The sequence below is a fragment of the Pithys albifrons genome, chromosome 9, assembly GCF_047495875.1.
Source record: "Pithys albifrons albifrons isolate INPA30051 chromosome 9, PitAlb_v1, whole genome shotgun sequence".
NCBI lineage: Eukaryota > Metazoa > Chordata > Aves > Passeriformes > Thamnophilidae > Pithys > Pithys albifrons.
The window spans coordinates 3,974,992-4,262,447 of NC_092466.1; the positions used below are offsets into that span (position 1 = coordinate 3,974,992).

At 46.2% G+C, this 287,456-nt stretch overlaps 6 protein-coding genes and 1 pseudogene across 10 annotated transcripts; 4 read left to right on the forward strand and 3 right to left on the reverse strand.

Moving 5' to 3' along the window:
* Positions 1–9,766: 9,766 nt before the first annotated feature.
* ABRAXAS2 (abraxas 2, BRISC complex subunit) lies at positions 9,767–28,563 on the reverse strand. Its single transcript, XM_071563381.1, has 9 exons — positions 28,470–28,563; positions 26,650–26,740; positions 23,811–23,847; positions 21,326–21,392; positions 19,795–19,985; positions 19,106–19,225; positions 18,356–18,440; positions 15,625–15,739; positions 9,767–11,974 (listed from the first exon to the last, which is right to left on the reverse strand). The coding sequence occupies exons 1-9, from the start codon at positions 28,539–28,541 to the stop codon at positions 11,508–11,510; spliced, it is 1,245 nt and encodes a 414-aa protein (XP_071419482.1). The 5' UTR covers positions 28,542–28,563; the 3' UTR covers positions 9,767–11,507.
* A 1,535-nt stretch (positions 28,564–30,098) lies between these two features.
* Positions 30,099–38,755, forward strand: EEF1AKMT2 (EEF1A lysine methyltransferase 2). The gene is given in 7 exon segments (XM_071563123.1): positions 30,099–30,182; positions 30,950–31,015; positions 31,523–31,637; positions 34,770–34,877; positions 35,732–35,948; positions 36,853–36,941; positions 36,944–38,755. Coding segments are annotated over 7 exon segments (690 nt in total). The 5' UTR covers positions 30,099–30,126; the 3' UTR covers positions 36,983–38,755.
* Positions 38,756–40,547: 1,792 nt separating this feature from the next.
* On the forward strand, positions 40,548–101,774 carry FAM53B (family with sequence similarity 53 member B). Of its 5 annotated transcripts, none has more exons than XM_071563120.1 (6): positions 40,548–43,054; positions 57,983–58,093; positions 70,483–70,706; positions 73,543–73,594; positions 81,167–81,891; positions 97,964–101,774. In XM_071563120.1, exons 3-6 carry the CDS (start codon positions 70,638–70,640, stop codon positions 98,276–98,278), a joined length of 1,161 nt encoding a protein of 386 aa, XP_071419221.1. In that variant the 5' UTR covers positions 40,548–43,054; positions 57,983–58,093; positions 70,483–70,637; the 3' UTR covers positions 98,279–101,774. The 5 variants fall into 5 exon arrangements, with proteins under 5 accessions (XP_071419221.1, XP_071419220.1, XP_071419219.1 ...); XM_071563119.1 differs by lacking the exon at positions 40,548–43,054 and adding an exon at positions 46,178–46,280; XM_071563118.1 differs by lacking the exons at positions 40,548–43,054; positions 57,983–58,093 and adding an exon at positions 46,178–46,280.
* Positions 101,775–104,109: 2,335 nt separating this feature from the next.
* LHPP (phospholysine phosphohistidine inorganic pyrophosphate phosphatase) lies at positions 104,110–187,744 on the reverse strand. Its single transcript, XM_071563557.1, has 7 exons — positions 187,607–187,744; positions 174,624–174,811; positions 174,052–174,205; positions 171,559–171,622; positions 170,344–170,436; positions 161,511–161,602; positions 104,110–104,827 (listed from the first exon to the last, which is right to left on the reverse strand). Exons 1-7 carry the CDS (start codon positions 187,720–187,722, stop codon positions 104,737–104,739), a joined length of 798 nt encoding a protein of 265 aa, XP_071419658.1. The 5' UTR covers positions 187,723–187,744; the 3' UTR covers positions 104,110–104,736.
* A 2,284-nt stretch (positions 187,745–190,028) lies between these two features.
* NKX1-2 (NK1 homeobox 2) lies at positions 190,029–192,009 on the forward strand. Its single transcript, XM_071563998.1, has 3 exons — positions 190,029–190,203; positions 190,304–190,465; positions 191,441–192,009. The coding sequence occupies exons 1-3, from the start codon at positions 190,029–190,031 to the stop codon at positions 192,007–192,009; spliced, it is 906 nt and encodes a 301-aa protein (XP_071420099.1).
* A 13,377-nt stretch (positions 192,010–205,386) lies between these two features.
* On the forward strand, positions 205,387–219,416 carry OAT (ornithine aminotransferase). The gene is made up of 10 exons (XM_071563242.1): positions 205,387–205,496; positions 209,066–209,290; positions 210,140–210,364; positions 210,492–210,587; positions 212,591–212,718; positions 214,498–214,620; positions 215,202–215,330; positions 216,201–216,314; positions 217,089–217,233; positions 218,519–219,416. The coding sequence occupies exons 2-10, from the start codon at positions 209,092–209,094 to the stop codon at positions 218,677–218,679; spliced, it is 1,320 nt and encodes a 439-aa protein (XP_071419343.1). The 5' UTR covers positions 205,387–205,496; positions 209,066–209,091; the 3' UTR covers positions 218,680–219,416.
* Positions 219,417–229,980: 10,564 nt separating this feature from the next.
* On the reverse strand, positions 229,981–232,790 carry LOC139675877 (PHD finger protein 7-like; annotated as a pseudogene).
* Positions 232,791–287,456: the final 54,666 nt, after the last annotated feature.

Genomic DNA, 287,456 nt, shown 5'->3' on the forward strand with positions numbered 1-287,456 from the left:
TCTCTCTCCAGCTCTTATGGAGCCCCTTTAGGGGCTCTCAGGTCTCCCTGGAATTTCTCTTCTCCAGGATGAACAACCCCAGTGTGCTCAGCCTGTCTTAGTAGAAGTTGTACTGTATTTATTTGGCATCCCAGTAAAGCCAACCCCCTGATGTCAGGATACAATGATCATGTTGTCCAACTCCAACGGGATGGTTTGGGTCAGTCTACTAAAAATAAAGAGCCTTAAGAAGAAACCAAATGAAGCTGCCCAAGGACTCAGTAGCTCACCCATCCTTTTAGTTATGAAATCAGAGACTGCCAGGTCACATTCTGAAAGCAAATATGCACATAGCTTTGATCAGACACAAGCCAAGTGAAGCAGGGACCTTACCTTGTCCCGGCACCTGACCTTCAGTCTTCATGTCTTCAAATACATCCCATTCCCTGGGGTTCAAAATACTTCACAGCCACTTTCGCTGAGTGTTTTCTGAAGCTTTTGATAAAATGCAGAAAATAAAATTAAAGCTGCAGCTTGGATTTTTAGGGAATGAATGATGTTAATAGTTCTAAATATATTTTAAAAACCCCTCACCCGTTTTCACCAGTGGATCTTCTTCGGGGATATGCCTTGCCCTGCTCCAGCCTCCCCTGGAGGGCAGCCAGCCAAAGCCCTGCTGCAGACAGCAGTTGTCAAGCCAGCCTCTGATTTAAGAGGGGGTAGGTCACTTAATGCTGTGCAGATGGCAAGCAGCACATTACATTTCAGCGGGAGATGAGCTGGCAGAGGCTGTGACGGGCTGGCAGCGGCGGGCAGGGAGCCACGGCACGTCCTGCCACGGCCACGCGCGGCTCCGAACACCCCCGAGCCGGCACCGGGCATGGACCCGCTGCTTTGGGCCCTCTCCTGCACATCCCAGCCCTCTGCCATTCCAGTCCTGATGGGTCCATCCTGAACTGCAGCTCTGGCCAGAGTGCAGCACACGCTGTCGACACCAGCTCTTCCCAGACACTGCTGGTGTCTTATCCTCGCATAAAACACCCTGAAATATGGACTCCAAAGGGATGATAAACATGCTGGTCTGCTCTTTGAACACCTGCTAAGAAGTTGGACTTAACTTTATTCTATTTAGTACTTTTTGTGTTCTCTTGCATTCTTCCCCCCTCAAAAAAAAAAAACACCACTTTTTTTTTGTTGTTATTCTGAATCCATTTTTGAAATGACAACTGTGAAAGACTTGAGTCAGTGCCTTTTGTAACTGTAAACCAAAAAAGAAGAGTAGATGAAATATCAGCAGAGAAGTTTGATGAGGCAAAAGGAGCATCAGCACAATAGCAGGTGTCAGTCTGAGCGAGTATTTCTGGAAAAGGGAAAAGCACAGGGTGTTCGAATCAGAGACGTTCTGATTATCATTCCCCCCCACAATGACTGTGCAGTTACAGCTGAGAATTATTCAAAGGTGTTAAAAATGTTCATTGCCAAAAAAGGCAGAAATAAAGAAAATGAGAGGCAGCTCAGTGCCTTCTGTCAGCTCAGGTGCTGAGCCACCAGTCCCCCACCCCTGTCAGATGATTGTGTTGTATTAATCAAACAGAGTATCTAAAGAATTCACCAATGGACTTTAAAGACTGTTTAGTTCCAATTCCCCTGCAATCTTCACGTAGTCCAGGTTGCTTCAAGCCCCATCCAACCTGGCTTTGAATGTTCCCAGAGATGGGGCAGCCACAGCTTCTCTGGGCAATCTGTGCCAAAGTTTTACCAACCTCATTGTAAAAAATTTCTTCCTTATGTCTAAGATAAATCGACTCTCAACTGTCACCTCTTGTCTATCAAAACAGGCCCTGCTATGAAGTCTGTCCGTGTGCCCCTCTGGGCATCTCCCTGGCACCTCCCAGGGTTAGGAAACAATGAGCTGAATTAAAATTGGAAACACACTGCATGGAACAAGGGAAAACCCTCTGGCTTTTCAGCTCCCACACACCTGGTGGATGTTGGCACCACGAGGGTCATGGCCAACTGTGCTGAGAGCAGGAGAACATCTGTGTGTCCACCCTGGTGTGGGCAGCTGGATGGTTCACCCCTGAGGAGCAGCAGGGCTGAGAAGTGAAGTTGCTCCAGGGAGATCTGAGGGATTTTGTCACTCCCATTCCCAGGGCAGCATCTGCCTCCTGCAAAAATAACAATCACTCTCCTGTTCTCTGCAAGTGGGACACAAAAAGGTAAAAAGTATAAAAGAATTAATCAAGTTTTGGAGCAGATACAAGTCAGACTATGTGAGGATGGAAAATATTGCATGAGTGACAGTTTTCAGAGGAAAACTAGAAGGAAATCCCTTCTTGCTGCCACTAAAAGCTCAGGCTGTTGCCATCAGGTGTCTGACAGTTCAAATCATGAGCAAAGTGCTTCAGCACCTGCTGAGCTCCTGCTTGATCCACCTCAGTGGAAAACCATCACTTTGCAAGCATAATTTCCCCTCTGAGTTACAAATAACGTATTTCTTTACAACTGGAAATGATACTGGGTTTGTTACCCAATACTTCAAATTAAACTGTGGAAATATTTTAAATTAAAAGGAGTGAGAACTCAGAGGTTTGAAAAAAAATAGGTTGGAAAATGCTAAGATTTGCTCCTTTCTAGAAGGGAACCAAGGTATCATGAGGCCTAAAAGACTCACTTGCTCTCTCTAAATTAGAAATAAAGCCTAAGAAGAAATAAAAATGAATTTAATTTGGTGTGAATAAAGGTTTGGGTTAAGCTTGAAAAACACATTTAGTTTGATTCAGCAGCTTGGGTTTTTTTTTTCCTTCAAACTACAGAGAGCTGGTGACAGATCCCTGTGCAGTGTCCACAGGCTGGACCAGCAGCCACAGGCAGGGCAGGAGCAAAGGGAAGCAGCAGAAAGAGGCACCAGAGGGCTGGGGTGGGCTGGGCATGGCATGTGTGGGGTGGGGGGAGCTCTGCTCCCACCTGCACTGGGGTGTGGCAGTAACTGTGAGGAACAAACACTAACATGAAAACAAAAGTAATTCCGTGTCCAGTTCTGGGCCCACAGCAGCAGTTTGTGGAACTGCTGGAGAGAGTCCAGAGGAGGCCACAGAGATGCTCCAAGGGCTGGAGCTCCTCTGCTCTGGAGCCAGGCTGGGAGAGCTGGGGGCGTTCACCTGGAGGAGAGAAGCTCCAGGGGCACCTGAGAGCCCCTTCCGGAGCCTAAAGGGGCTCCAGGGGAGCTGGAGAGGGACCTGGGACAAGGCATTTAAGGACAGGACACAGGGAATGGCTTCCCAATGCCAGAGGGCAGGGATAGATGGGATATTGGGAAGGAATTCCTGGCTGTGAGGATGGGCAGGCCCTGGCACAGGTTGGGCAGAGAAGCTGTGGCTGCCTCATCCCTGGGAGTGTCCAAGGCCAGGTTGGACAGGGCTTGGAGCAGCCTGGGCTGGTGGGAGGTGTCCCTGCCCATGGCAAATGGAGGTTGGAACAAGATGGTCTTGAAGGTCCCTTCCATTCAAACCACTGTGATCCCAAACCACCCTGTGATCCTGAAGAAAGTTTTGGTCAGTGGTTGCTCAAGGACAATCATTCTGTCTTCATTTGCATTCACTTTGTTAGAACAGCCCCAGAGAGCTGCTGATCTGATTCTCCACAGCCACTGTACTCTGCTGGGAATAAAACCTTCCCCATTTCCAGGGCCTCACGTTCCAACCAGGAGAAACCCTCATTCCTGCTGCTGCAATCCCATTACAGCTGCATTAACACCGAAATTGGAAGCCTGACATTTTCTATATGCATTACAACAGAGGGACTCCTCAATTCAAGGACTCCTAAAGACAGATTTTAGCTCTTCAAAGCACTGGCCAGTCACACAAAACAGGGGTGAAAGGACAGTAGTGTGTGTCATATACAGAGCAGGGCAGGTGTGGAGGGGGCAGGAAGAGCTCCTGTCCTGCATTCAGCATCCCACCCCTCCAATTTTGTTTGTAGTACCCACAAATCAAACTCAACCACGAAATGGAAAACTAAAATTAAAACAGTTGCACTTAATGACAAATACATGAACAATGAAACAGGGAAAATAATATTTGAGCCAAGTAGAAAAGCCACGTGGTTACAAGAGACCATTCCTGGCCCATTTCCCTTGCTGAGGAGGGACTTCTCACTTCTGAATCCCAAAGGGTGAAATAACCTGTGGTGGAGTTTCTGGGACAACCAGATCAAGGGAATCACTTGCCTTTCCATGCGGTGCTGGGTATTACAAAGGTGGATTTCTGCTGACACAGACTTGAGACCTGTATCAGAAGATCAAAGCAGTCCTAAGGCTCTGCCTCGTCCACTGTGGTCACTCCACTTACAGAGGGACTTAGATTGGATCGAGCTGGAGAGATCCAGACGTCTGGAACTCACTGTCTGAAGTGGGCAAGTCCGTGGAAAGCCTGGGGGTTGATTCCACACCACCAACACCTTTTGTTTCTGAAATGCCCCTTCCCACAGCACCGAGAGCCAAGGCTGTGTGTCAACCCTGGCAAAATCAATCACCTTCCCTGGAATGTCAGCACAGGAGCGATGCCCAGGGTCAGTCCCATCATCCCGTGTCCCCATGGATCACACACAAAGCACAGGGAGGTTTTAGTGGATGGGCTCAACAGGTAGAGCTTGATCTTGGGAATAAAAGCTTGATGTAAGAATTTTAGCCCAAAATCATCAGCTCAGCAAGCAAATATTCCCTGCTAGCAACCTCTGGGAGAGCAGCTAGAAGGGGAATAGCATCGCTGGGCTTCATGCATCCATCGTAACATGTCCACTTTTATTCCTAGGGAAAGGCACTCTGGTTGGTCTCGCTGGGTTAGGATCCCTTAATGTGCCAAAGCCAACAGCTCTTCTGGATTTGGACTATTCACAACCACCCATAAAGTAAGAGCAAGAGCCAACTCCCACCCCACTGACTACATCGAGCCAAGGGACTGACCAGGAGGAGGAGTCAGTGAGAAACCTGCTGCTAAAGTAACAGCCTTCAATCCACTGAGGTGCCTGGATTAGGCATTTGTACGGATAACCAGCACATCCCTCACCCCCCTTTACCAGCATTTCTGGAGTGTGAGGCTGTGGAGGTGCAGGAGGTGGGCACCCCATGGGAGCTCAGTCCCTTGGTCCCTCTGCTCAGAGTATTTCTTCATTTCCTGTTCAGGGATTTATTATATGGCCCTTCAAAGTTCAAGGCAGGATCTAGGACTAAAAGAGCCAGAGGTCTTCCTTGCTGAAGTGAGTAGGAGTGTTCTCCATCCCCTCTCTAAATTCTGATAATCCTGCTGGCAGGAGGAGGCGGGTCCCATCCTGCAGCTGTGAGGCTGTATTGGTGCAGCTGTGAGGCTGTATTGGTGCAGCTGTGAGGCTGTATTGGTGCAGCTGTCTCCCATTCCATGCTGTGCTCCTTGTTAAAACAACTCCCCACGGTTTCCCTGGGTTCTTTGCATTACCCCACCACCCTCAGGATCAGGGATTTTGCATTCCTGGTGCTTGCTGAGAGTGCCTAAGATCCATCACGTATTCAATGTGCAACTGAGCATTTCTGATATCAGAGGAAAAGGAGGGACCTGCACAACAGCCCTTAATGAAACAAAGGTTTCATCTCAGTGGCAATCAAGACTCCCCCTTCACTGCATGGCTGGTGCACACTCCTGGAAAGCTCAGCTTTCTTTTCAGGCTGCATTAAATTTAACATCACTATGTTAAGAGTTATCATTTAACATCACTTTACTCAGAGTTATTATTAGCAGGTGACAGCTCTTTTCATATACCCAAAGTCAGCAAAGCATTAATCTCCCTGCACACTGAAGCCTTGGATTATTGCACTGACAATGATCTTTAAGGTCCCCCCCAACCCAAATCCTTCTATGATTCAAACCTCTCTATAGGCTTAAGATAAAAACGTGTGGAATAGCAAAGTGCCTTCCATGGTGCCCTTCAGTGGGAACTCCAGTTGCTCAGACTGGGAAGTTCCAGCCACAGCATCTCAGTGCTGTCATTCTGTTCCATGAACTTTTTCCATAAGCCCCGAATATGAAGGGAAGTTCTGGCCAGGTGGGGGTTGGTCTCTTCTCCCAGGCACTCAGCAATAGGACAAGGGAGCACGATGGGCTCAAGCTCTGCCAGGGGAAATTGAAGTTGGAAATCAGGAAAAAATTATTTCCAGAGAGAGTGCTCAGGCATTGGAATGGGCTGTCCAGAGAGGAGGTGGATTCCCCATCCCTGGAGGTTTTTCAGCTGAGCTTGGCCGTGGCACTGAGTGCCATGATCTGGTAAAGGGACTGGAGTTGGACCAAGGGTTGGACTTGATCTCGGAGGTCTTTTCCAACCCAATCCATTCTATGATTCTATTAACATGTTATTTAAGATGACTGCAGACTGCATTTATGGCTAAAATTAGCTATTCCTTAAAAGTACTCCAGACCAGCAGCCCCTTGCTCTTGAAAATGTGTTAGAAATCACAAACTGGCACAAATAAAATTTGTTGGACCAACCCTCATGGTGAAAATGGGCCTTGTGAAGGGAAAACTCTCAGCAGTACTGGTTTTCCTCCTTTAGAAAAAAACCCCACATTAGCCCAGAGCAAAATGTTGAGCAGGAAAAAAACTTCAGTAATAAAGTTTCTTTAAAACAATCACATGGCTTATTATAGAAAAATTTCGAAACACCTGCATGTTTATTCTATTACTGCCTTGTCTCTTGTGGGCTCTCAGGCTTTCCCTTCCTGACACTTTCTCCAATAAAACCAAAGGAAATAAATACATAGTGCACAAATCCACACAAGGGAAACAAGCAACTCTTCTCTTTGGCACCAGGTGAGTCCCCAGATCCCAGTGCTGGCAGAGCCCCTGGCATGGCTTGGCACCACAGGATCCCAGGAGAGCTGGAAATAATTAATGCACAACCCTGCAGCGACCTGGAGTGCTGCAAAGCAGCAGCTTTCCCAGCCTTGAGCTCCTTCTGCACAGCTCAGCAGGCACCTTTCCCTAATAAGCCTGGAAAAGGCAATAACGTTTTGCTTTCCCTGGAGGATGCCTAGGGAAAAGACAAGGAGCTGCAAGTTAGTGTCTTGTTTAAAGGTCAGACAGAGGAAAAAGCTCCTTTCCTAGATGGAAAAACCTCCTAGATTTCCACTGGCACACAGCCCACTGCTGGATTTAATTCGGACCCACCCACGCCGAGAGCTGATGGGATTGTGGTGATCCCTTCTTTCCTTAAGCCAACTCTTACTGCATCCAGCTGACCTGCTTTGACATCCCTCTGCACTTGCAGGAACTCCTGGGAAGCTGCACCTGAAATTCCCTCAAAATAAAGAGAACAGTCTCCCAGTGCTCACCTCACTGAGCATGGAGCTTGTGTAAAGTGAGCTCTCCTGACCCTCTGCTCTCCCTGCCGTACAAACCCATGGAATGCAGGATTTGCTCCCTTTGGAGGAGGGTTTCCCACTAACACCGTCATTTTTCACCTGTTCCAGCCCTTCTGATCCTCACAACAATGATCATCCCCCCTCGACTTTGATGGAGCTGGTAAGTACCAGAGATGGCCCTCCCTGTTTCCACCAGTGGGAATAACACTGCCCATTCCCAGAGGGAAATCCACAGGTATTTTTGTTCACAGCAAGGGAATCTCCTTTTTTCTCCTCTTAGGAACTTCGGTGGAGAGGCTGCAATGCAATGAAAGACTTTATATTCAAGAGAGAAGAGAAAGAAAACACAATTAGAAGAAACATCCTTAGATTTGGTTACAGGAGGTGTGAAACTTGGAGCAGGTGAGAGCTCTGCAGGATTCTGTGTGAAATGCAAATCTGAGCCTTGTGATGGTCCTGTCATTGTTCTGACCACAGGCTGGGACAGGTCACAGAGCCATGGAGTGGTTTGGGGTGGAAGGGACCTGAAAGACCATCCAGTGCCACCTCTGCCATGGGCAGGGCCACCTCTCACCAGCCCAGGGTGCTTCAAGTCCTGTCCAACCTGGCCTGGGACACTCCCAGGGATGGGGCAGCCACAGCTGCTCTGGGCACCTGTGCCAGGGCCTGCCCACCCTCCCAGCCAGGAATTCCTTCCCAATATCCCATCTATCCCTCCCCTCTGGCAGTGGGAAGACATTCCCTGTGCCCTGTCCCTCCACACCCTTATCCAAAGCCCCTCTCCAGCTCTCTGGGAGCCCCTTTAGGTACTGGAAGGTGTCCAAGTACCTGTCAATTTACTAATGAAACTCCAGTTAAACTTTGGTTTTCTTAAAAATCTGTAAGCTACAGAAGTGAGCAGCATAAAGGTGCACACAGATGCAAACACCCCCACACAAGTCCAGTATCACAGAGAAATGTGTGTGCAACCACTGTAATTTTACACACCAAGAGAAAACCAGGGCAAGATTCTCCTCAAAGCCAACACCTTTCAAGCTGATCCACGGACTGTGCAGAGGCAGAACCATGGAAGAAATAAACAAATCAAGTCTGTTATCAAAAAGCTTAAATTAAACCTTGCAGCAACAAAAAATGGCAAGTTTCAGTCTGATTGTAGTTTAGTCTGAAGCATCTTCCCACTTAACAGGAAATCTTACCAGTTTGTTGATTTTATTTTGCTGCTACATGAAACAGTGACAGCTTCCCTTTAAATTTTAACTCAGGACATGTCAGAGGCACTGAGATGTCCCCAAGCAGTCAGGAGATGTGAGACACGAACTCCAAAGCTGCAGAGTCATGAATATGCCAAAATTAACGATGCTCACGTGTCTTTCTGCCAACACACACCAACCATAAGCAGAGAGGACTTGGAGACTCCTGTGGTGTCAATCCGAGCTAATTTCAGAAATATTTGGTGATGCTTCCTTTTGTAAGCATATGTGAGAGCTCTAACTCACTGAGCCTCTCCATATGGTACAGTCCCATTCTTCTACTATAAACCATCAGAGTAAAGTTGGAAACAAACAGCAACTCCAGGTTTCTCACAGCACTAAACCAGAAAACATTTCACTGCACCAGAAAAACTCCAGGATTTGGAATTGGAAGGCACCACTGCCAGTTTCCAGTAGCATTTCCACAATGCTGCCTCTCTGTTGGTGAGAGATGAGCTCAGTTGGTTAAAACTTGGCTGTAATAATGCCAAGGCCATGGGTTCAACCCCCTGTGTGGGCCATTGACTTGAGAGTTGGACTCGATGACCCTTGTGGGTCCCTTCCAACAAAGAATAGTCTGGGATTGTGTGAGACAACACACCCCCAGGCCCTGCTCCTGGGCTCTGTGCTCCTGGGAATGACCAGGAGACACTATCCATGAGTCAGGCATGCAAAACTGGGGGTCCACTGGTGTGAAGCTCCAGTTTTATGACTAAAGCTGCTCCCTTCAGGCAGATCACAGCCCAACATGGTTGCATTTAGCAGGACTGCAATGAAAACTGCAAAATCCAGTCATGTGTGTTTTTCCCAGGATATGACCCGAATTTTAAAAATATATATAAATAACCCCACACCCTTTGTTCTTATGAGTCAGCACAACGTTCTTATGAGTCAGCACAAGGACACACCTGTGCCACCTTCAATCACCTACTTTTTGTATGTAAAACCAAGGCAAGTTTTGGTATAAAACCTCAGAATTCCAGGATTTTGTACCACCACAAACATGGAATACACATGGCACAGAGCTGCCTTCTCCCCCTCAGGCCCCCAAACTGAGCAGATCTGACAAACCACCATTTCTGAGCTGCATTTCTGTACCACAGGGAGTTCTTTCACTAAGGAGGAACCTGACAAGTATTAAAATCTATGCTACAGGATTAAATAAGATTTTATTGTCACATTTAACTGCTTTGTCAGAGATGTACATTTTGCAGGTTTCTGTGCAGAATAAAAATAAAAGACTGTGGTTGCCAACCTGTCAACTCTGATTCCAACACTGACATGTTTGTACCTGAACCACAGGTATAAACTCCAGAGCAAGTCTCTGTTCCAAAGGATTGCAACACTCCAAGACAAAATCCATCAGTTAAGGCTAACGAGAATAATGTAAAATAGTTAAAATCAGAGCACTGGATGTTTAAAGGTGGAAACACTCGGTAGAAGTGTGGCAATTTTAACATCTTGTTTTTCCCAAAGTTATTTTGCTTAATTTAGTACAGGTAAGGAGAGGGTAAGGAACAGACTTTTGCCTACAGATATGATCCAAAAGACTAAAATTTCAGTGTGTAAATCTGATATAATTGAAATATTTAAGTGACTGCTTCGCTGTTCTGGGTGTAAAACCAAAGAAGTGGTTACTGACACCTCAAGTGATAAATGCTGCAGAACCTCATCTTAAAATGTGTATTTTCTCATTTACACATCAGGGATAAATCCAATAATACAAACTTCTTAGTGGCACAATTTCACATATTTTGGGCAACGTTAGCATACAAGCAGTATTTAAATAAAAGTAAGTGCATCCAAACATGAAATTCTCTAAATATACCACACTTCATTTACCCCAACCGGCAGTTTTTGACAAGAGCTGTAATTTCAAATTAAAATAATCATTTACACGTTTCACCCAGAGGAAAAGAGGTAATAAACCCAGGGGACTCTCCAAACAATCTTCTCCTACCCTATCCCCTATTTAACACATAAAAAACTCATCTAGAAGCGTAAATCCAGTACTCAGATGCAAATGAAATGCAAGAAGCAGTCTCTGATGTTTGCAATTTGCAGACTCCAAAGTCCAATCAGGATGGAATTTACTACTTCTGTCGGTCATTACTCCTGGATGTGCACTTTGTATTTATGCTAAAATAACCAATGAGACAACAAATGAGGCCAGTGTGGCGTAAAGTCATTGTAAACCCAGTGGAACCAGAATAATTATATTTATGACATTCATTTGGATGATTTACCAGCCATCCCACCCCCCCCACCCTTTACAGAAAAAAAGGCAACCATCACTTGAAGTGAGACACATTCTGCTTGTAAGAAATGTCCAACCACAGCCCCCCTCTGATAAGAGTATACCCACAGAAGAAGTTTGACCACATCTTTTCCAATCAGGCTTCTCAGAATTATCAATATTTCCTTGCTTGCAAAGGCCAATTTGGCTTACCATACAAAGCTATTTTGAAGGCGGCTGACACATTTATTCCCTTTCAAAAATTAAAATTCAAGGCATGATAGTGCAAGAGGTAAGTTTTGATTTGAGAACATTATCTGTAGACTAACTGTGCTTAGTTACTACATCCCAATTTATTGTCTTAAAGAAAATATGGCAACAAAAGCTACAAGATCTCTATAAATTTCATTTTGCCTAAATTTACCGGTACATCCATGAACCTCATCAGTATTAGTACAACTTGATTATCCTAATGATTCCATTATAAAACTTGCAAAATGTATCACAAGGTGAATAAACCATCTAGTGCAAGTCTTCTACATGTTGTGTGCACAGTAATCCTGTGTAGTTCATTTCCTCCAGGTTAAATCCCCAAAATCTCTCGGCAACAATTATGAAAAAACAGTGTCGTGGATGTTGTTTTTTTCCCCCCCTATCAAATCTGAGAAGTTTGAGTGTTCCTGGAATCACCACCGGGATGTGCTGAAGGCCGTGAATCCCTTGTCTGTGAGTATTCACTGTCAGAGGACTCTGTGGGTTCAAGCAAATTCTCATAATCACTGTCTTCTGACTCGTCAACATTGTCACCGACCGCTCTTTGGGAAGATGGCAGGGATGCTCCGTTACCGGAGTATTTCAATCCTGCATTTGAGGACACATAACTGGAAGAACCTACAGCCTGGGGCCGAGGCATGAAGACACTGCTGTCCAGGAGCCCAGCACCAGCAGCACTGTCCTGGCTGGGCGCGTGGAAGTCGGAGTATGGAGGGGGAGGATCAGACACATCCGAGTCTTCCAGCGTGCAGCCTTCCACAGCAAAGCCAGTGTAGGACATTCGGGAAACAAACATGGGCTCCAAGTTATCTGTTGGCATCTGCCTGCTTAGAATTGCTTGCTGCATTCCTACAAAACAAAGAACATGGGGGTACTTAATGCTTGCTTGGCACTGTGCTTCACATATCCGGCCTGAGACCACCACACGGCGCTGTCCTCTCTCCTTTCTTTCTGGTTGCTGTCAAATCACAGAATCACAGAATGGATTGGGTTGGAAAAGACCTCCCAGATGATCAAGTCCAACCCTTGGGCCAACTCCAGTCCCTTTACCAGATCATGGCACTCAGTGCCATGGCCAAGCTCAGGTTAAAATCCTCCAGGGATGGAGAATCCACCCCCTCTCTGGGCAGCCCATTCCAATGCCTGAGCACTCTCTCAGCAAAGAATTTTTTTCTGATCTCCAACTTCAATTTCCCCTGGCAGAGCTTGAGCCCATCGTGGCCCCTTGTCCTATTGCTGAGTGTCTGGGAGAAGAGACCAACCCCCACCTGGCCAGAACTTCCCTTCAGGGAGTTCTAGACAGTGATGAGGTCACCTCTAATGTTCATCCCTGGCACGGCTTTCCAACTCCAGCTCTGGATCTTGTTCTCTCAGTCTCCACTACTTGTCTTTTACCATTCTGATTTTTGCTTTGTATAGTCACCAATATGTTATCCCTGCCCATCACATCAAATCCTGCTTATTGCTACATCCTACTCTTGGAGCGTGACAAACTGCCCTAAATTCAGCAGTGCAGCCATGGAACTCATCAGTATCAGCACAGCTCAATTATCCCAGTGATCCCATTTCAAAACTAGAATGTGTCAGAAAGCAAATGAACTATGCAAGTGCAGGTGTGCTACGTTTCCATGTGCACAGTCATCCTGTGCAGTTCATCTCTTCCAGTTTAAGCTCCCAAAAAACACAGATACAGGATGTTTCCACAGCCTCTGGCTGTTTCCATCTCTTCTTTCCTCTGTATTTTTCTGTTTTTCCTCATATCCAAAACCACCTCTGGTAGGGCTCATTGTGGCTGCTCCTCTCCATCTATGTCTTATTAAGTCCTGAAAGCTCAATTCACTTTTCATCTGTGATAGCTGATTTTTGACATTACATCTTAAAAATATCATTTTGTACTTTCTCTTCCAATGCCCCTTGTGCCTGGGGACAATCTCATGAGTACCTGAAAAGAAGTTACCTTGTTTTCTTCCCTCAAATTACTACTTTAAAAATTATACTCTCAATAAAACCTAAATGATGGAATTACAGCTGCAGGTGTAACAGGGTTATCAGAACAGGAGGGTGAAAGTCATCTTAAATGAGATGACATGGAAAATATTTTAAGGAAGATGTGCACAGGAATAAAGACCTGCAAAATGAGGAACAGTTGCATCCCTCTGCAGAAAAGAAACACTTGATCTGTGCAAACTATAAATACCAACATGCATGAAGTGTGTTCAGCTGGTGAGAAACAGGTATGTATCATTGCACTGCAATGGTTAAGAACTGGAACACATCTAATTTTGAACACCACAGTTTAAAAAATAGGGAAAAACTGGAGAAACTCCAAGATAAGGACTCATTAAATATCTAAAACTCATGGCCTAAGAGGAAAGGCTGCAATAACAGGGATCAGAAGGGAAGACTGGGGAAACAGTTTCACTCTTCAAATGTGCCCAAGAGGCTGCTGTGGAAAGGAAAGTCAGTGCACATAAGGCACGAGGAAAAACTTCCTGGCAGGAAGTGTTGTTAAGCACTGGGAGACTGAAGTTTTTGCCTGGTTTCTAAGTGGTTATTAACCTCCAAACACCTGTCAGAGTTGACACTGGGACATGTAAGGTCACAGCCAAAGTAGGATCAGCTCTTACTGTAACAACACATTTCTGGAAAAACACAAATGAAGGGTGAAGAGTTCCTTTCATCAAGTCAACGAGATGTTCCTTAGGAATAAAAGGTGTATATTCCCTCAAGTGTCTGTGCAAGAGCACTCCATGTTTGGTCCTCAACACAAGGACTGCAGTGGGAGATTTCCTGGCACCTGGGAAGTGCACAGCTCTCACCATCCCCTGGAACGTGCTCTTACATGTACAAAATCCTTCAGGATAACTAAAGTCTGACTTTCATACTGGAGTGTAAAATCACAGCCTGTTAACCAAAAGTTTTTAAGAATAACAAGCTTTCATACAACACTACTGCAGGAACTGGAATCAAGTGCTCCCTCTTCCTCCAGCCCTGAGAATGATTAAGTGGAATATTTAACTCACTAAACCCAAGGAAATTCTCTCCCAATATTGAGCAAGTGAGAGAACACAAGACCAGACTCAGCATTTAAATACTCACATCTAAAAATACTGCAGAGTTACAAGCTGAATGTTTTCTTGTTTCAGCCCTACCACATGATTATCTGCTCTGGGTGAGTTTTCAGTCCAGCATTTGCATCTCACTGGTAGTACACAGGGGCGAGCACAGACTGCTCTTCTTCCTCCTACCCCAACTTTCCCATATAACTGGAGCAGCTCCAGTCACACCAAATACCCACCTCTACTTCTCCATAGTAGCAGTTCCCTGCCTGCTTCATCTACAGCCAAGCAGGAAACAGCAGTGACTCATGCACTTCCATCTTTTAAATGGTCTGGAGCTAATCCTGGTTCTCTCACCTTATCTCTGGGGTTCAGGGAAGGAGAACCTGGGCTGACAGATCAAACTGTGCTCTGAAATGCTCATGTGGTAACAGTACCTTGCAGCTTGGAGGAAATAAAATACCCACTCACAGCAGCTGTGGGGCCACTGCAGAGTTCAGGGTGTTCACCCACCAAAACCATCTTTTAGTGTCAGACACAGCTTTAGATAACAGGCCACACAAGTAACAGAAGCCAAAATGACAAAATTGGGTTATTTGCTTATCACTTCAAAACACTGAAAAAAAGAGGCAGTGTTTGTTGAAAAGTGTAATTTGCTTACTTGTGTTTTAATCTTACTTCCCATTTGTGTATTCCCTCTGCTCCTACTCCCTACCTTCAGTCTTCCCTTGCACTCACAAATTAAATTGGACCAGCAGCATCTCCTTGGAAAGGTCCAAGCTCTTCACAAAACTTACCTACTCCTAAGCAAAAGTCTCCTGAGGCCACACTCAGTTTTGAGGCCAGAGGGACAGTGTAGCAACCAAGCAGATCCGCTCACACAAGTTTCACTGATTCAGGAAATTATGGAGCAGCAAAAAGAGATGATCACCTAAAAAGATTGAGTTCTATGTTGAAAGGTGGTATTTCAGTGCTAAACTTGCTCCCCACTAAGCCAGCAAGTGAGAGTGGGAATGGAGAGTGGGAATGGGAATAAAGGTTTCATAAAACCATGGATAGCTCCTGTTCTGTAAACACAGTAGCCTGTTTCTTTCCCTCAAAAGGAATCTCTTATATTTGTTTTTGGCACTTTTCCTTTCCTACAAGTGACCTTTGCCTGTGTTATTCCAGAACTGACTTTCTCATTCTTTCTCTACAGTGTTGTCTCTCTCCTGTGTTTTCAGCTTTGCTAACTCTGGATGACTCCACAGAAATACCTGCAGTACCCACACGGGCACAGTTCAGGTGTTATCCAACAAAAGTTCATCATACACCCTTCCCAATGGGACTTTTTTCTCACGAGTTATCAGGAATAAAACGATTATTTTAATTCCACAAAACCTTTTGTCCTTACAGCACCTGCTTCTGAAAAAAAGAAAACGTAATTAACAGGCAACTTACTTATTTCTTGTTCTTTTTCATTCTTCTTCTGTGCGATTTGCCTTTTTAAGTTGTTTACATCAGCTTGAAAAGATTCAACAACACGTTCACTTTTTTCTACATCTATACACACTGCCTGGGAGAAAAACATAAGATATGCTAAGACTGTGCAAAAATACATTAAATACTTCCATGACAGCATTAATAAAGCTACTACCAGACAGGAAGCCATTAAAAGCACGAGTTCACTGTATGATGCTCAACCTCAAGATCATTTTCTTTACTGGGTGTTGCCAATGCCCAACTGCTGCATTACAGGAAAAGCATTTCCAAATAATTCATCATTCCAGAAGATTTGTAGTAAGATCCAAAGTTAGTTAATGCTCCATCCCTGTAAGTGTCCAAGGCCAGGCTGGATGGGGCTTGGAGCAACCTGGCAGAGTGAAAGGTGTCCCTGCCCTTGGCAGGGGGTGGAATCAGATGGTCATTAAGGTCCCTTCCAACCCAACCCATCCTGTGATTCATGTATTGGTCATTATCATTAACCATGATCTGTTTTGAACTGTACACAACCCTACAAGCTGTTTCTTCTCCCAAAGGTGACTATGAGGGGCCTTATCTACAGAACTGAAAAACATGAACTATGTTTTTGATTATCTAATTTTCACAAGTTTAATTGGGTAAAAATGCAAATACATGTCTAAGCTGCTTAACCAAAAAACTGGTTTTCAGTCTTGTAACATTCTCTGGGAGACAGTCACTTTAAAGGTAAAAGTTCAGCCAACACCTAAATTAGTTTTAAGCTCTATAAACCTTGTACATGATTTACACAGTGACATACAACACAGTTACAGTTCTGTCAGGTAGGAAGACAACTCCCTGATGAGGTTGGAATTGTTGAGGTTGGAGAAGACCTTTAAGATCGAGTTCAACTTCCAGCCCAGCACCAGCACCAGCACCATGTTCACCACTAAACCAGGTGCTGCATCCACATGTTTTTTGAACACTCCCAGGCATGGTGACTCCACTGCTTCCCTGGGTATCCCGTTGCAATGCCTGATAACCCCTTCAGTGAAAACACTTTTCCTAATAGCCAATCTAAACCTGCAGTGGTGCAACTTGAGGCTGTTTCCTCTGGTCCTGTCCCTTGTACCCTGGGAGCACAGCCCAAACCCCACCTGGCCACACCCTCCTGTCAGGTGGTTGTAGAGCAATGAAGTCCCCCCCAACCCTCCTTTTCTCCAGCTAAACAACCCCATTTCCATTTTCCAGATACAGTTATTCATAAAATGATAGAATGGATTGGGTTGGAAGAGACCTCCTAGATCATCAAGTCCAACCCTTGGGCCAACTCCAGTCCCTTTACCAGATCATGGCACTCAGTGCCACGGCCAAGCTCAGTTGAAAAACCTCCTGCCCCTCTCTGGGCAGCCCATTCCAATCCCTGAGCACTCTCTCTGCAAAGAATTTTTTCTTGATCTCCCACTTCAATTTTCCCTGGCAGAGCTTGAGCCCATTGTGCCCCCTTGTCCTATTGCTGAGTGCTTGGGAGAAGAGACCAACCCCCACCTGGCCACAACTTCCCTTCAGGTAGTTCCAGACAGTGCTGAGGTCACCTCTGAGTCTCCTCTTCTTCAGGCTAAACACCCCCAGCTCCCTCAGCCTCTCCCCACAGCACTTGTGCTCCAGTCCCTTCTCCAGCCTCGTTGCTCTCCTCTGGCCCCGCTCCAGCCCCTCAGTCTCTTTCCTGAACAAACACCAGCAGGAGCACAAAGGATACACGTGCTCTGGGCACAACCAGCACTACAAACAATGCCAGTACCTACAGGGATAGAGCTCTGAAGGTAAGTTTTCCTGACCCCTGAAGCTGCCCTGTTTGTGCCTTACCCACCCTACCAGGCAGGTTGGGAAGCAGCAACTTCCCACTGGGGAAGAGCAGGGTGAGGGGATGAGTGAGGGATTGCTGCCTGTTCCCTGCTCCAGGAGCTGAGCCAAAACAGTAACACAAATCCCCCCAGGGCAGATGCAGAGGGCAAGCCTGGGAACAAGCTGTGGCTGCAGCACAATTAGCAGCTGTGTGAGCTCCTGGGGCAGCACAGCCACGCTGCTCTTCACACAGGACAAGCTGGGAGCTGACAGCTCACACTGAGCAGATCTAACACTCCAGGCACTTTCAGATGCTTTGGCACATTTAAAGCAGGATTCACTCATGCTCCACACAAGTGTTAACTAACAGATGGAGCTCTGCTGATGCTCCATACCCAGAGCTAGGAGTCATTTTTAAACCTCTGCAAATCTCTTGCTTCAGCAAGGCTCCACTTCAATGCATACTCTTAAAAATAACTAACATCTCCCAAAACCCACTAAGTATTGAATCATTTACTTGCAAAAGAGAAAGAACTGATGACACTCAGCTGGTTAAAACTTGGCTGTAATAATGCCAAGGTCATGGGTCCAATCCCCTATCTAGGCCATTGACTTAAGAGTTGGACTCGATGATCATTGTGGGTCCCTCCCAACTCAGAATAGTCTGGGATTCTGTGAAACTGTGATTCATACCAACCACTTTTACAGACTGGAAATGCACACATTAAATAGAAACTGGCCCATTTCATTACCAAAATCAGACTGCTATTCCTACAGTTCATGATAACTGCTTATGAGCTCTAAAAATCTCTATCTCCTGGTTTAACCAAAGGATGAATAAAAGATGCCAGCTACATCCTGACCAGTGTGAAGTAAAGGAGGTTACCTGTACTTTTTCCTGAAGTGCATTATAAACCTGATATATAGCCCTGATGTCCTTCATGACTCCATCTTTGTCAAAAAAATCAGTACTAAAAAAGGAAGCAAAGGAGAAACCATTAGTTAGAAAAGACAACACAGGTTTCTAGCTCATGTTCTCTTTGAATTGGTGTTAATCAGTCAATCACTGTGTTTCTAAAATGTATTTTATTGCTGAATATGGTATTTTAGCAATAGTATATTGCTAAAAATGTACCATACTGTCAAGAACCAAAATTTGGACAGCAGCATATTCAATACCAAAGCTCCTCCTGGAGCAATAAAGTCTCATTTGAATGAGATTAAACTTATGCAGAAATCTTCAAGCTTGTATAATTTCAGTGTTAACAGCCAGAACACGTACTTGGCATTTACAGCATGTAATTAAAAATACTCAAGAAAAACAACAAGACTTCAACACTTCCTAGGCAGAGTTCAAGTTTTAAATCAAGCCTGCACACAGAATTCCTTGGGGAGGTGGATGGTGGGTGGAAATCAAACCAGAAGGCCCAGAGTATGGACTGGCCACACCAACTCTGCTTTCCTGAGCAGTGCACTGAGTTCTCTTTGTTCTTCTGAAGGAGTCAATTCCAAGTAGGAAAAGAGCAGAGTAGGAACTGATCATTCTCCTCCAGAACAACTTTTTCCTGCTGAAATGCCCATTTGTAGCATTCTTTGGAAGACACAGAACACAGAGCTGGAAGACAAAAATCCTTACCCGTGTTCCTTAATAACTTTGGCATAATTCTGAGAAGTATTTGGCACTGAAGAAACTTTGTATTCCTGTTGACTAGTGTTGCCTAGATTAGGAATAGTAAGTGACACCCTTTGATTATACCTGTAGAGAAAGTTCAGAGAGACTTCTTAGTTCATTTTGCAAAAGATTCTTCACAATAGCCTTGATATTATCCCAGCTCTCTGACAATCACAACTCATCTGATTTTACAGCTTCTGCATCAGGTTTGTTATAAAAACTGCTAAATATTACAAGTTGTCTTCAAAATAAATGCAGGATCAAAAACTCCCTTGAGATGGACCTACCTCCATAGCTCTTAGAACCTTTGAAATGTGCACTCAAACTACCACAGATACATTCAGGTCTGTAAGAAACATAGTGCTGATATCTGATGTCTCCTACAATATACTTTTTGTTTGTTTGATGATTTAAAGACTGAAAATAATTTTTGCTCATCCCCAACTTTATTTTATAAAGTATTTGCACAGGAAAAAAACTATAATCACTAACAAGTGGTGAGTTGTTACACTAACAAGTGTATCCCAAGATATCATTAGATAAGCATAAAACCTTCTTTACATATAATTGTACAAACTGCTAAATAGTGTGAAGAATAACAGTAAGAAGCAGAACCAAAAACGAGGTTTGGTTCACACACAGCAATTGCTTACCTTCGGTTTGGTCTAAAAAGTACATATTCTAAAGCATGTGTTGAGTTATTTGCAGTGGAAATGAAGCTGAAGAGAAGGAAGACAAGATCAGGCACTCCAAGGATGTGTGTCAGCTGCTTGTGGATGATGTGCTCTCTGTAGGACATTTGCTGCTGAGTGTTCCTCCTAAATCTGTACCACCCAATAACGTTCTGTAACCAAAGCACAGCAGGAAAGTGAGAGAGATACAGACTCACCTTCTGAGCATAAAGTGGCTAAAATTGTGGTGTCACAAATTGTGGTGTCACAAATTGTGGTGTCACAATTAGCCAAAAGCTTTATCACAGCAAAACAAACTGAATTCCCAGAGATTTGCACCTATGAAATAACCCCCCAAAAAGTGACAACCTGTTACAACATGACTATCAACTATACAACAATATAACTCCCATGTTAAATAACAAATAGGAAGCTTTGGTTTTAACTTGTTTTATTAAATATGAAATTATTTAGTCTGAATGTAATTGTCTTGGTTTCATCCTGGTTACACTATTACAGTAATAAGGCCTGCTTAGTTTGCAAATAAAAGACAATACAAGACTGTCTTTGTTCCCAGACAGCACTTCTTTCTTTTTCTGACATTATGACAATTTGTGTCATTGAATCTGTGGTGCTTTAGTCACAAGACACTTGTAAGTTTTATTTTCTCTGGTTTTCCCAGCTTTCCCCCCACAGACAATGCACCTGGTCTGCCTGCAAAGCAGATCCTTAACAAATTACATGGAACTGAAAATTAGTGGGACACGAACATTTTTTAATTATGTTTTTTGCCTCATCTCCTGAGAGGGAACTTAACATCCTCTGTCATGTTCTAGAGTAGAGTTACAGGGTCACAGAGTTCAGGATTCAGGACTGGAATCTCAGTCCATCACTTCACTATATAAGGAAACCACACCTGATGTGTCAGTTCTTAAGAGCCTCTGGAACAATTCTTAGAAAATTAGGAAAGGTTTGACTCTTCTCCAATTAACTAATAAAATTTAATCTTAATACTGGCTGTGCTACTAACAACACAGGCATGATGTAAAGCTGTGACAAAATTTTTAAACATCTTAAAGCTGTGACATAGAAAAGTTATTCCAGTTTAAAACTGACAGTGCAAAAATTGCAATCACAAGGCTGTATCATTACAATTCTTTTAAATGAACTGTTTAGAACAGATTTTCAGATCAACTACATTTCTGTTGGGCTCAGCAACAAAGTACACAATCATTCTGCCACATTTTTAGCTCAGAAATTTGAGTGGGTTAATGCAGTCCTTCACTCTTGGACACCTACACTTAAATCCTTTGCAATTCTGTAGGAAAATTAGACCCCGATTTAACCAAAAAACCCACAAACTTCTACACAGGGTAAGCCCAGGATCAAAACAAAACATCAGATTTGTGAACAAGAAAATATTTCTTCTAGTTAACTAGCTTTTTCTGTTCATTTGTTTTCCAAAGCCACTCTTCCTAATGACCAGAAAAGGAGGAAAAGAGAGAAAACTTACTTTTCTTCGGTCTTTAAGAATCCTGTCCAAACTCTCCTCATTAACCTTGCCCGCATAGTCATAAAAGCTTGAACCAAAAAAGGAAGAGAGAAATGCAGACACACAGTTTACACACACGTGTTAAAGTAAATAATTTACACTTTAAATATTCTTCAAATAGATGGTATTCTATACAGTACAAAGCAACTGCCAGAGTTTCACCTTTATCAACATAAATAACTCCCAGGCACTCAGCAATAGGACAAGGGGGCACGATGGGCGCAAGCTCTGCCAGGGGAAATTTAAGCTGGAGATCAGGAAAAAATTCTTTGCAGAGAGAGTGCTCAGGCATTGGAATGGGCTGCCCAGGGAGGGGGTGGATTCCCCATCCCTGGAGGTTTTTCAACTGAGCTTGGCCATGGCACTGAGTGCCATGATCTGGTAAAGGGACTGGAGTTGGCCCAAGGGTTGGACTTGATGATCTCGGAGGTCTTTTCCAACCCAATCCATTCTGTGATTCTAATGCACTGTTTATTTTTATTTTGATCAGCATTCTGTAAACCCCTGCTCTGATCATGAGGCCCACCTGCACAGAAGAAAGGGAAGCAGGGCCATTTTCCATGCAGCTACTTGAGCTCCAGTCCTACAACCTAAACTCACGTGGTTGGACCCTTGAAGCCAAAAGGGGCAGCAATAACCCAAAGTATCATGGTCTGTCCATCTGGCTCTGTCTCCAGAACTGAGGCACAAACCCTGGCATGTTGCTATTTTGAGGATACAACAGATTTAAGCATTTATACACCTACCTACACACACAGGTTTATAAATTCAAGTAGATCACACTGCATGATAAAAGTAAAATCATCTGAAAATAGGATCCTCCCTGACTTACCTGCCAAGTTCTTACTCTCTTTTAAGAGTTGGTATCACTAACACCTCCAGCAGTGTAGGGAAACACTCTGGTTTATGATCTCAGCTCTTGTGGGTGGGGGTAAAAAAGCACAACAGAAAATCCTGAGCTTGGTACTTGGCTGGTAAATAAGGGTGGAAATACCATTTGCTTCGACATGCAAGTTGTGGTGAAAATTTGGACTACAACTGGTTACTAATTTGAGATATATAATATTTGCATAATCTTTTCACTTCAGGTTCACAATATTTATTTATACATTCTGGTAAGCAGCAGATATCCAACTTCTTCTCTTTCTGTGCTTTATAAGGATAATTATCTTACTGGATGAGCAACTAGTACCTAATGAAAGACATCCATGTGAAAACTGCAGAGAGACATCAATCTTTTAAAAATCCTTTTTCAGTAACAGCATTGGAACCAAGCCTGTTATACTCAACACCAGCAGTGCCAGCTCACAAGAACAGACTGGGTGAGAAACAGGCCTCACATTGGCTATGCTGAAGTCAAAAGGGTAAGGAAGAAAACCCCCAAATCAGCATCTGCTACAATCACTGGAGCAGAACAACCAACAGCACACTCTGGTAGGGATAAAAAGTGACTGAGCTGTGAGAGCTTCCCTGGTGCAGCACAGGGAGCCAGTTCTCCCCTCCCTGCAGCAGCTCAGGCTCCAACAACCCATTTCTTGACTGGGGGAAGCAGTGAACGTGACCCGTTTGGATTTGTGCTGCACAAAGCATCCCTGGGATCCAGGAGGAGCCTCCCAGACACTGGGATATTATCTCCATGTGTGGAGTCTGCAGCATTTCAATCACTGCGTTCAGAGGAGCCTCTCTGTAATTATCACACAGCAAGTGACTGGCTGCAGCTTTTGTCTCAATGCAACCACTGTCACTCATAATATCTAAGCTACTGTGTCTTCTTAATTGGCTGGAAATCTCTAAATAAAGACAAGAGGAGATTAATTAGGAATTCCTTCTAAAAAGGAATTCTAGACAGTGCTGTGGAAGCCATTGAAAACTACAGAGAAAATCCACATGTAAATAGATGGAAGCTGTTAAATAGAATACATCAGCCCCATATTTAATTTAAATTCTGGAGTTCAGGAGATCAGAAAGCAAAAACAACTAGAAAGCTGAAAGATTCAGAATAATTAGTTGGTGCAGGTCGGTACAACCAACTACAGACCAACTTGTTAACCCAGCAAGGCACAGGGTTAGGGCACACAGGGTGTGCTGGGACCCACCAGGCCAGGGCAGAGACAACCTAAGACTACAATAATATAAATTGATTTTGACATTCATCCTCATTATCAGAGTGGTATGATTTGAACTGACTGCTGTCCTACCTCCACCAGCCACACAAGATGGAAACTCAAAGAGACAGAGAAAGAAGTCCCTGCTGATCCAAGGTAAGTGCTACTAAAACTGTAATCTCATATTTTCATTGTCATGGTCGGTGCCATTTCCATGGATTTCTGTAATACCATCAGGTGAGCAAACACTGGCAGGGACATTGGAAATGCTAATACATTGCAGGGAGCTCCACAGTTTTATATTCTGCAGCCAACACAGGAAGACAAGAAAAAAAGCTTACCTAAAGAGTTTTGAACAAGGCTCATGGTTATGGATTTCTGCAACAACAAACAAAAAAAAAAGAGACTTATGTCCAACTGCTCAAGGCAAAGAGGAATTACAGTGGCATATCCTGCATGAACTTTCCACATTACAGCTACTGAGCAAATAAACATTTGTGTCAGACCACACAATGCCCTTAATGTCTCAACAACACTTGATGACACAGCACCATCCCCAGAAAACTGGATTCTCTTTATAATCTGACATTCCATGGAGGAAAATATTTTAATAAGACATATACTTGCTCTGATACACAGAGATATATCTGAGCCTTAAATACACATAATAATGTTTAATACTGTAGTTGTAACATCCTCACAAAAGCATTTATGATTTATTTTTTCTCTTTGATACCTCTTTCCACAAGTTTACTTGCATTCATAGACACTGTTTCTTAGAGCAGCAAAGAATAAAAAAAGGGATGGGGAAGGGAATCACTGAAGGGTTATACACTGGAGTGTTTCAAGAGGCAAGGCAAACAGTCTGTAATGAGAAAAGGGGTTCAAAGCCATTTCAAAACATTTAGCTGCAATTTATAATTCTGTTCCATGAAATATTAAAAAGTCAGAGTGGTGTTTTTTCAGTGAAAAGGTTGCAATAAATGCTAATGTGCTTATTTAAGGAGCAAAGGTTGTAACACTTCAGTAATCTCAGGGAAGAGCAAGAATAGAATAAAAATCCAAACCCCATTATCTCTCCAACACCAAGCATGACTCGTTTTTTCAGGGGCTTGGAGCAGCCTGGGCTGGTGGGAGGTGTCCCTGCCCATGGCAGGGGGTGGGTTGAGATGGGCTTTAAGGTCCCTTCCAACCCAAACCATTCCATAACTCTGCGATTCTGTAGCACTGATATTTCCAGCTCCCACACCAGAACCCTGAGGGAGTGTTTGGCAACAACTCTGTCCAGACTCTTCCTTCCTGGTGGTGGTGACTCACCACCTGCTGCTCTGACAGTCACGGGCTGCTCAGGGTCACACCTCAGCAGGGTCACACTGGGATCACAATTCCCAGCAACAGCAAACTGCACACAGCAACATCTCAGCACACCCAGTGTCTATCCAAACAAGGCCCAGAGCATCCATTCCAGGCCCACTGCCCAAGAAACTGCACATCCTCACTGGCAAAAACTCCTCAGGGCGCTGCTGTGAGAGCTGCTTTATTAGGAGTTCCATAAAACTGTATCAGCTCTAATATTTTCACATCATCATGCAGGAAACAAAGCCAGTAAGTGCAACTATTCCAGTTTAGAGTAGTTCTTTCCAGGAAATACACTGACTGCAACAACACACTGGATTCTGGGGTTATGATGCTGCCACACAGACCTCATGCTTTGAAGAAGAGGCCTCCTGATCAGGCCACATCAAGCAGCCAGATTTCTAAATTTAAGGTATTCTATACAATATAGAATTGGCTTATTTTTATATATATTTGTACTACATATACTATATATACACACATAAATATACACAAACATCACCACTGAGACAGAAGATACACAAGAGGGTTAAAACTCATCTGTGACAACAGTGCCACAAAACTGTCTATCCCCTGAGCTGAACTTCAAGAGCTGAGTTCAAGAGTTAATGCTGATGAATAAATATTGAAGTAAAAATCTGGTAAACAAAAAAAATACCCAGAAGGTCTCCAGGGGTGGGTAATTTCCATTTTCATGAAGTAATTGTAACTAATAATGTGAGAAAGGAGTGATCTGCAGAGGGAGTGACTTTTAACACCACAAGCACTTGGTTTAGGACATCGTGCCAAGGCTGCAGCTGGTGACATCACTGCCAACAATAACCAGGATCAGTGACCACTGAAGAGCAGTGTCTGCTTTAAAAACTTCAGAAAGTGACTGGCTCTGTCAGTTTTCCCTTAGGAAACCCAACATTCTGGATTCCTGTGCACACAACCATCACCACTGTAGGGTGGGGAAGCCTCCTGAGATGTGACATGTAACAGTCCACACATTCACAATCAGTTCTGTGTCAGAATAACACCTGAGAGTCACCCCAAGGATGTTTGTGTATGACCTGAGCTTTATGCAGACCCTGCTTTGTTATCTGGGTCAGATTCACCAAGCCAGGTATGGATACATTTGAGTTTTTAAGAAAGTTTAGATATATTTTAATATCTGGTTATAAACACAAAAATGAAAAAACATTTTCTTTCAGGGCTTTTCTCCTTTCTACAAAAAACATACAACAGCCTCTCATTCATGTATAAACAATCTACTTCAACCAACACTTTACAGCAAGATCTTCAATCTTCTTTCACTTTTCACACAGATCAGCTGCAGAGTCCTTGTGCTTGCCAACAAACTCTCTGACAAATATTCCTTGTCCAGTCTTGCTGTGACAGTTTATGATGCCACCAACTCCCAGCTGTCCATCCCAACTCTCCCCTGAGAATCTGCCCCTTTCCAGTGTTAGCAAACCAAGCAATGAATTAATTTCATTTTGAGCACATGCTGCAGTCAGGCAAGTGAGCCAAGCAGGGAACTCCCTGAAGGACCAACAGCCAATAAGTAATTTCTCCATCACGAAATGCAGATAAATGTCTTCAATAAACAATCTTTTCTTCACAAAAGGAGATGCATAAAAACCTTGTAACTTGCAAACGTTGTTTCTGTCCCCACATCTCAACTACAAACACACAGACACTGTGGCAAAGGTGATGCTGAAAGACTGACAAATCCATTGATGGTCCCACAAATGAAGTGATTCCCAAGGAAATTTTGTCCTGACAATTTAAGATCTGAGCAGTGCCCATCTCAGAATGTCTCAAAGTTCCATCACTTACCAATCACTTGTAGAAATTCAGTGTTGCTGATCTGTGAATCACTAATGCTAAAGGTCTCTTCTTGTCTCACCTCTCCCAGCAGAAATCCTTCCTACAATTTAAAAGGAAAATAAAAGGACTAAAATTAGAAGGAAACCCACTGTATACAGTCATTCACTGTAACTTTCTTAGCCTTAAGTTGAAGCAAAGGTGTAGTTTGAAACACACATCTGATCTGCAGTTGGTCTAACCTGCCCTGAGGTTGACCAAGGCTTGTTTTTAGCTTTGCCAACAACCTTCCCCAATATTACAGGGATGGGTTGTCCACAAATAACATTCTCCACACAACTTGCACAAGGCAAACATGTTACAGATGGGAGGGCTCTGCCCCAGCCCAGCCACACAGGGATGAGGAGGAGGCTGCTCTGCTCCTGCAAGTCCAGGGGAAGTGCAATTTACACCTGCAGAGCCCTGCCCAAATTTCCTCGTGGAGACTGGGATGGACCCTGAACAACCACAGCGATTATAAAACCCAGATGTTGATTTAAAGGTAAATTGAAGCAGTTTACTCTCCATCCCTACCCAAAATGAGGAAGGAGACTGAGCTGGATTTGGGTGTTTTTGGCACAAGCACTGAGACGGTGGTGCAGAGCTAAAGAGCAAGCTCAGGCTAAATTCGTGCCAGCTAAACCGAGCGATTCGGGAACAGCCCGGCCAGTCGCGGCTGCTGCAAACCCGCTCTCGGAGCTTCTACACACGCGTTCCCTGCCCGCAACCCTGTCCTGGGGAGCCCCGCCCCGCCGCGGGCAGCCCGGGCACCCCCACACCCCGCACGGGCACCCCGCATGGGCACCCCACATCCCGGAGAACAGTCCGGGTACCCCAAACCCCGCACGGACACTCCACACCCCGCACGGGGACCCCCACGCCCCGCAAGGGCATCTCGCATGGGCACCCCACATCCCGGGGAACAGTCCGGGTACCCCAAACCCCGCACGGACACTCTACACCCCGCACGGGCACCCCACATGGGCACCCCACATCCCGGAGAACAGTCCGGGTACCCCAAACCCCGCACGGACACTCTACACCCCGCCGCGGGCAGCCCGGGCACCCCCGCACCCCGCACGGGCATCCCGCACCCCGCACGGACACCCCACATCCTGCACAGGCATCTCGCATCCCGCACGGGCATCCCGTGGGGAAGCCGGGGGGAAGCCATCAGGCTTCCCGCACCCCTCGGGGAGCAGCCCCGACACCCCACATCCCGCAGAAAGCATCCCAAACACCCCACATACCCCTCCCAGGCACTCCTAACCCGGCACCCACATCCTGCCTGGATACCTCACATGTCAGGGAACAGCCCTGGCATCCCACATCCCGGGGGAAGAATACTGGACACCCCATATTCAGGAGGAAGCAGCTGGAACACCCCATATCCCTCCCGAACATCCCACATCCCGCCAGGACATCCCACATCCAGCCAGGTCACCCCACATTCCTCACGGAGATCCCACATCCCGCTGGGACACCCCACATCCCTCCCGGACATCCCACATCCCGCCTGGACACCCCACATCCCTCCTGGACACTCCACATCTCTTCCGGACACCCCACATCTCTCCCGCACACCTCACATCCCGTCGGGACACCCCACATCCCTCCTGAATACCCCACATCCCGCCCCGCTGTGCCCGTGCGGGGCCGCCCCCGCCCGCTATGACCCGCGGCCGGGCCCCACCGGCGGCGGCGCGGCCCGGCAGCCCCGCAGCGCGGGTGCCGCCCGGCGTGCTGTGCCAGGGTGCCCCCGAGGCCCCGGGGCGGCGACAGGCGGCACGTACGTGGTCGGCGCTGCTGTTGGCGCTGCAGTAGCACACGGAGCTGAAGGTGTAGCCGGAGATGGACGCCGCCATGACGGACACACCGCCGCCGCCGCCACAGCGGCGCATGCGCACCGCTACGCACGGCCGCTTCCGGCGGCGTCGCGGGGCATCATGGGGAGTGTAGTCCAGGGAGGAGTGGGGAAGAGGTGGAACTGCGGGAGCGAGTCAGGGAATAACAATTGGATTTGGAACAACCGTCGAGGGCACCGAGCCCAGCCCTGACCCGCCACCGCCCTGTCAACTAGACCACTTCTCCTCTGTGAGGGTGGGCAGGCCCTGGCACAGGTGCCCAGAGAAGCTGTGGCTGCCCCATCCCTGGGAGTGTCCCAGGCCAGGCTGGACAGGGCTTGGAGCACCCTGGGCTGGTGGGAGGTGTCCCTGCCCATGGCAGGGGTGGCACTGGGGGGGCTTTGAGGTCTCTCCAGCCCAAACCATTCCCACGACACACGGAGCTGTGGCAGAAGGCACTGCCAAGGCCATGGAGTTTGTGAGGAGCCACCTGTGGATAGGGAGGAGACAAAGCACAAGGAGAAGGCCTGGAGGTCCTGGGATATCTCCAGGGGGCAGTTCTGAAGATCCCCCATGGGTGGGGCACAGAGGGGAATGAAGGCCACGGTTGTTTATCGATATCTCATATGTAAATTACTAGAGAAGTTATAACATTGTAACATTGCTGGCCACGGGGGTGCAGACCTTCTGGTGTGCACCTTACAAGCTTAATACAGATAACTTTTATCTCTGTCTCCATTAAAACTGTTTTCGAGTGTCTATTTACACAGGACTTGGCAACAGACCTGCCCAACAGGGCTGGGATTTCGGGATGGCTGAGCCCCACAGGACCTGGATTTGGGAATGGCTCAGCTCCACAGGACCGGGATTTGGGGGATGCCTCAGCCCCACAGGGCCTGGATTTGGGAATAGCTGAGCTCCACAGGACCGGGATTTCGGGATGGCTCAGCCCCACAGGGCCGGGATTTGGGAATGGCTCAGACCCATGGACACGGCGACCCGGAATCTGGGAATGGCTCAGCCCTACATGGCCGGGATTTGGGGATGGCTCAGCCCCACAGGGTCGGGATTTGGGGATGGCTCAGCCCCACAGGACCCTACAGGACACGGTGGGGCCGGGCTGTGCCGTTCCCATCCCTGCCGGATCCCGGTCCCTCCCCGGGCTGTGCCGTTCCCATCCCTGCCGGATCCCGGTCCCTCCCCGGGCTGTGCCGTTCCCATCCCTGCCGGATCCCGGTCCCTCCCCGGGCTGTGCCGTTCCCATCCCTGCCGGATCCCGGTCCCTCCCCGGGCTGTGCCGTTCCCATCCCTGCCGGATCCCGGTCCCTCCCCGGGCTGTGCCGTTCCCATCCCTGCCGGATCCCGGTCCCTCCCCGGGCTGTGCCGTTCCCATCCCTGCCGGATCCCGGTCCCTCCCCGGGCTGTGCCGTTCCCATCCCTGCCGGATCCCGGTCCCTCCCCGGGCTGTGCCGTCCCTCCCTCCCGGATCCCAGTCCCTCCCTGGGCTGTGCCGTTCCCATCCCATCCCTCCCGGTCCCTCCGTGGTCCGTGCCGTCCCTCCCTCCCGGATCCCGCCCCGCCCCGGAGCTCCGCCCGCCGCCCGGGCATGGCCGCGCCCGCAGAGCGGCCCTTCGAGCCGTCGGCGCTGGGCACCAGGCAGCAGTGAGTGCCGGGCCGGGCATGGGCAGCGGGGCCGAGCCCGGGGACAGCGCTGGGTGTGCTGCCCGTGCTGGGCGGGGATGGGATGGGATGGATGAGCTTTAGGGGCCTTCCCAGCGCGAGCCGGCCGGGGATTTGTGTGTTGTGTTACTTTTGGGTTGGAGGGAGCTGAAGGAGCATCCAGTGCCACCCCCTGCCGTGGGCAGGGACACCTCCCTCCAGCCCAGGGTGCTCCAAGCCCTGTCCAACCTGGCCTTGGACACTCCCAGGGATGGAGCAGCCACAGCTTCTCTGGGCACCTGTGCCAGGGCCTGCCCACCCTCCCAGCCAGGAATTCCTTCCCAACATCCCATCTAACCCTGCCTTCTGGCACTGAGAAGCCATTCCCTGTGTCCTGTCCCTCCATGCCTTGTCCCAAGTACCTCTCCAGCTCTCCTGGAGCCCCTTCAGGCCTTGGCAGGGTCTCTCAGGTCTCCCTGGAGCCTTCTCTTCTCCAGGTGACCCCTCCAGCTCTCCCAGCCTGGCTCCAGAGCAGAGAGGCTCTTGAGTTTTCCCCAGAGCATCTTCATGGTCTCCTCTGGACTTGCTCCCAAAATTCAATGTTCTTCCTGTGCAGGGGACCAGCATCTCACACCCTCACAGTAAAGAATTTCTTCCTAATATCTAGCCTATATTTCTCCTCTTTCACCTTTTCTTCCCCTCACTCTTTAATTTAAATATTTCCCATAACTAATTGCAATGTCCTCTCCTTTCTTCCCTCCCTACTCCAGCTGGGATGCTGCGTATGAAAGAGAACTGCAAACTTTTCAAGACATTGGAGATGCTGGAGAAATCTGGTAAATAAAATAACTCCTGCAGGGTGTTTCTGTTGTTTCTTGATCAAAACACACATTGCAAAAATGCAGCCAGTAATTCAGCAGGTTGCTGACAAAAGTGTGAGGAGTTTTAACATTGAAGCCACCAGTTCTTCTCTTGCCCAGTTTTGCAAAGCAGTGGCACTTGGGCAACTGTCATTACACAGAAATTGTGCTGGTAGTTGAGGTGTATGTTACTAAAATATGTGCTTTTTATCCCTGAGCTCAGGTTTAACTACTCAAGCTGCCCTTGCTGCTCCCTTTTTGAGTATGTGGATGGTATCACCTCCCAAAGTTGGGGTTGCAGTGAATTCTAAATTAACTTTAATTTGAACAGAGCAAACATGGGCTATGAGCTATGGCAGTTGTTACTTCAATAACAGTAAGAGGGGCTTTGCAAAAGCTGGAGAGAGCAAGGGATGAAATAAATTTGCTGTATCTTACGTAGATTTTTGCTGTTTTAATTACCTGAGCCCTTGTTTCTCACAGGTTTGGAGAGGAAAGCATGGTGCGCATCATCAGGTGGCTGGAAAGACACGAGGTCCCCCTGGACAGCTCTGTGCTTGACATTGGAACTGGGAATGGGGTTTTACTGGTTGAATTGGTTGGTATATTGCAAGGTTTGGGTATTTTTTATACACAGCCAGAGCTCCAAGCAGAGCAGTTCAGTTGCAGTTCTTGCGAGTGACTGGGATATCCTGGTGAGATGTAACCCTGTGAGAGATACAGAGTCAATACTTCACATTTCAAAGGTTACAGTGCCTTTAAATCAGCCTGAGCAGCTCTTATTTTAACTTTACCTTTCTGTTTCCCTGCATTTAAAACTGCATTTCTTGCTGTTGTTGTGAAAACACCTCCAGATAAGGGAGTTGACTGGTGCACAAAGTACCCTCTTGTGCAAAAGCAGACCCTTCCTATGCACTCATTTCTGATAATAACACTCATTACTGATGTGAAAAAGTAGGTAAACCCAAGGGTTTCCTGGTGAATGACTTAAAAAGTTATTAACAATTTCAAGAAGTGCCCATTATTTCTGTCAGGATGGAAGCTCTGATCAGGTTGGTTCTGAGGTTGTTATAGAGTGGTAAGAGATGTTTAGGATTTAATTGATTTTTGTGTGTGTGTGTGTAATAGTGCAGGGGAGAAGTTAAAGAAAGGGGCTTTCATAGTGTCACTTCTGCATTCTCCATTGGCTCCATGAGTTACTGTAAAAACTGAAAGGGCTGGAAGTCAAAGTCAGGTTGGTAATGGAAATTTTTTTAACATGGACTTTATTTTAGAAGACTTTAAAACCTTGGTGGGGACTTGCTGCTACACCACAGCACAGGGGAAGTTATGGCATCAAAAGCAGAAATTGCTCCTCTCATTAAGGGAAATTAGCCTATTAATGATAATTGTTAAGTGCAGTGCTAGCCAGCTCTATCATCATTGAAATATCCAACAGAAAAATCTCATTTGTAAGACTTCAGTTTTATACTGACCCCACTTGCAAATGGGAAACTGATTTTCATACTGTAATGGGATAATGACAGCCTGACAGCTTCTGAAAACTATTAAACTGCAGTAAAAGCACCCTCTTCCCTTACATGAAACATCTCAGAGTACTGTGGTTGCTTTTGTGGGAAGTTTTCAGTCCAGTTCTCATTTGAAAGTGACTTCAAAAATTATACTGTTTGTTTTTGCTAAATAATTCAGCATCTCACTTGCTTAGTTATGTGAAAGAAAATTTTTTTGTGTGTTTTCTGCCAGGCTTTCAAAATCAGGTTGGGATTCTTTTGGCAAGAACAGCAGATACCATAAGACTGTTCTGCCCCTGGAGTTGGACTCCATAATGGGATAGAAATGGCAATCCTGGAAAAGACTCAGTCATAGAGGATATTAGTAGCACCTCTCTAAAAGGGATCTACTTTAGAGGACCCAAGTACCACATAAATGGGACTCTGTTTTATATGGCAAGTAGACCATAGTCCTACCCCTCTTAACTTGAAGGATGTCAGAGGCTGGATTTATGAAGTATTTCTTTTGCCTTCCAAAAATTCCAGCTCTTCTAAGGAAAGGTCTCTGCCACATAAAGCTGTGACCTTCTCTTATTTTTATGAGTATTGTGGCAGCCAACAATATTGAAAAGCTTTCCTGGAGTGAAGGACATTCACCCCTGTTGGGGTGTCTGCCTGGCAGCAGCAGCAGAGGCCCAAGCACAGGGCAGAGCTGGTACCAGTGCAAACTGCCTTCTGCTCTTTAATCTGCTTCTCCAAGAAGCTTCAGAAGAGGGCTATAAATACCACCTTCAGGGCAGGAGTCCAGCTGCAGGATGGCACCTGAGGGAAGGATCCCTTCCTGTCTCAGTCAGGCACTACAGGTTTAGCAGCATTTAATGTTGTTTATCTCTAAACTTTCCTTCTCTGCCCCGGAGACTATAGGAGTGAATGGGAACTCCCTGAAGTGACTCAAGCCCTTCCTTTCCAAACAGAGGAGCTGTTGTGGGAACTACTCTTCCACCCCCAAGCCTTCAGCCCAGGCATCTGAGGAAGCCTGTCTTGCTCCAGGGAGGAACGTGGGCAGCAGCCTGAGCAATAAGCTGTTCTCCATCCCATGCAAACAACACTGTCTTTGTGTTGAGCTGCAATTAGCCCTCAGTTCAGAACAGCTGGTTAGCACTGAGCTCACAGGCCTGAGGGGCTGCTGGAAGGAAGGAGGACTGTTGTGAAAACTCCTCATGGCTTTCCTTGCTGGTGAGGTGTCAGTCTTTGGAAAAAGTAGACACGCAGCTTGTTACTTAATGCCAGTTCAAGTCCGTGTGTTTTTCCAAATTAAAACAAAGCCAGGCCTCCTCCCTGTCTCTGCTGTGACAGCCTGCAGCTGGCCATAGGATCAAGGCTCTTCCTGTTAGGTTTGGGTTTAGCCAGGCCAACTGACACACGTGATATCCTGAGCTGGTCCCTTCAGCTCCTACCTCGGAGTGCAGACATGTGTCCCTGCTCCCCTCCCACATTCCCAGCTCCAGCCTAGGCAAGGTGCCCACCTGCTTTGCCAAAGGGTTGCTTGGATCTCACTGCCTGAGTTCCCTGAGCTGGGTTATCCTTATCTCCTCCAAACTTAGATTAACAAAGTCTCTGTATGCTCTTTTATGTGATGCATAACCTGCCTGAAAATTGCTGATACAGAGACCTTTCAGCATGCAAATAATTGGATTCAAATAGGCATTAGCATGAATAATTAGAAAAATGTATGATTTTTGCAGTGGATTTCTGTACTAGTATAATGTATTATGTATTTTGGCACTTACAATTTGGGTTATAAACCAAATAATTGCTCAATCTCAAATGTTATGTGTCAGAGAGTAATTTTTTCCTTGTTTTGAAGCATCTGGCATTGTCACATGTTCTCATCACTGAAAATTCCTGGTTTCTAGCTTACTTTTGGTGTAGATAAGAGAGCCTGTTCCCTTCCAGGGTGTTACTTTTCACAGTTCTGCTCAGTTTTCCACTTGACATAAACCAGCTTTCACTCAGCAGTACTTTGGATGAGGTATTTAGGCAGAATGGAATTATTTCAACTCATTCCTTGAGCTATTTAGCTCTTGTAGTAGTAACAGGTATAAAAATGAGTAAAAGGTGGATTGGTTTTTTTCCCTGTCATTAAGAGGAGGAGAGATAAATGGATTATAGATAGGGAATAAACTGGTTGGGTAAAAAAATTACTAGTGCACTGATTAAGATTCTCTGCTTCTGTCTAGGCAAAGTCTGGCTACGTGAATCTCACAGGGATTGATTACTCCCCTTCTGCAATACAGCTTTCAGAAAAAGTAAGAGAGAAAGAAGGGATGTCTAACATTAAACTAAAGGTAAGTTTTGAGAAAAGTTTGTTGAGGAAATACAGAGCAATTGAACCCAAGATTAAATAACCTAATTGATACTCAAATGTACTCAGGGTACTAAACAAATTATGCCTTTTGACATTCATTTGTGAGAGAAATCTAATCAAATAAATCTCTGTTTACTAGAAGGGTTTTGTTCTTGATTTTTGTTTTCTGTTTGTAGCAGCAATTGGAGTTAAAAAGATTTCCTTGCTTGAAGCAGGGAGCAGGATAGTGGTTCACCCTTTGGTGAGTCCTGTATTTTGGCTGCTACATTCTGAATTTCAGATTTGAGATAGAGGAAGAAAATCCTTAAGTGATAGATCCTTACCAGTAGCTGTGCAACAGGAAGTTGGAGAGGCCTTGCTGGAGCAGGGGTAGGACCAGGTGACCTCCAAAGGTCCTTTCCAGGCTCAGCCATCCTGTGATTCCATGACTGCCTGTCACTCTGAGCTTTCTGCTCTGCTGTTCTGTCCTCCAGCTCAGTACCTGTGAGATGTCTCTGTTCTTGTATGTGAGTTGTAAAATCTCTCTGGCAGGCACTGTGTTCTTCTGCAGTTGTGCAGTGCCTGACTCACAGCAGGGAGCAAAGTACAAGTAATGATTTAAAGAATGAACTTCAGGTGTGTTAGTTTGAGCTTTAGATTAAAGCAAATAGATCATCACAGAATACACAGGGAAGAAAGAAGCTGCCATGGCACTGAAAAGCCTCTGGGTTACCCATTCCCAGACACACCTTTTGTCAGGTTTGAAGCATTGTATTTTAAAGTCTTGCTTCCCATTAAAGGTTCAGGAGCTCCCAAGTAGAAGATTGTTTTCACAGTTGAAGACTTCTGGTTTAGGTAGAAGACTTCCTGTCTCCATCAGCTGAGCTGTCAGGCTTTGACATTTGCATTGACAAGGGCACTTTTGATGCCGTGAGCCTCAACCCTGACAACGCGGCGGGGAAAAGGCAGCAGTACGTGAGCTCCCTGCGCAGGGTGCTGAAACCAGGGGGCTTCTTCCTCATCACATCTTGCAACTGGACCAAGGAGGAGCTGCTGAACGAGTTCAGAGAAGGTAAGCTGCTCAACAGAACCCTCTGCCAGCTCGGGGTTGCTGTAGGATGGGATGGGTGAATTTTAATGTCTGTGTTAGCATATTGGTTTTCCCAGATCGGGATTAGAGAAGGCAAAGAGGATAGTCAATCATAGAATCACAGAATCATAGAATGGATTGGGTTGGAAAAGACCTCCAAGATCATCAAGTCCAATCCTTGGTCCAACTCCAGTCCATTTACCAGATCATGGCACTCAGCGCCACGTCCAATCTGCGTTTAAAAATCTCAGCTTGTCTTCCCTCTGTTTTCCCCTGGAATTTCATCTCCTGTGTTTGCCAGTGCTCAGGTGCCAGGGGAGGACAGGTTTTGTTACACTTGGGAGGCTGGGGCTGTCCATCTAATTGCACTGGGAAAGTGTATACCCAGGTGATACTTTTTCTCTTTGGGGCCTTTATTACCAGTCCAGGTCACCCTTCTGATTGCTTTGAAACTGGGGTAATGTTGTTACTCATGTTTAGAAGAACTGGCAAGTCTGTGACCTGTTGTGTCACTTCCTCGGCTGCCTTTCTGATCCATCCTGGATTTTTTTTACATGCCACTCAGCTCCTGAATCTCATGCCTGAGGCTTGAAACTCAGTGTGGATCCGAAACAACTGTCCCTTCTGGGAAACTGAAATTACTGGCAAGTTCTCATCTTTTCTGCCATTAATTTATGTGAGTCAGCCAGCTGAGATTTTTATTACCCATGGAAGAGGCTCAGCTGTATAAAGCAGTGGTGCAGTGCAACAATACAATCCTATAAACTCATAGATTAACTGACTTGCAGGTTTTCCAGATGAATAAAGAATGGTTTGCAAAGGGTTATCCAAGAGGCGAATAAAACGACTTCCTTCTAATAAAAGCATTTTAATTTCTGTCTGGCAGGATTTGAAATTCTGGAGGAGCTGCCAACACCCAAGTTTTGCTTTGGAGGAAGAATTGGAAACAGTGTAACAGCATTGGTTTTCCAAAGGAAAAAAAAATGAGGCCATCCATCTTGGACAAATTAGATTAGATGAGAAAAGTCTGAACTTTAAACCTGACAGAAAACCTCAGACACGTGTGTAAATAAATGCTTTTTGAGTGCACAGTAAAATACCCTGTATGGAACTCTAAGGGGCTATAAAACATTGCCCTAGAAACATTTCAGCTTTGCATAACTTACCCATAAATTTTGTCCTTGCTACAACCTCACTTGTTCTAGGGAAGCTGCATGTTTGTAAGTGAGAGGGAAATAAGACATTCTACCTACAGATACAAATATAACTGAATGGTATTTGTGTTTGGAACAAAAAGGTTACCTGGTGTTTAATTTCTGTGTTGGTAATCAGTGACCAATGCAGGTAAAGGTATTCTACAAAGCAAAAATCTTATTTCTCTGTTGTGCACTGGAATAGGGAACAGGCTTTTGATATGTAAGTGCTTAATCTTTAATTTTTTTCTTTGGTGAACATGAATGTAGCTGTTAAGGAGGGAAATGAATATAAAAAATAGAGCACTTGCAAAAAAAAAGACCAGTTAGTGCTTTAAATTGAGATTTTCAGAGGTTCTCAGGCAGCATAGTTCTGCCTCCCCTGAAATACCTCAGCTCTCTTCCCACAGAGGGAGTGTCTTCTAAAGTCTCCCTTACCTGAGTGTATTCATGCCTGGTCAGTTATTTTCCCTGATCTCACAAATACATAAAGGTGGGATGTCTCACAGTCTCACTGGTGAGTGACATGTGCCTCCTTCATTGTTAATTTTCTCTATAGTAATGTCTTAAGAGCCACAATGACCATCAGTTTTCCAGTGAATTTCTCAGGATGGATTTTAGCTGAATAATCCAAAAGAATTCAAAGCACAACTATCCATTCCTTGTTCCTTTTTTAAATATACTTTTTAAAAACTTCCATGTGTGATCCTTCTGCTTAATTTCCTTACCTTTATTTCTTCTGTTGCTTTGTATCCTCTGAGTACTGTTACTTGAAAGTCAGATTTCTTCATTCCTTGACAAACCCATTTGCAGGTGACAGATTTCTTCAGATTTCTCCATTCCTTGACAAAGCCATTTGCAGGTGACAATAAACTTGTTCTTTCAAACATCAAGGAGGCCCTATTGGGCAATCAGGTTTTGTTCCACAGGCAAGGTCATGTTTGCTTATCAGGGAATTGCTTCTCCCAGTTTCCACAGTTCTAGTTCCCAGGGTTCAGGAGATCTTTAAGGGACAATAAACTCTTGTAGTCCTTCCCCAGGACAGGAATTAAGACGTTATTTGCACAGTGGTGAGTCCTCCCTCTGTGATCCTTTTGTCCATGTCCTCAAGGTAGGAATCCTAATTCTATATCTTTTTGCAAAATGGGATATATTCCATTGGAAGAATGGTTTTTATCAACAGTAGTGAACAAATTTAGTCCCTGTGAATAAGTCTTTGCATATTTGGCCAGGCCTGGGTTCCTAAACTGAGTGCCAAAACCAAGGGCTGGTTACTTTTGGGTAGCTGTTGTAGTCCTGTGTTCTGCCTCTGCCCAGCAGCCACCTGGAATGATGGGAAATTAACTGGGAATCCAGGCAGGGGATTTTTTTGGTGGAGTGGTACAAAGGATTCAAAGCACAGTCCTGATAACAGCCTCAATAAAAAGCCTGTGACATTTTGTAGCTGATTTGGCATCAGGTAGAGCCAACACGAGGAAATTTTCATTGTCCAGGACTCTGTCAGGATGTGTTTAGGGCATCTGTTTTAATTTTTGCTAATGAAGGCATGATGTGTGTTTAATTATGGAATGAAAATAAAATCATGGTTGTCATGGATTTTGTTTTAATCAATTCATTGGAATTTAACCATTGGTTCACACTCCATGATACCTATAAAGTTAAGGACAAGTATTGTTTTCTCCTCTTCCTGGGGTTGATTATTATTACTTTTTGTTCTCCAGGTGGTATTTTTATATAGTTTGTAAAACAAAAAGCTTCCCAAAGTTGCCTGAAACTAAGGATTTCTGCATCTGATGTGTAGTTTGCATATTCCTGCTCAGGCCCAAACACCCTCAGGTCTCACTGGAGAGTAGAAAAATGCTTGTAAATCATGTTTTAGGAGCTTTATTTTAAGGCAACAATAACCAAAGGCTTACTATTTAAAATCTGCTCTGTTGGAAACCTGGTATTTTATGGGTAATGCAGTCTGGATTGTAGCTCCAATAGTGACTTAAGCAATGAGGGTTTTTTGGCTGCTTAGGATTTGGAAACGACACGTCAAAGACTGTCCTTGATTTGGGGCAGTTTGTCTTGCCAGGGGGCTCTTGATGGAGGTATCATCTCTAAATGTTGATGCATTTCAGCTAAAAGAGAGGCAGAGGAGTAAGCAGTGAGTTAGGAGGGGTGAGGGTTTGCTGGAAGTTTGGGGAGTGCATCATGATAGTTCCTGAAGGCTGGAATCTTCATGAGTACAGTGCTGTGTGACTCTTGTTTCAGCTGCAACACCAGATTACAGGAGAATAAATGCAGGATTTGAAACACGTTTTCCTGCTATTGTTTTGCTATCTGGAAACCCTGTATGTGATTTCACTGTCAAATATGAGGTTTGTGGGTAGTAAAACCAACATCTGCCATGGATCTCGGAGGTGGCTGAGCCCACAGGCTTTTCCTGCAGGACCGAGTTTAGGCTGGATGATGATGCAGAGCTGGCAAACCTTTCTGTGGAGTTTTGCATAAAACATGGGCAGAACAGAAAAGGTTTGTGTTCCCTTGTTCATAGACAGCGTTCTGAAGGAGGGAATGCTCTCAGGACTGACCTTTTATTCCAGGAAGATGACTTTTAGTGCCTAAGCCCAAACAAGCAGCACCTCCACCAACATCTGTGCTTGGGGCAGCTCAGACATCTGATACCCAACTCCTGATCCCTCCTATTGCCAAGCAAATTTTGTTTAAGGATCCTCTTTTGAGGCATTTACAGGGAGAGGCCATTGTATTTGTAGTGGTGCTTGTACTGCTGAAAGAGCTTGGAGTGTTTTACCCTGGAATTTTATGGTGTGTATCATAGAAGTGAACTGTCAGCATGAAATATCTGGGAGAGCTGACCAAGTGAGATTAATGAAATAATTCTTGATCTGAGGTGTCTGATCTAGGAGAGTTTCTACATATGGGACTCTGCTAGAGTGTGAACTAACTGGATTCTCAAGACAAAAAGCCTTTGCCCTTTCAGCATCACATGAAGTAAATACTCCTCTAATCATGTTTATATAAATTAAAGAGTGAGAAATGCCAGACATGAAAATCATGACACACCTGAATGAACAGAGAACATTCAGAGGGAAGGTTAATGTTCCCTTACTGCTTGGCTTCCCTCTTGATGACCTCCTTCTTATGAGAGAGGATATTCTTGTAACAGTCCTTAAGGAGCAGGAACAGTCATAGAATGCCAGAATGGTTTAGGTTGGAAGGGACCTTCAAGACCATCTCATTCCAACCCCCCTGCCATTCCACCCACCTTCCACTCGACCAAGTTGCTCCAAGCCCCATCCAGCCTGGCCTCCAGTCCTGTTCATAGTCTGGTTTTTAAATGATTGGGTTATGGTTGGGTTTTTCTTTTTTTTTAAGGCTTAGAAGATATGGAATTAATATTCTGTTCTTTAAACTCAGTATAATTCTGTGATGTAACATGAAGAATTACTGGGAGTTACATTCTTTTTAAGAGCTGTTGGGTTGGTTACATCACAAACACCAACAGAATTATGGCAGCTGCTTTTGCAGACAGGGCCAGCAATGATGAAGCAGGCTCTCTGTCCTACCAGAATATTTCTTCAAATCATTATTGAGAGCATCAGGTTGAAATAACTGTTTGCATTATGGGCTCACCTTCTCAAATTCAAATCTGGTGTTGCAACACCATTCTGAAATCTGGGAATGGCCAGCTGCCTTGAGTGTGTTGTAGGATTGGGGTGTTTAACATCTGTGGCAAAAGGAGACTCAGCCTTTTTTTAAACTTTGTATTTTCCAAAAAGGAGCTTTCAGATATTTGTGTTTTTAAACCTTCTGTTGCTGTTCACAGGAGAGCTTGTTATACCTGAGTGAAGAAGTGCATGTCCCACCACACAGGTCTCAGGTGTGAGTCTGCAGAGCAAACACTGTTCTCTCACATCGTTTGTATTGATATTATTTCAGTTCTGCACATGTTTCTGGTGCAGACTGTGAAATCTGTGAAGGCCTGAATGGACAAACAAGGGGATGAACAAATCCCTCCCTTAGAACTGCTGGGTTTGTATCCAGGTGTGCAAGGCAGAGCAAACAGACACTTGTGAAGCTCCAAAGCTGAGCTGACACAGCTCCTTTGGAGTTATTTTTGTGTTAGGATGAGTTCTTGAATAGCTTTTCTGGTGCATTAGGCACAGCATGCTTTTCTCCATGGCTGACACTGGCTTCCATGTCTTTCCACATTCCAGGAATGCACTGGCAGCTCTGTAGCCATTGTAAGGGAAATCTGCATGTATATATACTCTGCTATGTCTGTTCTGCTCTGTTCCAGGGTGCCTGGTATAAGACTGCCAAATTTTATGTTATTTCATACCAGACAAAATCTTTAAGTCTGGTATTTAGCAACATACAGCAAAATTTTCAGTGTTTTGGCACTGGGATTGCTTTCCTGCTCTTGGCATGCCAAAGGTAAAGAACACAGCTTGCTGCAACAATAACTGCTCCATTTTATAGGCCCTCTAAGCATTTGAACGTATCGAATCGTCTCCTGCAGGAGAGCACTTAGAAAATAATTGGGCCAGGGCTCTGCATTGCCACCAGGAGATTTGCCTTTGCATTTCCATTGCTCCCTGCCTTTTCTGGGATAAGAGGATGGGGTAGACTGCCCTTCACAGTGTTACCTGCTCCAGGGATGAATGGGTGGCATGGAAGGGACAATTCTGTCCTGAGCCTTGTCTGGAAGAACGCTGAGTGTGATCTAACCCTTGTGGGTATCTCCTTGAGGAGCAATTAATGGCTACGAAGGGCTTTCAGTGAAAGGGGATGAGGTGTTATAGCCTCAGGACAAAGGAGGGAAAGGAACGCTGGCGTGTTTTGTTTAACACTAATAAGGGAAAAGCCAACCTGCGGCTTAATTTCCATTTGTTAGGGAACAGTACAGCTTGAAACGAGCCCGTTTTTATGTTACTGGAAATGAAACTGAGTGCTGTCAGGCAAACCAATTGCTGCCAGGTAGCATATAAATCCGGATAATCACAAGTGCATAAGCTCATGCTGGAGAGTCAGAGCTAATAAACACCAGTGAGGGAGCAGAAACTCAGCACAGTCACTGCAGCAGCCAGGTATTCATGGACATCATTACGTTTGGAGCAGAGGTGGGAAGAGTGTGCATGTAGTGAGAAATCTGGACTGTTAATGGGGTTGAGAACTGACATTCAAGCAGAAGGATCTCAGCTCTTTCACCCCAATTTGTGGTGTTAATTAGCCCTGCTGGCTCCTCCCAAACTCCATGGGTGCTGCACTCCTGCTTATCCATCATAGGGTACTGCCTTGGGGCATGTCTGCAGCTGCCTTGAGCTTTGGGAATTATGGGCAAATAACTCCTGGCTTATCTTAAGCCAATGCAGACACGAACATGGCTGACAAAGTGAAAAGCACATTCAGGCAAGAGTGAGATTCACATACTTATTTCATGGTCTGCTTACTTTATCCATCAGCTGTTTCCATTGCACCTTGTGTGGGGCAGCCCCGAGCTCAGCAGTCATTCCCTCTGCCAAGGTGGGAAGGGAGGCAGCAAACACAAAGCTGTCGCATGTGTGCAGCAAATAACCTGTGAATAAAAGAAGGATTTTTAGGTTTGGTGTCATATGCCAATTGTAGTCAGAACTCCATCCCTCATTACAAACTCTGCACAGCAATGGTTCAGTTGTTCAGGTGTCACGTGTCCATGATTTGGGTACTTTCTGACCCAGAGCACACTGATCATCTTACAGACATGTGCTTGTTCCCTGGGTATGAAACACTTGTTAAAAATACTTCTGCTTGTGAATTTCAGGAGTTCCCCTGAAACTGGAGTGTGCCTTGTGGAGCTGGTTTCCATTTTGTGCTCTTGGAGGCCTTTGGTGGAGCCAAGATGCCCCTGTGAGTATGTGGTACCCGGCACAGCTGGATAGCTGGACATCCTGTGACTGGGATGCTCTGACTCTCTGGCTTTGGGCAAGTCCCTTGCCTGTGTTCCTCGTCTGGCAGGAGAGTTAGAAGAATAAACCCATAAATAACTGGGATTGCTCCAGTGCTTAGGACAGCGCAGTTGTAGGTCATTGTGAAAGGGACAATTCTGAAATTATTAGTTAACCTTGGTGAATATGACTTGAATAACAACAAACTGGAGCAGACAGTGAAGCACTGGGAAGGCTGCATGGAAAGCAGGCTGCAGCTGCAGCCAAAGCCTGTGCACTGCAAGTGAAGGAAATGGTGTCTCTCCACAGGGCTTTGCACAGCTACATTGACCTGTCTCAATGACTTGGACCCCAGAGTCATTTCAGAAGGACTGTGGGAGTCATTAGATTTTTCCCTATCCACAGTTTCCATCTCCCATCAGGAAAGCTCCTAGTCAGTGGGTAGCAAAAGAGCTGACATCTGAGACGAAAACATAAATTAAATTCAGCTCAGAGTTGAACTGACTGAATTTTCTGTCCACAACAGCTAAATTCTCATGGCCAGTTCTTTAAAGCTTGAATATTATTTCTGTCACTTCCCATTTTGACAAAGGTGTTCTTCACTGCCCAGATCAGGGATCTATGGCCAGCCTTTACATTTAAACAATGTTACTGGAAATACTATCTGTGGAAAGCAGGTTTGTGCTTCAGCAATAGGCTTTCATGTGGGCTGGGAATGCTCCACAGCCAGCTCATCTGCTGGGAAGCAGAGAGGAGAGGCAGAAAACGCTGGGTTTGCAGTGAGCTGCAGAAACAGACAGAAAGCAACTTTCTGCTTGAGCCTTGGAGCCCAAGGCTGCCACGGGAATGGATTCAATTATGCTCCGAGCTTTATTGCCGAAATATTCCACTGGGAAGCCATAAAAGAACATTTTCAAACTTGATTCCCTAAGTTCTGGAAAAGGAGTTAGCAAGTGTTTTATTGCTACCAGTCTCAACACGTGATAAGAAAAGCAAATACTGAGTGGGATGGAGGAGCTTGATGCCAAAGCCCCTTCACATCATCAAACCCTTCTCCCTGTTCATCACCCACTCAAACCAGCCACTCCTGCCTAATTTTATGTGTACTGAGTACAGAACCACTTTTGCTGAGATCAGTCCTTGCTGTGTTGGTGGGAGCTGCTCCCTTGTTAAATTTCCACCCGCTACTTCTGCTTACTTACCTCTTTCTTCTTAATTATATTAAATACTGATAGTCTTCCTCGACAGTTATTTGGTGTCCTTGGCTGTGCAGGAGTGGGACAGGACACCCAGACCACTGTGCAGTTGCACAGCCAGAGCCTCCCTTGCTGTTCATGCCCTTACATGTCCCTACATGCCAACCCCAGCAGTGTGCCCGGCCATCCAGCCGGGTGGATGAAATTCAGCCGCAGATTCATTCCTGATGACATCTGTGTTGTCTGCTCGCATATGTTTAAGATTAATGTTTAGGCTCTGTTTTGTAATGAGTCCTAAATCTTCCTTTGAGCTGTCATGTAGTTTCCTTGTTCACTAATTACGCCGGCTCTCGGGAGGAGCCCACGTGCTGCGCGTGGAGCAGCCTGGGTGGATGGAAAATGTTGCTGTCAGAGCACATCGCTCCTAAAGGCCATCTCCCATGTGAAGCCAAGCAGATGTGCCTCTGGATACTGTGGAGGACCCACGGCCACCTTCACTCCTGCAGTGTTTTGCTCAGCTTGTGTTCTGCCAAATCAGAGACTCTTCCCAAAACACATGCTGGAAAAAAGTCCTGCCTAGAAGACTTGGGGTTACAGGTGGATGACAGGCTGGACATGACCTGGCAACCTGCAGCCCAGAAAGCCACCTACGACCTGGGCTACATGAAAAGCAGCATGGGCAGCAGGTCAAGGGAGGTGATCTTTCCCTCTACTCTGCTCGGGTAGAGTCTTCACTCTGGAGTGCTGCCTCCAGCAGCACGGGAAGGACAAAGACCTGTAGGAGCAAGTCCAGAGGAGGCCACAGAGATGCTCTGAGTGCTGGAGCCCTTCTGCTGAGGAGAGTCTGAGAGAGCTGGGGTTGTTCAGGCTGGAGAAGAAAAGGCTTCAGGGATACAAGACAACCCCTTCCAGTGCCTAAAGGGGCTTCAAGAGAGATGGAGATGGAGTTGGGACAAGGATCTGGAGTGACAGGACAAGGGAGAATGGCTTCAAACTGACAGAGATCAGGGTTAGATGGGATAGTGGGAAGAGATTCTTGTCTGGGAGGGTGGGCAGGCCCTGGCACAGGTGCCCAGAGAAGCTGTGGCTGCCCCATCCCTGGAAGTGTCCAAGGCCAGGTTGGACAGGGCTTGGAGCACCCTGGGCTTGAGGGAGGTGTCACTGCCCATGGCAGAGGAGTTTGAACTAATTGGTTTTTAAAGGTCCCTTCAGACCCAAACCAAACGAACAATGGAGAAAAAGTAAAAGTAAGAGTCGGTTTTGTTTGGTTTTTTTTTACCAAATCCCACCTGTGGATGCAGCGGTGGATGATGTGTGTCTGTAATATACCAAAACTTCAGCGCTACTTCCCACTGCGGCGACCCTTTATTGTGCGGCTGATGGAGCCCCGCTGTCCCTCTTCCTCCTCCTCCCCGGGCCGGCCGTGCCACCAGGAGTCACTCTTGGCCTCCGAACGAGCCGCGGAGCCCCACGCGAGCCGCACCCGCAGCATCCCGGGCTGCGGGGCCGTGGTGGGCAGTGATGCCGCGGGAGCGCTGCCAGTGCCCAGCCCGGGACTCCCTGTCGGGCAGAGCCCCACGGCCGCCCGGGATCCCCCTTTTTTATTATTTTTAGACCTTTTTTCCCCTCCCTCCCTCCCACGCTCTTTCTGGCCATGCTTAACCCCTGGGATGCGCGTTCGGGGCGGCTGTCGGGGGGTGTTCCTCGCCTTCCCTCGCACCGAGCGCTCCGGTGTGCGCGTTCCTGGGGCGGGCGCTCCGCAGGTGCGGGCCGGGCTCTGCCCGCGCTGGCTCCGCTCAGGAAGTGACAAGCCCATTTCCTCCTCTTCCTCCTCCTCCTTCTTCTCCTCCTCCTCCTCCTCCTCCTCCTCGCTCCCTCCCTCCGCCCGCCCCGCCCGCAGCACGGCGGCGGCGGCGGCAGCGGAGCGCGGTCGGAGCGGCGCTCACAGCCGGCCCGGCCGGGCCGCGCCGCCGCCACCACGGGAAGCGCCCGGTAAGCGATGCCCGGAGCGCAGAGAGGTCGTGCCGTCCCGGGGGCTATTGGGGAGGGGGCGGACAAAGAGCGACGGTGCGCCTTGCCCGGCCCGGGGCGGCACGAAGGGGATGGGGGAGGATGGTGGTACCCCCCGCGCCGCAGCATCCCCGCGGAGCGGGCTGGGGAATGTCCGCCTTTGTGCCGTCCGGTCTCGTCTCTGCCGGGGCGAGCAGGGGGCACGCGGAGAAATCGCCTGGGCGTCCGAAGGGAGCGGGGGCAGTGGGGTGTCTGCCCGGAGCGGCGGGGGGGTGCGGGATGCTGAGCCCCGGCCGACCGCCCGACGTGCGGGAAAGGGCGGCTCTCCGAAGTTTGGCGTGCGGGGAGCGAGCGGTCCTCGCCCCGTCGGATTCCTCTGCCTTTGCCACTGGAATTTCTTCCTGCAAGCGGATCAACACGTGCTTTCCTTTCTCCGGGCCGAGAGCGATGTTTAAGGGGGTTGAGACTCGGATGCCGAGTCTCGGGTTCTCACGGTGGGGCTGCAGCCCAGGGGGAGTCGTGGTTGAGCATCTCTGCAGGGATGCTCGCCAGCCCTCCCAGGGACATCACACACGCTTCCCACCGTGCCATGCTTCGGATTTCACTCCGGCACGTGCGAGGTGGTTCCCGGCAGCAAGAGAGGGGGGCAGGCCCGTGTCCCGGGGGATCTCCAGCACCCAACGCCGCTGCGGTGTGACTCAGGCAGCTCCTTGCAGTGCTAAGTGCCCTGGCAGTGGAGTTGTCCTAGAAAGTCCCTAAGTCTTGTTTCTGCATTCAGTGACATCAGGTTGTTGGGGTTCTACAGTACGTGAAGGTTTCATGTGCAGCTGTATGCAACGATTTCACGAATAAAAGGGTTTTTCCTCAGTATTTTTAGTTTATTTGACCCAGAGTGAGTTTGCACCGGCGCCGTGCCTGTCACTGGGCAGTGCCGCTGCCTCTCGGTGCCGTGCGGTCTCCACAGACGCTGGTGTACCTTGGCAGCTCATCCCCTCCTTAGGAAATCCTCTGGAGTAAAAAGTAAGCGTAATTTGTTATGAAATAGGCTGATAGACGAAACTTCAGTTGGCGATTGAAACCAGATGTGCATATTTTCCTTTTGAATCCTCAAGCAATAACGAAAGTCTATTTTGACAGATTAAAAACTACTTGCAAATTGCAGAGGTAGCAGTGCCTTGCCATCATCCAGTAAAAACACGGAGTGCTGCGAGCATCCCTGCCCAGGGTCGGGTATCTCTGAGCACAGGAGATGCTGCTGCAATCACAAAGCCCAGATTTCCTTGGCCTGCCTCTGATGTGGGCAGAAATGTTTACCAGGGCTTGGCTGAGGGCTGGAAAAAGAAATAAAGAAACCCCAAAACAATGTAGATAATGTTTCTAGAGAAAATATTTGGGGTGGGTCATGAAACAGATTAATTAGTGTGATAGTAAAAAAACCTGAATTTCAGAGAGATTTGCTCTGTCCTTACCTGTCGTGGCTCAGTGCGGGTTTGAAGAGAGTTTCTGATTTATTTCTTTTTTTCTAAGAGTCCTCTGGAGCCTGAGAATGCTGCTGGTGGGTGTGTTACACCCAGCTCTGGCATGGCCGGGCTCAGGGGTGCAGGGTTAGGGCTGCTCACCCCATGCTGGAGGCACTTTCCTGGGAGAAGGACTCAGCCTCCTCACTTACACAGGTTGGGGAAAAACCCAGCCCAAACAACCTGCAGTGGAATTGCTTCCTTCTCTCCCCTTCCAAGGAGAGCAGGATGCCCTGCCGAGCACGGCCACGTGGAGCATGGCCACGCGTGCTGGCAGTTTGCAGCTGAGCTCCTGGTGCCAGACTTTCTCACTTCCAGCTTAAACCCAGGGCAGGGAGGGAAACTTTGGAGACTTCCAGCTCTCTGCAGCACCAAGGTGTCCAGGAACCACACTGGTTATAGAAAGCAGATGACTTTTTGCTGTAAATACAAAATTTTGCATAGAAGATCTGGGCAAATCAGTTCAGTAGATAATTGATTTTTTTGTGAATAAGAGCCAGATTTTTGTATATGGACATCAAGCAGACTGTGGGACAGACTCAGCTCCAATGTAGACTAATTTTCAGGTATGGATACCTGTATAAATATATATATGCATAAATATGCAAATAGACAAACATATAAATCCCCAAATCTGCTTTGGCTAATTATATGCACTTAATATTTTTTTAGTATCAAAGATTTGCTTTACTTTCAGCAGAAGTATAGGTAAAACAAGACATGCAACTTTTTGCCAGAACACCTGTATTCCTGTGCAGAACAGGCACATGGGCTGTGTCCTGGTGGGATAGGGACGAGCTTTATCCAATTTGTCAATTTTATTATTGCTGGTTGACTTCTGATTTCTCAAATGGCATCTGTGTGGTTTTTGACTGTTCTTACTTCTTTCTTTCTTTCTTATACTGTTGCACAGAGTTTTTTCTGATCTTTGTCCGGGTGGAGGTGGTTTGTACTTGCCTTGTAAAATCTCAGATGGAAAGAGGGACACCCTCAAGTTGAAAGGGTGGTTTTGGTTTTGTTCCCTTCCCCCTCCCATATCACATGGTTTGTCAAATGATGTTGCTGGGAAATGGTCCTAATGAACATTAATCTGTGGCAGAGCAGACTTTGGACCAACAGGCTGGGACAGGGCAAGGTGCCAGAGATGCTCTTTGGGGAGCTCAGCCTGGAGGGGCTGAGTCTCATTCCCAAATCCCATGGGAGGGTGAGGGCAAGCAGGGCTTTCTGCATGTGCCAAAACTCTTTCCTAGAGTGAGAATACCTTCAGAAAGACAAGCTTTATTCCCTTGGCTGTGTGGGACCAGCCCAGCAGAGGAGATGGGAGGTTGCTCCTCTGGAGCTCCTCAAGCAAGTTCTCTTCTTGGCTGACTTTTTCTGCTCCTTTCTCTCCAAAACGGGGAGGAGGAGGAAGAGGAAGCAAGCCTGCTGACTTGGGGAAACAACTGAAAAAAGGTCTGATGAGTGGCAGAGGGCTGTGCCTGTCGCTGGTCTCACGTGCCCCATCCGGAGTGGGCGGTGAGAGCCGTGTCCGGTGGCCACGTTTCACCTTGCAGGGGTCCCCGTGGGACTGTGCAAAACCACCACCAAAACAACAGCTCCTCCAGCACATCTGCTCCCCAGAGAGCTAAATATAAACTAATCAGGCAGAGAGGAGGGAATTTTCCACAGTGCTACTCATCTGTGCCTGCCGGGTTATGGAGCCTGAGGGGCTGCTCCAACCTGGGGAGCCCCTCTCGCTGGGTCTGTCCCTGCCACCACTCTTCGTAGGGATGAGACCTTCCATAAATTCCTTGAAAGCAGTGAGGGCTCTGGCAGACCTGAGCCCTGGAGCTCTGGTTCTGCACACAAGTCTCCCTGCGAGAAGTGTCCGTGTTGTAATTGTGAAAAAGGACTTTTCCAAGGTCACACTCCGTGCCCGCAGTTGCAGCCTGGCTGCCCACAGCCCAGCTGTTTCTGCAGAGCAGCAATGCAGAACGTGGCTCTGCTACAGTGAACCAGAGAGCAGATCCGTGGGCTGGTTTGTTTTCCCAAACTTTTCTGAGTTGGCTGCCTGTAAGGGACAAAAATTCCCAAGCAAGAACCTGTTTCGGAAAACTGGGCTGGTGTGTCCCTGCAAGTACAGGCTGTGGATGTGTCTTTAGTCACCCACAGGTGAAGTGGGGATTGAAAATGAAAAAGTGTCATCGTGCAGATAATTTACAACTAGAATTTTTCCTGGCATCAGATCCTTGATCCATGAGTTTTGAGGCCTATGATGTTTGGATATGTAAGATACCCCATCTTATGGATCTGACATATGCTATGTAAGAGAAATAAGCTTTGATATGTTAGAAATTTATTTGAAATGCATGGAGGAATAAACTTCACTAACTGACCTGGAGGAGCAAACTGCACTTTCTGACCTGGAGGAGCACCAAGCCCTGTATGAATTGTGGCTGCTCCCAGCACTGCAGGCTGTGGGTCCCTGTATGGATGGGTGGGAGGTACCAGGTGAATCTGGCTCTGTAATCACTTCATTTGGGTAATATATTAAGAACTAGTCAAGTGAGTGCAAAAAATCTCTTCTGGTGCATTGAGTTTCTATAACTCCCCCCTAAAAATGTACCCAAGGGAGACCTGGTCATGGTTTTGCTTTTAGAGGATTAAATATAGCAGCATCATTGGTGTCACTCCTCTGAAGTCCATTTGAAGCATCCCTTGGGCTACATCATTCCCTGTATTTGTGGCTCCTGGCCACAGCTCTTGCTTTCAGCAGCCAGAGCTCAGGGCTTGTGCTGTGCGGTAGGTATGGGACCAGAGTGAAAGAAGAGTTCTACTTTGTGGCTGTTTTCAGCTTATATATTGTTACCTCTCCCAGGGTTTGTAAAAAATGGGATCTGGCAAGCTTTGCCCCAGCAGCTGGAAATCCTGCTCTCCCTCTCTGTCTGCTCAAAACCAGCCCTTGAAGGGAAGGGCCAGAAATCCTCTGGATGGCAGAGGAGAAGCGGGGCTTGGGGAGGTGGTGGTGCAGGAGGATGGGGCTGTCAAGGTGCATCAGCAGCTTCTTTTGGTCTTAACGACTGGTCTGGACTGAGGGAATTGAAAGACGCTCCTTATCCTGCTCCTAAATCCTTGGGATGAGTTAAAGTCTGTTATGCACTTACTTGCACTTCAGATTTTTCTTTTCTTGTGCTTTTCCCCATGATGACTCTTGCAGTGACCCCAGACAAGCCTTCCTGCTCCTCTAACACAAGAGTTACACAAGCCCCACCATCCCTATTCTGCAGCACTGGGAAATGTTAGGGAAGGACAATGGCATTAATGCAGGTCTTGCCTGGGTAGGACAGCCTGGCAGCACAGCTGGGCCAGGTGGTAGTGGCCATTTCTCACTTTAAGTAATGTGGGAACATCACAATAACTGAGTTTTATGTTTCTGTGCTTGCCTGAACCTTACTGAGAACCTTCAGCCTTCTGGTGTGCTGGGAAACATGTCAATGTTATAAAATTACTTCATGTATAAATATTATTAACCCTGTTATTGTGGCCTTTTTTTTTTGTTCCAGCTGTTACAAATGAATATTGTATAATATTTTTAAAAGGACAAGTTTTAATACTGTGAACTAGATGCCAAAAGCTACAATTGTGTGCCAAAGCTGAGGAGCTATTATAATTACAAAGATACAGAAAGTAAAAAATCCACATTTGTCTCTCTGTTAATTCAGAAAAACAGGTTAATTCAGTCACAGCTGTGGCTGCCCCATCCCTGGAAGTGTCCAAGACCAGGCTTGATGGGGCTCTGAGCAACCTGGGACAGTGGAAGGTGTCTCTGCCCTAGGCAGGGGAGTTGGAACGAGATGATCTTTGGGGTCCCTTTGCACCCAGGCCGTTCTATGATTTTATTTTTATTGGAATATCAGTTGTGCTGCAAATGAAATGCAGTGCAATGGGATGGTACTGCTTGGAGTGAAGGCATCGTGGTTAATGAAGATTTACAGTTACCAAAAGCTTCATTTAGAAACTCTCACTCACATTTTCATTTGCACATGATTGATGTTGTTGGTAGAAATTATTTTTCCCATGGAGGTTTCAGATATAAGTATTTTAAACTCAATTTAAGATAAAAAGTCCCATCTGTCCAGTGGGATGGATTGTGCTGTCAGTGCCCTCCCTGTGACTGTCTCTTGTGTACCCCACGATACACCATAAAGGTGACAGGTTGAAAAGGAGCCGTGTTAGAGCTGGGACAAGAGCCAGGCCAGCCTGTGGAGGGGCTGCTCTGTCAGTCCTGCCTCTTGTTCCCTGCACATCCCACCCTGGTGAATGTGCTGGGACGTGGGACTGCAGGGAACAGGGTGGAGCAGCTCACGCGGGGTGTAGAGCAGGGAGCCAGGAGAGCCCTGCTCCTGGGGACTGCTCTGTGTATCACCACTTTTAGTAATTTTCCAAGTTAATTCTTGCTGGAGCATGGGCTTGATGATCTTAAAGTCTTTTGCAACCTCAACAATTCTATGATTCAGTGTCTTTTAGAAAGTCCACCCAGTGCAGAGATGAAACTGGGAGCCCCCTGCAGTCATTTGCTGTGCTTGTAGTTTATGATGATGATTATTGTCTGTGCTGTTTAGGAAAAAATTGCACTTTGCCCTTGCTCTGACTGCACAGTCCCAGCTTCCCGCCGTGCTGGGAGGTGTCCCAGTGCCACTCTGCTCCCTCCCAGGGACCTGCCCAGCCTCTCCTGCCCTCGTCCTCAGCAGTTACCACTCCACATTACCCCAGTCTTGTGCCGTACCTGTGTCTTCAGGTCCCTCAGTTGCTTTTGGGGTCTCCTCCAGACCTTGGCCAGAGGTGGGAGGAGGCTCCAGGTCCCGTAGTGGTTGTGGAGAGCAGAGCACAGAGACAATACTGTCTCTTACTTTACTGGAGAACCCCAATTTGTCCAGCCTGTGGCCACATCCCTGCATACCTTGTTAATCTTCCTGCACCGTGCAGGAACCTGGGGACATGCCCCTGCCTTTGAGGTGAGTGGCTTTTAGGCAATTTAGTTTTCTCAGGTATGTTGTAACATCTCTGTTACAAACTGTGCTGGTTGCTTCTCTCTGTTCTCTATTACCAAGTTGGTCTCTGTATTTAGTGTTTTGCTGGTCTTGAGCCACTGACACAGTGCTGATTTTCCTGTTTCCTTCACAGTTACTGCCAGAAATATTGCATGGCATAAGGTGACAGTCTAGTTTCTCTTGCAGCCAGAGTTGCCAGTTATTTGCAAGTCTGAGATCTGCCAGGTAAAGTTGTCAATAGCTGTCATGCACTCCTGTGTGCTTTAATGAGGTCTGTTAGACCAGTGCTGCCTTTCACCTGCACAAAGAGATCAGCTGAGGTGAGAGCTCTTTTGCTGGTGCTGCAATTGTGATTCCTGACTCCCCGACCTCGCACTGAAACTGGAGCCTTGCTGGGCTCGAGGTCTCGGGGGCCATCACATTTATCACCCCGGCTCATGACCATCCTTGGGAGGCATCAGTGGGGATGGCTCAGAAGACTTTTTGGCACAATCTTACAACAGTTGAAGGTGTAAATTATTTGGAGCTGTTGTTTAAAAGAGATCTATATTTAGGGCTTGCTGTTTAATATCATCCCAGGTTACTCCTGACAAACATGACCATGTGGTTTTCCTTTTTCCTTAGGACAGTGTTAACATTTATATTGACCATTTCTCACTTTTCTACATTGTGACTAATATTTCCACAGTTCTTTCTGTTGTTGTCAGTGGCACGTCTTGTTGTCCTTATTATCTATAAAAACCCCTGTATGTTGTTTTCTAACACAACCTGATGTTTAGCTAAAGGTGGTGTCATTATTTTAGGGACTTCATAATGATTTACAAATTCAAGGATTCATTAATTCCTTCACTCATGAGGGTTGCAGGCTGATACATATTTTTTCCATGTGATGAAGATGGATGTTTTTGCTGCCCTATTTGTCCTGGGCAATCATTCATGTTTGTGCACTGACAAAATACCTGGCACAGTTCCCTTCCTGGTATCCTGCTGGCAGCTTTGGAGCCGGGATGGGATGCAGCATTTAGGTCAGTTCTCCTCAGGGTGCCATTTCAGGAGTGGGCTTTGTGGTTCACACCACGCTGGTGCTGGGGCCAACCCCTCTGTCCTTTGGGCTTCCCCTTTCCATGGCTGTTTCTCCTCCTGATTTTTACCTGTGGAGTGAGAGAAAGAGGGATCTATGGAGACTATCCAGAGATGGAGACACTTGCGGTGGAAAATGCAGATTTCAAATTTTTTTTCCCTTTACTACTGCATGTTCACACTGTCATAAATGATCTCGAGGAAGGCTGGGCAGGATGAAGTTCGTGCCTGCCCAAATAAAACCAGGGCTGTTTGCATTTCCACTTACTTCTTTTTTTTTTTCTTAAATTTTCCTCTGTGACAGGCTTCTGTGACAGGCTGCAAAATCTGGACTTTTATGGCTGCCAAGCTACAGTGGAGCTCATCCTGCTCTGCTCCATGAGACTTAGGCTTCTCCAGGGGATGAAGCATCCCAATCCTGGGAAAATTGTCCTCTGTGTGTATTATTCCTCTGACTGTACAATCACCTGGTGGGGTACCTGGCTTTGAGGCAGTGGTACCTGGGGCTCACTGAGCTATACTGAGCTTGCAGCATCACAGGGGGAAGCATCTCACTGCCTGGCCCTTAGGGAGCCCCTGATGGAGCCAAACCTGCAGAAGGTTTGGGCTCTACGTGCTGCTGACACCTCGCAGGAGCTGAGAGTGTGTTACAGCAACACATCCCATATTATTCCAGCCTCGCAAGCGTCTCCCTGTGATATTAAAAACACCAGCTAAAAGCCAAGTCCAAGCTCTCAATGAATGACTCCGTGGAAATGCTGTCGGGCACGTTTCAGTGCTGCTTTGGCTTTGATTTAAATGGGTAAACACGGTGAGTGGGTGTTTGCTTTGACTTCTTCCTCATAGCAAAAGACTTCCTTTGAGGGAAGGCAAAGCCTCTGGTGCTGTTCCCCATCACAGCGTTGGACCATTCTGCCTGCCTGAGCCCTGTGCTGCCCAGCAGCAGTGGGAACCCCCCAGTTCCCCCAGGATCAGGGATGCCTCGTGCCCAGGGCTCTGCTGGTGAGTATGAATAACCCTGGCAGAGCCTGGTTCCTCCATCTGGTTGTGGCACAGTCACGCCAGCTGGGATGATGCTGAAGGTCATCCTTGGCATTTTTAGGCATCCTCCCCTGCTTGTCCTGCACTCTGCTCTGTTCCCCTTGAAGCTTCCCAAAATCACCTCCAGCTTTGGCTGCACTGGGATTACGTGCCAGAGACAGCCTTTGCCACGTGGTGGGTGGTCACTGGAGGAGGAAGGGTGGGTGCAGCCCATCCTCTCCCTGTCCTACTGCTTGAGGAAGAGCCCCCCCTCTGCTCCTCACACATTCCCCCATCTCCACCAGAGCCATCAAAACAGGCTCCTTGGCAGCCTGTGCACGTAGGAACCATCTTCTGGTAACAGATTGTTGTGTATTTAATGAACCCGAGGAAAACAAGAAATGTGAAGGCTGCGGGGCGATCCGAGTTTGCTGTTCAGTCTGCCAAATTCACACTAATTCAGACAACTCACAGATGTTTGGCTCCCTGTTCGTTAAAGAGATTCATGGAAGATGCAGCGCTTGGAAATTCACGTAGAGATGGAGGTGGCAGCGTGGGCAAAGGGTGCCTGACCCCAGAGGGCTCCTTCCCTCCCTTCACTGTGCCTTCCCCTTGCCAGTGTTGATGGCAATGAATGGACAAACAGCAGCAAAAAGTGCCTTTTGGTCGCTAAGAGGATTAATAAAGGCTCTGGGTTCGTCTTTCAGGAGCCGAGGAGCTCTTTGAAAGCTGTTTCTCACTGAGGAATGAACCCCCAGAGACTGCCCAAAAGCCAAAGTTCTCTGGTCTAATCCAAACAGTGTAGGGTGTGCAGGTGGCAGTGGGCATGTGTGTTACCCTGTGTGGGCACAGAGACTGTCTGCTGAAAGCATCTGAAATTCTTCAAGTATTTCTTGCCTAGTTCAGGGAGATAATTTCAATTTTTGGAAGGTTCTAAGTGGTCATGTTTCTGTACCTCACATGAGGGTTCTGCAGTCTTAGAGTGTTTATGCATAAAGAGGAACTGGTGGAAGATGATGAGGATTGGCAATTGATCCATACATCCAGTATTTCCCTGCTTTAAATCCAGATATGTCTGTGGGGGCTGTCACTCTCTACCTGTTCTCCAGCTCAGCCTGGGAGAAAGGAGAAATCTGACTTGCAAGCAGCATCCAGAGATGTTCTAAAGCAATGAGAGTGTTGTGGTGCTTGGCAAGTATTCCCCAATTACACTGTGAGATGTCCCAGATCTGGCTTGTGCTTGACCTGGATGGGTTTTTGGTGGCCACTGAGGAGTAGCAGTGTAAGAGTTCAGTGCTGAGCTCTCCTTGCAGCTCCAGGATGTTCTTCTCACAGGGACCCTGAGAGCTCTGGAGACAGCCAGAAAGTCCAGACTGGCTGAGAACCCTCGCCTAACTGAGGGTGGTGATGCCCTGGCACAGGTTGTCCAGAGAACCTGTGGATGCCCCATCCCTGGAAAGGGCTTGGAGCAACCTGGACACCTGGCAGGAGCCCCTGCCCATGGCACAGGCTTGGAATGAGATGATCTTTAAGGTCCTTTCCAACCCAAACCATCCTGTGATTCTAACCCTTGGAGCATCATTATCTGGCTGTGAGTAGATGGACATTGTTTCATAAGGTAGATGTTCAGATGGGTTTAAGTGCTGTTTGAAATTGTATGATTGAGAAGTGAGTCAGTAAAAGTGGTGTGATGGGACTGTTTACCCTCTCTGGCTCGGACATCTCAGGCTGTCTATGGGAAAAGAAAATGAGGAAGAAGCAAGAATTATTTTTTTGTGTCTGTTTACTAGGGCAGTGTGCTCTGAGTGGTAATTAAAAGTAAACCTGGCCCCTACTGGCTTGTTCAGCACCCCTAGTTGTTGAGATTAAGCAGCCAAAGCAATTCTCAATTCAGCAATTCCTCAGCTTTTGGGAGCATGGCCAACACTCACAGTGTCTCACAGACCACTGCAAATTCTTGTAATAAATCTCACAATTGAGGTGGGGGGAGGAATCCACAGAAAGGTGAGATGGTTGTTGGACCAGCAGGCTGGACTGTGCTGCTGCTGCTGCTTCAGTTGCTCTTCAGAGACAGCCCTTGGTCCAATATTTCCACTATTCCTTGAAATACTGCTCAAAGTTAGAAGCAGTTCTCTAATGAGCACATTAGGCAATGATTACAGATTTACTCAAAGAGAATGCATCACTCCTGAGTTTGTTGGGACTAAGAGCATCCTGTGGGATGTGTCTCTGTGGCCCACATGGTGCCATGCAGGGATATTGGTGGTGTGTGTGCCCAGGGCAGTGTGGCTGCAGAGGGCTGTGTTCCTGCAGAGCTCCCTGGGGCCAGTCCTGCTGGGTGAGAATGATGCTGGGCTCCTGGGGCTGAGCTCTGCTGCGTGGTGTGAGCAGCTCTGGGGCACTGCTCCACGGCAGAGTGATGAGCTGGGGATACACCCTCAAGCTGGAGCAGCTCTCCAGCCTACACCTGTTGCCAGCTAAGAAATGATCCCTTTGGAGGTTGTGATGCTGGTCCTCAACAAACCCATGTGCAGGCTGGATGTGCAGCCAAGGGATACTGCAGACCTCACATTAGTGCCCCCAACGTGTCTGGTCTTCTCTTTAACCACCACATGCGAGTTTTTGTGCAGTGAGCTGGGTCATGTGTAGTCACGTCATGGAATCATCATAGAATCAAAGAATGGATGGGTTGGAAGGGACCTCAAAGCTCATCTTGTTCCAAGCCTCCTGCCATGGGCAGGGACACCTTCCACCAGGCCTGTCCAACCTGGCCTTGGACACTTCCAGGGATGGGGCAGTCACAGCTTCTCTGGGCACCCTGTGGCAGTGCCTCACTATCCTCAGAAGGAATAAATTTGCCTAATACCCCATCTAAACCCACTCTCTGTCAGTTTGAAGCTCTCCCCCCTTGTCCTGTCTCTTCCCACATCTCACTGGTTCCTCTCCTCTGGAGACCGGCCGTCTCCTCGCTCGCACCTCTCCCTTGCTGGTTGCTGTTTTGCAATGACTAATTTTGCTTTCTTCTTCTCCTTTTCAGTTGCCAGGGAGGAAAAGGCAAAGTCACTGCCAGCACCATTTCCTTCGAGCTAAAGATGTTGAGACAAAGCACCTCTGCCCCTACGCTGTTCTTTCAGTCCTGCTGCTGCTGGTGTGTGTGGGAGTCATTCCCCTCCACTCCTCTTCCTTGAGGGCACGGGGGCAATAAACCTGCTGTGTTTTACTCAGCTAGACAGAGTGTAACTTTCCTTAATTGCTCTTATTTCTTTTCGGTGAGGGTTTGCCTCCAGTTCAGGTCCAACCCAAACACGTAGATCTGGGTGTGAGCTTGGACTTGAGGCTCTCCAAGAGACTGAGGTTGTTTGGATGTGTGGTTTGGGACTCAGGGTGCCAGGGACCCTCTGGTTTGTGTGACTGGCATCAGGCTGAGGTGTTACACAGGTGCTTGAAGCAAGAGGTTGGATTGAAATAATAGGTTTTTATTTGCACAGTAATTAATTTATGGCTGTGGGCAGGACTTCAAAATGTCCATTGATGCTGGTAGTGAGGATTAATCTCAGACCTCCATAAACCAGGTTGCACAAGGCCATCCTTGGTGGCTGCACATGATATTTTTGCTTCCTAATGTGGCCCCTCGAGATGGGTGCTGTCATGACAGGCCTCAAACTCCTTCTGGCTGTGTGTTTTTGTCCTAGTTCAGCAGGAGGGACCAGCTAACCCTGTGTGGGGGTGATCAAAGCTGTGTATTCTACCCCCTCTATTCATTCCCCAAGGACAATGGGCCATTAGCAGCAGCTGCCCAGGGAGCCATTATCACCTTCACACCCAGCCTGAGGGGGGCGGAGCTGCTAATGGGCCATCAACAGCTCAACACCCCCTGGCTCCCAGAGTCAATCACCCATTGTGTGAGTCCCCGCCCAGGGGGAGGGATTGAGTGCTCCCTGAGGGTACATAAGTGGTGGGTAAGAAGACCTCGGGTACTTCTCGTCGGATCCAGAGCAGCAGCAGGACCTTGACAGCAGGAGATCCCCGCTCTCGCCCAGACCACAGCCCTCGCCTGCACCAACAGGTTTTTCTTTTCCTTTTGCTCTGGACTTGGGGGAGCCACAGGGGTCTCAGCACAAGGGCAAACAAACCCCCTTGGGTTTGTGCCCCAGGACACTGGGTTATACTGCTGGGGTATTGTGAGTTGAAAGCAATTTCCCTTGTGTGTCAGTGTTGTTATAATAATACTATTATTAAATTTTAGCTCTGACTTATAATCTCTCTCGTGGTGAGTTCATTTTCCCTTGCTGGTTCACCTTCAAACCAGCACATCTTTTGGCGCCCAACGTGGGGCACGAGAGAGAAGTCAGAACTACAATTTCATTTTGTGTATTTGGGTACAGAAACTCCCTGACTACCATGTTGCTTGATGTATTCATGTGGATGGTGTATCTGGGCCTGTTCATATTTCGACACATGGGGAACCATGTGCCTGTTTTGATGCTCTCTTTAATACCAGGGAGAAGGATCAAAATTGCTTTATTAATATACTATGTTTATGTTGTCATAACATCAGAAGCAATGAATTTCATTGTGAATGTATATTCAGTCTGGTCTGCCTGTCCTGGTTTGGGTTGTTACCTCTGGGGTCTCATTAAAAATAGCACCCAGACTGTGGGGAAAACAGGCGGAGATGGTTACTTCCACCTTTTCACCTCTGCTACAACAATCATTGAAAATATTGAGCTTCCTTTTGATGTTAGGGACAGCATAATCTTGCTGTTAGTGTTGCTTTGTCTCCTCTGTACTGTATACACCATGTTTAGGGTCAGAACTGGGCTCTCTAAGGAGACTTGCTGGAGGCCTGCCCTGGGAGCGGATGATGTTGAGTGGCACGGGAAGTGGGAAGATATGGGCCAGTATTTGGAGACCTTCTCTCCTCAAATGATCTGGAAATTCACCCCGGAACAACTGCAGGACCCTGCCAAAATGCTAAGCTATGTGAAAGGAAGATGCTCTGGTAGTCCCAGAGATGTGCAGCTCACAGCAACCTGCTGGGCCCTGGCCACTGCCTACCGCACACTGCTTGGTGTGGTACAGCATCATCAGGAGGAGGAGAAAAGGAGCAAATCCACAGGCGCCATGTCCACCCAGACCATGACTGAGCCAGAGAGGAAGAGAGATACATCAACTAGCGCCATGTCCACCCAGACCATGACTGAGCCAGAGAGGAAGAGAGATACATCAACTAGCGCCATGTCCACCCAGACCATGACTGAGCCAGAGAGGAAGAGAGATACATCAACTAGCGCCATGTCCACCCAGACCATGACTGAGCCAGAGAGGAAGAGAGATACATCAACTAGCGCCATGTCCACCCAGACCATGACTGAGCCAGAGAGGAAGAGAGATACATCAACTAGCGCCATGTCCACCCAGACCATGACTGAGCCAGAAGGACAACAGAAACCGATAGCAGTTGCCCCTGTCCAGAAAAGAAAATCAAAGACCAAATCAGTTCGTATAGTGCATGACGAGGAAGAGTCAGGACCTTCATCTCAAGCAGAAGAAATGGAGCCAGAAATAATCACCCGGTCCCTATCCCTGGGAGAGCTGCGTGAGCTCCGGAGAGAGTTCACACGACAGGCAAATGAGTCCATCTTGACCTGGCTACTTCGAATCTGGGATGCTGCAGCCAATGATACCATTCTAGATGGGAGTGAGGCAAGGCAGCTGGGATCCCTGTCTCGAGATGTTGTCATTGATCAGGGCATTGGAAAGAGACAGGAAACTCTCAGCCTCTGGCGGCGACTGTTGTCAAGCGTGAGGGAGAGATATCTTTGTAAGGAGGACCTCCACGTACAGCAAGGACAGTGGAACACGATGGAACAAGGTATCCGGTGCTTAAGGGAATTAGCCGTACTGGAGATAATCTTTTCAGAGGATGAGAGATTCCCTAAAAGTCCAGATGGTGTCCAGTGCACATCTCAGATGTGGTTAAAATTTGCACGACTTGGGCCAGAAATGTATTCTCGCTACCTTGCAACATTGCAGTGGAGAGAGGGAGAAGACAAGGTGGGTGCACTGGTCAGCAAACTCAGGATTTATGAAGACACTGTCACTGCTCCATTACGAGCCCATGTCTCAGCTGTGGAAACAAAACTGGCTGAACTGGAAGAGAAGATTAAGGAAGGACTCTTCCATATCTCTCCAGAACAAACAAGAGTCTCCGCCATCAGAAGCAGGCGTCTTCCAGCTAAGGAGAAAGGGTACACTCCACGCGGCAATCTGTGGTTTTACCTCCATGAGCATGGAGAAGATATGAGAAAGTGGGATGGGAAACCCACCTCTTCCTTAGCAGCTCGGGTACGTGAATTGCAAAGAGGCACAACTAACACAGGGAATTCTTCAAGGTTGAAGGCTGCTCCGGTCTCTCGTGGGCAAGGCTCCAGACAGTATAGGAATGATGATGTTATGCCCGATCCTCTTGAAGGAACCTCCCGGTCATATTCACAGGGAGAGCGCAGTGAATACCATGACCAGAACTAGGGGGGCCCTGCCTCTAGCCAGGTAGAGGAGAGGGACAATCGGGTTTATTGGACTGTGTGGATTCGGTGGCCTGGCTCATCAGACCCACAGAAATACAAAGCTTTAGTGGACACTGGTGCACAATGCACGTTGATGCCATCAGGATACGTTGGGGCAGAACCCATCTCTATTTCTGGGGTAACAGGGGGATCCCAACAGCTGACTGTACTGGAAGCTGAAGTCAGCTTGACTGGCAAGGAATGGCATAGACACCCCATTGTGACTGGTCCAGAAGCCCCGTGTATCCTTGGCATAGACTACCTGAGGAATGGATATTTCAAAGACCCAAAGGGACTGCGTTGGGCCTTTGGCATAGCTGCTGTGGAGACAGAGGAAATCAGACAGCTGAGCACCTTGCCTGGCCTCTCAGAGGACCCTTCTGCTGTAGGACTGCTGAAAGTTGAAGAACAATTGGTACCGCTGGCCACAGCCACAGTGCACCGTCGGCAATACCGCACTGACCGAGACTCTGTGACCCCCATACACAAGATGATTCGTGAGCTGGAGAGCCAAGGGGTGGTCAGCAAGACTCACTCACCCTTTAATAGCCCCATATGGCCAGTACGAAAGTCCAGTGGAGAGTGGAGGCTGACGGTGGATTACCGTGGTCTCAATGAGGTCACACCCCCCCTGAGTGCCGCTGTGCCGGACATGCTGGAGCTTCAGTATGAGCTGGAGTCCAAGGCAGCCAAGTGGTATGCCACCATCGACATTGCCAATGCCTTTTTCTCCATTCCGTTGGCAGCAGAGTGCAGGCCGCAGTTCGCTTTCACCTGGAAGGGGGTGCAGTACACCTGGAATCGACTGCCCCAGGGGTGGAAACACAGTCCCACCATTTGCCATGGACTGATCCAGACTGCATTGGAAAAGGGTGAGGCTCCAGAACATCTACAGTACATCGATGACATCATTGTATGGGGGAACACAGCAGGGGAGGTTTTTGAGAAAGGAAAGAAGATAATCCAGATTCTCCTAAGAGCTGGTTTTGCCATTAAACGAAGTAAGGTCAAGGGACCTGCTCAGGAAATTCAGTTCCTAGGAGTGAAGTGGCAAGATGGGCGTCGTCAGATTCCAACAGAGGTGATCAACAAAATAGCAGCTATGTCCCCACCGACCAGCAAGAAGGAAACTCAGGCTTTCCTAGGTGCCGTGGGCTTTTGGAGGATGCATATCCCTGAGTACAGTCAGATTGTAAGCCCTCTCTACCTTGTGACACGGAAGAAAAATGATTTCCAGTGGGGCCCTGAACAACAACAAGCCTTTGAGCAGATTAAACAGGAGATTACCCATGCAGTAGCCCTTGGGCCAGTCAGGACAGGACAGGATGTGAAGAATGTGCTCTACACTGCAGCCGGGGAGAATGGCCCATCCTGGAGCCTCTGGCAGAAAGTACCTGGGGAGACTCGAGGACGACCGCTGGGATTCTGGAGTCGGGGATACAAAGGATCTGAGGCCAGCTACACCCCAACTGAGAAAGAGATCCTGGCAGCTTATGAAGGAGTTCGAGCTGCCTCAGAAGTGATTGGCACTGAGGCACAGCTCATCCTGGCACCCCGACTACCAGTGTTGGGCTGGATGTTCAAAGGAAAAGCTCCTTCTACCCATCACGCCACTGATGCCACATGGAGTAAGTGGATCGCTCTGATCACGCAGCGAACCCGGATAGGGAATCCTAATCGCCCTGGGATTTTGGAAATCATCACCAACTGGCCGGAAGGTGAGAGTTTCGGATTGTCCTCTGAAGAAGAAGAGGAGCAGGTGACACGAGCTGAGGAGGCCCCACCATATAACCAGCTACCAGAAGAGGAGAAGCGATATGCTCTCTTCACAGATGGCTCTTGCCGCATTGTAGGGACAAGCCGGAAATGGAAAGCAGCTGTATGGAGTCCTACACGTCGAGTTGCAGAAGCGACTGAAGGACAAGGTGGATCAAGTCAGGTTGCAGAGCTGAAAGCTGTTCAGCTGGCTTTGGATATCGCTGAACGAGAGAAGTGGCCAAGACTCTACCTTTACACTGACTCGTGGATGGTGGCCAATGCTCTGTGGGGATGGCTGGAGCGCTGGAGAAAGGCCGGCTGGCAGCGCAAAGGGAAACCCATCTGGGCGGCTGAGATGTGGCAGGACATCGCTGCCCGGGTAGAGAAGCTGAGTGTGAAGGTCCGTCACGTAGATGCTCATGTACCCAAGAGCCGGGCTAATGAGGAGCATCGTAACAACGAGCAGGTGGATCGAGCTGCCAAGATTGAAGTCTCTCAGGTAGATCTGGATTGGCAGCATAAAGGTGAATTGTTTCTAGCCCGATGGGCCCATGATGCTTCTGGTCATCAAGGCAGAGATGCGACATACAGATGGGCTCGTGACCGAGGGGTGGATCTAACCATGGACAGTGTCTCACAGGTTATCCACGACTGTGACACATGTGCTGCCATCAAGCAGGCCAAGCGGGTGAAGCCTCTATGGTATGGTGGACGGTGGTCGAAATACAGGTATGGGGAAGCCTGGCAAGTTGATTACATCACACTTCCCCAAACACGCCAAGGCAAGCGCTATGTGCTGACCATGGTAGAGGCAACCACTGGATGGCTGGAAACATACCCCGTATCTCATGCCACTGCCCGGAATACCATCCTGGGCCTTGAGAAACAAGTCCTGTGGAGACACGGCACCCCAGAGAGAATAGAGTCTGACAACGGCACCCACTTCAAGAACAGCCTCATAGACACCTGGGCCAGAGAGCACGGCATTGAGTGGGTGTATCATATCCCCTACCATGCTCCAGCTGCCGGGAAAGTTGAGCGATGTAATGGACTGCTGAAAACAACCTTGAAGGCGTTGGGTGGGGGAACTTTCAAACACTGGGAGCTGCATTTGGCAAAGGCCACCTGGTTGGTCAACACTCGGGGCTCCATCAATCGAGCTGGCCCTGCCCAATCAGAACTCTTGAATACTGTAGATGGAGATAAAGTCCCTGTGGTCCATATGAGAGGTATGTTAGGAAAGACTGTTTGGGTTAGTCCCACCTCAAACAAAGGCAAACCCATCCGAGGGATTGTCTTTGCTCAAGGACCTGGTTGCACTTGGTGGGTAATGCAAAAAGATGGAGAAACACGTTGTGTACCACAAGGGGACCTAATTTTGAGCGAGAAGAGTTTGTAATGTTTCATTGCATACATGTGTATATATATGTATAGGTAAAAAGGGGGTTAATTTGGGAATGACTAGATGGAGTAGAATAAGGGGTGGATAATGTCCTAGTTCAGCAGGAGGGACCAGCTAACCCTGTGTGGGGGTGATCAAAGCTGTGTATTCTACCCCCTCTATTCATTCCCCAAGGACAATGGGCCATTAGCAGCAGCTGCCCAGGGAGCCATTATCACCTTCACACCCAGCCTGAGGGGGGCGGAGCTGCTAATGGGCCATCAACAGCTCAACACCCCCCGGCTCCCAGAGTCAATCACCCATTGTGTGAGTCCCCGCCCAGGGGGAGGGATTGAGTGCTCCCTGAGGGTACATAAGTGGTGGGTAAGAAGACCTCGGGTACTTCTCGTCGGATCCAGAGCAGCAGCAGGACCTTGACAGCAGGAGATCCCCGCTCTCGCCCAGACCACAGCCCTCGCCTGCACCAACAGGTTTTTCTTTTCCTTTTGCTCTGGACTTGGGGGAGCCACAGGGGTCTCAGCACAAGGGCAAACAAACCCCCTTGGGTTTGTGCCCCAGGACACTGGGTTATACTGCTGGGGTATTGTGAGTTGAAAGCAATTTCCCTTGTGTGTCAGTGTTGTTATAATAATACTATTATTAAATTTTAGCTCTGACTTATAATCTCTCTCGTGGTGAGTTCATTTTCCCTTGCTGGTTCACCTTCAAACCAGCACAGTTTTATTAGTGTGGCTCTAGATGTCAGCTCTGTCCAGGCTGCCCTGCACTGGCAGGATATGTGAGTTCTGGGCTGTGCTGGTGAGAACCTGCATTTCTGCACAGAGTTATTGCAAAGAGATGATGTGGTTCTTGAAGCCACACAGACCTCTGGAGAGATGCTCACCTCCCGACACTGCTTCTCCTTTGCTATGCCAGATGTTAAAAATATTACATGTAGGCAAGTCTTTTCCTTATTAATTAGTGCTGAAAGTGTGTCTTTATCTTGTTAGCCCTGGAAATTTCTAGCCTAGATGCAAGCAGGAGGCAGAGGAAGACATTCCCTTATTCCTTTAATTTGTCTGGTAGTCTCTGAGTACTTGGAGCATGTGGCAGCACAAGTCTTTGCCAGGCAGGAATCGGGAGGAAGGGAGTGCCATGCAGGAGCCCTTCTGCCCATTGGAAGGATGGTGCTTGCCCTTCCAGCAGCTGGGGAAAGCCCTGTGGAGCAGGAGGAGCTGCCTGCAGGCTCAGGGCAAGATGGGGCAGGGCTGCAGCCTTTCTGCTGCAAAAGCTGGGCAGCCTGGGGCAGCTTTTTCCTCTTGATGGAATCCCAGGGGGTGATCCTGATGTGGGGCATCCGTGGAGATTTTGTCCCTTGAAAGTCACGTGCTCTGACTCATGATTCTGTTTACCCAGGACTATTCCACGGGGCATTTTCAGAGTGTGCAGGCGTCTTCTTGGGGCCTGAATGGCATCTTTCACATTTATTGGAGGATTTTAGCCCATAAATAAACTCATTATTCACTAATGACGTGGGAGAGTGCTCAGACAAGGGGAACAAACTGCCCAGAGCTGAGCTGAGCTCCCTCAGTCCTGCTGCAGAAGGCAAATGAGTGAGGAAGTGAGCTCAAACTTAGCTAGATACAAATGATAGGCTTTGAGGATTTTTCCAAATTTGTAAAGCCATAAATCAACAGGTTGAAGATGTACTTCTTGGCATGGTCTAAAAACATGATGGTAATACATCAGTGTAAGACATAAGTGTAGCCCCACATGCCTTCTAAGAAGTGGAAGGATGAGGGAGAAACATGTTTTGTAGTTTAGGTAAATATTGCCATGTGATGCTTTGCAGGAATCCTTAAACCCCAAAATTTTCAATTGTAGTCACCAGTTTTGGCTATTTCCCTGAATTTTTTGTGTCCCCTTGTAAGGTTTGGAAGGGAATGGTCAGCTGTGGTGTGTCCCATCCCCACAGCATTCTGTCTGCATGGAGAAATCAAGATGTGCATGTTGGGGGGGAATTTCACTTCCATTGGTGAGAGTGGGAGTGTGGTTAAGCCTTAGAGTTGTGCTCAGAGTTTGGCCCAGAGGGATTAGGTTTGATTCTTCAGACATGTGGGTCTAAACTGCATTAAATAAATCATTGTGGCTCCTTGTCAGCCCATGGTTTTCTTCAGGCACAGCACAGGGGAATGGTGCTGGAGCAGTGGGTAGGAAGCAGCATCCTGTGTGGGTTGTGCCTTCCCTAATGTAGACTTGGAGCAGCATTAAAAATCCAGCAGGGGCAGGTGATTTACATTCTGAGAGTGATTGCACTGTTCTGCTTGCAAGGTGTATCAGTATGAAAAATAGGGCTCCAGCTCCTCCTTCCTGAGTGCCCTTTCCACTGGAAATATGTTTATGTGTGCCTGGAGATGGATTATTGAGCTGGATGGGCACTGAGTGTTTTCTGTGTGCAGGATGGTGGTCCCACAATGAGTGGAAATCTGTGTGACGCTGCTCCTCAGTCATCTTCCTGAGGAGTTCTGCTGGGGGTCAGATCCTGGAATCGAGGAATTGTTAAGCTTGGAAAAGACCTCTAAGATCATGGAGTCCAACCATTCCCCAGCACTACCAAGCTCACCACTAACCATGTTCCCAAGTGCCACATCTAGATGGCTTTTAGATCCCTCCAGGGATGGTGACTCCCACCACTGCCCTGGGCAGCTGTGCCACGGCTGGACAACCATCTCTGTGAGGAAATTTTTCCTAAAATGTATGGGGGTGCATTATTGGTTGCTGTTCAGGCTCCTTCCAGTCATAGCAGAGCACCCAGCAGGCAGTTTGCTAAATCCTGAGGTCTTTTCCATACAGCTCAGTGTAGCAGGTGAACAGGGCATGGCTGTGACTGGTGCTTGGAGTCCGCTGTGGTACCACCAGTTGTGAGGTGGGCAGTGAGACCTCCCTGCAGGGAAGGGCTGTTTGTCCCCCAGGAGCAGTTCCAGAGCTGTGCTCCTTCCTTGTGCCTTGTAAGGAGCACGTTTGTTCTGCAGTCTTACCTTTCAAGCCCATGGATGAAAGTTGGATCATATGAATTACTCTTCTTGCAATGGAATTTTTTCCAAGCCCAACACTCTGTGACTGTCCAGAAAACAGCTCTGGGAGAAACTTCCTCCCACCTCTGCAACTGCAAAGACCACACAGGCTTCTGTTTGGTCTGTATTTTGAATGAAAACCCATGGAAAATGCAGGGCTTGCTAAAATTTGGGGGCTTCCATGTGCTGGTGCTTCTCATGGGCATGTGATACAGCTCAGGAGATCACGTTAATTCCAGTGGCCATGGCTTGAGTCTACACTTAACCTTGACTTCAGGATGCAGATAGCTCCTTTATCTGATTGCAAATGAGGAAATACATTTCTTAAAGTAATTAATGGTCCCTAAAGAGCATCTTTTTATTAGCCTGTGTGTGTGTGAAAGCGTCCAGTCTATAAATACACAATAGTTTCCTCCTCAGCATCAGCAGGACCTGTCCCAGCGCTGCAGTTTCTGTCCCATGGCCCCGTTTTTGCCTCGGGAGGACGTGACAGGGCAGGACCACACTGGGTCACACCACAAGGCAGGGTGGGGAGCCCAAGATCACATTTCACTGGAAAGTTTTCCTTTTTATTGCAGTTTCTCCTTGGAGGTGATTTCAAAAGCCAACCAAGCAGTAGTTAAATTGCTCCTACCTGCAAGAACACCTCAGACCCGGTGCTGGGTGGTGTTGGTGTGTTGGCTGCCAGCTCGCAGGCAGTTTGCTGCATTATCTCTCATTAGGGTTGTGTTAATTGCAGGAGTTGCAGTGGAGCAGGGAGAGGGGAGGTGTGAGGTGGTGCTTGGGCAGGAGGCTCTGCCTGTACTTGCCGCTGCTCCTGCCTGCGCGTGTGGCGGAGCTGCTGCAGCAGCATTAACCATTACCTTAGGGAAAGGGAATTATTCCTGGAGGACTCATACCTGGTGAGTGAGGAACTGTGCTCAGCTACTTTCACTCTGCTCTGAATGCTTGTTTGGTCTTCACTCCCTTTGTTGGCCTCGGTGTCCTCCCAAACACGGAGTCTGGCACTGGAGTCAGCCATCCTAAATCTGTGTTGGGATCAGGGACAGCCAAGATTGGGACAGATAGAAATCACAGAAGGGTCCAGGTTGGAAGGGACCTTAAAGACTGCAGAGACACCTTCCACTATCCCAGGTTGCTCCAGCCCCATCCAACCTGGTGTTGAACACTTCCATGGATGGGACAGACACAGCTTTTCTGTGCCACCCTCATAGCCAAGAATTTCTTCCCAGTATTCCAGATAACCCTGCCCTCTATCAGTTTGAAGCTGTTCCCTGTTGTCCGGTCCCTCCATGCCTTGTCCCAAGTCCCTCTCCAGATCTCTTGGAGCCCCTTTGGGCACTGAAAGGAGCCATTTCTTCTCCAGGCTGGACAACCCCAAGACTTGTACTCTCTTCACATGAACTCAGGCTACCCACAGTATAAATATAAGATGTGGGCTCACAAATTATCTGTCATTTTGACAGTCTGAAATATTTTACTTTTCCATTTGATGGTTTCCCTTTGGTCAGAGGTTTATGATGAAGGTACCAGTAAATTGTATGTTATTAGCCCACTGATGTCCATAAAAAGCTGGAGACTGCACAACATGCCCTTGGGAGCAGTAAATCTTTGGAAAATGTATTGATTCCCAATCTTGGCTTTGCACTCTGAATGAACTTTGTCCTTACAAAATAATAGAAGGTGATTTTTCTTTAGCAGCCAGCTGGCCTTTAAATGAGCTACTCTTAACACTACCACAAGCTCTAATCCAAGTAAACACAGACAGGATGATTTAGGAGCTGGGAAGAGCAGCCATATCAGTTCAGAATGAGGGTTAATACTTATCACCATATTCTCAACTGTTGTCCTTAAATATCACAATTGGCTTTGAGTGGATGGTACAAGATCAGTGTTTTATGCCCTTTGAATCAGTGATGGGTTTGGTTGTTTGCATTAACAGCAGAGCAATGAAATAGAGAAGCGGGATTAGAGGAGTGATTTGGGGAAAATGCTGATTCTGATAATCAGATTTGAATTGCAATCTGTCTGCTTTTACACGGGAATCAGTCTGTGGAGAGGATGCCAGGAGGTGAGGCAGGGCTCGTGGGCAGGGCTGGGTGGTGCCATGTGAGCTTGGCTTGCAGTTTGTGCTTTGTAAGTGCTCCCTGTTGTGCACTCTTTGGCTTTTCCTTCCTAAAACCAGCTAAGAAATAGGTAAGGATCAAGAGGCACGGTGTGGCTCTTGCTCTCCCCTTCCTTGTTTTTTCCTTAAAAGGCTCTTCATATGTTGGCAGCTGGGGAGGAACTGGGGTGGGACAGGGGCATCCAGGCGATTTAACAGCCTTAATGATGCTGGAGAGGCTTTTTCTGCTGGATGTCTGCTCCCAGCTGTGTGAGAGCAAGGGCTGCTGTGAGATCAGCACCAGGGCTCTAATGAGCCCTTCTTTCAAAGTCTTGGTATCTTCAGTATAGGGGGTGTGAGTTCCCCTTCCAAATGGAGAATTCAGAGGAAACTTTATCTGTTTGACTGGAACACGTGTCCCTTTGGATCGCCCTGTGTGCTTCCAACAGCTCCTGTGAGTGTCCATCCCGTTAGACACCTCTGTGCTGATGGGGTGCAGAGGGACACCAACAATGTTTAAGAGCCTAAAATAAACACTCCCTGGGAGTATCTGCTGTCAGGGTGGTTTTCAGGCAGTACTTGCTCCTTCCCCAGTGTGTCCACCCTCCAGGCAAGTCCCCTAACGCTGTTCCTCTCCCTCTCTGTGTGCAGGGAGTTCTCCACGCTCCGAGGCTGTTCCTGTGTGTCCCCCGAGGGACCCAACCTTTCCTGGGGGAACATGGACTGAGAGAGGAGCTCTGGCAGACCCCAGCTGCCAGCACCCTTCCCCTGGACCCTGATGGACTCTGAGGCAGGACTGCACTACCATGGTGATGATCTTAACCAAAACTCGGGAAAACAAAGGTGCTGACTCCGTAACATGCAGGACTGAGCTGGTAAGATTTGTGAATTCTGTGTTCAAAACTGTTTTATTGCCGAGAGCTTTGCTGAAGCTTTATAATAAGGGTTTTTTGTGCTGCAGGGCTGGATCTTCAGGTGGTTCATAGCATTGATTTCTACTGAGCTGCATTAATATCCAAGGAGCAGGTGATTAGTTAATGATTGGAGTTCTGTGGCTTTTGCATATGTGGATTTCAGTGAGCATACAGTGGGATAAATAGTAGGAAAAAAACAAATGAATGCTGTGAATAATACAGGTGAGAAGTTGCTTCCCCAACAGTGAACAGATACTCATCATTAGAAGGATGAGCAAGTGGGGAGTAGGATTAAGTGGGAGATGGTGGAGGGCAGTGCTGTGGTATTTAATTTTGCTAGGAGCCTGGAGAGATGCAAATCCAACCACGCTGAATGAGCAGGCAACAACAAAAAGCAAATGAGGGGCAACAAAGAGACTAAAGGATGCTGTGAGGGGTGAGCAAGGCTGTGGGGCTGAACATACCTGTGGTAGGGGCAAATGGGGGGCAACACGTCTGGAGGCAGGGTCAGAGCAAATGAGAGTGGAGAGTGAGGCAGGAGGAAGAGGTGCAGGGTGATGGGGAGCCATCTGAGAAAGCCCAGAGCAAGGCTGGTTGTGGACATTTGTCCCTCTGTCCTCCTGGAGAGGACAGAGATCTAAGAAGAAATTAGACTGAAGGGCAGGGTGCCCTGAGAGCCTCAGATAAGGGTGTGCAGGAACACAGCAGGAAACATCTGGCAGGATTACCCATAATTGGGCATTTTGAACCTAAAAGAAATATAAATGCCTGAGTTTGTTGAGGATGACAAACTGCCCAGCTGGGCTTCTCAGGCAGACAGCGCAGTGTGCCAGGGCAAGGCAGGCTGCCCTGGCAGTGAGCAGCTCAGGAGAAGGTGAGCAAGACAGAGGCAGTGTTAAATCCTGCCTTAAAAGGGTGAAATTTTGTAAGGATTTTGATATATTAAAAGAATATCCTAGCTGTAGTGTTAGCTCCTGCTGGGAAGGCAGCATCTCCTGTGGCTGTTTATGGGGTGGCAGGGTGGGAGCAGGAGCATCCAATGCTGGCTGTATCCTGGGAGGTGTGTGGGGCAGGGGAAGGGGAACTGGCTGCAGAGAGGCAGATGACAGTAGTTCCTTCTGGTCCTGGGAGAAGAGGTGGGTTCTCTGGCTGATTTCATACGGCAAAGATGCAGAGCTGTGACATGAAACTTTGCCCTCACGTGTTTGCTGAGCGCTTCCCACAGCTCCAGGACAGAGTTAATAGTGTAGGGGTAGTTCTGGGTACACAGCTGGAATTACTGGGTTGCCCAGCTGTTAAATTGGGGCAGACAATCACAAGAAGGCTGATCCATCAAAGAAAGGAAGAGTTTTTCTGCTGACTTCATGGGGAAGGCCAAAAAGCAACACTGAAAGGAAATAAATGTCTCAGCAATGGGGTGGTATCACCTGCCAGCAGCCAATGGCCTCATTTGGCTCAGTTCCCAATTTGGGATGAAGACAAAATTCTTACAAAATGGTGATTATACTGAATATGGGACATATGTCATGCTCCTCTCCCTCCTGCTTTTGCAGACAGTGGCTGGTCTGTGGGGATGGCACACAAATGGAGACTGACCCTTACTTACCTTCGCCACATCCACACCCCATAGTTGCTTTCTGCCTCCACATCCCTTAATAGTCAATAATTACAGCATTCTGTATATCAAGTGGGATCCTTCATTGGGTTGCTCTATACAGGCAGGTGCCATCATTTGGTACAGTATTATTATTGTGACCTTCATTAGGCACTGGAGACACTGGCACAGGGTGCCCAGAAAAGCTGTGGCTGCCCCATCCCTGGAAGTGTCCAAGGCCAGGCTGGATGGGGCGTGGAGCAACCTGGGATAGAGGAAGATGTCCCTGCCCATTGCAGAGGAGTAGAACTAAATGGTCTTAATGCAGTGACCCAATGCCAGATAAAACACAGTTATGGCAGCACAGATGAACGTGGAGGCCGTGCTGGTGCTTCCCTCAGATGATGTAAAGCCTTGGTCAGATGGGCTGGTGTTGCCAGGATAGACACTTCAGAAGCCAGAACACAGATATTTTTAGGGATAATAAAAGAACAATTAGTGTGAAAGTGTGTTTTTGCAGGCATAGCTGAAATGGCATGCAGCTGCAGATGACATATTGATTTATTATATGTAAAACCATCCATGCTCATTTTTAGAAGTCTGATGGTGTCTCTTATGCTGTCAAGAGGAAAATTCTTGGGGAAAAAAGAGTGTAAAAAGCAACTGGGATTATTTTGTAGCCATATAGTGGCACTTTTCCCTATTTTTAGTGCAAATCAGCACAATCCAAGTGCAGACTCCCCAGAAGTGCTGAGGTGAGAGTGCCTTGCCTTAGAAACACATTATATGTTTAAGCAACCTAAATAGCTGCTTTGTATCTAGATGGGGGAGGATTTACTGGGCTTGGATGTGGTTCACATACCACTGCTGCTGCCTTCTTGCCCAATCCACAATTCCTGCTGAATCGCAGCTCCCGTTTCCCGCTGCTTTGGGTCCCAGGAATGGGGACCTCGCTGTAGCTGTTCCCATGGGTAAGGACTAGCTGCAGGACCCATGATCTGCAAGCTCAGGCCTGGTCAAAGACTTTGCACAGAGTTTAGTCAAAGCTGATTTCGTTGAGGGAAGGTGATGGGGTCTGTCCCCAGGTCCTTGGCAAAGCGGGACCGTTGCAGGCGCCCAAGGCTCTCCCTCCCCACAGGCAGGGAGGTTTCTGGTGCCAGGTCGAGTCTGCGAGAAGTGAATAGTTTTTCTGGTTGTTTGCAGCAAACTCCAAAGATGAGTCAAGGACCTACCCTCTTCTCTTGTGGCGTGATGGGTAAGTAACAGAAACTTCTGTCTGCATTTACTCCACCTCCGCTCCTGCTTCCTCATAGCGATGGGCGGGAGGATGTCCTGACTAGCTGGATGTCTCCAAAAACACTCTCCTGCCAGACTCTGGGGTGGGCATCCTGTCCCACACAGCAGGGATGGAGGGGCACCCACCCCTCCACCCGCTAGTGGTGGCCATCACGCCCGTGCCACTCTCCTTGCCAAAGGTGGTTGTCATGACCTGTTGCCATTGCTGAGGGAATTGCTTATCTCCTTTCCCCTCCCCTTTGGTGTATCTGCTTATTTTTAGAGTAATTCATACAGTGAGATTATAAACATTTGGAGTCTGAGGTTGTGTTTGTGTATCCAGCCCATGACAGTGGCTCTTGAATGTTTGCATGATGCAAGTAATAAATAACATTATTGTCACCAAAATGTTCTACCACTTAACACAAAGTGTTTGGACAGACCTCAAGCAGTAAGGAAAATGTCTTACTTTTGCCATTGACAGTAACCCTGGTACAGGATGTTTGATGCCTTTTGTCTTGAGCTTACTATCAATTTTTATGCTGAACAGCCACCAAAATTGATGGAGGATTTGTGCTTTGGTTGATGATCCTGAAAAACCAATAGTTCCAGAGGATGTGCTGTTATGCTGTGCTCTTTGGCATTTGTAGTGGGGAGCCAGACACTGGGCAAAGGCTCAAAACCCAATTAAAATTGTAGGTCAAGTCTGAGCCAAGCTCCTTGCTGTGAAAGCCAATACTTCACAAAGAGGCTGCCCCTTCTCTTCATGGACACAACTCTCATTAGTGTTAATGAGAGCCGGGCACAGCCATTGATGGGAGATGTCTCCCAAGCTCTCTGATAACTCCAGTCATTGTGGGTGCAGGGGAGATGGAGAGCATTTGGGGCTTTTTTTCAGATGAAAATCACAGGCTTCAAAGTCAAGAAGGGGTAGAGACAGCCTGTTCCCTTTCTCCTGCCTGTCAAACATGAGTGAGGAACAAAGAACCCAAATCAGATGGTTTTGTCTTGCACTGTGGCAGTCTCTTCAGTAGATATGTGGAGTCTCTGCCTAATTGAAAAACAGTTTGTCTTTAAGAGCTTTTACAAAACCTTCTGCATCTTCCTAGTGCTGTGCTGGTTCATTTGTGTCTGCCAAATCACCCCCTCTGAGGGAACTGAATGTCACCTCCTTGACCTCAGCTCGCCCTGTAATGGTCTTTGTCATGCCCAGTCATTTCTCCAACATGCAAGGGCATTGATTGGCTTGGGTTTCATTTTAGGTATCTTTCCTGAGTGTTCTTGATGTCTCCAAACATGGGCCATGATCACAGACTAATCCAGTATCAAAACTTGCTTGACTTTTTAAATAAGTCCCCTGGCAGCTCATGTCTGGTCCTTGTGACCATGGGGCAGCAGGACAGGGGGAAGCCCAGGTCTTGCCAGGGAGAGCATCATCCAAACCCTGGGGTTTCCTTGTAAGGTACTGAACACCACAAGCATTTGAAAGTGGATTATAGGTTGTAATAGAACTCATTGTATTGAGTAAACATTATTAAAGACTGATGGATGATGCAATGTTTGATCCACTTCTCAAGGTGACCTAAATAGTCTTTTGATTTTTAAGATTTATAAGAAATAAAAAAGGATGTGATGATGATATTACTGAACAGATTGGGTTGTCTTTATGTAGTCCTTTGCCTGGAGGAAGATTAAAGTGAAATGTCTAGAACTATAAATTCAATAATTTCTTTTCTCCCCTTCTCCTTGATGGGTTCTTGAAACACCTGGGAGTGTCCGGCTGTCCTGTTGTTGGATAGGGTTTTTTTTATCTTTTGCCCCTTTCCTTCTCCAACAGTCTCCATCACATACCCCAGTGAAAATATCAATGACTGTACCAGAGAAAGGAGATGGTGCTGAATTATTAGAAAGTTGGGGCATTAGTGTTGTGAGGCCCTGGCACAGGTGCCCAGAGAAGCTGTGGCTGTCTCATCCCTGGAAGTGTCCAAGGCCAGGTTGGTTGGGGCTTGGAGCAAACTGGGCTGGTGGGAGGTGTCCCTGCCCATGGCAGGGGAGTTTGAACTAGATGGTCTGGAAGGTCCCTCCCAACCCAAACCATTCTTTGATTCTATTATTTTTGACTTCCTATAGTGCAATTTTTCTGTCTTTGGGTGAATGACAGAGGAAAATTTAAAATACCTTAACAAGGCAGCATTGCCTGACTTTTCCCTGGTAGATATGTAAGAAGTGCTCAGCCCCCAAGTCGGTAGCAGCAGAAGTTGCACTAGTCCAGTCATGTATCACAGAATCACTGGCTGGTTTCAGCAGGAAGGGACATTAAGCCCATCCAGTGCCACCCTCTGCCATAGGCAGGGACACCTTCCACCAGACCAGGTGGCTCCAAGCCCTGTCCAACCTGGCCTTGTAGGGGAACCTCAGTGGGTGTGTGCTGACAGCTGTGGCCTCCTGTTTTCTGTGTAAGCAAGAAATTATCTCCAAGGTGAGGTGCGGGCAGGGCTTTATTGAGGCTGTGACAAGGTGCTTGCACAGGCAGTCGCTCTGGCTGCAGGATCAGAGTCCTGGCATGGCACTGCATGCACAGGTCTCATTGTAAAAGTGGGGAGGAGGATGGGTTTGAACCCACGGGGCAGGTCCTGCATCAGGCACACATCCTCTGAAGTGCTCTTCAAAGTAACATCATTTCCTTTTTCACTGGGAAAGCACTCTCACAGTTTGTCCTTGTAGGGCACTGTGGCAGAGCAGGGTGGGGGACAAAGCACAGAGGTCAACTTGTCTGCCCCTTGGGACTCTCCTCCACCAGCACCCGTTGGCAACACCTTCATTCCGAGTGTGCTCTGGGGTTTGCAGCCCTGGGCTCACTGTTGCACACCTCTTACCTGGGAGTGGCTTTTCACCCTAACACAGGTGGCAGAAGAAAGCCAAGAAACCAGAATAAAAGCAAACTCATAGAGCCATTAAGGTTGGAAAAGGCCCCAAGATCAAACCCTTCAGGGGGATGATGCCCCTTGGTTGCATCCTGAAAGCACTCCCTGGGCTTGCATGCCTCCTATTATTGAACCAGGATTTCCTGGTATTTTGGGTTGTTTTTCTTTAGAAAGGCCATAAGTGCAGGGCAGCATCTTGGTGCACATTGAAACACAGTCAGCCTGCAAAGAGAATAAGCCACACAGGGAATTCTGGTGAGGTGTAGCTGGAGTGGGGAGACCTCACCAGATCACATTGACGAACAGGGCACGTTTTGCTGCCAAGGTGGGGAATTTCCCTCTTCTGTGCAGGCTGTTGGCACGAGCAGCCTGCAGCCCACAGGTGTGTTTATTCTCCAGAGTAGATTTTGGGGCCGTTGTTTTAATTTCCTGTTGAAGCACAGCTCTGTGCATCATATTTTCATCTTATATCTGCACTGGGAATGTTCTATGGCACTGCCATCAGCTAATTACCACCATTAAACGTATTCCACATTTAGAAATTATCTCTTGAACATAAACAAGGGGCAGTGGAAAATGCAGGCTGCCTTTCCCTGTGTGCACAGGGACTGTGAGGCCAAAATACAACCTGAACAACATGTGAAAAAAGGGAATTGGTGGCACACCTGTGTGGAGAGAAATGTTTGGGTTGGGATCCAAACGGAATTTATCTGCCAAAAAGGATAAGGAAAATTGATTGAAACCCCTAATTGCTTTACAAGTTGTTGTAATAAATTATGTATTAATGTAAATTATTTCATGGAAAAAGAACGTAGAGGAGACTAGAGCAGAAGGATCATGCATTATGTATAAAAAGGAACTGTAAAAATATTATAGCAGCACATTTGTGTCGCTGTAGTTAAAGTTGTGTCAGCGTTTTGGTTTTACACTCTTCTCTGTGGTTATGAGAGTGGTCATTAAAATTTACTCTCTGTCACCAGAGGAGCACAGGAGTCATTTAAAAAGCCTGGGGCCATCCTGGAACTGCAGAGTGCCTGATGTGTCCGTGCACTGCTCCGGAAAAAACAGGAGCTCAGCATTTGGAAACCTGGCTGTGGTACCCTGAAGATGGACCCTGCTCTCTGTGGGGCTGTGCAAGGCTCCTGGGGCTGTGTGGAGGACAACACCTTGATTTTGGGATGTGACTGGAGCCCATGAGTGCCTTGTGCCCTGGACCACTGGGGCCATTTGATACAGCAAAGGTTGCACGAGGGAACAGATGGATGTTGTTAAGGAGTTAGTGTGTACTTTTGCAGTTTTTAGTCAAAATCCAGAAGTAAGATGCTGTTTCATCCAGGGACACAAAGAGCCAAGAAGGACCTGTTTAATCAGGGGAAGAGCCCCTTGTGCCCCACTTGCACCAAGATCTGCTTGCCCCATTATTTTCCAATAGGCAAAGGAGTTTTCCAGCGAAGCAGCTCACTTGCAAATCAAGGGATGCTCATGGTGGGTTTTATCCTAGAACAAATTACTGCCTCAGGGTAAACTAGGCTGAGGTTTGTAATTTAAGAAAATTAATACATGTTTAACTGCAGCAGAATTAACAGCTCCAGTGCAATTATTGTTATCAGCGTGCGCAGGATGGGAATCTTAGTCTTACAAAATTGAGCAGAAAACCAGCCACTTTTCCACAATAAGGCTTTCCAGAGTTCTTTAGTTACGCCCTCAGCCTTCAGACTATCTCATTTTCAATGTGATTCAGGGCTGGCATATCTGGGATATCTGCTGCTTTGGGACTGGTCAGTGATGCTGGAAGGTTTTTGGGGGCCAGGCTGTGCCAGCTCTCATGGTGCAAGGGGAAAAGCAAACAGCCCCAGGCTGGGGCTGGGGGTAGTTGTGCTATTACAATTTTCTTTGCAAGGTTTGGAAGATTTATAGCTGTTTGTGCTAAAGCAGGGGTGAAAGAGGAAGGTATCCTGTATCCTCCTCACCAAGGCCTTTTGTACAGTCTCCGGCCTGAGGATCGTGGCAGCTTGCCATGAAAAATCGGTTTCTATTTCTGTTTCTTTTGTCTGCTGACCTGACCTAAGAAACCTCTCTGCTGGCAGCATAATACAGAGGAAAAATAATAAAGATCTAAACATAGATGAAGTTGTTTAGCACAGATTTCTCACTTTTCATTGTGTTTATTAAAATGAGGAGAGCAACAGTTGAAATGCCATGCGGTTATTGCGGGCAGGGCCAGGCTGTTTGTGGCTGGAGCTGTTATGGCAGCAGCTGAAGGCAGGGAGAAATGGGAAAGTTGGCCAAGAGTGGTGTAAGGGGCCCCAAATCTGCCCTCCTGACTTGAAACCTTGGTTGAAAGCATTCTATGCCACTGCATCTTCCCTATCGGGCTGGTACCCACAGCTGTGGGCTGGGTATGGCTTTGAATTCACCCTTCGGTTGCCTGAGTGGAAATACCCAAAAACCCCCCAAAAGCATCGCATGGTTTAGATATGATCATGTGAAACTTGGCAGCGGCGGTTGGCTGGCACAGTTGGCCTCTGTTTGCAGCAGCCGGCGACAAAAACAGGCACCAGTGAAAGTCTGTTGGGTGATGACTTTTTTCCATTGCAGCAGCTGACAGGGTTGTCCTGCCATGGTTTTCCTGTTGAGCATCAGGGGTGTATCTGCAGAGAGCCCCGTCCGCCTGCGCAACCCAACCTTCATGATCCTGTGCTTTCTTCTTTTATTGTCAGCGGGATGTGGGAATGTCAGTGGGAATGAGATCATCATCCTTGATCCTCTCTTGGGACATGGTCAGTTGGTGGGAAGCTGGGGAAGGGTCTGGAGCATCAGGAGTGGCTGAGTGAGCTGAGGGAGCTCAACCTGGAGAAAACAAGGCCCAGGAGGGACCTTCTTGCTCTCTACAACTCCCTGACAGGAAGGTGGAGTGAGGTGGGAGTAGGTCTCTTCTCCCAGGTAGCAAGCAACAGAACAAGAGGAAACACCCTCAAGTTGAACCAAGGGAGGTATAGATTGGATATTAGGGAATACTTTTTCATGGAAAGAGTTGTCCAGCCCTGGAACAGGCTGTCCAGGGCAATGGTGGAGTCACCATCGCTGGAAAGATTTAAAAGCCCCATAAAAGTGGCACTCGGGGACATGGGTTAGTGGGTGCCTTGGCAGTGATGAGGAAGTGGGTGGACTTGATGTCTTTGGAGAGCTTTTAATGATACTGTGTTTCTATGATTCTGTTCTATGATTCTGTGGTTTCTGAATGCAGCAGTAACCAGGTTTGCAGTCTTCCTACATGGAGCTGCCTGCAGCCATACCCATCTCAGCCTCCGGACTTTGGAGGTCTGGGTTTCTGGGAGCTTTACCCAGGCACTGCAAAACCCATCTCATAAAAGGAATATCTTTAGGCTGACCCTGTAGCCATGCAACAGGTCACCCCATCTTTTGCTGTGCTGCATTGAAAGACTTTAATAAAGCTGAATTTGCAGGGGAAACAAATTCACCTGTAAATAAGATGAATGAAATAGAATAAATAAATAAATAAATAAATAAGTGATATAAGAGGGGAATAAAGTAAGTGTATTCTTTTTAAAAAAGTGAGCCTATCAAACAATTTGTTTCTTTAAATAAATGCTTGGCCTTATGTTTCTTAGAGAAATGCAAACAATTGGCTCTGCTAGGAACACCTGGGATCTTTAAGGCAACCCCAGAGGGATGCTAAACCCAGGGTGCAGCAGAAGAGTAGGAGAGTGGGGTAGCTGGTGTCCATTTCACCTTCCTGTTCCATGGGGTAACTGGGCAGGGGGGCACCTGACCCAGAGCACCCAGGTGAGCAGAGATTTGGGGGATGGAGGGGAGATGCATGATAAGCCTCACAGCTGGGCCCTAAGAACAGCGTCTTGCATGGCTTCTGTTAGACACAGTATCTTGGGCTCGGCTAGGGAGAGATGCTCAGAGCCTTAGTGGGGATAAGTTGGTTTCACTGGAGCAGTGCTGTTTTAGCAGTGGATGAGAGCAGGACAGCAGGACAGCTCTCAGCCTCAACAGAGTGTTGGGGTGGCTTTTGGCTACCATAGGCTCTGATACCTGGTTGGGGTTTCTGTGCTGTGCCAGGCAGATCGGTGCCTAGTGAGACACCCTCCTTTCTGTTAGGACCATCCTAATGCCTATCTCATCTCCTTTCTAGTGTTTTGTCCCCAGGGTCCATCTTGCCCCAAATTTGTACTCTTCACTTCCAGTTTTTGTGAGACTCTCAGGCAGTTACTGGTTGTGTAGCCCAGGACAAACTGCCCACATCTGAGACACAATTTAGCACCAAGATAACCAGTGGCCATATCATTTTTGTACTGCTGAATTCCCCTTAGCTAGTGTGATCTGGAATATCCAAAGCAATGCTTTTATCTTCCTCTGGCAGTTTTGCTCCTGCTGGGATTGTCACTTGTCTCTCTCTCCATCTACTCCGCACAACCCGCTCTGCTGGCAGTTCAGGAAACCATATTCCAAGAGTTAATTAATTTGTACTGGAAAACGTCCCATATGCTACTCTTTTGTTTATGGACGTAGAAAGCGAAACGCAGAATTAATTAACGCTAATGCCTGTGCGTGTGTGTTGTTTTGTTTTTTTCTTTTTTTCCTCTTTTGCGAACCAGAAAATGACAGATGGAGAGATCTCAGCAGGAAGTGTCCACTCCAGCTCGAGCAGCCGGGCGCCAGCATCTGGGACTGCTTGTCGGACAAGGGCGAGGAGTGCCCGCGCTGGCCGAGAGAGGGGACCAGCACCTGCTCTGTCACCAACCTCATCAAGGACCTGAGTCTCAGCGACCCCCACGGCAACCCCTCGGCCCCCCCAAGCAAGCGCCAGTGCCGCTCGCTCTCCTTTTCCGACGAGATGTCCGGCTGCGGGACCTCGTGGAGACCGCTGGGCTCCAAGGTGTGGACGCCGGTGGAGAAGCGCCGGTGCTACAGCGGGGGCAGCGTGCAGCGCTACTCCAATGGCTTTGCCACCATGCAGAGGAGCTCCAGCTTCAGCCTGCCCTCGCGCTCCAACGCGCTCTGCGGTGAGCATCCCTCCCTGGGCGGCCGCGTGGGGTGCCAGCCAAGGAAAGCGGCCGCTGGTGGGCACGGGGGAGAGCGGGTGGACATCCAGAGGTCTCTGTCCTGCTCGCACGACCGCTTCTCCTGCTCGGAGTATGGTGTACCCTCGGCCAGCAGCACGCCTGCCTCCACGCCGGAGCTGGGCCGCCGTGCCGCGGGACTCTCCCGCAGCCGCTCCCAGCCCTGCGTCCTCAACGACAAGAAGGTGGGAGTCAAGCGGCGGAGACCGGAGGAGGTTCAGGAGCAGCGGCCATCGCTGGACCTCGCCAAGATGACCCAGGTAAGAGGTGGTGGGGCTGTCCCTGCGAGGGGGCTCAGCAGAGGGGGGATATTAAGGAGCTGTTCTCTACTTGGCTAAAGAGCTTTCAGCATCCTCCAAGATGCAGGTAATACAGAGTAATGCAGGTGTTACAGGGAAACACATCCTTCTGTCCCAGCAGATACCCATTGCCTTCCAAATGGATTTCTTCCCTGCCTATCTGTTCTATACTGATTTTTGCACAGCGAGTCCACCATGTCACCATTTCCTCCTGGCACGGGTTTCAAGCAGGAATATGTTGAACCCCACAATTTTGAGCTCAGGTGAGAGGAGCCCTGTGTCTGCCATGCCGAGATGGAGGCAGTACCTTGAGGCACCCAGCCCTGGCTCCATCAGGAGCTGAGTTCTTACTGCTACAGGCTTTACTTGCTCTTAGCCTCTGTAATTTTCCACTCTGGAGATGTTATCACGTTTCATTTTCAGATGCAAACACAGAGCACAACCTCCCTCTTCAATCTGCTGTGCAGAGCCAGATAACAGTTCTGAAGCACGAATCAGGGAGGAGTTTGCTCCTGAGCCCTCTCCCTGCAGGACTAAGTGACTGGACTCTGGTGAGACACAGAGTGAGGGGCTGCATCGAAGGACAGCACGAGCAACGTTTCCATTTCACACTCATTTCTTTTCCTGCCGTTTCATGACTTGACATTTCCCACATCAATAATTCATAGTTGTGAAGTCAGTGGCACCACAAGATCTGTGTGGGATGGAGATAACAGGGTGTGAAAACCCCAGGGCCTGTGGGAGTGGGGGCACCTTGACCATCTCCCGGGCTGAGCTGTCACCTTCTGCAGGCCAGAAAAGTTCCCTCATGGTTTCAGTTCGATGTGGTTGCCTGCTCTGCTTTATCTCAGAGCAAACTGGGTCTGCATCTGCCCTGGTGCTTTCTCGTAGGGCCTGTCTGGTGCAAGGCATCCGCTTGTTGTTGGCAGGAAAACTGGTGGGAGCAATTCAATAGGTGGGATGGGGAAACAGCTGGGAAACACCCAGTGGATGACATCCAGTGCTGTGTGTGCATTTTCTCCTTACAAGAACATGATATTTTATGGTGTTTCGTGCTTGGCAGCACAGAGGGTGTTTGAAGGAGTGCAGTGGTGTGTTGGAGGAAGAGATTGGCTTTTCCTACTCCAGGGGAGCTTAGAGGATAAAAAGGGTGAGGGAGTCCCATATCTGGGTGATAGCAGGGGAATAGCACGAGGATTGCTCTTGTCTTTTGATAAATCACGGCAACAACATTTAATATTCTAGCTTGTTTTATTAGATAACAAGCTGAATAGGCAGTAAAAACCACTTACATGTGTTACTGTATTTTACTAGGCACAGTGTGGAACAGCACAACTGTCTCCTTCTAATTCTCTCTGTACAAGCAGGCACATGTTGTTTCATCTCCCTGCAAGTGTCCAAGGCCAGGTTGGATGGGGCTTGGACCAACCTGGTCCCTGGAGGGTGTCCCTGCCCACGGCAGGGGGTGGAAGGAGATGATCTTTAAGGTCTCTTCCAACCCAAACCTTCTATGATGCTATGTGTGGATGTCTTGGATGCCTGTGCTGGAGTTTTGCAGCAAACCAAAACCTGAAAAAGATGCAAATTGCTCCCAAACCTTTGAAAGCCTCTTCTTGTCGCTGTTCTTCCAGCCTTGAGAGCCCATGGATGCTCCTTCCTGGCTCCCTTTGTGCCCATCAGTGGTTTAGCACCAGCTGTAGCTCATCTGGAGCCCTTCCAGGTCCCTGCCAAGAACTGCTTGACCTTCCTAACCATTTGCAAGCTATTCTTAAATCCTGCTCTCCAGGTTGATTTTCTGCTGTCATTGGAAGCATGGAAGAGAAGCAGGAAACAGAAACAGGAGTGGGGATGGCACAAACAAATGCTTACAGTTCTGAACCAGCCAGGATGCTGGAAGCAGCAGCGTGTCACTGGAGCAGGGGTGTTTGGTAATGGAATTTCAGGAGAAGGGCTCTGGCCTGTGTAGCAGGGACTGTTCGGCAGGAGAGAGGTGCAGACACTCCTCTCTTCAAGCTGACAGAGGGCAGGGTTAAATTAGATATTGGGAGGAAATCTTCATGGAGAGGATGGTGAGGCCCTGGAATAGGTTGCCCAGAGAAGCTGTGGCTGCCCCATTGCTGGAAGTGTCCAAGGTCAGGTTGGATGAGGCTTGGAGCAACCTGGGATAGTGGAAGGTGTCCCTGCCCATGGCAGGGGTTGGAATGAAATGATCTTTAATGTCCCTTCCAGCCCAAATCATTCTGTGATTCTCTGGTGTGATGGACAGGGAAGGAGGAGCGTGTCCAGACTCTGCCTGGGCACTGACCTTGCCTGCCCTCTGAGGATGTTTTGGGGCAAAGCCAACTTCTCCATCACATCAATCCAAGGGGGAAAGTTTGTTGGCTAGGAAACAAAGGGCTTGGCCAGGGAGATCCTGGGGATGAGCAGGAGCTTCCCTTTCCCTCCATTGAATTCTGAGCCTAGGCACACATTTATAGTTTGGACAGCCATGGCTTTGATATGGGCAGGTGATCCAAGGATGACAAAAATCTAATCACTTGTACGTCCAAAAGCAGCTTAGTCCATGTTCCTGGAAAATCTTCAGCTTGAGGAATAGCTGTGTTTTCTCTGGCTACTGTCCTCCACATAAAAAAAACTCTTCCAAAGCAAGAAAGCAATGCCTGAGCACTCAGAGTTGCTCAGAGTTTGGGGGATTCATCCTCTGCAAGAAACAATACCACAAGAAAAGTGTGTAGAAGCTCCACACTGCAAGGGTTGAGTGCTGTAGAAACAAGGAAGGAATTTCCTGGGGCAGCATCTCCCCCAGTGTCAGTGGGACTCCCTCTCCCAATCTCTCCTCTCCTGCTCGTCCAGGCTGGGTGGCCGGTGCCAAATGCCCAGCAGTTGCTACAACCAACAACCAACAACAGCGTCACTAAGGAACTCCACCACTGGGATCCAGTCCAAGCAGGTTCCACGGAGTGTTCTCAGTTTCTAGAGAGGAAACCCAGCTGGACTCGGGTGCCCATGGCAGTGGGTGAGTCCCAAGGGCAGGGATGTGCTGCTGGGTTTGGGGCAGCAGGGAGGGAAGAAGAGAGGAGTCTGGAGCAGAGAGGGAAGAAAGCAAGGCTGGGAGCTGTGCATGGGTCAGGGTTTTCAGAGCTGCTATGTTGTGGAAAGCAGTGCTGGCAGGCTGCTCCCTGTGTGGGAGGACTGGCACAGAGGGACAAGCAGGATGAGGCAAGTCATGGTGAGCATTCTTGCCTTTGGTGGGGCACGGTCAGAGTCCTCCCCAGCACGGGAATGCCGGGAAAACCAACTAATTCCTTGTGGGTTGCAGGAGATGGGGGATAAGTGTGCTCGAGAAAACCCTACAGGTCTGAGGTTCCCCCCTAGGCTGCTTTTAATGTTTCCACTCCAGGAGACTGGAAGGCTGGGTGATTTCAGAGCAAGAGCTGAAATCATGGCAAGGTGTCTGTGTCCCTGAGTCTGGCTTTATACAGTGTAGAAATAGCTTGAGTGCAATTGTCTTCATGATCCAAAGCAAAGGACAGCCAAAATGTCCAGATCATTCTCTTTGCAGGTGGGGAAACTGAGGCACGAGGCATGCCATGAGTCCCTGGGTGCTAAAGGCAGAGCTGGGCACTGAGCCTCAGGGTGCTGAGTGCTGGATCAGCATCTGGCTCTGGCAGTGGATTGGTTAAGTTTCTGCTTGTGCTGGTAACCACATGTGTTTATAGGCCTGAAACCCCGCACCATAATCAAAATTAAAATAATTTGACCTGAAAGAAATGTTTTCTTCATACCAGGAAGGGTATTTAGGCCAGGCAGGAGGGGAGGGAGCCGCTCCTGGAAGCAATTACATGGCCACATAACTGGGCTAATTAAGAAAGAGACCTAAATGTTAAAGTTAAGCTGGGAGGAAAATAGTTGGGAAAACATTGCCTTTAATTCCTCAAAATCCTGGTTGTGTCTCTTCTGTCTGCAGTTCTCATGGCTGAGAGAGGGGAGGTGAGCCCATATCCCTCTCTTGTTATTTACTCATGTGGCACCAACTTCAGGCTTCAACTTCAGGCAGAAACCAAACCATGAACATGGTTGTTGTTGAAGTAGCAACAACTTTTAAAAGCCACAGCACCTCAACAATCCTTCTGCTCTTTTTATATGCATGCCAACTCTCTGCTTTGGGCCTCTTCACCTTCCAACTGGGTATGAACCTGGCGGGACACACTCAGGTGAGTGGGTGATGGTGATGTGTCATTTAATGATCCCGTGTCTGGAGGCAGGTGAGGTGTGAAGAAGGTGGTTTCTGTTCTTCACCCCAATCAAGAAGAGTTTGGGTACCTGGCCTGGCATCTCTGACCTCCTTAACATAAGAACATCAACCATCCACTCTTTTCAGTGCAGAACTTGGGCTTGCTTTTCAGCTTCAGCTTTTATTTCCTTTTTCCGCGTAAAGCACAAGCCCAAAGAGGACAACATCCCACCCCTGAGATCCTGGCAGTTGTTCTGACAGTGTGTTAATTAATCTCCTCACAGTGTGCTCTCCTTCCCAGGCACAGTGCTCTCCATCTTGCAGCTCCAGGGACTGTGTCTGTAGTGGCAGGTTGTGATCAGAAATGGTTGGGACCAGGTTTTTTGTGACCTGTGAGGTTTCTCAAAGAGCTGGTTTTCTTTTTCTGTTGTGGGTACACCTAAAATATACAAGAGATGAGAAATGTGGCTTGGACCCCAGGCACCCTTCTAGCTGAGCTGATTTTGGCAGGAGTGGGTGGTTTCACCCTTTCCAAGGCACAGGAAGAAGTGGCTGGGTGTATTAGGTGAGGAAAATGAATTTTCTATAATAAAGGCAAACTCTGCTGGGGTTGCTGTGTGGTGGAGAGACACCCCCGTGCTTTTCCTCTCCAAGGGTCTGGTGCAATTCTTCTCCAGAGGCACTTGACATCTCCTACCTCCACATCCGCTGCTTTCTGACATCTCCATGCCAACATTTCCTGGGATCTGGGGTGTTGCGTGCCAAAACACCTCGTGGCAGTGCAAACACTGCGTTTGGTGGCTTGTCTGAGTCATCTCCGGGAAGCCGAGCCATGGCCAGCCCTGATGTTGGCGTGTGCTGGCTGAGCAGATTGTGTTCCTTCACACAGGCTCCGGGGAGCTGCACGGGAGACACAACACGTCTGTCACACCGGAATGGGAATACGGAATCGTCCCCGGCTGCGGCAACGAGAGCTCGTGCTATCTCTTCCCCATTCTGTTTCCTGCCTTCTATAGTTCTGATCTGGGTGTCACTGAGAGATTTGAATTTGCCTTGACACAGTTCTAAACACAGCTATCCTTTATGCAGATGAGGTTTTCAAATGGATCATTTATATTTTTATTTATATATAAATGTATATATATAGGAGTCAAGGCAAGGCTGGACGGGGCTTGAAGCAACCTGGTCTGGTGGTGGAAAGTGTCCCTGCCCACTGCAGTGAGTTGGAACCTGGCAGTTTTAAGGTCCTTTCCAAATAAACCATTCTATTTTATTATGATATCTATAGATATGAATATACATATAGATATTTGTTCAACCCCATGTTCCTTCCAGCACCAACCCCAAACAGGTGTAGCTCTGGCTGGAAATGGTGGAGATCTTGTAGCGTTTTGAAATACAACTTTCCACAAAAAGAAAGGCACAAACATCTTTGTGGAATGTAAAGCATAACACTGCTGGCAGTAATTGCCAGATGTGAGGAGAGATATTGGTTCCTCACAGTACTAAGTGCCCTTGGGATCTGTGCACTGGCAGTAAATGAAGATTTGGGATGGCACTTGTGCCCCATTTCTGATGGCACTACAAGGTTTTGGCTTCTCTGTGAGCCTTTAAAGCAGTTGCAATTTGAAGAGCTACATTGCTCATAATAAATACTGTACTACTGGTATTTTCCCCTGGAGTTTTCTCTATGTCCATTTAATTTTCTGTACCCATGAACACTGAGGACTCCCAGGCAGCTGGCAAAGTACTTCTTCTCCATGAAGCTCCATGTTATTTAATGTCTTACAGTATATGGGACAGAGAGTAGTTGCTATAGAAAAAATAAGACAATTAAAATAAAATATTCCCTTGCATCTCCATGGGTTATGGAGAGCATCCCATGGTTAAGAGTTCACCATGGTTAAGAGTTCACCTGTGGTGGGCTGTGGGGGATGGATGGATGGATGGATGGATGGATGGATGGATGGATGGATGGATGGATGGATGGATGAGAGGGTGCTGGCAGCAGTGGACACCAGCTGAGGACGTGGTGAGGATGAAGCACTGGGTGTGCCTGATAAGGATGAGTTATAGAGAAGACTTTGTGCCTGAAAGATGCCTGTTGTGGGAAGGGTGCTGGGTACAACAGCACTATTCACGTTGCTCGCTGGCTGCCGTGGACAGACAGTGCCATCCACGGGGTGACCTCACTGTCCTCCAGGGAGCACGTGCCTTCACAGGATGGGGTCATCTGCATCAGGAATCACAGGAGCATCCCCCTCAAATGAGGATGTGTCATTCATGTGGATTTCAGAATTAAAATCAGCTCCAGTCTGGGCTGGAGATCCAGTGGATCTCCACACACAGTGGAGTGCGTAGTGCCCACAATGTTTGGGAGCCTGTCTGGCCCTCATCTGTTCTCCCCTCCAAACTAATGGATAGTGGCAGTTTCCATGAGCATCCTTGCACAAGGGAGCTTGTACACTGCCAAAGCTGAGGTCTTGACACTGAGTGGGAAGAAGTTCCAAACTGCAGGATGGAAGAAGGGACCTCTCCCCTCTGAGCATCTGGCACTTTCCTTGAGGGGTGAAATTCTCTATGTTTTCACGTAAGAAGATTTTCTGTTTGAATTTTGGCACCTTTTAGACTTGCTGGTGGGGCAGGAGGGGTGGCAGTGACCTTGGTCGGCGTCAGCACCCTCTCGAGCTGGTGACAAATATTGCCAAATGTAGTGATAGGCGAAAAACTGGAGGTTTGAAATTCCAGACGTATCCCAGGAAATAGTTTGCTATTGATGTAACTTCTGAGACAGATTCCAGCTTCCAAGCCCCAGTGTTTTTTAAATAAACAGGAATGAGAGTCTGCAAAGGTCAGTTTGTGGCTTGGTGGGAAAAAGCCTTCGGTTCAGGATCAAAAGGAACTGATTTGGTTCAGAGGGCATGGAGGACCTTGGAGGCTGGCTGGTTTTAACTCTGGCCAGACTGTTGCATATGATGCCATCTTTTCATTGCCCTGGTATTTTGCTACTTACATACACAAGTAGTTGAAAAAATTTCAAGTTGGTATTGGAAGTTCATAATGATGTTTGCTCCTGGCATAAACTGTTAATGGGTTTTTTTCCCTCCCTATTCCCTTGACAAACAGTTCTCGGTAGTTACTGAAGTACAGCAAACCGTGTCTTGGCTGGTGTCCATGGAGGGAATGGAGACCAGGCTGTGCTTCTGAGGTTGCTGCTGGTGTAAGCCCATGTTGCTGACACAGAGCCATAGAACCACAGAATGGTTTGGGTGGGAACTGACCTTAATGACCATTTACCTTCTACTAGACCAGGTTGCTCCAAGCCTTATCCAGCATTGCTTTGAACACTTCCAGAAATGGGGCATCCACAGTCTCCCTGGACAACCTGTGCCAGTGTTTCACTACCCTCATAATTTCCTCCTGATATCCCATCTAACCCTGCTCTCTGTCAGTGTGAAACCATTCTCCCTTGTCCTGTCACTCCATGCCCTTGTCTCCCTTCCCTGCTCTCTTGTAGCCCCTTCAGGTACTGGAAGGTGCTGTAAGGTCTCTTCAAGTTCCATCCCATCCCATCCCATCCCATCCCATCCCATCCCATCCCATCCCATCCCATCCCATCCCATCCTACCCCCTGTGCCTGGCTCTATCCCCTGCTTCTCTCTCCAACCCCTGCTCCCAGCCCCACTCCCTGCTCCCAGCTCCATCCCCTGCTCCCAGTCTATCCCACCATGAGGTCCAGGGATATGGGGTTTGGTATCGCACCGTTGTTCACACTCACATGGGAGGACAGGGCTGGGAACACAAACAAAGCTTGGCAGTGTCTGTCCCAAACATGGACAAAATCCAATTGTATCCCGAGGACGCACATCTGATTCACCACATGCTGTTTAACCCTCCAGTCCCTGGGCTTGTGCACTATGTGACCCCAAAGAGCAGCTTTCAGGAAGCACAGAGACTCATCCTTGAAGGAATCAACAAGTTCAAAAGTGGCACTTTGGCTCTAAAAAGCCAAAAGTGATTTTTCATGCTGGTTTTAAATAAACCCCCCAAACTCCAGCATTCAGGAGATTTCCAGGCTTGCTGCTCTCCCCCACAGTTCAGGTGGATGCAGCAACAGCAGCATTTGCAGGTGTTGGTTGGGTTTTTCTCCCCTCAGAGATGCTCATTAATCACATCTTCTGCCAGAAGATTTTGGAGGCATTCAGCAACTGGAGCAGGGTGAAGATTTTAGATCCATGGCTAAGCCCAGTGCAGTGGTGGGAATGGCTCCTTTGGGCACAGGGAAATGTGGCTGTGGCATCCTGAGCAGCCGGTGGGTTTGTAGAAAATATATTTTCTATGCAGAATTCTAGTAGTGATGATCAGAACAGTTATTTTGGAACCTCTTGCCTTTCAAAGATCTACCACAGCATCTCAGGAACGCAAAGCATTTCAGGTGCTAAATAGATAATAAATAAATAAGGGCACTTCATTTTTTCCTTTCAAGAGAAAGGTGCTCAGAGTCAGCCCAAAGTGGAGGCTGTGTCAGAAAAGTGAGGTGTATTTTGGGTCTGCATTTGATTTGCAGGATTCCTCGGTCCTGGATGTGACGGTGGGTGCAGGTGCCCTCAGAGCAGGGACAGGCACATGACTCCAGATTCCTCTTCCCCTCACATTTTGATTCCAACCTGACATTAATTTAATGCCTGGGAAAAAGCAGGCTGCTGTTATCATCTGAAATCAGTCCCTGCTCTGGGTGTGTTGTGGGAGGTGATGTTGGCACAGGAGCTATTTGGGATTAGGGGCACCCTTGTACCTCCTGCCTCGTGTTTGACATCCCAGGTTTACACACCACAGGACCTCTTTTCCATAAACTCTGGATTTGTGGTCATCCACACTATGATTTCATCCCTTTTCTTGCTGATAGTCCCTCTTTGGTGCTGCTGCAACAGTGACATTAAGTTTGGTTATGATTTTTATAAGATCCTGCCTTATAACTTAGGGCTTAAATTGAGATTGCAATGGCATAATAGAAATACTGCTTTTATACTGAAAATTATGCAAATAGTACAAAATTGGAATAGGGCTGAAGTTCTTAAAAAATATGGCTAAAAAAATTAAGAAATTCCTATTAGTGATGCTTCATCCAAACTTGGGATGAGTCGAACAACCAGCATCTCTGAATTTCCCCAAAGAGGAACCATTCCAAATCCTGAAGTTTTGCCAGCTCTGGGGATGAGCCAAGTTCAGGCTTACCTTTGCTCATACCAGAACCACTCCACTTAAATGCATGGCATTGCAACAGCAGCATCAGGAGAGCCCAGCCCTGATGCCACCATCCCCACTGGGCTCTTGGCAGCATGTGTTGGCACAAGGGCCCTGCAGTGCTCAGGGGTGCCCTGCCACAGCCTCTTGGGATGCAGAGGGCAAGGCAGGGAGGCTGTGAAAGGCTGGGAAGGCAACCTGGAAATAAATAAATACACAGTGATCGCTAATGACTTGTCTGAGCAAATGGATTTCTCCAGCTCCTAGCAAAGAGTTTGGTGTCTGTTAGGGAAAATATTTGTTGTTGGCAGGAAATTAGGATTTCCTGCAATTATGTTATGAATAGGAATGGGCTGGGAGGCTGTGCTGGGACCAAGTGCCCATGAGTGGGATGCTGAGGGATGGGACAGTTGGGTCCTGCAGTGTTCACTGTTCTCTGATTCCATGCATTGCTGTGCCTGCTGTATTTCTCCTGGTTTCTGGGATTCATCTCTCCAGCATCTCCCTGAGGCTCTGTAGCACCAGAGGGATTCCTGTTGGTGGATCATGTAGCAGCTTTTTCTTTTGCACATGTGGAATCTCCCTGAATGTCCTCACTGTCACTGGGGCAGCTACAGATCTGCAAAAGACAAGAGCAGATCTGTGAGTAAAACCAAATTACCTCCATAGGCTCCAAAGGCAGTGTCAATACTAATGACTTAAAATCTCCTTTTTACTCTTGTTCTTGACTTGTTTAATACAGAGGTGTGATATGACTTGGTAAGATAATAGATACTTCCAAGTCTGCTTGTGAAAACTGTTTTTCACACCAAACAGAATAAAACCAAAATTATCCATTAAAGCTGTAGACCTTCAATAGACCAAGTAAGCACTTGTGCCTGTTATGGCAGAATGAGGACTGGAGCTGAGTAAATATTGTTCTTTAGTGCATGAAAAGGGAAAAGCTGGGAAGGCAGATATGGAAAACCAGGGCAGGGTTGTGGTACCCACCAGCAGCAGGGCAAGGAAACACCCCCTCTGTACTGGGGATGCTGCTGCAGGCAAGCTCTGCAGCACCTCAGCCTGATGAGGGGAGTGCCTTCGAGTTGCTCAATGCCTCTATAGATAAAATTTTTAAAAATATTTAAAATAGCAGATGAGTTTGAGCTCCCTGCAATGGCAACACCACATATAACACAGCTCTGCTCTGCTCCAGGCACAGGGGCTCCGTTTGCTTTTCACACACCCCATCACTGCCTCCTGTGTTTTCCTTCCTCAGGTATTTCAGTCATTTCTTTCCCAACACTTCATCGCTCAGAGGCTCCTTCTGTGGGAAGACAGGGAATGTGTGAGACCCCCAAACCTCCTCCTCATGGCAATGTTGATCTTGGGAGCTGCATGTGGCAGCTCCTGGGAGGAAGATGGTTCTGTCTTCCTCTTTTTGGGGAGCCCAACCTACAGCAAGTGAGGTGCTGGTGAGACCTATTTGGGGCATCACTGAGCTGGTAACGTGCTTGGTCAGAGCACGGCCCCAGTGCCTGTGCAGCAGCCTGGACCTGTTGGCAAAACTGCTGAGGTGCTCCTTGGTTCTAGAGACAGGTGGTTATTGGAGTCCCAAGGCTGAGCCATGCCTGCTACTGCTCCTTCCCCATGTCCTTTCCTCCCCTTCCCACTCACTGGGAAACCAGCCTGGGGATGAAGTTGGGGAAGATTGTGGGTGTCTTCAGAGCAATGGAGAGCTTTGAACCCGAGTGATGTGTGTGTGTGTGTGTGTGTGTGCATGGCCTGAATCACACCAGCTGCTATAATGAAGCTCTACAGAGTTTCAAAACCAAAGCAAACCCATTTTCCAGCCTCATTTTCCAGTCTCCAGCACCTGGCCCTCCTCCTCAGCAGCACGGATGAGTGCTTTTCCTGGCACAAATGCCAGGTAGGATTTACTGTGATGCAAACGACCAAAGCATTTATTTATAATGATACAAAGATAACTATGAAGGCTGAAGGTGTATTACAAGGAGAAGTTTGCCTTGGAGAGTTATTCCAGCTTGAGCCAGGCAGAGAATCCCCCAGTGGAGGTGACTTTGTTGGCTCAGGAGGGCTGGCAGAGACGCATCATTCCCGCATGGAGCAGCCCCGCTCGCCGCTTGCTTCCCCCCTTCCCTTCTGGCACCGGGTTATTTTCAGCTCTCTGAAGCAACTGTAGCCCAGTGTGCTAACAGGAGGTGATGACAGCTTGGGAGGTAGGGCCGGTGGTGCTGACAGCTTGGAGCGTTACACCTTTCCCGGGAAAATTGTGGCAATCACCTGGCAGGGTGGAAGAGAAAGGTGTTCGAGCACAAACCGTGATCCCCGCAGGGATTTGCTCTGATAGATCCATACTGTGTTTGCAGGGATGTGTTTCAGGGAAAAGCTCACAGCTGGGGGTTTGACCAAGGGAAAAGTTATATGAAGGAATTTTGTTAGGGATTTCTGCAGCTTGCTCCCTGTAGGGCTGGATGCCGCAGTCCCTGATGGGGCCACATGCTCAAAGGTAGGGAAACCCGAGGAAAAGGAGGGATATGAGGAGTGAGTTGGATCCTGCAGACTTCCCAGATTGTATCCTGCATGGTATGGAGCATCACAAGACCCTATGGGAAGGAGACATAGCCTGAGCTTGGTCACCAGTGTGCAAGAAGGGCATGTTCTGGAGCAACCCTGCAGCTCATTCCAGAGGCCAAGTATTTGTTGTTTGTATTTTTAGATGATTTTTCAGGTCCTTGCGTTAGCAAGATCTCATTTTCTTCCTCTCCCTGAGGGATTGCCCACATGCTTGATTGTGGCAGCTTCAGGGAGAGCTGGGGGAAGAAAAGCCAGCACTTCAAATGGTCAGAAATGGGTCATTGTGGTTGGTAAAGGTGGTTTGGGTGTCAGGTCTGTCACAGATACCCACTGGGTGAAGTCAGGATGGCCAGAAATCTCCCAAAAGTCAGATTCAGGAGGGTGTCTGGATTCCCATGATTTTCCTGACCAACAGCATTTGAGGTGCCTGTTGCCCCTTTTTGTCTGGCACTGGAGGCCAAGGTTGTGGAGAGGCTTGGAGGGGACCCAGAGCTGCCTGGCCATGGGGAACAAGTGCCACTTTGTGCCACCAAACCTGCTCTTTGGCCGAAGTCAATAGAGGTTTTGACTGCCCAGTTTTGCCAGCTCAGCACTTCAGCACATGCTAAATGCACCCAATAAATAAAAAATGAGTAAAGAACTGATGGGTTGAGAACAGACACTGCATTGACGGCGGTGGCTGAACCACAGCCAGCTCATGGAATGCTGGCTTGGTGATCCCCATCCATCCTGGGGGACTCTCCTGACCCAGCCCCTGGGAAGGCAGGGTGTGGGATGTTCTGGCAGGCAGAAAACTCGCTTTCCAAGCTGTCAGACCTGTGTCAGAAGGACCTGCAGGTGGCCTTGCTCTGCCAGCAGCCACCGCAGTGCTGGGAACACCAGGACTGTTGGAAGGGGTTTTCCATCCTCTTGCAGGGAAGGCAGGAATATTACCTGGGATAACTCAAGGCTTGGGTTGCAGCATGTGTGGTTTTGAGCAGGGAACATGAGGCTGTTGGTTCGATTGTCTTAGCAAAGTCCCATAAAATGCAAAATTTCCCTGAAAGTCAAGTAGCTTCATGGCTGTTATCTGAGACATGTCCAAGCTTGGAAACATTTTTCCTGTGGATGGGAAGAATGTGCTGTGGAGCTGTTTAGTTGCTCTCCAGGCTGCATCCTCCTTCATTTATCAGTACATGCATCAGTCATCTCCCTCTCTGAAGCACTTCAGAGCATCTCCCACCCTCTCAGGATGTTCTATCCCACCTGGAGCACCCTGGCATGTCCACACCTGAGTACCAAGCCCTGGAAAGCAACAGGACCAGGAGATGAACTCAATCAAGAAGGAGAAAAATTAACATTCCCTAAAGTGCCAGAGTTTTGTTTGTAGAAGGGATTTGCACTTCTGAGAGGGCTGTTGACTTTCAGGAGACTTAGGGTTTTCAAGTGCCTGAATCACTGTTGGAAATATGCTTGCAAATTTTTCTAAGTACTAAGAAAATATTCCTCCTATGTCCTCAGGCCTCCTCCTGTGGTAATTGTGAGTTGCCCATTAACCACAACATGCAGATCTCTGCTTGAAGCTGTTGCACATTCTTCAGCACCCAGAAAACAGACCTTGTGGAGAGGCACAGCTGAGGATGATATGGGGACTGGGTGCTGTTGCATATTTAAAGGACAAATGCCTGTATTTTCACACAGGCTTAGGGATTTGGGGTTTTTGAAGGTTTCACAGGCTGAAGGCATGTGAAATGTGGCTTCTTCCAGCTTGGGCAGTGGCCAGCTCCTCCTGGAACAGCAGGAACTTCTCTGTTTAGATACAGCAGCTTCTGTGTTGTCTCCTGCAGTGACTTCTTTTACTATGTGTGTCATGCAGTGCAGCACCCAAAGCCTCTCAGCAATGTGTGGTTCATGGGTAGCAACTCAGCACAGGGACCTCTGATTTATTAAGAACTGAATGGAGAGTGACATAGAACCCCTCCATCCCCTTTAGGGGCTGCCTAAATGGGTGATCTTTCTTCATTTACAGCCTGGGGTAAGTTATTTAGGGCAAGTTGCTCCCAGCTTACCTGGATTTGAAAGAAAAGCCTCAAGCAAATGAGCCTCAATTCCCTGGGAATGTCAGTGGGGATGTTTTGAAGCAAGGCTGTGTCTCAGGCTGTGTGTTTAGTCCTCAGTTGTGCCAGAGCAGACACAGGTAGCAGCTCTGACACTCTGGGCCACCAACGCTCTGTTGGGTACTGATACTCTTCTGGTCCAACCATCCCCCCAGCACTGCCAAGCCCACCACTTAAACTGTGTCCCCAAGTGCCACATCTACACAGTTTTTAGTTCCTCCAGGAATGGGGGCTCCACCCCTGCCCTGGGCAGCCTGTTCTAGTACATGACAACCCTTTTGGTGAGGAATTTTTTGCTAATATCCAATCTAAACCTCCCCAGCACAACTTGAGGCTGTTTGCTCTTGTCATAGAACCACAGAGTCGCAGAATGGCTTTGGTTGGAAAAGATCTTCAAGACCATCTAGTTCCAACAGCAGGATTCTGTAAGCAGGGACACCTTCCACTAGACCATGTTGCTCCAAGCCCCATCCAACCTGGCCTTGAACACTTGAACCTGTGCCAATACCTCACCACCCTCACAATAAAGGCTTGACAACTCTTGTTGAGGAGATTATTCCCAATATCCAATCTAAACCTCCCCTGGCCCAGCCTGAGGCCATTCCCGCTCCTCCTGTCCCTGTTCCCTGGAGCAGAGCCTGACACACACCCCCACACACACCCCCCCCCCGGCTCCCCCTTCCTGTCAGGAATTGCAGAGAGCCAGAAGGTCCCTCCTGAGCCTCCTTTTCTCCAGGCTGAGCCCTCCCAGCTCCCTCAGCTGCTCCTGCTGCTCCAGCCCCTTCCCCAGCTTCATTCCCTTCTCTGGACACACTCCAGTCCCCTCAATGACCTTCTTGCCATGAGGGGCCCAAAACTGAGTGGTTTCAGGTTAATATCTCCAGCTAGTGAGGGACTGACTGCCCCCAGCTACTTATGGGATTCCCATTCAGGCCTATCCAGTGGGATGTGTCCAGGCCAGGTGTCTGTGAAATGTGTGCACTGTCACACACGCTCATGTACTGGCTCTTGTGAGAGGCTCACACAAGCTGCTGAGATCCTCCACGATTTCCTCCTGCTCAGACCACACACAGCCAGGGGGGTGGTCACATTACATCCATTGGCATTCACTAGTGAGGGTTTAGTTTACTCTTCTAAAAATCACCCTGGGCAAAAGGCATGCCCTGGCAGGTGAGCACACCTGTGGTCAGATGGCATCCCCTGAGAGGTGTGTGCTCTTCTGTGAAGGGTTTGGAATGCCTGCAATCTCCTTGTCATTGTCAGAATTTCAAACTGTTTTGAAGACATGACAGTGCATAAAACTCAGTAAGTTTTTGGTAAAGGTAACCAGCCATGGAGCTTCTTCGTTAAAGAGATGAGGGACAGAGAACTGCAGTCCTGTGGACTTTAGTGAGGGAGGACAGCCATGAGCCATCACAGCAGAGGGTTTAGCAGGATACAAGCTCCAGCTACTTAAAGGAAGGGGTTCACTTTCCTCTTGGCTAATAAATAGAGTTGCTGAAAATGTTAATTTATTTTTTGTGAGCTCTGTACTGCCTTACATGTGCAAACAGGAGATGTGTGGGGTGGAGATGGTGATGGAACGGATCCAGAGCAATCTGAGGGTGGTTTTGATGCTGTCGCCCATTGCAGGGGCAGGAGAGATGCAGGACCTGCCATGGATGGGGAGGTGGGGGGGGGGGGTTCAGTGTCTGCCCCCCTCCTGGGGACCAGCTGGCTGCGAGTGTTCCTTCTGCTCTGCTTGCTTTCTGTTGGGATGGAAGGGCTCAGGTTTGGGGTTGGGAGACCTCTCACCCCACCTGGTGTCCCTTCTATCCCACCCCAGACTCAGGATCTCACCCCCACACCTGTCTCAGCTGCCTCTCTCCCCTTGCCTTTGCAGAACCGCCAGACTTTCAACAGCCTCACCTGCCTTAGCGCCACGTCCGAGGACGGCTCCCCGCGGCCCCCCGGCCCCCCGGGCTGGACAGCCCCCCACTCCCCGGGGGTGATGCCGGGCAGGACCCCCGCCTGCACCCCGGTGCCAGAACCACCGCACTCACGCCCCGACGACCACCGGGCCAGCAGGGATGACCTGTCCTGCGAGGAGGAGGAGGAGGGTGGCACGAAGGAGGAGGACAGGGCGGCCTGGACGGGCGCTGAGAACCTCTTCCAGCTGGATGGCGAGATAGACATCGAGCAGATCGAGAACAACTGAGGAGGGAGCAGGTCCTCTCGCTCTGGGCACTGCAGCAGAGCCTTGCGGGCTCCTCGCTGTGGTTTGTGGGGTCCTGTCACTGCTCCCCTCCTGCCAACTGGAGGGGACAAAGCAGCTTTGCCAAAATTTCATCAGGTATTTAGAGCAATTTGTGTGCATGCGTGTGTAACTCTTGAAATCCTTTGTAACTACTGTAGCCAGAGATCAGCCAGTCAGAGGGAAGTGCCTGTCCAATGGGAAAACCAGGCACAGGGATCGCCAAAATCTCGCCCTGAGCGAGTGAATGGCTTTGGCCAGGATAGGGTTGGAGCTGATGGAGCTGGCCATGCTCCCCTGAGTCCCACATGTGCTAGTTCAGAAAGGGATGCACAAGGAGAAACCACCACCCCTGGGGCTGGGAAAAGTGGAGAAAAACCAGAATATTGAGATTTGCAAAGCGAGCACTGGCTGGTGGCTGCCGGGGCGATGGCGGCTCCTTTTCCCCATCAGGTCCTGTGCAGCCCCAGCACCGCCCTCACTCCCCATGTCCCTGGCAGTGCCGTGAGAAGGAAGTCACAAGTGAAGTGTTTTGCTTAAATTTAGCAACGGCAAGAGCTGGATTTTTAATTCTTAATTTTTTTTCTAGTTTTCCTGATGAGGAATTAAAGGGACCCCTGGCCCATGTGGGGCAGCACCTGCAGCAGCACTTGCTGGGTGGTGCCCGGGGATGCTCAAATGCCTTTCTTCCCTAATCGTTTAATTCCCAGCCTCCTGTCTCAGTCCTGTTGGGAAAAAGCCCCACTCAGGCTCGGTGCCACCCTTGCTTGGGTTCCCAACACCCTGTTTTGAGCAGGGCTGGGCTGTTTACCCATTTACCAGCAGCTGGGCCCTCTCTGCTACCCAGGGCACGGCTGCCACCCTCTTTTCTTTTGGCTTTACTGTGAAGGGCTGTGTGCCCGAGGCACATCACAGCAGGGTTACTTGACAAAGTCAGCTGGCAAAAGGCTGAAAATCCAGGTAGCAGCACTGAAAGCTTTTCCTCTTCCTGTGCCTTTTTTAAGCACAGATAAAATGGTGACCATTCTGTTTGTACGATATGAATTCTCTCTGCTAAAAATAAGCTGTCCACTTGCTAACAGGTTTAGGAGGACACATATTTTTTTCTCCCTTTGTTTTTTTTTTATTTGTTTGTTTATTTAAAGCTCTAGGGAGGCTGTATGAGTGGCTTCCAGCATCTTCTGCAGGTTCCTTCAAGCTCAGGGTTCACTTCCTGAGCTTTGCAAAAGTGAGAAAGGAAAAAGAAATCATTGATACCAACAGCAATTGAAGACATGACATTTTTAATGGGGTTCAACATCCCCACTGGCAATGCCTTGAGGGTCCATAACTCAGAAAGGCTGAGAGCTGCTGGTACAGGTTTCATTCACCATTTCTGGTTATGTTAGTGCACTTTTTTCTGCAGTGGTTTGGGATATGTGTGGCATCTCCCGCCACAGTGGAACCCATCGGCTGTTGTCCCTGTCCTGACCCCCCAGAGGTTTTGCTGCCTCCAGGCAAGCAGGATCAGCCCCAGATATTTAGGGGAGGGGATGACAGGGATGTCTTTTCATTTGGGCAACCCTCCAGCTCTTTTAAAGTGTTGCTTGATGCATCACTTAGAAGGAAATACATCCTGGGTTAATTTTGAGCCCTCCTGTTGTGGAAGGCGCTGCTGGTCTCAGATGTTTTGAGAGGGTCCAGCTATGCCAGCATTTTCCCAGGTTGCTGCCCCTCTGTCTGTGCCCCACAGTGGCATCCCCCACAGCACAGCTCTTGACTTTGAGTCTTCCTGATGCTCCATCCATCCCTCCCACCCCTGACACGTCCCAGTCTCGGGGCACACAGCTCCTGCTGGCCACAGGCACCTCCTCAGCTGACCGAAAAAGGGCAAAGTCACCCCAAATCCGGGTCTGTCTGCCACCCAGAGCTCTGGGTGGGCTCTTGCATGTGCATCACTGGGGCTGGAATTCCTAAGGGCTTCTGTTTTCTTTCCAAGGGCTGCTCCTGGTGCCATGCTAACCCTCCAGTGTGGGAAGGTGGCCAATGGACCATAGCCCAGCTGTACTGGACGTGGTGGCCAATGGCCCACGACCCAGCTGTACTGGACGTGGTGGCCAATGGCCCACGACCCAGCTGTACTGGACGTGGTGGCCAATGGCCCACGACCCAGCTGTACTGGACGTAGTCGTAGCATTTGGTTTACATACAGCACAACCTGTTTGCCTTACTAAAAATGCTTCTCCAATGAGTCATGGCCTTATACTGGGCACGTTGGCGTAGGCACAGACTACAGTTAGCGACGGTTTTGAGGCCACGGTGGTGTTCTGTTGGGTATTTCTTGTTGGGTTTGTATGATTTCATGTACTTATTCTCAGTTTAAGAAAGCCTTACTTTTTAAATTCTTTTCTCTCTCTCCGTAGAGGTAAAATGTTTGTGGATTTATATATATATAAATATATATATAAATAAAGTAATTAACAAAATATTAAATATAATATAGTATGTGCCTCAGATTCAGGGGACATCCTGTTGATTGTAAAGGCAGAAGTGGCGTTGCTCTCTGGCGTCAGGAGATCTGTCCCCTACGCCTGCAGTGGGAGAGCAGGGCATCCCCCTGGGGGTCCTGCTCTTGGTTTGTAAAGGACTTCACCCATTACACAGATGCTTTGGTAACCCCTCAACTCCCCCCTGGCAAATCCCTGCCAGCTGCCAGAATGTGATATTAAAGTAATATGCAGACAAGGGATGTTCTTCCTTGCTAGGTAGCTAAAACAGGCTCACTGTTATGAAGAGACTCCGTGGCTTGCCCAAGGTGTGACCCAGTCCGGGCAGCCACTGTTTTAGGATGACAGCAAAGCTGTGCCAGCAGCAATAAGGGTTCATCATCCTGGAAAAATAGGATTTGAATACAAAAAGTCTTAGCAGGCACACGGGAGTTTGATGTGTGTTTGCAGATGTAGCTCTTTGAGCTGGTTCTATGTAAGAGTACATTAAAAAAATCAACGGAAAGAAGTGTTTGTAAAATAGATTGTAATTTTTCCACGTTCTAGCATAGCCTGTTTGGCCAATAAAGTTGTGTTTCAAGTGCATTGTTTAAAGCTCCTGGCTGCCCAGGTGAACAGACTGACGTAGGATGTTCTAGGATTGTAGCAGTGCTTTACGGCGTGTATGAGTTCGGTGTTTTCAAGAAAGTGAAAGAAGAGGATGGCCAAATAAAAAAATTAAAAAAAAGAGAAGAAGAATACAAACAAAGCCTTCTGAAGCTATGACCTGTAGTAGTCAAGTCTCGCTGGCAATTGCACAAGCGCCGCGGGACGTGCGTGTCCTGGGGAGGGGCTGCCCGAGGTGCCCCCTCCGCGGGCCGGCGAGGAGGCTGCACCTTCCTACCCCCTCCATGACTTGATTGCACTAGAGCAGCTCAATCTCAGGAAATTGCTTGTTACTTTTACTGTGTAAATAAAGCTTCCTGGTTCAATAACCCCCGGCTGGTGTCTCGTCTCTCTGTGTTGTCCCCATGGTGGTGGAGGGGGTTGGGGACATAGAGGCCTCTCGGGAGTGTGACAGCCGGGTTGTGGCACTGGTTGGAGTTTGATGGGGCAGGAGTCTCCTCCTCTCCTCTCCCAGAGGGGCTCTGGCTGCACCTCCTTGGCATCTTCATGGGTGTGGGAGGCCGTGTCCCAAAAATGGATGTGGGTTGGGAAAGCCCCAAGCTGGGACCCTCCATGGAGGTGTCAGAAATAGGAAGGGTGTCCCAGCCATGGGTTGCACTGGAAAATGGGCATTCTGTGCTATTCACATGCAGAAAGACACAATCCATCCCACCGTGGTGGGGGGATGCCCCCCACTGCCCCCCTAGCCTGACTCTGGCTGTCATTTAATTGGTACACAGCCAAAAATAAACCAACAAAATGCAAATTTAAGTGCCAAGCAGCACCTTATTCTTCATTTTTAAGGACAGAGATAATGTCCCATCCCTAAACTCAATGTGCCATCCCTAAAGTCAAGCAAGGCCAGAGCCCAGCTCAGGGCAAGAGCACGTGGTGGTGTTAAATAAATACTTGGGGAAATGGGGTGATATCTCCCCTTTGCAACCCAAAAAGGAAAACAGCTGCGCTTCCTCCAGCAAGCAAACAGTATAAAAAGTTCTGTGACAGATGGCAGGATGTTTATCTGCCTAAACTTAATCAGATTGAAGTGATAGGCTTAGTATAATAGAACAAAAAAGGAAGAATTAGGGGATAAAAAAGAAATTCTCAGTGATCCATCACAGCCTGAATGTTCGACCAGCTTTATGACATCCTTCTGTGTGCATGGAGGCTGATAGTACCATATCCTCTGGCTGAACCACTACCCAGAGGATAAAAGATACAAAAACAGACCAAAGAATTGCACTAAGGTCATATTCCCAGATGTAGTTTGTTTTATTAGAATTTAATTCCCAGCCCGCTTTCCCCTTCTGTCCCCAAGGGGTGCCCTGCAGCTCAGCAGCCAGCTGGTAGCTCTGAAAAACAAGTGTTTCAACACTCACAGGCTGCTCCAGAAGCAGGGAGTATCACTTTGGTGCCCTTCAGAAATGGGGTCTTCTTCAGCTGTTGGGACTGCTGGAGCTGGAATTATCATTTACCTCCTGCTTGCAGGTGCAGGAAGCAGTGCCTGAGCATATGAATATACTAATACATGTAACAAAACCAGAATTACATATCTGACTGTGGTCCCATGAGAGGTCTGAAGCAGGTTAAAGCCCAAGAAGTCTTGCCCAAAGCCCAAGAGGGTGCAGAGCTGCAGACATGTTGATTAGAAGGGAACTTTTGCCGCTAAAAGGTGACCCTTGCCAATGCTGCCAAGTGTTGGTGAGGATGGGCAGAGGATGTCATGGAGCAATCCCTTCTATCTTTAGTTCTTCAAACCTTTTTGAGCCCCTGTCCCTGCCATGTGCTTGCCACGTGCAGAATGGCCAGGAGTTACCACACAGGCTGCAACACCTGTACTGCAAACCCCATGGGGGAGAGAAGCTGAAAATCCTGGGGATGTGCTGGAGAGCTGCAGTGCCCAGAGGCAGGAAGCAGCTCCCTTTAGAAATCCTTATTGGGGTTAGAAAAAAAGGCAAATCTCATGCCTGGCCCAGCTTGATGGAGCATCACTTGGCAGCCCTGCATGTGCTGAGTGCTCCTGGCAGCAGGATGGGGCTGAGCTGCAGCTAAACTGATGTGGCACATTCCTGGCAGGCACATGGTGCTGGTGCAGGATCAGTCCCAGGGGATGTTCAGTGACCAGAGAGAATCCACAGAATGTTTGGGCTGGAAGGGACGTTAAAGTCCATCTCATCCCACCCCATGCCGTGGGCAGGGACCTTCCACTGGCCCAGGCTGATCCAAGCCCTGTCCAACCTGGCCTTGGACACTCCCAGGGATGGGCCAGCCACAGCTTCTCTGGGCATCCTGTGCCAGGGCCTGCCCACCTTCACAGGGAAGGATTTCTTCCCAATATCCAATGTAAACCTACCCTCTTTAAAACCCTTCCCCCTTGTCCTGTCATTCCATGCCCTTGTGAAAAGTCCTTCTCGAGTTGAAGCTGTGTGGGACTCAACACCAACAACTCCCTGGCTGCACATCCAGGATTTTATTGAGAAGAAATGGGAAACCCACATCCCTTCCATCACAGCCATGTCTGCTTGCAAGATCCCCCCACAGAGGGAAGGGAAAGCCCATCAGTCCTATGGCCCCTGACAGCTTATTCCAGGTAGGGAAAAGCCTTTCAGATCCTGTAAACATCCCTGCCAGTGCTGATCCAAGTGAACACAACCACAGACAGGACAGATCCAAAGGATGAGGTTTAATCCCGACAGGACAGCACAGTTATTCCTTAATGTGTCACAGCATTACCACATTCCTGTGCCCTAACCCAGGGCTGTGCCAGACAGGCTCATCCTGGCAGAACCATGATTACTGCCTCAGATCCAGAGGTGTCCTCCCTCCCCACGGTTTTTGTGCCATCCAAGGCACACACAGGACCCTGAAGACCCTCCACCAGGGCTTGGTGGCCTCCATCACCCCTCAAGGACATCCCCATCCCATCTCAGACACCCCAAAAGGCACAGGGTTAAAAAGTAAGTCTGTTGATGAGGGAGTGCTGGGTTCTCTTTTCCCACCTGGACATCTCCAGTTCCCCTCAGAATCACCCAGGGGAGGCAGAGGCCCCTCACAGGCACCAAGGGGAGGCCAGTCAAGAATTTCCAGAGGACAGCAGGTTTGGTGTTCCCTTGGATGAGGTCAGTAGATCATTTTAGTACCGTTACATGGAATACTTAGGGAGTCAGATGCCCACCAGCCTGGGCAAGGCTGGGCCTGGGTTTGTTAAGATGAGATGGAGGTGGGAGAGGATGAAGCAGATCCATGGAGGGACTGCACATGAGGACTCATCGCTGTTGCTGCTGGTTGGTTTTACAGCTGCTGGAGGATGATGTCCACAGCTTCAGCCAGGTTGTTCACGTAGGCATCAGGCTTCACGTCAGGGTGGTTTTCATCAGAAGGTCTGCAAAGGGCACAGAAGGGCACAGCTCAGCAAGGGCAGGCTCCCCAACAGGTCCCATGTCCCTGGCTCTCATGCTGCTCATAGAGCCCAGGGCACCACCCACATGGCCACTGAATGGAGCACCCTCAGGTGAACCTGAAGTTCACATTCCTCTCTCCACGTTTTTTATCCCTTTTCCTCTTCTCTCCCCCACACCCAGGTCTTTCCCACATGCCCAGGTAGATCCTATCTCCTTGTGCAACTGAGCTGGACAAAACTTTGCAAAGCTTCAACTAGAAGAGAATCTCCAATGAGTTAATGAACTAATCTCAATCAATGCACTGCATTTTACATGGCACTCCATCACTCAGGCAATAGCAGCAGCAGACAGGGATTGGTGTAAGGACACTCCACTGCAAGCCTGGACCCTACAAAGATTGCAAATCATTATTCTCTCGTGTTTTTTCTCTAGAAAGAGGGAAAGAAAAAAAGAACTCTCTTCCAACCTAGAGACATGAAAGGTGAGCAGGAAGGTTCTGTCAGGGTTTCTTTTTGCAGGACCACCATTTTCTCCCAAACCCAACAGTGGTATTTTGAAACACCACCAGGAGAAGGCTCCGACTCACCCTCCACTGTGAGCCACCACCCCAAAGCAGAGAGGCTTGAAGCCATTTTTGCCTATGACTTAATTAGCAGTACTGGCCTAACGAGGCCCAGATGCACAGTCCCATTTTGCTGATTCAGCAGCACTGCTGGTGGGGAGTGGGGCAGATGTGGGAGGCAGATATTTTCCAAACCTCATGGTCCTCTTATGGCTCTTGGGCTGAGAAACCCAACAGCTGCTGAAGAGAAAACATGTGTATTTTGTACACTTAATGACTTTCCTTTGGGAAAGAGATGAGAGCCTGAATATCCACCTCCCACCTCTCCTGCTCCCTGGGAAAGGCAAACCTTTATTTAGCACAGTGTCTCACTGGGGAAGATGCATTTCCCATCAGATGCATGGGAGACAGAGACATGATTATTTATGATGTGCAGAGTTTGGTGAGCATTTGTCTGTTCAAGTATCAAACCATTCCTTCAGTCCCAGCACTGAAGCTCCCCAGGGCTATTTCCTTTCTGCTCCTTTTTCAGCCACACTTCCCATGTCCAAGCACATGAGCTCCTCACAAAGGCACGGCCTCTTTGGGCAGCCCACGCTGCTTGAGGGTTTCCTTGCTGCAAAGTTACAGCATGCAACTAGGAAAAATCAAATAATTTGGTATTTTCACCTGATATTCAGCTTTCCTTGTGTCACCTGCAAAGCCATGTCTGGCATGGGATGGTATCTCCATAAAACAGACTCTGCATTGGTGCTGGCTGTCAAAAAAGCATCTTATTTAAAAGGTGGACGAATCTTACTTTAAATACCCAAATTCTATCTTGTTACAGGGCTAGGGTGCAATTAGAATATGAATGATGATATTTTTTAGGTTTAGAAAAAGAGTTTAGATTGCTGAAGGTAAAGCAAGTTATACATTGGAGAAAAACCTTCTAACATAAAGCAAGTAAAAATCCACTGGGTATCGATCCCTTTGATGGTGATTACTGCTCACCTCTGATTTAGCCAAGTGGCTTTTATAAATACAGAAATAACTTCGGGTGTATAGCAAAATATCAATTTCTTGTCTCTTAATTTGATTGGAGACCTGAATAAAGTAATGAGCCAAGCTTCCTTCCATTTTACCCTCAGTAAATGTTTCTCTCCTAGCTTAAACATTAGGAGAAAATTTTAAGAACTGCTTGAATTGGATGCTTCTACAAGAAATTTTCAATTCCACAGCACTCTTTGATCTATTAAAAGGATTTTTGTGATTAATATCTGTGCTGACCACACAGAAATCCATCTGTAACTCAGCTGCTAAGTGCCAGTCATCAAGGAAAGGCCCTCTGTACACTTGATGTGTCCTGTGAAAGGGGTGTGTGTGGGGTGTGTGCACGTATGTGTGTGTGTATATACAGAAAAATATATAAGAAATCATGTATTTTACCCATTTACCCAAACACCATGGGATCACAACACACAGACTGGCCAGCAACCAACTCCTGGTTGTGCTGAGGTTAATATTAAAACTGCCTCTTCACTCAGGGAAGCTCCAAGTTCATGCTGGTGCCTTGTTCAACCACCTCTGGGACCTTGGGGGTGGACCAGGCTTTATTTCTACCTGCTGCAACCCTGTTCTTGATCTGAGCCTCATTATTGCCCTTCTCATTTGCAGTCCAATACCCTCCAGGCTTACAAGTGGGCACCCTACACTCCTCTTCTGCTACCCATGCTGCAGACAGATGGGCTCACTCACAACACAAGGGTTTCAGTCATTTTACTACACACTTTATTGGTGTTATCCAGAAGAAAACGAGAGGAATATGCAGCCCTTATGAAGTAGATTTCCCCCTAAAGCAGAGAGTGCAAAGCAGAGCCCAGAAGTGCCACAGGTGTTCCAGTCAGGATCTGCTTCCCTCCTGTGCTGAGGACCAGCCCTGTGACACTCCAGTGTCCCCTCACCAGCCTTCCCTATCCCTGGGCTGGGGAGTGAGCTTCATTTCAGCCCACAGCCCATTTTGGAACTCTACTTTTGAGCCACATCATATGTCTCAGATTACCTACGTGCTCATCACTGCTACATGGGGGAAACACAATAAATAAAATTGTCTGAACTACCTAGGAAAGCAGAGCTGGGATAAACACACTTCCCTGCTCTCTTGCCTTTTCCTGGGGCTGTGAGTGGAGCTTTCCTCCCTGTCAGTGCCACCCCAAGCACTGTTTCATGTGGTCCTTTCCTTTGTCTTGCAGATGCTTTGTAGCTCACACAAACAGCCCAGCAATGGGTTTGTTCCCCCCCTCTCACTCAGTGCTGCACTTCTAAGCATCTGTGTAAAGGAAACTGCAAGCAACAATCCCCAAACACTAATGCCAAGAGGCAAAGCTCCAAATGTAGCAAACAATTCAGGAGGCCAAGTCTGGGTGCCAGAAGCCAGGCAGAAGAGAGAGCTGTGCCATGAAACCTCTGGGCAAACACAAGATGCTGGAGGATGAGCCCTTCTGCTGTCTGGAGGGAGCAGAGACTGTGGCTCTACACCAGCCCCTTCCTTGGGGAATTTGGGCTTTTTTCCAGGAGAAACCCCCAGCTACTGAGACTTTTAAGATCCCCTGAAATGGAGCTCTTCTCTGAAGCCTAGTCCTGATGTCCTGGGCATTGCTTTGGTGCATCAGAGCCTTCCTGGACTGGGCCATCAAGTGCAGGTGGAAACTTTAGCCAAGAGCAGGTCTTGGTCTCACAGTTCCAGCTTTTCTACTCTCTCAGTGACAACGACCCTTTGCATCGCATGGCAGACATCACAGCTGCAGGTCACACAACTGACAGCCAAGGTTACTTTCTGATACTTTTCTCTTTCTTATTCCACAAATAAATAAAAAAAACTTCCATCTATAAATATCTTTAATTTGCCAGGTCAGTTGAAGAAGTTAGAATGGAGCTAACTTTAGGATAGACTCCTTCCGATTTTTTTCTCATGTGGGACTCTGGTTTCAGGGAAGAACATAAATCAAAATGACAGAAAATTACATACTGCAGCTGAACATTCAGCTGTCAGCAGTCTTGGCCAGGGCACAAACTCACTTGTGAAAAATCAACTACAACCTTGGGAAACACTGTCTCCAGTAAAGCAGGACTCCTTGGAGTGGCTGAGGACCACAGCCCAGGTGAGCATCCAAGGAACATTTTCCAGCCCAAGTTGGCCATGGCACTGTGAAATGTGGCACTTCACTGCTGCATTGCCCTTTGGTGACCACCCTGCTGGTATATGAAGGTGTCAGGGAAAGAAGTGGCTTAGCACAGGATCCCTCCAAAATCCAGGGTGATCCTTCTCGGCCCCTACAGGGACACGTGATCTGTGCACAGGGTGATGTTAAGAGAGGATGTTCTTCAAAAGAAAAGCCATCCAAAACAACCAGTGCATCACCACACATTAATGCTATGAAGGATCTTTAACATGATGCAACTCAGACAGGGGTCTTGAGGCTTGGTAGTTACTCGCATCCACCAAATCAGGAGATGACTAAACACCCTCCTGTCCCAGGGACCATTTATCACTGTCAGGGCTGCAGCAGCTGAGCAGCTCTGAGCCAGACCCTCCACCCATACTAAACTGGTTAGTTCAGATCAATGCTTTGCTCTGAGACATCAAGGAAGCAGCAGGGGCATGCAGGAAACTGGCTCTGCCATTTTAACTCTTCATGTGGTAAGAGAAGCTCCAGATACCAGGGAAAGTCCAATGTCAGAACTACTGACTGGCAGAAAGCAATGGATTAGTCCTGGTGAAGCATAAAACCAAACCCTGCATTGTAACATGCAAAAATCTGCTTCTGCAAGAATAAGAAGCTTCACTTACTGTCTGGGTCAGATTTCCACTTGGATAAGCCTGTTCTGACAAGGTGAGCTCCCCACTTAGACTCAGCTGTTAGGGATAGTCTTAGATTGCCCCAACTTCTATGTAATTTTCTGTGATGGTTCACCCAGATGAGGCTAAATATCTGTGAGGGATGAAGGGACCTAAGCTGGCCCTCCTGGTCCTTTGCAGGAACTACTAGGGGTCTTTGAAGTGAGTGCAGGAAACACAGGGAGAAGAGGCAGCATAAAAAGATGACTCAAAAAACACAGACTTTGAGTTAATTCTTTTGTTTCCCACACCAGATGGGATTCCAGTTTTAGACTGTGGATCAAGGCGAGGCTTGGATGGTGCTGTCAGCAAGTTCTAATGGCAGTCTCCTGGGGAATCATGGCTGCAAAGGGAACTGGACCTGCAGAACGTGTCCTGTGAGCTGAGAGCCACCCATCCCACCAGGAGCAAGGTCTGAGCTCCAAACCTTCATGTCATGGTGTCCTAGGAAACTTCACACACCGATTGGAATGACTTCCTCAGCGCCTCACCCCTGCTCATTTCCAACAAAACATATGGAGAACAAAAAGGAAACAGTTGCATTACTGCATGGACAAAATATTTAGCAGATAAAAGTCTAAGTGGAGGTAGCTGACATGGCTAGTCATGGCCACAGGGATGGAAACAGCCCCAGAATCCAGGTCAACCCGAGACCTGCTGAAACTTGACTTCAAAGAACAAGAGCAGATGGGGATTGATCGACACATGATCAGTGTCACAGGTTAAAATTAGCTTTTACATCATCCTTTAAAAATTGGGGTGGGTAGGAAAAACACCATGCAGGGCCAAAGGAAGGCACTAAAGTTAATTATAAAAAGACAAATGATCTCACATTCCAGTGCACAGAGCTGCAGTCACTGGGCTGATGCAGAACTCCGTGTCCCACAATCACTGACCTTCCCAGCAGCTCCACTTTCTTGTCAGACAGCAAACTCCATCCCACAAACCCACCCTCTGTTTGTACAAGGCACCTCTGTGCCACCATTCTGACTTCCCACTCGCCCCCCAATTAACCAGCACACACTCCCGCTCCATAAAATGAGATAAAAAATGCCTAAAACCATTTCTCCTCACAGCATATTCTTCAGGGGCTCTTACCATGGCTGTAAAATATGCAAGACAGAGTTTAATGACGTTTTCTTTATGAGGAATGCAAACAGACACTGTAACCTTTGCTAGTTGCTTTGGACAGATGCAATAATTAGATTCGGTGCCATGAGTGAAACGTTCTTTTTTTTGTGGAACATGCAATTTAATCAGTTTGGCACTGAAAGCCCAGATAAATCACAGTGACTGACAGCTCACTGATGGGCAGCTGAGGGATGCTGTGGAGCACGTTTCCTGATGGGACAATGGGAGACAAACCTGCACCAAAGGCACCAACAATAGCTGGGGCAGGTCCCAGAAACTCCAGGGAAATCCATACCTGAATCCCTCCCATGTCATGGACAAACCTTCCTGGGATAAGAAGGGAGGCTTTTGTGGTTAGAAGTCTAGATTTTTTGAAGCTGCTGTGACTCAGAGCAGAAAGTTTGTCCTCACAAAGCAACCAGCAACTTCCTTTGCTTTGCTGCTGTCTTTTGGGAAGATTTTTTTGCTTGGAAAGGTGAGGACCATCCACAGAAGCTTCCAAACACAAACCATGCAGACAAGGATGCCTCCTCTGTGGCTGCAGGAGTCAGTAGCCTCTAGAGATGACCTTGCCATGCTGTCTCCTCCTGGTCAATATGTCTCCAAGCAAAGCACACCCATGTCAAAGCAAACCCATGTCAGAGCAAACCAGCATCCTCCACTGCTCCTCTCTTTCCTCCCAGACCTGCACATACAGCTAATTGTGCTTAATTGGGACTCATTTAAATTGAAGCATCCAAAACCAGGTAGAAATTAACAGTCAAACTGTTTGATAACACCTGAAGGAAGTCTGTGGGCTGTGACTTAATCATTCCCATTTATGTTAAACTGCTGCAGTTTCAGCTGAGCAAAATAAAGCAGCTTAATCACAACACTTCTCCAGGTGTCTCAACATACTGGAAAATACTAAGATTGAGGGGATACCTGTCTGCATAGATTACCTAAAACCAAAATAAAATAATATTGCTAAATGCTAGAAATCCGGGTTTGGGCTGGAAAGGACCTTAAAGCTCATCCCATTCCAATCCTCTGCCATGGGCAGGGACACCTCCCACCAGCCCAGGGTGCTCCAAGCCCTGTCCAACCTGGACACTCCCAGGGATGGGGCAGCCACAGCTTCTCTGGGCACCTGTGCCAGGGCCTGCCCACCCTCACAGGGAAGAATTTCTAATATCCCATCTAACCCTGCCCTCTGACTGTTTAAAGCCATTCCCTCTTGTCCTGTCCCTTTTAAAAAGTCCCTCACTTGGAGCCCCTTTAGGCACTGGAAGGTTGCCATTTCCCATATCCTTGTTTTTCTGAATTTCAAGGCATTTCCTGGGATGAACACTTGCACTTTACAAACATACATGGGCTGAAAATGTAATTTAAAGTATTGTGGCAATTTGTTTGTTTCTAATCAGTTGGCTGGATGATGATGCTCTAACCAATGAACTCAGATACACAAATCCTGACAAATCTGCTTACAAAAGGTTGCTGAGAGCACTGAAACAGATGCATGAGGAGTTCTTGGTGTCTCTGCTGCATTTTGCTCCACCAGGTTTCCCACCAGGTCTTTTTAAACTGGCCCTTGCCAAGACCTGGTGCAGCCCATCACACTGGGGAGCAAGGAGGAGGTTGGAAATGGGGTTTGTAACCACAGATACGAGGTGGTTGAGGGAGAACAAGTGGAACTTTGTCCAAATAAAGAAGCAAAAGGAGCAGAGTTGATCAGAACAGAACACAAGCTGGAGGCTGGCACTAGCAAACTTCCATGGATATTACCCATGGGAGAGGGTCAGCACAAGGATTTTCCATACTGCTCTTCACAGGAATGACATTTAGTCATGGTGATTGTAAATGAACCCTCCAATAATGCCATTAACCCTTGATAATCCCAATTCCTGCCATTTCTGCAGGGTGCAGGGCACCAACCAGTCACTGAACACACAATGCTGAGGAAGTGGATGACGGCAGCTGTTTTCCTCCACCCATTCCTATTTATTTTCTCTCTCAGGAAACACAGCACATGTGAACATGGCAGATTAAGAGCTTTGCACATTAGAAGTCGTGAAAGTCTGTGGATAGGACATGTACAGATCCATCCACAGACTTGCTGAAGTAAGAAACAGGCATGAAGGAAGGCAGGAGAGCGAAGGGGAGACGTGATGCTGTCGGGACAGAGGGTACTGCTGGCTAAATTCTCTCCTGTGAGTACACCAGAGCATGAGATTTTATTAGTACTGACTTCTTTCCCTACCTCCAAAATCCCTCATGGAAAAATGTATTGGAAAGTCAAGCTGGTTTGAACAAATATTTAAACAAGCAGAGCAGTGGCGTTCCAGCATCTGAGCAGCAATTTTCCTGTCAGAACTGCAGGGCTCTCTCATCTTGGAAAGCAAGAGCAGTTCAGCAGGAGCCAGGCATTAAAAGTGAGCACAGCAGTGTTATGGTGCAGGACAGGAGCAGCACACGTGCCTGCTTAGCTTTGGACTGTTTCCCAGCCTGCTTGTCCCAAAACAGCTGCACATGTGTCCTGGGGACAGCTGGTGTGGCAGGGAGAGCTGGCACCTGGTGGCCATCAGGATGGTGGGATGCTCAACCAGCCCTTTCTGCTACATGAGGTTTGGTCCCTTCTTCTCTGCCTGTAATCAAGGGCCTCTGAGCTGCAACCTGCTGTGGCCCCATCCAACCCTGAATCCAAAGGTTAAGCCACCACGGCTCCAAAGTCTGGCTCCATGCTTGGCGTGATGGATGCTGGATTGGACTCCTGAGGAGACTCAGGTGGAAGGGAGTTACTGACATCCTCAGCCTTGTGGAAACCATCTCCATTTACCTTATGCAGCGAGGGTGTATATTGGTGATATGTATGCAATTAGGCCAACACAAACAGCCAGAGGAACAGATTTGAGAGCACAAAAGGCTTCTGCAGAGGGGCACATTCACCCCTCAGCCACCCAAGGTTTCCCCATTATGCCAGCCCAGACCCATTTCACCCAGTGTTGCCTGTCCAAAAGCAAAATGCCTTGCCCAGGCTGGTGACCTGAACCTCTTCAGGAGTCTCCTCCTCAAGACAGACAAATTCCTTCAAGTGGAAAGGGAAGAGGACACAAAGAATTTCAGAATAATTTAGGTATAAAAGGCCTCTAAGATCATCAAGTCCAACTGTTAACCCAGCAATGCCAAGGCCCTCACTAAACCATGTCCCCAAGTGCCACATGTGCACAACTTGTCAATCCCTCCAGGGACGATGATTCCAGCACTTCCCTGGGCAGCCTGTGCCAGGGCTTGGCAACCCTTTCAGTGAAGAAGTTTTTCATGATATCTAATCTATACCTCCTCTGGCACAGCTTGAAGCCATTTCCCCTTGTGCTGTCCCTTGTTCCCTGGAGCAGAGCCTGACCCCCCCCGGCTCCCCTCTCCTGTCAGGGAGTTGCAGAGAGAGAGAAGGTGCTCCCTGAGCCTCCTTTTCTTCAGGCTGAGCCCCCCCAGCTCCCTCAGCTCATGCTCCAGACCCCTCACCAGCTTTGCTCCCCTTACACATCCCATGTTCATCTCATCTTCTTAGATAACAAGTCTGGATAGGAAATAGCCTCTGGAAGAGATGATTTTTTTCTCCCCAACTGATTCTATTTAAACCAGATGACAAGCTCATACCCCAGAGACAACTCTTGGATGGCCAGAGTTAGGTGTAAAGAATCTAACTTTTAATAAAGTTTAGATAAACTTAAGAGTGAGATAAATCCAACCCCTTGTGTTACTGCAGTCTGCAAACACATGGAAATGAGCCATGAATGCCAGGTCTTGGTGCAAGGGCAACGACTCCCAGGCTGGACTGGGGGACCAGAAGCTCTGAGTGTACATATGGATGCACCAAGTGCTGCAGTGCAAGCACAGCACAGCTGTTTCCAATAAAATCAAGCCTCCCTCTCCCCCTCAAAAGTTAAACCGCTGCATTTGCTTGTTTGCTGAGAAAATCTGAGAAGTGCCCCTGCTCTGCCAAACCATCCAGTCTAACAGGGTGTTTGCAGGCACCGTGAGACTCAGCTCTGCCTGCCTGGATTAATTATTGATGACCTGCTCAGCTGTGCCAGATGACCTTAGTCAATTCAGTAGAAAATAATTTTAAATGCCCCTGAGAAAGAACTGGGACATAAATATTTTCTTTGTGCATACACACACACAAGCAGATGTGCATCTTCAATGCAACTGATGCATTAGCTGTTAATCGGACTTCATATTACACGGGGGTGGGAAAGATTAATTTTAAGGGCTGAATGTGAAGCTCAGCGGTGCTCAGGCATCTTACTCTGTTAGATACATTGAAAGACCTTAACCTAAAAGATTAGTTCATTGCTTTCCTTTAATACATTGCTTACAAAATCCCTATGAAATGTGTAAAATGAATGCTGGCTCCCGTGTTTGCAAAGCACCGCATGGAGATTTAAGTTACAAAACCCTGGAAGATGCAGATTCTAGCAAGAAAAGAGCTTTGCAGATTATATATATATATATATATATATATATATATATATATATATAAAAAAAGAAGCCTTCATTTAAGGTTTCAAGTACTGTTTGGAAAATTTTGATTTAAAAAGTATTAGGCCAGATTGGCACTGATAATGCAACCCTCGAGACAAGACACACAAAGTTACAGCATTAGAAGACTGTTTCTCACCAAAGAAGAATCTGAGCTACCCCAAGGAGAATAATATTTGTCTCCAGATGCTGCTCTCTAAATCAGCTTCAATTTTACATGAGAATGAAACTATGACCTATCTGTGCCACTCCCAGGAAACCCAAGCAGACAGACACACATGCAGCCAGTTCTCCTTCCAAAGGGCAGGAACAGCCAATTCATGCACGTGTTGGGAACCAGCACCTCCCTGCTCCAAAACCTTTCTCATGTGAGAAGCCAAGAAAGCACCTACACTGGAAAATGAAGGCCTGAGTCATATTTTTGTCTGCATAGTTGCTCAGCCTGGACAAGGCAACAGTGTGGGGTTTGTCTGACTGCTCCCAGATCAGAGAGAAGTATTATATCCAACCTCACTATGCTCAAGGATGTCAGGAACCCACCCATGTCTAACGTGCTCATGTTATAACTGATAAAATGAAAGAGAATACATATTTGGGCTAGCCCCCAAGAGTCAGCCTAAACTTTGAATCAGGGCATTATTTATGCCCTCTGAAAGGGCTCAGAGACACTTGAGCACACAGAGCCCATCCAAATAACTTGTGCCTGTTTCTCAGAAACTTTTGCCCCTTTTAAAGCAGAAGCTTTGCTACAGTTATTCCAAATTATGACTTATTTGCTTAAGCCACTCTGTAAATCAGATCTTCATAATCTTCTCTGTGTTTGCATGCTGTGAATGTCTGCCTTCCTTTGTTTCCATGACCACAGTACAAGGAGATGAAACTTTATTTGCCTAGGAATTATGTTTACCAATATCTGGAATTGTCCAAGGCCCAGTTGGACGGGGCTTGGAGCAACCTGGGACAGTGGAAAGTGTCCCAGCCCATGGCAGGGGGTTGGAATTAGATGGTCTTTAAGGTTCATTTCAACACAAACCATTCTGGGATTCTATGAAGTGATGGAGGTGATCAGCTTTGCTTTCTGCTTTGTTTCAGAGATGAAAAAAACAGATCTGCAGAGCAGGTAATGAAGGAAGCCTTGTGCTGTGTGCCTGCAGTCTCTGGGATACTCTATGGGGCAGCTGGGGAGTGAGATCCTAAATCCAACAGAAAACAACACAATCCCATATGGACCAACAACAGGCAGTCCACATTCAATCCCTTTTATTTTCTAACTGGTCACGGAGGCCTTAGGTCTGGGCTACCTCCCTCCAGAGGAATGCAGGATGTCCCCTGGTGATTACATTCACAAAGATGGGAAGCTGTTCAAAGAATGATGACATGCTGCATTTATGGGCCGTGCTTCATCCAAGGATCTCAAGCTCTTTGGAAGTGTATCAGGAAATGTGCCCTGGAAACATGAGTACTGCAGGAGGCAGCAGGGATGGTCGTGGCGTCTTCCTCCTGCTCCTCCTGGCTCTCTTCCACCTGGTCCTCACATCAGGCAGGATGCAGGAGGGAGTGCCAGGATGAGGAAAGCCAGCAAGCACATTTTTCAAGGTGTCAAACCACATCTACGCTCGTGCTTAAGAATGGATTATGGAAAGTATGCTAAACTAAGGTTGTTAGTCTAAGGATTAAAACCCCAGCATTCCTGGAGCTCAGCCCTCTGCTGGGACTTGCACAGCAGGCCTAGGTTTGTACCTGCTTCCTTCCAGCTTTGAGCTCCAGCTCCTCAGACAAAGCTGCTGGTATGTCCAATGTGCTCCGTGCTCTGAGCAGACTCAGCTCCAAACCCCAGCCCCGTTGAAGCCTCCCAAGAGTTTTGCCAAATACCTAGTCCCAGTCAGGCCAACAGGGATTTTGCTCTACACTGTTAATTAAATAATTCCAAATGTGAAACAACTGACTGATGGGCAGTAAAGCACTGGGGATGTTTGGTTTCAGTCCAGGGTGTTGCACAGGTCTGTGTTCTGTGCTGAACTGGCACATCCTCCAGCATTGCTTCCTGTGTTGGTCCCCAGCTGCCACTTTCATAAATACAATGGTTAATAAATACTTTGGCCACCTCCAAATGGCTTTTTAAAATTAGGTTGTGTGGGACTGACTAGATATTTCCCATGGCAGTTCATTGCTGGCTGTTATCACACATGCAAACCACAGCCTGGAACCACAAAATCATCAGGACACCAACATGACAAGTTTGTACCATGCCTGGCACACTGAGAACAGCCCCAGCCACCACTGCTGCCAGCTCTTTGCTTTCACACCCTGCCACGTTCATCCTCGTGGGGCTAAGTTGGTTTCTGAGGCAGTTCTTCATGGGTTCCAAGGATGAGTCTGTGCAGTGTGCCCAGGGGAGATGGGAATGACAGGGGGCCCAGGGGCACTGACACCTCCATCTCCAGCACAAAGCACAGGGAAAGATTTGTCCATTGTGGGTATTTGGGCTCTCCCAAGGGAAAACTGAAAGAGTCTGCAAGCCATGGGAGAGCACACAACTGTATTTCTCTACTGGATGGCCCATACCTGGAAGAGTCCAAGGCCAGGTTGGACAGGGCTTGGAGCAGCCTGGGATAATGGCAGGTGTCCCTGCCCATGGCAGGGGGTGGCACTCGATGGGTTTTAAAGTCCCTTCCAACCTAAGCCATTCAGCAATTCTGTAGTTTCTAATGATGCACCTGCAAGGCTATTTGAGCAGCTCAGCTCCCACTGCTGTACCACCTGCTTAGTATTTCTTAGGACCTGACCAAACCTGGAATGTTTCTTAACTATTAAATCAATGTGAAAGACTCACAGTTTTAAAACAGAGGAGGAAAAAACCCAAATAAACAGGACCAGTGGCATGGTAACTGCTTTACCTTCTTGGTATCTGCAGTATTTGCTTTAATCTGAGCATTGTGGTTGAGACCAGTTTCCTCCCTTTGCATCAGCTTCAAGTGAAGGCTGATCCTTTGTAGAATGAACAGTCCAAATACTGGTTTCAGCTGTGGACCAGCTGCTTCTGTAACCCAACCTGGCTTGAAATTAAGTTTATTTACATACCATGCTCGATACCTTTGAGAAAATACACTACTTAAAATACTTCAAAGGCTCACTTTGTACTGGAGGTGGGACAGCCAACACTGTAGTCTCTGCACATGTTGCTAAACTCTTGTAAGGTATTTCAGGGTGGAGATACTTGTCTATGAAGTTCAAAACAACCCAACAATAACCCAGTCCACTTCAAATTGCATTCAAGGCAGCACAGAGCGATCTGTGAAGAGCTAATCAATGCTCTCTGCTGTTTTTTCTCAGTCTACAATGAGAAGCAGTAGCCTGGAATGTAGGTTTGGGGTGTGTGTGCTATGTAAGGATAATATATATAAACATAATAAAGTTTTGAAACAAACCGCCCAAGCCCTTGTGTGGAAAGGACTTTACTAGATCATAAAGAGAGAGACTTCATCTTCATTAAGTAAAACATTAAAGGAAACGTTCTGACTTACAGGACTTACATTAATGCTCAGCAATGTAAGGAGTTTAATTGCCTCTTGCTTTCCCACCATAAATTACTACCTGCAGCTAATGAAAACCCTTCCTCCAGACCTGTTTATGCACCTCACTCCCCTTGCATACACTCACATGGATGGAAACAGCAAGGCAGCCTGGAGCTGTCTGAAGTCCATACAAATGGGCATGTCTTGAGAAAGCAATGAACACTGAAGAATGCCACATGTGTTTGGCATAAGCTGTTTGAGCAGCTCATCACATATGCAATGCTCAGCAGGTTTTATGATTGCAAATATCTGAATTTAATAATCAGCCAGGACATGTTAAAGATGTCCTATAGTGACCTAATACAACACTGAGACAGGACATTTAACTGAGATTTTAAATGGACAGGGGGCAATTTAGATTAGATATTAGGGGGAAATTCTTCTCTGTGAGGGTGGGCAGGCCCTGGCACAGGGTGCCCAGAGCAGCTGTGGCTGCCCCATCCCTGGAAGTGTCCAAGGCCAGGTTGGACAGGGCTTGGAGCAACCCGGGCTGGTGGGAGGTGTCCCTGCCCAGGGGAGGGGTTGGAATGAGATGGTCTTTAAGGTCTCTTCCAACCCAAACCATTCAAAGATTCTATGACATACCCATTAACCTTCCTGGTTTGCAGCAGAACAAGATCCACATCCAAACACATGCTCAAAAATTTTCAAGGTGTTTCCTCCATCCTTCAAACCCCATTTGTGACTCCCTTCTACAGACTCTTGTTTTTTATAAAAATACTTAAAAAAATACCTGAGAAGAAGTTTGTGTGCCCCTAGAACAGCTACCACCTGGTGCCTTCAGGGAGGTACAGGTGGCACCGTGCTCTCATTCACAGGAATCTGAAGGAAAAAGCAGGCATGTGGCTTGGGAGAGCAACAGGCTCTGTAGTGCCCCTGGTTTTAACTCCAGTTATAAACAACCTGGAATATTCTGCAAAATAAGAATGACAAAACACACTATGGATAATTGCTAGAGGCAATCCACAAACTCTGACTTTGAATGGCATCTGCCACAGTCCTGGTTCCAGGGACTTCAGTGTGTTTCCTGCTCCTGGAAGTCACTTGTCCAGCCTCTGTAAGTAAAGTGTAAGTGTTAGTGATGCTCCAGCCTGGTCTGCTGGAAGACTTTACCTTCTTCCTAGGACTAAGCACTTTGGGAAAGCTTTCCATGCAGCCTGTGAGCACTTCCAGTTTCTGAAGCTATCTCTGCCTACATCACTGTAATCTGATTTTACCTCATTAGCCTCTGTGGCTACTGGTGGCTTGTATACCATGACAGTCTTTGACAACATGTGAGCACAGGGATGTCAGACAAAGCCTTTTTTTTGCAACTAACTCAGCAAACACTGCTCAGGGAATACTGAAGCTCTGAAGTTTGAAGAAATCAGATAAGAAAAAGCGACTGGAAAATATTTAATTAACATTTATTCAGAGTAACCTGGGGTTCTTAGGTGATTATCAGCACATCACAGTAAATCCTATGGTGATAGGATGCTCTATTGAAAATTACTTGCTGATGAAGACAAGCTTTAAGTCAATGTTAAACCATGTTGCCATTCACATATATGATGGAAGGGCACTTCCTCCTCTGAGGGTGGAAAAAAAATCAGAGAACCATAGAATGGGTTGTCTTGAAAGGGACCTTAAAGATCACATAATTCCATCCCAGGAAAAGGGGCAGGTTGTTTGAAGGAGGAAGAAAAATTACCCATCAGAGATATGCAGAAATGCAAGATGACATTTGGACCTAAGTTTAGCTATTCTGCATCTGGGAGATGCTACTTAGATACAAACCCAAAACAACAAGCCAGAATCCCAACCACTTTCCCAAAGGATTAATTAAGGAATCCTCCTCCCAGCCCCCATTCAGAAAATCTGGCTGGAAACTAAGTAACAGCAACTGTTTACGCCATTAAAGTTATGCAGTAAGAAAGGACAGCCTCCTACAGCTTCCCACAAATTCGGGCAAGATAAACATCTTTGTTATAAAGCAAGAGCCTCTCCAGTTTTATTGAAGGAGGCAGAAAGTGCCAGACAATACAATGGAAGCTGCTGAATCCAGGCTCTGATTAGCAATTAAGCACTTGGAGAGGGGCAAGGCTCTGAGCAGCAATGCCCTCCCCATTGATTCATAGAAAACCTTCTCACATAAATTAGCCATCCTGTGATTTTAGAGCCTGTGACAAAGGAGCCCTTGCAGGGCTCTGTGCAGCCAGCAGATCCAGCTCTCCTGCCTGGAATTATGTGGGGGAATGTCTAGAGGGATGTAGATAGACCTGTGCCCCCATGGGGACAAGTCCCTGGGGTCACCCACACAGCCCCACAGCGCAGGAAGCCTCCTGAATGCGCCACTGCCTTGGGTTGAACTCCCACAAATACCAAACACATCCTCCTTCTGAAAGGATGGGAGACAGGTAGGGTTTGTGGAGCTCCCCAGCTTCCTGATCCAGGCCCTGAGCAATGTGGTCCAGTGGAAGGTGTCCATCAATGGTAAGGTGGTTGGAACTGGATGGTCTTTAAGGTCCCTTCCAACCCAAACCATCCTGTGATTCCTTGTGCACCATGGGCTGGGCTCCAGCCTCACACGCCCGCGGGGAGAGGCGCCCGCTGTGATTGATGCTGGCAGATGGAGGCGAGATGGGATCAGGTATTTTCTCAGTGAAAGGTATTACATAAAACCCAAAGCCATTCACGTCAGAGACCCATCTCCCTAATGAAGGGCTGTGAGCTCCGCGCTCGGGCCGGGCGTGCGATCAATGACCCAACACAATGTGCCCGCACAGAGCTTTGCAGAACACGTCTGACACTGCCAGGGGCTTTGTTCCCCACACACCTCCTTCCCCCAGCACGAAAAGCTGCCACTGAAAAGTGCTGGTCCTCGTAGGGAGTGCTGGTTTTTATCAGATGGTAACGATGAGTACATCGTGAAATCATTTAATAGTTCTCATTAAATGCCTTGCTGGAGAGCAGCCCTGATTTATGAACGCTGTGCTGTGGGTATAAATAAGCTGCACTTTGCTTGTAACACAGCTGGTCAAGAAAATTAATGTTTTGTTTTCCATAACCTTTATACTCCCCCTTCCTCTGCTACTATGGCAAAGCTCAAGGCGTGTAACTGGATCACTCTTTGGGAAGAGGAGACGCACCCGAAGGGCTGGCAGGGGCTCAGTCAGGCGGTGCAGAGGCAGAGGCAGCACCCCGAGGTCAGCCCTGCCCTCCAGCTCTTCTGGAACTATCACCCTTACACGTGGATGTACCTCCCCATTTCAAATCAAACCCCCAAGTGCTTACAAGCAGACCTGCCTCTCCTGCACTCATGCTGGAAGTGTTGCTGGAACAGCATATCCTGGGGAGTTCAGGTCCAAGAAACACTGATATATTTAGCACTGCTGAGTAACTTTCCATACTTAAAAGCTCAGTATTCCTTTTTCTTTCGAGCCCAGGGAATAGGACAAAAGCCACTCCAACCAGATGTACATCCGTCTCCAGAGCAGAGGAAATATGAGGCTGTTGTGACACAGGACAGTGGCCAGAGACATTTTTTAATGCTTGTATTAACCACAGCACCTAATCCTAAGCAAACACTTCATCAGTTGCATAGTGGTTTTTTTCCAAAGACCTTTTAGTCCCAGCACAAGGTGTACACTGAGCATGTGACTGAGCACAGGGAAAACTGCACTTCCAGCACAGACAGATGTTGAGGAGGCAATTTAAACAAGGACAGAGAGAAGGGCTTTGCAATCATATGATTTGCATCTGGAATTTACAGGCATGATAATTTTATAACCCTCTCCTTACGGTTTTGAAGCAATGCAACATTCTTTGCTGCTGCAGGAAAACATCCTTGTGTGTCTGACAACTTGATGCAACCCTGAGACTGCTCACCACGTTGTTAAAAAGGTAGTGGGGAGCTGGCAGAGCCAGTGAGGTGCATGTGGGCACTTGTATTTCATGGGCATTAAAAAAATGAAGGCTTAAAATCAAAGAGTTTACTTCTGCTCACAGCCTGTCTCGTTATATCTCATTCAGAGACACTTCTGGTTGCTTTTATGGTATATATGAGCTTTTCTTCACAGAAGTGACTTTCTAGTGACTTTATGTATTTCTCTTCTGGTTGAAACCAAGAAACCTCTTAGTCAACCAACCATTTTTCAAGTGTGCATAATGCATGAGGCTGTAGAATCACTGCAAGAAGAGATTCTTAGGCAGGAGAACTCAAAGCACGGAAACAGCTGAGAACAAAACTATACGAAAATCACTTCTAATCATAGCAGGAAATGTGGGAAAGATTAATCTCTTTTAAGAGTAGTATTTTTATATTTCCACAGACATAGCCTCAGCACAGTCACAGCTGTGTGCATATTCCAGCCACTAACTGTGCATGGACTCACAATCTGCCCCAAACCAAACCTTAGCTATCATCCAGCTTAGTTTAGCCACATATTTGGCATCTAAACACCAAGAAATTAAGAGTTTTTTCCTTGGGAGGCAACACAGATTTTGGCAACTGCGATTGAGTTTTAAAACATTTGAAAGTAATTGCTAATGCACAAAGAAGCTGGAATTGAGGAGAATTTTCCCCAGGTTGGAAATCAGTGCTGGTTTCCACTCCAACAGCTCTTGAAGTCAGTCAGGCTCAGTCCAACATGCCCTACCCAGATGTCAACACCATCCCAAAACACGGATACACACAGACATGTCTGCATGTCTGTTTCTCTGTAGATGAAGGAAATTTATATTCAATTACCTTCCTTTAAAATGATACATAAAGCAGGAAGACAACTTGTTTCACCAGGAAAAATGTATTGGACTGATTTCTAGGGTATATTTATTCATAAGACAAATTTTTGCTAGGTGATGGATTCAAATGAATCTGACCTAGAGACTCTGGTTCTTCTCTCCTATTAGTTTCTGTCTTTATAATTAATAGGGATTTAATTATTTCTTGGAATATATTTATGCAAAAATATATCAGTTTTGCAGAGGTCTTTAACTCCAGGGTTTCTCCTGAGCCACAGTGACTTCATGATTGATCTTGTGTTGCTGCAGGTCCCAATCCAATTTTTTCTGGTATGAACCTTTGTTTCATTTTATTGCTATTTGGGTTTACAAGAGAGGCTGGGAAGGAACATGGAGAACCCTCTTTTGCCTCTGCCACTGGCCTGGTGTGTGACCTCAGGTCATCACTTGGCCTTTCTGTGAATTGATTTCCCCAACTGAAAAACGAGAATAGCAACACTTTTCTCCTTTGTGTGAGCACCTTGAAACCTCATTAGGGAAAAAATAGACACAGGAGAATGAGGTGTTCCCAGTCCCTTCAGGATTTGGTGGGGAAAAGACTTGGAGTGATGGAAGAATCTGCGGCCAAGCCCTGAAGAGGATGGATCAGTCACAAACTGCTTGGGATGATGCCCTGGCCAGCTGGGACCCATAAATGGGTTTTGGCATTGACTCCAAGAACACCAGAGTTTGACCTACATTGCACGGCTTCATCTGTACACCAGAAAGAGCTGGATTTCTGTCTTCCCATTCCCTCTCTCCAATTCAGATGTTGTGTTCTTCAAGGACAGACTGTCTTACCTAAACTGTTAAGCTCAGTTTTGGTAGGAACCTGGAGGATTATAGAAAGGCAATGAAATAACCCTGCAAGCAACATGACTGGCAGTAAGAGGAAGAAGAGTGAGAGAGCAGAGGGAGAAGTTGTTTATGAATCAGCACTGAGCTCTTTTGGCTGGAGCAGCCACCTGCGGGCACGTGGTGTGGGCACGTGGTGTGGGCACAGCAATTTCAGAGATAAATTTGTCTACGAAGTATGGGATAAATCCTGGCCTTTACCACCTGAGAGCAGCTTCCTTGGACTTGAGTGGGAACTGGTTCCTCACAGCTGAGAGAAGGATTTGTCTCTGTGTAATGTCTTGCTTGTTTAAAAAAGAGGGAGGAAGAGCCCTCTTAGATAATCATTACAGAAAGGATCTTGGCTTTTCTAGTACCCATACCAAGAATACAACTGATAAAGCCTCCTAGAGCTGGTCTCTGCCTCGTGATTGCCTTCCTGCTAGTACAAATTTGGAAATGGGTTGGTTGCTTGTGTGCAAGGATGTTCCCTGCACAAAGTTTCTACTAAACATATACAAGAAATCCATGGCCCTGCTTTCCCTTCCAGTGCTCCAAGTCTTGGGCCTGCAAAGCCATACCCATGGAATCATGGAATCATAGAATGGATTGGGTTGGAAAAGACCTCCGAGATCATCAAGTCCAACCCTTGGTCCAACTCCAGTCCCTTTACCAGATCATGGCACTCAGTGCCACGGCCAAGCTCAGTTTAAAAACTTCCAGGGATGGTGAATTGTTAAGGCTGGACAAGACCTCTAAGATCTGCCTCTCAACTAACTGGTTGGACAGGTAATGCATCCTCCATTCATTAACTCCACAGTTCTCTGTAGCAGTCATGGAAACCCCCTGACAGATATTGGAATCAGAACTCCCAGATTTATGTTTGACCCCCAGGTTTAATGATTTCCTTGTGATCTTGCACAAATCAATTAGTCTGTGTTGTAATTTAAAAATGCATAAACCGGAGCAAAAATACCACCAGAGAGCTGGGCATGAAAAGCAGAGCACTGACAAAAGCACCCCCTGAGCATCACCTACAGATGCTCCAGGTCCCCTTCTCCCACCTAGACTTTATTTGTGTGTACTCTCAAGACTCCAACAGGCTTTAGAGACATGTGAAGCATTAGGACTATGATCACACAAACTGCTCTCCTTCCCTCTGGTTCACCCACTCTGTCCAAACCCCTGGACCAGCAACATACACTGGTTCCTTCCTCCTGGACAGGGGGGTGGGAGCAGCTACTTCTCAGAGCAAGAACTTACAGCCACTGCCCCCAAGGAAGGGAGCTGCTGCCAGAAACTGAAGGTAACCAGCCATTCCTTGCTTACTGTAAATATTTTGTAGCCAGTAATTACAGCCTGTTTCAATCCTCCACCCTGGAAAAAGCTCCCTGTTCCCAAGGCAGGGGCAATCCAACTGTTAGTGATTGCTTTTTCCAACACCTCCAGCTTCCCTCTGGAGTTTTTCTGGAGTTCTCCAGCCTTCAAGGGACCACAACCTGAGGAAGATGGTGGCTTTGGCTGATAGAGATGTCCAACCCATGCTTGAACAGACCGAGCCACTCCTTGCCCAGACAACTGAATCACAACAAGCAGCTGCCTCAGGAACAGTTAAAATAAAGAGTCCTGTTACAATTTAAGTGTTACAAATCTTTTCAGTTAAAATAAATTATTCAGGAGATGTCAGCCTCCCATCAGCACCATCTGAGCTACATTTTTAATAGTTCTGTGCACTGAACACGTTCTGTCATGATATCAATGGTACTGAGCTGCGAGACGATGAAGGGGGAAATGCAAACACGCTGTGAACATGCAAGACTGAGCCGCTTTCTCTTAATGGCCATGAAACACGTGTCACTCAAGGCAGAGGAGGGATCAGTGGTGTTGGTTACACTGCAGAGGAGTAAAACAAACAGAAATAACGCACAGACTTCAGGAATTCTCACAGGAGCCTCTTGGTTTTCCTTCCAAAGCACTATCCAATGGATAACTCACCCACCACCTTCCACTGTCTTGTCTCATTTGTTGTGAATGAATCCACATTGAGTTCATCAGATTTTTCCAAATATAAACTGGAATAAGGATCTACCCTTCAAGGCTGGATGGATATATAACTCAACAACAAAGAGCCTTCTGCTCCATGTCTCTAGGAACAAGATTGGAAGAAGGGAGCATTTCTCTCTGCCCCAGGTGTTAAAATAATCGCCTCACTGACCCATGTGTTCATCCATTTGTCCAAATCACAACCCACCTGGCTAAACCCTTCTATTTCCCATCCTTGTTTCTGTTCCAGAAGATGGAAGAGAGGAGAAGAACCAGATTTCCCATAGGGAAGCTATTTGGGGTAAATAACCCCAAGAGAAGAGCCTCTTGTCCTAATTATGGGAAACTGGCTGCGGAGGAGTGACCTTAAATTTCCACGCTTACTTCTGAGTAGGAAAACAACTTTGCCCCAAGTGTTTTCTGCCTGCAGCTTCACCTGCTTCAGCTTTTTCCTGAGAGAGAAGGAGACAATGAGTAACTGCAAGGCTGTTACAAATCAAAGCATAGAGAAAGGATAGGGATATGGGAGTTCCTCATCCTTCTCCAAAGGATAGAAATGGGATGGTGATAGAAAGGAGGGATAGAAAGAGGATGTGGGAGTCCAGCAGCATTGTGGGACACATCAAATCCCAGCTTCTGAGGAGTAAACACCACCTGTGTTTACTCTCTTCTTACAAGCAGGAACAGCTCTGGACACAAGGGCAGCAGCAGCTTGGTAGGTCTGGTTTGCTCTTAGGCATAACTCAGTAAGGTTAGCTAAGGAAGTTGTACTGACTGGTGGTTCTCCTGAGACAGACTAAGACCTCAGAGATGACTGTTCAGGCCAATGAGGCAGCATATGGAGGATGGAAGAAAGGACCAAGGTTTGGCAGGGGTTATGGAAAAAATGCAGAATGTTGGTTATTGCTCAGAGGGAACAATAAGCACGAGGCATGAAAGCCTCTGGATGCCCACACACACTCCCTCTGCTCAGCCAGCACCTCCTCAGGACCTGAAGGAATTTTACCAAGCACAAAAATGCTGCGGTCAGTTCTGAGTGGGCTCAGTGACTGAACAGCCAGCAAAGAGGCCGTTCGTGCCCAGTCTGGAATGAAGAAAATCCAAATGCAAATATGCTGAAGGATCTCTTGCAGAAAAGTCCCCTGGGGAGTGGCAGAAGGGACCTTTGCCAACAGGGTGGTTTCTGGGAGTTACGCATGTGCCCGAAGGAGAACTGAGCGATGCCATCGACCCCAGGGGGTGCAGGAAGGGCACTGATGCCTGAAAGTACAACTGAATACAACAACGCTCTCATCCACGTGAAATAGAAAATAACACCCCCCTGCAATAAAGCCAGAGCTCCATTAATTTTCCCATTTTGATTTTTACACCTGCTCCCTCAGCTGTAAAACAGCTTAACCCTACTGGGTTTCATCTGCCACAGCTTGTACCTCATAAACTTGGACACAAGGAGGATGAGTGGCCCTGTGGTCAGCAACAGTGTGCTTGGTAAAGGCTGATCAGCATCCTGGAGAGATGCTGTCCAACAGCAATCCATCATCCAGGCCAGAGCACGGAGGATACAAGTGTGAGCTTAAAATCAGCTATTGTGTGGATGCACCTACCGAGATACATTTGGTGGAATAAGGTTTGCAAGGAAAACAGGAAGCCTGAGCCTGTTTGCTCAAGGACAGTGATTATAATAGTGCCTATCTTTGCAGCATACAATGGATGTTCCTGCCAAGTGAGGAGGAACATCTGGAGAAATATCTTTCTTTAGATACCTGGGAGGGTGAGGAACCCTCATCCCATGAAGTGAGAGGTGAGCGGAGCAGCAGGATAGAGAAGCAGAGCAAGGATGAGGATGGAGGGTGTGGGGACAGCCAGCTCCTATTTTTGGGAGTGAAGCTGCCTGAGGTAGCAGGGAGGTCAATTCCCTTCTGAGTCTCCCACTCATACCATGGCAAAATAGTTTACCTGACAGTCCCAAAATAAACACTGATCTCTTCCAGAAGTACTGAGTGGCGGATCAGTACCAAGATCTACCCCAAAGAATTAATTCTGGGCTGGGCCTGCTACTGATACCTCCAACAACAGGAGTTGTGCTCTTTTAAATGGAATTTTTACTGAGCCCGTGCAGTAGTGATCTCCTTGGGAAAGCATTCTTCTGGGTGCCCTCTGGAATGCTGTTCTTTGCCTTGTCATCTTACTGTTCATCCACTCCAGCAGTCCCACTCACTCCCTGGGAGGCTGAAGACAGTTCTGGGTATTTCCAGACCTGATCTGTGCTAACACAGGCAGTGGAGAAAACAAGAAACTCACCCAGAGTGCAGCAGCCAGAGGTGCAAAAATGCAGTGACCTTGTGAATAGTGAAGGCAGGCCCAGCCCAAAGCAATCTGTTGTTTGGAGCCAGCCTGGTAGTGGCTGCATTAAGAATGCACAGACTTGAATGTAGAACATGTATTTTGTGAGAGTAATGAAGCACCTCAGTATTGAAGCTGGGGCTGCAGAGTCTCCTTCCCTCTCTTGGCAGCCCCAAAATTGCTTCTGGTTTATGACTTTGGGGGTGAGAGCAAGATCAAACAGGTGGGCTGAGAAGTCCAAGGGTTTTACCCTGCCATCTGTCCCCAGAAAGCACGTGCCAGAAATAAAAAGGATGACTGGGAAAATGACCAACAGCAATGGAAGTGGCAGGATTGGGAAACATCAGCAAAGCTGGCACCAGGTCCAAGCTGGTGCCCCCTCTGGCAGAGTCCTGTTTTTGATTTAAACCCCTAAAATCAGTTTCTGCAAACCTCAGGGTCCTTTCTCTGAGCGGGTTTTTTTGATTCTACAAAACACTGATGCATTTCAAACATCCCATGTGATAGCTGTGCCTGGGACTGGGGGCCCCCAAGGGTGCCCAGCAGAGATGGCTCCCCAGGGACACCCAGACCTGGGTGACTCCTCTGCAATCCCAGGAGTTTTGGGGGTAAAGCCAGCCTGGCTATGCCCCAGGGACCTAATGCCATGCAAAGCCCGCTGGGGAGCAGGAGGATGCCCCAGTTCAGGAGCCTGCCCAGTGTGTGAGGCTGCCGATGTGGGAAGGGTTAAGGTATCCACAGCACCAGGCTTGTTTACCCTGAGCATTAGAGAGGGACAGTTTGCTGTGAACACACTGATCAATATCTCCCAGCTGCCAGTTTAATCAGGATTAAGTGAGCAGCTATTAATTTTGCTCTTTTCCAACATTCAGCCGCCGTGTGAAAACGCTTCTTCTATCACAAACAAATTAACCTTGATACCATCCATCCAGACATTTTAAAGGGACTTAAGAAAAGAAAACCCCTAATCAAAACACTAACAAGAAGGGCCAAGACCAATAATCTGGCTTTAATTAGAAGTTTTCCAGTGAGTGGCTCGCAGCAGGAGGATGAAGCTGCGGCAGCGGTGCTTGAACAGAGCCAAGGTGTGCTTGGCTGGCAGCTGGGTGTTCAGACAAAGCTGGGTGGACACCTGCAAAGCCACCTTTGAAGCCTTTACAGCCATAAAAGCCAGTGTGAGAGCAGAGACACCCCCGTGGTGTGCAGACACAGGTGAGGAGAGGTTTGCCTCCTCAATCCTGCTGTTTTCCCACCGACGAGGCAAACCCATCAGCCCCAGGGCATCCACCCCTCCAAGCAGATTCCAGGAAATACTTTAACACACCAGCGGGCGGGCGCAGTTTGCGGCTCAGCCGCGGGCGCTGAGTATTTTTATCCGTGCAGAACTGCTTCTCCTCGGAGCCACACGCACCTTGGGCGAGGGTGGCACGATGCCACCCGGCACCGCGTGTGGCTGCACATACAAACGCGCTCCAGCAATTCAGCGCTGCAGCTCTTTGGGATTGAACTCCCCAGGCTACAGATGTCAGATGCTTCCAGGGCCATGAACAAACGGTCACAGCACACCCGTTCTGAAGAGCCAGCTTCTGCTGTTTTGTCTCCTTTGCCCGAAAATGTCTCTTACTCTCATCCATGGGGTGACTCATGGAGGAAGAGGATGCGTCCTACGAAAAAGGGAAGCAGCACGCAAAGAAACTCAGCTTTGAGCTCTGTAAAAGCCCTTTCTCTCAGCTATTCTGTACGTTGCAAAGGCACCAGAAGTTCTCTGAAAGAAGGATGACAGACGTGGCTGGACTTTCTTTCCAAGCTTCCTCTGAAATCACACTTGGCTCAGCAGCCCCGGCCTGTTGAAAGAACATGGGAACGTGCGTGGCAAGAGCTGCTCTCAGGTTGGAGCTCTCTGGGCTTTTCTAAGCCATCTGGGGGCTGATTTAGCTTGCAAGTCCGTAAGTCCCAAATGAAAACCCAGCTCCCAACCCAAGGGTTCAGCTCAGGGTCGATGGCAGAGGATTGGCCAAAGAACTCACTCTTAATTCCTCCTGGTTAACAGCAGTGGGGAAAGATCTTTGCCACAGCAAAGGAAAACTCACCTGATCCTTTCCCATTTCCCAACTCCACTGCCTCATCCAGCTGGAAAAATTCTGCTACAATTTCCCATCTGCTGGAAAAGGAATGAGATCCAGTGCAGGCAGAGCTCAGGCAGCTGATGAGTTTCTCAGCACCAGGTTATACAACCCTCCTTCCAGCCAGCAGAGCAAGGAACTGCTTGAAATGCTGGTGCTCTCCATCTCACCCTGAAGTCCCACCGGGATTAAGTTTCCCACTATCATGCCCAGGTGAAAAGCAGTGTGCCCACCACCACCCAAGTGGCAGTGGTGAGCAGCCTCAGATCAAACAACCCTGGTGCAAACACCATCTGCTGTAAATCCTCACCCTTTCATGTAGCTCCAAAGCTTTGTGAGATGCAGGGACATCTGTCTCTCTTTTTCCTTGTGGACCCAGAGAGGTCCTTGAATTCTGCCCTCTTGTCTACACTACATAAGGCACCCAGACCAGGCCATGGGGTGGGGAAGCACATCTTGATCGGTGACAAGTCTTTTCAGAGCAAACCTCAAAAGTCTTTCACTGCTTCCTTCCGCTCTGGTCTGCACAAACCATTTCTGAACTGCAGAGTGACACCCAGCCCTGATTAATAGATGTGTGGCACTGGGCCTCCACCCTCCCCACTTGTGTCAGGAACTATGCAGATATGAATTAAACTGAAGGGCCATTGTTCACATCAGGCCACGTTAAGCCATATTTCATCCAGAAGAGCAGAGATTGGAGGGAGGCTGGCACATGGCAGAGCAGGTTCAGATAGCTCTGAAGGTCAACCCAACTCCACTGTGGAGGGCTAAAAGCTTTCTGTGCCAGGTGGGACCGTGGATAAAATCATGCTCTCCAAGGAGTGGATATAATCTGGGTGACAGCCGTTACCCAGCGCTGCCTCTGGGAATGTTAAAATAAGACTTTGCACTGTTTCTTTAAAATCTTAGAGAGTTTTACAAACATTAGGGATCTAAATCTCTCCGTGCTCCCAGGGTGCAATATAAACCAGCTGGGATAACCACTGAAGCAGGTTTGGAAGTGCCAACAACTCTTTCATTTGTTTTACTGAAAGGGAAACTGAGGCCTCAGGGGAGTCGAGCCAACATTTCCTAATTTGAATGCCTGATGTTGTAGGCAACTCATCTGCATGAAGAAATCATTTACAATTTTTACCTTTTTTTTTCCTTTTTTTAATCAGATTAAAGTATTACAAGGTTGATCCCCTTCCAGACAGCTTGGTTGGCTGCATTATGTTTCAACACTTGGATTTTTCCCACAAAAAACACCACCTCTATATTGCAGAAATTTGACCACATGCCTGTGTGTACTTACACAGGGAGCCTTGAAAATGGCAACACCAAAGAAGTATTTCCCACAAAACCAAAAATTCCCTTTGAATATTACAGCTGTTAGATAAAATACATACTTACTACTGCATAATTAAAAAAGCTTCTGCAACTTTAATGCATATTGCCCTTGATCATGTGGAAGTAAGGAAGAACAAAATCATTAGAAGCTAAATTATTCTAGTAGCCTATTATCATGGTGTAATCTTATTAAAGAAAATTCATGCTGGTGTAGCCTCTTACCTTCACCACTTACAGAAGAGCCATGTGGTGCAGCTTTGAGTGCACAGAGATAATGAAATTACAGTGAATTATGCAGCCCATCTATGGAAAAAAGAACATAATTCCATCCCTTCTAGGAGAGATGCCGATTTTTCTCAGGGAGGCGACACCAGTACTACTCAGTTACGAGGCATAAAGGGACTATTCATTATTATCTGCAGACAAGCAATTTTGGAGAAGATCTAGGGGGCTGCCAGTGCAAAAAAAGGCACAGCTTGCTGCCACAGCTTGGCCAACAGCCAGTGCCAATCTCTGGCTCCAACAGCTTCCATCACTCCTCACACTGTGGGTGCCTATCCCTGCCCACCCAACAACCTGGGCACTGCCAGAGCATCCCCTGACACAGCCAGCCCAGGCTAGTGGAAGGTGTCCCTGTCCATGGCGGGGGGTTGGAATTAGATGATCTTTCAGGTCCCTTCCAACCCAAACCACTCTGTGATTCCAGCTGGCAGGGAGCACAGAGTCCCCCACCAGCCATGGCTGTCCCTGGCAGCTTTGCTGTGCCAAGCCAGGATTCTGCACCAAAGTGGGGCATGGCAATACCACCTGGATAAGGGGAATGATGAGGGCAAGGGATGCCACAAGAGCATCCAGGCACAACAGAAGGCCAAAAGACACTGTCAGCAGATGGGGAGGAGCAGAGCTGGCCCTACAGCTCCACCTGCCACCAAAACACTTCTGTGTATACCTGGTCAGACCTGACCATGCCATCATGGTCTGGACCAGCCCACCACGATGCCTGTACAGCCCAATCCAGCTGAACCAGCTGTTTGGGGAGAAGATGGGTGGCACCACGGGTTTTGGGCCAGCTGCTGCCTTTCCTAACCAACCTCTACAAACAAAGAGTTTAGCTGGTCATGAGTTGGGGACACACAATACAGAGCTTGTACTGATTTCAACATTATAAGGGAGAAAGGCCCCACTCCCCTCATCACCTGCTGTGAAGGACAGGCACACAACTACAAGTTTTCTGCAGATGTTAATTACTGTGGACTCAGCTAATGACCAGTTGGTCTTTTGATTGTATTAAGTTTCTAAGTGTAATGAATTTAACTGAAGTATGGATTACAATCTTGCTCTAATTAAAACAAAAACATGTAACACATATTTAGCTATCAGAGTTTTAATGGCTGTTTGGGGTCAAACTGCTGAAAAATATTAATGTGTTGTCTAAAGCCTGCAGGACTTAATTAGATTCTTCATCCAAGTGGAATTCATGTTACTTCAAGGGATGCATCCAGATAAGATTTTCCTGTGCAGATAGAAATAGATGGAATATAGATCTGGGCTGGAACTTCCATGCTACCTCTCCTTTGCTCTCCAGTTCTGAATCCCGACTTCCTCAGCCCCCTCCAGCCCTGTGGCTCGGGGAAGAGATGGAAACAGCTTGTATTTCTGAACCTTTTGCATACCTAATTCCTGAGTATTCTGCCTATGACTGCAGTAAGAGCTTTACCATTTTCTGGCTTGCTTTGGGCACAAAGGGCAGAGCAGGGAGGTCACTGTTACCCCGCAATACATGGACAGAGATTAAACAACACATCTTGCTACCAGCAGCCACAGGGAAAAGGTGTTCAGTGTTGGTACATCAGTAGTGGCCAAGCAAAGCTGTGATCAGAAAAGTAAAGCAGAGCTCAAGAAACCACAGAGTTGAAATGCCAGGAATCCAGGAGGTCAGGATTAAGCAGGGAAGAGCTCACAGCTCTTGTCTGTGCTGTGCTGCAGCTTTGCCTCTTGGCTTTGCAGCCCTGGGAGGAACTGACATACTTTAATCCAACTTTTTAATGCCAAATGAAGAATGCATTGGAAAAAGGACATTCTCCCTGGAAAGCACTGGACTTAATTTTTTCCACTCCTTTGGCAGCACCTGTTTCTGCACTTCTTTAAGACAAAACACAGAGCCCTTTCTTTTTCTCTGGATGCTGCCTGAGGCAGGACAAAGCTGTTTGCTGTAGGTGATGTCTCCACCCAGCTCCTACTAGAAGTGACACGTTTGCAAAGTCAAAAAGTCACCCCTCCTGAGGCCTACCCAGCCACCAAAAAAAGGTATTTTCAAGCATCTGTGATCTCTTTTCTCCCATCCCTGACCTTCAACTGCCTTCAGTAACCCTTCCTGTTTCTAAACCACCTGGAGATGCTTGGAAGGGCACAAGGGAAATGCAAACTTACCTCTGAAGTGGAACAGGGTCCCAAAACCACCAGGAGACTTAAGCAATTAAGGCACTGACAAGCTGGTACCATCATTTTATTAAATTTGGTATCAGGGATTGAGTTTTGAGGCAGAGCCCAGCAGGTGTCAATGTTCCAGGTGCCCCCTACATGGTCAGGCCAGACATGCTGCTGGACATACAGCTGTTCGCTCCAGATGAATTTGGTGGAAGGGAACCCTCCCTACCCTGGCTTCCCCCAGACAGACAGAAGGACCTGTGGGGAGAACTGGACATGTGCAGCCCCCTTCTGGTCTTCTGACCATAGGAGTGGGGTAGAGGCTCTCTAAGAGCAGCAGTTGCTCAAGAGCAGGGCTGGGGAGGAAGATGTGTGAGCTCAGGAAGAGCTTGTGGTTATGAGTCAGGGTGTCACCACGCAGCATGTGAAGTGACACTTAGACCAGCCTGAAGTAAAGGCTTCCTGTATCAAAATACCTCATTTGGGTCACACTTGAAGCAAACCAAGCTCAGCATAGCCACATGATAACACCTCACTCCAACTCATGACAGAGGTGTGTGACTTCTTGCAACAGGTCTGACAGTGCAAACCCTTCTGGTTTTGTTGTCCCAGCAGTTTCAATAACACATCCATAACTATGGCCATGCAGCTTCCCCAGACTGTGATACAGCAGCTTATCAGCATCTTTATGACAACTTTGGTCACCTCTCTCAACACGAACAACAGCCTGGGATCAGCAGAGCCCTTCCCAACCTTCATGTGCCACCACTCCACCACTGCTGAACCCTGCCATGGCAGCACCACATCTGTGAAGCTTTCAGTTCCAGGATAACCTCATTTTAGACAGCCTTACCTGGCCATGTTAACCCAGTCAGTAACTGGTGTTTACTCAGGATATCAAGTCCTCGACTGTGCACACCTGGGTGTGCCCTGTACTGGTAGGGGGAGGAGACTTTACACTAGAATTTGGAAGTTGATTTAAAAATCCTGTTTGCCTGATGTAGGAATCCGTGGTAGGAGTTTACAAGCAAGGCAGAGAGGGGTTGGGTCCAGTGAAGGCTGCATTGCAACCACCATCTCTGAAAAGAGAGATACCCAACTGACCAAGCAGGGAGTGAGAGCACCAAGGGAACAGACCTAATTGTATGCCTATCACGTTGCCAGGAGCTGGAGGGACACAAGATGCTCTAAGGTGAACTCATTAGCATAAGATAACATCACTCATGCACAGCCCAGAAAAGAGAGAAGTAGCCAGAACAGCCATGTCCAAACAACTAACACCCTGCAAATTCATTGTGAAATAAAGACAAGGTTAAGGAGCAGAATGGGACAGGCTCCCCAGGGAGGTGTTGGAGTCCCCATCCCTGAAGGGGTTTAAAAGACACGCAGGTGTGGCACTTGGGGATATGGATGAGCAGTGGAGTTGTCAGTGCTGAAGGAACAGCTGGACTCTCTGAGGTCTTTTCCAACCTGAATGATTCTATGATGATTCAATCTAATTCAAGGATAAAGAAAGGACTTCAGGACACCAAACCCAGTGAGGCAGCCCCAAAGCCAGAGGCTGTATTGTGTGTGCACCCATCCAAGGCAACCTGAGCTCACCAGAGCACCTGCAAACAACCACAGAGTGGTAACAAGAAGCCTCACAACAGAGCTGCCCTCACACCTCCCTTTGCTGGGCTTATTTGCTTCTGGGATGTAAAAGGAGAAGCCTCAAATGCACGTGACTCTAAATGTGCACACACAAATGTGGCCAAACACCTCTGGTGAGGACCAGGAAAGTCAGCAGGCACCTGAGAGCAGGAGCACACTGCAGCTAAGCAACCTGAACAGAAGAGACAGGATTTACTGAGGAAACTCAGCTATATGTTCCTCCAAAAGCCACAGATTTTGCTCCCGAGGTTTCTGTGCCATTAATCCCATTAGTGCCAGGATTTACATGTCGAGATGAGGGGAGGTAAAGCAGGAGTAAAACAGAGATAACACAGATGCTACTTCACCAGCCCCAGCTAATTTTCATGCAATCCTGGTTTCAGATAAAGAGTCTTCCCTGGGTTTTTGTATGAGAACAGCCATGCAGGCTATTCAAAGGGTGATAATACATCTCTCTTGTAGCTAAAGCCTCCTGCTTTCTGTGCATCCTCAGGGAGCACAGCAGGGATGTGCCTTCAACAACTCTGGTGCCAGACTCAATCTCTTCTCCTTGCTCAGCTCCAGCTTTGGGGCAGACAATGGGATAAAATTATTTCAAGTGAAGCCTTACTTGCTAATTGCATTTTGTGCCCCCACTGGATTATGCTGAGAACCAAGCAGGAGCAGGCAAATTTATTTGGTATTATGGTTATTCCAGGGAGTTATGGAGAAAACTGAGCCCTGCACAGATTCAGAAAGGGCAAGATTAAGGCTTTGTTAAAGCTGAGTAAATGCATAAGAGCTTTGCTGAAAACAGATGAGCTGAGTAATATCTTCAAGAACTGTAGCAACCATGACTGGCTGTTTTCAGAGATCCATAAACTGGATATTGAAAAACAAAACAAAGGAAATCCACTTTAGCTGAGATGAACTGAACCTGGACACATGCACAGACCTCAAAAAGCCCAACAAGAGGCATCTCACAGGCTAAAATAAACTCCTCTTTCCCAAGAGTGTCAAGTGTGATCCTCTGTGAAACAGGAATGTGAGCTGATGTTCTTTTACTAAAACAGTGAAATTAAATGCTATTTTTGAAAAGTTTATATGCAGTTAGGAGAGCAGGGTAATCCCAGCCCCTTTGAGCAAACCTCTGACACTCGTTAATGCACACAAGAAGGGAGGTGTAACTTCTCTGGGCAGAGCTCTGTCCTCACATGTCCTGTGCTCTTGACACCCCATCATGAACCATCTGGCTCTGAATCATCACCTGCCCCTCACTGCACTCCCTGGCACAACTACAGAGGAAACCTTTGTGTAAATCTCTGAAGAACCTGAAATGTAAAGGAGATTGCTCAAAGTAGGCTGTAAAGCATCATCCTCTCGATGCCCAGCGTTCCAGCCAGGTAATGTGCTGCCTCCACTAGCACAAGGGATGAATTTTCCAGACTTCCCCAAAACCAATGGCCAAACCTACAAAGCACATGAAGAAGTGAGTCCTTGTCTGCCATAGGACAGCAGCCACACCTTTTTGTGAGCCCAATAACAGACTCCTTTGCTGCCTTTGCATGGCTTCAGCACAAAGCCAAGCCCTTCTGGCCTTGCTATTCATAAACATGTATATGAACAATGTGGGACTAGACAAGGATAACTTAAAATGAAGCTGCTGTTGGATGGTTTCCCCTTGGTTTTTGCAGAGCACAGGCACAGCTTTTCCCATCAGACACACTGTGCCCCCAACAAGGCCTCCCCCAACAGGGATGGACAGGATTTCCCTCTCCCCACTCCTATGAGCCCCCAGCTCTCTGAAAACCAGAATGCAGGACTTTATTGCATGACTATAAATGGTGAATAGCTTAGACCAGGAAGGATTATTTATTTATTCCTTCATTACTCAGGGCATGCAAGACTAAACTCTGTCTCCTGGGACTGCATATGAGAGCTAAGGGCTGTGGGCTGCTCACTGGGGTGAAGTTCCCCAGGTATTTTTGAGTGGGGTGTTTAATTGTGTGAACCTTTCTGAAGCTACAAATGTTTGGGACAGAGGGTTTGCCACTGCACTGCAGTGTTCTGAGAGGGTGTCCACCTGTCCCTTCTCAGCAAAATTCCTAACAGTGCGTTTTTTGTAGACTTCAGGTGCCTGACAAATCTTTATGTTATAAAGTGTCACCTGGAGAGGTCCCTCCTACCCCCATTTCAAGCACTGCTCAGCTTTCCAGCTCTTATAAGCAGGAGAACACCTGAATGGCCCCAGGCACTCTGATCCCTTCTTGCAAAGCACCAGGTTGGTTTTCTTTCATCTTCACTTCTCTATTCCCCCTTCTTCCCATAACTCCTGCTCCTCAAGCTCTGCCCACCTCATTCCCAGGGGACAGAGTAACCAGTAACACAGTGACTGGCACCTTTCATCATATTTCCCTGGGAAGGAAGGTTTTCCTTGGCACTGCAGCACTGTGTGACACTGGGCAGCACAGTGTTACCATCCCACCAGGAGTACACAGTCCAGCTTCACCCCTCTGAGAGGGGTTTATTGCTGGTGTTGGTAGATTTTCCAACACCCTGGGCTAAGTTTGTGCCTTGGAATCATAGAATCATAGAACGGATTGGGTTGGAAAAGACCTCCGAGATCATCAAGTCCAACCCTTGGTCCAACTCCAGTCCCTTTACCAGATCATGGCTCTCAGTGCCACGGCCAAGCTCAGCTGAAAAACCTCCAGGGATGGGGAATCCACCCCCTCTCTGGGCAGCCCATTCCAATGCCTGAGCACTCTCTCTGTAAAGAATTTTTTTCTGATCTCCAACTTCAATTTCCCCTGGCAGAGCTTGAGCCCATCATGCCCCCTTGTCCTATTGCTGAGTGCCTGTGAGAAGAGACCAACCCCCACCTGGCCAGAACTTCCCTTCAGGGAGTTCTAGACAGTGCTGAGGTCACTGCTGAGCCTCCTCTTCTCCAGGCTAAACAACCCACGTGCTAAATTTGTAATGATTCCCTCCCAACCCCCTCTGCAGCAGGGATGTCTTAAGAGGAGCTGCACTGCTCATCCTGGAGGATGCTGCTTGTTTCCACTTGAGACAGGGGCCAGGGGCACATCTGGAGGCTCCCAGCTGGTTAGACCCTGGAGAGCATCAGCTTGACAGCTCCTTGCAGCCCAAAAGGTCCCCCAAGGCACCAGCACCCACTGAAAGGTGCCACCAGTGCCAACACCATTTTTAGCAGTGCAATGTGGCCATTTCACAGGAGCATCCACTGGCCTGGCTGAGCTTTCTGTTTGCCATCTTAAAGCCCTCATGAGGGCTTAATCCTGTTTTCAGATCTAATCCATTAAACAAATGTATTATCCCTATGCAGATTTACTTTTCTCCTGGAGTTACACCAAAGCTGTGTCATGTCTCTGTCACACAAGATTTCTGCAGTTGCCTTGCAAACTAAGGAGACATCCCAGTCCCTTCTCCAGCTCAGGTACAGCCCTGACTACAAATGCCCAGTTAGGTCAGAGACAGGCAAGAGTTTGCCAAGAAGCACCAACATCCTTCACTTAACACCCAGTAATGCTGGAGCAGGTCAGGTTGTGTTGTGGGTGTGATGCCAGTTCCACTGGGCTGGGTGGTTCGGCCCCACTCAGGGTGCAGGGGCTGTGCCTGGGGCATGGGAGGTGCAGGCAGAGGAAGCAAACCCCTTGTCCACCTCCTTTTCTGGGTGCTGATCCTCCACTTGCTTCTTTCTTGGGACAGTCCACCAGACCTCTGCACCTTCCCCTGCCTTCAGCCAAACCACTATTCTCACCCAGTAACCCAGTCAGTATTTCTTTGCCTTCACTTGGTTCAGATTCAAATCTGTTGTCAAAATACTGAAGATCCAGTTTCAGGGATATTGAAAAGCCCTGGCATTGCTTTCCAGAGATCTTTAGACCATTCTGCTGTTGGTCCAAGACACAGAGCTGTGTGCTCTCCCCCTGCCAGCACTCCTGCTCTCCAGGGCTTCTAATAACCTCAGAAAACTGAAATAACACAGACATAGAGTGATTCTGCACTCAGCAGGATCTTCTGAAATAAGAAGTCCTTAAGGTAGAAAAGCATCCTGCAGACTTTTCCAGCAAGACCTCCAGCCATGGAGCACCACAATGCATTGCAGGGGCTGTGTGCTCCTGCAGCCAGCACTGCTGCCTCCTTAAACCTCTCCCAACAGCCCAAATCCTGCCTATCTCGGGTTTAAACCAAGGTCACCATGAGCAGGTGAGGACTGAAGAGTACAGCCCCAGGTTTATGTGGTACCTATGGCCTAGTAAAGAAAGGAAGGCAATTCTTTTTTCTTTGAACTTACAAATAGAGCAGAAGACAAACCCAGCAGGAAGAAATTCCAGTCCTTTCCTTTTAATTGAAAATAGATCCATAAAATCCTGCTAAGTCTACTGGCTAATGCAAGCGCTGGGAGGCAGCAGAAATACACTTCCCAAGGGCAGGGTATGTTACAATCATTACATTTAAAAGTCACAGGAGTCTAAGTTTAAAAGTAAAAACTACACTTATGTTTCCTCCTCCTGTACTCACCCTCTGCTCCTGACCTCCTTCTGCTAATATAGGGAACCTGATTTTGGGACAGTCCCAAAGAGATCAGAAATAATGGTGAGTCAGTGATCAAATTTTAAAAATGTGATGTGTCAGTGACTGGATTTTTCAAACATGATGTGCCAACTGCAGTCTCTTGGTGAGCTAAACCTGCTGATCATGGGAAATCCTACAGGCTGGAATCAAGAAGAGGGATTTCTTCATGTCTAGTAGACCTCCAACAACTATTAGGTCTATTCACATTTTATAAATAAAGAAAAATATGAAATGCCTTTAAAATTCCTGCTACACAGGGCACTGCATGTGCAAAAATCACATATATGTATATAAAGTAAGCTAAATTCAGACATCAAAACCTGCACCTGAAGGTCTATAATGATTTTTTCAATGCATTTTTAAGGTGAGATTGTGGCTGAATGGTCGAAGGAAAGCAAAAGGCAGGAACAGAAGGCACCCAGTCCCCACTGCCAGCTAGAAAACCAGGGACCACACATGGGACCTGTTACTTGATGCTGAAGCAAAAGAAATGTGTAGCTCAGAGTTTTCTTTAAGGTTCAGCTGCTTTAAGGAGCTTGTCTTTTTTTTAAAGGAATGTCTGCTCCAGAGTGGTTGGGAAAATGGGACTGTGGAGAATGGGACTGTGGGAAAACAGCCCTCGGAGCCGGGTCCGGCAGAGGAACGTGCTGTCTTTGATGCCATCTACTGGAACGGTGGCTCCAGGACCTGGGACCTGCTGCTGCTCTGCTGGAGACCACAGAATTCCAGCTTGTTCCCACTGGGAGATGGATGGTACAAGCATGATGCAGGCTTGGAAAGGCCTGGAGACCACAGAATTCCAGCTTGTTCCCACTGGGAGATGGATGGTACAAGCATGAAGCAGGCTTGGAAAGGCTGCCCAATCAATGTGATGCTCTGCAGGACCCATGGATGCAGTGGGACTTTTCCAACAGCACATCTGAGGGTTTCAGAGGGTTTCACACAGGCTGTGCTGCTCCTGGAAGCCCAGAGATGTCCAATAAAAACAGGCAAGGAGGCAGAGCCCAAGGAATGGACACTGCCACAGGAAAGGAGGGCAAGGAAAAGGGAGTTCCTGGCTGCAAGATTCAATCTACAGGAGATTATGGCATCCTGGCAGGGGAGAAGAGGGACACAGCAGTCCTGTGTGAAGGGAGGAAGGGCTTCCTTCACTTCCAGCTCCAACCCAGTGGGAGTTCCAGACTCTGACATCAGACAAAGCTGGGCTGTTGCCCATAAATGACAGGAGAAGCCAGATTTGGATGGTATGTCTGAAATCCCTGGGCTTTTCCCATGAGGATGGACCAATCTTCATCAAGTCACTCCACAGTGTCAGCTAAGTTCTCCTCCTCACCCAAGTGCCTTTCAGAGCAGCAGACCAGCTCAGGATAGGAAAAGCAAGGCTCAGTTATCTGCTTATTTCACATGTTTTGGTGCTGACTGTTCTCCCTCTAACACTCTGCAACATCCTGGCACTGCAAGACAGAGACAACACTTGGGGGTTTGAGTCCTAGCTATTTTAAGATGTTAAATACCACATTTCATCTCCTGGGGAGATTATTCAGAGGAGGTTATGCCTTTTCTTTAAGAATCCAAGCAGACAAGACCAAGACTGGCACAGGGTTGTTTGTTTTCTCTCCCAGTATTTATGATTTGCAGATAGGGAATCGCTGCCAAGTGTCCCAACTACATGGCATGTGCTGGATGTGGAGCCAGCACGGACTTGGATGGCAGGCCCAGCAATCTCAGTGTAAGGGACACTTCTCCCACACTACCTCCTCAAACAAGCCTGACAACATAGTGACAAACCATGTGGCCTGATTGCTCCAAGTGTGGCCACTCCAGGGAGTATCCACCTGTGCCGAGCTCTCCTGTGGTTTTACAAGAGTGCTGTGTCTTTGGAAAGGCCCTTGTTCATCTTTTTGTACTAAAGATCCAGAAAATAAGGGAGGAAAAAATTACTTAATGGGGAAAGAGTAACAGTGATGGCAAACAACATGAGGTTGGTGAGCAAACTGCAAACTTGGAGCAGATAAATCAAGAGAATAAACTTTTCTCCAGCCTCCTGTAACTACATGAAACTTCCCAGTTATTTGTAAGGACAGCCAGCTGAACCAGACAGAGGAGAAGCCTAAACCAACAGCAGATCTTTATATTTCCATGTTGCCTGTTCTCCAGGCCAATAAATACACAGTCCAACCAGCTGGCCCTTGCATTCCCATGCCAATAGGTTGTTCTTTCTCACTATTTGTTCCTTGTGCACAGCTTGGACATGCAGCAGAACCAGGAGTTTTCAAAAGGAATAACAAACATGCTTGAGAAAGTCACTTATTGGGAAATAAAACCCCCTTAAAAACAACACAGATGATTAGGAACCCATTTGGGATTTGTGTGACTGGTGTAACTCCAAGATCAGGACCCACCTCCACAGCCCATTGCTGGTGAGGGGCTCGTTCTGCAGCCCTGCCACGTACTCCTGAAGGGACATCACAGGGAACAGCATCCCTGGGAAGCCAGCAGGACCCCCAGCACGTTCATCCTGTGCCCAGTCCAAGGGACTCACAGGGAGCAGGGCTGCAGACCAGCCCCATCACATGGAACTGCCCGTTCCTGCCTCCCAGCACAGCATGAAGCACAAGAAGGAATCAAGGAACACACATAAATAAAGAAACAAAGAAATAAACCCAGGAATCCGGGGCAAAGATGTAGAGAAGGAAAAAAGTGAGGAAAATGACAGGATGAGTGAAGACTTCATGCACCTGAGATGTAATAAGGGGAGGGGTTGGCTGAGAGAAAAAAAAAGGGAAATTCAGTATATTCTGTTCATGGGGCCACACGTAGCTTTGTTTAACAGGTTTTGCTGCCTCCAGCATTTCCTGGGCATCTGCCACAGAGATCTGGGCTGGCTCTCCATCCAAACAAATGGGATTGATTAAATTCTATCACACTTTCAAGGATTTCCATAGGCAGGCGTCCTATACATTTGCAACGCAGCGATCTGACCAAATTCCCCACAGAGCAATTGCTACAGAAAACTGTTGTTTTACTGCCTTGTCAATCCTCTAGGAGTTTGCTATAAAGACAGCAGCTCCTGGATTTACTTGGCAATCAGCCTGTTTCCACATGATGGCCACCTGGGAGCAGTGAGTTTGCTACCCAGGCAGTGCTGGTGCAGATGCTGTTGGCAGTGCCCTTGCAGGGGGCTACGAGAGGGGGTTTCTCTCCAGCCACTCTCACAGGACTTTTCTGTTCAGAAAACACCAGTGCACATGAGCTGGAACAAGCAGTGCAGTTTTCCTGCCTGTTTTTCCTTGAGCACTGCTCTGTTGGATAAAACCCACCTGGCTGTGTGTGGGGTTGGCTGGGAGTGCAGCAGGGCCCTGGAGCACAGGCTGTGCTGGTCCAGCACAGCTTCCCGCCCCAGATTCCTCTCCACCTACAGAGCCCAGGAATGGCTTGGTTTGCTTTTCCCCTAGACCTCTTCCTCCACCTTTCAACACAGCCTCATCCCTCTGATGAAGTCAGGAGGGTGAACACAGCCTGTCCCTGAGGCATCAGGGGTTACAGCATCCTGCTGAGAGGAGTCTGGCTTTTCCTGGGAAGGGAAGCCTCTGAGATGTCCCCACACCATCTGAAGGGGAGTGAGCAGGAACAGCTCAGCCATCAGCAAGGAGGTCCCTACCCAGCAACAACAACCTGTGCAGTGGGGGATCTAGGAAGGAGGGCAGAAGGGCACACACGGGAACAATGCCAGGATCAGAGAGGGCACTGAGGGAAGGTTTTGATTGCTCTGGTTTGCCCAGAGCCAGCCAGAGATGATTTCTGCTCCCAGGACCAGGCAAGTATGTTGGGCACTGTCCAAGAGCAGGCAGCCAGCAGCACACTGGTGTCAGAGGGCAGCTGGAGCTGCTGGCACTGGTGATGTGCCCGTGTACATCCTTCCTGAACCTGGCAGGAGCAGACCATGCCAGGGCTGAGACAGAGGATACCATTTAGACCCCACAACAACCAGGATTTGGGCTGCTCACTATTCCCTCTCCTTGATTCTCCTGAGCGACCTGCAGCCAGGCAGGCACTGGGACAACACCTGGGATCTGAGCTGCAGGAACTGGGAGCTGCAAAGCTGTTTATCCATTCCCATCAGTTCCAGGCGCTCCTTTGGATCCAGGAAGCATCTGTCTGGATGAAACGATGCTCTGCATTATTATTCAGCCTGGGTAAGTTTTAAACGTTTATATGGCAAACTCCACCACTTCCTCTTAATTGTCTTTGCCTTTTGGTAACAGGCTGTGCTTTGGCAGGGACAAAACCCCTGAGACTGGCCACACAGGGGTGTGGGAGAGGGGGCCAGAAGCAGCAGTTGAGAGCTCAGTAGTGTTCACTGCAGCTGGAACAGAGGGTTGAAGGCACTGATGGAAGGTAACAAGGTTACTCCATCCCCCCTCTCTGCAACCATCCTATTCAATATGTCTTATAACGTGCTTCCCAAAACTTTCCAAGAGCAACTTCTAAGACAGGCTGTGTATACATGGCATGAAAACACTCTCCCAAGACACAGCACAAGGATTGCCACAGCATTTTGTAGCTGAAAGAGATCCCAGGTCAGGATTTCAAGAACATCTCTGCCTCTTGTGACTGTGCTGTGTGATGTTTCAAAAGTAATAATAAAGAAAACAAACAGGAAGAAAGCAATACATGTGGGGGGTGCAAGACCTTTTCCAGCTCTTCAGGAGTGGTGGGAAAGGCTCCCACTGGCTTCAGCCAGAGGGACCAGACCTGCACATTGCTCTGCAGCCACGTACAGATGGCAACACTCCCCCATCCACAGCTGCTGCACAGCTGGCAGCACGAGCCAGAGCCACTCCTAAACCTGCCTCCCACTGCCAGATACCTCACTGGGATGAGTTTTGCCAAGGCTGCAGCAGGAAAACAACAAGATACAAAGACCTCAGAAACCCCTTTGATTTCCTAACACCTGGAGCAGCTGTCAGCTCCCAGGTGCAACAACCTGCCCACAGAAGGGTTAAATGTGGAGCAGAGCTGGCACTGAGGGTCTAAACTCTGTTCTGGATGAAGAGGGGGAACATTTTTTGTTGCTGTCCCACCATTTTCCCAAGTACAGGCAAAGATTCCTTCCTTTGTTTTGCAGGCTACAAAGCACTGATGTTCTCTAATTAACCACCACTTCCACACCATCCAACACCTTAACCAAACTCTTCAGGCCTTGGATGTTTGCAGGAATGTGAGTCAGACTCCAAGGTGAGGAGCAGGCAGGGATGGCAGCACAGGAGCATGGGACTGTAAAGATACTGCTTTGGCAACCAGGGCAGTGAGGCTTCTGGATACACCCTCAAACACAGATCCAAACCCCTCTTCCCCTCCTGCCTCCCTGACCCATCTGAGCTGGTGGCCTTCCTGGTGACACCACAGCAGTCCTGGTCACAAGACACCCCTCTGTGTTCCTGTGGGAAGGTTAGCAGACCAGAGCCATCACACTGGTTCAGACAGGCAGCCTGAGTTAATTGTCTATTCCACTTTCAACAGTGGCCAGTTTCTGACAGTGGTTTAGGAAAATGTAGGAGATTTTATATTAAAATTTGTGCCCTGAAGGAAAAATGCCTTTTGAATTTTATTAGGGAGAATTTGGCTTGTGTCTTGAAGCATGAAGGCTTAGAGTGCTACCAAACCCTTTGGACAAAACCCTGACTCAGAAGGAGGCAAAGGAAATTTTCCTTCTGTGTTTGTTGGACCACGATTTTCATCTTTCAGGGTTTGCTGTTTAGGGTTTTGTGTGTGCTTGTAAAAACTCTAAAACTCCACAGTGCTTTAAGAGTTGAACAGGAAATCCAGGCTGTGCATTTCAGCTCCTGCAGCACTGGAAAAGACACTGACTTTTGTGGTAAGAAAAGAGTAAATATTCAGCCAAAAGGCAGCACAGCCCATAAAGCCACAAATGCAGACAGGTCTAGAAGTTATGAACTTATATGAAGAAGACTGGCAAAATTATTAAATTCAGCCCAGGCATTTTCCTCTAATATTAAATTAAATATAAAAGGTCTTCCAGGCTCTGCTTCTTCACCTGCCTTTTCACAGATTTTGGATAACCTCTGTTCTTTAACAAAGCCTGTACTGTCCCAAAGAGATTTTCCTTCTTGTGCTGCTATTCCTGCTTCTAGCAGAGGTTTTGATAGGGCTCTAAGATGGACAGGTGATATCCATGGCTTGGCATAGAGAAGCTGCAGTCAACTGTCCAAATATGCACTTGCCACTGTGACCTTCCCTGCATGGGGAATTTCTGAACACATATTGCCTTTCCTTACACAGAATCATGGAATGGTTTGAGCTGGAAGGGATTTTAAAGATCATCTCATTCCAACGCCTGCTATGGGCAGGGGCACCTTCCACTAGACAAGGTTGCTCAGAGCCCTGTCCAAACTGGCCTTGGACACTTCAACTGATGGGGAAATGCAGGAAAAAAACTCCACAGGAATACTGCAAAGAGAAAAAATAGGCAGCACCTGAAGAGAGGATAGAAGGATCTTTGTTCCCTTCCCACCGAGAGCTGGAGCTGGCTACAAAGACCAGGCACTTCTCACCTGCAAAGCAAGTGGAAGGAGAGTGTTCCAACTGACTCCTCCTGATTTTTGGCCTGTGTCTGCCTTGCTCCCATCTGCAGTCCCAGTTCCCACGGCCTCCGAGCGGTGACAGTGAAGATAACCAGAGCAGCCCACAGATGAACTCCCAAGTATTTAGATTACTAAACTGCACCTCCATAAATCCATCCTATCCCATGCCGTAGGAAAGGGCTCGGGGCGTTAAATAAACAGACAATAAATCTCAGAGGATTTGGTAAAATTAGGATTGTCGTTACTTTTCCATCCCAAGAAGACTAATCTTGGTTATAATTATCCAAGCTACATCCAGGCTTTTCAATAGCTCTCACACTGATAAATGAAGCATTCACACTCACAAATGCCTCTCCTTCCCCTGATGGATGCAATGTGTTCCATATGGATGGAGAAACCTTTTCTTTTTTTTTTTTCCCTTTTACACTTGCTAAGCTATTTCCAGGCACCCAGAGCACCAGCAGGTGTAAATCAGCAGAGCTCTGCCCATTTACTCCACTGCTTAGAGCAGATGAGAATTCAGTCCCTTTATTTCTAACCTTACAATCACAGATTGCACATAGGTGATGGTCCCATAAATGAGTGAGGCAAGAAAAAACCCCACCAGCCAAACACAAAAGATGGTAATTGCACAAATCACTTTGGGCAGGCAATGCAGTGCCTGCCAGCCCCTGGAAAAAGCCAGTTTAATTAGGCTGATTTAAATGCAGACAGGTTTTTTTTTAATTCCTTTTCCTTTCAACTGTGGTCTTTGTACCCACTTTGTACGAACAGGAGCTGCCCTCCATGTCCTCAGCCAAAGTATGTCCTTCCACCTCATGACCAGGACAAAGGGAAGAGCCACCTCAGCAGAGCTTCTGTGAGCCCCCCAAAGGAGACCAGCACCTCTGAGACCTGGTGGAGGGAGACAGAGATGCTTTTGAGATGAGAAAGGTCAGTGCTGCCCCACAGAGGAGCAGATTCTCCCTCTGCCCTGCCATGCCGTTCCTCTGTGATGCCCAGGCTTTCCTGAGGGCACTGGGATTTTCCAGTGCCTGGCCAGGGCCAGCTGGGAGCCCATCTGCAGCAGGGCTGAGCCCACACAGTGCCCCCCGTGGCGGTCACAAGTGGCATTCCCAACATATGTTTACTCGAGTCCTTTCAAACTGAGCATGTGAGCACCCAGCCCTGTGGCCACTGTCAGCCTTAACCTCCTGCCCCTGTGTGCACAGGGAAGGCAGAGCTCTGCTCCAGAAATAAACGCATGAATGTTTGTATTTAGCTACCACAAAGAGATGGTAGAAAAATCCACGTGGAAACCGGTGAGTTCCCCCACATACAAGACCGTGTTGTCTGCTTGGTGTGATGGGGAGACAAGGACTCGGTGGGAAGGTGATGTGGGTGTGTCATTAAGCCCTGCTGCTCAGAGTGAATGCAAATACGGCTCAATTCACGCTCCGACTGTCCTTTAATATGTAGTATTTTTATCTAAATGGTATTTGACAGCTTGTGCTACGTGCAGCAGTGCTGGCCAGCACCGTGTGTCTGCCAGCGCCTCTGGCCACCATCTCACAGCCCCTGAGCCCACTCCCTCCTCCCAAGTAAGCCCCATCTCCAAATCTGTTTTAACAAACCCCAGGACAGATATCTAGGGACGTGTTTTCAAAGAAACCCAGCTCCAAAAGCTTTCTGTGCATAAAAACACAGCTTTGTACAAAACTACTGTATCATGAAGCTCAGGGGCTGTTGAGAACAGAGTGATCAGTCATGCCAAAAACTGCAGGAAGGGACTTTTCAAAGCAAAAGTCCATTTGCTTTGGTAAAAGGCAACTCCCCACCTCTCTACATAGTTTAAAGATGACAAGGAAGTCGAGTGTTTGCTAGAACATCTCAACCAGCAAGGAAAAATAAAGTGCTCTGTCTGCAAGAATAAGAGCTGGCTCCTCTGGTGTGTGCTCACTCTCATGTCTGTCAGCTCCACTAATTCTCCGTGGAATGATGGGGCTGTGCTGGAGCAGCTGGCCAACAGCAGGACTGGCATTCACCACTGCAGTACACCAGATTTATTCCAGCTGCTCAGGTTCAGGTCCCTGCTGTTCACACCGTTAGTTCTCTTAGGCTGTACCTAATAAAAACTATCAGGGATCAAAAGGTAAGAAGATTCACAGTTTAGTTGCAAATAGAAATTTGTCTCTCAGTCAGAGAGGCTTCAAGCTTTCACATAAAAAATAGGCAAACTATGGAAAAACTGTTCAAGCTCCTTTCTGGGGCATATATTTAACCCTGACATGGGAAGTAAATTCCTGACCCTGCCTGGGCCATCATCTGCCTTCCATGGGCTCAGCCAATGCCAATGAAACATCTTTGCAACCGCAGCCATGTCATTTCCAAGCAGACAACTAGAAATATCCTCGTGCTTAGTCAGACAAATCCTACCCAAAGGCTGATGAAGTGAGAGGCAGCTCGCCTGTGCCTGCTGCTGTGGTAACTGCCTATAAACCAGCCTGTCTGTAGGAAAAGTTTCACTATTGTGATGATCTAAGGGCATTAAAACCCCAAGAGGGAACGGCTGGCATGCCTGAACCCTGTTCTCAGTCTCTAACCAAATAAATGGGTCTCCTATCAGACGTCTACATTGATATGGTAAAACTCCTTCCCTCTTTTCATTATCAGAGTTCGTTAAAAATGCCCAGCATTATGCATGAAATCAGCTCTTGACACAGTGTTTACACAGCAGCAGCAGATTTTTCAGCTTCACTGGGGATTCAGAGACCAAACAGTGCCCACAGTTGTGCTTCGGGCATCTTTGCTATAACAGCATTATAAATACGTAATGAGAATTTAAAAGGCAGAAGGAAAACAGATAATGGAGACATCCCATATCACACCAAGCTTTGATCCTCTGAAAAGAGCTACAAATTTCAGCATGCACTCATCCACAGCAAGGGAAAGGGGCCCTCGTTAGAGGATGAGCACAGGACTCTCCTGGCAGCATCCAAAGGGGAAAGGCACCAAATTTCAGAGGAAAACCACTACCACATTTCATACACAGTACCACTTTTAAAGAAGACAAAGCAGTTTAGCACAGACATATGAGGAACTGTGTTCAAGCAGTTTGGAAGTAGAACAATAGCAAGGTCATCCATGCCACAAGAGCACAGATTTGGAGCAAATCCCTGAAAGTTAGCCTGGGAAAAGCTGCTTTCAAATCAGAGAGTTGAAATCAAGGGAGGTCATTTAGCACCTGGCCATCTCAGATGCTTCCACAGCCACCTTGAGCAGTGTCCACACACCTGGAAGTCTAAATCAAGCAGATTCAAAGCACAGCTGTGACTAATAACCCCAGATAGCACTGGGTGGGCTCATGGTCAAAACTTTGCAGCTCAATAACTTTAGACACACTTAAAAGGAAAGAAAAGTGTCATCTTTATGGGACAGACTCTGCCTGAACAGGACCTTTTTTCCATTTATCATTTCCCCTCCAGTTATACACAAACAACACTCCAAAACTCTTTTCCAACATGCAGCTCCAATCTTTTTCCTCCCTCTTTAGGTCCTTCCTTCCCCATTCCCTCTTTCCCCACATTCATGGCCACAGCAAATGTGCCACTTGATTATCTGCTGACACATGCATTTAGCACTTCTCCACGCAAAGCAACGAATTTGGAAGCTTTTCCAACTTCCCCTCTGGATGATGTCACCCTGGGCAGGCGCCAAGATGGGTTACAAGTGAAAATCCTTCACTTCAGGGTCAGACATCCTCCTATTTTTAGGCTTGGTTTCAGTGTCGTGCAGCCAACAGCCGAGCTGAGCAGTTCACTTTATTCCACAGCAAATGCCTGCCAGGCTTTGGTCCAGGCTGGGCTTTGGGGCTGGTGAAGGGGCTCTACAGCACAGGAGCCCCTTCTATAAAGGCAGCTGCTTTGCTCCCCATGGTGCTCCAGCAGCTCACAGTGAGATGAAAACCACTTCAAGCTCTCACCCTTCAAAAGCTGCAATTGTAAACCCAAACCCAAAGGGTGTTGTGCAGCCCACAGCCTGTGAGCTCTCACCCAGCTCTGACAGCTTCATCATCCAGCCATGCCTCCCCAAATTCTCCTTTGTGGTAAAATCATAGAGTCATAAAATTGTTTGCATCAGAAAAAGCCTGTAAGACAAACATGTCCAACCATTAACTCAGCACTGCCAAGCCCACCATTAAACCCTGTCCCCCAAGTGCCACATCGATGTATCTTCTAAATCCCTCCAGGGATGGTGACAACCCTTTCAGTGAAGAATTTTCCCCCAATACCCAATTTAAACCTACTCTGGACATAACTTGAGGACATCTCCTCTTGTCTTATTGCTTGTTACATGAGAGAAGAGGCTGATCCCTACCTTGCCACAATCTTCTGGCAGAGAGGGAGAAGGTCCCCCCTGAGCCTCCTTTTCTCCAGGCTGAGCCCCTCCAACTCCCTCAGCTGCTCCTCATCAGACTCATCACATTAATTTCCCTAATTGCAACACCCTGATCAGCCAATGCCTGTGTTGTGCTTTGGCCATTGAAGGCAGTGATGTGTTGCTGTGGGTAGAGATGGTTCACACCAATCCCAGCCTGGGCAGCTTCTCCAGGGCACATGGAGATCCATCTGGTTCTCTTTAGGGATGAGATGACTTACACCTGCAAGTGCAGAGGTAACCTGGGAACATTCCAACCTCAGCTGCTGTTGGAAACAGGACAGCCCTTGTCTCTGCAGGAACACAGCCACTGTCTGCAGCACCAGAGCCTCCTGCATGCCATGGCCAGGTTTCCACCCAGGGACAGGTTCTGGAATTCTGCTTATAAGCAGACTGACAGTGGTTACAGTGGATTGGGAGTGAGGGGAAGCTGGAAGGACAAATCTGACACCCTCTCCTCCCCTTACAACTCAGGGGACACTCAGGGAACAATGGGGATTGGAAAAGTAGTGGGAGCTGCAACATCAAAGCACACACTGGCATAAGTAACATGCAAGCAACACTACCAAGATCACCTTCCAAAATGATGGAGTGAGTCCCTTAAGGCATCACAAAGATTATATCCAATGGGAATGAGCCTATGGATCAGGAGCACCAGACCCAGGTGATCATGTGGGGCCATTTTAGACTCAGAGCACAGTTCAGTAGGACACTGCTTTTGAGATGAGATGCAGACCCATATGAGGTGCAGCAGCAGTGGCCCTCTGGGGCTTCCCATGGCTCTGAGACTCAACCCTGCTTTTAGGGAGGCTGATGGCTCCAGTTTAAAGACTTGACAGGATGCAGACCCCATGCAGCAGCCCCAGCCCCTCGTGCTGAATGAGCTCATGTCCCTGCAGCCCGTGAGCACACAGGGAGAGGTGTCACCATACACGCTGCTGACAGTGACTGAAAACCACAGACAAGTGAGAATCGTAATCACTGGGGGCAAAGTGTGAACATGAGTCACATCCCACGCCAGCTGTGGGCTGTCTGCACCCAGCCAAGAGCATGGGCAGTGCTGGCACTGGCAGGGGAGCCCTTTCCCAAACCCCTTCTCTCACATTACACTTGTACTCCTGCACTCACGTACGGACACATCAGAGTTTTGCAGTGTTTGCAGAAGACCTAAAGCTGGCACTGCTGGCTGCTTTATTTTTAACTCTGGGCAAGACACATCATGCGTCCCAAAAGGGATGAAAACCAGCCAGCAGCCCCAGCCCAGCAGAAGCAGAACCAGCCAGCAGCCCCAGCAGGCTGGCAGCCCCACTCCCGTATCCCAACAAACACCTCTGTCCATCACCTCTCCCATACATCCCAACAGACACCTGTGTCCATCATCTCTCCCATACATCCCAAGACACCTGTGTCCATCACCTCTCCAATACATCCCAACAGACACCTGTGTCCATCACCTCTCCCATACATCCCAAGACACCTGTGGCCATCACCTCTCCCACACATCCCAACAGACACCTGTGGCCATCACCTCTCCCACACATCCCAACAGACACCTGTGGCTATCACCTCTCCCATACATCCCAAAACACCTGTGGCCATCACCTCTGTGGCTGCTGGAATCAGAGAGTCATACAACGGTGTGGGTTGGAAGGGACCTTAAATATCATCAAGTTCCTGATCCCTGCCATGGGCTGGGATACCTTCCACTAGGACCAGTCCAAACTGACTGTGAACATTTCCAGGGATGGAGGGGAGCCACTCTGGGTTTGTCGGTTACACCCACTTGTATAGAAAAAATAAATGTCATCAGCTGAGCCTGCGGGAACCCTCCAGCATCTGTGTGCCACACGGCATGGATGAATGATGAATATCCCGCTGGTTTGTGCTTGTGTGCCAGCACAAGGTGCTGCTTCAGCATCGTGGCTCCTGAGCATGTTTAGAGTGCAAGAAAGAGCCCAAGTCAGAAGATTAAATTTCAGATACCGAACCATTTGCTTCAAGGGAGTTACATCAGCAGCTGACTCGGCCTCTCATTTGCTTCCCTCTCCCTTTGAAAACAATGCTCTGCCTTGGTTTTATCAATCAGAACAGTCTCCCCTCCTGCCACACTCCCTGAGATGCTGAGAGGACTCCATGCACCAAGTGAGCCTGGAGGATACTCAGCTACAAGAAAAAGATATGCAGAGAAGAGGAACCTGCTCTTTAAAAAAAAAAGGAAATCTCTAGTGAAACCACAATTGTGCAGCTGTCCCAGCTGTGCCCTTTCTGCAGCACATTTCAACACACTCATTTGCATTTTTACGGAAATAAAGTGGCTTGCTATTGGTATGGTGTTCTTCAATGCTGTCAGATCTTGGACAAGCTGATACAGCTCAGCATTCTGCATGGGACAAGTGCTGAAAATGCTGCTTCACTGTGGAATTTTCCCCCCCAGACTTAGGCAGGCATAGAGGAAAGGCCTCTAAGGATAAAAATAAGCAATAAAAATAAGATGGCTCCCCATGCCATCTCCTAGACTGTGCCGCTCAGGTCACGGATGTCTGTGGGAACAGCGGGTGCTCTGCAGATGAACACATGCTGTGGAAATGCTGGAAAGCCCCTGAGATGCCTCCTTTCAGGCACTCCTGCCACCACCATCTCAGCTCAGGAATTCTGTATCTGCAGGGAGGAGGGAAATGCACTTTGGACAAGCAGCTGCCAAGGGCTCTGCTGTTCCTCAGGCCGATGCAGGAGCACACGTGGCCATGGCGGGTGGGGGATGGCTGCCAGCCCAGGCTGAAAGAGCACGTACTACCAAGACACTGAGGCACCAGAGCAAAAGGGAATGAAAGCAAAATGGCCATCAGATTTGGATGCTGCCAGAAAGGGTCTGGAAAGGATTCAATCCCATACATCAAGACCAGCTGAGCCACGTGCCCTCTCAGGTCCCACTGCCTCTGGCTTCAGGTAGCAGGTGCCACCTCCTCCTCTCCTCCTCTTTCAGCTCCATATCAGCTTCAGAAGAGGAGAAATGGAAACCTGAGCTGTTTCTGCTGCTGCATGAGCTGGGTGGATGTGAAGCAAGAGGGGAAGCAAAACTGCAGCCCAGGCTGACGTGATCACTACCATCTTGATTTGCAGAATGCACACTGCTCCCCTTCCTACGTGCTGGAGATGAGACAGCTGATTAGAGTAGGATGGCTATGGAAAAGTCAGTCATTAGACAGGCAGAGAGCAGAATTGCCAACCCTGCTGAGTGATGCTGCTTTTCCTCACTGACCTGATCCATTCCTCCCCTATTTATCCTACTCTTATTGCAGACTGATCTCTTTTCTGATATCCAGACTGTTTTTATTCAGAACAGCACATGAGCACACACACAGAACCCAGCATGGCTACAGCCTGAGCACACTCTGCTTCCTCGAGGTTTATTATGGTACCAACAAATAAATTTATCTGCTAAGAAAGAAACCCCCAAACTCACATTTCTCTTTTAGACAGAAGATCATTAATTTTATGCATGAGCTATAAGGTAGCAGAAATCCCTATTCCCCTTTGCTCCTTTTGGGTGTATTTTAGCTCAGGTATAACTTGAATTTAGACTAGACTGGATAAAACAAACTAGTTGAAAAGGGTCTACAATGATCATCCAGTCCAACTGGTATTTCTAATATCAAACAGTGACTTTACTGTAAGGTAAACACTTGGCTATGTTCAATTAAGGAAACAGAAATACTCAAGACACATAAAAAATGATTCTTTTAGAGTCAGAGGGTAAAATTTTCTGTTTCCTGAGTTCAACACTTAGAGTTCAAGAATAAGTGCAGTAAGTATTCCCAATGCAATGTGTTGTGTTGAGCCCTGCACTGAATAGTGAATGGTTGGATTACCAAAGAATCCTTGAATGGTTTGGGTTGAAAGGGATCTTAAAGACCATCCAGTTCCAACACTCCTCCCCTGGGCAGGGACACCTCCCACCAGCCCAGGTTGCTCCAAGCCCTGTCCAGCCTGGCCTTGGACACTCCAGGGATGGGGCAGCCACAGCTTCTCTGGGCAACCATGCTACAACAGCAAGAATTTAAACCTTCTCATGGGCCACTCATTCCTAAAGCACCAGATACTAAAACTATTTTCTGTGGCTGGAGACTGGAACGTAGTGGGAAAATGTAAGGCTGTGGTCAGAGGAGCACGTGTTTGCTAAGGCACTGCAGTGTTTACTCTGAACTTCCCCTACAAAGCTGATGCAAAGATTATGGTAACCAAATTGATAAACAAGTGTGAAGATCCACACATGGAGAAAGCAAACCATGATTTGAATATGCAATAAATGCTGATGAGGCCGTGCCCTGGGACTGCCTGCCATCAGCTACCCTGCTCAAATGAACACCGACTTGCTGACACTGGGTTTTAATAAGCATTGCTTAAGACATTAACCAACACGAATTAGAACATAACTTTTCACAGTGTAAATATGGCCTGCAAGTCTTTCCATTTAATACTTGAAACAGGCTTAATTAGCAGGCTATGAGGCCATAAGAATGCCTCTGGTTGTGTCTCAGCACAAAGGGAGTGTCTCTGGCTGCTCGTTCTCATTACACACTGCTGGTGTGATCCATGGAGACCCAGGAGATGGGAAAGAACTAATAAAATTGTTCATCTTGGTGTGGTTAGTAATGCAGGGAGCAAGAAAAGGAGGGTGGAGGGATGCTGCTTCTCTTCAGAGCAGTAAGAGGTGACTTTCTCTTTGCAAAAGTTGTCACAAGTTTCATTTACTTACACAGTGACAGCAGTGAATTTACCTATGGGTGGAAATCTGGGGGTTTTAAGAATACTTTTATAACCTCATTTAAGAGGTTTTGATAACAACCCAACCTGTTTTTCTCAATCCTTTATCAGTTGATGATGGCAGCCTAAAAGACTTTTCCTCTGTCCCAGCTTTTGCCATGATCACATCTGAGCTTCTCTACGGGTAAAACAATTTCCTATAAACTTATACAAATTCTGAATGTTTTCTTCAATCAGACAAGAAGAACAGATCACAAGCCACCTCATTAAGGAAGCTGGGATAATCATTCTCAGAGGACAATTAAAAAGCAGGGATACATGAAGAAACATGACCCAGTTCTCCTAGAGAACAGTGGCAGAGCTGGAGGGAGGTGACAACTCTCACAGGTCTTGATCATTTATTTCATCCTTCATCCCTGGGGTATCCTTCATGTCTGTCACAAGGCAGCTCAGGGATGTTGATACTGATGTCACTATCAGCCATGGCCATGAGATAAATCTCTAATCAAAGGAAGACAACTCCCAGTGGGAAATCAGAGGGGCTGAACCCACAGTGCCAGATTCTGAATGACTTCAGAGCTCACAGGTGAGCAGGGGCAGTGGGCACCACTGCCATGAATATTCCTCGTTACCACTGCAAGTTCTTTACCTACAAATCAAGACCTGTAAACAACAAGGAGAAGGGGGTAAGTCATTCTTCCCCCCTGCCAAGAACCACGGGCAATATGACACCCTGACACACCTGAAAGGTGTACCTGGTGTTACAGGGAGACAGTTGGAAAAGCCTCAAAGTCATTTTTCTCTGCTCGAACTTGCAGGCTGCAAAGAGGATATTACACAGCATTGCAGAATCAATAGCTATTGTGGGAATCATTGGTTTGATGTCAAGGCCAATTAGCTGCAAGTGGAATTAGCACATACCCTGTGCGGGAAGACAAGAACATGTTCTTCCCTAGATGGGAAAGATGTTGGCTATGAAGGGCCTCCATGCAGGTGTGCACAGAACCTTGGAAATAAGCATCACATTTCCCAATGCTGACAAACCTCACAACAGCTTCTTCCCTGAGCACACAGAAGCCTGCAGCAATGGCCTGGTCTGTCCTGCACATGGGACAAACTGAGAGAGGACAAACCTGCAGACCAGGCCAACCCTCTGCATTTGGATTTTACACCTAAGAAAGGCTACACTTGCCCAACCCAACCACTCACCCCACGTCAGAGAACTGTGATGGCTGAGGTCACCTCAACACACCCTTTTATCCCTACAGCTTCCCACTACTGCCCTGACTTGTGCCAACAGAAGTTTTATTCCATGGTGCAGCTGGGATTCATGGCATTTCTTGGACTAAAATCTCTGTGCTATGTCTGCTTCTGCTACTGAGAAAGGGTTCAACGCTTCAGACCAAGTCATGCTGGAGGATTAAGAGCTTCAGAGGAGAAAAGTATAGGTGCATGAATGAGAAACAGGCAAAGTTTGTCACCTAAAAGGAAATCAGATGCCCAAATCTTATTAAACTTTAAAGATGAAAAGAAGCAAGAGAAAGGAGCCAACTTTCAGGACCTCCATGCAAGGTGGTATAAAACTGAATGGTTTTGCAGCAGCTTAACCAACATTTTGAATCTCACCCTCGGAGCAGCCAACAGTGAGGAAGACTTTGCAGAGGTGAGGAGAATGAGAGCCCAGGGAGGAGGCAGCCCTGGGGCTACAGCAGCTCTCTGTGCACATCCCTTCGGGTTCCCCTCTGGACTGTGACTCGCCTGCAGAACCAACCACCCCACCCTGCACTCACAAAACCAGTTCCTCAGTTCAGCAGGGAGCTGGCACCCAGTGCCAGTCACAGAGCAGCAGGGCACAAACACACTATGGAGGAAGGCTCCAGCCACTGCAGGCTGCAGTCAGCTTCCCATTCCTGGCTGGAAGCTGCTCACCCTGCAGCAGACCCAGCCACCCCATCTACTGCCACAATCTCTGCAGCAGCAGCTCAACCCATTTTTTCCATAAAATGATTTTGTGGCCTATTAAAGCAGGCAAGATTCTCCAGATTGCTCTGCAGCCTCGGGTTGAATGTGGTCGTTGAAGCCCCTTTGAAATACTATAGTACCTTAAACAACACATGTCCCCTTTTGTGCTGTGGTGCATAACCTGGGTTGGCACTGGGGAGGCAGCAGACCTCAAAAATCATGGAACTATAGAATCACAGAGTATCCTGAGTTGGAAGGGACCCACAAGGATCATTGGGTCCAACCCCTGGCCCTGCACAGACACCCCAACAATCCCGCCCTGTCCACGAGAGTGTTGTCCAAACACTCCTGGAGCTCTGGCAGCCTTGGGGCCATGTCCACTGCCCTGGGGAGCCTGGTCAGTGCCCACCACCCTCTGGGGGAAGAACCTTTATCTAAACTGTTCATATAATCTACACTGACCACTGAATTAAGGAGAGATGCCCCAAAGAACACTTGTGCATGGGAGGTGATGGTGTCTGCCAGCCAGGGACAGCATTGGGGTGAGGGTGGAGTGGGACAACAGGATCCCTTGGACCTACAGGGCAACACGCAAAATGCCTTCACTGGGATAACTTGAGCAAATAATGCAATTTCCACATATCCAGCAGTATGCTGTGAAACGAGCCTGCAACATTTCCTGAGGTAACTCCTTTGTTATTTGTTTGTTATTTTTTATTTTATTCTCAAATCAGCTCTGCACTCATTTTGCTGAAGTGAGGCACCATTGTTGGTGTGAAAATGGAAAAAAGTGCTCAAGGTTGTAGAAACAGAGACAACCCAGCTGGGGTGATCACCTGTGTCCTGAGCTGTGAGATTCTCATGGCAGGGGTTGGAACCAGATGATCTTTAAGGTCCCTTCCAACCCAAACCATCCTGTGGTTCCATGATTCTGTGACTGAAACCTGTGGCAACCCCACTGCACCTCTGCAGCTCCAGTAAAACCCTGTCACCACTGAGCTTGACAGCTTTGGAAAAGCAGCCCCAGGCTGTGGCTGACAGTGAAGTGCATGAACCAAGGATGCCATCCAGAGGTGCTCGGGTGCAGCACACAGCTCTGTGTCAGCAAGGACTAAAGGCAGACACAGGGCCCATGCAAAATCTTAGATACCAGACCTTAAACTAAACCCACCATCAAATAATTACATTTTCTGCTATTTTTAATTTATCTTCCCCATCGCTTGTTTTTTTCTGTCTCTCTCACTATTCACTGTGTGTTTGGATTTTCTAAGATGCTAAGTAAGTCATTCTTAAATGACTTAAATAGATACACCTCTGACCTCTCCTGGCAGAGAAGAGTTACTTCATTTTCCTCACAATTACAGCAGGCCTGGCACCAAATGGGAAATGGAGACACTCATCTGTATTTCACTGCTGTGCAATAGTACACGAGTCCAGATAACACCAAGAGCACACTGAAACAGGAAACAAACCAGTGGAAAACAATCTACAAGAGCTGGTGACTCCCTTACAGCTGTGAAATCATGACTCAAACTTGATGCAAGAAAATGTTTTTCCAGTATATGATTATATATATTTATGTTTGTGTACACACAGTTTATGGCAGCTGCCTGAACAGTTTGGATGCAGCATCATCTGTGGCACATTTTAGGATGGGCAAATATGGCCCAGGAGAGATTTGGTCAGGACCAAAGGTGTAATTTACCTCCTTCACTGGCACGTGTATCTATGTGACATTGTGATGTGAATTCACAAAGTGAATTATTATCAGAATAAAATCAACCACTGAATCCTTATTTTCTCCTTTAGGAAATTAATGAGATTAGAATCAGAGAATCATGGAATGTCCTGGGTTGGAAGGGACCTACATGGATCATTGAGTCCAACTCCTGGGAATACACAGATTACAGACAGATAATGCCAACAGCACAAACTACACACCTCTTTAACCTTAGAGATTTTTCAAGCTTTATTGAGATAAGTAACTGATTTTGAGATGTACTGTCTTAAAATTAGAGAAAATATGATACACCGTATCTGTTTTTTTTTCCTCAGAAAAAAAAGGCCATCACTTACTGGTCCATTAGAATCAAGGTATTGGGTATTATTTTATCACCTTACAGAAACTAAATAGGAAAATTGAGAAACATTCTCCTGAAAACTAAGCAAATAACTTTTCAGGATAGCTTATGGCAAGCACAACTTCCATGTGCTGTATCCCTCCCCAAAGGAGCATCCTTCTTTTACAGTCTCAGCATTTGAAAAGGAAGGAAAACTGTAAAAATATAAATGACATCAGAAGACAGATGGTGTGGCTGAACCCCAGTACAAGGAGGCATGATCATGGTTAAGAGGAGACGGTTAAGAGGAGATTTTGAGTGTTGTGGGAACCAAATGTGAAATGTAGAGACTGATCTGCACCACATTTGGAGTCACCTTGAGCAGATCTCAACCCAAACCCAACCTGAGCACCTGATGATGCCTTCACTTCCCCCCAGTCAGCCCTGGGCCATGGCCTGTTTATAGGGGCAGTCCAGTTCCCCACCAGCAGCTGTAGGAGGTAAGTCTTGTGAAAGCACAGAATCAGAGACATCTGCACAGAGAAGGGTTTGAAGAGCCATTTGGAAGAGATGAGGATCCTGCTCTCTGGTAAGGCAAGAGGTGGAGAAGCAGCTCTTGTGTTTCAGACACCTCAGAGCTGAATATAGAAGGGCAGACATATGGAGTCCTTCATAAAGCTGTGAGAGATGACCCACAGAGATTGCTGAGTTGACAGTCTAATTTTATAATCCTAACCCTGCTACCGAGTTTCAGACACACCTTATCTCAAGTGCACAACACTATCATGCAGCAGGCAGGAAGAAAATAAACTAAACCCAGGAAACACAGAGGTTCTATGCACTGTGATGAAAAAAATCCAGCAGTAATTTAGCAGAAAACATTTCTCTGAAAGATCAAAGACATCATGCCTTCTCCTTCCTGCCACTTCCACACACACCGTGTTTTCCCAAGTGAAAATGTCACCATCCACCCAATGCTGCACAAGGAGGTGCTTGTGCAGACAACAAATACAAGTCCACATTGACACCAAAGGGAAAAGAGGTGGAAAAGGCATGGAAAAAATCTGCTCTTGTGCATGTGCAGGGTGTGCACTGACCTGTACTTCCCTGTCCTCACTTGCAGCGCTCTCATCCCGCACTGCTGGGCTCCCCCAACATCATTCACGATGTCATCGCCGATCATGATGGCCTGTCAGAGCAAGGAAATACAGGAAAACTGCTGTGAATTCCATTTCTGCCACACATCACACTCCCCTGACATAACAAACAGCCTGGCTTGATGTTTAATACCACCATCAGACAAATTAAACAAGATAATATTGTCATCGGATTGATTAAAAGTCATCCTGCCTTGGACATATTTCATGCTGTAGCTCCTCCAGCAATGTACTAGTGCAGCACAGCTTGTAATCAATCACAAAAATCAAAGGGATTTGGCACACAGTTCACAGAAAACAGTGAATTTTCTGAAGTTAGGCCTCTTCTGTTCCTAACAATTCATTTCTGTTATAGAATCATAGAATCAATTGGGTTGGAAAAGACCTCCAAGATCATCGAATCCAACCCTTGGTCCAACTCCAGTCCATTTATCAGATCATGGCACTCAGCACCACATCCAATCTGCGTTTAAAAATCTCTAGGGATGGGGAATCCACCCCCTCTCTGGGCAGCCCATTCCAATGCCTGATTACTCTCTCTGTAAAGAATTTTTTTCTGATCTCCAACTTCAGTTTCCCCTGGCAGAGCTTGAGCCCATCGTGCCCCCTTGTCCTATTGCTGAGTGCCTGGGAGAAGAGACCAATCCCCACCTGGCCAGAACTTCCCTTCAGGTAGTTCTAGACAGTGCTGAGGTCACCTCTGAGCCTCCTCTTCTCCAGGCTAAACACCCCCAGCTCCCTCAGCCTCTCCCCACAGCACTTGTGCTCCAGTCCCTTCTCCAGCCTCGTTGCTCTTCTCTGGCCCCGCTCCAGCCCCTCAATCTCTTTCCTCAACTGAGGGGCCCAGAACTGAACACAACACTCAAGGTGTGGCCTCCCCAACGCAGAGTCCAGGGGAAGGGTCACTGCCCTGGGCCTGCTGGCCACGCTATTTTTGATACAGGACAGGATCCCATTGGCCTTCTTGGCCACCTGGGCACACTGTTGGCTCATGTTGAGCTTCCTGTCAATTAGTACTCCAAGGTCCCTTTCTGCCTGGCTGCTCTCCAGCCACTCTGTGCCCAGCCTGGAGCGCTGCAGGGGGTTGTTGTGATCGAAGTGCAGGACCCGGCACTTGGCCTTATTGAACTTCATCCCATGCAAGCAGTTTAAATTGAGCTTAACTTCTTAAAACTGGTATTCTACAGGCTAGTCAAAAGCTTAAGCTTGGGATCACTGAGAGCTGGACCCCAACCCATTCTTGAATTGACATAGAAATGTGTGAAATCCTTGTAAAATGGAATTTATTCATTTTTGCACATTATGACATGATATGTACAGGCCTGGCATGGTTTGTGTTACCATCAGCTTAAGTCTGTGCAAATACTAATTAACTTCATTGAGTAAATTACCAAAAAATGGTAACTGGTTGTGCTAAGACTTGTCTGTCTGATGAAAACACACAACATGCACAGAGCACCTTCCTGCCTCTGTTAAAGATATTTATTAAATCAAAGTGTATCAACCAAGGATTCTTTTTCATTGACAACCCTGTCTACAAAATTTCAAGTGCTTATTATCATCTTGCATTAAAAATTACTACATTGTTTTTATTCTTCAGATTTAAAGTGGTTGGGGGGTGTCATTTCATAGTTTAAACAAAAACCAGTATATACATAAAAGAGTAACCTTCCATTAATAGATAAAAAAATCAGCTTTACTCCTTCCAAAGGTGTTCTGGATTACTCTGAAGAGAACAGAGGCATCACCTAAAACTGGGGAAACACAGCAGCCTTAGAATTATGTCACCTGGTTTATCAACCTGATTTTACAGTGTGATTTTGCACCTTTTGTATCAGTTGAATTTTCTCTAAAATACATTAATTAGTTGCACCTTTAACCATTTGACTTCCATCTTGTTAAATCACCCTCCTGCTTCATAAATGCAACTTCTCACCTTTCACAACCTCGGCACCTTCTCAATCCAGACATTCCTGCCTGAATTTCCATCCCTTTCATGTACTTTGGATTATTTTCATACCTGCACATCAGATACACAGAGTCACTTTGCAAAGTGTTTCTTGTTTTACCAAAGAAATTGCTCGGGGTGGTTGGAGCTTTCCCTGCCCCTGGTGTGGGTTTAGGGAGTTAACGGGATGCTGGAAGGGACTGGCATTGCCTGGAGCAGCACCAGGGCACTCTGCTGGGCACACACAGAGCCAGCCCAGCCTTTTTCCATCTGTGGAGAGCTGAGAAACAGCCCCTTGTCAGAAAGGTCATGGGAATGTGGTGCACATGGCAGAACCAGGGATCTGTGGGAATGCTGAGCTCTTTCATACAGTTGGCTGCAGCTTTATGGTCAGAAACACAGAAGTCTGTGCTGCAGGTGCCATTCCAGTCACCAGTTCTGCTTAATACAAAATCCTCCTCCTCCTTTGCCTTCACATGAAAGCACCTCTTTTTTCACAGAGCATACAAGAGCCAGTTCATGTGTCACCCACTCCATGAGCTGTCTGCTGGGCAGGACTAAACCACAAATATTGAGGAAGGCTAAAAATCCTAAAGCTTCAGATATATTTTTATTAATTATCTAATTGCAACAGGATCTTCTCCCACTTACTGCACAGCATGTAAAGGAAATCTCAGGGCATACACAAATTTTCTGGGAGCATTTAGAAACCAAACCGATCTATGAACAGGTGGATCTGTGACAGCTTCATGATAAAAACTAAATCCTCCCTTGAGGAACACATCAGCTGTGGTGTGCAAGATGATAAATAGTAGTTACCAGCCCAGTCTATCTTCCATGTTGTTCTTGAACAGTGTTCACATGAGAGATGGTGACCACCCCTCAGGGGATGGGATGGAATAGGAGGAGCTCTCAAGTCAAGGCTCACATGTCTGGTACCACTGAAGTGGTTTATTTTGGAAGAGTTTATATATGCCCACCCTTACCTCCTTCTGCCTGAAAGAGTCACCACTGTGGAGGTGCTTTGAGAAGTCCTTTAAGGAACAGAGAGACATGAGGACTTGTGACAAAGGGATTGGAGCTGGGGAAAATGCAGGGAAGGAGCAGCAGCAGGCCTTGGGACAGGCAGCTCTGCCTTTCCAGCTCTCTGCTCACAAACCCCCTCAAAGGCAAACAATGCAGGGCTCAACCTTGTCCATCCTTTTGTTCTTGGACCATTTTCCTTATCTGCTCTGCTTATGGAAACGTGTGCTCCTAAAAATGTGCCTTCTCCTTTAGACAGTTCACCTTTCCTTATCACTCCCCAAAAAAAGCAATCCAGCATGAAATGTGGAGAAAATGATGGGTTAAATTTAAGTAATTAGTAAATAAATCATGTATGCATGGATAAGGAAAAGACAATAATCCCACTCATAGAGAGCTGCACAGGACAGGGCAGCAATGCTCCAACCAACCACCATTACCAGCTTCTCCCAAGCTGCTCCAAGATATGTAATCACTGCCTTTAACAGTCTATAATCCTCTCTTCTTACAAAATTCCTTCCAACACCTCCTTGAGGGGGAAAGGAAACAGATCTGCCCTCCACCCACTGCATGCCCTTGCTCAGACCAAACCTTGACGTTCAGGATGAGATTTCTGAACTAAAGACAATTTCAGTCCTGTGTTCTCATAACACTAAAAACAATTTTCCTCTTGCAAGGCAAAAGGGCAGAGCAGGGCAGCCCACTGAGCACTCTCTGACTTGCCAGGGCTGTATTTTACCCCACCCAAAGAAGTTTCCCTGCAAGACTGTGGCAGCTCTGTGAGTGCAGCTGCAGCTGAGCAGCGATGCCTGTCCAGGCCAGCTTGTGGCACACGCATACAAAAATGTACTCCAGCCCCCTGGGATTCCACAGATTTACTATCGGTGAAGGGCAATAATCACTAAAGGAGGAGCAATTATTCCCAAATCATTTAGGATTTAAAAAATCATTGGCAAGAAGATAGAGGTCAAAAGGTGTGCTGTCAAGGGAAATAAAAAAACTCTACCTGTCAAACCTGGGTTTAACTTCCTCTCTCACTGCAATATGGTAAGAAGAGAGAGAAAGATATAAAACTGAAAGGTCACATACCTACTGAAAGCAGGAATTAAAAGATCCGTGTTTTTACACAGGGATCACACCATTAATTTGTTCAATCATTCTGCAGGACTTACTTTTTTGAGATGGCTTACAAATTTACTAAAAAGAAGGTTAAAAATACAGTGAGTCTCTCTGGTTTCAAGACAAATCATCAAAGAATCAGGATGATGTCATTTACATTTCCCTAAACCGTCCAGCTGGTGAGAGATGGTGTGTGTGGTTTACACAGCAAATAAAGCACATGAGGGAAGCCACTGCTCTTGAAGGGTCCCCATCACACTCAACCCCCATGGGCAGTGATGACAGAGGACATGAACTTGACTTCCAAGGATTTGGGGGTGGGAAGGCACAATATAATCCCCACAGGTGAGCAATCTTACTGCTGCTATCTGTGCCACAGAGCTGAATGGAGGTGGGGGACAACCTTTTTTACCCACAAAAGCAGCCAAACTAGTAAATCTTCAGTGATGTTGTTGAGGTCGTGAACGGGAACCTCAGGTAATTTTTGTCTGCAAACAGAGTTGCAGCACTCACTGAAATTACAGAGAAATGTCTGATCAGAAAAGGAATCACGGAGGAAGGAAATGAATGAGGCAGAAAGATAAGACAGCCTGATTTACCCAGCCATGCTCATATTGCAGAGTAGTATTTACTAGGAGGAGTTCAGAGGTGGTATTTGGGAGGCTGAAGTCTCATGGAGGGTGCAAACAGAGAGATGTACAGAAGGCAGTGTGTTAACTTCACCAGAGTCTTTAACACAAACATATTTATGCCTAAACAGACTTTTGCTATAGGCTTAATAACCTTAATCAAACTAAAAGTGCCAGGGCCATAAGGAAATAAAGCTTATACACCAAATCTTGATTAATGTATTAAACCCCTTTACAGAACAAATACAACACATTTACTTGTCTCCCTGTTCTCCTTGGTCCCAGTGCTAATCTCCCAGGCTTCAGGGTCCCACATTCCTGTGAATTATGTCTCTGTCTTACATTTCCAAAGGCCTCAGGGCCGGCCAGGTTCCAATAAGCTTTCAGCAGGATTGAAGCTTGAAACTGCACTCAGTCACTTCACTTTTCTTTTGGAGATGGGAAATCTTCCCCTGCTGTGGCCACTGAGCAAGAAGGGGACATTGGCATGGCAGCAGGTCCCCTGCGCCACTCTTGGGTGACCTCCCTCTGCTCTCATGCACCACTAACTCCCATCTGAGACTTGCAGGTGGCAGACATGGGAATTGGTTAACTACCAGTAGTTTATGGACTCCAGTATGACCTGCCATAACTCCCATTAAACCAGGACAATTTGCTACAGAGAGAACTTTTTATGATTATATTAAACTACCAGAACCTTAACATTATTCAGGTTTTACTGTAAAGCTGTAAAAATCATCCACTGTTACAGCTGCCTTAAAACATACGAATTAGGCATTTCAGTAACCTTTAAGATGTGTTATTCTTTGTCATATTACTGAATTGTAAGATAGGTCTGGTTACCTCTGAAAGGTTTAAACTTCCAATCTATTAAAGTAATACCAGCAATCTGTTATTTCTAGGCCATTGAGGAAAGGTTAAAATGAAAATTAGACTTTGGGGAGTATCTCCTGTTCTAAGAGCAGGCTGAAAACATCTCAGCAGCAGAAGGCAGAGTCAGGGTCTCAGTAAGAAGCAGTTATCAAGGGAAACGACTGGTGATAACTTTATTGATTAAAGCAGCTTGAGGAATTTCAGAATTGCCACTGTCTCGAGTTACTGTGGTGAGACAGCTTTATTAAAAAGGTATTTTTCATTAAAAGTCAGGTGAAGGAAAATTGTAATATGTTTTCAAAAGCACAGCTCATCTAAAATGGTTTAATGATGGTATGGATTAAATGCATTCCACAGGTGGAATGAATTACTGGCAAACATTCTGTAGAAGTAAAGGCAAGTAAAACCAGCCCTTGTCATGTCACCACAAATGCAGACAAGTATAGTTCATTCAGGACACAGATTAAAATGTAATACAGTGTATTACAGGGACTTAGTGCAGGGAATATACTGAGGTTTGAAACTGAATACACTGAGGTTTTATTATTATCTACCATCAACTAAACCAACCTGCAAATCCTTCTCCAAAGAACATTAAAGTTGCAAGAAGTGCAACTCAGAAGTGAGGAAAATAAATTAGAATTATCGTGATTTACTTGGCTGTAATTTGCTCTTCCAACACATGTGCATCCTGATCCAGGTTTTAACTCCAGCACTGTGTCTTGCTTTTTCCTTAATGGAAAGCATGGAGTGACTGGTGCCATTATGGAGTGGTGTCTCCTTTTTTAGGCACATATTCCATCTCAAATCTCTCTGGAAACAGAGGATTATACCTACAGACTAGACATATTACAACAACAGACTGATGGCATCTAATATGGAAAACTCCCAAAACTCTGTCAAAACAAAGTTCCTCACTAGTAGCACTGTGGCACTAACAGTTGAGAATGAATAAATAATCTCTGCAGGGGACTATTCCTGCTTTTCTGTACCCAAACCAAACCCTCCTAAGGCCAATGGGGAGCACTCACTGAGGCTCACCCTGTTGGGACCATTTTTGCCAGCTTGGTGAAGCATTAGATGAGGTTCATTTCCCAGGATACAGTTTTTAAGACAAGAGTTCTGCTGTTGCATCCCTGTAATTACACCTTCCCTCAGTGCCATGGGCTGGCCTGGTCCTGGCATTCCATGAGCTGGGAAAAACGGTGCCCAAGGACAACTGCACCACTCTGCCTATGGAAGAGGGCAAATGATGCCTCCATGCAGGGTAACCAGGATAGAAAACTGGGAAATTAGGCTTTCCCTCCTACTCCTGCACATCAGTGATTTCTGATATGAGCAGAAAGGAAACACAAACATTTACACATGGGATATACACAAACAGTATCCAAGGGTTGAGTTCTGTGGGTGGGGTTTTTTGTTGTGTTTTTTTCTAACGACTTTTTCTTCAAATGCCACTCTGGGGGTGAAAAGGATTTTGGGGTTTGTTGGATTAACAGACTGAATCACTGCCATGGCTGTAACTGGTGTATTATGTTCAGACTGAGTTATTTTGTTACTGGGAAGATGTGGACAAACTGAAGGGAGCACAGAAATGAGCAGAGGGGCAGAACTGAGAGAAGCTGCTGAGAGCTCAGTTTTAGTTAAAGACAGGTACTGTCATGATAACAAGCCTAGAGATAACTGGAGGGAGAAAATATCCAGGACAGAAAATATTTTGGTTAACTAGAGGAAAACTAGAAATAATGAGATGCACTTTAAAAGGGAAGTATCCCAATGAATCTCAAGAAAAGCTGCCTGCACACAAAACCTGACCACTGCCCCCAGGGTACTCCCAGCAAACTGGTTGTTTGGCTTACTGCAAACTACTCTGAACCAAACATTAATAACTGGGGAGCAGGAAACATTCCTGCACTGGGAAGGAGATGGATTAGATGGCCTACTAGGTCTTTTCCAATTCCCCACTCTATAATAAAGTGAAACCCAAGCACATACTGAATTACAGGGCCATAATTTCATCTCCAGGCTCTGGAGACCTACAAGCCAACCAAACTTTGCTCCTGCTGTTTATAATGTCACCCAATCCCCCCTGATGGAATTATTATGTTGTAATTCACTGCTGTTTGTGAGCCATCTCATACTCATCCTTATGTCCTGTGTGACATAACAACAAATCAATAAAGAGGAGCTGGGAACAACTACAGAGAGGGGGGGAAAAGGGCTCTGTAAGGAAGCACCACACATTCAGCATGTTTCTGGAAAACCACTATTACAGGAGGTGGTTTTGGGTCAGTCAGTGCTTCCCTTTCACCAAAATTATACAATATTTTACTTCTGCCTTTCCCTTTTACGAAAAAAAGGTAATCAGGGTGACATCAAAGAAAAAAAATAACATTTTGGCTTCAGTTCCACTGTCCTGCAGCCTCCAGTCTCCAAGCAGACTGCCAGGCACTGGGCACCTCTCATGAGGCAAAACATCTTCCATAATTCCTTGAGAAACCAAACTTTTCCTCTTCTGTATTCTTTTTTTTTAGCCTCCAAATAAAGGAATTTCACAACAGAAGTGCATATTCTTTTGAATCACGTGGTTTGGGAGGGAGGTGAACATGAAAGCACAACTTGAGAGTGTTGTGGGAGGAGAAATCACAGTAGAGAATGGAGTGATGGAAGGCTCTAACCTGGACAGAGGTATAGAGGGCACAAACCAGAGCAAAGAGAGACTGATCCAGGGAATAGCATGTGAAACAGCAGGAAGTCAAAAAGAATCTCAAAGAGGCAGAGAAAATGATGACATACCTTTCAAGTATGGAAAGGAGAGAAGAAATTCAACAGGCCCCAGCCTGCTGGCATTTACCCTCTTGGTTGTCAGTTCTCTTTTGTCTACTTGATATTATTTGATAGAATAAGCAGACATGATTTTATTCTCATCTGAAGTATTTTTTCAACAATCTTTTTCTTTTTTTTGTAATTCATAGGAAGATCCTGAACATATATATGTATTTCTCTCCATCACATGACATGCTGCATTTGGAAAAAAAATATTTGCAAAGCCACCCAAAGTTTACCCTGTCCTCCCTTCAGCATCTTCTGTAACTTTCCAAAGTTATAGCAAAACAGCAAAAATGCATCAGTGGGCATAAATATATGGCAGAGCCCATGGTCAGGGCACCTGAAACCTTACCTGCTCTGCTGGGACTCCCATTTCTGCCAGGGCTGACTCAAAAAACCTTTTGGATGGCTTTCCCACTACCTCAGCTTGAACATCACAAGCATACTGGGGAAAAAAGGAGAGAGAGACATGAAAAATGCTGCTGGGAAAAAGGATTTGTTCAACTCTATAACTCCACTTATAAAAACTATGTGATTACTGAGATTTGCCCTTAAATAACACAATGGATTCTTGGGCGAAGGTGAATATCAGGGAATTGGGATAATAGAGGTGTTTAAAGTTCTGTGGCAGGAAAGAAATTCCTCTTGAAACATCTCAAGTTACAAATCCTTTATATTCTCCATCATAGAACAGTCTTCAAACTCATTTCCAGTAATGCACATTTTTTAGAGCATCACTCTTAGAAATATTACAAATATTGCTTATATGAAATTATCAAAAGTATTGGAGGGCCTGAAAAGGTTCTTCAATGACCTGGCATAATTTTAATGGTTCAAGTAACCAGCCAGATTTGAAAAGTTACATTTTCCTGCAACTAAATATCAGTGCTATGCTGAAACAGTTGTTTCTAGCTTGTTCCTAGACAAGTGGAAGCCTGAACTTACCTGGGAGGCAAAAACTCTTCCCAAACCTCACATAGATACAAATGACTGTGCTACAAGTACACCCCATAGGCACTGTGTTCTGTGCTTACCCTGTTTTGCCCTATTTTCTGCATTCACTGTGTATATTTTTCATCTCTCTTCAAGCCTGTAAAAGGGAAAATAATGATTCTCTCCTTCTCTCCTCCTTAGGTTGGCTTATCTATTGGGTTCCAGTTCTGCACAGGCTTAAAAGCAGGATTGTACTTGAATTTTTACTGCAAATTGTCAAAAACAACACCACACCAAACATCAAATGGATCTTCAGGTTCTCTTGGATATCTTGCAGACAACATTCCATGTTTTCCTTTACTGACTCCTCCTTTCAAGGGCCTCACTTCCAATAAAAGTGCCTCAATGGTAAAAGTTCACATTTTAAGTTTAAAAAAAAAAAAGAAATTAATAACAAGAACAAAGGCAGAAAACAAATGAATCCACCCATCTTTAGAATGCAGCAAATGAGTTCCAATCTGTGGAAACTCCCTCCACCAAGGTGAGTAATTACAGAGGATGACCCATATTTATACCAGTTGCTCTTTTAACAAGGTGCACAGAGCGAGGAAACATAATTCAAGCTATAAAATACCTCTAATGCCTTCATATATGCTCCAACATCAAGTTTCAGACCATCAGTTTCTTTATAGTAGCGTCTGGAAATGAAAGTGATAAAGTTCCCATGAAATGAAAACGCTGGCAGTTAAATACAAAGAAACCACATTTTATTATTTCTGGGCCTTTATAGGTGTCCATATGGCTGCAACAAAAAGTCAAGTAACCAGAAAAGGCAGAGGCTTAATTTAACACCAGGAATTAAGGAAAGGACAGGCTCAGCACTGTGCAGTGCCCGGGGAAAAGATCCCAGACCAGAAGCCCATCTGGGACACAACTCCACTGGTTCAAAGGGATTTCAACGAGTTTATATGAAGGATGAACTTGGCCTGTGTTTTATTGCACAGGGACAGGGACCCCCTGGCAGATAAAAGGTGAGGGCTGGCACCAAACAGCAGCTGTGACCCCTTCAGTGTATCTGGAAGGAGACCCCAAACAGTTGAGCATCATGACCTCTCACATGAGGACAGCCAGGCCACTGTTTCTTGTGCCTAAGAGAGCCCTCTAAGCTGTATTTTATTCCTTCTAAAAATGTCCCTATTGCCATGAAGCTCATGAAATTAGGTATTATCTTTCCAGTGCTTTTCTGGAATAGCAATTCACATTAATATAGGTCTTCCTGATCAGAGCAAAGACAGGTTTCTCTGCGATAGGAAAAAAGGTAGGATGAGCAGTCAGTTAAGATTTTATGCCTTATCCTTCTGCCATTTTCGATTATTCAGCATAGCCTTCCTTTAAAATGACCACTTGACCTTTGCTAGAACAGCCATTAACCTTCTATAGTCTACCGTAAACAGCTTAATTTTCTGACAGTGGCATGACAGAAGAAATTACAAAGCCAATTCCCACTCTCAGCCCAAAACAGATGCTAAATGTAAATCACTCCATTTTCAGGAGGAGGGCATTCTGCTTCAGTGACTCTGACACTTTGGTTTTCTGTGGAATGAACTAAAACTTCGACCAAAACCAACCTGCTTGCCCAAGGCAGGCACCTTGCAAAGGTCCACCCAGTTGTGCTGGTTCTGCACGTTAAAAACAAAGCTAATTGGTGATTGGGTTTTGTACAAGGCCCTTTGCATCAACAAGGCTTCTCTAGTCAGATAAACAATTCTTCCAATTTATAATCACCCTTCCCTGACTCTGAGACTGCACCAGAGAACTCACATTCACATTACTTAAGTGATCAGTCGTTAAAAAAATCATGCTCATGGTGCAAACTGAGCTCTGAATATCTAAATATCAATATTTTATCAAGAAAAATCATATTTTAAAAGTAGCAGCACATCTGTTTTTTTATTCACTCGCATCAATGAATGACCAGATAAAAACTTCTACATGCACAGGGTACAAAGGCATTTTTGCATTGAACACACTACAATTCCTAAAGAAAGGCTGATCCCACATTTCTTTTGGAAAGATGACATTACATAACACAAACCTTGGTTATTTTATGTTCATCAGCCATTCTGCTGTTGGCTCAACATCTCCTCCTTATCCTTGTGAGAAGCAGCAGAGGATTTTCCACCCGTATTGCAGGATTAGAGCGTGAGTGTCAGGTAAGGCAACACAATAAATTTAACTGCTCCTTCCCACTGATAAGTTCCAGCCAGCTGGATCAATAACCCACAAACTAAGGAGGGTTTTCATGCCCATTACAGTCTATTGAACCACTGAGCAAAGTTGTCACTCTGGTTTCCCCAAGCTAAACATGCCCAGTCTTTTTTAAGCCCATACATCACACACCAGATAAGAATAACTCCTCCAAGGCTGTTGGGATTTGGCATTATTCAGCACTGGCATTAATAACCTCCTGTTTAAAACCTCAGAATACATATAAATTATCTGGTTTTAGGAAAACATTCAGATTCCCTGACTGGATTTTTCCTGTATGTGAAAGCAGGAGGTCAAAATTACCTGTAATGGGTGGGCAATAATTAAAAATGTTGCTTGATATTCAAACGATCAAAAATATGGATCTGTCTCTTCAAAAACACGAAAAGCATCAAATTGCATCTCAAATCTACACCAACAGCCCTCTATCCAAGCATAGCCTGTTGGATTTGGGGGTTTCTTTCAGAATTAAGAATCATTTATATTCAGTTCAGGCTACAGGCAGCTGTCAAACCAACAGTTCTCACCTCTGAGATCTTGCAGGAGCAAAGACAAAAGTACAAGCAGTCCCTAAAATCCTACTGGCCTCTTGCAATACTCAGTTACTTGGGGGTTGCCCACATCAAAATCCAAACTCTCCATGATTTTTTATGGGTTTTTAAGAAGCTCTTAAGACAACAGAAGTCCTCTTCATAGACAGGTGACAGGTACCTGAGCAGATCAGACTCTCAGCCCAACACACGGATTAACTGCTTAAAAGTTGGTACTATGAATGCCCACACCAATTTCTGGCCTCCATTAGAGACACTGGGGGAAATTAAAAAATGCAAGGACTTGAGGAAAAAACAGCTTAACTCACCCTCTTCCAAGGGAGATCAGAACAGGCTTCTCCATCCCAATCAGAACTCGGAAAGCTTCATTAAGGTTTGCATAGGTGAAGTTTTCTGCTGCATCTCCAAGAACCACACAGTTTGGGTCTGTCTTATCAATCTCAGCAAATTCAGGAACAAGATCTACAGAAGGGGGACAAAAAGAAATTCCCACTTCCCTTACCATTCATATCCCACGGAACTGATGGTGTTTCCCCAGATTTGCATTTCTGAATTACTCAAAGGGGCAAATCACAGACTATTTTGAGTTGGAAGGGACCCACAAGGATCATCAAGTCCAACTCTTAAGTCAATGGCCCACATAGGGGACTGAACTCATGACCTTGGCATTATTACAACCAAGTTTTAACCAACTGAGCTAATCTCAGCATCCCTTCACTCATGACACAATATATTGGAAAAACTCCTCAAATCCAAGTCTGAATCAAGTGCTCCTCAGAACTCTCTGCTCCTGCTTTCCACCTGCCCTACAACAAAGAGCACAATCAACCCTTTCCCATCCCTCCAGGTGTTCCCAGAACGTGCTGCAGTGCTGTCCCACCATCATGCACAAGCAGGTATGGCCTCAGGCCACGCTCCTTCAGGATGTGGCAGGCAGCTGGTGCTGGGGCAGTGACCTCTGCCACGGAGACATCAAAGCCCAGCCCCCGGAGCTTCTTCACGAAGTTCTCCCGCGTTGCCTGTGTTTCGTTGGTGCAGAGCCGCAGCTTCAGGCCAGACGCTTTGATCCTGCGGAGGGAGAGCAGGGCAGGGGTGAGCTGGACACAGAAAATGAGCTCAGGGCATCAGCTTTGCCAAAAATGGGAGGATACCTTGAGTATTGTGTTCAGTTCTGGGCCCCTCAGTTCAGGAAAGATATTGAGGGGCTGGAGCGGGACCAGGGAAGAGCAACGAGGCTGGAGAAGGGACTGGAGCACAAGTGCTGTGGGGAGAGGCTGAGGGAGCTGGGGGTGTTCAGCCTGGAGAAGAGGAGGCTCAGAGGTGACCTCAGCACTGTCTGGAACTGCCTGAAGGGAAGTTCTGGCCAGCTGGGGGTTGGTCTCTTCTCCCAGGCACTCAGCAATAGGACAAGGGGGCACGATGGGCTCAAGCTCTGCCAGGGGAGGTTTAGGTTGGATATCAGGAAGAACTTCTTTCCAGAGAGAGTGCTCAGGCATTGGAATGGCCTGCCCAGAGAGGGGGTGGATTCTCCAACCCTGGAGGTTTTTAAGGTGAGACTGGATGTGGCACTGAGTGCCATAATCTGGTAATCACAGTGGGGTTGGGTTAAGGGTCGGACTTGATGATCTCGGAGGTCTCTACCAACCCAACAGAATCTATGATTCTATGGTATTCCAGAACAGGAGCAGGATCCTTTGCTGGGACCAGACACACGTAAAATACGGACTCTGGGTGCTGCAGCTGCAGGTTCCACATGCAGAGCCCCTGCCAGAGAATGAACTGCACTTCTGGAGCACAGAGCTGAGCTGAACAGCAGCACAGGTGATGCCCACCACCCCCAAAATACCACAGTGCATCAAGCACACACTGCACACACAGAAAAACCCCTTAATCCAGTTCCTTTTCTTTAAACTGGTCCATGGATGCCAACACATCTGAACTGAAGGCACTGCACAGCAGCAGTTGGTGTTATACCACTGGCTACTGGCATCTTAATATGGATTTTCTCCTTTCCACTCACTGATCACCCACTGCAGTGTTTGGCCAGTGGCAACAGCAAGGCTTGGCTCTTCTGCAGACTCCAGGTGAGCGGCCACTTACTTGCAGTGATGCTTGTAGCAACACTGGGGTGGATTCAGGTACATTTATCATCTAATTTCTCATAAAACACCTGTGCTGTTACTTGGTGGGTAATCCTGAAAAATATGGTAGTTCAACTGATTAATTAATGAATGTTTACAGGTAAATGGCTTCTCAAGGGAAGAGAAAAAGGCCACAAGTGACCATAGCCAAGGATTGGCATTCGACAAAAGTTGTGTTGATGCCCCATCCCTGGAAGTGTCCAAGGCTGGGCTGGATGGGGCTTGGAGCAACCTGGGACAGTGGAAGGTGTCCCTGCCCATGGCAGGGGGTGGAATGAGATGATCTTGAAGGTCCTTCCAACCCCAACCATTTCAGGATTCTATGAATCTTCTGCAAGTCCTCTGCCTCTGAGTGGCTTTTTTCTGACCCAAGTTGTGGTTACCTACTGGGAATGCCACCAAAAGGCTGTTTCTGCAAGGATGAGTTTTCAGTTCTTTGGAGAACCAACGTATTTCAAAAGGGCCACAGAAAACCAGCATGGAAAATGTATCACAATTTTTAAAAAAAAAATTTCTAAGGGACTCATTTGGCTCCTCAAATATATGAAAATGCCTAATGTTTGTCAGTTTTTATGTGGATTTGTGTGTGCCAGTTTTTATGTGGATTTATGTATAATTATCTTTGAGGACTGAGCTCATTCAGGTTCAGATATTTAGGTAAGTCTGGCACTATGCTTATAAATTCTTACTAAAACACTATTACTTTTCTTTGTATTAGGATGAAAAAGAACTTTCCTATTAAGAAAGTCCCTGCACTGATTCTCAAGACAATAAAAGATGCTGGGTTCATTTTCTAGGGAAAATGACCTCAACTGGGTGATGCAACACCAAAACCATCTCGAGGTAACGCATCTGATGACGAACTTTCCATCAAAGGATTCTTGGAAATCTGGTCCTGACCCAGAGAGTCCCTTCCTCTCATTAAAACTGCACACCCGTGTCTTCTTTAATAACGCTGGTGATTCATTTCTTTCTTATTATTTGTCTTTCCTAATCATAGATATGCGAATTATCAATTACACTTAGTGGTTAATTGCCCTTCATAAAGATAGCTTTTCTATTTTAAATTAGGCAGTTAATATATTGTAACTAATAGCATCCACTTGTACATTATAAATATATCTTCATTGATTGGAGCATTGAATGTGAGATTCACTCCCAAGTTAATGAAGCAATTGAGTGAAGAAGTGCAGGGTGTACCCAGGGAATAATTATTGTTAATGAATTATGATGTGACCTTCTCAGAACAATGAACAATTGGTGTGACAGTGGGATGACAGTATTCCACATCTGTTATTCGAGACACGGTTTCAGCTGGAGTTTAAAAGCAAAGCAGTTTAATTTGGATACAAACCAAACTTCAATAGAGTGGGCCATGGTTAAAAATATATTCTAAATGCAAAACCTATCTGCACTCTTAGAGGACAAAAAAAAAAAAATCTCATGATTCACAAGTACCTGGAAGCAGACATTTGTTGAATAAGAGTCTATTCTTTATCTTCCTAAAGGTCAACCAGATGATTCCAGGAACAACACTAACCACTGACTTGCACAGGCAAACAAGCACCATGATGGATCAGCTCAGTGAAAGCAAAGACTCAGTATTCCTGTACTACAAACTTACCTTCTTTCTCAGCATTTTAGAGGAAAAACAGTCATATTTCTGAAAGGCTTGACCAAAGCAGAAGCAGTCTGGACACATCCTGGACTGCTTCATGCCTTCCTGGCCACCAGCAATTACCACCCCAACAAACTCAGTAAATGCTTAGGATCAGGTGAGGTCTACAAATAATTAGGCCAACCTGGACAGAAAATGGGAGTCCACATGAAAAGGACTTGCAAAAATATCCAGGAACACTAAACAAAAGAAAATCTACAAGAATTCCAGAGAATACTTATTTCTACAAAAATACCTTTCCAATGAAGACCCACCTTTTCCTTCCCAACAAGCACCTCTAAAAAGACCCCGTGCCACTCTCTGCCAAATCCTTGTACAGAACTGTCACACTTACTGGTATGTGCATTATCACACACACACACACATTGGGATGAATCCATCCCTGGATGCTCAGCATCAGCAAACACACATCAGCAAACAGCTATTAACTCAGAGCTTAAATGATAAGGGAGAGCTTTTACCATCATGGGGGAAATCCTGGCTCCAATCACGTTTACAGCAAAACTCTCCTTCAGTTTTCCTGGTCAGGCAGGTTTTGCACTAGGAGGAATTAAAGGAGGTGGCTTGAAGGTCTCTTGTCTGACAGGTGAGATGCTTTGCTCAGTGAGTCTATGCTGAGCTGGCCAGTTCATTGGGAAACCTCCATTCTCTGAACTGACCCACTGCTCATACCTCCAGAATCATGTGCAGAGCAAGTTACTACAATTTCTAGTGCTGGCAAGCGTGGGGATGTCAGGAGAATAAAGAACAGGATTAGTATTGTGATGTCTTACAAGATAAAGAGGAAGGGATTAGACAAGTGCAAGTACAGAAGAATGAGGCACCAGCAGATGAAATACACAACACGCGTTTTATCAAGATCTCCAGCGTATTACAGATTTATCAGCAGTTTTATTACAGAAGTGCAGGCACACCCAGGAAACCCAGTCAATCAGGGCTTCAGCTGCCTTCCATGCATCATGGCCAAGATAAAGATCCCACTCAAATTCCACAAGCACCAGGAATCGATCCTGACTAGAGCACAATCCAAGCACATGGACAGGCAGCATTGTGCTTATGCTGCAGGGACTCAGCATGGTCCAGGTAGCTGTGACATCCCAAGGCTGCCTCTCAAACCTTATTTGGGGTCATCAGCAGGCTCAGAATGGATCAAACCCACTCCACTTCCAACATGACTGCTCAGATACCCATCAGCAAGAACTGGGGAACTCAAACTTCAGCTGCACGAAGGGAGAGCAGCTTCTGACCTTTAGGGTGTCACAAACAGCAAACTCAGCTGAAAGCATCTCTGTGGCAAAAGAAACTGGTTGGATCCCCTCTCAGAGGGCACAGCAGAGTGGGCAGGGCACCAGAGAGTAGATGGAAAACCCAGTTTTCCTCCTCCAGCTTTGTGCCAGCACTAGCTCTCCACTGGCTGCCAGGGAGCTGCCCCACCACACAGGCACCGAAAGAGAAGGAAAAAGTCACCAAAAGCTTCCAAGCCCAAAATTATAGGCAGAGAGATGAACACCAAACTAACACACCAACAGGTGGGTATGGAGTCTTTTTCTAAGCCTTACCAGAGGAGGCATTTGAGCCCCCTCCAGAATAAAACAATCCCTTGGTCACACAAATGATCCCTAAATGTAGACCTGGGGCATCCCCCAGCTCCAGGCATGCCATGAGCATATGCAGAGGGGAGAGAGGGCTGTGAGGGGTTTAATTTCAGCCCCGAGCTCCCCCTCAGGCTACGGCAGCTCTTTGAACTGACCTTTACCTCGCTGTGCCGGAGCAGGACACGACGCTGAGTGACAATGTCCCACAATGCAATTACCATGCGTCAGATGAGCCGGTCCCTTACAAATCACCTCGAACTTTACACATCTGCTGGCTGTCAGCATCTGCCAGGCTCACTCACCCGAAAATAATGAAAAAAACTCTCATTATTGTTCCATAACAGGTAAAGTGTTAGGACAATTATTAGACATCCTGACTGACCTTGTGCAGACTCAGCCAATTGCCCTTGCCAACCTTTATGGGCAGCCTTTGGGCACATAAAACAAAAAAAAAAAAAACCTGTTCTTTCACGTGATGTAAAGATTGTGACACCAGTAGGTCCTGGAATCTAGACTGGAAGCCATCACTCCTTAAATTCACATTGTCCTGCACATGGCTGAAGCAGCTCAAGGATGTGGTAAAAGGCCAAACTTCAGATTTCCCATCCTTGGATAGGCTCTTTTGTGAAAAATATTTTTCCTAACACAGGAGAAGGAGGAGAGTCCTGCCCACAGCCAGCAGGTCCTGAGGAGATGGGCAGGGGCACAGAAAGCAAAACTCTGGAAGAGGCAACAAGCCTGAGCTTGGCAACTGTCCAACAACAACTTCAAAGGGGTTTGGAAGAGCAGAATTTATGAGATTTCCAGAATTTGCCTTTTATCCTGCTTTTGGTTTTTCACAGTGTTTTAGGTTTTCTTGATTTAAAAGAAAGCAAGTTAAGCACTTCTGCCATTTGACTCTTCTGCATCAGTGGACAAACACCAGTGTGCTTCAGTGTAAACCTGTCAGCACTCTAATACTTTGTGTGAAACACAGGGAATCAGCAGTACCAGGGAGTTATCTACCTGCAACCAAACAATAAAGGTAAAGCAGGATTTCTTCCCATCTGGGCAGGGCTAATGTTCTTACCCTCTACAAGGGCCAAGGTGCTGGTGCTCCAGGTAAAACACCTCCTGTCAGGAGGGCATGAAACTGCATCATGACAAAACTCAGCATAATGGTCAAAAGTGGAAATTACTTATCTGGTTACAAGATCAATACAGAAGAGCAGAAATTTACAATTCTTTAGCCTCTCTGGGTGACAGAAAACCACAACACATGATGTGGCTTTAGCCAGCACCTAAAAAAACCTTCAAAATGATGAATTAAAACAGGTTTTGCAACAAAAGAATGAACTAGTCCTCAACAGTCTGTGTAACAGTGGATAAAATCTCGTCCAGACCACAGAATGGTGAGTGATCAGGGCAAAATCTGCTGTGCCTCCTGACACAGCTGTCTAGCAGCCAATGGGATGTTTTTCCACTGCCATGGAAGCCTCCCTGGCTGGTCCTGTCATTTCTGGGGAGTCATTCACCTAAAAAGTCACCACTACACTTCACACAGAAGGCAAACCCCCTCTTCCAGCCCCTGCAATGCACAGGTTACAGCCAAGTGTCACATTATGTAACATTTACAAATTAGTGCAAATCCTGGGCCTGATCTTGTAGGGTTTTTTTCCCAGGAGAACCTCCTTGGGAGCATCACACACACCTGAGGATGCAAAAGGGTTTTGGCTGAAGGCAATAATCCCTTCTGTGGTCCAGCTGTGGAAATGCTTGTGGGGGGAGTACATTAAAAAGTGTATTTATGGCAACAATGTATTATATTTTCTCTGTGAACTTGCATTCCTGCCATTCCAGTGGCAGTTTCAGCAGCAGCAATTTTGCACCTGCAATTTCAGCTTCTGAAGTAACACCAAGCAAAGTAATTGTTTCAGAAGACTGAAGGAGGCCCTAAGTGCCTTCACCCACCCTTCCATGGCACGAGCCCCTCCTAATTCCACAGAAACACTGAACTTCCTTGTGTTTTTTCACTTGGTGGGTGCAATGGGATCAGAGGACTGTGGATAAAATTCCAGGTTGTTCCTTCTCTATCCCAGTGCCTTCCATTTCCTCTGATTTCTGCCATCACAGCACGTCCAAACTGCTTCAATCTTGCTGTCACATCTCCATTGCTACTTTTGTGCCCTGATCTCCTGGTGTTTCCATTCACTGGTGTCCTGTCACTGGTCCAATGTACAGCTGAGCTCATTAAAATTCCCATTCTCTGGTGATCCAGCTTTCTGCTCCATATAGCAAGGCTGGCCTGACAAATCCTTACACACAGCACTTTTTGGTCCCACTCCCTCTTGCATTCTTGTGTCTGAAACTCATCTCTACATCTGCCATCCCTGAGCACAATTTCCTCTCCAGACCCACATGGCTCACCTCGCTCTATATATAGAAGTGGATAATTTGGAAGCAATCCAAAGGAGGGATTGCAAAAGGGATTTAAAAAATAGGAGGGCATTACCTTTGAACACAAATAAAAGCAGATTAATAGACACATATGAAGGAGTCACAAGAAGAGGCCAATGTTACTTAAGGGTGGGCAAGGATGACATAAGGAAGGGTCCAGTTACAAAACTATACACTCTGGAAACACCACTTTTGAGATGCTGTTTGAACAGCAAAAACTGAAAAAAAAATCCATAAATTCTAGTGACAACAAACTTCAAAAACCCACCAATGCCTTTATTTAGGTATTTTGATCATTTGGAATTTTTCAGAGGTGAAAAGAATCACTGGAAGTTGCACATCAAAACAAATACAAAGTCCATCCAGTCCTGAAATCCTACAAAGGCCACCAAATACAGCTGGATAGCAGAATTACTGCACAAATTATCTGACACCATAAATCACAGCCCTTCTCCCTGAACAGAAGGGTAGACAATAATATGGCACAACAATGTAAATTAGAATTAAGTCTTTAATAAAAATAGCACATACTTTTGAAGAGAATCTGCCAAAAGGAAGCACAAAGAATATAAGAAAGATCTCTCTGGTCCATTACATTCAATAACAACATGTATTTAACTGCTGCAGATTAGCAAATCAGCTTAATGTATTACACCTGAAACACTTTAACCACACTGCAAGGGGGTAAACAAGTAAACTCTGGTAGACCTTAAATAGTTGGTAAATCTGCACTTTGGAGCTGTCAGGGGAAAAAATCAAATCCTTGAGGATTCAGTTACCATGAATAGGTCGGGAATATATTTGCATTAAGCAAAATACTTTTATGGACAATATAGTTAATGATACTCTGATAGCTTTCATTCTGTGCTAAAATGGGTGTCCCATGGCAGGGGGTTGAAACTACATGATCTTTAAAGCTGATTCCAACCCAAACCATTCTGTGATTCTACAAAAAGCAGAGATTTTTTGCCGCCGAAGCTCCAAATTACCCTATTAAAAATTCAGTCAAAACCAAGCCATCTTTGTCAGGGTTGAATTCTTTATATACAAACAGCACCTGTTTGTAAAGAATGAATTCTATTTCTCAGACCCTAAGGCTTAATGATGTTTGAATTCCAAAACTGGAAGCACTTATGCATTTGTGTAGACAGCAGGTCAGCACTCACAACTTCAGGGACACAGATATTTAAAAAAAAAAAAGAATACTGCTGATTAGAAAAGCAAATATAGGGTAGCAACATCCACTGCTCTCAAGAACGGAGGCCACAGTTGATGTTACAGACTAGAGTGGAGCTGTGACAACTCTGCATCCACTGGATCAACTCCTGGATCCCTTTCTGGCTCTGCCAGGGAACAGCAATAGGACAATACAGAAGTGCTGCATCTGGCTGTGTTTCTGTTGTTTCAGAAAGGGCAGTGACACCCACCCTTCTTCGGGATCCACAGACAGAAAGTGCAAAGAGAGTCAAGTAGAAAGACAAACAAAAAGATGTTTACACAAGAGTTTGCGTAGTTTATTTGAAAGTCTCTTTCTAGGAGGAACAACTCCTTTGTTCTCGCGTGTCCCGAAGGCACAACAAGCCTTGAAACTGCGCAGCCTGTGCTAAGCCAAGCCTCGGTTATCTCCTGTGACAACAAAGATTTCCTGCTCCTTGTGGCACACACACTTGACAACAAAGGTTTCCTATTCCTTGTGGCACACACACTTCCAAAAGGCTCTTTGTGACCTCCCAACTGTGCCACCCGAACCCCCACACTCTGAATTGCTTTACAGTTCCAGTTCCGCTTGTTGTCCTGGCAATCTTCGCCTTGTTCCACTCTCCAGGTATTCCACTTTAACACGACTGTCCAGCTGCTCCGCAGCCTCCCAGCTCCCCAGATTTCCGCTGCTCTTCTAAAGGACCCCGTGCAAAGTCGTGCTGACAGATGCGCTATCCCGGCCCAACAACAGGATGTTGTAAATGTCCAACTACTGTGTGCTTTTCATATGGATATGCTAATGGACACACTATCAGCACACAGCTGTAAATGCAAATGCCACAGCACAGCCTGAGCATCTTTTATGGATGTTTAACCACCTTCTGTCTTGTAAGAGACCAGCTCCCTGCTATTTGTGAGATAAAAAGCGACTAGCTCACCTCGTGTCAATGCTGTGTAAATCGATTAAGACAATAAGAGCACAAACACAGAGGCACTGTTAGGGCTGGCTCCAGGACAAGCCTTTAAGTCACCGATGGGCTTTCTGATCTTGTCCACGGGCTTTCTGATCTGCCCCACAGCATCTGTCAGTTAACCCCACACACTGAGACGAGATGTGTTTGATTTAACTGTTACAAGGATTTTTAAAAACAACAACAAACATATCCCACAGCAAAATAAACAATCAAGAAGTGTTATGGGTTAAAAGTTTTAAAGGGACAAATTATCTCCTGGAGCTGCTTTTGGATTTCTTAGTTATCCACTGCTCTAATATTCCCATCTAAAGTTAACAGCAGGAGCCCCTGAAGAATTTAAAGTCATTCCTGGCAACCTGGCTCCTGAGTTAAACCAGGGTGCCAAAGCCCTTTGGCACATGGGTAAGGTCTGGCTGCCATAGTATGGCTGGGCAACAAGAAGGACCCACATCTACCTTATCACCTGAGTGCAGGAGAAGGTCTGTCCTGTACCACAAATACTTCTGTGGTTCATGCTTTCAGCCTCCGATTCACCAATTCCCTCCCAGTGCATTCTGAATCCCAGGATACTTCACAGAGGAGAATTATCAGAGATGGAGGTACATTAGCAATAAATAAAGCATTCCCAGTTGTTACACTTGGTGTTTCACCACAGGTTATACTGACTTGCATAGTGACTACTGATGTTTTCCTCAGGGGTTCTCTACAGCACTGGCAAGTTTGTTACTGAATGTCACCTTGCTCAGGATGTTTCAGTCTCCATCCATTTCTCTGGTCAATTCTCTGCTCCATCTGACTGTACTGTCAGCTAAACACAAACAAACAAGACAGAAGCACCCCCCTGCAGTCATCATAAATATAAACCAGGCCAAATTCTGCTGGCAGAAATTCCATTGCTATGCTCTCAAGTCCTAACTCAAATAACTGCATAGCAGAATTTGGCTGTAAACAAAAGAAATAATGCAGCCAATGGAGTTTTAAGAGGTCAAAATGGCTTCAGTCATATGAAACCAATGACAAATTAATATGTTTGCTTATCATTTTTATTGGAGTGTACTATATGTTGTTACACTAAGTTAATTGCTGTAATGGTGTGGGAGATGATGTAGCAAGACAGGCTGAAGAGAGCAGGTCAGCTGTCACATTGTAAGAGTATCTGTGCTATGAGTTATCAAAATGGTATTTAAGGCTCCTGTTGGACATATATATGCACTAAAAGATTTCAGACAGCTCTTGTAGCAAAAGACCACATCAGTTTGAATTAGTTACCAAGTTCCTAACTATCTGCAATTATGACTTGTTAATTGATACAGAAAAAAGGAATTAATTAAAACAGAGATCCTTTTAGCTTTAATCCATCTGTTTGAAACCACTGAGCTGTACTGTGACGCAGACACAAATATTAATGACCAACTGGCAATAGGATAATGAGTCAATAAAGATTTTAAATGGTATGAGCTAGAACAATTACCAACCTAATAGGCAGATAAATAAGGCTACTTGACTTTACCCAAGGAAAATGATTATTCTTAACCACTTACACTGAATGACCTGAACAAAGTGGTTTGGGGTTGGTTTTTTCCCCCCTTCCTGGCACTTTTCCATTCTGCTGTCCCCAGTTCCCACAGGTGTGACTGCTGCTCCTCCAGTGCTCACCAAATCCTGCCCAAAGGAGATCAGCTTTCCCAGTGCAGCACTCCAGAGCCTGTTGCTGGATTGCAACTGCAAACCCTCCTCAAAGATCCCCACAGCTCCTTCCAGACAGGCAGACAGGTCGGATTAGCTGCTGAAATCTTTCTGTCATTAACAAAAAAAAAGGGCTTAGACATTTCCAGTATTTCCAGAGAAATCCCATAATTTCTTACATGTAGCCCAAGGCCAGAGTTTTACTGTTGTTTCATCAGCATATTTCTGATATTGCTGTAAGTTAACCTGCAGTTTATGTTGCCTCCATGCAGGAGGATTCAGCAAAGGCAGTGACCAAAGTTATTAAATAACAGCCTACAACTTGACAGAAAATTATGCTTAAAAACCATGGAGGAAGAAACAGTATGTCAAAAGTATCCAGCGACCCACAACACAGGTATTAATGCATATGTCCTGGATTTTAAAGGAATGACCTGATCTCTGGCAGTAATTATGCAGTTGTTGCTATTTATGCTTGGTTTGGCCATGCCTGGAGGCCTTGGCTGTCCCGTGCTAAACACTGCACATACCCAACTCCTTGGGAGACCCATGGGCCAACAGCAGTTCAATACAATGTCTTTATAGAAGCAACACTTCCCTCTGCCTAATTTCACTCAATTCCCTTGGAGTGCTGCTCTCCCATGGGCTGTTCTGGCACCTGCAGCTTCCCCCAGCCGGCTGAGCATCACAGACAGGTCAAGAGCCTCAGTAAGCCTTAAACTTGCTTCAAACACTGCTCTCTGACAGCAGTGGTAGCTCTGATCCTGTGAATGAAAACAAAAGCTTCATCTGTGCCTGCTACATGTGTTTCAAGAAATGTGAACACAGACATAACTATTTTAAAAAGCAGACAAGACTTCTGTGATTACTACCACATTGGGATCTTCTCCAGTTCTGCCTTTCCATGGTGGTTCCACCAGCATTTAAGCACATATTCAACTAACCTCATATGACTAATTTTACTGATTTCAGTATTTCTTCCTACTCAGAAATGTACTCACCACAACTGTGTCCATGCTGAGTGGCCCCAGAGGACAGAAACCACAGAGGTGCTCACCAAGCTGTCAACCTTTCAGGGTTCAGAATTCAGACATTTAAATTTCAACTGGGGTACATACAGCACCATAGAATCACAGAATGGTTTGGGTTGGAATGGACCTTAAAGACCATCTTGTTCCATCCCCTGTCATGGGGAGGGACCCCTTCTACTGGCCCAGGTTGCTCCAAGCCCTTTCCAGCACTTGCCATACAAACAGGTCTGTATTTTCTGCAGTGGGTTAGTGAAACATCATGAAGAGCCAACAGGCTCTTCTATAAACCCATAAGCTCCTACAGCAGGGCAGACACATGATTAATACCCATCTCTAAATAAACTTTCAGCCACTGCTCTCCCCTGGCCACATCCTGCTCCTCTGGTCACACAGGGCCAACATAAGCACACTTGCCAAATCAACCTAATTGATTCAAGTTAGTTAAATTAAATTACTTAGCTTGTGTGCCATGGATTGCATCACTCAACTGAAAGTGAAGGAGTCCCCTACTTGTGGGCACTGGCATTAACTCATCCCAGCCACACTTTGCTTTGAGTCACTTCCAAGCTGGGCAATCATTAACCCCAGCGCAGAATTTCCCCATATCTGCTGGGCTGCATGTTCTCTGCAGGAAGTCTCAGCTAATTTGACAGCAAAGTTAATCAATTTGCAGAAGCACCATGCCAGTGCGGGTAACATTTTAAGAGCGATTACCGGGGGATCGTGTCATATCTCTCACATATCCCCCGTGTGCAGTGAGGGCAGTAAACACAAACCCGAGCAGGATGTGCCCTGCCGCACTGCCCCGCGCTCCTTTCCCCACCAGCCCATGGTCTTTGGGCTCCCTGACCTTAAATAATCCTAAAAACCACCAAGGTGACCCCAAAAGTTCCCGTTTGCTGCCTAATCCGGGACTTGACACAGCGCGGGCCGGTGGAGTTAAACCCCCTTTAGGAGGTGACCGAGCTTTGGGTGCAGCCCCAACCCCGCACTGCGCGTTCTGCGGAGCCAAAACCACGTGCGGGGGTGCCCGCGCCCCACTGTGGGATGTCCCCACCGCACCGCGGGGATGTTCCCACGCCCCGGCCCCGGCCCGAGGGGGGTCCCGGGCCACGCACCCACCTGCGCACGGCCTCGACCGAGCCGGCGATGGGGACCCCGCCGTCGGCGCCGCTGTCGTACAGGACCCCGCTGACATCCAGCAGCAGCCCCCGCACGGCCCGAGCCCAGCCCGCCATCACCGCCCGCACGGCTCCGCGCCGGGCGCTGCCGGGAAATGCAGTCCCGCGCTCCGCTCCGCCCCGTGCCAGCTCCATCGCGGCTTCAACCACAGGAGCTGCGGTTGCTTCATCCCTGGAAGCGCTCAAGGCCAGGCTGGATGCGGCTTGGAGCAACCTGGGGTAGTGGGACTTTGCTCGTGGGACTGCGTAGCCTCCAGTGCGGTGGAATGAGGTGATTTTTTAGGTCCCTTCTAACCCGAAACATTCTATGATTCGTATGACAAACAAGAAAAATACTGACTCATCATCTAAAGAATTTTACAATCACAGATAAGATTTTATCAACTTTACAGATAGCACTGTATTCTCCCAAATATCTTCTCATGGCTAATACCATCAATAGCATGCCAAGACTCCCAGAATATATAAGGAGCTGTGGTGGAATTATAGTCCATTTTGTTCTAAGGAAAGCAAAGGAGCCTTGGCAGCATTGATTTGCATCACCGCTTCTGGAATAGCCTCTGGCTTCTCCTTAAAGATTATATCTAAACTGTGAAATTCATTAAATAGACCCAGAAATGGATCAGGTTATTTAAAACAACATTAGTAATGGCACAATATCTCAGCTGTCTGCACTGATAGTGAACATTGTCTTGGATAGTGTTATCAGTCCAGGACACCCGCTATGAATATTGATCCACAGCTTGTTACAGCCATCACTTGCCGTCAGGACAGGTCAGGGTTGAAACCCACCTAGCATCAAAGCAATTTGAAGACAGCACTCGGGCTGAATTTTAATGCTTAAGCTGGGAAACAGATCAACTTCAGAGTGTTAAAACTAATCTATGAGTGTGTGCTTTTTCATGTGTACCTCTCCATATGTATGTTTGCAGGTTGCTGTGCATGCATGTGTTAAACAGATGATATTTGAAGATGTCTGCTAGGCCACAAATTAATCTCAATGCTACAATTTACCTCCTCAGCTCCTGCAGACCCAACAACTGAAACAGAAGTATTTGTGGTCTCACATATATCAGATTAACTTTTTTTCCAGCTCACCACCAGCTGCATCCCCCAAACCAAGTTTTACCCACCTGTAGCTTCTGAGAGTGAACTCCTCAGGCCAGAGCTCCTTTCTCTTTTACACTCCTGTGGTATCAGAGGCCAGGGCCAAATAGGCTGTTGGATGCTGCCACTACATAATTAACAATGACAGTTACTTGCAATCACATCACCCTGCACATCATCATCTCATCTTCTTGCTCTCCCCTTATTTTAAGGCCTATGCCTTTGCAATAGCACTGAGAGTAATTTCTAAACCCAGTTCTGCTGAGGCTGAGACACCTGTTAGAGGGGGAAGGCTGTGCTCTGCATCTTCACCTAGGAATAAAAGCAGGTGGAGTAGCAGGTTCCTACTGAGGGTTGCCTTCCCTGGCTGAAGGGTGCCTTTTCCTTCATCTATCTGGAGATCTGTGGTACCATCAAATGCTGAAATGCTACGGAGAGGGAAAAGTATCCTCCTGAACAGACAGAGGTGTACAGAAATACACCACTAACATGTTTTTAATAAGCAGGGCTGGCTAGAAGTGACCATGCAGCTGGTGTAAGCTGGTGCAGAGAGGCTGGGCCTGCTGTCACCTACCCTGCCCCAATTACAAGCTAAAACGGACAACAAAGTGTTCCCCCCACACCAAGGAGGGTTAGTCAGTGTGTTGCTCAGTGGGGCAGGAACTCCTCCAGCATAGGCATGCCTCAGTTTCCCTGCCTACTAACTGAGCACAGTGTGAACACCACAGGTGGATTGCAGGAATTTGGCCCAAAGTCTGAACCAGACTGATACTAAGCTGCCCTGAAATGAAAAGCTGCTCATTTCTCCCTCTGGGCTACTCAGTAATTTCACATCTCAGAGCAGCCGCTGGCAGAGGCTGTGCTGGGAGCCCAGAGCTTGCCCCCTGCAGCCGAGGGATGCAGGAGCCGTCCCTCCTCTCTGGGTCTTGCTGAACACGAGGCTCACCCCGCTGGCCGGCAGTGACCGGGGAGCTGCAGGTGGGGTCAGCGGAGGGTGGAAAGGCAGGAGCAGCCAGGGGCTCCCCAGACCGTCGGCAGCTGCCGGCGGGCTGCTGTGGGCAGCCACATCCCTGCGCTGGTGGAGGACCCCGAGGGGTTCCTGGTCGCCCCTGGCCCACCTCGCTGCTCATTCCCCCTCCCAGCTCGGGGAAGGTGATGGGAAAGACCCATCGACGGGAGGCTGGGTTGGAGGGAGGCGCCCGCTGCGCCCCCGCGGATGCAGCGCGGCGGGGAGGGGGCGCGGGGGCGGCGTGCCAATGGCTGCGCTGCCCCCTCCTCTGCCCCCACCCCGCCGCCGGCCCCTCCGCCTCCCCGTCCGACCCTCCTCCCGCTGCTCACTCCGCGCTGCCAGCGCCGAGGCTGCGGCTCCGGGAGCGGCCCCGCTCCGCGCCCGGCGCTGCGCTCCGCCGGCTCCGCGCTGGGAGCCAGCAGGTCTCCGGGAAGCGCGGAGGGTGGGGTGGGATGCCGGAATGCCCGGACCGCGGGGCCAAGGCGGCCCCCATCCATCATAAAATCTCCTTCTCCATCTTAGACATCCTGGATCCCCAGAAATTCAGCAGGAGACGCGAACCGGCCGCGGGGAGCTGGGGCAGCACCCCCCGCTTGGGCGAGCGGGAAAAAAGTTTGGGAAGAGTTGAAGTAGGAAAGGACGCTGCTGCTCCCGGCAGCGGGAGGAATAAACTAGAGGCACATGGTAGGAACGCGCTCGAGTTTCTCTGGCCGGCGCTGGCGGGGTGTGCAGGTGGAGGCTCCGGCACACGGGGACCTCCGGCCCCCGCACCCGGCGGGACGCGCTCCCCGCGCGGGGCTCCCGCAGGAGCGAGGGAGGGGAGGGCTGGAGCTGGATTTTAAGTCTCGATAATGTAAAAGGAAAAGCTCTCGGTATTCGCGTGTCCTCCATGGCTCCCGGCGTGCGGGGCATGCTCTGTCGCCCGACAAGGATGGCGCATCCCAGGGCGCGCCACTGCCCCATCCAGGCCCCGGACGGACCGCGGCTCTTACCGAGGCACCGAACATTTTTGTTTTTGTTCTTGTTGTTTTTTTTTTAATTGTCCCCGAGCAAGGGCGGCCCCCGGGCGCTCCTTTCCCCGGGGTGGGAGCGATGGGCAGCCCCCGGCCCGTGGGACGGCCGGCTAGGTAATTGCTCAGCCCGTCCCCACCGGAGGATGCCTTAGCTCCCGGTGATCGATATCCTATTACCGACTCCCGCCTATCTCCTGCCCGCAGCTTGCAGGTGCCCACTTCAAACCTCCTTCCCCCGGCCTGATCCTAATATTGTTCGATTAAAACTTACCTTTAATAGATGACATCTATCGATCTGGCCCTCGCAAATCTGAAACTCCATTAGCGCGGGGATGGGGAAGGGGGAGGGGATTTATTTCGCTTCAGAAGGGGACTTTAATAACTTCTTTTTAATTGGTAAGAAATCCATATTGACGCCTCCCCCCTCCCCGTCGCGGATGCGGTGGCACAGCAAGGGGGGTACGGGGCCGTGGGTGGCTCTCGCACGGCGGGCGGGGGTTTTCTCCCTTTTATTTTATTTTTAATGATTGCCCTTATGTTACCACGCTTGGCGCGGGGAGGATGTCGGAGAAGAAGCGCGGGGGTGCGGGAGGAGGATGCGGGAGGAGGGTGCGCTCCATCTGACCAGCTCTGCCATCTCACCTAGATCAGCACGGCCCGGCGGAGAGCGGCGCCGAGGACGCGGGGCAGGACCGCGACGAGGAGGACCTGAGTGGGGACAGGACCGGGACAGGCACCTCGCCCGGGCCGGAGGAGCCGGGGTCTCCGCGAGGTACCCGACGGCGGCGGGCCGAGCCGGGGTGTGGAAAGCCGCGACGGGCGCGGACCGCCTTCACCTACGAGCAGCTGGTGGCCCTGGAGAACAAGTTCAGAGCCACGCGGTACCTGTCGGTCTGCGAGCGCCTCAGCCTGGCGTTGTCCCTCAGCCTCACCGAGACGCAGGTGAAGATCTGGTTCCAGAACCGCCGCACCAAGTGGAAGAAGCAGCACCCGGGCGCCGACGGCGCGACCCCCGCAGCATCCCCCGCGACGGCGGCGGGCGGCGGCAGCCCCAGCCCGCCGGGTCCCGCCACTCTGCCCTTCCAGACTTTCCCTTCCTACACCGCCGCCAACGTCCTGGTGCCGCCGGCCGCCCCCTTCCCGCTGGGCGCCGGCCCCTTCGCACCCTTCCTCGGCCCCGCGTACCTCGGGCCCTTCTACGCCCCGCACCTCTGAGCTGGGCAGCGCGGGGGGCGGCGGGCCGCTCCCGAGCCCAGCCCATCCCCTGGGAGCCAGGAGCGCACCGCGCAGCCCTGCTGACCTAGCGGGCCGCACCGGCATCACTTCTGGTGGTTGCAGGCGATTGGAAGTGTAAGAAGGTTGGGGTTTTTTCCTAGGCGTCACAACAGCATGCTTAACTTTGACACAGAAAAAACCTGCCACTGTAACCACTGGATTTTATTAGCACGTTTGAGATGTAATTATAGGTGTTGGAGATGGGAAAAATAACCCTCTTTACACATGCCTGACACTAATTCCCTCCAGATTCTTCTCTAAGTTCATTGTTAAAACCCTTCTCATTGCTGTTTGGCTTGCCAGCACATGTCTCAAACCTCGAGGGGGCGGGAGCTGTGGCACTTGTTACCACTGCTGTGATCCTGATACTGATGATGGTGCACGTGGCTGTTTCAAATCCCAGGGATGCTCGTCTGTGAAGATGTTCCCAGGCTCTGACTTTGCTCATGGGACTTGTTTGCACCCTGTTTGACCCACGTTTTGTTACTGTTTCTGAAAACTGCAAGCCACGTTCTTGGCACCCTACCTGGAGGAGAGCTTTTGTCTGAGAAGGCGTAGGAAACTGCAGCTCTGTGTCATCAGGCAACAAGAAGAAAATCTGCCTGGTCAGTGGGAAAGTGTCCAACTGCTGCTCGTGTCCACAGCCTCTCTGCCTTTCTTTGCAGAGAAGTGACTTCAAAGGTCTTGGATGAGAAGTGTAAAGATCATTCTTTTTGCAGTGAACAGTTGTTCTTGTAATAACGCTGTATTAGTGCCAAATGAGGCAGCAAAGAAAACATAAATCTGAGAAAATGATTACATTATTCATTTCTTTAAAAATGGGGCATTTGTGGTAGAAAGTAAGATGCAGAATTTCCAGCATGCTGAGGCCTATTTTCCATAACAGAGAAACAAATGCTTTTTCTGGTTTTGCTTTTTGGAGCATTTGTTAGAAGGAAAATCACATTTCATCTTCATCGTTACAAGCACCGGAATGAAAAGGAATTTTAGCTGGGGGCTTATCTCTCTCTGAATGGACAGGAAGTAATTGGTTTAAAAAAAATCTGTCTCATGCAGTTTTATAACTTACTACAACACGGTGTTCAAGACGATATCCTCTTGGTCTCTGATGATGCTTTAAAGTACACATTGGCTCTCCAGCCAAAACACTTTGCTCATAAATCCTATCTAGTTCTTCTTGTGTTGGTCTAAATAAAAAGGTTTTTTTAAAAATTTTTCCTTGTTGAATTGTTTTTAACTGTACTTGGATGAAGCAGTGGCTGCTTTGTGGACTGCTTGCCCAACTGGATGTTGACAGTGCCCTGTGTTGCATGTCAGTGACTGCAGGTGGTATCTCATCTCCTCTGGGCTGGCTGTAAGGAGGGATACCCCCTGTCTTGCAAAAACCACCTTCCCAGATCCCAGCTTTGCAGGGAATGGAGGTGTGAGATCCATGAGACCAGGCTTGGGCCAGCTGAAATGGCCTGAGTTGTCTTTCCACACCAAAGAGGAGGGACTCAGTACCTTCTCAATGATTTGATCTATTAACAGAACTCAAGGTTCTCCTCAGGTCATGGGGTTGGCAGTCATAGGTGCTGCATGGATGTATTTACCTGCAGGTTAATTAAAGTAACTTTTTATCTCTAATTTGAGTTAGAGTTCCAAAACACAGGATCATTTTAGCCTCTCAGCACACATCCAGAGCTGCCTTCCTTTCTGGCCAGTGAATCAGCAGTCCCAGGTGTCCAAGCCACCAGGACCCACCATCTGTCCATTCTGGCTGCCTGTGGGCAATCCCTGCAGGAAGGGGAAGGTGTTCCAGCAAGCTTGTCTAGTCCATTTTTTCTGCCTCAAGTTAGGACTAACCAGACCTAAATCCTCTTGCCCTATTCGTGACCTCCTACTTGTGATTGCCATTACTGTGCATGCAAATAAAGGTCTGGATGTCATTTGGCTGTCACTCTAAGAGGTTCCCAGAGCATGAAACATTTGGTCACCCACAGTGTACTCAAACCTCTGGTGGAAGACAGACTTGTGCCCTGTTATGGTCCTAATTCTTTTCCTCGAGAACTGTAAATTGTAGCAAGACCCCCCCAGGGAATGTTACAAATCAAAATAAACAACTAGTATAAATTGCCTCCCCTTTGAGATGTTTTTTTTTTTTGCTGTTTATAAACATTTGAAGGCTTTGCTTTGCCAGCAACTTTGCCTTTGCCAAAGCTGCATTAACTTGATGGGAAATATCGATGCCTATGCAAGAAACTCCAGCTTTTGTTTTCCCACCACTCTGTCTAGTCACTTCCAGCCCAGATTCCCCAAAATGTTTTACAGTTAATTACAGTTGATGTCGATCATGGTCCCCACGTTGCCTGACCTGCACCTCTGCACAGCCTTGGAAGGGAAATGCATATCAATGGAAATGCAGATTTTGTGACTGTGATCCCAGGCCACCAAAGCTATTCTGTCTAAATTCTCCCAAGCTCTTTGGCCAGACCGTACCATCCCTGCTTTGTCGAGCTGGAGTTGCTCGGAAGGATGATCTCTGGATTCTTGTCAAGGATGTGGTGACTGGGCACTTATTACAGCTGTGATTCCAAGCAGTCCTGGGAGCAGCAACTGCTGTCAAAACCCACGTGTCCCAGATTAGGCCATTCACACTGGTAACACCTCTGGAAATGCCCCACTGAGTATCCATTATCTTCAGCAATTCTGAATATGGATTTGTGCAATATTTTCAGGCATAGGCAAAAATTGACTTTACTCACAGCTGAATGTAGATGTTAAAGGGAATTGCAAGTAAGTCCTACGTGTAAAAAGCAAAAATGCATCTATATTAAATTAAAGAAGCTTTGAATTCAAATGTGCCATAGAGAACAGAAAGGTAGTAGCCTCCCTCATTCCTGGGCAATCTGATCTAGTGGGTGGTGTCTCTGCCATGGCAGGGGGTTGGAACTAAGTGATCTTTAAGGTCATTTCCCACCCAACCATTCGATGATTTCATGATTCCTCCCACACTGTCTGCACTCACAGTGTCTGCAGTGAGCAGGCAGCAGCTGGAGTCAAACTGCCCAAACTACTGGTAACTTCTGCATCCAGGAACCACAAAATCACTTTGAAAACCAACTTCCTTTAACCTGATGATGAAATAAATACATGGAGGAGCACCATGGCATCACAGTTAGGGAAATGTTAGAAATGTCCATTTAACTAGACTTTAAGATCTGTACTTAGGAAAAAAAAACCCCAATACAATTCATATAGTTGGGTTTGCAAAGTCAGAAGAATACACTGAAAAATTAAATACATTGAGGAACTAAATATTAAATATATTTAATGTAATGTCATTGACCAAGCATTTTTCTTGAAGAAAATCAATATGATTTGTTGTGTAATACATGACTGGGAAATTAAAGTTTATTTCCTTCCTGGAAATCTCTCTCTGTTTATTATTAGAACATCTGTAAAAAGCCATGTGCTACCTACACACAGATTCCTGAGCTAAGCATAGAATTCCCTGGTCTCCAGCTGGGGATTGTTTAAGTAGAATCACAGAGGGAGAGAAGGATGATCCAAGACAAGGATGATCCAAGACAAGGAACAGGCAGAGAGGGAACCCCGAGGCCTTATACTGTCCCTGCTTCTGGCAGAACAGTTCCTTTGGTGACAGCTGATTTTTGTGGTCACTGTGGAACAGGTGAGTGTCACCTCCTGGTGGCAGCAGAGGTCGAGGTAGGTGGCAATGACTGCTGGCAGATTTCCTCTTGGCCAGCCAGTTCCATACCATGTTCAGCAAAGCAATGAAAGTCAAGGTACCCACGTGTTAAACGAAGGCCACACAAAATATAACAGGTGATCTATTAAATGCCTCATCAGCCCATTATGTGGTCAGGTGAGCCAGGGATGATTGAGAAGCATTGGTTTGGTCCCACATGCCTCTTAGAAATGAGATCAAAGTCTGATTTTCAGCAGCTTTACAACTTACAGGCAGACTAGACGTCTAGCAAAATATTTGGTGGGTGAGATCCTCCTGAAGAAAAATTGGTAATGGGGTTCTTGCATCACTAGGCCTGAACAGAGTTTTTGTTTTCCAGCAGGGTCCTGTATCAACAAAAGTCACCTTGATCAAATCTTTACAGCACTTTCTTGACATGGAGAACTCATGTTCCAGGCCTTGTTTCTGGTAGTGTAGTCAGTAAAAGTTTCTGGGGAGATAATGATGTGTGCAACTAATTTATGAGCTGCTTGTTACAGGTTTGCTCTACCTCTTTGTTGGCATCTTTACCACTTTATTCACAGGAGCTGCTCTGTGGTTGCTCTGATTCATGTAGCCTGTAGCAACACTCCATTTAGAATCATAGAATTCCATTTCTCCATTTCTCTTGAACTTTCCCCTTCAAATACTGAAGAGTTCTTCTTTCTCAAGTTGACGATCTCAATTTCTATGTTCCGTGTAATGCCACAGGAAAAATGTAATTAAAAACGTGGCATTCCATGGGGCTTAGGCCTGCTGTGACACTGCAGAGGGATTTCAGTAGTGTTCAGGATTTATGCTTTTCCACTGAGCAGCCTCGGACAGACTGAAAACACTTTCAGTAAAACCAGATCTATGTACAAGATCAATACAAATAAAAGATTTTACTCCTTTCTCCACATGCTGGCTTGTTACAGTAACTTTGATCATGGAAGTTATTTTACTGCTATTGTTTAAAGGAGGAAGCCTCAACCATTGTATTTTTTTAAACAAGAAGAGAATATACAGAGTTACATAAACTTTGCAAAATCAGTGCCTTAAAAGATGTCAGTCTTTGTACCTGTTGATCTTTAAGAACCTGACATAACAGAGAGTCAGGGGAGTGGAAACCTTGTCCTCTTAGATGAGGTCAGTTCTGTGAGGATGTGTCAACATCCAATACCTGTGCAGACACCTCTTGTGTGGTGTTTGTGCCGTTGGGTTGACAGCTGTCTTTGTCACCCAGTCCCTCCCATGGAACTACCCTGAAAGGCACAGGTAGCAGTGAATGGTATAAATGCTGCATTTCACTGAAATTGCCCCAGAAGAGCATTAGTTTGAAGAACCATAGAGTGAATCCTAGAATAGTTTGGATGGGAGGGGACCCTTAAGACTAACTAGTTCCAACACCCTGCCATGAGCAGGGAACTCTGATTGACAAGACGTAGAAAGCAAAGGATGGATTAAATTCTTTTCTAGTTTATTTGTTCCTTCTAAGGAAAAGCCACATGATAGTTTAAGTGTAGGTGCTTTCTGTCAAGATCTTTCTCCTTTCTGAAGACCCCTTCCTTCTGGCAATGTGCTCTCCATATTTCCATATCTCAAATTGTGTGATTTTTGAAAAAAAATTCTTCTGAAAGAAATTATTTTGAAACAATGGAGTTGAAAGCAAAGTCTTTTGTCCTAACATGTATCAAGAAAACCTTTAATTTTCTGAATTATCCGGTATTCTAGAAAAACCTAAGAATAGTTTAAAGTCCTGAATGGGGAAATGCAGGAAGTGACAGTATGTCATCCTGAGGTAATGATGAGTGGCAGGTGGTGCAATAGGTTACATTGCTAATCTTTCACCAGAGTGATGCCAAGTTAAAGCCTGACTTAGTGGAAGTATTATGTAAATTCTCCAGTTTCAGACCTCTGCAGCCCTGAGCAGCTGAGTACTTGCTGTTTAACAAGGTTGGCAATCCTGGTTGCAGCAATGTCAAACACTCAACCAGCAGGGCTGGTGGGGATTTGTTGTGGAAGAATTTTGAGAAGAGTTTCCAAGCTCCTGAGATAAAGTGTGTGCAGATGTTCAGTGCTCAATCCTGAGATTAAACAAATTGACAAGGTATTTATTCTTATTACCCAGTTAGATGTATTTATGTTCATTTTTCTGTAGGCTCTCATGGCAGTTTATAGCTGCCATCTGGATCAGATTTTGAAAGTCTGGAGAGCATATAAAGTAGTTGTCTTTTCCAGAAATCATCATCCTGATAAAATCTAAGAATGAAGACTGGAAGTTAGGAAGCAGAGTGTCTGCAGGATCCAAATCAAAATGCATGTGTACAAGGAAGTAGCAAGGTCACATAAGAGGCACTTGAAAGACTAAAATTTTAACTGAGTCTCACTTCAATTTTCTTTGAACTTTGCCATTTCTCAGATTTATTCTAGAAAATGCCACTTATAAAGCTCTTTTATATTGTCTTGGGACATCTGAAAGTTGTTTATCCCAAACTCTTTCCAATTTGTGTACTCTTGGTAGTATGATGCCCAAAGAATGTGATGCTCATCAGAAATGTGTGTAGAAAGGCTCTTTCATTTAATTAACTACAAGTTCAAGAAATAAAATAGCTTATAATTTACTTCTGAGTTTCATATAGAAATAAAATCTCATCTCATTTGTAGAAGGCTCTACATATAGATACTGATGAGCTGCAAAGGGAAATAATAACAGAATGTAAATTGAAACATGGGGAATAAGGCCTAGCAGAAGACAGTAATTTAAACTATTTTCATTTTATAATTCAGTTATCCATGCTGTCATGTAACAGACTATCATGGAAATCTTTGTAAAATAAGCCAACATACAAATCACAGAGGATGAATATTAACTATAGCTCAAGGTTTATATTACAATAGGAATATCAGCTCTAAGGGTTGTTTGTGATGCTTTAAGCTTGGTTAACTAACACCCATCCAAGAAAACAGCATTATTCAGAGAGGGCTGTGTTATGCTTTGCCAAACCATCTTGAAGGATATGAGCTGAAAAAGAAATCTCTAACTGAACTGGAGGGGCAGATCCACTTTGTGTACATTGCAATTTTTTGCTCCACTGCTCTGACACAGAGCGCTGTGAAATATTCCAGCTGTGCTGCAGGAAAGACTAAAGTTCCTTGTCCTGCAAGATATGTCTTAATGTAGAACTCTGCTGTCAGTGAATAACCATAAAAACACAATCACAGGCCATGGAAAGCCAATTTTCTATAAAAGGCACTATGAAAAATCTGCATGAATTTAATTTTCATTGATGAAAATGAAAGTGCACAAGTGGAAAATTCTTGAAATCACCTATTTACCCATTGTTGTCTTATCACCTTCACCTTCTTCTTGGGTCTTTTCCAGACATACATTTTCAAAGAGGAGACACCTGCCACAGAAAAGCCTTACCCCTGTGTAGGTTTGATGTTACACCAGACACTTTCTAACAGTGGGCAAACCAAGAAATGTCACATGTCTTGTGTCCCCACATGCACACAAGGGTTCCATCACTGTGTGCTGGTATTTTGTCTATCTTGACACAAACACTTGCAAGGTTGGCCTGTAGACTCTGTGATAATATCACATCCTTCTCGCGAGGCTGTTGGGTATGAAGGACCAGGATGGCTGTCACAGAATTACAGCATCATGGAATCTCATGAGTTGGAAGGGACCCATAAAAATCATCAAAGTCCAACTCCCAGCCTGGGACAGGATGGCATCAGGAACCCCACCACATCCCTGAGAGTTTTGTCCAAACACTTCTGGAGCTCTGACAGGTTTGGTGCTGTGACCACTGCCCTGGGGAGCCTGTTCTGTGCCGACCACCCTTTGGGGAAGGAAGTTTTCCTAATATCCAACCTAAACCTCTCCTGACACAGCTCTAGCCATTCCTTCGGGTCCTGTCACTGGTCAACACAGAGAAGAGAGCAGTGCCTGCCCCTTTGCCTCCCTCCTTGAGAAGCTCTCAGTCTTCTCTTCTTCAGGCTGAACAGACCAAGTGACCTCAGCCATTCCTCAGGTGGCTTCTCCTGCAGACCCTTCATCTTCGTAGCCTCCTTTGGTCACCTTCCAATAGCCTTATGTCCTTCATCACCAGACTGGGGCTGAAGGTTGAGCTCCCCAGTACAATGTGTTAACTGCAAGGTTTGCCTTCATAACTGCCTTTGGCTCAGAAAAGCATGGTTTTTTTATTTTTGCTGATTGGCAGCACAGTTTCACCAAGGGGATAAAGGGTGAAGACTACGACCCTTGTGGCTTTGGTATGGATGGGAAGAGGGGTGGGACTGTCCTGCTGCCAGCACTGTCAATGTGTATCAGTTTTAGCTAATGATGAACTTACACCTTGAGATGTCTGACTTGTATGAGCTCCATATCCAGCCTGCTGACTGGTCTGGCTCTCACTCTGAAGGGAAGGACTCACCCATGCCATTGAAGAATTGGATTCTGGTGCCTCGGGACTGAACATCACCTGTTGAGGCCCTCTGGACACTTCCTGCAGCATTCCTAAGAAGGTGTTAAACTGCAGTTAGGGTCCTGCAAACCTGCCATGGCACTGGGGCTTGAGCAGCTCTCAGGGCAGCACAGGAATCCCTGGCACACACTGAGCTTGTGCAGCCAAACCAACGTAGGAGGCCAAGGCTGTAATTCCCTTGTATCGGCCCTACCTCTAAATAAACACAATAACTGGGATGCAATTCCTCAGTCTCTTCACATGCCTAATTTCCAATGACTTCAGTGAGCATTTCTGCCAGAGACAGAGCTGCAGAATTACTCCTAACAACTGGCATGACTTAACTTGTTTCTTCTTGTAACTTTATGGTTTACTTACATGTCAAATTGTGTTTTCTGGATAAGCAGAATGGATATAATAACCGTCTTTCCTCAAGTAGGTCAGAGTTTTCATCTGTTCTGCAGGGCAAATTACTGTAAAGTATGAACATTTCATGTGTTTTCTTTTCCATATTTTGGGTACTGTCATGTGGAGTCTTTTAGGTATCTACAGGTAACTAAATAGTACATGTTAAGCTTCTGCTTTCCCTTTTAAAATCACATGAAATATTATAGCTAGCTGAGAGCAATTCCTTCAAGATCCACAGTAACATCTGCCACTGTGCACAATATGAGCAATTTAAAATTCCAACTCAATAACATTTAAAGCAGAAAAGGGGGTGCTTTCTGTGTCTTGGTTATAAATGCCAAAAAGGAGAAAACAAAGTGAACCACAACATTCCTACACTGATCCTATATAAAACTGATTGAATTTACATTAATAGAGGTTTGAAGGCACTGTCTCTCAGGTGTTAAATAACTAGATTCCAGTTTGAGAGTTATTTCAGTTTTATATTTTTTAAATCTCAAAACCAGTCCGTATCAGCTTTAAAAAAAATACATTTACATGTAGTATCTGTGCATTCCATATGATGTCTACATGAGCACATAAATCTTTTTTCTTCTTTTTTCCCAGGCCTTGCAGAATCCAAAAGGGAGCAAGCCCTTTCTTGCTTGAGGGTTGTTTGTTTATTTGTTTGTTTTTCAGACAGGAATCTGCTGTTTTCCTGGGAGTGAGGCTTTATGCCTGGCTTCTGTAATCACCTCTCAGGGCAGTCTGTCTCTAGCTCCAAGTGGCAGAGCCTGAACCCAAGATTCAGCCTTTCAATTGATCATGGTTGCCTTTAGTTTGCATTCTTTACATTTTCAGATGTGTGTTTTCATCATGTGATAGGTGTATTTAATCCTTTGGGCAAGATTTGTCCTTTCTACATTTTTCTGCTTTCTCTGAAAAGCACAAGGCTGGTTGAATCTAAAACAATTTGAAGGTGTTGTGAGAGACTCGATTTGTATCACACTGGATTAACTGTTGGGTCAAATCAACTGACTTGTGAGTGTCCTTGAGAGCAACAGCATTTAAAGGCAGGTAAAAGGAAGCTCTTGAGTTGAGCCTATGAAAGATGAAAAGGATACAGCTCCCAGTATCTTATTTTTGTGGCTAAATAGGAGGCAGGCATCATTAGCATGACTTGACCAAACTGATAAGCAATCTGCCATATTAATGAAATATCAAAATAAAAACCAAACCACGTACCTTGAACCTACATTTCTAACTCAGGAAAATCCCACCAATTTAATGGACTGCAAATCCTGTACTGTGTCCTATCAGACTATCTAAGAAATATGAGTATATAACAAACAAAATTATGCGTTTTCCTCCTTACACCAGATATCATGGAATCATAAATGGTTTGGGTTGAAAGGGACCTTAAAGATCACCCAGTTCAAGCCTCCTGCCATGGGTAGGGACACCTTCCACCAGCCCAGGTTGCCCCAACTCCATCCAACCTGACCTGGAACACTCCAGGGATGAGGCAGCCACAGCTTCTCTGGGCAACCTGTGCCAGGGCTTCACCACCCTCACAGTGAAGAATTTCTTCCTCATATCTTATCTGCCATGAGACAGATGAGATATGAGGAAGAAATTCTTCCAGTATCTCTGTCAGTTTGAATCCATTTCCCCTGTCCTGTCACTCCAGGCCCCTGTAAAGAGTCTCTTTACACTTTTCTTGTTGGTTCCCTTCAGGTACCGGAAGGCTGCAAATAGGTCACCCCAAAGCCACCTCTTTTCCAGGCTGAACAATCCCATTTCTCTCACCCTTCCCTCATAGCACAGAGACTCCTTCCCTCTAGTCACCTTGGTGCCTCCTCTGGATTCTCTCCAACATGTCCTTGCCCTTCCTGTTCTGAGGACCCCGGAAGTGGAATCAGCACTGCAGGTGGGGTCTCACCAGAGTGGAGCAGAGGGGCAAACTGAACTGGGACCAAATGTAATACTCAAAACAGACAGGCCATTGCTTATTTTCAACCTTAAAACTTTAGGCATTTCACAAAACTCCCACAACTTTCATTAGAAATAAAGGCATTTCAATAGCTCCTAGATAATAACTGCCTCTGGACCTGAGAAACTGGGCACAGTACAAACCTGTATTCATCCAAGAGTCATGACTCTGAAATGTGTTTTGCAATTTAGCACCTAAGGCACCACCTTTTGGTGCTTTATGCACTCCACTCATCTTTGGCAGCAGATGTAGGGCACTTTGTTGGCAGAATTAGGCTAGCAGGAGACATAAACCTATTAGCAAATTGAGCCTAACTCTCTGTGTGTTTATAAAGAGCAAAATATCATCTGTTCTTCTCCCAGCCCTCCCTGCATCAAGCTGACTGCACATTGGGGAAATTTTTTCCCAGGGCGTTATTCTCCAAAGGCATAAGCAGTGCTGCTCCCTGACATCCAAGGTTTGAGCAATTTGGTTAGAAGATATGACAGATTCAGGAATATTTTCAAATGAAGGCTTGTTTAGTGCAGGGAAGATATGCAAATTTTCTGTGTGTCAGCCACTGTTTTCTTTGTGGAAGAAATAAACTCTTTTCCAGCACTGATAAATTTGTTAGGACGATCTATGAACAAAGAGCAAGAGGCACCCAGAATTCATTACTGCTAAGACGGAAGGTCTTGGTTGGGGTTTTTGGTGTGTTTTTTTTTTCTTTTTTGTTTGGTGGGGTTTTTTTTTACCCTTTCTAGTGAGTTGTCTAATAGACAAAGTGAAATACTCTTGCTGTTCTTCTGTGCTGTGCTCTTGTGAGACCCCACCTAGAACAGTGTCCAGCTCTGGGGTCCTCACCACAGGATGGACATGGACCTGTTGGAGTGAGTCCAGAGGAGGCTACAAGGATGATTAGCAACATCTCTGCTATGTGGAAAGGCTGGGAGAATTGGGATTGTTCAGCCTGGAGAAGAGAAGGCTATGGAGAGAACTTAAAAACCCTTGCAGTACCTAAAGGGGCTAAAAAAGAGCTGGAGGGGGACTATGGACAAGGGCCTGGCATGACAGGATAAGGGGGAATATCTTCAAACTGAAAGAGTGTATGTTTAGATTAGATACTAGGAACAATTCCTTTACTGTGAGTGAGGTGAGGCCCTGGCACAGGGTGCCCAGAGAAGCTGTGGCTGTCCCATCCCTGGAAGTGTCCAAGGTCATTTTGGAGAGGGTTTGGAGCAACCTGTGGAAAGTGTCCAAGTCCATGGCAGGGACTTGGAATAAGATGAGCTTTAAGGTAATTTCCTACCCAAACCTGTCTACGATCTTTTGGATAAAACCAGCATTTATTTGTCAAACACACCTCACAGTTCCCTTTAAACGTCCAGATCTTCTGGTTACAAAACACTCTCCCAGTGTAATTTAGCCTGGGGAAAGGTCAGGGTTGCGCTGGGTCGTTCCAGCCTGTCTCTGCTCCATTGCTAGTCCAAGCTCGAAGGTCCTGGACCTCACTCCCCGCCCCCCCACATCCCTCCCAATGCATCAGGATGTGAAGTTTGGGGCTCTCACCCTCCATGTGGAGAAGGGCAGCATGTCCTTGGCAGGCCATTGGTATGTTGGATGAACCGTGACAGACTGGGGAGGAGGTTGGTGCATCCTGTACGTAGGTCGAAAAACACCTGGCACAAGAGCTCCATGAGGAATTTGTTAGTAAACTCAGTGAATCCCTGACTGTCACTTTTTGAATTATTTCATGTTAGCCATACATAAAAAGATGGTGAAAAAGCTCATGCACAGATTTTGTGAAGAGACAGGTCAGGGCTGGGTTTCTGTTGTCCTCACAGAGCACTTCTCATCACATCCTTCCAGTTCCCGAGTGGAACTTATAAGGAAAGATGGGATAAGACTATTTACCAGAGCATGAAGCGACAGGACAAGGGGGAACTGCTTCAAACTGAAAGAGAGTAGGTTTAGATTAGACATTAGGAAAAAAATTCGTTCTTATGGAGGTGCTGAGACCCTGGCACAGGTGCCCAGAGAAGCTGTGGCTGCCCCATCCCTGGGAGTGTCCAAGGCCAGGTTGGATGGGGCTTCAAGCAACCTGGGCTGGTGGGAGGTGTCCCTGCCCATGGCAGGGGGCGGGATGAGATGATCTTGAGGGTCCCTTCCAACCCAGACCTTGAGGTACGAGGGGAGTTGGTCTGAGGGAACCGGGAGAGCCGCTCAGTGGACTGACTGGGGCAGCCACTCTGAGGGACCGACACGCGCACTGAGGGACACGGGGAGCCGCGCTGAGAGAACCGGGGGTTGTGACAACCGCTGTAAGGGAACCGGGGCTGTGGCAGCTGTTCTGAGATACACGAGAAGCCGCTCTGAGGGAACCAGGCACTATGGCAGCCGCTCCGAGGGACACCGGGGGCTGCCGCAGCCGCTCTGAGGGACACAGGGTGCCGCTCTGAGGAACACGGGGGGCTGCTGCAGCCGCTCTGAGGGACACGGGGGGCGGTGGCAGCCGCTCCGAGGGACACGGGGAGCCGCTCTGAGGGACACGGGGGGCGGTGGCACCCGCTCCGAGGGACGCGCGCTCCATGGCAGCCGCTCCCCTGGACGGCGCCCAGTCCCCGCCCCTGAGGGCCGCCCCCTCCCATCACAGCGGGGCGGGGCCCTGGCGCGGGCCCGCCGGCCAATGGGAAGCGCCCGTGCCGATGGGCGGTGCAGCAACGCGGGGGCGGTGGCTGCCAATCAGCCGCAGCAGCCAATCGGAGGGCGCCGCGGCCGTGACGTCAGGCGCGGGGCGAGGAGCGGTGACAGCGGCCCGCGGCCGCCTCCGCCTCTTCGCCGCGGGCTCCGGGACCGGCAGCATCTCCGGTGGCACCTCCCGCACCAGGTACGGCCCGGCCGGCCCTCCATCCTTCCCTCCCTCGGAGACCATTCTCACCTCCCGCGGCGCCGCCGTGCCCCGGTGCCGTCCCGCGGCCCGGGAGGCTGTGAGCCGGTCCCGTCGCCAAGGCCCCGCGGGCGCTGTGGCGGTGCGGGGAGCGGGGGAGGTGACAGCCCGTCCCTCCTCTGTGCTGTGTCAGCCCCGATCAGGCCCGCCGTGCCACATTTTTGCCTCTGTAGTGCCTTTGGTTGGGGGATGGCGAGAGCGATTTCCCGTTTCACCACTTTTTGTTTTTCTGGAGAAAAGGATGCTCAGGGGGAGCCTTCTCGCTCTCTACAACTCCCTAAAAGGAGGGTGTACCCAGATGGAGGTCGGGCTCTGCTCCCAGGGAACAAGCGACAGGACCAGAGGAAACAGCCTCAAGCTGTGCCAGGGGAGGGTCAGATTGGAGATCAGCAGGAATTTCTTCACAGAAAGGGTGATTCGACATTGGAATGGGCTGCCCAGGGAGGTGATGGAGTCACCATCCCTGGAGGTGTTTAAGGAGACTTGATGTGACACTCAGTGCTCTGGTCTAGTTGACAAGGTGGTGTTTGGTCACAGGTTGGACTTGATGATCTCAGAGGCCTTTTCCAACCAGACTGATTCTGTGATTGTGGATTCTTGTCTGCCAGTCGAGCCTCTGAGCTGTTCCTGATGTGGTGCTGGTCTGCAAAGGTGGCTTGGCATGGCCACACTGCTGTCCCTCCTGCTTGTCCCCCTTTGATGCAGCTGCAGAAGGCAGCAGTGTGGCACTGACTCCTCTCTGCTGTATCCACATGACCCTGACTGTTTTTTTGTGTTTAACAATATCTGCCATTTACCTTGGGGTGTGTTTCAGTGTCTGTCAGGGGTTAGGTACATACAACCATTGAATTTACCTGTGAAATCTGCAGGCACTGACCCCTGTCTGGATATTCTTGCTCAACAGCTGAGCAAAGTTGTTCAGGTGTTTTACAGCTGTGCTTTGAGTGGTTTTTCTTTTCTGATGCAAGACCTTTTCCACTTGGTGTAATTCCCTGGCTTCTGATTCCTGTACTGCCTGCTGCAGTGCATGATCATATTTCTCACTTCCTTATAGTTGGTAACAAGTTTGGGTTTTTTCATTTGGTTTGTTTCGTTTCTTTTTCCTTATTATGCCCCTCCTCTGTCTTGAAATTTCTGTTCATCTTCTATTGCTGATCATCAAAACCAGATTTTTCTCTGCCTTTTAACTCCAAATTCATCTGTAATTTCCAGCTTCACTCAGCCTTACTCCATGTGATCTCCCAAACTTCAGCTGAAATGGTGTGGCCTCACTAGCACAGTTTGCAGAGCATTTTTTTAAAAGGTCTTATAAAAAATTCTGGTTAATCTTTTCCAACCTGAAAGAAGTAAAACAAGAACCTCAAAGTGGGGATCTGTAATTCTTCATGCAGAAAGGTGCCTCTCTGATACAGGGCAGATGAGAGTTCAATTTCTTTACACCTTTCATTTCAGGAATGTCTGGAAAATCTCCAAAAATACAGAAGCTTGTGATAGAATTATCTGTTCTGCCATGGAGGTGAGCCAGGAGCCAGGATGTCACAGACCAATTACACTTTAGGAGTTAAGCAACTTGCAGTTTTGTGTGGTCAAATTTTTTTCTCACATAGAGAAGTATTTGTCTTTTTTGTTTGCAAATCCTTGAATAACCATCTTGAAAAGTATTAACACAAATGGCTAATATTTAACAGCTGGAACAGTGCCCAGAGCTGCGGAGCTGCTGTTCATCTCCTGCTGGAATGGAGACTGTTGACTCTTCCTAAATTCTTGGATTTTGGTAGATGGCAAAAAATAGTCTTTTGGCTTTGCTTAGAAGGGAGAAGGAGCAATGTAACACCTGTGGAGCTTGTGAAGGAAATGTTCAAGGGGACACATCCAGGGTGCAGATCTTTTCCAAAATAAATTAGGAATAATTTCTTTACTTAATGCATCTGTCTCTGCAAGGAGCCTGAAGTAACAGCACCCCTGTGTAAACCATCCTTGCATTCTCCTGTTAGAATTTTATATGCATGTTTTGGTTGGGTTTTACAGCGTGCTTTGCTTGGGTGCTGCAGTGTCAAGGCTGCACAGCTCTTCAGTTTGCTGTGGGGTGTGTAACAGAGAGGCTGCACTTGATACTCAGAGTACTTGTTGTAATTTGTGATCCTCCTCTGGGGCTTAAACCTTTTGCCAGCTTGTAACTGTGGTGGTCAGTGAGACTGGAACTTGAGATTTCAGAACTCTTGGAGTGTCTCTGCTGTTCCCTGCTGTGAGGAGAGTTTGCTTGAACAGCTTTAAAAGTGCCAACTCATTTTCCCTTCTCTGGGATGTACCTTTATGTTGACTGAGTGCAGGCACAGAAAAGAAATCAAAGTGTGTTTGTCTCATGCAATTTTACCCTCAGATTTTCCTTAGATGGTAACAGTACAAGGTTATGTATTCAGGGGAAATTGCTGAGTTTTACTGAGAAAATACAAGGTGCTCTGATGGTCATTGTTATCTGACATACAATTACTTTCCACCTGTTTTTAGATCACAGAATCACAGAATAGTTTGGGTTGAAAGGGACCTTAAAGAATATATTGTTTCTCCTCCATGTCATGGGCAGGGACACCTCCCACCAGCCCAGGTTGCTTCAAGCCCTGTCCAACCTGGCCTTGGACACTCCCAGGGATGGGGCAGCCACAGCTTCTCTGGGTACCCTGTGCCAGGTTCTCACCATGCTCATAATAAAGTACTTCTAATATCTAGTGCAAACTGATCCTCCCTCAGCTTAAGTCCATTCCCCCTTGTGCTGTCACTCCAGGTGTTTGTCCAAAGTCCTCCTCCATCTCTCTTGTAGTCCCTTTAGGCACTGGAAGGGGCTTAATGATCTCCCAAGAGCCTTTTCTTCTCCAGGATGAACAGAGAGATGGTCTTAAAGTAGTGCTAACAGTGAGTGTTTTGTACAGGTGCAATTTTAAAATCCAGAATGGAGTTTATATAAAAAGTTACAAATTTTGCTTCTTCAAGCTGGCCTCAGTTAAAACTAATTAATCCTGTATCAAATTTGTTAATATTATTAGCTAAATGTGATTTATGTTGAGTGCTTCTTCCCAGCACGATATTATTTACTTTCTGACTTTGTGACAAGGTTGGTCTTATGTTAGTCTTACACAGAAAAAAGGAATTTACATAGAAAAAGAAGTCTGATGAACTTAACTTCCTTATTGTAGTTTATATTACTAAATCAGGATTTAAGGCACAGTGAAAAAGAAATACAGGAAAAATGGTGTAACTAATTCATAGACTTGCTGAGTCACACAGTTTAGTTTTCTTCCTGTTTCTGTGAGTGTACATTAGAATCGAAAAAAAATATTTGTTTGAACTTAATCCCACATTAATTTATACTTCATAAAAGCTTTCTTGGTTGAGTTGCAAAAGAGTTGGGAAACCTGTAATCCTGGCAGTAAAACCACTTCAATCGTGTCATGCATTTCATCTGACGTGCTCTTCGTGCTAATTATTAACTGTCTTTATATTTTTCCCCCCAGATCTATAACAGCACCTGAAGTCCATCATGTTTTCCAAGCTAACCCACCCCCAGAGCATTGCTGTTCTCTCTCGAGGTCTCCACGCTTCGCTGAGTTCTGCTGCCTCAGTTGCTACCAAAAAAACTGTTCAAGGGCCTGTCTCCTCTGAGCTCATCTATGAACGTGAGGCCAAATATGGTGCCCACAACTATCACCCACTGCCTGTTGCTCTGGAAAGAGGGAAAGGTATTTTGTTTAGGTTTCCCTGGGTTTTGTAGATGGGATGTGTCTGTGCAAGTGGGATGGAATAAATTTCTCAACCTTAGTTGGTTATTTTTTTTTGGGGGGTGGGATTGAGATAATTGGTGAAATAAACAGCTTATTGTTGATAAAATTGTGCTGTCTCTAAAATGATTTATCTCAATAAAGGTCAAAGTTCTGATAATCTTTAGAATAACTGAGCAAGAAAATTGTCAAGCAACTTTGCTTCTTCTGTTACCTCGTTTGGGGAGGTTTAATGTTAATGTGAACATGAAAAGGTGCATTGGATCCCTGTTTAAGTCCTTGTGTACTGTTCCTGTATTGTTGCTTAGGTTAAATTTACTCTGGTCTTTAATTATGTTTAAGGGGCTTTTTTGTCCTATGAGTTGATATTAAAATGTTATCAACATAGTAAGCCAATAGTTTATCAGTTCACATATTGACAGCTCAGAGACTTCAGCCTCTGAAGTTTTTCAGATTATGTGGGTTCTGTTGACTTTGTTCTTTCTTTTACAACCTCCAGTTAATTCTCTCACAAAAATTTTCTTCTGTATCCATCCTGTAGGGCCCAAAACAGAGACTTGGAGGGCAAGTAATAGTCTGATATTGCTTAGTAATTCCATGGAATAGCAGCTTTATATTGGAAGTGCTTTTTTTGTCGTTTCATTATTTATACTGTACTATTTGTTCTCATGATCTCCTTGTCAACTGATTATTCTCTAGAGGATCTTTCAGGAATGCCCTCAGGGATAGAGAGATTATTAGTTTATAGCATTTAGTGTTATCTCATGTCATCTTTTGTTTTGTGTATTGACCATATGTTTGTTTTCCCAGGTGTTTATGTGTGGGATGTTGAAGGCAGAAAGTATTTTGACTTTCTGAGCGCTTACAGTGCAGTTAATCAAGGCCACTGTCACCCAAAGATCGTGGATGCTCTCAAAGCTCAGTCTGAAAAACTCACCCTGACATCCAGGGCATTCTATAATGATGTGCTTGGTGAATATGAGGAGCTCGTCACCAAAATGTTCAATTACAACAAAGTTCTTCCCATGAACACAGGTAAAGAAATGATTTTATTTCCATTTCCATTCTTGTCTGTGAGATTCAGCAGTTGTGTAACATTTTGTACTGCACTGATGTTCTGTCTCAGGGACAAGGGTGATAATGGTGCTGCTTCATGTTTCAGGGGTGGAAGCTGGAGAAACTGCCTGTAAACTGGCTCGGAAATGGGCATACACTGTGAAAGGAGTTCCAAAATACAAAGCTAAAATTATTTTTGCAGGTATGTAAAGTGTTAAAAGCTGATCATCTTCCTTAAAACTGCCTTACGAGTTGAGGCATGGAGGAGGAAGAGAGCAATGGATTGTTGAGAGGCAGCCTGGAGTCACATGGCAAATACATTCAGCCCTCCATACATTCAGTCCTCCATGCTCTTTTTTTAAGTCTTCCATGCTCTTTTTTTGAAGCTTAGAATCTTTTTATTCTCAGCTGGTTGGTTTTTATATAACTGTCTTGTGAATTCACTCCTCCAAGTGCTGCCATGCCTCTCATGGGTTGCACAGTGGGGTTAAACCTACTTCCTTCTTGGGCTTCACCTACCAGTGGTTTTCTTCTGCATTCCTGAGGTCTTCCAGAAACTGGCACTAACCCAGTAAAGCCACATGGGAGTCTTGATCATATAATGAAAGTAAAAGCAATGTTGCTAAAGTAAATATTGGGTCCTGATTCTTTATTGGAATAGTTCCTCCCTTTACCTGCCTGCTCTGCTTGGCTCTGTAACAGGGAGAAGTTCCCTGTCCCTGAAGAGACTATTGTGGTTTTCTAAATAAAAAAATAAACCGCCACATATATAATAAAATAATTATTTTTAATGTTCTTTGGTCATAGATAAAGTACTTTTGTCAATGCTCATGTTGTTCAATGATGCTTTATTTATTAAAGCTTTCAGAATAAAACTTAATAGTTAAATATTGACCTTTTTTCCTGAGATTGCTACAGCTGCAAATACTATTTTTAACTTTTGTACATATGGTATCTGAACCATAAGTGTCATTAGGCAGCATTTATAAAGTGCAATTCATAGTTGAATATTTCTTTATGGTTTCTGGGATAAAATAGGTTAGGGGTTTTTTTGTAAATTTGGTCTGGAAATTCTTTGAGCAAATATATTTCTCCTTCCTTCTATATATATTTTACTTTGCTCTTCAGGCAATTACCTTTTAGTAAGTGCTTTCTCATCTTGATAAACTGCATATTCTTTCAATTTTGGCAGAAAAAACCCCACCCTTGGATAGCTAAGGAGTGACTTTGAACATGAGTTTGGAGAACTTGCTGTAGATTCTGTGCAGGATAGTGAGGCCCTGTGGAGACTGGAGCATCCAGGTGGATCCTGGCAGGCTCCCATCAGCAGACACACTGCTCTGCTTCCTGCCCTGTGTTTCAGGATACAGGGAATTGCTCCAACAGAACCTCGAGGTGGCAAGCAGGGATTGCTGTGCTGGGGGACAGGGCTGTGGTGCTCAGTTTATGTTGGTACCCAGGGGGAAGGGCTGCCCAGAGCTGGCTGTGTCAGAAATCATGGATTTCAGGATTCCCTGCAGACTGGGAACATCCTCTGCCTCCAGGATCACAGTTATACAAAGGAGTTGGTGGGGGGAGAAGAGGCTCATAATGTGAAGATGTTGAACCCTTAATCTTCCTTAGTCTTATTAAACACCTTATTAATTAGCTGAGAGTCTGTTGATTTAACTGAAATATTGAAATGAAGATATTGACTTGGTAACAGTTGGTTCCTGGATATTTTAACTGATATTTCTAAATAAAATAGTGCAACATCACAATATTTTTACATATACAAATGGGTTTTTCTGGACCTTTGAAATGCATAGAAATATATTTTCTAATTTAGGCATACTGGCAGCTTTATTTTTAGACCTTAAATTAGGAATGGTGTTTATTTCCCCCCTATATTTATGTAAAAGCTGAACATATTCCTTAAAAAGTTGTTATCTGACTTATTTCAATTTTTCAGACTACTAAAAACATTTAAGAAAATTACTTTGAATACTTTCCAGGTCTTAGAGTATAATTTTCTTTGATTTTTTTGATACAGCAACACAGTATATTTGTGGCATCAATACAAAATGCTGACACTTAGAAGAGGGATGCTGATATGCTATTGTTAGATAATTCTTAAAGTGCATTACCAAATGAAAAGTGTGATGTCCTTTAAACTGTTCTGGCTCTTGGTCAGTTTTGTAACAACTCCTCTCTTTTTTATTTCAGCTGGTAACTTCTGGGGCAGAACAATGTCTGCCATCTCTAGTTCCACTGACCCATCCAGCTATGATGGATTTGGGCCCTTCATGCCGGGTTTTGAAGTGATCCCATACAATGACCTACCAGCTCTTGAGGTATTTGACAATTTTATCATTTTACAATGTCTCTTTGGTAAATAGCAAGGAAAATCAGAAGTTTATCCTTTGAAACATGTGCTTTGACACTAAGATATGTGTATCTAGATATCTCTCTGAGAAATATGTATGTTATAATTGTGTATTGGAAATGTGTGTAAATTCTGCTTTGGTTTTGATTTTCAGTTTTGCTTTAGGATGTAAATAGAAAACCACATGATCTGTTTCCTTTCCCATGTCACTTAAGATGTTCAAGGTACAAACGAAGAACAACAGATAACCCATGATGGAATTCAGATCAGTAGCTTACATTCCAAAGTCAGGACTTTATTTCTGAAACTAATATCTTTGGCTACTTTTCTCAGAAATGCTGTGTATTCTTCAGTGACCAGATGAGTGAAAGGGAATGGGTTTAGATTAGTTATTAGGAAGAAATTACTCCCTGTGAGGGTGTGCAGGCCCTGGCACAGGTGCCCAGAGAAGCTGTGGCTGCCCCATCCCTGGGAGTGTCCAAGACCAGGTTGGACAGGGCTTGGAGCAACCTGGGCTGGTGGGAGGTGTCCCTGCCCATGGCTGGGGGTGGAACGAGATGATCTTTGAAGGTTCCTTCTTATCCAAACCATTCTCTGCTTGGATGACTAGAGTTCACACAGTCCCAAACAAGTATTTCCACTTTACAGCATCCTTAAAACCATGCTGGGCTGATGTTCCACTTAAACTACTAAGATGAAATGATTCTGCATTTCCCTGAGTTTTCTGAGATTCATCCTGTCAAGATGTTGGAGAGGGTTCACTTTGATTAGTCACAATGTGCCACCCTCATAATGTTTAGATATTAAAGGGTAGATGGGGCTTGATGGCAGCCATAGGATGCTGGACTTGGGACCTGGGAGGCAAGAGGGTTGCAGCCAAACACAGATAGTCCTGGAGGGCTAGGAATGTTGGCACTGCCACTTCTGTCATGACATCATGGAATGGTTTGGGTTGAAAGGAATTCTAAGGATCATCTTTTTCCAATCTGTCACCTGGTACATCATCTCCATGAGTAAAAAAGTTCTGTTGGGTCTGCTTCATACAAGTGGGTGGGCTGTGGGGATTGGAGGGATTATAGGACTGAGGTGCCTGTCTCCTGGGGATTTGGTCAGTGGAAACAAAGATCTCTCAGTGTTTTATAGTTGTAATGTGGAAAAGCTTGCTCAGGTTTGACCCTGCATCAGGGTGCCTGTGGTGAAAAGCCTGTAAGTATTTAATGGCTTCATTAGAGCTGAATTTGTCCTGTTTATGAGTCTATACTGAGAAAAGCTGTAGCAAATTCATACTGGGAAGTCATTACATCTCTTGTGTCTCATGGACTTCTAAACTTGTTTGAACTTGATAGTGCAAGAATGTACCTGTGGTGGACTTTGCTCTAAGGTAAAATTGTTCTGGAGAGGCTCCATTCTTTCTCTTTTGAGGGAAGAGTTGAGCAATTGTTTGTCTTTCATGGGGTAATGCAAAACTGAGGGTATTTCTGAGGTAATTTATGATAATCTGCTTGTCTGGGTCTGTAGTTTTTAAGGTTGGTACCTTCCCAAGCAAGCACAGCAGCTGATTTTACAGGGCAAGTAGTGACACTGGTGGAACTGAAGTGGCACTCAGAGCCTGACATGAATGTCATTATCATTCCTTAAGGAATAACACCAGGGCTAGAATTAGCTTCTGCTACATGTATTTTCTAAATTTGACCTGAGTAAAAGCTTTTTCTTCTTGTCTTTCTCATCCATGTGTCCATTTTCACAGCGGGCCCTTCAAGACCCCAACGTGGCAGCTTTCATGGTTGAACCCATTCAAGGGGAAGCAGGTGTGGTTGTTCCTGACAAGGGTTATCTTACAGGAGTGAGGGACCTCTGCACAAAACACAATGTAAGGATGGGATTTAATAATTTCCTTTTCTTTCAGTGGGATAGGCAGGGATACTTCTTGATTTCCTGGTAATACCTCACCAGAAAGTACTTCTTAGTAATGCACATTTTTCACTGTTTCTCACCATTGACATTGATTTAAGTTAGTAATGAATGTTCTTGAACTGCATTTATTTTAAATTAATTTAACTTTTAATTTCTTTCTCACAGTGTAAGTTTCTTAGGCCTGAAGCCAATTATTGCAGTAATTAATAATTACCATGGCTATCAAGGGCCCTTGTTGCTGAAATGTGTAAGTGCCAAGAATTAGCAACAGTAGTGGGTCACAGAGTGAAACACTGAAGAAAATGGTCATCAGTGGTCTCTGATTCAGAAATCAGAGGTCTCTGTTCCAGTGGAATTCAGTCTTAATTTGCAAATGCTACTCATAGTTCCTTAGATACCTTCAGAGGAAGGTATTGACACCTTGTTAATAAAGTTGTCTTCATTATTGTTGTGCTACCTCAAAAAAGAGCTGTATTGTTTGAACTGGGTTAGGAGTGAGAGTGAAACTCAGTCTCTGTTCTTTTTATCTCTCTGTAGGTTCTGTTTATTGCTGATGAAATACAGACTGGTTTAGCCAGAACAGGGAAAATGCTGGCTGTTGACCATGAAAATGTGAGACCTGATATAGTTCTTCTTGGAAAGGCCCTTTCTGGTGGCTTATATCCTGTGAGTAACAAAGAAATATCAATAATCTGAGATAATATCAAATTATTCAAACATTTGTTGAATAATGATTTTTTTAGTTATTAACACTGAAAATCTACCAGTTGGAAGAACAATAAATCTGATGTTTGTTGTACTTTGGAAGTTTTTGTTTACAAGATTAGCTATGATTTATGGCCAGACAGTGCAACCTGTGAGAGATACATAATAAAATAATGGAATACCTAATGCTACCTTTATAGCTGAGATGGCTGTTTTCCTGTTAGGAAAATAAATGTTCAGTAGTCAGTTATTCATTCTGGAATTTCTGGTTAGTCTTTTGTACTCTCTGGAGACCAGTTTATCACAGTCTTGCTGTGATTAATTCCTAGATGAATTCTGTGGAGGATTCAAAAATTATTGATGTATGTTAAAGTACACATTATAAAGCTGTTTTGGAACAACTGCCATGATTTCATTTGTTTGGAATGCCTGCATGACTGATTTTATCCTCTTGGAGTGACTTAAATTCCTGCTGATTAGGCTGGAAATTACAACATGCCTTGATCTATTTTGGCTGATTGAAGGTATTTCTGACTTGTTAAACCAAGTATTGAAGCTTAAAATCTTGAAATAATATTCAGTTTGGAGAATTGCCTCTTGGCTGTAGCACATGTTACATGTTACCACTATAGCTGTGTGTATTCAAGGGATTAATTATGGGATTGTCAGATCTGCTCTCCTCTATACAGAAGTGGGAATGTAAATATAATTTATCACCACAGGCTAAAAATTACCTGTTCCTGAGCCTTGAGGACAAGTTTGCTTCAGAGATGTTAAAGTTTTCTGTTCTAAATGTGTCTGTAAGTGAATTTGCTGACCTTCCCATTTTAGGTCTCAGCAGTGCTGTGTGATGATGAAATTATGCTGACCATTAAGCCTGGGGAACATGGATCTACATATGGAGGAAATCCATTGGCTTGTCGTGTGGCAATGGCAGCACTGGAGGTTTGTGTGTCGTGATAGAGGTTTGGAATCCAAAGAAAAAGGGGTGTCACACCCTTTAACATGATCTTTGCATAAATAAATGATATTATTTCTTATTCTGCAAGTAGCAATTTAGATTTCAGTATGAATGGAAAATGATCAGTGGTTATCTGCACAGATCACAAAACAAATTCTAAAGTTTTTGTTGGAAATGTGTCCTAATTCCTGTGTTTTTATGGTCTTAAATTTTATTTTGACATACAAGACATTATCAAGGGGGAGTTTCAAGGTAGTTCTGTAAATTGGGTCCAATTTCACAAAGACACTGAAATTGGTTAATTTTACTTTACCAGCAGAGGCTGCTGTGAGCTGGATAACATGTATGTGCTACTGGAGCTCAAACAGAAGCCAAGATGTCCTGTCCAGGCTGTGTAATTTAATTATTCTTTGCCTAATTGGCTACATGTGATGCAAGTCACTCAGAAAGCCCCATAATTACCCAATAACAGACCTGGACAGATTGAGAGTCTTCAGAAATTTACTATTTACTTGTAAATAACTGCAAATGGAAAGCAGTTAATTTGGAACAAAATTTCAAAGAAATTATTGTTTCTTGTGAACACAAATGAGTAAAGGCCTGATACCAATCTGGGATGTGCAGCCTTTGCAATGACACTCTGACTGCAGCAGCTTTTGTATCCCTGCAGGTTTATTGTCATTAGTTGTCCCTTCCAGGATGGTACATAAGATGAATGCAGTGCCTTTCACCTGACTGTAGATCTGACTTCCCTTTAGGTAATTGAAGAAGAAAACTTGGTAAAAAATGCAGAAATAATGGGTAACCTACTAAGAAATGAGCTCATGAAGACACCATCCAATATTGTAACTGCTGTGAGAGGAAAGGGGCTGTTAAATGCCATTGTGATCCGGGAAACCAAAGGTGAGGAAGTACAATCAGCTGCACCTTCACAACATGAAAAGATATTTTTCAGCTTAAATTGTGGGTAGGGGATGGCACATAGACATAATGCTTGTGTTCAGATCTTGGCTATAGTACTGTAGTACCTACTGAAAACTTATTGAAGTGACTGTGTGCTGTTAACAATTGGTGGTTTTAATGAAGTAACAATTTTTTTAAAAATTATTTGAATTATTTTATGATTTGATGATGTCCAAACCTGATGGTGAATTTGCCTCCCAACAAATATACTTTTGTCTTCTCATTGGAATAAAACTGGCCACATCTGGAACACTAGTTTTTGGTAGATTATGGAAGGATTCTCTGAGGTTGGTCATTTCCAGGATAGTTAGAAGAGAACAATAAATAGAGGAGGGTAGAAGGAAGAAAAAAGGTAATGACTAAGAACAAGTTTCTAGGGTTTAACACCTTGAATTATATCAGAAAACTGAATATTAAGGCACTTTATCAAGGGATAAAGTGCTTTAGGAAGGTGGTGTTATTTCATAATGCACTGAAATTCACGTTGCACAAATGTGATTTTGTCTAAAGCCTTGCCCAGATGTTCCCTCTGCATGGCTCCCCTTTTTAAATATGTTGCTCCATCTAGACAACACAGAGCTGTGAAGGAGCAGATCTCTGTGAGCTGGAGGCAAACCTGTGGGGCAGATTTGCAGCTTTGAGGTGCTGGACCATGTCCAGAGAAGAGCAACGAGTCTGGAGAAGGGACTGGAGCACAAATCCTGTGGGGAGAGGCTGAGGGAGCTGGGGGTGTTTAGCCTGGAGAAGAGGAGGCTCAGAAGTGACCTCAGCACTGTCTGGAACTGCGTGAAGGGAAGTTCTGGCCAGGTGGGGGTTGGTCTCTTCTCCCAGGCACTCAGCAATAGGACAAGGGGGCGGAATGGGCTCAAGCTCTGCCAGGGGAAATTGAAGTTGGAGATCAGAAAAAAATTCTTTGCAGAGAGAGTGCTCAGGCATTGGAATGGGCTGCCCATAGAGGGGGTGGATTCCCCATCCCTGGAGGTTTTTCAGCTGAGCTTGGCCGTGGCACTGAGTGCCATGATCTGGTAAAGGGATGGAGTTGGCCCAAGGGTTGGACTTGATGATCTCGGAGGTCTTTTCCAACCCAGCTAATTCTATGATCCTCTCCCTGCCACGTAGCAAACCCTTCCCAGCCTGGCCCCACATGCCACGTGCTGCAGCTGTGACACTTCTCTGCTGTGGTGTAAATGTCTCCTGTGTCCTGTTGTCTCCCCTGTCCTTGCAGACTACGATGCCTGGAAGGTGTGTCTGCGGCTCCGCGATAACGGGCTCCTCGCCAAGCCCACGCACGGCGACATCATCCGGCTGGCACCACCACTGGTGATTAAAGAGGATGAAATCAGAGAGTGCATCGAAATAATTCATAAGACCATCCTGTCTTTCTGAAAAACATGGCTTTTTCAGTCTGTCTGCTGGCTGCTCCGAGGTGCTGTGTTGAAATATGTGCGATGAAGGCCTGCTCTTGAAGCAATCATCTCTCATTCCTTTTATCTAAGAGGACTTGGCTCTTAAAATGTATCTGTATCTTTAAATTATGATGGCTTTATAAGGAAAATACAGAATGATTTAAAGAGTTTCCAGTCTTGGAATACTTGGAAATAAAGTGGTGAGGTGCTCTTCATCTAGTTGTGTACTTACTGAACAGTCAAGTCAGAATGTGTGAGGGAAGATATATGTAGTAATCTGCTTAATTGTTGAAAGTCCTGGCCAAGGTTTAAATTGTGATTTATATATCTATTTTAGTAAGGGTTGTCCTGAACTGTCATATCACTCTCCAAAACATTTGGCATTTTTGCCCCTCAGTGAGATGTCTGGGGGATGGAAGCACTTGTCATTATGGATGAATTTGTGTTTCTCATTTGTGGCTTGAAAAAAGATTGTGAAGGTTTGACAAACTGGGTGTTATGCTGGTGAACTTGAGAAGCATCAAGCTGTGTTCTTTATGTACAATGTTTTGATTGTATGACAAGAGATGCTATTTTCAAGCCTGGCCTCAGTGTTTGGCTTTGCAATCTTGTAAAATAACTGAGCGTATAGATCTGTTTTTACTGTTACAAAACTTTCTGTAATCTGGATGTCTATATTAAAACATGCTTTGCATTAAAAAAAATCATCATGTGCAACTAAGATACTCAGTGTATGCAAAAAAAGCAAAGCTCATAAAACTGGCAAGTTTCTAATATTTCTTAGTTGAGCTGGTTTTAGCTGAGACTAAACCCTGATTAATCACTGTTAGTGCAAAAGGTTCCCTTTGCTGAGCACAGGGGTTAAATACAGTCACATGTTCATAATGGGAAGTGGTAAATAATCCCTTGGTATTTCAAAGGTAACTTAGTTCATGGCAGTGAACCAAACTACTGGTTGGCTCACAGAACCATTTACCCTGCCTTGGTTTAGACAGAATGATTAGTCATGTGTGGGTGAAGGAAGACTGATTTCCATTTGGTAGAGCCTCATTGTTGCAAGGGGTAATGTGTCACTGGGACTGTTATTCTTTGCAATAAGAAAGAAATGCAGAAGGGTGTTGCTGAGGAAGTTGGACATTTCTGAACACTGTGCTTATGTAACCTGATTGGGAAGGAGGGAAATAACTGAAAGAAACCACAGTGTAAACAGCATTTGCTGGAGTCCTTTCAGAGACCAAAAGGTAAACCCCCAAAATCCTTGGCAGCCCAAAAGTTTACTTTTTTAGAGTAACAGGGCTGGCAGGGATGCAGGAGATGATCAGGTCTGTTCCTCTGCCCCAGTTACAGCTCTGTCAGTGTTTGCCTAATTGCTTGAAAGGGAGAAGAGTCCAGTGTGTGTTTTAGTGCTTCCTAGTCTTTACTGGCAGCAAATCTCCTGCCACATCTATCTCTCTTGCTGCCCATTACAGTGTCCCTAAGCCACAGAGAATGTTATTTTCCTTCTATGCAACAGCCTTTTACATACCTAAAGTCCGTTACTGTTCTTGTTTCAGTCCTTGCTCATTCACTGGTTAAAATTCTGATTATTTCCTGAGAGACAACGTTTTCTTGAGCCCTTGCTGTGCTCCTCCTGCAATTCCCTCCTCTGCCATGCCCTCAAAAATGCTGGGTAGAGCCAAACTAGTTCACGTGGCTTGGATGCTGTGCTGTAGTTTATGCCCCAGTATTGTTGGGTTTATTTTTCTTGTGCAAACTGCTTTGAAGAACAGCTTTGAAGCTGTTTCCCCCATTTTTAATTTGTGTAATAGGCAAGAATTACCTGCATGTAAAATCTTGTGATTTGCTCTACTGACTTGCATCTTCTGAGAGTGTTTCTCTGGCTGCTGGTGATCAATTTGAGCTCTAATCTGGTCCAACCTATTTTCTGGTTGTGGATTTATTAGGCCAAGACTTTTCAGAACTTGAGAAATTTTTCTCCAGCAGGCCATTGATGGAGCTCTGGGCTTTTTATTCATCTTACAATTTCTTCATGACTCCAATTTTTTTTGCATGCTTATGAAAATTAAGGTGTGTATAGACTTTCTGAAGACAAGTCAGAAACTTTCATCCTAAATTGCCCTTATTTAATGATGGGGTAATTGAGTTTTCTGTTTTAACCTGAAAGTTCTCTGACCCTCTCAGTCACCCCCTGCTGTGTGACTGCAGCCAGAGCTGGAGCAAACAGGGTTTTGATTGTTTGGTTTAATCATAGTTCAATGCCAGAACAAGTATAGAATTATATGTATTAATTCAGAAGTGAAGAAAGGTACCCAGGACATCTCTAACCAGACACTGAGCTGTCACTGGTTAACCTTTGCTTCAAAAACAATAAACCCCAAGTTGTCAGTTGTCTGTGAGATAACAGAAGAGCTGGGATGGCCAAAGGGAATGTCAAATCTCCTCTTCTTGTGTGTAAAGTGACAAAATAACAGGCTATCAGAAAGATCATCTGCCTTTGGAACGTGTCTGTTTGGAGAAAGGGGGAGCAAAAGAAGGCTTTGCTTTATCATGGAAAGTGTTTTCTGGCAACCCCAAACTGGGATTTGGCCCATTGACAGTGACACTGCTCAAACCTCTCCAACTCAAATCCAGCTGCTTGTATAACTAATGTGCTTGTAAATCCGTCTGTGCTTTTGTTGTCTGGGATCTTAATTAGCCTCAGAAATTTTCTTCAGAGCTTTTATTACCAAAAAAAATGTAGACAACTAAAATGGCCTCACCCACTGAGTGCCAAAACCCCAGTGCTTTGGGGTTTGTACTTGTTCCACTGATTGCTCAAGTGCAGGCAGCTCAGCCAAAGGCTGCTCCTGAGCAAAGTTTAATTTGAAGGAGGCCAAACTGAATATAATTTACAAATTAGTGTAGGGTACACATTGAAATGTGCAAAGAAAACATATGAGATGTTTCATAAAATATTATGAGCTTGGTTTCTGCATGACAGCTTTATAAGAGGTGAAGAAGTGATAAATGCAAGCTCAGAGAATGCCCTTTCTGTACCTTTCTAGTGTATTTTTTTAAGTTTGTATTAGCTAGAGATAAAAGTGTGGAAATGGCATTGCTTTGGTGATGCCTTTTTGCTGCTGTAATTGAAATTTCTTTTTAAAATGGCATTTGAAAGAGCTCTGTGCTGCCTATCCAGAGGGTTTAGGTTTCTTTAGCAAGAGCTATATAGCAAGAAAACTTTCTAAAGGTAGGAATATGTGTCTCCATAATGTTCCTTTAAGTATTTGGCTGTAAAGTCTTAACCTGCCTCCATCATATGGCCTGCACTTATTTTTGTGAAATAGCTTCTGATGTTTCTTTCCATCAGGTGTATGAAATGCTTTTCTAAATGAACAGTGACTCTGCCTTCAGTGCTGTGCAAACACACGGGGGTAATCCAAGCATGCCAGAGCCAAACCAGCATTCCTGGGGCACCCGGGGCAGCCCTTGGCTTCACTGGGAGCTTTGTTTGTGGGAATAATGCCCAATTGTGCTGGCACCTGTGCACCTTGGCAAGGGGAGCACGCGTGGGCTTTGGCATGAAATCATGAAATATATATACTGGCATAAAAAGAAAAAATTACACTCTTTGTGGGCAAATGTGAACCAAGATTTAAAGGCTCCAAGTGAACCACTGAGAGGCAAAAAGCCACACAGTGAACAGGAGGAGATGGGAAAACGTACAGTGCAGGGTTTCCTTTTTTCCCCCTTCCTGCTGGCAATCCTGGGAACCATGCTTGTGAAATTGTCCTTTATCTGGGCTTCTTTTCAGCCATGGCTTTGTGTCATCTACCAGTACTTTCTGAAGTTAAAAAATTACCAAAATAGATTACTTAATAGGACCCAAGTGCCTGGCGATCATGACCGGGTCAAGAGCTGCACATGTTAGACCTGGTAGAATTTTCCATGATGAAGCAATCTCTTTTGTTTGTCTTTTAACAACAATGTTGGTGGATGAGTTAAGTAGAAAAACAGGCCATAGTTGTTTCTCTGTTCTTTTTTTTTTTTCTTTGCTGTATCTGCTTCTTCATCTCTTCCATCATTCCGGCAGCAGGTGGAGCCAAAAGCTCGGCTTTGAACTGAGGATTTACCACCGAATGGAGAGTTTTGGAGTTTGGGACTCCTGGGGACTTGGTTTTGGTCTTTGCTAGTACCAAAATGTGACACAAACTTCAGCCTCATCTCCAAGCACTATCTCAATGTAACATGCACTGTGCATTCTTGTGGTTAATCTTGTGTGAAAGGGGTTGTAAAAAGAATTCCTGTCCTTCTAGCATGGCAAATGCCCGGTAATTCTGACAGAGAGGGATGTAGGGACAGCTTAGAGGGGGAATAAAGAGGCTTTCCTTCTCACAGCACTGAAGTAGAGCAAAGGAAAAGATGGAGTTTGAGACAAAATTTTAAATATACCTTTAAACTTGGAAAATGCTTTCCCTGGGCCTCCCTGTGGTGCTTCAATCCTGAGTGAGAGGCTTAAACAGTTGGAGTTGCTGTATTTGTGCAGTAAAAGAAGGTGTTTTGCTGAACGTTCACTGAGCCCTCAGCAGGAAAAGCAGACAAGATAAAACTGGTACTGGCACTATGAAACAAATAAAATCCCTTGTACTGCCCTGGTGGGAAGCTCACAAAGCTTCTGTGTTGGGCATCACTTGGAAGGGCTCTTGAGGGTCACCAAATGCTTGAGAGTGGTAAGTTTTGATAGTATTATAGAATCATTAAGGTTGGAAAATACCTCCAAGATCATCAAGTCCCACTGTACTGCTTCATCTGTAAAGCACAGGGAGCAGGAGGGAGTTGTCCAGGCCCCTTGCAGTCAGATTGCTCAGGGGTCAAGGAAGAGCTGATGAGTTGGGCCACTGGTAGAATGCTCCTTTCTTATTATTTTCCCATGGAAGTTACTGTGCTTTTATTTTCATGCCTGAGGCAGCCCATCCTCCCCTTGCAGCCCAGAGTGCCAAATGCCAACGTTGCACAGATAAGAGCTGGCCACAATGAATCCTCTGCAGTTTCCCTGAGTGCTCTCTATCTCTCTGCTTGGGCTACTTTGGAGAAATCCGAGCAGAGACTGTGCTGTCTGGAAAATCCCAGGCTGTTATCGGCATGAGCCCAAACAAATATGGGCAGAAAGCAACTCCTACTCATTCCTGTATAAAATCCCATTAATCTGCTATGATTTAGGCTGCAGAGAAAGCCCCTCAAGAGTACTGACCCTTTGCACAATGCACAAGCCAAACAAAGGCCTGGACCTTGGATGAACTCCCAGCTCTTCCTTGGGGTCTGACACATGGGAGACCTAATCCTCAAGCTAATACAGTCATTTGGAAGAGCTGTGAAATGAGAAAGAGGAGTAATTACTCTCTAAACACTCAGTTCCTGTCTGCCATAGGTATTTGCAGCAGACACTGAGGCTGTCCTGCCTTAGATGAGTTGTGTCAGAGCCTGGTTTTATGCAAGAAATAAAACCATGGCTCAGATGGACTGTCCTGGTAGGAATGGTGGTGGTGTACACTCCATCTGGCTCTTGTTGGCCAGAAAGCCAATGCCTGGTCAATATGTATTAAAGTATTTGGCAATTAGAGCTGCTGCTGAAGGAGCCATCGGCTTCACACGGATGTGGTGGGAGTTTCCTTGGCATTCAGAAATCACCCTGAGACCATGGATGGAGAAGATGCCCAGGAGTCCTCCCCTTACCTGCACCTATAGGTGACAAGAACATCTATTTTTCAGTAGTCCTCTGAAGTTTTTCATTTTTTACCCATAACAACAATCAGGTATCATTATAAATATGAATTAATTTTTCTATTTGAGGTGTTTTCTGAATAACAAGTGAATAGAACAAGTTCTCCAAAAACGGCCTTCATTCATTTCTACCCTGATAGAGGCAGGACAGCTAAAGAAATCACAAAGCACATGAAAGCTCTTTTGATTATCCTGTGCTCCACAACCTCTGCCATCAGTTACATGCCACCTCCTGTCTTCTTTGATGATAAATGCACATCTTTTTGAATAACCAGCGTAAGGTGAGTCCCACAGGGACTGTCCAGCCCTTTCATCACAGGTGGGAGCAGCAGCAACTGTAGAGATACAGGAAAAAAACCTCCCATGTTTTTACATAATGTATTTCAGTAGCTGAACACACAAATCTTGGTCAGGACTAAAGATTTAGTAGAAAATTCCTCATTGTACTGCATTAAAATGTGTACATTCTGTCCTTCTCCCTGTTAGGGAAACCTTGTTGGAGCAGGTGGTTGGGAGAGGCATCCTTTATTTGGGATTATGTTATTCACATGAACAGGAAGCCACTAGAGGAGCACCCAGCCAGAAAAAACCCCAAGTACTGAGTTTTGGCTGCTCACTCTGGCCTAAGGAGTGGGAAAATGTTAACCATTTGATGTTTTGTTCCTCCTAGGGAGTCCATGGCAGTTCATGATTAGGTGCTCTGATGAGGAAGCTTTCCCAGGTCATTCCTGGGGAGCTGGTGTCCAAGAACTGCAGTGACCTGTGGACAATCACCCAGCTATGGGCAGGACAGATATGACTGACCTTCTGCTGAGCAGAGCACCTTCCACCTCTGCAGAACAAGGTTAATCCACATGCTTTCCATCTGCCACAACATTTGATGCACTACAAGCTCTTGAGACATCAGTGAATGTCCCTTACTCTGAAGGGGCAGAACCATCATTCCTCCTCAGGCATCTAAGCAATGCCATCATGGAGTGATCCCCAAGTAAAGGTTGCTGATGCACAGCCAGAGTTAAGCAAAATGTTATAAGGGGAAAAGAGGAAAGGACAGAGAAAATGCTGCTGTTATGTGAAAATATCACACGGCTTTGTGCCCCTGCACCAGGCTGACTGTCCCTGGGGGAGGCTCTGTGTGAGCATGGACCAGAGCCATGTCACTGGGACATTTTGTATTGTCTGGACTGCAACAAATGTCAGGCAGTTGGCCTTGCTGATACAGCCCTTGATCTCTCCCTCCCATCTGCAGGAACAGTTGCTCCATGTCAAGGCCAAAGGCAGCGTGAGAAAGGGACTGGTATTTGCATGTGGTACAGGCTTGGAGTTAAAGAGCTTGGGCTGGAGTTCCCAGCTCTGAGTTTAACCTTGGAGAGCACAAGAATGAAAACTAGATAAAAGCCAAATGGGGCAGGTGTTCCTGTGCAGCCGCTGCCCTCAGGGCAGGCAGTACCTGCATTGTTAAAGACACGTGGTGGCTGCAGAGTGGGCTCTCCAAGCAGAGCTGCTTCTTGCTAGTGAAAGAGCTGATGAAAGGCTATAGTTTTGAAAGGCCCTGCTCTTCCTGACTCTGTGGAGATGAACTGGGATCAGGGCTTTTAAAGCACTGTTTATGTCCATAGGTGTAAGCCACAGCTTGTCATTAGGTGACCTGGATGAACTTCATTCCTGGGAGAGCCCCTTGTGCACTTGTGCCTGTTTTTATTTTGTGGGTGAGGAATCCAGTTGTCAGATTTTTCCAGGAGAGTCTCAAGGTGTTCTTGAAGATCCTCCAAATGGGTGTTTGCTGCAGCCCAGGCTCCTCATGGGGAGAGGATACACCGTTTTAGGGGGCCAAGGAGAGAAGTGTGCTCAGAGATGGATGGGGATGGCTTTCTCAGAGCTGGAAGTCAACAGTTTGTAATTCATGCAACATGAGCTGGAGCAGGAACATTTTGGTTTAATCTAGTCCTCTGCCCACACTATTCTTCTGCTGGCTAGTGGGTGGTCACATGCTGAAGCAATGACATGCAAATTAAAACCAAAAGGAAGGGCTGACAACCATGGTGGTGCCTGGGACCTCCTTCCCCATGTGGCACAACTTCCCTTGTCCCATTATGGGTGGGCCAGCTCTGCCCATGCAACCATGTTGGTGCTCTGCTGTGGCTGGAAAAGGTGAGATCTCAACCCAGAAATAAAGGCAAAACTATTGAACAGAGGGAGAACAAGGCCTGGGGTGGAATACAGTGCTGTCAGAGAAGTATTGCTGCCTGCCTGGCCTTGTGAGAGTCCTGAGGGTCTCCCTTCTCTTGGCAGAAATAAAGTTTGGATCTTTGGAGAATACATTTTAAGAAAATTTAAATTTAAGAAAAACTTGGGGTGTGATCAATGAAGAGAACTTAAGAGAATTGCACAGTTTAAGGGAAATATGGGATGTGATCAATATTTATCTAAAGCACAAAAAAGTAATGAGGATGTGAAAATCTGGAATAGCTCAGAGGGAGGAAACACAGCTCACTGAAGTTGTACAGAGCAATGAAGAAGCTTTGCAAGAGCAGGAACAAAGTGCTGGCAGTGGCAGCAGGTCACAGAGCTCCTTTCAGCCCCACTTTCCAGGCTAGTGCTCTCTCCCCAAACCTGGGAAGCATCAAAAAATGCTCTTCCTTTGCCCAAGGGGGTCTGGGCCATCATCTTCCCCTTCATCCCTTTCATGCCTCGATTCCTTGCTCTTATCACCCAGGGCTTGGAGTACACTTCATTCTCCTCTTAAAGATTTAGCACATGACCCCTTGCTCTTTATCAGGGCTAAACAAGGCAGATGCTTAAATATTTCCAGTGATGTTGTGTCTCCATGCAGATCTTGTTTTCAGAGCTTAGTTCCGAGACCAGCAGCCAGAGCTTTCCCAGTGTGAGGATCCACAATCACTGCTGCTTTTCCCTTGCTCACAAATATTGTCAATCTGCTGTGGAAGGGTCTAAAACTGATTTATGTGATATTTTCCTGCCTGCTAATCATAACCTCGTGTGAGAGGTGAGTTTTGTTAGACTTTCCAGTGCAGGGGTGAGATGCCACTGTGAATTTGAATAGGAAATATTGAAGTAGTAGTTAAGCACCCAGAAACTTGAAAATTAAGTTTAGTCTGTCTTGTGGATATGAGGCTTTGAAATTAAGGAGGGAGATTAGTCACTGAGAAAGAATGAAGACTATTAATAGATATGATCCCTGCTCATTACCAGACTCCAAGCAGACAATTAACATCAGGAACGCATCACACAGCGTGGGTGACCACTGGCCCATGGGCTTGTGTCCCCCAGCCCTCACCTTAGAGCTCTCTCTGCAGGAAGGTCATTCTCAGAAAACTAAAGCAGGCTTTAATGCTAAGCAGTGGCAGAAGAGGTTGTAGGTGGAGTGGGTTGCTAGATCCCTGCTACATCCCAGTTAGATCCTTGCTACATCCCAGTTAGATCCCTGCTACATCCCAGTTAGATCCTTGCTACATCCCAGTTAGATCCCTGCTACATCCCAGTTAGATCCTTGCTACATCCCAGTTAGATCCCTGCTACATCCCAGTTAGATCCCTGCTACATCCCAGTTAGATCCCTGCACTGCCTTCTCGGTTGTTTGGGTGCCTGAGCTCACCAAGATCACCCACTGCTGCTTTCTCCTCTTTGGGTCCCTAATCCCAGTGCTGTCTGAAAGCTTCATCAGGAACAAGCTTTCTGTTTTCTTCCTGCTCATCCACAAAAGTTTCAAGTGGAGTAAAACTGATTTAAAGCTGATTGGGAGGGAGCTGCTGCTCACAGGCTTTCACAATAAAAGCATTTGCTCTATTCCCTGACCGTTCCCAAACCTAGTTTCCAAATTGTGTTATATAATCATAGACTGGTTTGGGTTGAAAGGGACCTTAAGCTCAGCTCATTCTACCCCCAGCCATGGGCAGAGACACCTCCCACCAGCCCAGGTTGCTCCAAGCCCTGTCCAACCTGGCCTTGGACACTTCCAGGGATGGGACAGCCCCAGCTTCTCTGGGCAACCTGTGCCTGGACCTGCCCACCCTCACAGGGATGAATTCCTACCCAATATCCCCTCTAACCCTGCCCTCTCTTAGTTTAAAGCCATTCCCCTTGGCCCTGTCACTCCAAGTCCTTCTCCAAAGTCCCTCTCCAACTCTCTGGGAGCCCCTTTAAGTACTGGAAGGTGTTATAAGGTCTCCTCAGAGCCTTTTCTTCTCTCAGCCTGTTTTCATGAATCCCACATTCCAACACACTGTTCCTGCCCAGGACACACAGCTGCTGTCACCCTGTCTTGTGAAATTGTGGCTCATCAGTGGCATTTGGGCTCCTTGAGCCTAAATTGAGCCTCTTTTTGATGACTGCTGTGGGAACAGTAGGTTCAACATGTGCCTTCTTGGCTCCTGCCTGTGGCTGCCTCTGTGGGCAGTGCACTGGTCTGCAGAAAAAGGTGGTGAGAAAATTCTCAGGGATGCTGTTCCTTCCCTACTCCTCTTTGCATTCCCTGGCAGAGGGTGGGTGGAGAATGAGGACTATCACTCTGCCCATGGGCAACTCCACACTCCTGGGGTAGCACAAGTAAAAGTGTGTTTATCAAGGCTTAAGATAAAGGCTCAAAAGAAAATCTAGTATCCAAAACCAACATAAAATGTAGTTCAGGTCATATTCACCCAGGAGATATTTTCCTACATGTTCTGTGACACTGACACTGTGGTGGCTGATATTTTGTAAGATATTTTAGGTCTCTGTTGGCCATCCTAGCTCTCTGAATGAGTTTTGTCTTCACACCCCAGAACCTGGGCCTGTTCCCTAGTCGGAAATGCTCATGTCATCAGTGGATCCCATTCAGCAACTCATTGGAGCTGCTGCTTGCAGCCCATTCTCTTGCCCGGCTACCTCTCCTCACTTCACACCTTTTTAGCAGGGCACTGTTTTAAGATCAGCTACTTTGTCTCCACTCACACTATGGGTATTTAACCTCTGGTTGGGAGTCGTAGCCCTGTGCACAGAAAGAAATGCGTATCTGACTGCTCCAGGCTCCCAGAGCCTCCTCTGGATGGACATCACTCAAAGATTTTTGGATGTGTTAGTAGAAACATATCTAATGCATGAAATCAGTGATGTCCTGATGAGTTTGAGGTCAAGCCCGTACCCTGAGCACAGCATGTTGAACAACAAGAACAATGTGACTTGAGAAAGAGTGTCTGGAAAGCTGCCTGGCAGGAAAGGACCAGGAGGTGCTGGTTGGCAGTGGCTGAATGTGGGCTGGTGTTGCCTAAGAAGGCCTGTACAAGGAATACTGTGGCCAGTAGGACCAGGGCAATGACTGTCCCCTTGTGCCTCAGGACCTAATGGAGTGTTCTCCAGGAGCTGCTGAATTGCATTCCAGCTGTTTTCCAGCAAGGAGGTGGAATTTTGCATGTCATCCACTGCTAATACAATATATTTACAGGACTTCACAAGCTTCACCTGACACCAAACACTGTGATGGGACAGTTTGAGTCCTTGAGGGGACACATGTACTGGAATGTCTCTATTTGAAGATTGGGAAGATGGCTGGAAAAGGAGTGTGGCATCTCCCAGTGCAAAAGAACTTTATTTTCTTTTTTTCCTGTGTTTCTGTGGTGGGTGGAGGGGACCAACATGTGGGGCTGGTGCACGCCTGGTCCTTCTGCAGTTTTGGGGCCGGCTGTAGGGCGTCCTCATCCGACGGCGCTGCCGTGAGATGTGTCGCATCCGAACCGGCCCCCGGTAGGAGTGGTTGTCCCTTCCGGAGACAGGGAAGAGCCACGATGGTCTGTACAGCGTTAGTGACAGTGCTGTTTGTCTGCTGAACACCAAAGTGCTGTGGAACAGCCCTGCTGCCTGTCTGGAGGTGCTGGGGCTGCTGGCCTGAGTGCCCTGGGCTGGCACATTGCAGACCCTGCGGCGTTTTGCCGGTGGTGTCCACGACTCGCTGCCTTCTTCTGAGCACTTTCGCTTCAAGCCCCGCTGAGGACGGGGGGAGCAGTTGTTGCTGTTGCCTGGGCACGTGTTCTGGGACACCCCCGACACCACCTGACTGGGGCTGGGGTTGTGGGTCTGAGCACTCAGCAGTGGCACATGGTTGATCCTTGGGCACTTTACTGTGGGACTGCCTGAGTTTTGTGCCAGCTGTAGTCTCTGTGTGCTGTGTTGGAGCTGGGCTGGATGTCTGGAGGGGCTGCTGCTTGCATGGGACAGCCCCAGTGCTGCCTGGCTGGAAGTGCTGGGCCTGACAAGCTCTGAATTGTCAGTGGAGCCTGCGAAGAGAGGAAGGAAGGTCAGCAGGATGGACACTCAGCCCCTGGGCAGGAGAGACCACCGTGGTACCTACAGCCCTCCTGGAGCCAATCCTGCCATCAGACCCCACAGCCAAGCCCAGTCTGGCCCTTGCCCCAGCTCAGGGCACAGGGTGCTTTGTCACTCACCAGTCTCTGTGCCAGCACAGCCCTCGCACTCCCAGGAGTTGGTGCTGCTCTCCAAAGAGGAGCAGTGTTGGTGGGTGCCTGCAGCAGCACAGGAGTTGCACAGCAGCAGTTTCCAGGGCCTGGGGAAGCAAACAAGTTACTGGTTGTGAGGATTAAGTGATGGCAGCAAGGGATGGTCCAAGAGAGCCCTTGTTCTTAGTCCTTCCTTTGTGAACCCATGAGGAGACAGAAATCCCATGCAGAGCCCTGGATTGCTGCTTTGGCAACTCACCCCTCTTCCTCCCTGTGCCTCCTGCCTCTGGGACAAAGGCACGTGCTGGTGTCGCAGCAGCTGTGCCTCTGCTCTAATGGTCCCACTGCTGGGTCACTCTCCCATGATGGGGGTCTGCCAGAGAAGGAGGGGAAAGTGTTGAGCCCCAGCTGCCCCAGCATCAGGAAGATCCAGGCAATCCCTGTCCTCTACCTGCCCCGCTTCCAGCTCCTCCATCAAGTTGAGGACAAGAGGGACAGAAGGCAGCCAAGTCTGCCAGGGCAGTCCATAGGCTGGCATGGTGCTTGTGCCTGATGCCTTGTGAGTTGGGAAGAGAAAAAGAACCTTTTGGATGTTCGGATCCCCATGGTGAGCATTTCCATCACAAACAGCCCTTGGTTCTGGCAACACGGGCAGTGGAAGCAGATGCCAGCGTGGAGAGCCAGTCTCTGGATGCAGTGCCGGTGGAAGTGAGCATCCTGGCATGCAGGGCACACCATGGTTTTGTAGGATATTTTGTCTTCCACGGTGTCCAGGCAGATGCTGCAGGTGTTGTTCTGCCTTGGACTGTTCTGCACTGCCTGCTGAGGGCGGTGCTCCCAGCAGAAGGACCTGGGGGAAGATGGGAAGAGATGAGTGAGGGGAGGTGAAAAGTGTTGAGTCCTTTCCTGACAAGGAGGCTCCAGCATGAGGGCTGGCAGCCCTTACCTGTAGAGCCCGAAGAACTGGGTGACACATTCACCCTGTGGGGCACAGGGCAGGTGGAAGCTGCGGTCACAGCCCGTCTCCGAGCAGGTGATGGTGGCCCCTGTCTTGCTGCAAACAAAGCAGTGCTGGAAAGAGCACAGCAGCCCCTCAGCAGCAGGATCCGGGCTGCGTGGCCACCCTGCAGCTTCGGGCAGGGCATGGGATGTGGGCATTGCTGCCACCTCACAGCCCTCAGACCTGCTTGTGCACAAGGCTTTTGACTGTGCTGGGGCTGGGTTTTCTTTCCTGGGATCCAGTAGTCTCTCCTGGTGCAAAGCTCCCTGCTCCTGCCAGGTACTCACCTTCCTGGCTGCCTCCTGGATGATTCGTCTGGTGTCCCTAATGAGAAACTCCTCTGATTTCTCTTGTGGAAAAAGCCCGCTGGCAAGTTGCTGCAGAGCAGAGAAAGCCAGGAGCTCCTTAGGTCAGCAAAGAAGGGCCCCTCCCTGGCAGAAAGCTGGAGGGAACCCTGCAAGGACTCACCTGGCAGTAGATATGGACACAGAGCCTGAACTTCACCCTCTTGACCCCACAGATGTCTGGGTCCACCTCTGCCCTGCGGCACAGCAGGCACACTGGAAAGAGAGAGAGCAGTTGGCACCAGAGTGAGCACCTCTGTGGGGCTGGGGAAGGGCACCTGCAGGATCAGCCCCAGGACCCTGCCCTATCCCTACCAGCCTGGCTGAAGGGCAGGGCAGGCATGGAGCCCCCAGTAGGTGCCCACAGCCCAGGAGAGGAGGGTCCCTGCCCAAAGGCAGCTGAGGAGCTCCTGCCTCTCTCTGCCACTGCTCTTGGCCACTCGCAGACTGCCCTGGCACTGCCTCTACAGCCACAGGGTGCTGTGGGGAGGGAGACTTTGCTGTCACCTTGCTCCTTGGAGATGTCCTGCTGGGCCATTGTGGACATGGAACAGGTTGATGGTGAGAGCTTGGAGACTCTTTGCTGCAACACTGCTGGCCTTTCCCCTCCTGACACTCGTGCACCCACCTTGAGTGTAGAGATGCATGTGAGCTGCCTCAGAGGCAGCAGACTCCTCCCCCCCAACCCCCACCCAAGTAACTTTCTCCCTCAGTCACCTTCTCTCCTTACCTCTGGTTGACACACAGTCATCTTTTATGCTTAGGTCTTGGTGATGATGTCACAGTGGCCTCTGTGACATTGTCACCTCTGATTGAGTGCTCCACCAATAGTGACCTGGCTGCTGATGTCACTGTGCCTGCTTGAAAAGTGTGGAGTTTGGGGACATACAGTCATGTGACGGGGTGGCTCCAAACCCAGAGATGGGGCACTCGCTGAATATGGAGTTGGTGGCAGCGCAGAGCATGGGCACTGGTGGTGGGTGAGATGGGGTTAGCTTTGCAGGGGTCTGTGCTTTGCATTTGTGACCAAAGCACTGTGGGTGACACAGCACTGCCTGAGCCATAGCTGAGCAGGGACTGCACAAGGCTGAGACCTTTGCTGCTCCTCAGCCCAGCTCCAGGGAGCAGCCTGGGGGGCACCAGCCACTGGGAGGGGGCACAGCCAGGACAGCTGGTTCCCCTGACCCCAGGGAGAGCCCACACCTCATGATGTTGCTCAGCAGCACAACTGCTCCTGCTGTTGCTCTATCAGCTTCTGTGCCAGCTGTGATACCCTAAGCATGCTGAAGATCAGGATCCATTCAATGTTCCATTAGCAGACATAAAGACCTGCACAAGCCTGGTTCCCACCCCTGCCTGTCAGGCCCTCAGCCACAACTCAACAACCTCAGGCCATGCTCCAAGCATAGGGAAGAGCCTAGAAAGCCAATGGGTGGGAAAGATCTGGGGACATTGGTTGACAGCAGCAGAACATCAGCTGGCGTGTGCCCAGGGGTCACACCTTGAATCTTGAGGTCAGTTTAGGGCCCTTCATGATTAGAAAGACATTGTGGGGCTGGAGCCTGTCCAGGGAAGGGAACAGAGCTGGGAAGGGGCTGGAGTAGCAGGAGCAGCTGAGGGAGCTGGGTGGGCTCAGCCTGGAGAAAAGGAGGCACAGGAGGGACCTTTTGGCTCTCTGCAATCCCCAGGAAGGGGGAGCTGGGGTGGGATCAGACTCTGCTCCAGGGAACAAGTTAATGTATTCGTGAAACAAACGGCAAATGTGGGAAACAATTCCTGAGATGCCAAAATGTGGCACGTGCTTTTGAAAAGATGAGAAGCAGATAAGAAGTAAGAGCAGTGCACACAGGTGGTGACTACCAAAGGATGTGTGTTTACTGTGCTGATAAGTGATCTTGTTAATTATTTATATCAGACAAGAACTTTCTTAAGGCAAACAATGTGAACATGTTTCAGATATGGAAAACCTCTGAAGAACTGTCATACTCTTGGAGGTCAACTCTAGCCTTAACTCTTGTGTACTTTGGCTTTTTTCACAGCTTTAATACAATTTTATCTTGGGGGACTGTACATGTGGAGCATCGTCCCAGCAGTCCCAGAAGACCTGGACAGTGGCTTTGCTCCCTCTGGGCAGCTGGGATGTGCCAGGGGAACTGTTTTTGTGTCCCCAGATGGCACCCGTGCCCTGGCCAAAGTTTCTGTTTCTGGTGAGAAGAGATTTAGTCATGTGAAGGGGTAATACCATAATACACACCTCTGATGAGAAAGAAATACAGCTGGAACCCCCCAAACAGCTGTTTTTCCCACTCCCTGCCCCACTGTGAAAATGCTCTTTCATGTGGAACTTGAAAAATCCAAACCTTGTGTTTCTTGCAATGTCCGTACCGTGGGGATAAGCTTTTTTTGCTGTATAATCTCATTTTTTCCTCAAATCCTGAATTCCTGACCTGTTTACTGGTGCTGACCTATTTACTGGCCTGCTGACAGAAGGGGCTGCCCATGCAGTGATCTGATTTATGTGCCACCTTGCAGTCATGCCTTCAGAACTCTGGCAGTGCACACCCAGGTTTGGATGGGACCTGGTTTATTCTAGCACAGATTTATAAAAATGTGTTTCGGGTCTGTCTGATGCTCTTCCATGGCTGGAAAAACAGAAATACTGGAGGCTGAGAAGCAGTTGGCAGGGATTGTTTTAAAATCTGCCTTCCATGGTGAGCCATCATCAGCACTGACGAGGTAATGAGCATGATTAGATAGTTAAGTCATAGGTAAAAGCAACGGGAACAGGGATATTTCATGTTATATCCAATTACATCATTCTTCCCAATGAGGTTCAGTGTGAATCCCAATATTTTCCTTTAGAAAACATGGAACATAAATAAAACAGTCTGCAAACAGCAACAGCAAATTGTGTAGGGAGACTGGAAATTTTGGAGTGGATGTTCTGCTGTTCAGTTGCATTTATTCTTTTTCCAGGACAACTGGACTTTCCCAGGATGCTTTTCCTTCCTCCAACTCTTACTGAGTTTCCTTCATTATATTCTTTAAGCCTGAGTTAAGTGAAAATGTCAGTAATTGTATCTTCATCACCTTTAATTTCTAAGAGTTCTGTCTAATTATACCCACGAGTACCTCGGGAGGGGAATTGTGTTCAAACACATTCATGTAATGCCCATATATGTGGGAAGCCACTCAGTGAGCACCAACTCACCTCATTTTTCATGCCAGAACACGTGCCTTGCATTTTTAATACCTGAAGTCTTTTTTTACTTACAAAAACTTGGCTTATAGAACTTCACCAGGACATGTTTAACAGCTTAGATCACACCAATCAGTGCACACAATGCCTTGATTTGGGAACAGGTGGTTTGCAGGGCTTCCAGATCTCTCCTTTATCTCACTCACCATTTCCATTCCTGCACTGGGAAAAAAGCCATCCTTGCTGACATCCCACTCCATTTGTACAGATCTCCTTATAGACTCTTTCATCTGCAGGGCATCTCAGACATCCTTGAGGACACCTGGGAAGTTCTGGGCATGTTTCCCATGTCTGGGTGGCTTCCAGGGGACTGCTTTTACAGCTGAGTTGCTGGCAGGTTTTTGTCTGGGCACAGCAGGGATGGTGCAGCTCTGCCTGGGACATCCCAAAATCCCAAGTGAACATGCCAGGTGTTCCATTCCCTACCTTCAGACCCAGCAGTGCTGGGTTTTCTCAGCAGTCAAGGGGAGAAGGTTTCTGTATGTTTTCCACTGCACTCTTCCAAATTTGTGGAAGACACGAGGTGAAGGAATATTCCAGTCTTGTTCATTAGCTTAGGAACTTGATCTGTTTGATGCTGCCTGATGCTATTTCATTAAGCAATAAGCTGCTGGACCTGGTTTTGCTAAGCCAGGCACAGGAGATCAGCAGCAGTCCATCAGACTGACTCTTTCCCCTTTGCCTGATACATTCCCCAATTCAAATTCCTGTTCTTATAAACTAAATCTATTCCAAGTATGTTTAAAATTATTTGCCCTATGGAAAGTTTATCCCAGTGGAAAGTTTATCCCAGCATAAGGCTAAAGGCTTTGAAGCAACCCTTTTTCTTAAGGGTAGGAAAAATTTCGCCTTTACTTAGACTGATAAAACCAACAGGTAATTTTTCCCTGACTTACAGGTGTGTGTAAATTGCAGCATCAGGGCAGGATGGCAGGGAGGGCTTTGTGCTTTCTTGGGGTTGTATAGCAAAGTCTGTTTTTTCCCCCAGATTCTTCTCAGCCCAGCTGGTTTGTATCACCTTCAGTGGTTTGCAAGGACTATTTATTTCTACTGCTTGTAAACCATTTTGCTCATTGCAAATCCTCCCTCAAAGTGACCTTTTCTCTATATACAGATTACTCAGCCCAGCATCCTCTCAGCCTTAGGATGTGCTGTGACTGCACCCTCTGTTACAGTTTCCCCATGTCCCAGCTCTTATGTGTCTTGGTTTCCTTTCCTGGGGGAGAGTGGCTTATGATAAGAATTAATTATCCAAAATAAAGGTATTATAGATGTGTTTTAAGAAATGACCAGGGGACCTTGGAAGGGACATTAAAAATCCTCTCATTCCAACCCCCTGTGATGGACAGGGCCATCTTCCACTAGACCATGTTGCTCAAAGCTTGTATCATAGACCCTGGCATGTTTTTCCATGTGTTTGTCTTCTGTATGTTCTGGAAATATGATTTTGTAAAAGGATCTGTTATGGGTATTGTTGTACTGTGTCCCAAGGTCTGCTTGGCACCCTCCCACAGTCTCTATCCAGGAGTTTCTCTGAGGAAATCCCCCCTTTGTAGTTGTCTTGACCAAAGTCTCTGCCTCCTCCTTCCCAAGGAGACAATCTGGGCTGTCTCAGCTGCCCCAGTCTGAGCCAACCAGCCGTACCCTCCCTCCCTTAAATGAGCAGACATGACTCAGTAAATGGCACACAATAAAATTCCTGATAAATGTCTGGGCTTGCAGGTTTGGACTCAACACACCTTCCTGTCTGTGCAACTCCTTTCTCACGAGGTGGCTGGCAGTAGTTGGTATTCACAGGCCTGCAGGGCAAATAGGAAGAGATTGATGTGCTCGTGTCAGCCCTGCCCTTCCCAAAGACAGGCAGCAAACACTATTGATGCAATAGTGAAGCAATCTGAGGGTAATGTGTCTAGTGATAAATTCATTGCAATTCAAAATTTGTTGGTTTTCCTGTATCAGTCCCTAAGAAAGAAGGAGGCACCGTGTAACTCAGATGGTGTATTGGCAGTCAAGGAAACAGAATGAACAAAGCTTGCAGGTATTCAAGGTGGTGAAGGAAAACATCTGCTATGGAAGGGGGTGATGGATACTGAGAGAATCATTAAGAACTGATGAGTTTTTAATTGCCTGTATGTCTGTATTGCTGTCTCCAGGGACATGAGCTTCTCCCCAGGGTTTTTGTGGAAACCACCCAGTTCTGGGTTTTTTTGGGAGGAGTTTCAGGGTATAAATGCACCTTTACACTCACATCCAGTTTATCACTCAGTCTGTGCATTATCTGAGTCCTCCAATGTTGTGGTGTCTTGGAGTCAAGTCTGTTTTGCTTTTTCTAAAATCTGTCCACATTATCCAAACAACACAGCCCACATGTCAGTGCTTGTGTGTGTGAGCACAGAGCCTGTGGGATTTCTCACTGTGATCATCATCTCCTGGCTGAGGAAGAGGAGAGGCTTGTCACAGCAGGCTCATGGTGTTCCTCTCCACATGGCACTGCACGGAGTCAGCTTTCCTCCAAAGCTCAAAGCCATGAATCACACTGAGCCTGAGCCCCTCAGAAGCTCAGAGACACCTAATTAAGGCACTCAATTCAGGGAGCAGGTTGTCCCTCCCATATAACCTTACAGCAGTGGTTAATATTTCAGTGGCACCACATTAACCCCTTGCTTCTGCCCTCCCTTAAAATAGCTGACTTGTGGGGAACCTCTCTAGGAGGAACCTTTCATTTCCCATTAGGTATTTTCACCCAAACCACAAATTTAGTTTATTACATTCAGAGATTTCTGAAGAAGCCTATTTTGCTTTCTGCAGAAAGCTAAAAGAAGGAAAAATTTTGCTTTGTTTTGTTTTAATGTCACTGGTTTATTTTTTTGTCATATCAAATTAAATGCTATTGTAAAAATTGATTTTAAGGTACTTTCAGGCAATACCCAGGAGCTGGAGGGCTGTAGTGGGCCAGAAATTGGATGCTTTGCTTCCAGAGCTGTTGGTACTAAAGTAAGCTTTGTTCTGTGGCTCATCATCACCATCAGCCCAGGAAATAAATTCTGTCTCCTGATTTTCTGCCCTGTATTTTCCTCTCAGAAAGAGCTCCCATTGCCAGTTGCTCCCCTCCTGCAGTGAAGTTTTGCCCTTTATGAATAAAGAGGACAGATCCATACTAGGAAATTGGTGGTGCACCTGATAAAAGCCTCATTGGCTCATTTTTTGTTGCTGCCCTCAACAAGCAGTTGGAATATTGCACATTGCAGCCTCCCAGAAGCTGGAACTCCACAAGTTTTATGGCTGGCATTTTTCTCTTGATGGTTCAGCTTATGATGTGGAATTGGATTTGAACATCAGCCCAGGTTTTATGGGTATGGGATGGGTTGAATGCAGTGGAGTTCTGTGCACCTGCCAGCGAGGCAGGAACAGGCATTTCTAAGCAGTGATATTATCAGGAATGGCAAAGTTGGATGGAGTAGCACATTCAGCCTTGGAAGTGCTGAGTTTTAGTACTGGAGATCATAAATATTACTGCTTCCATTTGAAAACACAACTGCACCCAGTGACCAGTCCATCCAGTCCCAGGGGCTTGGGGTGATAAAATCCATAAATATACTATTTCAGTCTTAAATTCTTCTAAGAATTTCTTTACCTACTACATTAAAAATCTTGATGTCCTCACCCTCAGCCTGTCCCTAAGAGGACAGGGAGGGCTACTACCATTTTACAAATAGGGTATGAAGGCACAGAGGAGCTGAACTGCTTATGTCAGACATAAAGTCTGCTCCAGACTAGGGAGGCTTGGCTTTGATTTGCAAACCCCAGCCCTCTGCACTAACCAAGGCACAGTATTTCCTTGTTCTTCTGGCTTCTGAAAGGGCCACTGAGGGTTTGGCTAAGGGCCCTTTTTAATAAATGGGGGGGAAAAAGAGGAGAAAAATGAACACTTTGGCTTATCAAGTGTTATTTGCTGAAACTGAGCACTGGACTGTGATCAGAGGTTGGCTCTGCTGTGTGCTTGTATGTTGTCTAACACAGTGGATGATTAGTCTCTGTTGGGATCCTTTGGATGTACGAAATATATTTACTACAAATAACAAAAAAGGGCTTATTCCCAGCCTTGATCTACCAATTGTTGTTTGATCCCTTCAAAACCCACTCTCTTTCTGCTCAGGGCTGGTGTGTAATCGGGTTGTGAACAGAAATGCTGCTCAGGGGTGATGGGGCCAGTTAAAAACCAGCATTCAAGAAGAGATGGATAAAAAATGCACAGTTCGGTCTTTGCTGCCAGTGACCTGATAATGGGACCAGTTTTACGCCAGTGACATCTAATTTTTGAAATCCCATATGAAAATAGCTATGAAAATAATTTTGATTAGGAAAGTGTTGAGCAGTCAGATGATGAAAGAGAAGAGGCTGGGTCTCATAGCTCAAGATATCAGCCCTGAGATTAGCTCAGCTGGTTAAAAAAAGCCTTTGGTGCTAAATAACACCAGGGTCATGGGTTCAATCCCCTGTATGGGCCAATGGGAGTTCAACTTGATGATCCTTAAGGGTCCCTTCTGACTCAGAGTATTGTGTGTGTGATACATGAAATGAATCCCCACAGCTCCCCTGGCTCAGCAGCTCAGTGTCACATGGATTCTCTGCTCCTTTCCATCCTTCCAATTCTTCACTCTTTGCCCCCTTAGGCACTGGAAGGGGCTCTGAGGTCTCCCCAGAGCCTTTTCTTCTCCAGGTGAACACCCCCCCTCTTAGTCTGTATTCATAGCAGAGATGGTCCAGCCCTTGGAGCATCTCCATGGCCTACTCTGAACTTACTCCAACTTTATTACCAAACCATTGGGAATAAACAGAAAAATTAACACAGCCTGAAACTAATTTCCCTAATATTCCTAGGAAACATGCAGCCAGCTGAAAAGCCAGTGAGGCTGGCAAAGCTGTCCCACAGCTGGAGCTGCAATTCTCTAGTCTGACTGGAAAGGAAATGTCAAGGATAACAATCATGGGACCAACAAATATTTTATCAGGAATAATGTTTTTAATATTACAGGACATTGTGCTTTACACAGGGTGGTTTACTCAGTGAAACTGGGCAATTACTGGCACTCCAGTGTCCTCAGTAATACTGGTGTGGCTTCACAGAACTCTTTCCTTGGCTCAATGCGTGATGTTTTTTCCATGAAAGTTTCCATAAATGGGTATTTATTAGGAACCATTGAAGAAGATCCACATTAAATTAATACCAAATTTCTAGTGGAAAATATTCCCATCAGAAGCCAGATCACTAAAAAAAATGATAAAGTAATATTAAATAAGAAACAGGAACATAGTATACCTTGTTTTTGAAAAACTATTGAAGAAATAGTCACAGAAATTTCTTTAAAAGAAATTCAGTCACTTCTCAGATCATTGAGAGCAACGTGATGCATTTTACACTCCAGTCTTCTTCTCACAAGCTTATTTGTAATTTCCCATCTACATTTTCTCCAGGGCCTCATATTTTCCATTTTATCAGGAGGGCTGACAGCAGCCACTTCCAAACTTTTAACATCAAAATGACACAGATACAAGTAAGACACATCAATCTCACAACCCTTCACATCATGGGGAAATGGAAAAATGCTGCATAGCTCTTCTTTAAAAACAGAAGAGCTCCTGCTGACCTGCAGAGTCCTTGGGACCATTGGAGCACTTGCTCATGGTGAGGGGGAGCTCTCCTAACCCACCCTGGTGGGAGGAGAGGGGGTGTGTGCATGGGATGGGGAAGCCAAGGATTCCTTCTCTGGATGAAGGTGGCTGGGGGTGGCACAGGTACCCCATGTGAGCACTGCCCCTTTCCCAAAGCAACATCCCAGTTTGGTCCTGGCATATCCACAAAAGACAGTGGTGGCTTCACCTGCTACCCACTCCCCTGGGGAGTTTCCCAACAAAACCTCCTGGACTTCAAGGCCAGGCTGGACTGAGCTTGGAGCAACTTAGTCTAGTGGAAGGTGCCTCTGTCCATAGCACAGGAGATGAAACTGATGGTCTTTAAAGTCTTTAAGGTCCCTTTGAAGCCAAATCACTCTGTGACTTGCCCAGCTTGCCCCTTGTACCCTGCCAAATACCACTGCCAGAATGAAGGGGTTTTGTCCTGCTGGATGAGCAGCAACACTGCTCAGAAACATAGAGCCTCCTTCAGTTAGAAAAATCTGAATCCATTAAATCCTTCCACCAAAATCTTTGTTTGGAGGCACATCACTCTCTGCTATCAGCAATCTCAGTTTCTGCTTGCTTTGAACTATGATTGGCACAGAGCAAATTTAACTGCCCTGGAAATCAGACTTTTATTCCTAGTCCCTCATGTACAGAGCTTACAAGGAGGCTGTTGTTGTCACCTAAACAGAAGCACAGTTTACACTGAAGCCACTTTTGAAGCCAGCTCCACTTTTCCCACACATGGCCCAACGATGTTGTTTTCAATCTAAAAGACTTCTACTACCCTTCAGGGAACAGAGTAATAAGAAACACAGCAAAAGTCAATTCTTTTAGGGAAGACACATGTTAGGATTTGTGTCTGTTCCCTGACAGCCTCCATTGACATGAATGCAAAGTGGCTGCCAGGAGTGGTGGGGAAGGAGGGGATGCCTTGGAGATTTAAGACTGCAATGTACCAAATAAAGACATAACAGCTCCATAGTACATGCACCACAAAGCTCTCTAAGGCTAATCACACAGCAATCTGTAGGAATCCATAAATATCCTGCTGCCACATGTTATTTATTAGTGAAATCTATAAAATTGCAGAATAATTAAAGGTAAGTTACATGATATTTGTGCCAAGTGACTCAATAAAATCCCTTTCACAGCTGTTGTGACATAACATTCACCTTATTTACAAAGAAATTGTTATGCTGAAACAGCTGTGAAACTGCTTTTAATGTTGCCTGGTTTTACATCTATTCATAACTGAGACACTAATAGAAATCCTATTTATCCAAAATTTCCTGAGTGCTGAATGCACTGCAGAGGTGAACACTTTAAGAGTGCATTTTCAGGACTCTGTCAAAGAGAACACTTGTTACTTTAAATTCCATAGTTCTCCCTGATAATTCTCCATAGGAATAAAGGTCTTTTAAGTCAGGGAATATTTTCTGTTATTTAAAGATAAGGCACTTACTGAAGGTTTCAGTGCAAACCTGAGGCACCACTCATAATACCCCTGCTGAGAGCCATGAAAATGCTGTCCCTTAATAAGAAACACTGGGAAAAGAAGGCAGAGTTGTCAAGAGAAACATTCATGTGACCAGAAGTTTGAAATTTGAATAAGGGGACACTTTGACTTTGTCTATTCTGCAAAGGTTTACATTCAGGAGGACTGGAGGATGCTGAATTTCCCAATGCCTTGCAATAAGGCATCATCCAGACTCTCTGTTGTGTTTCCTTTGGAGAGGACATCTGGCAAGAAGAGCATGAGGAAAGCAAGACTTCTACACTGACATGGCATTTTTAAGGAACAGCATCCAGAGTGATTTGTTGCATGTTGTATGGAGTATAAATGAATCCCTTTTAATTTAGATTGCAAAAACTAACAAAAAAACCCTACAAAAACCACAGCAAAAAAACCTTCCATGAAGAATCCAGCCATGTAGAAAGCCTTGTGATGTTTCAGAGCCCTCGTGATCTTGTGTCTGCATATTTGACAGAGGCAGGTTTGCCTGAACAGCAGAGATCAGTAGACTTTGGAAAATAAGCAGAGGGCATGTAGCAACCTTAGGGGTGATGCAGGAACATGATTCTGCCTAAAAAAACCCCAAATTCTGTTCTCTGGTTATTACAGACACAATAGCTGAGCCTGAATTTGAGGTGCTCGTGAGGAGCTGTAAGAGACTCCTTCATACAAACCATCCCCACTCCTGGTGGGTGGGAGTTACACAAACTGATGTTTGGAGGGAGGTCATTATGTTGTGTTTCAGAACAATAAAGCAGCACACTCTGAAGGCAATCAAAGCAACGTGTCTGTGCTGTGCATCTCAACTCAGGGCTTCAAGTGCCTTGAGAAGTGATTCCAAGCTAATGCATTATTCATCTGAAATAACTGTCTTTTAAAATATAACTGGTGGAGGTAACAACAATCAGTGCTCATTCATCATTGCTATCACCACCCTTAACAAGGACCAGCCTGTAATTTCACTGCACAAGAATGTTCCTGAAATCTTTCCCTTTCTCAGGCTTTTATAAAAATGCAGTGAGTTGTGACAAAATCAGTCCAGTTATGCACATCCTTTCCCTGGAACATCCTCAGCATCATGACAAGTTCCAATGTTGACACCTGCTGAAAACTTTGTGAGTTGAAGAGCTGTAGTTAGAGAATTGTAAAAAATCATTGTACACCCCCTCCATTTGGGATGTATCACAGACATTCATCTGCTTTTCTTTCCTCTAGGTGTGTTGTACAAGTTGATTTCTGAGGATAAACACAATTATGTATGGAAATAATGGAAAATGGATTTAGGCCGTGTGCTTCTGTTCAGCTTCTGCTGCTTAGTTTAATGATTTCTAAATATATGTCATGTTGTGAAAGGCTGCATTTCCTTTTTGAATTGTATTTTATCAGCTAGACCCATTGCTTCTGGCAGAGATATGAGTGTTACACAGAAAATGTCACGAAAGATCAGGAGGAATCACAGCCAGGGGTTTTGAGACATCCGTTAACCCCAAATCACACTGGCCAGAAGTGCTTTTTTCTCCTTCTTAACCAGAATACAGAAAATTGACTACAACACCAGTTGGAGGGATGATAAGCCTGGGTGAGGCAAACTGAGCTGGCTGAGCTCACTGTGTTGGGGTGTTGGTTCATTTGAGTCGATTTTTCTCACCCACATTCATTTTTGAACGTGGATGAGACCCCAGTTTGCAGACCTGGTTTCTTTATGTGGGTACAAATGAAATGCTGCTGGGGGGGCAGCATTTCCCCCTTATGCACTCAAATATTCCACAAAGACTTAGGCATAAGCTTTGTCCCCCAGTTATACAAGCAATTGTCCCTGAGTTCATCAAGCACAGAGAAATATCACCTGTGTCATTGCCATCATTAAGATGGATTGCAAGAGAAAGGCATAAAATAAGATTTTGACAGAGAGGCAGACAAGGAGATGAAAAAGAAAGTCTGATTTTCTCCAGAGCAGGTAAATTATTTTCTAAATCCTAAATAGTGACTATTTCTGGGGAATACAAATCAGATGGCACAAAGGAAGAAAAATAAATTAGATGCATAGCCAGGTAGGTTTGTTTGCTGTTGAACTGAGTACATCAGTTGAGTGCAAGTGCCTCTTGTACAAGTGATTGACTCCCTAAGTCATAGAATCATTGAATAGTTTGGGTTGGAAGGGACCTTAGAGATTATCTACTTTTAAGCCAAGGTTTACACTGAAAATCTCTCTGAATGCTGAAATTTGCTGAGTTTGAGCGAACGAAGTTATGAACAATTTTGAACATCGTCCACTCCTTAAGAAAAGATCAAGTAAGATTTTTGAGTTTTCCTAAATATGAAATTCCTAGGAATCTAACCAAAGGAAAGCTTGTTTTATTTTCAAACATTTGTTTTCACCTCTCCCTCGTGGTGAAGATTTTGGTGACTCAGGGACAAAGAAGCAATGCCATGTGGGGTGAGGTGCAGCTGTGCAGGATGAACAGCTCACACACACATTTGGGGACTGGCATGAGGGACACCAGAGGAGTTTCTGTTTCTCCAGACAGGAATATGATAAACCCTTCAGCAAGGCTGTACAGAAAGGAATGGCTCTGAGTCCTGCTGAGACCCCACAAGGTCCCAGCTCATCATCCTCACAGCTCATCCTCTCAGCAAGGAGGAACTCACTGCCTTGAGGAGCACATTTTGAGGGGCACTAAGGCTAAAAGCCTATGAGCACTAAAGCAGATTGAACCCCTTCAAGGCTCCTAAGAATTAATATTGAATCTGCCATTCCAAAAGTATAAATTAATTTTCCTTCAGATACTGTGCAAGAGCAGGGAAACCCACACTGCACTGCTGAACATTACCCTCCTGCTTTATGGCAAGGACTTCTCCAGAAAGCCTGTTGTTCTACATGTGATAAAAGCTGCCAGCACTGCTCCTTCAGTGTTTATGAAGTACTGATTATGATCTATATTACTTTTTAGGTACCTTTTACTCTCTGTCTGAAGGTCTTTGCAGCAGAGAATCCCAGAAAGCAGAGACAGTTGGAAGGGGCCTTAAAGCTCATCTTGTTCTAATCCTAATCACCTTCCACTAGACCAGGTTGCTCCAAGCCTCATCCAACCTGGCCTTGGGCACTCCTAGGGATGGGAAATCCATGTGCTTTTGACTGTCTTGCCCAGCATTTCAGTGAGTAAATATGGTATGGGGTAGGTACAAGCAAGTGGACTCCTGACCCTGATGAAGTAAATACACCCAGCTACTCCCCTACTCAATCTGTGCAGGATTGTTTGGACTATGAAGATAATATTGGTTATGGTGTGGTTCTGTAACCTGGCAAAATAAAACTGCTTTCTGTTTTACCTAAAACCCTTGATGTCAATACCAGTAGGGGAAAAGGAAGTCACAGTCCCACTCACTTGGTGGTGGAAAGCTCATATCTTGCATTGCCCAGTGACATATTTCCTATCCTTATGGGTTCATGGCTTTGGAATCCTCTTAGGGTGCCAGCTGATGGGATGATATAGGTTCAGCTCATTTCCTACATGGCCCCAGAATAAATGCCCAAGAAAGTGGAATTTAATAGATCAAGGAAAGATTAATGTAGCAGTAAATGGGCAGAGGCAGAGGAATGTCTTAGCAAGCTGCTGCTCTCTCATCTTGACTCTCTCATCAATAGTTTTCAATCTACTGTACTGAGAGGGATATCACTTTTAGCGCCCTAAGGTCACTAAAACCACACATGAAATCTGTAATCCCTGAGCTGACAGCACAGCAAATGATTTCTCTATTGGTCTTTATAACTGTAATTGCCACTGAGCAGAATCTTTATATATTTCTCACTCTAAATGATGTGACTGATGACACGGATGGTCTTTGTACAAAGATAAAACCGGTGGTTTCTGCTGGTGTGGAGCTGATGATCAGGGTTATCTGTTCGCTTTTATGTCTTTCAAAAACAATTTCTTGCCAGATGGTCTTCTGAGATTGTATTATCTTCTCCTCTATAGTTGAGGTAACATTGACATTGCAGCATAAACCTTAATTTCCAAGGTATTGTAACCCATAACCAGATAACATAAAAAAACCCCCAAAAACTAGAAAAATAATTGTCCCTCTTGTTGTAATACAATCCAGAAAAGACTGCAATGCTGAAGAGCTGAGAGGTTTGTAAAGGTACTGATTTGTGGAGTAGACATGGCTTAAGGTGTAATCAAGAAGATGGTAAGATTTTTAGTAATTTAGGTCCTCAGTTCACACATGCTCTGGGTTGATCCTCTGTGCCAAAGAACTGTGATGCTGTTCATTCCTTTCTTTCCTGTGATGGAGACTCAGAGGGGACAAGGAGGCACATCCCACTCCCAAGTGCCATCAGAGAGAGGCTCAGCAGTCACCCCCACCTGAACAAGGGCCTTCCAGGCTGTTGTGACACTTTGGGGTGATGCGACTGGGGAAGAGTATGAGCAGCCAAGGCCTATTCTCTGCCTGCTCTGGGACTAAGCTGACCTTCCTTGTTGTGCTTTATTGGATGTGCTCTGTGTGAATTAATGTGTGAATCAGTGTTTTAGCTGCTGTCAATAGAAACAGCAGTCACACATCTGGAGGGCTTTAAACTCGAGGTGGGAGTCAGAGTGTTTAGCAACACAACTCCAGACTGATGCATATTTTTGAATGAGTCTCCTTCCTCTTTTGAGGTTATCTGAGTGCTGGTGTTCCCTCACTGCCCTCTTCCTTCTTAGGGAAGATGTGATTTAATGCTCTCCTCTGAATGAGGCTTAGGTCAAATCAAAGGTTTGATATGAATCAGGCAACGCTTCTTGGGTGTACTACTTGTTCTTCTCCATCTCTGCACCTTTCCAACAAGGAACAGGGATTCCTCAGCCATTCTGTAACTCTCCATCTTATTCCAATGCTGGCAAGGCCATCAGTGCATCACCAGTGAATTGGGCTTGTTGGTGTTCATGGACACACCCAGCAAAGGGGTTTTCATACAATCACAGGATGGTTTGCGTTGGAAGGGACCTTAAAGTTCATCTCATTCCACCCCCTGCCATGGGCAGGGACACCTTCCACCAGCACAGGTTGCTCCAATCCCTGTCCAACCTGCCCTTGGACACTTCCAGGGATGGAGCAGCCACACTCAGAGTAAAGAATTTCTTCCTAATATCTCATCTAGAGCTCTCCTCTTTTAGTTTAAAGCCATTCCCCCTTGACCTGTCACTACCTCCCCATCTTTCCCATTACGGTCTGCATATTTTTGGCAGTGGATTCCCATGCCCCTCTGTTATGAGTGCAGACACTTTTCAGCTGCTGGTAACAGAGGAACAGAAATGTCCAATTGAATCAGGAATGATTAGGAAATGGCTTTTCCTGCGTGCACTCTGCAATTCTGAGCTCAGCACCAGCAGTACACCTTCCATTCAGGGGTAAAATGTGACAGCCTTTGAACTTCTTGTCAGGTAGCAGAAATTTAATGTTTTTGAAAGGCTTTTTTCTCTTTTCTTTCTTTTCAACATTGTCTGGAATTATTTCTCAGATAGACATGGAAGCAAGGGGCTGGATTCTGAGCTGGTTGAGCTGTTAGAGTTGACTCAATCAAGATATGTTGATTTATAGCAGCTGAGAATCTGGTTTCATATAAAGTTTATTAAAAACTAACACCCCCCTTAAATCTCAGAGTCTGGTCCTACTAATCCTTAATTGTTTCAGTGAAATAAAACAGCAGGTTTTCTGTCAATACTTTATGCATCCCTTTTGTCTAAGATATGTTCCACAATTTTGTGAGAAACTCTGCCTTTAAATTATCTTTCACTGAAGACCAGCCCATTGTATCCCCTGGTAATTAGAACAAACCAAATTAATACATTCCCTACAAGAAAACACGCCCAATGTTTTAGATAAGAAGCAATTTGGTGTGAAAGGCACATATTTTTCCAAAGGAGACAATCACCAGTACAGAGCAGCAGTGAGGTACCAGAAAATATGGTTGTTTTTAGAGCAAATACCATCTGTCATAAAGCCATGGGAAAACACTCAGTGATGTCATAAATGTGTTCATGGATGAACTTGGCAGATTTCTCCAGAACCCTCCTAACATGAGGAGAGAAGCCATTTCAGGGAAATCTCTCATCTGGAACCCATGTGGAAATTACCCAAGGAAGTATTAATTTTTGGAAAAGTGTTCAAAGCAGTTGAAAGGTGACAAAGCAAAACAGCATATGGGGATGAGGTAACTATGAATTTAAACATGTAACAGGATCAGAGGTAGCTCCACAGTCAACAGCACAACTGACAGAGCAACCAGCCAGCAAGCCTGATCCTGTGGCAATAGAAAATACCTTCCACCACTTGGAATTTGACCCCTGTAGCTGCCAAGCACAATGGAAAAAGTTCACATATGGGAAGTAGCACCACAGGATGCAGAGGACATTTTCACATATGAAGAGAGCTGGGTTTAGAAAAAGGTGGGACTGCTCTTTTCAGGGAAGGAGAACACTGAAGGAAAAAGGCAGAGGAGCTTTTGGGCAGGAGAAATGACACTGAAGTCTGTTCTTGTCATTCCCAGCCAGGGAGATGTGTTTGGGTGTGTAGGTGGCAGCTCCAGTGGAAGGCTTGACATGTAACAGGCTGCCATGACTGGTGGTCACCCTTCATGGTGGCAACCAAAACACAGGGAGCAAAGACCTGTTGAAGACGTTTTTTTGTTTTGTTTTGTTTTTAATGAAAACAACTTTTCCTGGAAGACTGTCATTTTCTGTCCTGTGTACATGCAGACACCCAAAGCTTCCTTTTACATGGTGAGGCTGGAAGTGTCACAGCCTTTAAAAGATCAGCAGAGTTGAGGAAGAGAATTGGGCTACACCTTTTAAAACTAAGTCTTAATCTTCAGAGAGATTCATATGTGTACTTTAGCTGCCATAAGGTCAAGCATGATTCCCATATTTTCTGAGATGAGACTACAATTAACTCTTTCAAAAAAGCTTATATTCCCAAGGAAAGGGTGGTCTGAGGTTTGGAAGAATCTTTTCTGAAGGTGCATGAGAGCCTGTTTTATGCACTCAGACATACTACCATCTGCCTACATTTTTTTAGATGAAAGAGGAAGCTAAAAAAAACATTAATGGCTTTTCCTGTCCAAAAGGAAAACTTGTTTAAAAGAAAAGGTGGGTATTTCCAGTGATTCTGTTATGCCTGTGGGTAAAACCTGGGAGTCTCCTGGTGAACAGCCAAGCCCACTGAGAGTCACATCCTCTGTCTGTCTGTCCAGTGGCATCACCTGAGCCTTGTGTGTGGATGGAGCCCCACAGGCAGCCACCCTGAGCAGCATCACTCCTGTCAGGTCCAGGAGAAGGACTGAGAGACAACTCCCCTTAAATAAACCCACCCTGGTAACTCATTGCTCCTGAAGGTAAAGACTTCCCCAGTAAAAGCCCAGCTTTGAAGGAGGACACATATTCCTGTGGTTCAATGGAGAATTTTGCTGTCATAAAATATAAAACTTTAGCCTTGTTCTCATTCTTTTTGAAATCACACTTGGGCCACACAGTTTAATTCTTACTCTGCATCAATGCAAAAATGGCTTAATCTGTTCTTTCACCAAAGAACAGAAAGATTGGCAAGGAGATATCTATTGGCAGTCCCCTGCTCCTGCTGGGAAACCTGTATCAGGATGATGTGTCCTTTACACCTGTTTAAACTAAGTCTTTATCTTAATCTGCAGAGAGATTCACATTTGCACTCTGTCTGCCATAAGAAGGTCAAGCATGAACCACCCCTTATTTTCTGAGATAAGACTGTCCTGCAAAGCCCCTGAGGTAGCCTGGGATTTAATCCAGTGTGGATTGCCTACTGTGTCCAGCTTTGGAACACTGACACGTGGGGATGGCTATCTATAGACTACAAAGACATCACACACTTCCCTCCCATGGACAAACATGATCCGAAGGCACAAAAGAGAAGATGTGTCCAATGTAATCAAAAAACACATGAATGCTCCCAGCCCAGGGCCTTGTCCCTGGATGACTCCCAGGGAGGTTTTGGTGATCAAAGCAAACCATTTTTTAATTTTTTTTTTTGTGGCTAGATGAGAGATGGATCCCTGGAGTTTCCTCCTGGGAGAAGGAGGATGGGAATCACTGGGATGGGAAATGTTTGGGACCATGGTGTCCATGTTAGCAGGGGTCCTCTGAGCCCAGGGAAGGCTGTTTCAATAAGGGGGATCCTGGGTTTATTCAGCTGTAAAACTCAACAGCATTTACTGGAAATTATAAAGGCATTCACAGGTAGGAAAAAGGAAGAAAGAAGGGACAGATTTCTTAGGGATATTTTTCCACAGTTGTTACGTGTCCACAAAAATGGCCGGAAACCAGCTGGGGATGTAAATTGGAGATGTTTGGCATCTTGTTTGCACTGGATGTTTGGCATCTTGTTTGCACTGGATATTTCCTGCCTTTTGCTGTACTTTCCCACCCTGAAAAAATGGGGTTTGGCACAGGCAAACTAAAACACATACTGAAAAATTAGCATTAGTACGTGGCCTTTAATCTCCCTTCTCTTTTTCCCCATATAAGGAGATAAAAGCACTTAGGGAAACATTTTTCACTCTCATTCATTTAATGAAATATTCACCTGGAAACCTGTGCTCTGTGTTTCTCTGTGGGCTCTGGTGTCAGACCCTGAAGCCACTCACCACTCAGTCTCATGCTAGTTTCCAGAGCAGTGGTTTCATTAGCTGCACTAATCAATCTTTTACCTTATTAATTACCATGTTTGTGCTGCAAAGGGAGGCTCCTCTGAGGAGCACAAGGTGTTGGCACAAGTGTGAGCTCAGGGCTCTGTGGCTCCTGCCACAGGTCCATCCTGTGTCTCCTCCTGGGAGATGCCTCCAGCAAGGAGCAGCTCATGGCTCTGGACTTCTGCTCCTCTGCTCTGTGATTCCCTGCCAGAAAAAAGAGCCACAGAGGTGATACCAAGAAAGAAGAGCAGCAGTACCAACACTTCTCTGTAGTGCTTCTCTCCCACCCTCTGGCACTGATGGTATATTAATCTGAGATTGAAAGCACTAACTGATGACTTTGCATGAATTTTCATTTTTTTCCCTAAGAATAATGTGATATTCTGTTAATTGTTAGTCATTGGAGACTTTTACAATCATTTCAAAGTACTTAAGCCTTCACTACCTGACACAGTTATTTAGACATCTTTCTTGTGACCTGGTGCCAAGACAAGCTGAAAGACTTATCCCATGCAATTAAAACTCAAAATTTACAGTGACAGGCCCATTAAAAATTCTGTTTGCCCCTCACAATTTCAACCAAGCAGCAACACGACACGTGTGCAGCCTGTTTTCTGAGCAGGTTTTCAAAGGAGAGCAGGATGACCTCTGTAAATGTCAATGAAATAGGATGTGTGTTTCCAGGGATGCTGTCCTGGAAATTCCTTAGTCCAGCAGCAGTGGAATGCTTGGTGTGTGAGTATCTCACTTGGGTGTAGGACAAGGGCATGAAACTGGATGTAAAGGGTCAAGAGAACCTCGGGTTTGTCACCACATCCTTCCTAAGTGGAATTGCAGTGGGAGAATTGCAGGAGGACCAGAGGAGTGAAAGAGATGGTTATGTCCTTGGTAGTTACTGAGATTTACTCAGCCATAGGCTGGCAAAAAAAAAACAACTAACACCTCTAGAAGGAGGAGTATAAAAGAGAAGGAGCTGAGGAGCTGAATAACAAGCTGGCTGGACCTGACGTTTGGTGTCACCAGCACTGTGACAAATGTCACTGCTCCATTCCTGTGCAGCTGTTTCCTGGCTCACACATGAGCTGTCACCAGCAGACACAGGAGCCACAACCAGCTGCAAACCCCAACCGGGTTTGCATTTCCTTCTTTCATAACAGGCTGAAAAGCACAGAGTGTTTCTGCTCCCTAATGCAGTACCTGTCAGCGCCTTCACTCGGCACATCAAGGAAGAAAAATGGTGTTTATAGTCCCTCAGGACAGAAAAGTGAGGGTTTAAATCATTTTGCTTCTCTTAACTCCTCTGATTTCTCCAGCGTGGATGAAGGAAAACAACACATCAATTATTAATAAGAGAAAGATTTTAAATTGTCCTTGCACTCCATGTGCTCCTGAAATTAGGCTGTGACTGTCAGTGTCCTCCTGCTGCTTCCAGAGCAGCCACAGCCTGCACAGAGCACGTGGGGATTATTCTGACAGGAGTTATCCCAGTGAAACATGAACATCCCTGTTATGAGGGTGCCAGGAAACATGATAATAGCAGGAAGCTCTACCTGTGCTGTAGAAATGTGTTTGGCTACAGAGAAGTCAGCTATTGCCAAACAAACATTAGAATTTCTTCATGGAGAGGATTGTCCAACCCTAGCACAGGCTGCCCAGGGCAGTGGTGCAGTCACCATCCCTGGAGGGGATGTGGCACTTGGGGACATGGTTTAGTGGTGGCTTTGGCACTTCTGGGGGAATGGTTGGACTCGATGGCCTTGGAGGGCTTTTCCAAGCTAAATGATTCTGTGTTTCTGTGATAACACCTCATGCTGGGAAATGTGACACTGATTTGGAAACTTGGAAGTTTCTGGAGACATAAAAATGAAGTCTTTGCCAGCAGGCCTCAGAAATTCAGGGCATGTCAAAATGAAGGTGGGCAGAAATTCATTTCAAGAAGGAGAGGTGGTGCTGAGGAGGGAAAGCATGGAAGGAGAAAGGAGTGAGGGGGGAAAGGTGAGGTTTGCCAAGGAGGGAAACAGCTTCTGGACATGAGCTCATGCATTTGTTCCCTGATTTGAGATGTGAGAAGTAACCTGTGTGTCCCATCAGGGCATCCTCTGCTTGTCCTTGAGGCTGCCCACGTGGTGATCTGCAAATACATCTGTGCCACCCAACAGAAAATATTTGCCCACTTTCTCATTCAATAGGAAAACCTCTCTATTCCTGGCTGTGAGAGCCTGGTAACAATAAATGTGTGCAGCACATGATGGGTTTGTGCTTTTAGGGCAATTTTAAGATTTATGGTGTGCACTGAATTCGTTTTATCACCACAGAAATTGTGTTCATGTGGTTTTCTACTACATTTAGCTCAAAGCTGTGGTTGTGACTGATGGAGGAAGCAGAGTGTTAACTGGGAAAGATGTAAGGAAACACAAGAGATGCAGGAGAAAATTTGCATTCAAAGGAGCAAAGCACTTTGTTAGGTATCACAGGAATCTAATTTTACAGAAACATGATCACCCTTTGAGAGGAATTCGGAAATGCTCATAAAAAGGAAAGAGTGGAAAAGAAGAGGAAATAAAAGAAGGAAAGAGCAGCAGGAATGTGCTGTGCAGGAAGCCCATCTTCTGTGCTTGTGAACACCCTCCAATAAATCACCTGCATTTCCTGCACAGGCTCTGACCAGCTGTGGAAGGGACATAAATAAGTTGCTCTCCACCAGTGTCCTTTGGAACAAATTAGTCATTTCCACTCAAAAGAACAAGAATAAAATGGGGAAACAAATGAAAAGGAGGCTGTGGGGACAGTGCTGGCTGCCTGTGGCTCTGTGTGGTCTCTCCATGCAGAAAGAACAGGCATGTCTCACCTCCTGCAGATCCATGATGTGGAGGGGACAGCCCTGCTGGCATCCCATTACATCCCAGTGCTCCCTGCAAGGAGTTCCATGTGCTCCTGACCTTCCCCAGCTCCCACAGGAGAGATGGACACAAACAGCTCTTTCTGACACTCCCTTCCCTCTTTGCAGGGTAATTTGCACACTGGAGCTTACAACTGACAAGGAATCATGGATCAGAGGACTTGTGTGCTGAATTACCCCATGGACACACAACCAGCTCCAAACATCAACTGCTGCTGAATTATCCTCACCTCAACATGGTGCTGAGCTCCTCAAAGGAAGGAAAATTGGTGGTTTATCACCACATAATTCTCTGCTTCCTGTCATCATCAGCTGGAAATAAATTGGTGTGACAACAGAGGAAGCCAGACCTCCAACCTCCTGAGTATCTGTGTGCTAAAGTGAAAGAAAAATAACATTTTTTTTTCCTGGGATGGTGCTTGTGGACACTGTAAAGAGCATTTGGAATTTATGGCCTTGTAGCTGTGTGTGTTACTGATGACAACGGGAGCTTCTGATGCTGAACTTCAGGTGTGGAACAAGCACCAGACTACTGGTTACTATGGAGAAACACATCCCTGTGCTACTGAATATGAAGCAGTGGCCAGTGCAAAAATATATGGTCCTCTACCAAGCCTGGAAATCTTTTCAACATCTGCTTGTTTTCAACATGTTTACTATAAAAATTATGTCAAAGTTTTCTGCTCCACCTTCCCAGGAGATAGGGCAGACAGTCTGAGGTGAGATGGAGATGAAAACACTCATTGTCAAATGTATTTTGGGTCATTCAACAAACTTTCCTGTGGGGAGGGATGTCTGAGAAACAGACAGTATGGGCACAAAAGAAAGCTTATTTTATTTGGCCATCTGATTTACAAGCATGTGAATAGAAAGAAAACAACACCAAACAAGCAGCACTTTGAACTCCAGAATGGGTAGCTGGATTTTCAGAGTGATGCTGGAATAGAGACAATCCTGACCACCTTGAAGAAACATTGGGACTAAACTTAATAAGAGCCTCAAAGACTTAGAACCACAAGGTAGGACTGACTGGAAGCAGAGACACTGCAGATTTGTGAGATATCCTTGCCCAAATAATATGCATGGCCTTTGACTTGATACCAGTCATGTTTGGAGGAGCTTTCACATTGTGTATGACAGAGGTCATGAGTTATAACCTGAAGTGAACCATAAAATACAACCAAACCCCTGAATCTGTGTGACCTTGTCAGGTTATTTCCTCTTCATAAAGATGTTCTGTAAAATCAAGGAAGAGCTTCAATTCAAGCCACCTGTTTAAGAGATGTTTTCTTTCAATAAAAGCAGGAGGTGCAGTGGTGACAAAGCCCAAACACTCCTGTCACTGCTGTCAGGGAAAGGAATGCAGTTTGTGAAATGGGTCATGGAGAACGCTGTGGGTCCAGGGCCTTTCTGCAGCCACTGCAATGGAAACGATTACAGAAGGAGCATACTGATAATTTCAGGTGTAGGAAGCAAATAACACAGTGATTAGAGAAGCTAATTGATGAGGATCTTCACATAATTAAATTAATGTCCTGATTGTGGCAAAATGTCACATTAACATTTCATTGACATTCCTATTTACTAATGGAACAAGTGCCAAATGGTGATGCTCTACATTTTCAGGATTCTTATAGAAAAAAGTGGGGCACTGTACAGGAATTTGTTTCTTCATCATCACCTCCATGGATATTGCACAGGATTACACAAGTCCTTTTCCTGAGAGTAATTTTGATTGGCTCTTTGACATAAGACAAGTCTTTACACTCTCTGTGTATAAGTTATTCCAAGACTTTACAATATCCAATGATCCACTGGGCAACATTTCCATTTTTATACATTTTTAGAAGTACTTGGAGAAAAAAATGGTTAATGATTAATCAGAGTTGTGTTTTGCTTATACATTTTTAGAAGTACTTAGAGAAAAAAATGGTTAATGATTAATCAGAGTTGTGTTTTGTTATTGGAAAGTTACTTAAATACCCTATTCCCTCTTTGGTTTTTTTTATGTCAAGAGTTTCACTGTTGACCAGTGTGGAAGAGAAATATTTTTACCATTTCAGTGATTTCTAAGTAACATGTTCCTGTTGTCTGGGGAGATTAAGCCCCATGGTGACTGAAAACTAAACAAGCATTTCTAAATCCACCTGAAGGGAGCAGGGAAAAGACTCTGAAGTTACAGTAAATGTAATCCCTTCTTTGATATTCATATGTTTCATCACTGGGATCTTTCAGGATTAGATCCAACACCCAGAACAATTATAACAGGCTTTGGGAAAAAAAGCCTTTGGCTTTTGGAGAGCCAGTTTGGCACATCTTTATCACACAGCCCTGTGTCTGCATCTGTTTTTCTCAGTACAAGCTGAATGTTATTGATTTGGAACCTGAGGTTTTCCTATTTCAATATTCAAATAAGGAGCAGGGATGTTTGCAAGCATGCCTGGGCATCAGCCTTCTCTTCCTGGGATAGAAGAGCTTAACTGTCTTCTTTCTCATCTAATCCTACAGCACAATGTATCACAAACAGGAGCTCCCAGCTGTAGTGGCAGAGGTTAAAGGCACAGTTGCATCTCTGACAACAAGAGAGAGACAGGAGATGATGCCACAACCCAACTAAATCAGGTTCATTTCAGGTTCATAGAGAAAAGGCCCCAGTTCTGAACACTCAAGATGAGCACATGTCTATCTGAGCTTAGACAACATATGACTTGTCCTATCCAGAATCAAATCTATTATTGATTTTATTTATTGTCTTAATATCCAACTTATGCATCACAGCTTTGATGGACAGGTACTTGAGTACTTTAAAAAATAAAAGAATTTATTATATTCATTTTAATGCACAGATTGACAATTTTAAAAGTCATTTCCCAAGTCAGGAACAGATTGTTGGAGAGGATCCAGCTCTCACGTGGTTGGGAGTGGTGTGTGCATGGACAGTGTGGTTTACAAATCTTGCATGTAAAGTGTGTTACAAGCATAGAAACTTTAGTTTTCCTGTTTTTCTGGCTGTGGCTGCCCCATCCCTGGAAGTGTTTTAAACTGACCTGTGACTTCATTGCTGGCCCTGTGCAAAAAAAAAGTGATTTCTGAGTCAGGTGGGACTTTCTAACTGGAAGGAAAAAGTGCTGATATAAACAAAATCTCTCCAGGAGTAACCCTATAAGCTAATACAGAGAGTTTAGTAAGCTGAATTTAGCAGAAACCTGGCCAAGCATGGATAACACACTTCAGTGAAACTCTCATAAGCTTCTGCATTTCTGTGACACAAATCTGATGGTCCCACTGCTTTTGGCTGATTGGGAATCTGCTTTAGGGTGACAATATTGTTAATAAGCAGGACTTAGGGGAGGTGAAGAGGGACTGATTCTGCTGACCCCTGCCCAGTGTAGTGTTGCCTGATGTGCATTTCCCAGTGACTTCTTCACTTTCTGCCTTCAGTGATAACTTTTCCATCACTTTTCCTTAAGAAACCACCAGGAACCACTGAAAGCACTCACTGTGAGGAATTTCCCCTTGATATTCAGCCTTAACATTTATCTCTGAAATCTCATCTCATTATTTTTACTTTTAATCTCTCAAAACACCTTGAATAATTCCTTTCCATACTTTCTATTTTCAGACACAGGCAGACAGATATTCACATTCCCCTCAGCATTTACCCAGCCAGGTTATTTAGAAGTTTCCTTTAAACTTTCTTCAAAAGCTTCTGCTTCTGCAAGTCCTGTCTCCTTCTGTCTTCAGCAAGGTTTTGGAGGAGGAGGAAAGTCTGGGGAGAAACTGTGCAGTAAAAAGAGAGTATAAACACTGTGACTTTTTGGGGAAAGGAGGAAAAGTGGAAGAATTTAACCAGCAAGTAGTAGTCTGGGCTATTTCTTTAATAAGAACTTCTGGTGTTGGAAAGGAGTTCCTTGGTTCTGCTGTACTCTTGTGATGCCCCAGCATGGGCAGGTTTCCCTACAGAAGAGTTGCTGCAGGAGCTTCATGCCCTCAGCTCCTACTTGATGGTGGGGACATTTTTTGACCCTGCTTAAGCTTCAGCATCTGCACTCGCTTCACAGCATGTCCCTTTTCCATGGCATTTCCTTACTGGCAGCTGGTTTTATCTGCCTTCCACAAACTGACCTTCCAAGAGCTCATTTAAGAAGCTGCAATGGAAAAAATGAAGGTTTCAGCCAAATGGTGGTTGGCTTTTGTGACCGAACAAAGGAGTCGGCCAGGTTTTTGTTGTTTGAATGTCCTTGTCTGAGTTCACAACTTGTAAACCCATTTCCCTTTTCCAAACTAATTCTTCCTGCAGGGGATCACACTCAAAAGCTTTTGTTCAGGCTGTTGGGGAGTGGGAAGGCTTTGGTACCACCAAGGTATCTAAGTGCCTAATTGCCACCAATTTCAGTAGGAGCTGCCCTAAATGTTCCTTGGAGGATATATGTCAAAGACAGAAAATTTAAAGGGGATTGCTCTCTATCTGAGTTGATAATCTCCTTAGTTCCTGACAGCTTTTTTCTTAAAAAAAAGAAAAATAGTTCAATTTTCTTGCTGAATGGAGCAACTGAGACACAGGAGGGAGGAGAACTCCGAGGTTGGCAAAAGACAGCTTCAAAAGCTTCTGAATTCTAGAAAGGGAGGGATCTGTGCAAGGGGCATTTGCTGCAGCAGTTGTGGTACCCTCTGATTTAGAAAGCCCCTGCACATTAACACATGCTCAGCTTCCTTGGAAAGAATTTGCTCTCGGCCTTTGCTCTCAGCTCATATTGTTTCAGCCTTCCCAGCACATCAGCCACATTTCCAAAGTGCCTTGAATTAGTTTCTCCTGTCACAGAGGTATGAAAATAGCAATGAATTCCAGTGATCTTCGTGCAGCTTTTAGCGAGCAGTGTCACTACAGCTCTGCTTGAGTTCCCCACACAGGGTGCCAGGCGGCTCCTGAGCCCGTATGTTGTGACTACAAGGTGGAAACTCACGACCTTGGTACAGCAAAACCGGAATAGGATCAGAACAAATTTAGTGTTGGTTAACACATCTCCATAAGTAGGACATGACAGCCAAGCTGTTCCTGTGGCTCTGCAGATCCTCTGAGGTTCCATGAGGATACATGTGCATGACAGTTCTGTTCCACACTGCAACGGGAGATGGGCCAAGTGTCAGGTTATTTATAAAACCCCCCCTCTCAAAAGTAGAGCTGTTATGGCAGGTCCCTGACATTCAAGGTATATATCTATAATTATTTCAGAAGGATGACCCTCCTTGCTAAGAGAAAAGAACTTCCACCCTATTACTGCATCTGTACTTCCCATAGCCCAGAAGGCATCACCACACTGAGCAACTGGGGTTTGCTGCTTTGTTAGGAGCCTCTCTGACTTCAAATCCAAAGCTAAACCATCTATTTGGAAGCAAATGGAATAGAGGGGGTATTTTAAAATATCTGGCTGGCACCCCCCTTCTGGTATGACTACTGAACAATTAAAATGTAATTACCTAATCTGACTTGGGCTGGCATATAATTAATTACCCCAGCAAAGTCAGGCAGTCTACATCCATTTCTGACATGGAGAAAATCACATCTACACTCTAACTATTTCACATCTCCCTTGCCCTCATTGATCCTTGAGTGACATTAGAGATGGAGAGATTTTCAAAATAACTTTCCCACTTGTATGTTGGTAAACACTTGACAAAAATATCAGTGTTCCACCTAAACCCAGTTTTCCCTCTTCTTTCTACTTCAGTGAATTTTCCAATTTGCTGAAGTGTCTCCTTGTTCCTAATTTGCAGTGTCTGTTGGGGAAAGCATGGCCAGTGAGGTCATACAGAGATTATTTTTTATTTATGAATTTATTTTTACAGAACACATAAAAGAGGTTGGTTTCCCATCTCCTGCATGTTCTTGTCCTTTACAATCTCGTTGCTCTGAATTGTCCCTAATCCACAGAGGGGTTGCCCTTGTCCTCTGGTCCTCAGTAGTGCTTGGTGGGATTTTCCACAGTGTTTTGTGGCTGCCCTGCTTTGGAAAGGAGGGTTTTCTGCTCGTCCATCAGGGAGGAGGTTCTGCCCTTTATGGCCTTTGTGCCAAACTGTGTGAGCTCAGGCAGCACTGAGACTTTCATGACTTTGCATATTTTATTGCAGCTGTCAGTGTCATAAAAAAGTTAAGAGACAATCCAGCAAAAAAAGAGGGAATCAATGTTGGACACATTTGGGAGGCTCTTCTGCTGCTGGGCCACCTCTCATGGCTCCAGCTGCTCCCTGTGCCCAATGCCTGGCAAAGGTCATGGCAGGTATGGAGAGAGACAGCAAGTCTTAAAGGTGCTGAAGGACATGGGCAGCCAAAGTGGAGCAAAAAAGGGGGAATACACATTTTTTGGAGCCCCTTGTTTACATGGGCTTCATCCCAAGGATCAACATCAAGGCCGGGTTGGATGGGGCTTGGAGCAACCTGGTCTAGTGGAAGGTGTCCCTGACCATGGCAGGGGGATGGAAGTAAATGGTCTTTAAGGTCCTTTCCAACCCAAACCATTCCATGGTTCTAAGGACATGTGATGATTTAAGTGATGAACTCCATTTCTGGCAAACAGATGAATGGGCATATGTGATACAGTGTGGGCAAAAAGAAATAAAAGCCAAGTAGTTTTCCATCTGAGGAAGAAGATTTCCTTCTCATCTTTGGGTTCTTTTTCCAGTAATTACGTGCAATTTCTTAGATGCCAGACAAGGAAGGGTGGCAGAATCAGCTCCTCAAATGAATATGTTCACCTTGGCCAGTGCTAAAATTTAGAACAATATGTGGAGCATAAATAAATGTGTTTGCTGACCTAGCCTGACATTTTCACTGCAAATTCATGAGGCAGGTACTGTTTTACCTGGATTTTTTTTGCTGTAATTCAGTCAGGGTTGTTCTGGATTTGAAGAAAACAATTTTTACAAGTGGGTCTTTACTGACTGATCCAAAAAAAAAAAAAGAACCAAGAAAAGTAAAAGCTGCCACTGTTTAGGAAGTCCAAAATATTTTTCCCAGCTCTAGTTCCTAACATTTTTTGTCAGTCATGCTTGGAATGAAAAGTGCTTTATTTAATGCACACAAATTTAAAAGAATTTTCCTAAGGAATTCTTGGAAACCTTTCACATATTTTTATTACTTGTGTTTTGGTTTTTATATTATTTTTTTGGATCGGTGCAATTCCTATAATGTGTTTGAATTTATTGAAAACTTTCAGGGAAAAGAACAAAACCAAATAGGCTGGGCTTGACTAAGCACAACTCAGTCCACAGAGTGGCTTTTGAGACAACTTGAACTGTTATGGGTGGGCATGGGATTACTCAAGCAGGATAAAATATCCTTAATGCTTGGCTAAAATACCTGCTGAAGGATTTTTGCCTTAAGATTGTCAGTTTAGGGAAAGAACAGGCTAAAAGATCATGTTTTATGACTGGTTATGCCTTGGCCCAGCCCTGTTGATGGGAGCCAGCCTGCAAATACCTTTCAGGAAGAGGCAGTTTTGCTTGGGATTATGTTCCAGCGGGACTCCTTGTGCTAATAACTTTCCAAGATGCACAAAGTATCATCACCTACCCCTATGAAATATAAATCAAAAAATCGGCCCTTCCCGGGGCTGAGGAACAAGAGGGACTATAATGTAGAATGATTTGTAAAGCACTCAAAACACACTGAAAATATATCCAGCTTTCTGTTAAGAATATGCAGAGGTTTGTAATGGCCAGAGGATGTAAAAGCCCCTTTTCCCATGGGGGAAAAATAAAAACATATTTTAGAGAGTTTTCTGCTGGTCTTTTCAAATTGGTTGAGTTTCTCTGGGTGATGGGAATTCCTGGCAGGGACAAGGCCTTTGATTCTTCACCTCTCTGGAAACTGAGCTGATGTTTTATTTTTCCATGGAGCAGCCTGTTCCTGCTTTGTTGACCTGGATATTCCTCCTTGTTTAGAGAACTTTTGTATTAGGCTGGAAAAACAAAAACATGGGCTTTTGCTCATTTTTCATCAAGCTAAAACGAGACACAAGAAAACCAAGAAGGCCTTTGGGCTTCCAAAGGCATTTCTGATATGTTAAAATTATTAAAAATTCCAAGTCTGACAACAGGAGTAAAGCAACTTCAGTTGATGTTTATTTCCTTTGGTCTTTAAAAAGCCTTCTCCTCCCTTGTATTTTTTTTTCCATGATGGTGAAAAATAATTCAGGAAACTACAATAGAAAAGGACCCTTTTTCTCACTCTTTCTCCCAATATTTTGACTTTGAAACTCCTCATGGCCTTCGAAGGGAGGGAGGAATGTTTTCTGCAGGGACAGCACTCCCATAGCAAGGCACTCATAGCCCTTGTTGTTGGGGATAATGCAGAAATGGGACTTGCAGGAGGAGAAATGGGTTTGTGGTGTCCTCCTTCTCCTGAGGGCATCTCAGGTTCCATTTGCACTTCCTTTACCAAGCCATGGGAAGGCAGTTAAACCTCCCCTGCCTGGAGTGCTCTTGTGGTAGGAGCAAGGCCAGAGGAAGAGGGGGACAAAGAGCAGGAGGAGATAACACACCCTCCAAGGATTTTCCTTGCTTGCTTTTCCTCTCCATTCCTGGCTGCAAACACAGCACTGATTGTGACAGGTTCTGTTTTCCCTGTCCCAGAGCCCCTCAGCAGCCCTGGGATCACAAGGAGAAATGTGGAATGGGAACCGGAGGACTCTGACAATTAATCAGGAAATGAGTATTGATTAAAGAAACTCCTCATTAATCACACCCCCTGGGTACCTACTCTGAGGTACTTTGGGGCAGTATTTAGCTACATCCCATCTTTTTTCTTTGCCAGCAGCAGCTCTCAGCATTTTTTTAAAGAGCAGCCAAAGGAGGGTGAGCAAACAGCAGCTCTCCATGCTGGAGGGATAATGTGCTGCCACTTGATATGGAAACATCTGACAGCCCACTCAAAAATCTATCAAAAGATAAAAAACTTAAAACAAAAAATTATGTTCTTAATTCTTATGGAATGTGTGGAATCAAGAACAGTGAGATGAAACGTGACCCAGTTTCTTGCAGTCAGCATCTGTCTGATGATGCCTCCACCTCCAATACTGAGAATTTAAATATTAAATGGACTGAATGTTTCAATCAAACCCTCAATTGATTCAGCTCCTACTCAGGATCTAATAATGATCATTGCAGAAGAAGCTGAAGCTGCAGCACAACCATCGACTGACATCTCTTGGGAGCACTGACATATGGCATCATTGTCATCATCATCATCATCATCATCATCATCATCCTCCTCCTCATCATCATCATCATCCTCATTCTCATCATCATCATCCTCATCATCCTCCTCATCATCCTCATCCTCATCACTATCATCATCATCATCATAAGCTTCAGCAGATGGACCAAAAATGTCAAAATGTCACAAGGGGATCTAGTGAGGAGCTGAGATGGGAGTTGGGACAGAGGGGCAGAGTGGGTTAAAGCATCTCAGAATGAAACAGGCCTTTGACAAACTACTGAACTGGCAGAGAGGAGCTGCTGCACCTCGTGCTGCAGGCATGGACTGGGAGGAAGATCAAAGGGAGCTGTGGATGAAGAGGGATTATGTGCAGACCATCCTTCCCTGCCCACAGGTTGGCTCAGGAGCACTGTCAGCACCGGGCACTGCCAGGTGCCACTGAAGCAGAGGCTCAAGAATCACCTCAGTCTCAGAAATGAGACTTAAACACAGGTTTGCAGGTACCCATGTGGAGAACAGAAAAACAGTGCTGCAAATTAAAGGTATGAAAAAAAAGTAAAATAAAGGAATTGCCAGCTCTTGTGACAAATGGACAAGAGTGATGCTAATGTGTAAAGGTGACGTGCTACAAGAGAAGAAGTGTTAATTACATGCATGGCAGTGCATACATTAACCTTTCACTATGTTGAAAAATATTCCAGCAACAAGCACACATTTCTGCAGGAACTAAAAAATGTCTGCACTGTTCTCTTATTCCTCTGTCCTTGGGTTCACATGGTGAAAATGCTCCCAATAAAACGTCCTTGAGGAGAACCTGCCATGGGCAGTGTATTAGTCATGTGCTACTGTTAATAATGCATTTGCCACATTTATCACTGTTGCATTTCTAATATGTATTATAATAAATTAGTCAAATCCTGACCTGTTTACACAGGAAAGGAGCTCTCTGCTGATACTGGATAAGTTTCCTGAGTGAGAACTTGTAGATTAACTCGATTGCTTTATATCTGGGATAACAGCACTACAAGATTTATGTTAGTTCCAGGTCCAACAAACTTTTATATTAGGAGAGCAGGGTTGGAAAGAGAAGAAAACTGGGGCAATGAGGCCCATTCATACAAAGGGAGGCTCCATATGTGGGTGTAAAAAGTTATTAACCTTATAAAATCTTAGCACTGGACCACCCCTTAATTCCCACCATAAAGAACACCACACACTCCCTGCATTGCCAGTTTGCCCTATACTGCCCACCTGGATTTTTGTTTTAATTCTGACAAAGTGCTTGGCACTGTGACTGAACTCCTCATGGCACTGGGATAAAGGGAAATCAATCATGTTTTTGACACTTCCAGGAGGAAAGTGTTTAAGAAACAGGAGATCCATCACACACCATCCATCAGATAAGCCACCCTGTGACTGCGGCAACCTGAATGTGTGACAAGCCTTAAAAGAAATTAAGCTGTTATTAGTGGATTCAGAATATCCATTTCTCCACCAGACTCCCTGTAAAGCATCCTGCCAATTTCTGTTTGTCCTTTGAAAAGCACACAAGTCCTAGGACAAGGTGCAAATGGATTTAACTTCTGCTGCAGCCCTTGGTTCAAAAGCAGCAAAGTCACCATTAATTATTGATCTGGCTTGTCAAGCTCTAGCATCAATTATTGCAGCCCTGGCACACGGGGCTTTGGAATTAAAAGCATCCACAACCTTTGTGTGGAAAGGGCTCACTCTTTTTGGCTTAACAATACCATTTTTCTTCCATAGAGCATTCCTGAGTTTACACAGGTGGCTGCTGCCCAGCAAAGGGAAACCTCTGAGCTGATTAAATGACAGCAGTAAATGGTACCCACACAGACTCCACCAGAAGCATAAGGTTGGTTGTTTCTGGAGCTGCTGCTCTGCTCCCTCCCCAGAGTTCAAAGGAACTCTGTTCTTCTGCTCTGCTCTCCATGGGCAGAGTGGAAACCTGTGTGTCACTCTTTTTTCTCCTCACTATGAATGTCTTTCAGTTTTAGGTTTGTAAGAATATCTTTGCTTTTCATCCATTCCAGCTGTGACATAGATTTGATAGGGAGAAATGGAAGTTATGGCCTTCAGGGATGGAAGATGAATCCATTGACATTTCCCTGGTGTAATAGAATTCAGATTGGCTCCTGAAGGATGGGAAAATGACTCTGACAGGGAATCCTGAAATCCTGGGCTGGGTAAATATGTTTTTGTAATTGCACTTGTTGATGAGGAAAGGATAAGCAAAGGATGGAACAGTATTTCTTTTCTGACTGATCCAAGAAATATTAGCTTGCCAATTTGAGGAATCTATGAAAAATCACCTTGTAGTTATTAGGGCTGGGAGTTACAATGAATTACAGACTCCTTAGAGCAATATTTCTGAGAGCTTTTATATAGACACACTGAAAAACAGGGAAATAATACTACACATGGGATTTGTGGGTTGGTAAATGAAAGCAACACTTGCTCTTAGCAACGTGAGTTCATAAAAGAGCTGGGTCTTCACTCTGACCTCAGTGGATGTTGCAATCCACAAATTAATGCTCACATTGTACCTGCCTGTGGAATGTGGCTCCAAAATGGGCGTTTCAGAGGGATCTGCATGTCCAGAAGTGCTATTTGGTCTCAGGCTTGGGCAGGCAGCTGCCAGGCTATTCTGTCAATATTTCATCGTGTATTTAATGGCTGGATGGGGAATTTCTCTGCCTTTCATGGTTTATACAGCACCTATTTCAGTCAGTTTTCATCCTGTAGTGGCACCATATACTAAGGTGAATGTTTATTTACCTAAGAAGATAATGTAGGGTATGAGAATGGGGAGAAGTGTAACCTGCAGCACCAATTTTTTTCTCTTCAGGATTTTCCAGATGAAGTGGATCAGCAAAATGCTACTATTTAGAGCCTCACATGTAGCTGGATAAATAATCAAGCAGCTCAAGGCTGTGGCACTTGTATGCTCACCAGGGAGGTGCAGCTGGCAAAGTTCTGGGACCTACAGGAAAGATGAGGACAAATATTTTAGCAGGACCTGCTGCAACAGGATAAGGGATGATGGTTTGACACTGAAGGAAGGTCTGGATTAGCTGTAAGGAAAACCTTTTATACAATGAGGGTCATAAAACACTGGCATAGGTTGGGCAGAGAAGCTGTGGCTGCCCCATCCCTGAAAGTGTCCAAGGCCAGGCTGGACAGGGCTTGGAGCACCCTGGGATAGTGGAAGGTGTCTCTGCCTATGACACGGGGTTGGACTAGATGACCTGTAAAGATCCCTTCCAACCCAAACCACTCTATGATCCTATGAAATGCATCCAAGTGGATGAGACAAAATAAAAACCTCATCTATTGCAAAGGGAAAACCCATGGGCATTTGCACAAAATGTTTTGAAGAAAATGTTTCTGTTTCATTTCTCTGCTTTATTAGACAGGAAAAATTGGTCTCTGGACCTCACCAAAACACATACCTTAAATCAGCCCATGCAGATAAGGACATTAGTCCAGTGAGCTCATCACACCCTTTCCTTACATACCTGACCTGGAAGTTAAATTAATGAAGAGTTTTCTGCTTTATCTGCCAGTTAGGTGTGGGAGCAGACAGGATAGCATGGTGAAAGTTGCTCCTTCAGACCTGGCCAGCAAACTTGACTGCTTGAGGGGTGCCTGTGGAGGTGGCAGAGCCAGGGCAGATCAGTTTGGTGGCTTCAGTTTGGTGTCAGCCAAGAATTGCTCAGATAAACGGTGAGGTCACGGGAGCTGCTTTAGCTGCAGTCCTGTGTGATGGATATTCAAAACTAATGACTTCATCATGACCTGTGAGTAAACATCTGGCCTTTCTGGTGATGAGCTGAGTCACTGGTGAGCAGACCAGTCCTTGGTGTCCTACAAACACAGCTGCTGGAAGGGAGAACCCCCAGAATCTGGCAGGTTGTGCCCAGGATCCTGTGCCTTGAAAACCAGAAGCTACTGACCTTCAGCTACTGAGCCAATCCTCTGCCAAAGGCTGCCCTCAGAGGTTGGAGGGGATGGAGATGGATGGTGCTGAGGTGGTGCATGGGGAAGCCTTTGTGGTTCTTTCCTCTTCCTGCCCATTCACAGAATCTAACCCTCACTCGGCCAGTTGAGTTTCTGTGGAAAAAATTACACCCAAAGGGTTCTCCCTTTTCTCTAGGAAAGTGGACAGGGGAAGTTGAAGAGGATAATGGACCACAGATGTCTTCCCTCTCAAGGGAAACAGAGAAGATGCTATTAATTGATTTGGAATTTGGGGAAAATAAAATTAGCATCACTCACTGGTCCCCACAGTGGGGGCCCTGAACAAGCTGATCTAGTGGCTCCATCCCTGCCCATGGCAGGGGGTTGGAACCAGATATCTTGAAAGTCCCTTGCAACCCAAACAATTCCATGGTTCTGTGATTGCACCTTTCTGGAACACTCCAACCCACCATCTGTTTTGCCTGCCTACCCTGAAACAGGCAGGCTACTGGGCTGGGCACGTCCCTTGGCAGTGAAGCAGAAGGGCTAGGAGGTTTCTACCCTTTCCTCCCCAAACAAACAGACTCACTCCACAAAAAAACCCCATGGAAAACATGGCAGAGTTTGGAGAGCTTGGGGGTACACAACAAAGGAGATCCCACTTGCTTTTCTTGCACTTTCCAGGTCCACAGATCTGTGAGCATGGACAGATTTCGGCAAGGAAAATGGAATGTAAGTAAATATTCCCATAGCAGATTCTGTCAATCCACACACCTCCACCACCTCTGCCTGGTCCCACAGGACTCTCAGCTGACTGTGGATTTAGGGGTCACTCAAGTGGGGTGTCAGACAGACACACAACCATCAGAGAACACCGTGCTGGGCAATCTCAGAGCACCTTTTCTCCCCTCAGGAGAAGGGATATGCTTGGAAAAACAGGCATGCCAAAAATGGATTAGTGAAAACACTTCTGCCCTGTAGCAAGCTGGATTAAAAATAATAATTCTCATCAGGAGGCTCAGTTTAATTGCTAGGATTATGCCAGCAATGGAGACATAAGGCGAGGAAAGGTAATGGGAGAAGGGTCCAGAGAAACCTGTTCCTTTTACTTCCCTCACAAACTGGAGGGGAAAACTTGCCAATGATTCAGTTTTGCCTTTGATTCCACATAATGACTAAATCCTGCAAAGATAATTGGTGTTATGGCCATTTGTGCTGGCAGCTGTACTCCAGTCCTTTTAAAAATCATTATCTGTTAAGACATTTGCAAATATACAGTGAGCCTTGCAATGCCTCATTAAGGCACTGAAGAAGACAGTCATAAATTTTATTGCCTCAGCATTACATGTTGGAGTCATAATATTGCAGATCTGTTCTGAATGTATAAATTCCCTTATCGCTTCAGCAGAATCTCCTGGTTTCTGGACAAGCTTTTGAGAAAGGCATAAAAATGAAAAATGCCATCAGCATTAAAACAGAGAAGTCTGACTGGCTCTGTTTTTTCTCATTTAAGTAAAATGCTTGCTCGAAACACACAGAGAATGTATTTTAAAATATAACCAGAGTGAAACATCAGACAAATGTTATTCCTGCAGCAATTTTGGGCAGTAGATTTATCTCTGTTGTTTCACTTCCAGTCCCCTGTTCCTCCTGATACTCATTAACTTTTATTTCAGGGTCTCTATCCAAACTTATTGAGGTCAGTGGAAACATTTTCCTTGGTTCTTTCAGTTTTGCATCAAACCCCTGATCAGAACATCTCAATTTTTATTAGGAGAGAATATAATAAATTTGTTAGTGGTTGAGACAAATGATTTTGCCATTGGCTTAGAAAAATAGGTTGTTATTAAGTGGAGCTGAAACACAGAAATTCACGTGATACCATTCTATATTCTAGAGACAGGCCTCTAGTCTGTCTTCAAGAATTTGCTGTTGTAAATTTGTACATATAAAAAAGATATTTTTGTAAGAGTTTAATGCTGTGAACTTTCCAGAAGTTTAATAGTGTGTGAGAGACAAATAAATCCTGTTGAGTCACCTGTGTCATATTCCACATGAACTTGGAACTGGGCACTAGATAAATGAAAGTAGATAAATACTATTTAGCCTAATGGTATCCCCACAGGCTGAGATCAGCTTCCCACTGTTACTCCTGCTCTTCCTCTCTGCAGATGGATGTGGGCAGAGTTTTTTCAGGGTGTATTTTCTCCTTGATGTGCACACAAATCATCTCTTTGTGCAGCTCTTATTTCCATGCATATCCAGGGGAAATAAATTGCCTTTGTGTTGCTTCTCAGAAGGAGTTAAATCTTTTTAGGATGGAGCCATCTATTCTATAAGGCTGGAGACAGTTGCATTCAATGACATGGATGCTGGAACATCCACACTGGAGTTTCACTGCCACGCTGTCATGGTGAGGGAGATACAGAGCAGGGACAAGAAGATGACACTATCAATATAAAGCCTGATTTACCATCATCGTCCTCAGTGATTTAATTCAAGGGTATGAGATCATTCCCTTTGAGTTAATGCAGAAATACAGCCTGTATTTCAAGGTCTGAACATTTCCATGTAGATAGAAATACCCCTCGCTCACAAATTGGTCAAAGCCTTTATGTGATTTCTGGAGGTGGATTGCCAATCAGCATTCTGGGATGCTCTCCCATCCCTGCAGGAGATGGGAATTCCTGCTGCACACTAAGAACTGGGATAGAGGGATTGGGAAAGGGACACACCAACATCCCTGTCTCCAAAATTTGTTCACCTATGACGTGAATGATGGAGCCAACCACGAGCTTCAGGCTGATCCGTGGCCACTGGAAACTCAACATGGCCACATGGCTGATCGCTCCACAGCCTCTCCCATCCTTCTGCACCTCTTTGCTCCACCCATTGAGAACTGCCTTAAAAAGACAGGAACAAACAAACACATTTAGGGTTTGTCATTGCAAAGGCAAGACAAAAACTATAAAAAGAAAACTAAACAAGGAATCATAGGAAAATCTTACTAATAAATGAAAGGGCCTGGAGTATTTTGATCACTGAAGCTGTCCAGAGGCATTGCCAGATTTTTTTCCCAGCATGCTGGAAAAGCTCTGCCCTGGGTAGGTCTGCCTTGTCAAGTGTTAGGAGAATTGGTTTGGCCTTACTGAAGCTGAGGGTGGAGTTGGGAATGGAGCCTGGCTCTTGGTTGGACCTTGGCTTTGATCTCGATGACGGAGACACGAGCACCTCTCGCCATCATTTGGGAACTGCCACAAACATTTAAGTTTCAGACTTCATCTTTTTCCCTTTTCCAAGCTTTAGGTTTCTTCCTTCTCCTCTTGGAATCTCTCAGAATTTTGGGAGCTTGACCTTGGAGCAATGTTGGCAGCGTTGTCCGCCAGTGGTGACAACCCAGCCCTGGGGAGCTGCCCAGCCCACAAACCTCCGTGGGCAGAAGGTCATATCACCTCTGGAAAACTAATTAAACTGAGGACTAATAATTGGGCTCTCCCCACACCTTCAGTCTGAAAATCTTAGTCCATTTAAGAAAACAACTGGCACCTTCCTAAGGGTTACCCAGCCCTTTGCTGGACCCCACCCCTGGCACTGAAACTTCTCACTCCAAGTGGGCAGGTCAGGAGGGACAAAGCTTTGGCTTGGCTCCCCAAAGTACTGGTCAGCTTCAGAAAATACATTAAGACAAAGGAGCTGGCTTAAGGTAATTCCTGTTTGGATCAAGAAGTCATTGAAATTGGAGTCAGATCCCTGTTCTTGCCTTGTGTAGGATGTTATGCAGCTGTTCTTGGTGAGGGGACAGCCCAGCCCTCAGTGAGCTTCAGAGGTACAGTCAAGTGTGTTCCTACTGAAACACCAAGTCCTCAAGGGCAGTAAGGACAGATTTGGCATCTACAGGAAGTAATTTTTGGATTAAACACAGGAAAGAACTTTCCACCCTTTTTTAGCTGGAAATTAAAACATTGTCTCTAGTTTCATAGTTAAGGGATATTAATGTGAGAGACTGGTTTTTATGGAATCACAAGCATCTCTGTGCAGCATCTTCATGTCTTTTAGGGTGTTCCACATAGAATATGGGAATACAGGACACCTGCGAAATCTACAGCACAATATTAAAACAACTGGATAATTTCACCATCACCCAGTGCTGATGTTGTACCTTTCATTACTTTCCTATTACAGCAGCACATTCAGTGCCTTCTGTTTTCATCTGTGAGGCTTTTCAACTCCAGGTGTTCCTTCTGTAGAACTTCCTGTGCATTGTCCTTCAGCCTCAAAGTAGTTTAAGTGTAAGAAGCTGCCCCCAACCCCATGTGAATGATGTCCTTAGCAGAGCTGGTGTGCAGTGTACATGTGTGATGATGGGATGCACAACCCGGGGCCTGGTACTGCTGTGAGTTGACTTTCTCTGAACTTTATAGTGGTGGGAACCAAGCTGCTCCAGAAGTTTTGTAAATTGACCCTCCTGCCCAGGAAAACCAAAGGCAAATTTAATTTAGGGTTAAGCAGAGAGGTCAAAATGTTCTGGTTGCAATGGGAAAGACTGAAAAAAAGCCTGAGCTTTTCAAGGCTCATACTTGTAGCAATGCAAAGCAAGGCAGACCTCTGCTCCTTGGATCCATACCAAGGAAGCCTCTTGTTTATGTTGGTGCAAATGATAGCAGCATCTGGCCCAAGACAAGAGGCCCATCCACTCAAGCTCTTTAATAGTATCAGACATAGTGCTTATCACTTTTCATTAAAACACAAAAGGAAGCCAAAAAGGAAGAGCACAGTTTGTTCCACTTCCACTCTAATTAGATGCACTTTATTATTTTCTGGATCATTCACCCTTGGTTCAGTTTAAGTTTATTTTAAGGAAGGCTAATCAGCCCTTTAAGTAGAGAATCCTTGGCCTCCCACTGCTCTTTTGCAGTGGTGCCTAATCAGGTAGAAGGAACATTCCTGCTTTGTGTAAAGGCCAGGCTGCTGCTGACCTTAAGAAGTCACCACCGTGGGCTGCCAAGATGCACTCAGTGACGTGGCACAAATAAATTCTACATTACATGTCCAAGAAAGAGGCAAAGGACCTGGAGATATGTGAATATAAAAATGACCTAGATGCACATCCTTCAGAATCTAACCCCAAATCTAACTCTTTTCAGGTTAGGACCAAAGGAAACTCCTCCCATGATCACATATAGGCTGAAAATAGACCTTGTGATGATCAATGAAATGTTTCCTCAGTTTTTAAGCAAAGCAGAACACAAGAAGTACACATGGAAGGGAAAGGCTAAGAACATGCCACTGTCAGTTCCCATGCATGCAATGCCATGAGGAAACCAACTCTTGGCTGAAATTCCTTAACCCCTCACCACTGCCCAGGTGCTCCATTTGATTCCCATCTGGGCATGTATAGTATAGAAGAAAGCATCTTGACTAAGGAAAAGAATATTAAATGGGATCAGGAATAGGAAAATCAGGAGTTTGTCCAATGCCCAAAAATGGAAGAAATGTCTTAAGAAGTCCTCCTAGAGAGGACTAGATAATGGACTGTCTTTTCCTGCACATTATCATAATACATTTGCACCATGAGCAGAGGAGCTCTCTGGGTCGTGAAGGCCTTTGCCCTTGATCTTCTCAGTTCTTACAAAGTGGTGGTGGAAATGGACATTAGGCAGAGATAATGGTTATTGGGGTTCTGCCCTGGAAAAGGAGGAGAGAGGGAAATTCTTTGCATGTTTAACTCTGCTAACTTCAGCATCATCAGGGTTATTGTCTCGTTACAATATGTCTTTATAATTTTATGAATGGGCTATTTATGTAGCTTCCATGGAAGATCTTCATCGAGTGGGAAACAATAGGGAGTGATGGGGGTGTGTTACAGATCTGACATTTGAGGGCCCCAATGAGCCCATTGTAGATAAAGTCCATTGTATTTAGATTTGAGTGGAAGGAATGTTTAGTTTTGAAGGAACCCCCCATTGTTTGATACCCTGAAGAAGCTCATCTGGTGCTTTGTTTCTGTGTAGAAGACAGGTATCTTCAGTTTCTTCTTCCTATGTACAATCAAGCAAGTAATTTGAGGCAATCAGCTGCATCAAACACCTCCTTGCAGGGCTGTGTGTGAGCTCAGCTCACCCTCCTTGCAGTGGGATTTGCCTCCACTGCAGCAGGACCTTGGTTTCATCATCCCCACCTCTCTCTTGACAAGTTTCTACGTAGTGTAATGTCAATTTGCCTCTGAGTGGAAACATTAACAGCATGAATATGTTTAAATGCTCACCAGGAGATCTGGCACAGAGTAAACTATGCATAGTATTCTTCATGATTACTCTCAAACAAATTTTGCAGTTGGAAAGGTTTTTGCCTATTATTTTCATTTTTTTCTCTGCGTCACTTTTTCTTTTTACCATTTTTGAGACTTCTTGTGTGGCAAACAATGATTATAAATGTTGCATTTGTGACACTGGCATTGGTCAGGTTCCTAGAAGACAATTGCAAACACCTTCTTTGATCTCCTGCACAACACAGTCTAAAGAAACCAAGTCAATAATTCTGTCTTCAGCTCATAAAACACACTTGAAGTATAGCCTATCTCTCAGGGACTTATTGTCTGGATGTATTGAAACACAGACCTCAAAAAATGGAGACTTCACCACATTTTCCTCTCTCATAGACTTCAAATAAAGTAACTGGTGAGCCACCATGCCCTAAGCCTGATTTTCTCCACTTACAACACTGGCATAGACAATAAACGGGAAAATAACTTCAACATGATACAAAAGGAATTATTTTAAAATTAAAATATTCCTGTCTGATGTAGCATGATAAACTGACCCTTTGACACTTCACCAGCCTCTCTGCCTGCAACCCAGCAGTCAGAAATGTCCTTACACCACCTTTTTGACTTGATGACATTTCTGGTTTCCATTGAGCTTGGCTGAAAGACCTCACAGTGGGAGAAAATCTGGTGGTCTGATCATCTGTGGTAACAGCATGTGACAAACATGACTTTGCGTCACTCTGCAATGGGACATGGGACAAGGAAGAGAATAGAAATAAAGGAATGAAAACTTGTGGGAAAGCAACATTTTCCATTGCTGGGAAGAGCCATTTGTAAACAGCTTCCCCTCCTGACTTACCCTATTTTTGGCTTGGGCAGGACTGAGCACTCCCTTTCCCTTGGCAGGGGGAGGGTGTAGCAGAGCAGCCTGTCCTTTCTGCCCCTCAAAGGGAGGTGAAAACAGTGGTGTTGCCAACTACTGAGAGTGAAAACACACCTTGTGACCAGAGCAATTCTCTCACCAAGCATGTTGGGCTCCATCTATGGCAGAATCACAGAATGGTTTGGGTTGGAAGGGACATCAAAGATCATTGCAGGCAGAGACACCTTCCACCAGATCAGCTTGCTCCAACCTGGCCTTGGACTCTCCCAGGGATGGGGCAGTAACAGTTTCTCTGGGCACCCTGTGCCAGGGCCTGCCCACCCTCACAGGGAAGGATTTCTTCCTAATATCCAACCTAAACATACACTCCTTCAGTTTGAAGCCATTCCCCCCTGTCCTGTCACTCCACGCTCTTGTAAATCTTTCCTGAAGGTTCCCTTCAGGCCCTGGAAAGCCACAATTAGGTCACCCCAAAGCCTTCTCTTCTCCAGGCTGAACAATCCCAGTTTTCTCAGCCATTCCCCTCCTCTGGTCTAACTCCTACAGCTCCATGTCCTTCCTGTGCTGAGGACCCCAGAGCTGATGAAGAACTCTAGGTGGGATCTCACCAGAGCAGAGCAGAAGGTCAGGCAGGAGACTCCCTGCACCTCCTGCTTGCTGGCCTGCTGGAAAAAGCACAAAGCCACCTCAAGATTATTTATTCATGAATGCTGAGAGCAAGAACAAGCAAAATTGTGATTCCTGGGATATAAACCAGCACCAAATCTCCATGTGATGCAGCAGGAACCCTCTTGCTTCTGACAGATTCACGTGTCTTTTACAGCTCAGAGCACAGCACTCCTTTCTGACTCGATTTTTTTCAATAGCCAGAGATGTTTAGCTGTCTGTTAAACTTATTGAGAATAATTAGGCTGGATCTGGGGGAACAAAATAGGACTTGCTGTTAGTTTAGCACCACGCTGCTCCCTGGGGACACTGTTCTGGTGGCTGAGAGACTGGAAGAAATCATCTTTAACAATGAAAAAAGAGCTGGTGAGTCATTCCCGCTACGAAAGGGATTAAAATATTTTTAAACAGAAGAGCAGTTATTAATAAAGTGCAGGAAATGATAGGGAGTTATTGCACTTTGAGCAAAAAGACCAACACGACTTCCTCCCACGTAGTCCCTGCTTTGATGAAACTCTCCCTCCCTCTTAAATCTTATTTTTATTCCCTCAACTTTCTTTCAAAACTTGTTTACTAAAGTGGCCATGATGTTATTCTTTCTCTGGGTGGATACTCCTTTGCAGTAAATGGTTTCTGCTTCTCAGTCTCTGAAATTGGGAAAAAACATCTTCATTATTTTTTCTTCAAAATGACCCAAAACATCAGGAATCAGTGCAAGTGTCCCAGACCTCCTGAGGCTCTTTTTTTCCCAGGTATCTTAAAAATACAGAAAGTTCTACCTTGCCATGTATCTATTTAAATAAAAAACATCAATATTTTGCTCACACCAGACAGGGAGGGGACATGGCTGCAGAACGTGGTCCCAAAGCTTTTCTGACTGCAAAATTATCACTGGGGAAAAGAACAGTGATAAAAATGTATTCAAACCCTCCACCAGCCAAAACCTTTCCTCCCAGCTGTGGTAACCCATTGCCATCAGACCTTTCACCTGGCACTAAGGGCACAACAATTGCTCCACGTTCTGTTTTCAGCTTGTATTTTTGTGGAAGATAAATTTAATGCATTCCATTCTTTCAGAAGGCATTTTACGTGCTGACATTTTCTTCCCCCGTAAATATCATAATGCACCTTATTTTTCTCTTTGCTAAGTTTATGAATATACTTTAACTCCTTGAAGTATTTTGGCTGCTTTCCAAAGCAATTCAAACCAGTCTACCCAACTTTTTTGAAGTGCAGACTCTGGTTAGTCTGAGTGGGTATTTTGGACAGCAAAGCATTTTCCTCAGAACCTTTGCATGAGTTCTCTTCTCAACTCACTGGTGCTCCAAATCAAACTGTTAAGACTGTCCCTCACACAATCCATAAGATTTGCACAGCTCTGGTTTTTAGCTGCATGAATAACTTTGTTCTGATTTACTCTGCTTTGCTTCCTTTCATCGCCAGTAATGAGATCCCACCACTGGAAACCAGCCCAGACCTCAAGTTTAATTTTAGTTTCTGCTGCTTTACTTTCGTGATAGCCACTTTGCAAAGCAGAATTCCCCTCAGCTACCAGCTCATATTTATTGTTATAGATCCTGTGAATCACAAGAACACAAGGCAGAAATGTCCTTCTTCATCTTGAAAACATAATACTGAATGGCTGGAATGTGCCAAAATGGAAAAAAACCCAATTAATTTATGATGTAGTTGATCCACATCTAGTGCTGTACAGGGAAGACACCATTCAGAAAGTTATGAGCCACAAAATGAAGGTTTCAGAGGAAATAAACAAAAATAAATTCTAATTTTCCTCTTATTTTTTTTCCTTTTTAAAATGATGCCTGTATTGTCATGACACCTCAAGCCCTTTATAAGAAAACCACAAAATCAAGCTCCATTGTTTCATTCTCTCTAATTTGCAAGATGAGGCTCTGGGGCCTTGAGTTTAATATCCCTATTTAATATCCCTTTAGTCTATGCCTGCTTCCCTGTTTTAACATTTGTGACCCAGGCTCAAATTTCCTTTTTGGATGTCTTTTGAAGAGTGAGATGAATCTTTGTTTAATTTTGGCTTTCTTCCCCACTGCTGAGATTGTTTTATTTCTTGATCAGCTGTTATAGCAATGATTTTCTGCAATGTTTCCCTTTTTTCTTTCTTTTTTTTTTTTCCTTTTGGAAAGTGTACATCTGCTCTTGGCATCTGTTCCATGTCCTTTATGAACATTGAAGTAGAGAATTTATTTAATTTTTTTTTCTTGCAGAGGCTGGATCTGTTGTTTAGAATATATTGGTTTTGCTTTAAAAAGCCCACAGTCTTCTTCATCCATGTTTTATTCTTCTCGTGCTGGAAACACTTCCTATTGCTCATCATCTGGTGAAATTATATTCTATTCTCTGTCATTACTTTCTGTGTAATTTCTTTAGAGTCTTTAATTGCATTCACTAACCATTCCAGCCCTTCCCCATTAGCTACCTCTTTATTGTTCCTTGTTCTTTTTTGCACACCCATATTTTCTTTTTTTTTTTTTTTTTAATGTTACCGGTGTATATTTAATGACATTCACAGTCTCTGAGCCCTACTAGAAACCAGCTCAAAGTTCAGGCTTTTCTACCCTGTGTCATTTCTATCTCTTCATTCAAGAGAACTTCATTGCACTTCCTCTGTTTCAATGCAAACAACTCTTTATTTTATCATTTATCCTTCCTCACAGTATGGAGCAAACCACTTATGCTGAAGAGTTTTAGTCTCCTTGAAATATTTTGCTCTTGATGGGTTCAGCTCAAGTGGAGGATCCCTCTCTGTGTGTTCCTGCATTAGGTTTAGCATTAAAAATCCCTTATGCACCTCAGCAAAGTGCTTGACTAATGCATTTATTGCTCCAACTTGTTTGTTTCTCTGAAGTCAACATCTTTCATCTTGAAGGATTCTCACAAACTGTTGGCCAGTAAAGTGAAAATGGACAAACACACAGCTTTGGTTTAGAACAGATCTTTAAACAGATCTTTTTATGCTTCAGTGATGAATTACCACTAGAGACTTTGCTCTCTGGAGAGTGCCAAGAACTCATAAAGCTCAACAATTATGATACATGAGCACAGGGAAAGCCAAACCCAAAGCAGTCCAAGCGTTCAGTGAAGCTCCCAGAGCAGCTTCCCCGCGCTGAACGCAGTGACCGTGCAAAGCTCAGAGCAAGGAAGGGCCACAGAGCTCCTGACGAGCAATTCCCCCACCAGCAACACATCAGCCAGCCACCTGGACACTCCAGTGCCAGCAGGAGAACCAGCACAGTTTGTGTCTCTCTTCTGGCCCTTTTGCAGGGACTCAGAGAGTGTCTCCTTCTTTGTCATCCTCTCAAAAAAAAGTTAAATGGAGGAAAGTTTATTTTCCCTCCTATGAGTAACCAAGAGGAGCCCTGAAGCAGGAGGTTTGTACTATCTAAATGTGATACAAACACTCATTACCAACAAATACAGGAGGAATTTATCAACAGCTCAGACACACATGCACTCATCAGAGCAACACATGTTAAACCCCAGATTTGCTCTCTTTCCCCATCATTCACAGAATCACAGAGTGAGTGAGGCTGGAAGGGACCCCAGTGGCTCGTCTGGTCCAGCCTCTGCTCAAGCAGGGTCATCCCAGAGCACATGGCACAGGACTGTGTCCACATGGTTCTGGAATATCCCCAGTGAGGGAGACTCCACACCCTCTCTGGGCAATCTATTCGGTCCTGTTGCCCTCACAGCAAAGAAGTCCTTCCTCATGTTCACGTGGAACTTCTCATATTCCAGTTCCTACCTGTTCCCTCGTGTCCCATTGCTTGGCACCACTGAGCAGAGCCTGGTCCATCCTCTGACACCGTCCCTTCAGATACTGATGGTCATTGATAATGTCCCCTCTGAGTCATCTCTTAACTCATCTTGTCTATGACCTTATCACACCACCTCAAGGCACTTCAGTTTCCTTATTCCCACCAATACATTTTTGGAGACTGCACAAAAGCTTTACTTTTTTAAAGAATAAAATCTTTCATATAGCTCTCAACCTGGAGGTAATTCAAGACCAGCTCAAAACAGGCACCCAACATGTAAAAAAAAATAGGAAAATAAGCCAGATCCAAAATGAACCTTAAAATCATTATTAGCTAAATGAAAGCAGGACTTTTTTTTAAATATTCACACCAAGAATTCTGTGGTCATTAAGAAATATTTTCTCCTTAGATCACTCAGGAACTCAAGACCCCAGAATGCTCTCCAAGTTCACTTTGTAGGTTATATTCTGAGACCATTATTTAACCCCCAAAATCATTAGGATGTAACCATCTGCAAAAGCTTGTAGATCAGTGGATCAAAGTTTTGCTGATTTGTGTCATCAGATTCACTTATTCCTCATGTTTTGGTAGACTATATATTGTCCTTTTGGAATGGACTGAAAAATTGGAATGGCATCAGAGAATTGTTACAGAGAAAACTTTGCAAAATTGTCTAATGTAAGTTGCCCTGAATTTCACATTCCCCATTATCCTTGGGGATAATGGAACTGATCCATCACAGTGCTGCTAAAAAGGTTTATTGTAATGAATGGAAAGAGTTGGAATTCCTCATCCTACTGGCGTTTATGGCTCTTGGTGGAAAAGAAACACCTCCTTGGGGAGAAAGGCTAAAGGAGAACTGTGAATGCCAGAGGCTTGTGCTGGGAAATCAGCCACGAACAGGCCAAAGGATTCCCATTGATGTTTTCATGTGAAAAATTATGAGAACAGCATTCAAATGTTCATTTGGAGAGTCAAAACAAAAAGCAAAGACACTTTGTTGGCAGATGGAAGGGGATTGGGGAGCAAATGGTTTTGGGGAGGGCTGTCCTAGTGAAGCACATCTGGTTGGACCCCTGTTGTAAAAGGAACAAAGTCCTAATTGTGAACTGAGCTGGCTTTAGATTCTCTTACAGAAAAATCTTCAACCTAAAGCTATGGTCTAGATGAGATTAAACTGTACAGTTTCCATAGAGCAAGGAAATCCATGTCAAAGCCAACTGTAGCCAAGTATGACAACAAGATGTTGTATTTTATGAGCCACAGCAGAAAAAAACCCATTCGTATTTCCCGAAAATAGAAGGAAAAATGTTTTCTGTTATATAAAAACCTTTTGCAATGACCACAACTCAGATGAGATGCCTCATAAGACTTGGACACTACACTTCATCTGTCTTATTTTTAGCCTTTTATTTGTTGCAAATACAGATGTTTCATGCATCTATCATTTTGAAAATTTCACACTAGAATGCAAATTAATTAAACAGTACAGTCACTTCTCCATAATTTTCAGATATGTTCTGCCAAGTACAGTGGAATTTTGCCAATTATACTAATGAAGAATTGGTATTCAGAGCCTGGCTATTGAAAAGAAATTTGCTGTTTATAATATGTGTGATGTTGTTAACTTGTTAAGGCAGCTGCAAATGAAAATTAATGATTAATTTCAGCACATGATACAAAAGTCGAGAAGAAATTGTGCATGTAAATTGATGGTTACCCACCCTGACTAACTCATTGCCACATGAGAAACAGCAAATCTCACAACTGTGCTGAGGATGAACAAGTGGCTTAATGTTACCACTGGTGGTGCATAAATGAGGTTTCCAAGAACTGGCAGCAGCCTGTGGGCAGCAAAGGCCACCTGTGATATAGAGAGATGGTTCTATCCAGCAGCAGATCATCCAGGCAGCACAAAAGCCTCAGTTATGTCATTATTCTAATTTCTTCAAAGCTTTAGAAGTGCTCTACATTAAATTAGCTAAGCTATTATCATACCTGTGCCAGGATGCTCTGCATAATTCAGCACAAACATAACCATCAGCAAAAACACTAAACACACATCTCTGAGCTGCCCTCTTGGAATCACATTCCTAAAGTTTTCATCAAGCAATAGGAGAGTTTTCTCAAACAAGAAATACCCCACACAACACAAACCAGCTTGGGTTTTTTTCCTAAAGCAATGTATGTTACATATAAGGGTATGGATACATGTATTTTAAATGAAATATTTCCCAGATTTCTGTGGTGCAGCAATGGAAGGAGAAGGGGAGATTTACAGACTGCCTGATATTCTGATCATGCCTGCATTGAAGCTCAGGCTATAGCTATGAACAACTCTGAAAAACTGGTTTGGTTTCCTCTGTTCTAGTCTAAGGCTGCAGCAATCTTCAGCCACCAGCAAGAGGAACACAGCTCTGCTGATATTTAACTTTACCCCTTTGTGGTTTTAATTAACATAAACAAGCACTTTCATTGCAGAAAGTGGTAAAGAAGTTAGTAAAGTGACTCAGAGGAGCCATGAGTGTTGTGGAAATCCAGGAGCATCTCTATTTCCTTTGAGTGTGTGTTTTTGGGGCAAGTGTTTTCCATGATTCTGATTTCTAAAGAGCTCATGTATTTTTTCATCTTGGTTACTGAAGTTCTGAATATATACAACACTGAAATCAACAGCTATTTATTTTGTATTTGGTGACTGTCAAAAGGAGCAAAATGATCTGCACACACAGTCCAAATCAGCATTATTTGGTGTTCTGATGCACTCAGGGCACTTACAAAGCCATGAATATCCTGCAGTGTTGACTGGACAATTTTACACCTGGGAGACTTTTCAGATTGTTGTTTATGATTTAAACTACAAGTCAAAACCTATACCAGCAAACAGTCTGGACTAAAGCCAGAGTTTTGAAGTTTTCCAAAGTGAGCCACTGCACTAAAAAAGTTTGGAAATTTTTATTATGGCTTCATTTTTTCATGAGGCAAAAAGTAGTGAGTGTCAGGAGTGCTCTCTCAATCCCTAAAATATACTTGAAACATGTTTTCTTCTGAAGTTTTACAAGTGCCTTATACTTGGTTACAGGCTGCCCAGGTAGCAACTGGTTCCTGAATCAGTCCAATGCTTGTCACTGTAATAACCTGTTTTAAATTAGATGAATTAAACAGAGACTTGGTGGAAAAAACCCAACACCTGACCTTGTAATTAGCAGCTGCCCACGGTGAACAGCACTGAATCCTGATGTTTCTCAGCTTTCCTATCTGAACCACAACCACTCCAGTCAGGGTTTGCAATTCAGGTGCATCACACTCCCTGAGCACCTCCAGGTTTCCAAGGGAAGGGCTTTAATTAGCAGGGAGCCCTGGCTGGTGGGGTCGTGGCTGTGGGGACAGGATGGAGGGGCACACACGACAGAGCACAAGCTGAGACATGTCACCAAGCTCATGAATGATGGAGAGGTCTAGGTTGGAAGGGACCTTAAAGATCATCCACTTCCAATCCTCTGCCTTGGGCAGGGACACTTGGTTGTTGCTCAGGTGCACCACAAGAAGATGGCTGAAGGGCTCTGTTACTAGAGCCAGAGTTCCAGCCATCACTCCCTTCAGCGATACTCTTTGGTTTTGTTTCTTTTGGATGCCCTTTTTCCTTGCAGGGATGGACTTGAGCCCATTGAGAGTCACAGGCAAGCAGTTCTGGAAGGCTGTAGTAGGATCCTCTTCATCAGAGGACTGGGGACAAGCCACAGCATCAACCTCTACTGCACACAGGATAATGAAATACCCACTCCTTAACAGAGGAGAGATCCTTACAGCAGCTTCACCAGGAGGATTCTCCAGCTCTCTGCATGCAGAAGAGTTGTGGGGTATTTTTGTGGAAGAGGAGGTGACAGAAGTTATTTCACTCTGCCAGCCAAAAGCAGAACCCAGCTGGCCCTGCTAGTGTGAAAGGCTCACTGCACCTGAGACCGTGACAGCAGCAGCTCCAGGCGAGCTGTGAGACATGCCATGGGCACCCCTCACCCTCCAGCAGCAGCTGGTGGGGCAGGCAGATAGCAGGGAACACACTTTTCCTGCCAGCCATTCCAGGAGCACAGCTGATAGATCATGGATAAGGATGTAGAGCAGATGGAGCCACAAGGGGTTCAGAAAGGTTCTTGAGCTCATCCTCTGCTGGGAGACTCCCTGAGGAAGAACTTTGAGGGCAATGTAAAGGTATGAGGTTGCATCAGCCCCCAAAAACTGAGTCTCTGTGGAAGATGGCAATTTGAGCATTCCCCTCCTTGCTGGGGATTTGCATTGAACAGCAGGCATTGTCCCTGCTCAGTGCCAGGGGGTTGGAAATAGATGATCTCTGGAGGTCCCTCCCCATCCCACCCAAACTGTTCCATGAGCCTTGGTCTCCCCTGTGCACCAGCAGGAACAGCCTCATATCTCAGCTGATGCTCACTCACTCCATCTTCAAGGATAAACTCCTTCCATTGATTAACTATCCTTTAATTGGTCAACTTTTCTTGTCTCTTGTGTTGTATCCTTTCTGTTTATTGATTTCTCCTTGACTCATAAGTATTTACTCCCTTCCTTTTTACTGTCAGCTTTTACCTATTGGTCAATGTACCTCCTTGCAGATTTTCCCTTGACTAAACTGATCCCAGAGACCACTCCAATGTTCCCAGTGGGTTACCTTTCTAGCTGTGTGATCATTCCCATTCCATTCACCTGGACACCTGGCAGTGCAAGGCCAGGTGGGACCATCCTCAGCACCCCAAGCCAGTCTGGGCTTTGCCAGAGACCTGCAGAGAGAAAGAAGGACTGAAGACCTGACAAGAACAGCCAGGTATAATCTCAGCTCACCTTGAGATTAGCATAAGGGAGACTGTCCTCTCTTAAAAAGTAAGTCTCACCTTCCCCAGTAACCCAGCACTGCTGCCCAGATTCTCCCTTCTCCACCTTTCATGACAACAATCATTTATCAACTTTCTCAAGCAAAACAGCTTAAGCTGGTCTGCTGCTGCTCATCTTAATGAGCCAAAGCCTCTTCATGTCTCTAAAAGGATTTTGGCTGTGGGGAGGTCAGAGGTAAACAATCCACTATGTCAGGCTAGATTAGATCTCATTTGAAGGTATGACACCATTTCTTTCTGCTGTTAATGCTGCCAGGCCCTGAGGAGTTTCATTAAGCTGCCCACAGTAATGCCAACATGCCTTTTTTTTTTTTTGTACAACAGAACAACCAATAACCTGCACCCAAATACTTGCATTATAAAGGAAGGTTACCTTGAATTCTTCAATAAATTTCAGGGGGTTTTACTGTCTACTTGCTCCTCTGATTTTCTCTAGACGTAGCCTACCTTACTTAGTGCCTTTTCCCTCTTGGGGTGGCTCACAGTGTGCACACCTCACCTCAACAGGCTGAAGAAGCTCCACCAGACTTCAGGAGAAGGTGCATTTCTTATCCTGCTCCTTAGTTACTCTTTAGGCCACCACAGCCCATTAACTTGCTCCTTGTGCCTGCTTTCATTTGCAAAACCCTTTCACACCTGCGTTTAGCAACGACTTTTCAAAGACCCCAAGTGGCACCTCATGGGTACTCAGCTGATACATAAAGAAGCAAAATAACAGATAAGAGCAAATATTAATTAGCTAAAACTAAAGTGCAGCTGCAGGAGGTGGTCCAGCAGCTCTGCAAATGTGTCCCACAGGATCTTTCTCCCTAAGTATTATAGGAAAAATAATTCTGGGAAGTTTGTATCAGATCAAGGTTAGAACATAAATTCAATTATTATTTAGTATAGGCAAACAGCATGGGGAAAGTATACAAGAGGTCTTTCAATTTTTGGAAGAAAAAGTACATATACAGGAGAAACAAAATAAAAATCTGAAAGAACAAGTAACTACAGACTATTTAGGGCCTAATTTACCTCTTGTACTGCAATAGCCATGGTAAGAACAGTAAAACAGAGCTGCTCAGAGGTTTGCAGATACTCATATTCTAATATAAACTATTTTATTTCCATTCATTCTAACAAACAGGAAAGCTAAAAAAAAAACAAACCAAAATTAGGAAAAAAGGAGAGAAAAAGGAATAAAACCCTACATCACAAAGCTCTAATATAACTAACCAGGCTTTTCACAAAAAATAGACACATGGTGAGAGCTTTTCAAGGGTAGATTCTACATCATTTCCCACCATAATTTATCCTCATCTCCATACATAAAGCCCAATCAGTCCTGGAGGTTTATGTTTTTCACTTTTTCCAGCAGTGGGGAGGTAGCAATGTGGCTCTTGGTGCTAATGGGAGGTCAGTGCCTCAGAGTGGCCACAAGCAGAGCTTCTGCTGCAGGTTTGCACAGGTATGTGTAAATCAAGCACTGAGCTTGCTCATGTTTTCTAAATCTGGTCAGGGCTAAGGGAGTATTTCAAGCATTACCCGGAGCTGTGGATTATGGCACTGAATTAACACACACCGCCGTGTTCCTCCTCTTGTTCTGAACAATAAATCACCTTATTCAACAATCTGACCTTTGAATAAGAACACCTTCCTTTAAGCATTGCATCTGGATAAAGGAATTCTTGTGAAAGCAGCAGAAGCACCCATTATGTAATTAAAACTTCCCTGTTTACATGGAAAATCACTGAGACTAATGCTGTGAGAAGAGGAAGACTTTAAAGGGTAGAACCTTGACTTTCAAGTTCCGCTAAAGAACATGAGTCATCTTTGGGAATGGGATTAAAGTGAATTTCTGCTTCAGTAGCAGGCTGACTTTGGGACACTCCTTTCTCCCTCTATTTTCTGGCTGTCTGATGTCTGTGCTGAGAGTCAAGTTAGGAAGGGAAGAAAACTAATGCCATCAAGGCATTCCTGCAGCAGCCTCTCTGTTGCAATCAGGGGTGTGAGATCTGCACTGCTCCGTGAGCAGAGACTGCGCTGACTTCTAATTCTCCCTAATTCTGTGCACTGAGCTGGTGTCACTGAATTCCTGTGGTAGTGATCCCAAAGCCAGTCATGATCTGAGTTCTCATTCTGAACTTACTGGTGTGGAGTGAGAAAAAGAAAGTTCGTGAAGAGTCTTGAAAAAGGAGACTCTGCTGGAAGTTTTATTTTGGGCTGTTTTTCTGGTATTGCATTTTATTACCTCTTGTTTTCTAGGTGGTATATGAATTATCTATTCTTTTAAAGGTTATAGGCAATAAAAAAGGTAATGCCAGCAGTTCACTGCCTAAGATAAGATACTCTCAACAACACAGTTAAAACAGAAAGGAAATCTGAGTTACTTTATTGATCCCTTAGGGGGAAGCAAAGCCAAACTCTGAAAAAAAGTATTCTGCAGTCTACAACCTTTGCAATATACATAGTTATAGAACAGGGACTTGGACATACATCTGTAGATGAACTTCTACAATTCACACCTCATTTAAGGCATTAAAAATGACATTTTTAAAAGCAGGCTGACCTTTGTCAGTCTGTTTATAGTTTCCATCACCCCTGAAGATGGAGGAGGAACTCTCATTTCAGCAGTAGATTTAGTTTGGACTCTTTCCCTTCTTCCTTGATAAAGTTGAGGAAAAGATATCTGAAAGGGCAGGTGGTGGAATGAGTGCTTTGTGGTGTTTGGTGTCACAGGGTCCTCTCCTGGGGTGTGTCCAGCCCCAGGAGCAGCAGGAAGGGAGGTGTCTCCCTGTGGGCCAAGGACTCCCCTGGGATGGAGGGTTTCCTTCCATGCAGAACCACATGACAAGAGTAGATGCCAGAAACAGTCTCTGAAAGAGCAGGGAGAAATTCCCGGTTAAGAGGAAGCTATTTCAGAGAAAGGAGAAGGGTAAGACTGAAAAGGGATGATAAGAGAAGATGGAGATGACTTCTTGGAGGGTCCCTGTTGTGCAATCTGGGGAGAGGCAGCACAGTTATCCCACTGCCTCTTGGAGAACACTCAGGGCCAGAATCCCTTGTGAAAGAACTTTTGCTCATCACACAAGTGATGCAAAAGTTAAGTGTAACATTCCTAAGAGTTTGTTAGAACAGATTCTGCTTTGGTGTCTGGTGATTCTTACACCTCCGTGAAAGAAGCTCTGTCACAGGAAGGTGAACTAATAAGTGAAGTGAAATATTCTGTGAATTGCATGTGGGGAAGACTTGCCCAACCCTGCTCTAGATCCACATGTGCCAGCCCATAATGGAGTAGGGCATTAATGGGGATTTGGAAGAAATCAACTAAGAAAATTAGACAAGAATGTCAGGAAAATTACTCTAGGGGTTGTGTCCACACAGAATGATCCTTTAGAAGTACAGTGAATGAAAGAAACCTGAAGTGTTTCGATGAGCAATTAGTCAGAAATAACCCAATATGTTAAAAC

Bases quoted from the DNA above. Each gene is read 5' to 3' on its own strand.
- FAM53B (XM_071563120.1), top strand. From the start codon at position 70,638: ATGGTGATGATCTTAACCAAAACTCGGGAAAACAAAGGTGCTGACTCC. The intron at 70,707-73,542 runs GTAAGATTTGTG...GGTTGTTTGCAG, and splicing joins TAACATGCAGGACTGAGCTG to CAAACTCCAAAGATGAGTCA. The intron at 73,595-81,166 runs GTAAGTAACAGA...TTTGCGAACCAG, and splicing joins CTTCTCTTGTGGCGTGATGG to AAAATGACAGATGGAGAGAT.
- LHPP (XM_071563557.1), bottom strand. From the start codon at position 187,722: ATGGCGGGCTGGGCTCGGGCCGTGCGGGGGCTGCTGCTGGATGTCAGC. The intron at 174,206-174,623 runs GTGGGACAGCAC...CCCCTTCTGTAG, and splicing joins ATACCTGCTTGTGCATGATG to ATCTTGTTCCTGAATTTGCT. The intron at 104,828-161,510 runs GTCAGTGCACAC...TGCCCTTTGCAG, and splicing joins GTGAGGACAGGGAAGTACAG to ACCTTCTGATGAAAACCACC.
- OAT (XM_071563242.1), top strand. From the start codon at position 209,092: ATGTTTTCCAAGCTAACCCACCCCCAGAGCATTGCTGTTCTCTCTCGA. The intron at 210,365-210,491 runs GTAAAGAAATGA...TTCATGTTTCAG, and splicing joins AGTTCTTCCCATGAACACAG to GGGTGGAAGCTGGAGAAACT. The intron at 214,621-215,201 runs GTAAGGATGGGA...ATCTCTCTGTAG, and splicing joins ACCTCTGCACAAAACACAAT to GTTCTGTTTATTGCTGATGA.
- NKX1-2 (XM_071563998.1), top strand. From the start codon at position 190,029: ATGGCTGCGCTGCCCCCTCCTCTGCCCCCACCCCGCCGCCGGCCCCTC. The intron at 190,204-190,303 runs GTCTCCGGGAAG...TCTCCATCTTAG, and splicing joins TCCGCGCTGGGAGCCAGCAG to ACATCCTGGATCCCCAGAAA. The intron at 190,466-191,440 runs GTAGGAACGCGC...CATCTCACCTAG, and splicing joins GAATAAACTAGAGGCACATG to ATCAGCACGGCCCGGCGGAG.
- ABRAXAS2 (XM_071563381.1), bottom strand. From the start codon at position 28,541: ATGGCGGCGTCCATCTCCGGCTACACCTTCAGCTCCGTGTGCTACTGC. The intron at 26,741-28,469 runs GTACGTGCCGCC...TTTAAATTGTAG, and splicing joins CCAACAGCAGCGCCGACCAC to GAAGGATTTCTGCTGGGAGA. The intron at 11,975-15,624 runs GTAAGTTGCCTG...TTTGTTTTGTAG, and splicing joins TGAAAAAGAACAAGAAATAA to GAATGCAGCAAGCAATTCTA.